The sequence below is a fragment of the Vidua macroura genome, chromosome Z (genome assembly GCF_024509145.1).
Source record: "Vidua macroura isolate BioBank_ID:100142 chromosome Z, ASM2450914v1, whole genome shotgun sequence".
In the NCBI taxonomy this organism is placed as follows: Eukaryota; Metazoa; Chordata; class Aves; order Passeriformes; family Viduidae; genus Vidua; species Vidua macroura.
Window position 1 is genome coordinate 30519480 of NC_071611.1, and position 288358 is coordinate 30807837.

The 288358-nt window shown below is 38.6% G+C and overlaps 4 protein-coding genes across 8 annotated transcripts; 1 reads left to right on the top strand and 3 right to left on the bottom strand.

Annotated features, from left to right (window-relative positions):
* Nucleotides 1-82129: 82129 nt before the first annotated feature.
* Nucleotides 82130-161564, bottom strand: IPO11 (importin 11). Of its 2 annotated transcripts, none has more exons than XM_054003093.1 (32): nucleotides 161486-161564; nucleotides 160933-161002; nucleotides 154274-154358; nucleotides 153845-153988; nucleotides 150418-150518; nucleotides 145597-145669; nucleotides 142004-142207; nucleotides 140191-140323; nucleotides 139172-139230; nucleotides 138316-138364; nucleotides 137017-137087; nucleotides 135426-135618; nucleotides 134495-134647; nucleotides 134185-134228; nucleotides 133223-133313; nucleotides 131720-131767; nucleotides 130982-131087; nucleotides 128204-128330; nucleotides 126189-126222; nucleotides 125967-126007; nucleotides 124807-124923; nucleotides 123308-123421; nucleotides 121924-122039; nucleotides 120368-120444; nucleotides 115419-115498; nucleotides 114748-114828; nucleotides 112289-112384; nucleotides 110659-110772; nucleotides 109526-109647; nucleotides 90390-90485; nucleotides 86865-86949; nucleotides 82130-82438 (listed from the first exon to the last, which is right to left on the bottom strand). In XM_054003093.1, exons 4-32 carry the CDS (start codon nucleotides 153980-153982, stop codon nucleotides 82274-82276), a joined length of 2928 nt encoding a protein of 975 aa, XP_053859068.1. In that variant the 5' UTR covers nucleotides 153983-153988; nucleotides 154274-154358; nucleotides 160933-161002; nucleotides 161486-161564; the 3' UTR covers nucleotides 82130-82273. The 2 variants fall into 2 exon arrangements, with proteins under 2 accessions (XP_053859068.1, XP_053859069.1); XM_054003094.1 differs by having other exon boundaries at nucleotides 137017-137083; nucleotides 138312-138364.
* Nucleotides 96606-101027, bottom strand: LRRC70 (leucine rich repeat containing 70). Its single transcript, XM_054003095.1, has 2 exons — nucleotides 99974-101027; nucleotides 96606-99479 (listed from the first exon to the last, which is right to left on the bottom strand). Exon 2 carries the CDS (start codon nucleotides 99439-99441, stop codon nucleotides 97543-97545), a length of 1899 nt encoding a protein of 632 aa, XP_053859070.1. The 5' UTR covers nucleotides 99442-99479; nucleotides 99974-101027; the 3' UTR covers nucleotides 96606-97542.
* Nucleotides 161565-162480: 916 nt separating the features above from the next.
* On the top strand, nucleotides 162481-169967 carry DIMT1 (DIM1 rRNA methyltransferase and ribosome maturation factor). The gene is made up of 12 exons (XM_054002931.1): nucleotides 162481-162638; nucleotides 162779-162852; nucleotides 163255-163341; nucleotides 163725-163786; nucleotides 163900-163993; nucleotides 164099-164148; nucleotides 164957-165080; nucleotides 165197-165289; nucleotides 165988-166052; nucleotides 166310-166373; nucleotides 166864-166970; nucleotides 167997-169967. Exons 1-12 carry the CDS (start codon nucleotides 162584-162586, stop codon nucleotides 168037-168039), a joined length of 918 nt encoding a protein of 305 aa, XP_053858906.1. The 5' UTR covers nucleotides 162481-162583; the 3' UTR covers nucleotides 168040-169967.
* KIF2A (kinesin family member 2A) lies at nucleotides 169924-230272 on the bottom strand. Of its 4 annotated transcripts, none has more exons than XM_054002927.1 (21): nucleotides 230006-230272; nucleotides 204899-204993; nucleotides 202877-202996; nucleotides 202393-202447; nucleotides 200318-200383; nucleotides 199612-199712; nucleotides 197129-197224; nucleotides 196268-196322; nucleotides 193100-193262; nucleotides 189738-189828; nucleotides 189527-189590; nucleotides 189024-189115; nucleotides 188644-188786; nucleotides 187713-187917; nucleotides 184665-184775; nucleotides 180375-180442; nucleotides 178615-178728; nucleotides 177295-177445; nucleotides 175579-175680; nucleotides 173455-173590; nucleotides 169924-171643 (listed from the first exon to the last, which is right to left on the bottom strand). In XM_054002927.1, the coding sequence occupies exons 1-21, from the start codon at nucleotides 230067-230069 to the stop codon at nucleotides 171558-171560; spliced, it is 2178 nt and encodes a 725-aa protein (XP_053858902.1). In that variant the 5' UTR covers nucleotides 230070-230272; the 3' UTR covers nucleotides 169924-171557. The 4 variants fall into 4 exon arrangements, with proteins under 4 accessions (XP_053858902.1, XP_053858901.1, XP_053858905.1 ...); XM_054002926.1 differs by having other exon boundaries at nucleotides 200261-200383; XM_054002930.1 differs by lacking the exon at nucleotides 178615-178728.
* Nucleotides 230273-288358: the final 58086 nt, after the last annotated feature.

Below are 288358 nucleotides of genomic sequence, written 5' to 3' on the forward strand. Positions count from 1 at the left end.
ACACAGTATGGCAGTGTGACACCCTCCTTCCTCTGCTGCCCCTGGCTGTAGGCACCTGTGGGGGCTGGGATGGCTGCATCCCACTTGCTTTGGGGGACAGATGGAAATGCAGTAGTCAAGGGCTGTCTGGAATTTTGTCCCAGACATCCTGCAGCTGTGCAAATATGACTATAAATCAGTCCTCTAAACCCTTAAATAGTGGACACCGCAGGGTTCACTGAGCTCTCCTGCATGCAAAGAGCTGCATGTCAGGGTCTCCCCTTGAGAGGGCACACCTCTCAGGGTTACTCTGTGATGTCAAGTGATTCCTTGCAGCAGCACATTCTCAGTAAGTGATTAACTGCATGCTAAACTTTGAAGTCTCAGGTAAGCCATAGCAAGGAATGATTGTGCACATACAATCCTTTAGACATGAACTGTTGACCAAGTCTAAGACTAAGTCTGGAGCCAGCCTCCCCAAAACTCCTCTCTGAGAAGACGTTTAAGGCACAAGAGGGTCTTGTCTAAATGCCTTGACCCTATGGAAGGGTCAAGCTTTGTCAGACCTTGTCCTCTATGCAGTAAATAGTCAAGCATACCTGACCATCAAATCTTATCATCCACTGTCACATTTGACACTGAACTTTGTAAATTCACTGTTTTATATCAATAAAGTATATTGTTGCTCCCCTCTTGTGAGAAAACTCCATCCATGACACATAGAGAATAACAGCTCAGCATGAGACACTATAGTTGCACACAGGTGGGCAAAAGATGTAAATCATAGAGGCACGTATAGTAATATTTGCATGGTTGAATTCTGAATATGGAAAAAAAGCACTTATTAAGGAAAAAGGAGCTAATTCAGAGGTACTTATGCTTCTTTAGCAGCAATGTGGCACAAATGGATATACAATAGATGCACAACATATTTATATTATTTGTAATACTAGTAATCATTATACTCTGAAAACCAGAAGGCAGCAAACATATTGCAGTTCAGGATTCCAGACTGAGAAAGGTATGCAGACCAGTTCAGCAGCATTTCAAGACATCTTTAGCCTCTCTGTTATCTGGCATATGGTCAGTTTTGCCCATCTCCTGAAATCTATACTGATAATTGTTCCTGCTCCTACTCCTTAGAGGAGTGTTCATTCTGGGGTTCTTTGGGATTCTGGGGTTCTGGGTTCTTGGGATTATTTAGTCTGGTGCTTCTGCAGGACACAAAGTAGACCATACAAAATATACAGGCTGCATTATGCTGCACATTCTGTGTTCAGCATACTCAGTGGCAGTAGAAGCAGTAGATGGAGAATCTAAACCACTGTGTCCTCTCTTTCACCTTATCTTTGTGTTGCAGTCTCAAACTTATTCCCCATGGATTATCTTTGCAACTGCTGTGCAAAATGGGTCACAGCTGTAGGGGCACTTTAACAGGATACTGCTTCTTATGCACTGCATTGAATTTCTTATTCTTCAGATAAATGCATGCTTTTAACTGTAAGTCTAAAGCAGTGATGAAGACCATGAGCTGAAATGAACCTTACTGAGTATTATAAAGGGATTATTAGGGACAGAATGAGATGCAGTCATGCATGGCAATCTAAAGTCTTTCAAAATAAAGATCTTTAATTAGGCATAAAAGCCAGAGACTAAAGCCTACTTGATTTGCTCAAATCTCAGTAAAAGAAAATACTAATCTTCAATTTAATAAAAGAATAATCATTACAAAACAAAATAGTCACCAATAGGGAAAAAGGCAGGCCAAACTACAAAAGAAAAACTGACTATAGGGCAGAGAAAAGCTTAGGAAATTTTAAACTGGCAATAAAGTTAGATTCTGCTTTTCATAAATCATGAGTATTGGCAGAGACATACATGAAAGCAGCACACCTGCTTATTAAGCTACTGGTGAGAACATGTTCATTGCTAATCTCAAAAAAGAAATATTCTGCATTTTTAAGTTACAGCATAACATAACAACATGATAGGAACACTTCAAGCCTATAAACAGGGCAAGAGCAGCTCTTTAGAGCAGGCAAATGATGTCTGCAACAAATGTTGAAAAACCAGATATGGTTTTCTCTATCTTTACCTTCTTAAAGAAGGTAAAATACATATGTATATCATGTACATTAGATACATATATATAAAATAAATTTAGGTTAAAAATTGGACAGGTAATACTCTCTTAAGATTTTTTTTTCTTGCTCTGTCATTCAGTAAGCCTGGAATGAAGTCTTTTTCAAACAGTATTTAGCCTATGAGTAGCAGTGTTACTGATTCTGAAGTACAACTGGTTCTGCCTAGAGCAGAGGCTTCTGTACCTGTAGCCTGCCTATGGGCTCTTCTGCTATGTACACCCTAATTTACATGAGAAAACTGAAATGGTGACACTATTTATATGTTACTCCTATAATGGAATAAAAGACAAATGAGTGTGTAAGTTAGAAGTACTCACACAGATCAGGACTAGTATCTTCAGGCCACTCTTTTACAAAGAAAGGGGTTTAAATCAAACTTGAAATTTCGTGTTTCTTTTTCTGCCTCTCACAAGTATTTCTCTTCTGGCAGCAAACTCCTGCCCTGAAGTCAGAATGGCATGTTGCCAACACCATACCAACAGTGAATAAAATTACCTCAGTGAAACAGGGGTCAGTAAGTGAATACAGGCTTCTGGAAGAGTACAAGAAAATGATACATACACCTATGTCCTATGGTGGAAAATCACGTGTTGGTCAGAAAGCAGATGGCAACATGATAAAACAGCAGTACAGCAGCCTGGGCTGGTGTGTCTGAGTGCATAGGGGCTGGTGGCACAGCAGACACTGCTACAGCTGCCACAGGTAGGAACAGGGGGAGAGCAACCCACAGATGGGAACACACCCGACAGTGCCAGCCAGCCCATGCAGAGCTTGGCAATGCTGCTGTAGCACGCAGCTCACAAATCCCAGAGAAACCTTCTCCTCAATAAAAAGAGGGAAATTAAACAAAACAGCTCTTCACGTAAGGATATCAGATTTAAGTACCCGCTATGTGAATAGAAATCTTTAGGAAAAGCTTTTGAGTATAGGAGACCAGAGAAATTTTTGTAATCTTTAAAAAAAAAAAAAAAAAAAAGTGTTTCTCATAAGCATATTAGCCAGCTGTTGTTCACAATTTCGCAGCGAGGGTTATTTTCCTCACTGTTAGTTTTGACTACTCACTCCTTGTGTGAAGCAACTCTGGCAAGTTTTAAATGCTGTGTGGTGAATGAACAAGGTGATCATTTCTATCATTTTTTGCAACAGAGTTATGGGAGATAAAAGGAAAAATAGGTAGCAAATATTTCTGAAATATTACATATACAGCTTGGGCATCCAACAGCACCCAAGTGACTGCAATCCATAAAAGTTTTTCAATAAGTAGAAAATGAAAATTCATCTCAACCGAGGAAGAGGAAGCAAACTGCAGATTTTTACTGTTGGCCTTTCATACTTGTTAGCTATTTCAAGCAGTTTGTCCTTGGCTGCGTGACCTCAGAAGGTGTTCATACTCCACGGTTTTCAATTGCAGAAGCACATTTTTCTGTTCGGACTTTCAGATTTTTTTATATAGGTTTCATTTTTTTGCATCTCACAGTGTGTTGCAGCCATGGAACATATATCTTTTAGACTGAAGAAGTATGTTTTTATTCCAGGTTGGAGTTCAAATCCTATAGTCACAAGATGATGTCTCCTGCACGGACCCATTGCTGTTTTCACTGTGGGTCTATTCCCATCTTATATGAAAATGAAAATAGTGGTGGGTCAGTGCAAATGGAGATATCATCCCATTCCTTTATATCAAAGCGAAAAAAAAAATATAGCTTTCAGATCACAGAGGAGGAAAAATACTTTTCTTAATGCTTTCTCTCTGAAGACTTACAGACCACCACAAAACCAGTACAACTTTCTTAGGGATCTATCCATACTAATACTCTGTAGAAGTATACACATACTCAGTTCATCATGACATTGAAGTTACTTGAGAATCCTTCTATTGCTAGCTATGAAGGTGGCTAAGAAACTGGAAAGTTCTTCAGCACAGAGCCTACTTTCTTCAGTGTAATACACGAAAGATATGCAGTGCACGGTAGGGACACAGATTTTCACTATTGTTTCTCCATACAGCACTCCAACAAGTTGCAGGGCCTGCAGTAACTCTCCCATGCAGCAGACAAAGGTATTTTTTTATAAGACACACCTTAGCAACTACCCCACTAACATTCGTTCTGCAAAACATGCAAGAAATACATGTGAGCTCCTAATATATTCTTAATAGACTTGGAAATTACCTCTGCACAAAGAGTGAAGCATGTAAACAAGAACACAGAAAGTTGGATTCATGTGGCATTCTCTTCAGCAGCCACCTACACTGTTGGACAGTGTTTGCCCAAGTGACTCAATAAGTCTGTGGTAAAAAGGGAAGTAAACTTTTAAACTTTTACTACACATTGCCTCCTGAAGATTAAATTTCCCCATCAGTTACTTCAATGCAAAATACAAGGTAGAAGGTCTATTCCCTTCCATTCTAGTAGGAGGTCTCTAAGTTTGGATAATGTGTTATTTCATTAGTGAGACAAACAGCATAATATCTATAAGGAGCCTGACAGTCATAAGTTTTCAGATCAGAAAGGCAATAGGGAACCTTGTTTCTGAAAAGTATTAGTTGATAAGTCATCTCTGCACACAAAAGACTTGTTCAAGGCTGAAAACAAATATGCCTCGGGTTGGCAACTCATTACTTCTTCCATTTTGTAACTAGACAGTAAAATCAGTAGAGTACATAAAGGATGCCTTCCTAGAAATATTTTGACATAGAAAAGTTAAAAGAGTGTTGGCAAATAATTGCTAAATAATCTAAACTCTGAAATGCAACTTAAACACACTAATTATTTTATAAACATTGGATTATTTAAGTATTTGAATATTGATATAGTTGGAGTACAGAGTTTGGCATATATTTGAAGATCAAAACCACACAGCTAATATGTTCTGTAATGGTCAGAGTAAATGCAATAAAAATCTAGTTTGTCTTATAGAAACTAAATAAAATTTTATACTCTTTGATGAAAACATGATAGAGCCTTTAATGTCCCAGCAGGATTGATCTTCAGTACTGTCAATAAAACTTTGTCTCTGAAATATACTGTTGTAAAATTACAACATTCTCCTCAAGAATGTCAAAGACTTCCATCTTAAAGCTGAAATTACATTTTTGTCAATAGAAAATAATTTCTAAGCATTTTCTATGACAGGCTTTCTTATAGAAGAGGGCACCTAAGACTGCTGGAATTACTTATGTCAGGTGCTTCAGTAGGAGGCAGGGTACTTCTACAACCGTCTCTAGAGAAGGATGCTGTATCATAAAAAAGAATAATTTCTTCCAGACTCTGTCTGTTGATTAGGTTAGGTCATGAAGATTTTTAATTCTGTAGCCCTAAAAAGATATTTTCATCTTTAGAAGGAAAATTAACTTATTCCTAGGTTCTATATCTTCAGTTTCTTTATAGGAAATATTGAAAATTCATATTTCTATTACAGCAGGGTACCAAGACAGAGAACTTCTCAGCAGCAATAAAATCTAAACACGTCTTCTTTAGTACACTGTTTCAACCCATAAAAACATACATCTCTATACAGGAACATGACCAGTTTAGAGCACAGACTAGCATTCATTTTATGTGTTCTTCTCCCCAGCCTCTCCTTTTGCAGAAACACAATACTAATGAAATGTGGTTTTCAAATCATTTCTAACATATATAGCATGATATCATCTATGGCATTACTCATAGGATAACTTCTTAGCTTTGTCTCATCACGCACAATTCAATTCTAAGAAATAAAAATAAAAATAATTAAGCAGTATATAAGTTCTTGAAATGACCAAAAGTACCCTCTGCTTCAAGTTGCATTTTCATATTACTGAGCATCTCAATTTCTTACAAAAACTCCCTATGAGTTCAAAATCAGAAAAAGAACCTCACTTTCTAAGCCAGTAACACTAATTTATCCCTCAGCTCCTGAAGAATGACCATCCCTACTTTGCAGCTTCACCTGATGAGAGCTCTTTAAAACCACTTGCAGCCGGCTCTAATAAACAGGTCACAGTGGTGAATGACATTGCCAGGAGCAGCGTCCAGGCCAATGCCATTGCAAGGGACCAAATGGGTTGGTATGCCTGTGATCATTAAGACAGCCAGAAATCCACAGCTTTTCAGCCTCCTATTTTAAAAATCCTGGAGAAGTCAGAAAAACAAAAGCTTCTAAAAATGCTGATCTTCTTTCTGGTTCCTCATTAATATATGCAATCTGGAATGTATTATCCACCCACAATTTCTGCTCCATACAGAGATTCATGGGATCAAGTAGATAAATTGGCATATGGGTACTGAAAGAGACTACTCTGTTTTGCGATAGTTGCATGTGGTAAGCGACAGGATGTACATGTGGCTCCTAAAGTGACAGAAGGATAAATATGACAATAATGGATTCCTCTCCTGACCTCAGCTCTTAAAACCCTCAGTGCTTCAGTATAAAAAATGTTAATTGCAAGGCAAGTGCCCCGTGCAATGTACAGAGAAGCAGATGGTGGAAGCACTTCAACCAGACAGCACTGGTACTGCAGACCATCAGCAGCTGTGGTAAAAGGGTGGTTTCTTTGATCTGGTGTTACAAACTACCACCATGGACATTGTGTCTGTTCACCAGGACCTCTGAAGAGGATTTGAATCCTGTTGTTTGAATAAGTAGCAGGGAGCTGTATCCTTCCCTGCTTTACCTGCTGTCTGACATAATCTACGTCTGTTCAGAAGATTATGTTGGGAGCAATGCCAGTCGTACTCCTGTACTCAGTTGAGGTTGTTCTAAACCAACACCATCAGAACTCCACATCTCTACAGCTGACATAAAATAGCATAAAATGTTCTCTCATAAAGTGCAGAGTATGTGTGATGTTTATACAAGCTCCCCTGGTGCTTGTACTCGGGTAATACCTGTGTTTATACAATGCTCTGGAAAGAAACGTTCTGCACACATGGTGCATTTTCACTTTTGCTCTTCTAAGTAACTCTCATTGTATCTGAGCACTTCTGCAACACAATGCTTATTGTGAGTATTACTCAACATTCTATGCTATGGCAAAATCATGTTAGTGTTTAACACTGTTGTGGTTTGACAATAGTCAAACACCAGGCAACCACCAAAGTCGCTCACTTTACCTCTCCTGCTACAGCTGGGCAGAGGGAAAAAAAATTAAAATTAAACTGAGAGAAAACACTCCAAGGGCAAAACAGGCTCAACTTAGAGGTACAAAGTGAGTTTATTACAACAAAATCAGAAGAAGATAATGAGAAGTAAAGTAAAGCCCTTAAAACCACCTTTTTCCCCCCAGACCCTCTTTCCTTCCCACTGACAGTGCACGGAGATATGGCATGGGGATTTTGGTCAGTTCATTACCTGAGGTTTTCTTCTGCTGCTCAGGGAGAGGAGTCCTTCTGCTGCTCTGCTGTACTGTGCGGCCGCTCTCACAGGAGACAGTTCTCCTTGAACTTCTCCAGCATGATTCCAATCTCATGAGTAGCAAGTCTTCCCAAAATTACTGTGACATGGGTCCCTCTTCCACAGAGTGCAATCCTCCAAGGACAGGCTGCTCCACCCTGGAAGCAGGGCCCCTTCTCTCCACAGAGTATCTCACTGGATCACAGCCTCCTCCAGGCATCCACCCACTCCAACATGGTCCCCCCTCCATGAGCTGCAGGTGGATCTTTGCATCTCCTGTGGATCCCCATGGGCTGCAGGGACACAGCTGCTTCACCATGGTCTCACCACGTCCTGCAGGGGAATCTCAGCTCCAGTACCTGGAACAGTTTCTCCCCCTCCTTCTCCACTCACCTTGGTGTCTTCATGCTGTTTCCCTCACATGTTCTCACCTTCTCCTATTTTCTGGCTAGTAAAAACTGTGTCTCCACTTTGTTTTGATTTTCTTCTTAAATATGTTATCACAGAGCCATTACCATCATCTCTAATTGGCCCAGCCTCTAGCAGCATGTCCATCTTCAGAGCCACCAGGGACTGGCTCTGCTGGACATGGTGGAAACTTCCAGCAGCTTCTCACAGAAGCCTCTGTGGCCTCATTGCTACCAAAACCAGGCCATGCAAAACCAACACAAATGCCTGCTGAATTAAGGATCCTATCCCAAAATTGGTATAATGCATACACAGACATCCTCTCTCTAGTAATAACAAAGGATTTTATTCTTGTTTGGTTGATTTCCAGATTGCTTGCTTTGGTTTTTAAACACAGCCAAAGGGAACTAAAGGACTGTTGTATAATAAATTTCAAACCATGAGGATTCAGCAGAGAAATAGATATTTTAAAACATTTATATCCTGGATTAACCAGAGGAAAATCTTACTTTAAACAATAAGAGTACTTCTCAAATATTTATCCACTGTTACTGCATAGCTGGTTAGCAGCAAACTTTTACAGAGCTTCTTAATTCCTTACTTAAAGAGATAATGCTATCATTTTTGAGCTTAAAAGAGAAATTTTAAATTACACTGTTTTAATTACATTACTTTTTTATTCTTATTGCAATTAAGTGCATTTTAGGAAAAAATGCATCTACGGCACATGCAAGATGAGGAGGTGATCCAAGACAGCCAGCACAGCCTTACAACAAGCAGATCATTCCTCACCAGTCTAGTGGTGTTTTATGATGGAGTGACTGCAACAGTCTAAAAGGGAATACTGACCAATGCCATCTATCTAGACTTCTGTAAGGCCTTTGAGACCATCCTACATGATGTGCTGTGGCAGCAGCATGCACAATTTTCCCAGGAATTGTCCTGGGGAAGGTTGTGAGAAGATCGGGCTTCAAGGTTTGATCGACACAGGGGCAGATGTGACAGTTGTCTCCCTCTCTGTGTGACCTCCTACATGGCCTTTGGCTTCCATGGGCTCAGCCATCAAAGGAGTGGGAGACGAGTATCACATCTGCCCCTGTGTTGATCAAACCTTGAAGCTCAATCTTCTCACAACCTTCCCCAGGACAATGCCTAGGAAAGTTGTATGTTGCTCTCTGTGGCCAGCTGCTGCCACAGCATGCCTATCTTCTAATTGGAGAGACATGGATTTAAAGGATGAATTTATTCAGTGAATAAAGAATTGGCTGGATGGATGCAGCCAATGGCTGCAGCCAGAGAGTTGCAGTCAATGGCTCTGTGTCCAGATGGAGGCCCAGTGATGAGTGGTGTCCCTCAGGGCTGTCTTGAGACTTAGGCTCTTCAGTATCTTTATCTGTGTCAGAGGCAGTGGGACTGAGCTCATCCTCAGTACATTTGCAGTGACAGGAAGCTGAGCAGTGCAGGTGACACTGAAGCAGAGAGATGGGATGCCATCCAGGGGCACCTGCATAAACTTAAGAAGTGGGCCTGTGGAAATCTCATGCAGTCTCATAAGGCCAAGGGACTGCACCTGGATCAGGGCAATCCTAGTACATGAGTACAGGACTGGAGACAAATTCACTGAGAAGGCCTTGAAGGTTCTTATGGCTGAAAAGATGGACTTGACTCAGCAATGTACCCTCACAGCCCAGAGAGCCAAATGTGTCCTGAGCTACATCCAAAGCAGTGTGGCCAGCAGAGCCAGGGAGGAGATTCCGCCCTTCGGCTCTGCTCTGGTGAGATCTCACCTGCAGTGCTGCATCAGCTCTGGGGTCCCAGTACAGGAAGGATATGGCCCAGCTGGAACACATCCAGAGAAGGCCACAAAAATTATCGAAGGACTGAAACATCTCTCCTGTGAGGACAGGCTGAGACAGCTGGGATTGTTCAGCATGGAGAAGAAAAGGATTTGTAGAGAGATTATAGCACCTTCCAATGCCTAATGGGCACTTACAAGAAGGGTTCTCAAGAGCATAGGGGCAAGTGATAAGACTAGGCAGAATGGCCTTAAGCTGAAGGAGGGTAACTTTAGATTAGCCATAGGGAAGGAACCTTTTCCTGTGAGGGTGGTGAGGCACTGGAACAGGTTTCCCAGAGAAGCTGTGGATGCTCCATTATTGGAGGTTTTCAAGACCAGGTTGTATTGGGCTTAGAGCAATCTGGCCCAGTGGGAGACGTTCCTGCCCATGGCAGGGATGTTGGAACCACATGATCTTTGAAGTCCTTTCATCCCTGCCAACCCAAACCATTCTAAGATTCTATGGATTTGACAACTTTCATGTGAAAAAAAACCCTCTATGATCCAGGAACTTATGAAGTCTCTTTCCTACCTGACAGTTTTTCATATCATAAATATAAGTTTTTGTATAAGCCGAACTAAAGATAATATTGAGCTCTTATTTGGCTCCTTAAATAACTAGTCTGTACATGCCATCTGCCATAACATTACTATAGAAGACTATACTATAGAAGGCTAAACTTAGTCAACCAATTTACATTTCTTTCCCTGGTGTACCTCTTCGAGACTTTAAAGCAAGTAAATCCCTGTTTTAGAAACCCTACCTGCCATCTTCTAGCCTCTGTTCTTTTAAAATCCTCTTCAAAATGCTCTTGCTTAATCAGACCTGAAAATGCCAGCCCTTTTAAGCTACAGTATGGAAATTAACTTTTGTTAAACCCTTAAATCACTCATCCATGCCACAATATGAAGTGGCTCATGGCCAGTTTCTCACGTTCTAGTAGACATCTAAATATTTTTTTAATTCTTTCATTTTTCAGCTGACTTTTATCATGGAATACAGTTCTGTGAAGTTTAATTATCTGAAAGAGTGTTTGCTAGAATCAAACGTAGGTATGCACAAGACCTGAATAAAATATTGCCTTTGTTGGAAAGAACTAATAGAATAACTCGGATTTTCAAAGAAATATTTGCAGTGTGATAATGTTTAGTCTATAGAAAAGTCCACACATTTTTGTACTCTTCCATCAGAGCCATTTGAAATTTGCTCTTGTTTCATATCTGAAGGGGCCCTGCATGGAAAACAGTTAAGCCATTTTTTTCCATCATCAATCCCCAAAGGATACTCCCTCTCTCAACAGTCCTGCTTTTCTCATACCTTTATCACAACATTGCTGCAAGACCACTAGTTTAAGTACAAAAATGCAAAATTTTAAAAAGAAATTAGAAAGACATAAGATTAAAATATTACTGCGATAGAAAATTTAACCATATTGCAGACACATTTTGTGTTCCTTGGTCAAGCTGGCCATTGGACACATCTGCTGCTCACTGCATACTTTGTAACATGCCTATGCAAACACTACTGTACCTCTTGACCCTTTCAGGACTTTGTGGTATTTTTATAGATTTCTCTGCATTTACTAACCAAAATCCATGTCTAATTTACTCCTATACAGGCATGCTGCATTGCTCCAGAAAGTGAAACCTCTGTAACAGCCATTCTAAAGAACTGGGGAGAAGACACATGCCTATACCACCACCTGATCAGAGCTACTGCATACTCTAGCCCAGAATAAAACATTCACTCAACAACTTACAAATACAGCAGTAAATATGGTCATTTCATACAATCAAGGACTCACTCAAACCCTGTATGGAGCCAAGAGCCTTGTTTGGTCTTATGTAACACACTGGAAATTATGCTTTAGTTGGAGACTATTTTCTGGGAGGCTAAACCAAGCAGGATCCAACATGAATAATATTGAGGTGACTCTCTGCCCAAAAATTACATCTTTAACATATACAGGTTTCATGATATTGTATGTATAATAAAAATGCAGGGGCACCCCAGACATTACTTCCTGCTTTCCTTGCTATAAAGGATACATTTAGGGAGTATTTATGCACACATGCCTTCAGGACATGTTGAAGACTTTCATACAGTAAAGATGATTTATAGCAGAGAAATAAGAGAGATGGTTGCAATGATTTTACCCTTATCTACATTTAAAGGTCAAAAGTATTTTCTCCTTAATAAATTTTACCTGCCTTCCTTATAAGTCAATGGAATTGGAAGGCCTCAGCCCTTGCTCAAGTTTCCATTTAGTATCCAGAATTCATGGCTGCATATTGGACTACTGTTGGCTTTGTTTCCCAAGGAAAATCCAAGGTTTTACTAATTTTTTTTGCTTGAATGAAAGATCACAAAAAGCCAGAAAATCTGCACTCTTATAGCAGTAAAAACTGAAATGCTGACTAACTCTTTGTGCTTCATATTATGGAAGTGATAATTATTCCTTATTTTATTGAGCTAGAATACAGTATATGCTGTGTAACAGAGACAGTTACATCAAGCTACAATACAATGTAAGGGAAACTTTGTGGCTCAGTAGTACTTTTCCATTGGCTATTTTTATATTGAGAATCACATGTATGCTGCAAAGTTATAAACTAAAATATACTAATACATTGCAAAATTTTCTGTTCTAGGCTTGATGCAAAGGTGACACTATTCACACATCTCCCTACCTCATACACCTGTTATTTTGACACAGATATACCACCCACAAAGGAAATGCACAATTTCACCCTCTAGTCTCCCACATGAGGCCTAGCCTCTTTGTTGACTTGTGCAGCATTAGGTTAAGCATAGACAAAGTATTTGGCTTTTACCAAGAAACAGGACAAGTTTCCAGGGCTATTATCCTAAATATCTCCACCTGTTAGCTCTGTTGGTTTTCTGACTGAGCTAATAAAAAACAAACTCCTCCTCAACAGGGGTCATTAATAAAAAAGTAATGTATCAATCATCAGACATTATGCAAAATTTGTAAAGTGAGCAACTTTATGGTTTCCCTAGCTTTAATCACAAAATTCATACAGAGGCATAATGAAAATGAATAATGAACTGCCACTAATTATCAGAGACTATCTGTGTAAAAAAAAAATCTTGAAATAGAAAGATTAAGAAAAATTATTTGTAAAACGGAGAAAAAACTACAGGAGCAAAAGTATACATACAAAACAGTTTAAAACTTTACAGAATTAGCAAAATTATAACAAATAAAAAAAAAATATGCAGTCCACAAGGAAGAAAGGATGTAATAGCCTCTTTAAGGAACAGATAAAAAATGCAAGCTATAAAAAATGAAGAGAAAACCAAGCAAAGTAGCTGCAGAAAGAAGGGGAGAAGTGTATTGGGAAAATTCACAACATTGACTAAAAGACATCCTAAGCCTTGTAAAAGATGAAAAGAAAACCTTCCCATCCTGAGCCAATACAGATGGAGAGAAAAAGGAGCAGATGTGCCTTTTTTGTCTTTAGTACAAAGTTAAATTGTGCAAAATACTGATGAGCATTTTACATTGCTATTTCTGCTTCTGTAGCTTTACATGTTGAGCTTTTGAAACTGGACAGCAATTATTTTCTTCTTCCATTTTATAAGGAGAAACATGTTAACTGCAAAAATAATTAAAACATTTCTGGAGCTGCTATCTCACAAACTGCTGTACAGACTAAGAAAAAACACCCTGCTCCTTCTGTAGCATCAGTGCTGCAGATATCTGAAGAACCTCGTTTTGCCAAAAGTTGGTATTCTGCCTGAAGTTATACAGCAGTGTCAGGAGTGTGTATACATGAATGACCAGTAATAAGCTTTGCTGCCCTTTCCTTATAGGCAAGTAAGAAAACAGAAGAGTTAGTATTGGTGCATGTGTATACCTGATTTTCTGAAAGGCCAGTGCTGGTTCCTGCTACAGAAAAGATCATTCTGCTGTTTTCAATGGACACAGAGAACAGTAGGTTCCAGGGACTATTTGCAAATTACACAGGGCTCAATATTTGTAGTACATATGTTGAAATGTGCTGCATTGCATAATCCTTTAATATAACTAACATTCCTTAATACTAAAATGCTCTTAAGATAGACCAATGGCCATATTAAATAGCTGGTTTTTTGAATAGAATGTGGCATTAGTTGTTTACTTGTAGTGACCTAAACTGAAAACTTAGAAACACCCCCTAAAAGTGAAAATTCCATTCCCTATATTTCATTGGAAGGACTCCTCAGATATCAAACAAATTTCCCATGCTAACCCTTAGGCACTAGTATCTGTGTTGTTTGACCTGTGACAGTAGCTTGCACCCTAATTTTTTTTTTTTTTTATATCAAGCTGAAGTTTGACCCATTCATTGTGTCTGTGCCACCTGGGATATATTCTGCACTTCTGCAGTCAGCCTCAGGGTGGGTGAATCACAACAATCTCTTCGGAGAGCTTTTGTCCTTTTGGAAGAAAGGAAGACAAGTTTTGTAGCAAGCTGCAGGCTGGATGTGACACTTCTGGAAGCTGCATGCTTGCCTCAAATTGTGCAAATGCGGCAGACAGGATTGTGTATCTTCTAAAGAAGATTTTGACCTTGCCCAGGCTGTCCTGGCTCTCATTTTTAGCCTTTCTGGTACAGGTCACCAACAATTCTGACTACACCTAGTATATATACTAATGAGAGGTGAAGCACAGTAAGACTCTGTGGAATCTGGTCACGAGGAGCACATTTCAAAGAATGCATGTATTTCCACAGTGCATGCTAACCTCAAAGCTACAGTCATGTATGAGAGCTAAATACTTATGATTTATGCAGCAGATTTAAAGTGTTTTACAGCTGAAGTATTTTTTAAACTTTATCCTTCCTTCATTAAAGGGATTTAAAATCTGAAATATAAAATGTAAAAGTTAAATATAGAAAGGATTCTGAAAGCTTTTATGCAGCTTTAGCTAAACAATGTTGTATTCCCTCATGTCAGAAGAGGTCTAAAGCAGCCTATAGCAACCAATCCCTCAATTACAAAGAGCTTTGTCAAAGCTATGCATGTCACAAGGTACCCAAGTACTCGAGTACCTGAGTACTCAGAGATTATGGGGTAATAGCATCTCAGTCCCATGATAAAGAAAAAATATGCCTGTTTGGAGGATGTGTTCAGGCATTGTGCCCTCTAGCAGCAGCAGCTGAACAGCCAGTTCAAGACAAAGAAAAAGCAGGCCTGATCTTTCTCATCTCATTCCTGTACATTCAGCTCACAGCTCAGCTCCCTGCACACACCTGCTTTGGCAAACTCCCAGGCAGCCCATTTTAAGCATCTACCCAACCCCCCACCCTGCTCAATGAGGGTTCTGCTCACCTCCCAGCAGATTAAAAACCTGTCCAAAAGTTCCGGTTTACATTTTTGAAAGCTCTCCTGTCGATGAGCAGCAAGCCCATTTTGAGGCTATGAGGAATGAGCAAAACTAGGGGGGACATTAGGAAGTGAGAATGAAACTGCCTGGAGACTCAATGGTTATTTACAAAGGTGCCAAGATGTGCCAAAGGGACATAAACTATTAACCCATGCATTAAGAGTAAGTCAAAGCTAGCAAATGACATGTGGGACCAATAAAGAACTGAAGAAAAGTTGATTCACACCTCAGCAGGGCTCTGGCACTATGTGCTTGTGTATTTGTCAAGTACCTTTCCAGAGAAAGCTGCTATGACAAAGCATCATCCACAGTGTTATCTACAGCAGTCTACTCCTCCTGTCTGCTGAACTCTCACTCTGTATAATGCAAGGAAGAGAACAGCCCAAATTAAACAAGCCGGCAGTTCTCCCTTACCAGTCTGAATAAATGACAGCACTGCCTAGCAGTATCAGAACCCAAATCTATATTAAATTTTTGCCAATATCTTTTAGAGCAGCAATTTCATTTACTGAAAAAGAGGGAGGAAATAAAAGAAGAAAATTAATTATAAGGCTGTAAGGTTTGCATTCACACAGCAAGGAGCAAAGTACCCCAGCCAAACAGTTGTCAAGCAATGCAGAAGAAACATGGTATCTTGCAAGATAGTTTGTAGATGAAGAATATGGTAGAGGAGATTAGAATACAACAACAACCCAACTTCTGCATAAGAAGAGAGCAGTGCTAACTGGACAGTATAAGCAATCTGAGGTCAAGTGGAAAAGCTTCATCACTTTTTTGTCAACATTCGTTCAGAGACAAAGCCAGTATTCCATGAGGAAGCAGGACTTGTTTGGGGGAAATGGTGTCAAAAAAAAAAAGAAAATTCTAAGATAACCTGAAAAGTGTGTTCTTATTTTGCTCCTAGTGAAGGACGAGGCTCACAACTTGAAAATTTGTCATATTGGATGCAAAACCATGATCCCTGGTATTTCACCTGCTTCAAGTCAGGCATCCTAGGGTAGGTTTCTACAAACCTTGTAAAATTAAGTTTTAGGAAAGTCTGGCCCTTTAAACTGTTCCTATATCAGTTTTTCACTGACAGTGTTATCAAATTAAAACAACCTCTTTGAAAGAAATGCAAAACAAATGTTCAATATCTCTGATACAATAATCTGTATTCATTTGAAAAATATTTGTTTGAAAGTTTTGAAATGTTTGTTGAAATTATAGATCTATATTGCCCAGTTTGAAATGAAAATCAAAACAAAATTAAAATTAAATTACAAATTTAAAGAATTTCCATTTTTATCAGTTTTCATCTTTTTTTGCCTACCTTGTTATGACATAATGGTTAGAAACTTTTTTTGGTGAATGTTTTGTTATCTGTTTTTAATTTTAAGGTTAATTTCTATAAAATTTTGAGACACTACAGTAAACAAAAGAGTAATGAAGATCCAAATGAAAAAAAGTATATAATTAACAGGTAGGAGCAGCTCTAGGTAACTTTTACAAGACTGAAATAAGAGCACGTGATAATTACCTGTTAGCACAGTGATAGAAGGCTTTTATAGGCTTAAGATCCTTACAATAATAAAAATTAACACTTTACACAAAATAGAAAATGGAGAAAGCTTCAAAATTTCTTCTTATATTTCAACATGTTTTTACTTGGAAGTTTTTGTGAATTTCCCAGAAATTCACAAAGCCCTACAGTTCAAACAAAATAACATATGTGCCCAAAATCAACCACCCTGTTACCACCTTTACAATTAACCTACGATCATCAAAGAATATCTATATTTCTCCAGTTTTTTACTCTCTATTTGTAAAGCATGTAAAACAAAGACATTAGAGAGAAAAGCTCACATTATCTCTTTCCATAAAATATTAATCATAAGATGTCCAGAAGAAGGGAGAAGAGAAAAAGTTTAATTAATTGCAAAATTACCTATCAGAAGCATTTCTAGCTTAGAAAACACATCTACAGTTTTAAACAACATCAGTTCTATCTTGCAAGAAAGGAAGCAGATACATATGCAAGTAGTTCTCACCTTTAATGAGATGGAATAGACAACATTGAAAGAGGTGCTATTCCAGATATACTGGCTTATCTATATGACTTAAATGTATTACTTCATTCTACTTCAATCTATTTCTCTGACTTTAAAAGCTGAAAATAGGGTTTATATTTGCAACCCAATTTCAGCAGGGCTTAAGACAATGGAAATTATAGCTATGATCTGTATAAGTAACAGTAGGACTTGTCTTCAAGTGACAGGATGTACCAGAAGGATTTATAAGAGGGCACAAGAAACCAGGTATCTTGTATTAATTGGAGCTGTCTTTCCATTTCACTTCTTCACTTCTTCACTTCTGACTAAGACTGCCAGACTCTGCTTCCTCTGTCATAGTTTCCTTCTATTCTGCCCAATACCACAAATCTACCTTTGTCCTTATTCATATTGTAAGGGAAAATCATTCTTAATTAGCTATATCACTTACTTTAATATTAAGCTTAAAATTCTGCTTTTGCTAGTACATGTTGCAACCTCATTGGTGACAAGACTGGATTCTTATATGTATTTTTGCCAGATCATCTGATCTTGTCGCTACAGTATTTTTGTAAGATTATTATGGTAAGTGGACTTTTTTTTAGCTGGCATGAAAGAAGACATGACCTTCTGAGAAAAACCCTCAGAGAAACTCTATTTTTTCCTAGGTTTTGTCTTTCTACATTAAGATTTAGGTAATAGTAAGATAGTTTTTTAGACTGACAGTTCAGCTACACTTACCGATAAACTTTTATTTCGATTTTACATGTGAAAATTTATGCTCTTCCTTATATGAGAAAAATTTTGCTTAAAATTGATGGTTAAACACATGCCCAGTTCCAGTTTCTCACTTATGTCTCTAATAACACCTTAACACTACATTTATCCAGTAAATGGATGTGTTTTGTATGTAAAGCTGTAAAATAATCCTACCTATTCCAAATGAATGATAAAAATAGATTTCCCAAAATGTTTTTTTAATAAATCAAAGGGAGAAGTTTTCTGTTGATGATTTCATTCTGTTATTTTCATCCTCTAGCAGAAGAAAAAAGTCTGAAAAGACTTTCAAATAAAAAAAAATTATACTGGAATTAAACTGAAATATAACACACTGCATAAAACCATGATAAAGGAAGGATCCTGTTAAAAAAGAAGCAATTCACTTGTCTACATTTTGGTCCCATCTTTTACAGAGGTTCAGGTGAGCCTTCACATTAGCAGCAAGTGAGGAAAACATCACTAGTTGATGGGGACCATTTCATCAAACAGATGTGCAGAAAGGAGAAATGCCCTATCTCAAGACACATGGGCACAGCACACCCTGCTACCTTGCAGCACTGGTGTTGGTGACTCACACAGCCAGCCTACTCCACCAGAAGTCCCTTCCCCAAATCCTCCCATCCACCACAATGGGCCTGCTTCCTTGCATTCTTCTTCCCTCTGAAAATGTCAAAAGTCTTGTCACAGAACTTCTGAGTATAAGTTTTTGAGAAACAGTGTATCTTGGACTCAAATCTTTTGGGGGAAGAAATTAAATGGTCATCCTAGTTTCTGACAGAAAAGCAAGACCTCAGAGGGGTAGCAACTGAGCTCTCAGTGGTACGTGCCCAATGAGGCTGGTCTTGCCTGTCACTTAAGAAGTCAGACCACAGGGCTGAAAGAAGGTTCTCCTACTTCTCCCTTAAAGTTGCAGTTATTTCCCAGCAGCAACCCGATGCATCATGGATCCTCGGCTCCATATCCTGCAAAGTCCATTTGGAGAAACAAGGGTTTTGCAAAACAGACCTCTCACCTACAGAGCTCATCCCTCATCTGTCATTGCAGCCTTGCTGAAGTGCATGTGGATAGGTAGCTGAAAGGAGAACTGGATTGCTCTCAGAGGCTGTATGCCCTAAACTTCAGATACGTTTCCTTGGTTACAACAGAAGGGGCTCTTTTGCATTTCCTTGAAATGGCCTAACTGTCACCAACACAGACATTCATAATGCATATTAATAAATGGCAAGAAAATATATTTGCCATTATTCTCTCCAAGTTGCTTGCCTGTTTTTCCCCTACTGCAGAAGCACCCCATATGGTTCCCTCCAGAGTAGGAGTTATCAGCTAGCCTTATCAAACACCTCCAAAGTCTCGCCATTTCAATTTCCTCTCCCATTTCTTGATATACCCTGGCACAGCTACTCAGAGCAACTCTGTCTCTGCAGCCTATGTCAGCAGCTGCTGTGTGCAGTGGAGTTCATAAATCTCAGAGCCAGTACATCAGATTAAAAAGGAACACATGCATGCAACGGAAATTGTTAATTGTGAAGCTGAAGGACTTTCCCTATTCCTCTTAATATCAGAGTGGTGGGTGTTACAGCTTTCTTTAGCAGCTGGCAGTCCACATTGCTATTTGAGATCACTAGACAGTGACCATAAATGTCCAAAGGCAGCTGACTAGTCAGACACATCACTGCACAGCACCAGCAACCTCCACACATCTGGAAAAACAAGTTATTCTACACAAACTCCTACTTGGTACATCCCAGTTGCTTCTTTCCAGTTCCTTCAGAAATGTTAGCTGACAAAGAACAGCATCAGACTTGATGGGAGATAGGAATAGGAATTACATTAAAACCTTCAGTGTTGAATTTACTTTGGGAAATAAGATTACATGCTTCCAATGCTCACCACCTTTTTTTAGTGGCAATTTAGTAAAATAAAGTTTCAAAGATTCTCTTGTATTCAATCGAGTTGGCTAGTAAGAATAAGTTTGTAATTTATCATTCCTTCATTAGATAATTCTGTCAGTTTTCCCTTGCAAATTAATACTGGGCACATTATCATTTATGTGTATAAGGATGCAGCCTATAGTTACCATTTTTATGTAGTTACAGAATAAATAAACACAACAATGCTTCATTTCAACATAATTTTCTTTCCTTGTTTATAGTTTATTGTTTCCATTTTTTTATTCTCTGCTGACTCTTTTGCTTTTCATTAAAAAATGAAGCTATATGGTTATTCTAGTTAAGACAGTCTAATTTTTTTTTTTTACTTTAAGAACTGCAGTAATTAACTATGAAAACAATTCTATCTAGAATTAGACCCTGTGACCATGAAAGATGTTTGGCATATTCTGATTTGTTTGTGTTCTCAGTGATTTTCTTGAGTGCTATCCCACAGCCCCAGAAATTAAGTTGACTTCAAAAACAAAGAGAAATACACTATATCTCAAGCATAATACATGAATGATATTGTATTGGCCAGACAGATTTTTCAGTTTGTGAAACTGAAATTTTAGCTGAAACAAAGTGTACAAAATGGTGTTGCCTTGTAGGTAGCTAATTGCTTTTATTGAGCTTGACAACTTATTGTTTCTTATCAGCATTAGCTGTATGTTAATTCCAGTAAGCATACAGTATTCATGAACAAGCCAAAGCAGTTAAATACCTTGAACTTATGTATAGTACAAAATCCTAGAAAGCAGAAACACTTATTTTCCTTACTTCTGGAAATCATGGCTAGCAGGCAGAGGGCCATGTTCCATGCAAACTCTGTTTTTCTTGTGGAACACAAACCATGTACAGGTCTCTAAGTTACCTGCCACACACCTCTGCAGCTGGACAGCTCAGCGAGGACAATGTTACACTTGCACTGTGATGTGCAAGGAGCAGCAAGTGCCTGTGAAAATGCACAAATAAATCTGCTGATTTTCCTTGAAGAAATTTTATTATCCCCGCTGAATGATTTTTTTTGTTCTGGTTGGTTGGGTTTTTGTTGTTGTTGTTTTTTGGGGGATTTTTTGTTTGGTTTTTTCTTTGTTTTGCTTTTGATTGGTTGGTTGGTTGGTTTTGGGATTTTTTTTTAACTTTTGTTTGTCTTGTTTCTGGTTAAATAACATCAACAACAAAATATTGTGTGTTAAAATATCAGAACATTTTCACTGATCAAGCCTTCTTCTGTTATGAACATTAGGGGCTGTGACATCTGCCAACCAAACCACTAAATCCTGCCTAGCTGGCACAGGATTTTTTGTTGCTATTTTTTTTTTTATCCTGATTACTGTGTATCCCACATAAATCCATGGCAAATTTAAACCATAACTTTTGGTCTAAACACAGAAACTCTGCCAGGACCTTTTTTCTAAGATCAATTCAGGCTGAGTTTAATGTAGAAAAAAAAAGCTGTAGTTTACCAAGAATCAACAGGGATTCTTGGAACATCACAAAAATCAAAAATACTTCTGAAGAGTTTTTGAAAAATATTAGTCTAATTATATGTCTTCTGCAAAGCTGATCCCATTATTGAGAATAACAGATATTGTCTGGCCCTGTTTTTTATACACAAGTGCAAATTAGCTCTAGTTTAACTGCACTAAATGTAACTGCACATGGAAAACTGATGCACAGTTTCCTTCATCACTAAAAATGTGAGTATGAAGTGTATTAGTAACAGAGTTATAAAAATTTTACCCTAGATTAATCTGATAAAAAACACAGGAACCTGACTTTTTCTGAAACCTCTCTACTGATATGCCAAAATGTTAAAACATTTATTGAATTGAGAATCTCAATAAGAACAGCTCTGCCAGACAAAAAAAAAGTGATGAGGGAAACAAAAGTAATAGAAGGATAAACACTAATTTTGAAAAGGTAAACCTGTTCGAAGATATGAGACCTAGAAAATTAAGTAAGGCTTAAATTTTTCTGAAACTCGAGGCATTAAAAACTTCACACCCAGATTATGCTAAAATAACTTAGATCTTCCTGGGAATTCAGGCAGATTTGGACAAAGTTCAGGCAATGTCTGTTTCTTACAGAGTCAATTTTAAGTCTTTATTAATATAATAATTATTTCTGATACTGTAACTATTAGACTCTGGAACTTGGGAATTCTATTTTAAAGCTGAATCTCTTCAAATGTTATGCATTAATGCCATGAGATGTAACAATTACCAAGCAATTAACTTCAATATAACAAGAACATCATTTCCTACAATAAAATTTACTGCAATTTGATCAAACCAATACCTGCCTTATTTCAGGAACATTTCTCTAAGTTAATGGTAAGATATTTTATTTTAAATCATTATCAGTCAAGGCTGATAAAACCCATCAGCTTACATATTATCATACTATGTTATCATACTCAGAAGAAACTACAGGTGGATTCAATTACCACTAAACTCCATCTCACTTTTCAGAATTGTACTCTCTCTCCTCCTGTGAGCTTTTACTAAAATCAGCTTCTACTAAAGAACTCCGCTTCCCTCTCATATCTTGCTTATGTGTATCATCTCAGAGCTAATGGGTACATTGTGAGTCAATATAATAATTTGCCTTGTGAACAAAGTGCAGAGAAAACTGAAGGCAAATACTTAGTTGCACATCTCAAGTTTTATTACACAAGGTGCCCTTGAATTCAAGCACATTTTGCTGAATATTAAGGTCTGTCTGAGCTGGACTGAGAACAACACAAAAGTAGTCCTTTGCACTACCACAGCATCTCTATTAATCTATCTTTCTGGAAAAGGTACACTAAAGCTAACCTTCTGTTAAATGCCATATTGTCAACCATCTTACTTTATTTCCTTCCTTTTTCCTTGGCAATGATTAGTGCACACCTGCTGTTGATCACAAATTTCTATCCAGGTACTTTGGCTCGGGCTGGGTAAGGAGCAACACGGTGATCTGAAAAGCTGGAAAGACCATGGATCACGTGCAGGGGAATGAAAGTGTTTTGAAACATATTTTGAAAGGTGGTTTTGAAACCCAAATGCCCAAGATAACCAAAGCACCGAACAAAATACCAGAGCTAACATGAGGACAACTATGTTGTCTCAACTCTGTAAATATTACCATCAGTATGGGCCCAGTTTGAGCTCTCCCTGAGCTGCAGCTGGACTGCATATCAGGTGACTCATCCTTTGAGCAAGGATATCTCTCAAGGTTAAGATTCCTTGCCAGAGACTAAAATATCTTCGCTCAAGGTGAAGAGATCCTCAGTAAGTGACTGATAGCATACTGAATTAATACTAAAATATTACTAATTCAACAAACCATTCTAACTTGATTCCAACTCAGTTTTTCTATATTTCTTCCATCTAGTAGTAATAAGTAGTAATAAGATGAACCTTGCCATCAACTTACTGAATCTTTTCAAACCACTGTTAAAATTTCATAAATTCCATTAAATTTATTGAATTCTATCAAATTTTTATTTAACCTTCATAAAACACATTGTTTTCTCTCCTTTGAGTGAGATGTATTCCACTCATCTGCAAAACCAGGAAACATGATGTACCCTGCTTTGAATAGATTATAGTTGAGGCAAAAAATCAGTAATGATTTAAACATTTGCCCAGCTGAAGTAATTCTGAATTTTATTTCATTTTTCACTTTACTGAAAATTTTACTGGCTGCACTGATTTTGGAACTCAGCAAATTGCAGAATTAGTCATAATTTTTTTTCTCCAGTGACATGTACTGGCACTGTCTTCAATTGTGCTGCTCCTCAGACTCAAGATAATATGCAGATTTCCTTCCCTTAGCTACATCTTTATGACATGCAGTGTATCCTTTAGCACCACATACCAAGTGCAACCAATATATCTGACAAACATGTACACTAATTTCACAGAATCATACATCTAGCTGAAGGTGGACACTTCCCAAAGTGCTTTTGAAGACAGAGGCTTTACCATCTTTTTTTGGAAATGTATGAAAGATGGAAATAGTTATCAGCAAACTTGTATTTTTTTAAATCATAAGATATCTTTATATCATATGATCATGATTGTCTCATGTGATCTATATATTCTACCAATACCTTGTGATATAAAGGTCATGGGACAATTACTTCAGAATTTAAATTGGCTGATTGTGTGTGCTTAAAATAATTGCCACTGTCTGCAGCAAAATTTATTCTGATATTTTCTATCTATAAATATTCTTGATACACAAAAGAGCTCACAAATACTGCAAGGACTACAAGGACAGTGAAAAACTCTAGAATTAATTATGCAAATATGAAAAAAATTACTAATGGAAACTCAGTTTCATTATTCTAGCTACAATCTGACTCAGTGTGCAATTTCTAAAACTCTAAAACCCCAAGAGATCACATTAAGTATAAAGAGAGAGTTGAGATTTCGTTTGAACTCCACCTTTCTCTTTGAAGTGTTGATTTTTCTGGTTTGAAATTTCAAATCCTAATTTTCAAAAATGCTGTTCCTAATGTCATATTAAATACTAATGCTATATTTCACCTGAGTACTGAACTGCTGAATCCTTCCAAAAGCACACATAAATAAAGCAAAATAAAAATACAATGGAATCCCAGAACAGAGGGTTTATGTCTCTTTCTAAATTATTTATTACATTTTGATAGCTATCATGTTTGCTTGTGCACTATTCATTTTAAGATCCAGGGGTTTTTTAACACATTACTTCATGTGAATTACCATGGGTCATACAACTAAACTGCCATGGAAAGGTGCCTTGTTATAAATTTTCTCAGGTTTTTGGAAGCCTTACCTGAGGTACGTAAAAAAGAATACAAGACTCTAATAATTCCATTGTCATGCCACTGTAACCACCAGTCTGAGATTCAGCTACTGTGAGCACTATGACACAGCTATTCATCCTTGGCTTAGCTTTATTTAAAAAACAATCATTGAGCAGTGACAGAATATAATAACACTAATGTCAGGCAATACATGAAACATTAAAAAAAAACCCTAAAAAAAAAAGGCAGAACCTAAGTCAGTCTCTCATGGAGTAAATAGCAAAATGCAACAAAAACAGGATAAAGGAAACATTATGAAAGGAAAAAAAAACAAAGCTAATGTGGCAGTTAACCAAGGCTGAGGATCACCATGTTTCAGGGTCAATTAAGACTAACACATCTTCACCTGACTGACAATTGTCCAGGATAGCAAAGACCCACTAGGTGACTGTGGGTGGAAGCATTTGCTGTCTTTGGTCTCAGCTAGAACCAGTGCAATCTACTTATTATTTTAAATACTGGCACAAAGTCTCTGGCAGCAATGGTGGTTGTGATTGTTTTTTCTTCCCAGATGATGATTCTCATACCCTTTTCTTTGGTTCAGCTGTAACTATACACCCTGGGAAAGATCAGGCTTGGTGAGCAGCAGCTGAAGCTGCTGGTTGTGGAAGACCTAGACAATGTATTGTCTCTACCTTTGCTGATGGCAGGTACCCTACACATCAGCATTGTGCAAAACCCTGAAGACTTGCTGGATTTCTCCATACATTGGGAGCAGTAGTATCAGTCTCCAAATACTTGGGGCTTTGTTTTCATGATTTCTGTGGTTTTGTCTTCCCCCGCTTTTAGATGGGATCTGTGCATTTCCATCTCCACCATGGGCTGCTGGACCCTCCACACACCTGAGGCTGAACATGACGATGATGCAGTCATAACATCTCAAATTGAACGCAGCTGCCTGACTTCTCCATATTCAAACCTCCTGTGGGTCAAACATGCTTGATGTCTTGTTGCTCCCCAGGGACATTCTGATGACATTATAAGCTTTAAACCCTCATTTCCACTGATATTAACTGATAAAATCCAAGCAAGCAACACCAAAAAGTCCATTTTTACTCTGTGAAACACTGCAGCATCTGCACTCTGACCGGAAAATAATGATAAAACCATGGATAAATCTCGTTACATTTGAAATCATGCAAGCAGAAGTACCTTCATTTCATCTGATGGAGATCACAAAGAACCCACCAAAGGTTGCAGTGAGATCTATCAATAACAAAATCTTTCATCATCAGTTTTCTGAAGGTATCACTCCAGATTAAATAGGAACTTTTGCAAAGATCTATATACTGTCAATATGGGAAAGCAAATCACGTAAGTACAATCTTTTCTAGATTTCTATTTTATGACAAATAAGCAAGAAAATATTCTCAGAAAGGAGATTAAGATATGGATTAAGCAATGGATTATCATTGAAGTTAATTTAAAACTCCATGCACCCCTGTTAATTTTACATAGAAGATACTCTATAGTTACCTACCTTCTGAAAAATTAAGCCCACTTTAAAAAATTTTAATGGAGGTATGTTCCACATAACTGTAGTCTATGTAGTTCCACATTAAGGTCAGGAGACTTGTTTCTACATCCCAAATATGCCTGCATGTCTGTTCACCACAGAGTAGAGGATGGTTCCGGGATCCACACAACACAGACAACACATAATCCCAAAAATGCCATTTCCCAGCATTTCCCTCTTTGGTATGCACTGCCAGACCCTCTGAGATGGGAATCCTGAAACATTATGCTGTCTCTGCAGAGGGACACATTGGCTGCTTTGTCCACATGTTCTGCTGCTGCTGCTGCTGCTGGGCTGGACAGCAGTGATTCTTTCCTGAAAGCCCCACATGTGGAGGCTTTATACTATATGTGGATATAGTATGATACACATATGAAATTTATATATAATTGGGAACGGAAGTTTTTCCAACTGGGAAAAAATATATGATGTACAGAATTTCAAGAAATTTCCAGAAGATGTGACACACTGTAGCACTAGTACTTCCATAATTGTGTTAAATCATTATGTGAAAGGATGAACTAACATATTTGAGGGCTCAGCTTGTCCATTGATGCATGGACAGATAACTCTTCAACTAATTAAAGCTGAAAAAAAAGCATATTTATTACAGCATGCTGGACACACGTGGAATCATTTCCAAACACATGTGCAAGGAGTTGTAGACTCCTGCTCTCTATCTATACAGAGAAAGTTTTACATACCCAAGTGGTTTCTAAGGACACATAATACATAATCATTACCTGCCCGCTTCATATTATAATCAGCTGAATATCCATTATGGCTGCGCAATTGTACTCCCTTAATTGGGTAGGTGGAATTTTGAAATAAGGGAGTGGTCATATGGGAGGAAGAAAGCCATCTTCTTCATGGTGAACTCTTCACCCATAGCCAGTTGGAAGGACTTTTTGATCTGCTGGTCAAGGTCCAAGCCTCTCCTAACTGCTTGATTATTCTTAAGGCAAGGAATTTCTATGGTCTCTGCTCCTTCACAATTGCTACATCTATCCCTGTCACTCCTAGCTTCTCTTTCCTAATGTATTTGTTACTCTAACTACGGCACTTGATTCTTGCCACCTATATTACTAACTTAACTTCTTAACTAATTTTAAAATCTTAACTAAAATATGCAATCTTCTACTATCCCAATTATATTCCCAGCTGGCCCCTCGACTCATCTACAGTTTTCAGTTATCCTAAATATGTTTCCAGCTGACCCCTTGACTCGTCATCATGACCCCTTCTGAAACTCTCCTGCACAACCTTTGGATAGGGATGGTGAGACCAGATGGTCCTGGCATTTGCTTCTTCTGTCTTGTTTGTGGGAAGCCAGGTTCAATCTAGTTCTCTGCTGTTGAATATGCAGAATTTCCTTTTGTCTTTATTTCAGTCTTTTCTTCATTTTCCTGAACTAAAGCCTAAAATTTAGTCAGACAAAACTCTCACAGGTGTCAGTAGGAGCTTTGTCAATGTAAACACTTCAGCACAGACCTGAGAATTCTTTGCACACACTTTTATCAAAACAAAGTACTAAGGACAGCTTAAGTCTTGAAAACCATCCTACAGTAACAAATAAAAGAGAGTATCCACAATGCAGGAAAAAAAATAATTTGTGGAGGATGGTATGGTATTCTACAAAACACTTTACCTAAAGTTTTATTACAATATTGATGACATTCATTTTCTTGTTTCCCTTTACCAGCATACTGATCTGGAAAATCATCACTAAATCCAGTAATATGTACAGCAGACTGTTAAAATATCTGCATCTGAACTATGAAACTCATACAATGATAAACACGGTTCTATGTTAGGCATTGTCACAAATGAAGAAATTCAAGAGGCAGCTTTCCACCCAGACACAGCTGCATGTGCCTATGGTCTCATTTGAAAAACCTGCATGTTTTCTTTCTTATCTTTCCTTCCTCAATGACATCTGTGATTACACCACATCATTCTTACAAAATTATGTCACTATTTCATTCTGTGGTTCAACAAAGATTCAGAATAAACTTTCCATTTGTTTTTTTTGTTTGTTTGTTTGTTTTTTGGTTTTTGGTTTTTGGTTTTTTTTTTTAATATACATCACGATTTCATAGCAAGTGTTTCCCATATTATTTGAATAACATCAGTCCTGGAAAGACTGTGTGCCGTTCAAGTGAGGTCGTTGTTAACAGTATGTTAATCAGCTTTCAATTTGCCACATGCCACACCTCCTCTTTCAGTTCCTGTATTAGTTCAATTGCGAAAAGTTTTATATATGTAGATATTAAAAATTGATTTGTAATATTTTCCTTTGCCATTTTTCCCCCAATAAAAAGACAAATTCCAAGGCTTATAAAACAGGAACAAAATCCCTTAGTAAAGCATTTAGAAATATATATAAAATTATTGTTACTCAATTCAGGAATTGTTCATAGCTATTTCTTGCCTTGGTAATCAAGGATTCTAATTACAATTTTAATACCAAAAGAGTGACTAAAAGAGAGGTAGATGGGTTTGGATGTTTGTGGTGCATTTTTACCATCAGTAAGGCTGTCATAGTTTTTTGGGCTTCTGGTTTTATTGGCAAAAGGAGTCCCTAGTGCTCTGATTTCACTGATTAGACATTTTTACAAGATAATATTTTTATTTGAAAATGATTGATCACTTCATTATATGACTTTCACTAGTGTTTATAAATTAAACACCAAAGTTCACTTAAATTAATGACTGTTGCTTTCATTAGGACTCATATTTCAACTCATTTCCTGATGATAAGCACAAAGAAAATACTGGCCATGTTTTGCAGTGAAACAAAATTAATGAGACATTAGGATCTGGTCAAGAAAGATTCCACACATACATCTCTTTTCCTAATCTAGAAAGCCAAGCACGTAGAATGTTTGCTATTAACAGAATTGCTTCTTTTCCAGGAGATCACAGCTGCCAGCTTGGGAAGGCAAACAGTACCAGTGTCCAGGGATCATAGTGAGAGAGAGATTGGATTTCAGCTGAAGGCAATACAAAGAGGAGGAGCAGGTCAGGACTCCTGACCATCAGATCACTGTCCTTCAGGCTCTTTCCATCATTTTCCATTGCCCTGGGATCTCTACGAAGAAGTAAAGGCATAGCTCCAGAAGCAATGAGATTCAAATGTGCCCAGAGCCTTCCCTTCACTGTGATTACCAGTCATTTTCCCAGCCACCTCATTTTACCTGCTTCAGGTCTGCACAGATGGATACAGCACAATTATCAAAGCTTTTTTCCCAGCAGGATACTTTTCTAGCAGGATACTTTTCTGGCAACAGTACAAAAAAGCCCATACACTTCAATAATCAATAATAATATTGTTATATATATACAGGAAGAGATTTGTGAAGACAATAAATTGAGAAGTGCTCTAAGGTGGCACAATTTCATTCATCTACCATTATCTGATTTTTTTAATAGTCTTATAATTTCCCCCATTTAAAGGAGAACACAGATGAAATAGTGATCTTAATTCCCAGCAGCTCCCTAAAGCTTGCTCTCAAATCTTTATTCTCATTTTAAAATCCTAAACCATATTTATGTTGAACACAGAAATAGGTAAGTTGTTTTCTCTGGCATACATCAGCTAAGCACTAGCTGGCTCGAGTCTAGATATCTCAATTTAGCAGGAATATATGTAGTAGAATAATTTACAATACATGATAATTAAAAATAATATTTTTTTTTAATTCCACTTGGGAGACAAGGAGACCAGAATAGTGATGACCTACAGTGCTCTGATAGCTTTTACTCTTCCTTCCATCTTCAAAAAACAGAGGTAGAAGAGATGTCACAAGATAGTTTGATTATCAAAAAAACCTTTGAAAAACTACCAGTCCAGAACAAGAGGAACTTCAGCTATTCCTTATCCCCAGCTTTTTTGCAAAAAATCAGGCTTTGTGATGTACCCTTAAGAGTTACTCTTTTAATGCCCTGAAAATAAATGAGCCATAGGACTCGATGGTGAAATAGAGATTGCGCCTCCTTCTTCTGTGCTGTGCTGTATTTACAAATATATACCATATACTCACTGCTCATGCTATATGAGATAAAAATGAATAATGATCGTGTACCAAGACAACAGTTTACAGGACATCAGAACCTCCAGCATGACTTTGTTGCATCCCGGAGTTTGGGCTTAGATTAGGGTTTTTAATTTATGTTAAAATAAGTCAAGTTCTGTAATCCTGCGTTTCCCCCGTGTCGTTTCCCCCCCGCGGTTTCTGGCCCCACGCTGCCTGCTGCCGGATCTTCCCCCTCTGCCGCTCCTGTAACCACCCTGCCGTCCGGCCCCGGGAAACCCCGTGCCTGCCACCCCAATCCACACGATCCCGCTCAGCCCGAGGCTCGGTGCCCGCCCCTGCGGGGTTCTCTGGTTGGTCGCTGTTGCTGACATCACCGCCACGGCAGCTGCCCCTATTGGGTGGCAGGCCATGGATCCTCTCGCTCCGCCCCTCCATAAAACCCTATCCCGCCGGCACCCAGGCGCCATTTTCTCCCATGCGAGTGCCGGGAGCGGTCGCGCCTTTCCATCGAACCGCGCCATGTGTGACCAATAAACCATTCCTGCCAAGCACAGAATAAATGGACAAATTCCTTACCTCTTTGCCGGATCCCTAGCGCACGGTAACAGAGGCTGGCCAGCCCACGCGCCCGAGACACGGAGCCGTGTCCGGGAACCCGCGGCAGCAAACCTCGGCAGCACGTGGAAGCTACGCCACAGCCGGGCTCCCAAGAGCCGCGTGCAGCCGGGGAGAGCGAAAACCCACGCCGCATGACTTGTCACAAGATCAGGAGTGTTTTTTAAAGTGGGCTCATTACTAGTCACACACTGTGCCCTTTCAAGGTATTAGCCATCATTCCAGGTGCTCTTTTTGGTTAGACAGGATTGCTGCTGACAACAAGAGATTTAGCATCAACTATTTCAGGATTGTAATGCCTGAGCATGGTAGAGTTAATGCAATCTTAGCATCAATATAAGTATGGCAACATCCACACTAATAACTAATGATCCTAACAACCCTCCATTAGCATTTCCACAAATTTAAAGGTTAGCTGTAAGAATTTTAAGTGAAATTTGACATAAAATTTTGAAGAAACACTTCGTGCAAACTTTAACCCTGAGATATTGATCTTATCTAATTTCAGAAGTTACAGTCTATAGGCATGTATACCTTTAATAGGTATGGAGGACCACCCACCCTTATAAGCTGTTTCTGGTCAGACTCCTTCCAAACCAGAGTGGAAATTGAAGCATGTGAGGTGTACATTAAACATTTGCACATTTATGCACAGTGATTCTTAATTCTTGAAAACAAAGCCAAGTTTATTACATATTTGTACTGCTGAAATAATGTGAAAAGTTTTCAGCTCTCCATGAAGGTATGTGGGTAACTCCTAGTGTGTTAAATACCATGCACATGTACAATGGCACATAGTCTCCAAAATAAAGTTCATAATCCAGCAGTCTGGTCCACGGTGAAGTGCAATGAAGTCCTAGAGGAATGAAGAAAAGATAAAAGTTATAAAAATAAGAAAACAGCTAAGCACTTCTGAATAGACAGTGCAGTGTCTGTACTAAGCGATGGCATCATTATGAAATGTCATTTGATTGCACCCAAACATAAATTTTCCTTGTCATTAAATGCAGCTTTTTTCAGTACAACTTTTTGAGCATGTTCTTTTGAGGAAAACTTGCATTCTAACCTCTTACAGAGTCTTTCTGCATATTTCTCCACCAAAGACATGTTTTCAATTCCTTGAAGAATTCATTGAGTATCATGATGACAGGAGCAACTAGACCATATTCAGCACTTACAAGTGAAGTTTCAAGGAAATTACCTTTTTTTTTTAATTTTTTAATTTTAATTTAAATTTTTACCATGAACTTTGATAAAAATTTTGGAATGTAATTGCTTTTCTCCCTAAGATGTTCACTAAAAGGTACAGTAGTAATTTATTTTAAAAGCAAACAGATAGAGATCCATGAAAAAATAGAGGTTTGTTTTACAATTCCATGTATTTTTATCACTTAAGATATTACAATCAGGCTCCTTAACTTCTTCAGAAAAATTAAGAAAGCCTAATTATTTTCTGTAGTGCAAGTAATTTTCTGGAGTGCTGACCACTTCAGCTGTCTACTGATCTCAGCAGCCTTTTCACCATGGAAACAACTCCCTTGTTTGCTCAGCACAGAGCTCATCCCCTCTCCTTACCCAGATTTCTCAGGTACCTAAGTGCAAAATGGAGTTAAAGAAATTCCATCCTTGAAATGGACTCAGAAAATCTCCTTTGGAAAATAAATCCTTTTAAATGAATAATAAGGTTTTTTAAAATCCCCAAAAATCAATGACTGAGTTACACACATCCCAAGCTAGAGGCCCAGAGGTGAATTCCACTGAGCAGCATCTCATCCTAGCACACTGATCAGTGTCTCAGGTTTAATATTACAGACTGTGTGTGCAGCTACTGCATGAAATGAAATGTGCCCTCTCAGTTTACCTTTCACAAAGGCTAGACAAACCAGTAACTGCACTGCTCCATCCACTCTACAAAAGAGACATGATACCTTGGTGTGTTACCATATTATGTTCTGCAGAAAGTGTCTGATTTAGCAATCAAATTCAAATTAAAATAAGTTGATTAAATCAAGTATAAATAAAATTGCAAACCTGGAAAGAAAATTATAAATTAATTTCTTAAAATTTTCTCTCTTATCTCAGCCTGGCTGTACCTGTTGCTGGCTCAACAGTCAGGTAAGATTTAATCTTCTTTACAAGTGTACCCTGGAGGGGTATGATTACACCTAATCTGTAGTAAATTATGGAAAACAGAGCATTAATTTAATCCTGTGTCGTGATTTTTATGCTTTAATAACTACTTTCCAGGATAATGATTTTACAGACCTTGGAAAGCAAAGTTAGCCACTTAGCCACCACAAAACTAGATTTTAAAAACTTTTCTTGCAGACATCTGGGGGAAGGGAGCTTAAACCTCTTCCTCCAAGCATGGTTCCATCAGAGTCCTGTCAATCCAATTGCACAGCACTGCTGGGCTGCAAGTGCATGAAAGCTAGAAAGCAAGAAAAGCATTAATGTACCCTACAAACTGATGAAGAAAGAATTACTGGCATTGATGCACATGGAAAACCAGCTGTAAGAATATTTCCACTTGTAAACAGGAAATATTTTCTTTCCCCTCAAATACAACGAAGATTTGGCAAAAAGTAATTTTTCCTCTATAAATCTGGTCACGTGTCACATGGCAGTCATGGTATTCAGAAATGTGGAGAACTAAACTCTGAGTAACTCTGTGCCAATACAAAGTTCTGGAAAAGTACCCAGTTAGGATGTTATTATACTAGGTTCATTTTTTTTTTTTAATGAGGGTTTTTTGTAAGTTTTGGATTTTGAGGGTTTTTTGGTTGCAGGTTGTTGCTTGTCTGTTGGGTTTTTTTTTTAAATGGGGATAATGCTACTCCAGTAGTTGACATCCTTTAGAAAACTGTTAACCTCTATGCTCCTGGCCCTATGTTACTAAACAGGGTTTAGTTACATAGGTATAAACACCCTCAGGATTCAAATTTTTTACTTTACCCAGTGTAGAGGAACTCTCTTAAGGAAAAGAGAACTGACTCAATTTTCCCTAAAAGAAGTGAGGTCACAGGGGTTCGGTCTTTGAGGACTTAATCACACAGATTTCCAGGATGAAGAAATACTGAAGCTTTACTCCTTTTATTTTCCTTTAGTATATTGCAGTGGTGGCAGATCACTTACCTAACAGTGCTTTTCCCACCAAGAGGCCATGTTCCAATTCAGGTTTTAAAAAGTTGCTCCTTTTTCATGTTCCATTATTATGATAATCTTCTTTAATGTATTCAGCTACCATATATTTAGAACCTTCATTAAGAGTACTAGTCCATGAAGAGATTTCTATTCAGTGCATAGATCATAAGAAAATGAAACATCAGAGATCATTTTTCAAGCAAGCTAAGGTCTTTAATAATACAGAGCCAAACAATGCTCTATATACACTGGAATAATCTTTTCATTATCTTTGTATGAAGGACACTAACATCTCATTTTCTCAGTGACATGAATCCTGACACCAAAAAATTCTGAAAACTCTCCTTCATATATTCTTGCATTGATGAAGCATGTCCTTTGAAATTCTGTTCTGTGAGTGCTTTTAGCTTGTGCTCAATTTGGCGTAATTAAACAACATATTATATTTATGTATGCAAACAATCCCAGTCAAAGTCAATGAGCCAACTGAAATGTCCTCTGCACTTGGGATCAAACCCCTGATTTGGAAGAATGGAGGTAATTTTCCCTTTCTTGAGAGGTGCATTTGTGAATGTGAGGTCAGAAGCAACCCCCAAAACATTTAAAATTGTTACACATCATTTTCTGCAGAGTCTGTACCACAAATAATAACTGTATATTAATAAATTAATTTTTATTTTCTTGTTTTTACTTCTGGAAGTAACTTGTTATGTATCTCTTTTTTTCACAACTAAACATTTAGACGTTCAAGTGATCTAGAAGGAATTTTTCATTTGTGCCCACATCTACTCTCTTGCACTTGCATCTGGCCCCATTGATTTAAAAAAAAAGTCTCTGAATCTTAGAAGCTTTCGTAGAATGTCATTTCAATTAGGTTTTGAGGAAGGTTTTATAAAATAATGAAATGTTTCTCTTTTTATTTTCTTTTAATTGAATCTTTCTTACTTACTGACGCTTTTAACAGGGAGAACAGGATAGTTTAATTTGGCCTTAACCCTAGAAATTGTTGAGGTTTTGTTTCATTATTGCCATAATTTCAAGCAATCCTCAAGATGTGAATCTTCCAGCCAGGGAGAATCTGAATATCAGTCCAAACAGGTAATAGCCGAAAAGCTGTATTATCAAGAATATTTCTTTTTCTTATTAAAAATTTAAAAGGAGCTGAAAATTATGTCACATCAATTACCTTTTTCCTTGCAGGTCATGCTTGAAATAAAGAAGACTAGAGCATGATTCAAGTAAAGCAAGCAAATGAATAAACGATAAATAAAATAATTTCACTTTATAAGTTTTAAAGACATAGTGTCTTTAAAAGCAATGATAATTCTTCTCAGTTGATCCATTTCCATACTCATCTGCTTCCTCCAAACAGCTTTTGTAGTGCAACAGTAATGAAGTAAAAACACTGATGCTCATAGATTAATTGGATATGGAGGATTCTTTTTATGAAAAAAAGATATTCAATAACAAAGAAATACACTCACTGTTCAACAGTTTGGAGATTTACTGCATGCATTATCTATATTATATATACATATCTCTGTGTATTAACTGTAATTTTCAGAATCACTGCATCTTTCAAATTTATTTTTAAGATACAGTGTTGTGTACTTTTTTTGGTACAGTATTGTATATTCTGTTCAGTTATTTATCAGACACTCTTACTGCAAAGGCTCATCTTGATTATTTTAATTACCATAGGATCAATTTGGCAATAACTGAACTATTTGGTATTTGACCACACGTCCCAAGGGGCATCTTAGTTCTTTAGGATCCAAACTTGCTTCCTAACTTAGAGGTGCTTAGTTTAGAGATACACAACATAAGTAGTCGTTCACAACTGAAAATCACTAACTGCGGCATTCTGGTGTCTCTCCCGGCCCCAGAGCAGCCGCCATGCCCGGCGGGGCACCGCGGCTCCTCCGGTCCCGGTCCCGCTGCTGCTCCTGGGCGCCACATGTGCCGGGAAGATGGGTCGGCCACTTCTACTGCCGCACACAAGGGACTTTGATAAAGGGGGTGAAGGAAGGACCAAATTCCCCGTGGCAGGAGCTGAGAGCATTTTATTGATGTGCTCCCAATCCCTGCGTTGGAAAATATGGCCGCCCAGCTCCTGCCTCGTGGGAGTTTTATGGAGGGTGGAGCAGGGGCTGTCACATGGTCTGGGGAAGCCAATAGGGATGCAGTAGGGGATGGCACCGGGGCCCGGGATGGTCCTGGGGCATGGCATGGCCCGAGGGAGCCAATAGGGGCACGGCAGGGGCGGTGCCGGGGCAGTCCCGGGGCTGTGGGGGTGTGGTGTGGAAGGCAGGAGCCAATGGGGCACGGCAGGGGCGGTGCTGGGGCAGTCCCGGGGCTGTGGGGGTGTGGTGTGGAAGGCAGGAGCCAATGGGGCACGGCAGGGGCGGTGCTGGGGCAGTCCCGGGGCTGTGGGGGTGTGGTGTGGAAGGCAGGAGCCAATGGGGAAGTGGCAGGGGCGGCACCGGGGCCCGGGGCAGCCCCGGCCACAGGGGAGGGGTAACAGGGAGAACCCACAGAAAGAGACAGGTGGGATGGGAGCCACGCCACATGGTAAGGCAACCCGGGAAACGGCTACCGCAGTGGGGGGAAGCCCAGGGGATATATGGGGGTACACAGAATCTGCTGAGACATATCAGAACCTCGATCTAAACCCAAATCCGGGATGCAACAACTAACCTCTGGTATACTATTACATTGCCAATTTTGAGCTAACTAGCCACAAAACTTGACGTTTGTGCACTTGAGAATATTTAAAATATTCTCCTATAATGTCATATACAGATGAAGAGCAAGCCATATCAAGAGGCTGTACAGAAAAAAGAAGGGAAACATTTTTCCAGGAACATGAAAAAAGCCCCAGACACAGAAGATCTAATTTTTCATAAAGGTTGTATGATAAGAGTTCATTCCTTGCTTGTGTGATCAAAGACAGAAACCCAGAGAGACCAGCGCAGAGCTTTTGCCCTCTCATAGAAACTGAAGGAATGACTCAACCATAATACTTTCTGGGAATCACAGAATCACAGAATAATGAGGTTGGAAGAGACCTCTAAGATCATCAAGTCCAACCTGTGCCTTAACACCTCAGCTAGACTATAGCACCAAGTGCCATGTCCAATCTTTTTTTAAACACATCCAGAGATGGTGACTCCACCACCTCCCTGGGAAGACTATTCCAGTGCTTTATTATTCTTTCAGTGAAAATTTTTTTCCTAATATCTAACCTGTACCTTCCCCGACGTAGCTTGAGACTGTGTCCCCTTGTTCTGTCAGTTGCTGCCCGGTGGAAGAGACCGACCCCCACCTGTCTACAGCCTCCCTTCAGGAAGTTGTAGAGAGCAATAAGGTCACCTCTAAGCCTCCTCTTCTCCAGGCTAAACAACCCCAGCTCCTTCAAACGTTCCTCACAGGGTTTGTGTTCCAAGCCCCTCACCAGCCTCGTTGCCCTCCTCTGGGCAAAACCTCTCTAGCCTCAGTTTATGTGGAAGTACTGGAGAGTAGATTACATCCTTGTAGGAGTTTCTTCTGCAAATCCCTGGAGGGAGGATTAAAGTTAACTGCTCCATTCTCTTTCTATAAGATAGGGTAGCAAGTTCCTTGGGAACTAATTGTTTAAATCTCCTATACAAATGAAAACCAAAATATATAATTTTATGGGTTTTTAGCAATATTATTACTGGTCACATCTACAGACTAGACACAACTTGGCTTCTTTACACTTCCATCGAAAAAACTTACCTGAAAGATATTTGGAATTCCATACCTGTTATACAAAAACAAATGTTTTAAAACAGTTTGAAGGAGATTTTTTGCTGTATGTTGTCATTCTTCAAAGTATGATATGTGGTAGTATAATATGTTATTTTACAGTTTGTTCTTCTGTAGAATGTTTTAATATTCCTTGTTATAAGTTTGTAATAGTTCATTCTATGTACCCCATTTGGCTTCCCTAATGGGTCAGTCCTGAGTTGTTTGCCACAGTTTTCCCGCCAAAATGTATGTCAATCCACATGTCAATCCACCTGTATACCCCCCTTGTTCCCTTGTCTTACCCCTGTCTGTCAAAGATAGCACACTCCTTTGGTTCTGGAGTGTTCCCTGTCTTTCATCCCTTCCTCAAAGCAGAATTGGGTTGTCAGGTTTGCTCCCTCCCTGTGTTGGCTTCTACTGGGGAGTCCTTAGCCTGCACCCCTCCCCTAATGCCCTCCTATTGGTCAAAGGTTGTGTCCTCCCTGTGTTCTCCCTACCCTTTAAAAGTAGTTCTTTCATGTTCAGATTTGTCACTTGCTCTGCCCCCATTCGGGATTAAATCTCTGGAGACTCAGACAAGTGTCCCTCCCTTATTCATCTGCCTTGTGCCTCTGCAGTGCTACCCACACTGCAGCAATCACCACCACCCGCGACAGTCTCGGCAGAGACTCGGGGGTGGCCACTCGCGTGTCTGCCCTGCGGCCACAAGCGGGACAGCGAGCCAGCGAACCTCCATCCTGTGGCCACTGAGAGCCAGGCGCAATGATAGAGCCCAGAACTATGGTCATGATGCATTTAATAGAAATCTATCAATATTAAACATGGATGGATTATTGAGTTGGTCACAGTATAATTAATACTTAGCTTTTTAAACAAACCTTTCATGCAAGTTAATTATTTTCATTTACATTAAGCAATAGTGTAAAGATTTTAATATCCCAGCATGGGGAGCACATGAACATTAAAAAAAAAAAAAAACCTGTCCTACTGAATGCATGTTGCCTACATCAGTTTAGACCAGGGACATGTTGTGGACTGTGGCAGGAATATTTCACATTTTATTCAAAAGGAAGCCAGCGGATCATGCATCTGAAAAGCTGTTGAAGAGGAACTATGGAGAAGAAACATGATTTCAAACATGTGACAAGTTTCTTAGTTGCATTTTGCTTTTCTGTAGCCACTTCTTATATGCAAAAGTATAATCAGAAAGATATGGGCACTGCCTAGCACAGTACATGTCAGCATGGCAGTGTCACTTGCTATAAAGTGTCTCAAAGTTTGCGGTGGACCTTTGCCAGAGTACACTTTATCCACAAAATACATTGGAAGGCTTGGTGCTCAAACTAAATATTAACATTTTCTTTGTTTCCCTTTGGGATAAATAGCTTTAATCTCTTAAACACAACAACTCTTTACACAATTTACATAAATGGGAGAAGAGCAGTCTGGATTATAGTCTCTGCAATAGTTTTGCCACCTGGCTCAGTCCCAGGCAGCCTTAGATATTACTATTCAATGTAATTATGCACTCAGATAAAGTCAATTTTGTTTAGCCTGATACAAAGTCTGGCAGCAAGAAAATTAAGAGTATCATTCCACATAACATTGCTACTAATACATCCATTCTGTGAGACTGAAATGGGATTTAGACAACATACAGGCACTGGCTTGGCACTACCCTCTGGACATGGGTGTCTAATGGTGCTGCTGGAAGGAAGAACTTCACTTACCATAAACAGCCTCAGTGATGTTGTCAGAGACCAAGAACTGTAGTAAGATGCTGCGGCAAGTTCCAGTGTTAGAAGTTCCCTCTCACACAACTCAAGGAATTATACAAACCCCAGTCTTTAGCTAACATTTTTAGTAAAGAACTGCCAAGGTACACAGATGCTTGAGTATATAGCATGAGCTTGTGCTTATATTGACAGACCTAGTTACTCAAGTAAGTAATCTTGCAGCATTCGTCTGAAAGCATACATACAGGAAAGCTGATATTTGCCAAATGCTCCAGTCACAGGGCAGCACACTAAGCTTTATTACACATTATCAGTCACTGATTCCTTATTAAAACGTGCTGTTTAGTAAACTAAGTAAGACACATTAATTGTCAGAGTACTTAGTGGTTATTATTGGAGAGCCAAACATCTCAGAAAATTTCATCATTTTCTCAATGCTAATCCATTGATTTACCCATCCAGCTATACATCAGCAGCCTGTTTCTACAAATAAGGTTTCTTAACTGAAATGGAAATGTAAGTTTCTGAATAAAACAATATTCCCACAGGAAAAAAGAATAACAAGGTTTATTTATTTTTCATCCACTTATTTTTTTTTCTTTCAAGTAACTAATGATTTGTTGAATTTTTTGTTGTTGTTCTTGTTATAAAGAAATTAATTCAAAGGTGGAATAAAACAGCTATTCTAAATTACTAAAAAAGATCTTTGAAAATGATGTGCCATCACAAACAAGTATTGTACATTTCATAATCTGATGCAGTTGAAGTGAATATGATGGCACAAAACCTTTTATTTTCCACTAATAAAATAGGCCAGAGTAGGAATCAAAATGATGACCTGACTGACCAGAATGAATTGGAAGAACAAGAATCAAGATGGGACCTACTTTGGTGTGAACTTCCATTTGCTAATTTAGAGCATTTACAATTTGGTATTTAAGCAATGATGAAAGCAGTTCAGTTTTAACTGAGTACCATAACATTGGCATAATTTACTAATCCTGAAAGCTGACATTACTTAATGTTCTTTTCTAATTTCAAGTGTTTATTTCAGTTCTTCAGGACTGCAAGATTTCTTAATTTCTCTATTTTTTTCTTTAAATTCAGAGAGGTCAAGTACCTAGAGAAGTATCTCTGTGAAAAGGCATCTCTATTTCTGGCAAAACACAAAACAAGAAGCAATAAAGCTTTTTCTTTGTTCACAGTCTCAACAGCCATCAATCTCTGATTACTATTTAAACATCCCTGTAGGTCTATACTTCTGAACAGCCTCTGCTGAGACCAAACTTTTAGGATCCTTTATAAATAGTATAGCTGTGTAATTTTATTCCATTTCCAATAAAAATCCAGCCACCTTTAGCTGACTCCCTGGACATACGGTATAGACATCAGTTACAAAAATAATATGCCCCACTACAATATCTGAAATGGATAGTATGATGCTTGGAATGAATGACTAAGTGGGAATAAATTATTTAGTAGCCAGTATAAAAAATCAAATGGCTGTGCTTCATTCCTGTCATGGGAGTGTGATTATCTTTGAACAAGAGTTCATTGGGGCAATAGCAAATGGAAATTACATGTCAAATCTGCATGCTTCTTTCTGGTGGTAGCCTTTGAGCCCAGGGACTTTGTCTTTGCATTAGCATTAAAGAAAAAAATATATATTTAGCCTTAAGAATAAGCAACTATAATCCCTCTGTATTATCCAGTGTTGTAGACTAAAGTACTGCATCAAACACCCAGTTAACAGCTTATTTTCCCTATAACTTTCCAGGTTACAACAAGACTATAAATTCCATATAATCTCTTGCTTGTCTTACATAAATTTTACATAAGGAAAATATAATTGTCTGTAATATGCAAGTGTTTAGGACTGAGGAAACTGGGAATAGGAATGTAAACTTCTGTAACATAGAAACCAAAACAGAATTGGAGGAAGCAGCACGTGTGATCATCCAGGGTGCCAGTAATGCTAAAGCAAAGGGCAGTCAGGAGCCTTGGAAAATAATGCTCTTTTATTTAATATTGTACATGTGGGATTTTTTCTAATTAAATGGCAACTTTCCAACTGAAAACACACCTCCTTTGTGCTGTTCAGTTTTTAATAGCTGCACATTTAAAATCTCCAAAGTCAAAAATATCTCTGTTTAAATTAAAAAAGTAACCCATTGGTGTAAGATAATTTATCCTAGGTTATGGCTCTACCTCTTGTTTTGCTTTGTTTGTTTTTTGTTGTTTTGAGGGATATTTTTTTGTTGGTTTGGGGTTTTTATTTTTTTGGGGGGGGTTGGGTTGCTTGGTTGGTTGGTTGGTTGGTTGGTTGATTGGTTGGTTTAGCTTGGTTATGTGATGGTGATTTTGTTGTTATTATTAGTGGCTGTTGGGTTTTTCCTTGATACGGTTTTCTTTTGTTTTGGATTTTTAAATAATCTCTCTTACTCTGTGAAATTTGTAGCGACAATTTGAATAAGAATTCTCAACTTGTCAGTTTTCCCTTGAATCTTTCCCTTTGCAAAACACTTCATTTCAGTATGTCAGTGAGGCAGGTCAAATTCGGGGCTCCTTCTGCTGAAAGCTGCCTTTGTTGTGCCTCAGCCACCTACACTTTCCAGCTGTCCTTGCAGCTGCCTCCCACTCACTCATCAGGTGCTGAAATAACTAGGTGCAAAGTGAGCCCAAAGCATTCACATCCAGAAACAACCCTTCACTAGAATCTAGGAGAAATTACAAAGCTGTGAGATGTACAAAATAAAATTGACAATGTTTCTTAAAAGGAATGGTCAGAAGATTTCTGAAAAACCATTAGTAACTTCTGACGTCTCAAATGTAAACTTTCTTACAAAACATAGCATAATCTGAAAATACAAGCCTCTGGAAATTACTCCTGTTTATACTACTGCTGTGCAGCAACTAGAGGGCTGTAAGGTCAAAAATATTACTGAATACAGTAACTTATGAAGAAGAAGTATTTGATTTAAATTTATTATCATAGCAACTTTGAGTAAGAAGGGTCTTAAACATGGAAAGAAATTCCAAGATGTAGCTTTCTCTACACAAATATATCATTCAAAACTAAAAAGTGAGTCTCTTGTACATTATAGAAGAGGTCCAGCTCTTAAAAACAAACCCAAATACCAAACTGGAATAGTTTAAAATTACAAACAGCTAATCTATAAGCAGCCAAGCTAAAAAGGCTTGCAAACATTTGCTCTTCCTCAGGAAAGACTGAAGAATATGTACAGCAATACATACCCGTGCTACAAGAAAAGTCCCCATTTTAAAGATAATTTCTGATGTACTAATCACTTAATACACCTGACTTTAAAACAGCATGTGAGTCTTTCAGAGGAGATAATGTTCCCTAAGATGGTCCTCTCCTATATATGTCTAGATATTCACAAATACACAGATGGTCTTGTAAGCTCTGCCAAGCCAATGGGTCTTACTATTTATAAATCAAGTACAGAAGTGAGGAAAATTAATTTACCTACTGATATTTTTTATCTCTTTTAAAGGTGAAGTCTCAGCCAGTGCTAATAAACCTACTTAAACCAGATTGTGTGCTTGATGGGAGGTTCCAAACAGTGAAGACAAGTGCTGCATTTCAAAAACTCTTCAAAAATGAAGGTCCAGTGTGAATCAAAAGAACATCAAATTAAATACATGAAGCAGCGGCAGTGTCCATACAGCACCATTTTGAAGTGTGGTCTGTATTAGAAGAACTTGCAATGAAGACACCTATGCAGAGTAAATCAAGACAAATGGAATGTACAAAACTCTTTAGTGTTTATCATACAAAAGCATAGTTACTACAAGCACAATCCATTTGACCTCCCCAGGCAGGTAACCCATGGCAAGGACAGACTTCAGCTGCTGTGCCTCATGAAATCTACTATGCAGATGGCCACTCATGGCCCTGGCAGCTGCTGGACATCTGTCCAGCAGAGAGGAAGACCTGAGCTGGCTGTATCTAGGGAGATATCAAGCTCAGTCTTGACCAAGCCTTCTCAGCACCACCTTTATGATCTACAATTGGCAAGGGGTCAATTACAGAGGAACATAATATGTAGGTGTTGCACAACAAAAAGGTGTATGAGCAAGTAGGCTTATAAGAGCAAGAGTATATCTGCAGTTCACTCAAAGGCTGTAGAAGAAAACTAGAAGATGAACTCTGGCAGTTTGAAAATCAGAAGACTGCTTGGCCAAATTTTCTTTGGGTACTTCAGTATGTTACTACCAGAATCCCTGTCAAACTACCAGGGCAGCATGTGATATCATGGTGATAGCATTGTTTTCACTTCCCTTTTCTGCACAAATAATTTTGTCCGGTTCTGAATTTCAGTTTTTAAAATAAATTTTAAAGGCCAGAAAAATGGTTATGCACCATAGTATTGACTGAAGAGTTGAAAAACTTATGATCTTCCCATCTATTTTAAGTGAGATAATTTTCTGCTATAGATGTTGAAACACTGATATTTACAAGCATTACTTCTACATCTTCAAGTAAAATAGGCTGTAAATAGGAAGAAAAGCTCTGGTAGGTTTGATACCAGCTGGAGAAAAAAAGACTTTCTTTATCAAGTGTCATGGCTTGACACTGGCGCAATGCCAGCACCCCCATGAAAATACACCTTCCCAAATAAGTGCTGTGAGATGTTATGAGGAACAGAGCAGAGCAGGGCCAAGCTTAATAACAAAGGAAAAAAAACTTTATTAAACTACTACTACAGAAGACACATGGACTAAATCCAGGATGAAGACCTTTTAAAACACCCCTCCTCCTCTGAATTTCTAAAACACCCACCATGAAACATCACCCAGGATTCCTGATCAAATTACCACCCTTCAGATAATCAATACTCAATCTATCAAGGGAGAGAGAAGTCTCTCTTGCACCACAGACCCCCCAGGAAACACAGTTGCCACCTCCTGTGTTTCCCTGTCACACATGGCAACCGCCCGGAGAAAATCTGCCAGTGTGACACTCTCCTTTCCATGTCACAGTGCTCTCACCACCATGCATGGACAGACTGCTCATAGGGCTCCTTTAAGGATGCTTTGCCACGGACCCAAAGATACAACAGTTCAGCTTCTCATCTTGGGATTACAGTCCCCCCCCATTTTCCCCTGGGGCCAAGGGTCCAGGAACAGAGATCATCTTCTTTCTGAAGACAGAGGGCATCACCATTCCCTCCTCAGCTTTCTTCTGTTCTTGCCATTCCTGTGCTGGTAGTTGCTGAAGTAGGTCTCCTTGAGTCACCACTGCATCCCCCTAAAATGCAGTCTCTATTGCAGGAGATTTTGGTTCAGTCCATGGCTAACAAGAAAAGTCCAGCCAAAAGCTACTTCATCATCTCCTCCCACCTAAATATTTCTTCTTCTAACATCTCAGGTCCCGGACTGTCTCTCTTCTACTTCAAATCGATGAGGAGTAATATTTTACAAAGCCCTCATTTCCCGGAAAGGGTTAAAAGTTCAGACTCCCTGGACGGCTGAAATCTCTGCTCAGCATTCTTGACTCCCACACTGGGCATCATCCCCCCCTTTCTCCTTCTCCTCTGCCAGCAAATCTCAAGGTGCCATCAGGCTCTCTGTCTCTTTCCCTCTGGGCGGGGGGCAAAGGCATCTCCGCTTCTCTCCACCCTTCTGTCCACAGGAGCTGGCTCAGTTCCAGACCCTCAGCCCCTCGGCCTACCTGGACAAGGCCTCATGGCTTCCCCTCCCCCACCCACCTCATGGCTGGGCAGGGGAGAGTTTGCACTCTCTGACCACCGGAACCAAAAGAGACAGTTCCCCTGGGAGTTCTTGCTTTTAACCCCCTGTGTTCTCAGAGGCGTGTCCATACTTTCAGTGGTCACTCCAGGTGCCAATATCCAAACCTGACCACTGATTGGTTTGACCCAGCTTCCTGGAAAAAAATTCACTTCCATGTCAAACCATGACAACAAGCTTGCTTTCTTTAACAATAGTCATAGCAGATGAAAAAAAATCTTTGCAAAAAATGAAAAAATAAGGGTTTAAAAATCTAAGAAGCTAATACTATTTTCCAGTTTCTATACTTCCAGAGCTTGTTCTATGTATGTCTAAAGAATGATGTAAAAAATGTGGTTAATGTCTTGCAGGCGAATAATTCCTGGTTGTGTCATATTAAATATTTGTTTTTTTCTCTCCCTCATACAAGCTTGTTTAATTCACAGACATCATAGATAAATATAGTTTGGATAGAAAATATCAAAGGAAAACATGTCTATTTTGGTAATACCAAGGATATAAGTATACAGTGTAGAAAATGCTATTGTTTATTTGAGATAGATTTTAGGGGATGGTCTAAAAAGCTTACTTTCCTTGGGTGTGGAGCCTTCTCATTCTGAGGAGGCTGCAATGTGATCTTAAGATTCCTCCCATGGGACACCTGATAAAACCCCACAGCCCTAGGTCTGCTTCCTCTCTATTCTCTGCTCTTGGGTCTGGGCTCTCTGGGCTTTGCTCAGGCTCCTGGGCCTCTGCCCCCTGCTGCCCCCAGCATGGGGCAGGGTGCGGGGGTGAATAAAATGGATTCCCCTGCTAAACAACCGAGACTTTTCTTGTCTGTTTTCCCTGCTGCTGGTGGTGGCCTCCCTGGATTATGATCAGCACTGCTGCCACACGCTGCTACAAATGGTGGAGAATGCAGGCAACAAACATTTGAAAAATAGCTGGGGAATTTTTCATGCCTTGAGGAAGAGTTTTCCAATGATATCTTTTGAGAAAGGCTTGTCTGTTAATTGATGGAACAGAAAATGCAAACCTTGGGGCATCTCTGTGATGGAGCGAGATGTTAAAAAAGCAATCTCTGATATCAATGACTATCTCGGAGGAGCACTGATGGTGAGGGTAGGCCAGGTTGCAGAGGGCCTATGTCCTCAATGGCCTCATTGATCTTTCTGAGGTCTTGTAGGAGCCTCCATTTTTCTTTGCCTGGTTTAGGAATGACGAAGACAGGGGTATTCCAAGGGCTAATGGATGGTACCATGTGGCCCTTGGACAGCTGCTCCTCTACTAGGGATTTGAGCACCTTTAGCTTTTCATTTGAGAGGGGCCACTGATCAAACCACACTGGTTCATCAGTTTTCCAGGTGAGCAGTGTGGTGGGGTGCTCTGCATTTACAGTGGCCCTGACTAAAAATCCTGTGGTGGTGAGGGGATTTCTAGCCTTGCTCCCCATTGGGACAATAGGTCCCTGCCCCAGAAGATGATGGGTGCCCTTACCACAAAAGGTCTTACTGTGGCTACCTGACCCTCAGGTCCTTGGATAAGTATAGTTCATTTGCTTCGCATGTGGAGCCTTCCCATTCTGAGGAGGCTGTAATCTGTTCTTAAGACTCCTCCCATGGGACACCTGATAAAACCCTACAGTCCTGGCTCTGCTCACTCTCTGGTCTTGGGTCTGGGCTCTCTGGGCTTTGCTCAGGCTCCTGGGCCTCTGCTCCCCTGCTCCCCCCGGCACGGGGTGGTGGGGGGTGGGGAGGGGTGGGAATAAAATGGACTCCCCTGCTAAACAACAGCAACTTGTCTCGTCTGTTTTCCCTGCTGCTGGTGGTGGCCTCCCTGAATTACAATTGGCACTGGTGCCACACACTGCTACAAATGGTGGAGAATGCAGGCAACCAGTGAGCACCTCGACCGGCACACCTGTGAGTCACCCACATATTGATATACCCTGCGGGACCCCCATCTTCCATGAAGGTAAAAAGCTTACGGGGAGGGGAATTCCCAGTAAGGACACCAGCATACTGGGACCAGGCGATAGGACTAACATCTACCATCACTCAGCAAGATGCTTATGAACGGTTTTCTCATGGGAGTGATAAGAACGGGCAGGAGATCGTGCTTCTTTAAAATGCCTTTATTAAAAAGTGACAAGCTCAGGTGGGGGCCCAACGGGTCACACACACGCCGCCGCCGCTTCCCAGAGTGGCACGGAGGAGGAGGAGTGCAGCTTTGTATGCAGGCAGAGCCAGGTATTCCATCCCCATGGGAGAGGCAGTATTCCAAAGTCGGAGTTGTGGCTTGGGGTCCTCATTCTAGCCAACATCTCTGTTGGTTAGAGTGAGAGATTAAAAAGGTTTCTGCAGACTAGAACTAGTTGCTCACCCTTTGCAGTTGTTTTAAGTCCTTCAATTTCATTATGGTTCATTGTTTTAGCGGTTTTTTGGTACTGGATTTGGTGTGTTTCTTCATTTGCATACTGCCTCCAATGTCACTTCCTCCTCACAGTCCCGGGTGCCATTTTCTAGGAAGCAGCAGGGGTGAGACCCAACCCAATAGGGAGGGATTTCTAACAGGGGATGAACAACAGGTAATTAACAGGGAAGGAACAACAGATAGTTAACAGAGAATGAACAGCAGGAAATTGATTAACAATAGGCCATTAGGTAACACTCTATAACCTTTAAGAAATAAGCAATTTCTTATTCATAACAGTCCCCCCTCTTTCTCTTTGATCAGGCTTGAACTACAAGCCAGCATCAATTTGCAGTCTCTGGTTCTTAAGCATACATTTTTCTTAATTTCTGGTATTGGTTATAAATTTCTCGTGCATTTTTGTGTTCTTGATTATTTAGCTTCATTACCTTTTCTGGTTTCTTCAGGTCAATCTCTAGGTTGGTCTGCATGGCAGATGTTACTAATTTAATTAGACAGGGAAGTAAGCAGGGTAAGAAGAACAAACTGGCAATGATGCACACAGTGAAAAAAGCTGCCTTTTTCCACCCTTAAAAGACCATAGGTTATCACACCAGCTGGAATCAAGTAAGGGAGTCCATTCGTGGTTACCTACATATGCTAGTTTTCTTATTTTGTTTGAGATGTTTCTAATGACTGCACTTCTATCATCGATTTCTAAGCAGCATTCTGATGAGTTGAATTTGCCACAGATCCTGCCCTCATCAGCAAGTAGGTAGTCTACGGCCAATCTGATTTGATAAATTACTGTTCTAGTTTGGGTGAGTTGATCATTGATAAGATCAAGGGCTAAGGAGGTCCGATTAGATACCATCTCTAATACTCTATCAATCTCTAATACTGCCTGAAGCCTGATGATTCTGTTCAGCATATATATTGGGGTCTGATAGCCCCAGGACCTATCTTGAGCCCAAGTGGCAGGGCCATAAGTATCAATAATTTTCTTTGGAGTCCAAACTTTGCTTTTCCAATTTTCTACTCCTCTGATTTCAATTACACTTCTGTTTCTCTTTCTAGTTTTTCTCAAATCATCATATATGGGGACTCCCAAACTCGATCCAGATTCTTTGGGTAATAGGAAAAAGGCTAGTTTTGTGATTCCGATAGTGCAGCTCCCTGACCAATCCCCTGGTAGGTAGCTTAGTGTACGCAGTAGTCCCACAAATCCAGAATAAGTGTTTGGGGGCTTCCCAAAAGGTATTATTGATTTCAGTTGGACATTCCCAATATTTTGAAATTTCTTTTCTCCCCCAGAATGGGTTTACTCCTTTTTCAGAACGTTCGTGCAGTCCGTATGCCTGATTGTATATACTCTTTTTTCTATGGACCAGAACCTGTTTGGATCTTTCAGGATCCATCGAGTGACTAAATTTTTTAGTGTTAAATACCTTTTGCAAGCCATCCTTCCCACCTGGGTGTTGTACCTTATTCCCCTTCTGGAAATACATTCTTCTCCTATTATTCTGGTCTTTAGATTTCGTTGCTCTTCTCCCCTCTCCTTGAGGATACTAGATTCTGGGTTATTTTGTTTCCACCTATCATTTCTAATGGTCCCAGGCTAATTCCTTCCCACAGCCAGACTTCAGACATTTGGGTATTCCCGCAGACCCATGTTCAGACCCATGTGCTGGAGTCTCGTGTGCTCGTGGCTGATTCTTTCCACTAGATCAATAAATAAATTTTTACCTCGGGGTATTTCCCAGTCATCTTGTTCTTTTGTTGTTTTTACTATTTCTTTTTCTTTGATCAAATCTACCAGATCTGCTTGGGTGGTATCCTTCTCAAAACACATCCAGGCTTCTCCTACCGGGCATTCTCCCAGGAGTTGCTGCCTTATATTGGCAGCATTCCAGGCCATCCAATATGCTTTTCTGTCCTCTTGGCAAGGAATTAGTTGTGAAAGGTTGTGGGAGGTGCCCCTAGGGAAAACCACCCAGGAATGCCATGGGAAACCACACAGGTATAAAATATTCCTGCTTTCTCCATGCAGTTGAAGGTCTGTCTATCAAATGTTGTGCCCTCCCCAGTTTATGTCAATCACTAGTTATTCTATTCCCCTGTTCTAGAAAAGTCCTTGTTGCCAGTTCCGTTATTGGCTCCCCGCAGCAAACCACTCCTTCCCTTCACCCTCATTGGTTCTGTGTTTGTCACTCCATCCCTGCTCCTCCCCTGAGCCTTTCCCCCATTGATCTGTTTGTACCCCAACTACTCCTACCCTTCCCTGTTATATACACTGGTCCCTCCCCTGACAGGGGCTCTCAGAGTCTGCTTTCCCTTTGAGTGGTTGTCTCCCTGCTCCTCTCCTGCTCCCCTCATCTATTGTCTCGACCCCAATAAACCCTCGTGGACTACAGCAGCCTGAGCGTCCTCCTGTCTCTCAGTGGGGATACAATTAGGCTATCTGGGCACTTGTTGACCAGCCACTTGTGGGCTTCCCTGTGGAACCAGGTCCAGGCCAGTCAACAAAAGCTTAACACAGTTAGGGTTTAAGTTAGTATGTACTCTTAGTAAGGAGCTCACTTCCACCTCTTCGTAAAAGGGCTGCTAGCATTTGCTACACGGCTCTCCTGGGCTCCCCAGAACCCCACTAGCCATTATAGTGGCTATGACTACCACCCTACCCAAGAGTCCAGTATGGGTCATCTTGCAGAGGCTGCCCACCTGGCCTTGCCTCTTGGGGATGTTCTGAGTCCTGTAGAATCTTTTCTGCCCTTCTCTGGCTAAACCTCTCTACTCTTCTACTAATTTCATCCTCACCTAGGGAGTGCTCTGTAGAAGATTGACCTGGAGCTCTCGAGGTTTAGCTGGGGGGGGACTTGACTAAAATCAGAACTATTTTTAAAACACTCAGAATCACACAACACTTGTTAACAACTTGTGAGCCTTTTTCTAGAACTCCTTGGAACATACGCAGCTGGTTTAAAACCCTTTACAGTTCTAAACAAACCCTTTTTTATCAGTTCATCAGTCTTTTTGGCTTTTCCTTTTGAAAATCAACTTTAAGTCCTTTGGTCCTTTTATAATAGTATACTCAGGTGAATTAACTCGTGATGTGGTTGAATCCTGTCCTGAGTTAGGGGGTGGGAGTGGTGTTGAATCTGGTCCAATGCCGGGGAGAGATTGACGTTGTATCTGGTCCAATGCCAGAGTGAGAGACTGATGTTGAATCTGATCCATTATCAGGAGATGAAACTGACGTTGAATCTGGTCCAATGCCAAGGGGTGAGACTGGTCCTTTAACCCTTGTGATGTGTGTCCAACCCTTCTCTCTGGTTTGCACAGCAGAATTAGTGATGAGGAGTACCTGGAAAGGGCCTTCAAATTTAGGCATTAGTTGTCCACTATTCCAGGATTTTTTCAAAACTCAATCTCCTTGGCTTTCGTATCAAGAGGGGAGGTCTGGGGGAGGTATCCTCTTTTTCTAAGTCCTTCCAGAGTTCTTCCAATGACTTCTAAATATTTCCTGGTAATTTCTTCTCCTTCTAAATAATCTCCTGTGCTATAGGGTGTTAAGAAGAATGGTAATCCAAACATCATCTCATAGGGTGAAATTCTTACATCAGACCAGGGTCTTGTTCTGATGCGCAACAGCGCTAGGGGCAAACACTTCAGCCAATTCATTTTTGTTTCTTCGATCAATTTAGTCAATACATTTTTGAGAGTTTTGTTCATCCACTCCACTCTCCCAGAACTCTGGGGGTGCCATGGAGTGTGTAATCTCCACTTTATTCCTAAGGCCTCAATTACATATTGCAGTGTTTGGGCAACAAAATGTGGACCTTGGTCTGAGTCTATGGTGTTTACCATTCTGTATCTGGGGATAATGTTCTCTAAATTACTTTTGCCACAACCTGGGCAGTTTCCCTTTTGGTTGGGAAAGCTTCCACCCAATGAGTGAGATGGTCTACTATAACCAGTAGATGTTTATATCCCTGCACTAGGGGCATCTCAGTGAAATCTATCTGTATACACTGGAAAGGTCTTAAAGCTAATTCCCTCCCTCCGGGTACAGCCTTTCTCATAACCTTCTGGTTTACTTTTTTGGCAAATTAAACATCCTTTTGTAATTGCTTTTGCTAGGTCATATACACCTATGCACAGGTTATTCCTTAGGAAATGATCACATAGTCCTTGGACTCCCTAGTGAGTTAATTTATGTAGTTCTGTTAGCACTGTCCGGGCAAGTGCTTTGTTTAAAGACACCTGTCCATCTGATGTTAACCACTCCCCTCATTCCCCTTGATGTAACTTTAAATCTTTTATTGCTTCTAATTCTCTTTCACTAAATATGGGTTCCTCTTTCCCTTCTCCTTCTTCAGGTGTGGTTTCTACTTTTAAAACTTTCACTGGATCCCCTGATTCTAGAGCTGCTTCCTTTGCAGTCTGATCAGCCAGTCGGTTTCCCCTGGCTTCAAAATTGTCCCCTTATTGGTGTCCTTTTATATGGACCACAGCTATTTCTGTTGGTTTTTGTAGAGATTCTAGTACAGACCTGACCAAATTCTCATGAGCTAGACGTTTTCCTTTTGAGCTTAGATATCCACGCTCCTTCCATATTTTCCCAAATGTATGGACTATCCCGAATGCATATTGGGAGTTCGTATAGATGGTTCCCTGGTCTCCTTCCAACAAGTCTAATCCTCTTTTTAGGGCATATATTTCGCAATTTTTGGCTGACCAGTTTGAAGGTAATTTCCGTTTTTCATTAATTTGTAAAGTTTCTCCATCTATGATGGCGTAACCTGAAGCTCTTTTTCCAACTACTACCATCAAAGAGCCATCTATAAACAAGATTTTTCCATTTGCTAGAAGCTGATCTTCTAAATCCTCTCTTACTTTTGTTTGGAGGTTAATCAATTTGAGGCAATCATGTTCTAAATTTTCTATAGGCTCTCCCATAAGAAATTGTGCTGGATTAAAGGCATTTGATGTGACCAATTCTAAATCATCTGTGTTCATTAATATTATTTCATATTTTAATATTCTGGCATCAGTTAGCCATTGTTGAGCTCTTTGGCTCAGAATTGTTTTGAGGTCATGTGGAGTATGTACTTTGATTTTTCCTTGTAATGTCAGTTTTTGAGTCTTCTCTATCAGGATAGCAGTAGCTGCTACTGCTTGTATAGAAACTGGCTGGCCTTGAGCCACTGGATGTAACAATTTGGAAATACAAGCCATGGGTTTCTTGCAGCCTCCCCACTCTTGAGTCAGTACACCATAGGCTATGCCTCCTTCAGCACTCAAGAAAGGATCCTGAGGTCTGGTAAGCTTAGGACCGGGGCAGAGGATAACTTATCTTTTAGGCTTTCTAGTTGTTGTTCATCTTCTGCTGTACAAATTCAGCTACCAACTTATCATATAAAAATTTTACACTCTGTGTGTACTGGTCTAACCATAGTTTGCAATATCCGAACAGGCCCAGGAACTTTCTTACATCCCTTTTTGTTTTTGGAGCTGGGAGAGATAAAATACTGGAGATTCTCTCAGGGCTCAGTTTTTTTTATATCCCTCTCCTATTATGTGCCCAAGGTATGTTACTTCTGACTGTACGAATTGTAATTTCTCTTGGGAAACTTTTAGTCCTTTCTCCCCCAGAAAATTTAAGAGTTTAATGCTAGTTGCTTTGACTTGGTCTTTCTTTTTCCCTGACGCCATCAGGTCATCTACATACTGCAGGATCTGTACATCCCCTTCGGGGACAAACTGTTCTAACAAATCCTCCAGTGCAAAGAGGTTAGGGGATTCAGTGAACCCTTGGGGTAATCGGGTCCATCTTAGCTGCTGTTTCCTTTTTGTATCTGGGTCCTCCCATTCAAAAGGGAACCAATCTCTATACCCCTCTGTCAGGGGACACGCCCAGAAAGCATCTTTTAGATCTATAATAGTGAACCAAGCATGGTTCCTTGGAATTTGGCTTAGAAGACTACGCAGGTTGGGCACAACTGGATATCTAGCAATGGCCCTCTTGTTGACCTCCCTCAGGTCTTGTACCAGTCTATATTTCCCCTCAGCTTTCTTAACTGCCAGTATAGGGGTATTGTGCAGTGACATACAAGGTTCCAAAATTCCCTCCTGCACAATTGTTCAATAACCATAGCAAGTCCCTTTCTTCCCTCTAGGGAAATTGGATATTGTTTCATCCGTATGGGTGAAGTGCTGTCCTGCATTTTTATGGTTATCGGCGGGATGTCCAGTAGCCCCCACTTTCCTCCTTCAGCCCATACTTTCGGATTTATCTCTGCAATATCCCCTTGGGATAACTTCATTATCTGTATTGCCATTTTTCCTTCTCTTGGGATAATCCCAACCCCCAAATGAACTTTTAGGTCTCTTCCTAACAGACTTTTTTCCAGTTTAGGCAGATAAATAAAATTAGCGTTACACTGCCTTGAGTTTCCTATTATTTTTACATCCTCAGTTACTGAGGCTTTAAATGGTTTTCTTTCAGTCCCTAATACCTCACAAAATTTCTTTCCAATAACCATGCCTTCTGGTAACTTTTGAGACAAGACTTATCTGCTCCTGTATCGACCAGAAACTCAAACTCTTCATTTAGGGGTCCCACTTCAAAGTTTATCAAGGGCTCCTCTAGATGTTTCATCGGGTCCCCTAAAGTATAAAGCCCTTGACACCCCTAATTATTGCCTCTAAGAATCTTCTCTAAGACTTCTTGTTCTTTGGCTATTGCATCATCAGCACTGAGCTTTTTACAAAACTTCCTAAGGTGGCCGGTTTCCCCGCAAAAATAGCAGCGCCTTTCACTAAAAGGGACTTGAGGTCTCTCCATTCCCTTAAACTCATTATTTGGGTCTGATGGTACTGGCCTATCCTTGGCTGCTGTTGGTGGTGGACCCAACCACCCTTTTTTTGCCTTGGGTTGAGGTACAGGATTACTTGTCCCCGCACTTTCTCTAGCTACAGCCACCATGATTCTAGCTTTAGCTTTGGCTCTTTCTTCTTCCCTCCTCAAATACACCTTCAATGCTTCCCACAGCAATTCATTAATGTCCTTCTCTTGCCAATCTTCTATCTTTTCTAATTTTCTTCATATATCAGGCCAAGATTTAGTAACAAATTGGACCTTTAGTAGCACTTTACCTTCTGTGCTGTCTGGACCTATTTTGGAGTACAATTGGAAGTTCTGCTTTAAGCGGTTCAGCCAGGTGGCAGGAGTTTCATCCTTCTCTTGTGCACTCTCAAATGCCAGTTTTGTATTAGTTCCTTTGGGAACTGATCCCCTGGATTATCAATGACCTGTATTCCATCATGGCCTTCCTCCCCTCCTCCTGGTCAGGGTTCCAATTAGGATCTACTAGGGGCAATTTTTGTTCTCCTGGGGGTACTTGGGGTCCAGGCCAGTTATCTTTTTCCCAAATTCTTATGCTGGTGGCTCAAATCATCCGAACCTCCTCTGAGGAAAACAATATATTCAAAATGGAATTAATTTCCCCCCAGGTATAGATATTTGGCCCTAAAAATTGATCTACTTGGTTGGCAATGCCCACAGGGTCCTCAACAAGGTTCCCTAACTCATTTTTAAACCCTCTCACCTCAGAGGCTATTAGGGGAGCATTTACAAAGCCAACACCTCCCTCTACTCCTCCCATAGGAACCTCTCTGAGGGGGAAAAGCCTTTCTACTTTTGAAGTCCTAGACCAAGTGCCACAGTTGGGCCCTTCCTCAGCCACCAAATTCTCCATTTGAGAGTTGTTAGTGTTAGCGTGGACCTGGTGTAAATCAGTAGTTGTTCCCAGTAATAAGAGGTTACTGGGCAAGGGGGCACCTGCGTCTGAATTAGGAGGAGGTAAGGAGACAGAGGGAGTAGGGCCTGAGTGCATAGTAAATGAAGTTAGTGAAGGTATAGAGAGTGCAACAGGTGAAATAAGCACTTGTGGTGGTGGTGCAGAAGCAGATGAAGGAGCTGGATGGGGGTGGTAAGGGAATGGCCATCGGGGAGGTACTGGGTCTACCACAGAAGAAGCTGAAGAGGAAGGAGGAGATATTAGAGGGGGCGGTAAAGGGATGACAGCCAGAGGAAAAGCCGGGTCTGCCATTTGAGGTGACCTAGGGAGAGGAGGATAGATTGGAGGGGCAACGGGAAACAAGCAATCCAAAGGGTCCCACTTCTTATTAATTTCTTTTACTGCCTCCTCTCCTTGTTTATTCTCCTCTTCTTTCCTCTGTACCTTGCATACCTGTACACTTTTATCCTCAGTTACACTCTTTAACCAACAGGCTGCATATAATAGTTGCGGGGGATCAGTAACCTCTGGAGCTTTCAGATAGTTACTTAGTTGTTGATGCATCCACTTGTCCTTTGTCCCACACCACGGCCATCCTCCCTGCACATCTAGGTTTGGCCAAACTTCTACACAATAGTGGATCATCTTGATCTTATCTAGGCCTTCCATGGCTTCTATTGAATCACATTCCTCTAACAATTCGCCTAGGGGACTATTAGGGGGAATGTTCTTTCCTCCCTTCCCCCTCCCCTTGATCTTGAAAGGACCTGTTCTCTTACTTGTTGCATTCTCCCATTTTCGGACCAACAAAAAATCACAAAGGTGCCTCTACCCCAAAGGAAACAAACTGACAGGCAACCAAAATCTTACAAATCTACAAAAAAAAAAAAAATCTTTTTGGCCCCCCAAAAAAATTCACTAAATTACTTTTAAACCAAAAAAAAAGCACAAAGGTGCCTCTACTCGAAAGAAACGTACTGACAGGCAACTCAGATATTAAGAAATCCTAATACTCGAATCCTTACAACAGCCCTGGCCTCCTCTGCCAAAACTCAATTTGCCTGACCTCCTTTGTCAGGACTTAAAACAAAACAGCTGCCTGATCTTGTCAGGACTTCAAAAACCCAAGACCCTGGCCTCCTTCACCGAGGCTCGTGCCTGACCTCCTCTAGTCAGGACATAAAACAAAACTGCCTGATCTTTTAAGGTTGCCTAACCCCCCTTGTTAGGACTTACTTATCAGGACTTTTAATGGGACTTTGGCCTCCTTCACCAAGACTCGTGCCTAACCTCCTTTGTAGGACTTACAAAGCCTGCAGTACTTTTGGACTTGCCTGAATCCTTCTCGGGCCTTGTGATTTGCCTGACCTCCCTTGTCAGGACTTAAAACAAAGCAGCTGCCTGATTTGTAGTTTTGCCTGACTTCCCTCGCCAAGGCCTACGTATCAGGACTTTAAAACCCTAGATCCCGGCCTCCTTCGCCAAGGCTAGTGCCTGACCACCCTTAGTCATGACTTAAAACAAAACTGCCTGATTTTTTTAAAGTTGCCTAACCCCCTTGTTAGGACTTACTTATCAGGACTTTTTGGGGGTTGCATGCCACTCACTATTTCCTCCACATGCCTAGAGGGGGGGCCCCTCTCTACCCCCTAGGAGACACCTCATTCACACTGGTTCCACTCGCTTCCCCCTGTTCCCGGCCGGCCCCCTCGCGGGAGTCCGAAACCGCAGTACTAGGGGTCCTCACTCACTTTGAGGGTCCGAGCTGCCGGCCCTTGTCTCATTCACTCCCCACTCACTCGCCTTCTTCTCCTGCCACCGGATGCTCTCACCAGTCCGACGCTCCTCTGTGCCTCTGGTCCTGAACCCCATTTTTTTCAGTTTCTGTGAAGTTGCCTGTACCTTTCCTTACCCTTTGTTCCTAAGAGCACGGCCAAGAGTGAAAAGGCCAAAATGGCTCAGAGTTGCTACTGTCTTCTCTGTCACTCTCTGCCCCTCTGCCACCCCATCCCCCCTTTCCCTGTAGGAAGACAAGGTCAGAAACCGTCCAGAGCTGACACAGGAGTGCTACCGTCCTCTCACTGCTCTGTGTCCTCTTTCGCCCCCGTCTCTTTCCATATCCCCCATTCCCTGCCAGGGAAGGCTCTGGCCACACTGTCCCGGGTGCTCCTTCTCAAAATAGCACAACCAAGCAGTTTCGAGCTCCCCTGTTTCCCACTGAGTCCTTTTTTTCTGGTCCATGCCTGCCCTTCCCCCTCACCTACCTTCCCCCTTCCTGCCACGCGGCTGCTCCGCCCCCGGCCTGCGGGGCTGTGTGAGGCCAGGCGGGGCTGGTGAGCCCTGAGAGGGCTGGGCCCCGCTGTGCCTGCAGGAGACGCGAGGCAGAGGTGGTGTGGCAGAGTGGGGCAGCCTCGGAAAGGGCAGAGCCCTGCCATGTGCTGCAAGCTGTCCCACGGCTGCTTTCACTCTTCCTTGCTTCATAGTCATCATCATCAGAATCCAACAGAGAAACACCTACAACACCAGTACTAAAGCTGAGCTCAAACACTAAGGACTGTACCCTTCGTGAAAGAGGAGACCAAAAACAGTACCCGTTCTGGTGAGAAGATCAAAAGCCAAAGGAGAACAAACTATTAACCCACTAAGCAAAAATATATTCATTTAATTCAGTATCATCATTTCTGTTACTTTATTCTCTGTAATTAAGTCTCAAATTCTTTTCTGTTACTGTTAATTCAGCTTAATAATGTTCATTTTAACATTTACATTCATTGTAAACCATTAAGTCATATTCCTGAGAATCCCCTTGTTTTAATCAATTTATAAATGGAGGAATTGTGGAGCCTTCCCATTCTGAGGAGGCTGTAATCTGATTTTAAGACTCCTCCCATGGGACACCTGATAAAACCCCGCAGCCCTGGGTCTGCTCTCTCTGCTCTGCTCTCAGGTCTGGGCTCCCTGGGCTTTGCTCAGGCTCCTGGGCCTCTGCCCCCTGCTGTCCCCAGCATGGGGTGGGGGGGGTGGGGTGGGGAGGGGAATAAAATGGACTCCCCTGCTAAACAACAGAGACTTTTCTTGTCTGTTTTCCCTGCTGCTGGTGGTGGCCACGCTGGATCACTGCTGCCACATGCTGCTACACCTGGGGTTTTTTAAACAATGTGTAGATGTGTCACTTAGGGCACATGGTTTAGAGGGCAATATGGTGATGCTGCATTAAAGATTGGACTTGATGATCTCAGAAATCTTTTCCAAGTGATTCTATTCTATGATTCAAGAATAGCAGCAGTCAGAGTGGAGGTAACACCATCCTCTGTGGCTACAGCCTCTCAATCCTTCCATCTCTCCCTACCTTCTCTGTCAAGGCAGTGGCTTAGTTCCCAATGCCACCTTTTTCCAACCAACATCTCCTCCCTTTTTTCATTCCTCTTTCCCAACAGAGTCAAGTCTAAGCTGGGTCCTACCTTAAAATGGGAAACTAACAGTGTTGAATCAATCCTTGGACAAAACTCTCGAAGCACAATTGGATCATAATGAAGTTTTACCACTAAAATCCCAGAATTATGATAGTAATATGAATCAATAGTTTTAGTAAATGGAGAGAGAACTTTTAAATAACTTTGTCTTCACCACAGCTAAGAGCTGCTAATGATTGTCAAGACACATTTATTTCTGTATATATACAATATGGACTACCTTTCAGGTACCTTGTTTATTTTCTTAAGTTACAAGTTTTTCCCATATGAGCAAAATTCATTGTATAGTTACAAACAAAAAAAAACCCTACAAAAAAGGACCAAAAAACCCCAAACAAACAAAGAACAAAAACAAAATCAAAAAACCAAGCAATGTAAAAAAAAAAAAAAAGCCCAAACAAAAAATTTCTAAACTATGTTTACCTAATATTCTACTGTAACATCCACTCAGCCTAATTAATTACTTTAATTCACTTGCATCAAGTCTTATTTGTATTTGTATTTTGCAGTGTTAATCATTCAGTCAATCCTGCTAATGCAAATGAAATTATGCCAGTAAGGGCTGCCTAGTGACACATATCTCAGCATTTACGCCCACAACACACAGTAGGATGGCCTGGGAAAATGTATTCATTATCCTAAGGCAAGGTCCCTAGTAAAGCTGCTCAGTGATGTGCAGGGTGAACTCCAAATTTAAGAACACTATTAAAAGCACAGACTAAGAAGTCAACCTTTTACACTTCAAGTTCATTAATGGAGAGAAAGGCATCATGTCAAGGAAGTAGAGTCATGACACTTTTGTAGAGGGTAATATGAAACAAAACCTCATCACAAACTTGTGAACAATTTTTTCTCTGCAAACCAAGCCATTCTTTGAAAACCATGCAGCCATTCCCTTCAGCCATGATGAATCACAGACTCACAGAATATTTGGGATTGAAAGGGATCTCTGGAGATAATCTTGTCCAAACCACTGCCAAGGCAGGGTCAATTACAGCAAGTGCCACAGGAACCTGTCCATCTGGGTTTTGAATTTCTCAAGAGAGGGAGATTCCACAACCTCCCTGGGCAGCCTGTTCTAGTGCTCTGCCACCCTCAGCATAGAGAGGTTCTTCCCTATGTTGAGGTGGATTTTCTTGTGTTTTTGTTTATGACCATTGCTCTTCATCCAGTATCTGGGCACCACTGAAAAGAGTCTGGCACCATCCTCTTGGCACTCACCTTTCAGATATTTATATGCATTGATGAGATTCCCTCTCAGTCTTCTCTTCTCTAGACTAAACAGGCCCAGCTCTCTCAGTCTCTCCTCATAAGAGAGATGCTCCAGACCCCTCATCATCTTTGTGACCCTTTGCCAGACACTCTCCAGGAGCTCCTTGTCTCTCTGGCACTGAGGAGCCCAGAATTGGACACAGCACTCCAGATGTGCCCTCACCAGGGCCCAGTAGAGGGGGAGGATCAGCTCCCTTGACCTGCTGGCCACACTCTTCCCAGTGGAGCCCAGGATCCCACTGGGCCTCCTGGCCACAGGGCCACACTGCTGGCTCATTGTCACCTTGTGACCCACCAAGACTCCCAGGTCCTTCTCCGCAGAGCTGCTCTTTAGTGGGGCAGCCCCAGCCTGTGCTGGTACTTGGGGTTATTCCTCCCCAGGTGCAGGACCCTGCACTTGCCCTTGTAGAACCTCATTTGGATTCTCTCTGTCCACCTCTCCAGCCCACCAAGGTCCAGCCCAAAGGCAGCAGAGCCTTCAGGTGTATCAGCCACTCTTCAGTTTGTATCATCAGTATGAACTCATCCATGGCTAAAAGTGAAAAAAATCAGAGAAATCTGAGAAACATGTATGTGCATACATGGACACAAGTAACATTGTAAATATATATATCTTGCCAGTAAAAGATGGTTAAGTGATAAATTGATTCCAGTTAGCACTTGCAAGAAGTTAGATATTGATATGATTAAATCATGTTTAACTAAATATAAAATTCATTTAGCCTAGTTCTCACAACTGAAAACTGATCATCACAAAGCAAAATGCATACTGAAAAATGAGTATGCAAATTTAAGATTTGATGCTCATAACTAGATAAAAACCAAATACTACTGCAGACATACCTTTCAATCATACTGGTTTTTCAAGCACAGCCCAGAGTTACCACTAATGGGTAATCTAACAACAGTGCTTGTAGCTGGCAATTTAATACACGCTTACTCATCCTGCAGATAGAGATGAGTGAAGAACATGTTTGTGATTAGAGAAGGCTAAAGAAATGCCAGACCTCTGAATCAAATATCTCATTCAGAGTCTAGTAGCAAAGCAACAGCAGCCAGAAGTCCACAATCACAGAGATTAGAGCTGTAATGCCCTCACTCCAGCTAATTCCAATGAAAATTCAATATCCTTGATATTTGCACCATTACCATTACCTCTCACTACTTTTATTGTTCAAGTTTTCTCTTCACCTTTGAGGTCAGAAGCACACTGAGGAGAAATTACTTGGAACAGTGAAAACTATTTGTACTTTATCTGTAAAGAACTATCTGCTCTGCCTTATAATCATAATCTCAGTTTATCAGAAAAATGGTAAGGAAAGCACAGGTGATTGACTCAGAACAGTTTCATTTTTTAAAATGACTGTTATTGTTTATATTTTCAGCTGTACAAAAAAAAAATCAAAGTTCTTTTGAATGAACTTGACTTGTTCTTTGCTTATACTTTCTGACTTTTAAACTGGTAATTTGAAAAAAAAGATAAGGTGTATCTCCAGACACTTCTTTAAGTTGTTCAGATCTGTGGTTTACGTCTTTAATTTTATTTTCATTTATAAATAACTTACTCTGCATATAAATGATAGAGAAAAGAAGATGGTAAGTTACATCAGACAAAATGTACTTTCAAAATTAAGGAGCCTAGCACCCTAAAATACCTAACAAATCTGTTATTCAGACAATGCAGATAACGTTAAAATTATTAAAAACTAAACTGAATGTACAGGCTGTTAAGGCAGGTATCACAATACTAAGAATGTCCTGGTGGGAAATTTCTAGCTTTGTTCTGAGCCAATCCTCATAGGAACAAAATTCAATTCTCAGACAAAACAGAAGACAAAATTCTAAGCTTAATTTTGCATTTCAGAAGAGTCTTCTGTAAAGTCAACATAATGCTTGAAATGCTTAAAGAATGCAGATGGTTCACTTCTGAGAGAGAGTTAGAACTGGTACCTGGGGGTACAATGAAGAGCCACCACTCCGTGAGCTGAAATACAGGCTCAATGGGCCCACAAACAAACGGCTGAATACATATTACTCATTGCATCTGAAACACATTAAATTTCACATTAACAACCACAAGTATTTGTCTCTAACAAGAGTTGCTTGTTACCTCTCTCCAAAAACAATGGTATGAAGGAATGAAAGCTGGTATTCTCTAGGGGGCTCTTTTGTGGAACAGAAGTCAAGTTCTGTTGCACCTAAATTCTTCAAGCACAGCACAAATTTCAGATGTGTCAATAGTCAGATACGTGGAAGATGAACCAATCTTTGCAACAGACAATTTTTCTGACTGTATTTGGAAGCAAAAGTGGGGACAGGGAGAGGAAACAACTATTCCTGGATATAGAAACAGAGACAATTTCAGCCCTAAAAGAGGAATTGCCTTTTAGAAGTGAACAGAAGTGAACTAGCTGCAAGCAGTATTTTTTTCTCTCTATGTACCCAGCATAGTGGCCTCCCAACTAACTCATGGTGATAGCAAAACTGTGCATGGTAATAGTAAGGCAGGAAAAGTACTGTTCAGTCTATTTTTGGACAAGTACTGCCTCATAGATATGGTTTCAGCACCAGAGGAAGCTCCTGTGCTGATCCCAGCCACCCATCCGAAAGCCAAAGTTGCCCTCATTCACTTCTGCTCTGGGAGCTCTCCGTGGCACCAAAGCCATCAGTCTTCACTGCTCCATAGACAGCAACACAGCACCTGGGAGAAGGGAAGTCAGTCTGGAATATCAGCTATCTCAGCAGGAGCAGGAAACCCTCCACAGCTTGGGAGTGTTCCTTAAGCCATGCTACTCGACAGAGGAAAATTTAGAAGGGATATTAAAAGCACAGGGACAACAAACTCACAGATGAGTTCTGTCCCACTCCAGCCCTTCCTGCTCCCTCCCTTGTACCAGCAGCAGTGTATGGAGGCACAGATAGTATGACAGGATCAGCCTGACAATTTTTCCTGCTTTCCAGCTTTACAGTCTGTTTCCTAGACAACTGCATTGTCGCCTTCACACTTTCTACCTCTGTGCACAACCCCCTCTTCAACATAAAGCATTTGTAAGGAGGTGTAACATCTGCAGTGCTAGTTTCTGCAACATCTACATTTAGTTTGGCAGTCTTACACCTACCCATTCCTTGCCAGTTGCAAACTATGTGGATTTGACAAAATACAACTAGATCTCAGCAGCACAAATGAATACAGCGGAAAACAGAGGACTCACTACTGGCTTGTACAATTCTTGTTCCTAATATTCTTCCCATATCATGTTGTGTCATGAAATAAATTAGATGGGAGAAAAGCATTCGATGTCTGTAATTGCTTTTTTATATACCTTTGGCTCATAGAACATTGTTTTTAAAATCAAGACAATTTGAGAGAGAGAGAAATGTATATATGTTTCTCTAGATATAACTCAACCAACTAAAGTGCTTCTTGCTCTGGCTCTAGGGATCATGAAAACAATTTCTTCAGCTTTAACCTTCAAGGCATTATTTGGTATGTGAAGGCATTTTAAGAAAATAAAATTTTATCCAGGCAAAAGCATTACAGAGTGAAGAAGTAACCATGAATGAAAGTTACCCCACATCATAAGAGGTTGTGAAAGTAATTTCTACTTTAGAAAAAAATGAGGAGAAGCCACACTTGTGCATACTTTGTGGCTTCCTTGGAAAGTTTTGGTGCTAAATCCTGAGTCCTGCTGACTTAAACTGGTCTGTCACAGAGACAAACGTTCATGACTCAGCTTCCATATTTCAAAAAAGCACAGGATTTTACTCAGTGAGTTTTAAGTACTTTAGGAAATGAACCCAGACACAGAACAAAAAGTTTGGATGATTACTTAAAATTTGACACAACCATACAGTCTGGAAAAACAGGACCCAAATCCCAGTAGAAATTCCTATAACAAAAATTCTTTTTTTCCCTGTCTTTACTCTGACACAACTTAAAAATTTCTACTTTCTCCTATTCCACATTACCTACAGCTGTAGGATATATACAATTTTTAATCTCCATTTCAATATCCTCTTTCTCCCTTCAGAAACCCCACCCTACAGATAGAATACAGAATTGCATCATAACTTCTTTCATCTGTATTTATCTTTTACTGTTTTATCAGCCCAGCTCAATTTTTGCTCAGTATGAACATAAAGTTCAACAACAACAGAGATGATTCTGGCTCCTTCACACCTTGTATTGACTTTTGAAATTTAGTGATCCCTGAAATCATTTAGTCAAAAGGAGGCTATTTTAAAACAGCACCATCAGCAGTAACTAAATTAACCTTAGAACATGATTTAAACGTGCAGTCATTAATGCCATTTCTTAGACACTGCAGATGATGAATAGGACTTTCATGAGGTTTGATGACCAAAACAGGACCAAGACCCAATTTATTAAGGCTCTATCCCTCGTGTTCTTACCTGCATAACATAAAAACATTCAGAACAAAGCAAAGGCACAGAAAACGGTTTAGAAATTTTCAGAACTACCTCCAGTAAATAAATGTAATACTATAAAAATAGGAGTATTCATAATAGGTAATTGAGGAACAGCTATGAGCCTCCCACTCAACATATGCACAAACAGACAATGTAATTATTATAGAAAAGCTGCAAGTGGTAAGAAGTCCAAAGTGTTTACAAAGTTTTTTAAAGGCTTGACCCTTAAGAAGAATCATCCTGTGAACAGGTACTAGAGCACCACAAGAGCTGAACTTCCAAATCTCAAAAAACTGTCTTTTTCATAATTTTTAAGATTTATATTGATATACTGGCCTAAATAAATAACTGCTGGAAAATTCCACCATCTCAAGTGCAATTTTTCATTGATATATAATTTTTTTGCTTTTAAAAAGCACATTTTATTTCTGTCTTGTTTTTGTTCATAAGCACATTCAGACTGCAACACTTGCAACAAAACACTACATCCTCTTTGTATCTTCATGAATACTTTGTATTCAGCTTTGTCATCATTACAGTCTTCTGTAATGCTATCATATTCTCACCAAAAGCCTACAAAAAAACCTCCCAGTTACTACACATGAAGATCAGCTTTTGTTCACTGAAGAAGATTAAAATCCTTTTCCAAACCCCTGAAACCCATCATGCCATTAGATCTGCCATCAGCATACAGATTACTTTTCTCATTCTTACAGTGCAATGCCTTGCAAAGAAGGGCATTCAAGGCAACTGAAAGAGAAGAGAGAAAGAAAATAATGTGTAGCAGCCAAAGTATAGTAAAGTTGCTCCAGAAATCTCTCCATGCTAACAGGTACTGGGGGGTGGTTTTGAGCTTCATGTAATCAAATACATTTCATCAGTGTGAGGTGAATACCTTAAGGTTTTCACAGGTTTCAGGGATGCTGGCCCCAGGAATTTTCAATTTCTGCATGAAAGAACCTTAGGTCAACTCAAAACACATTTGTGCTAATGAAGAGAAACTATGACCTTTGCATCTGATTAATTTGAGTTATTTCAAACTATCCCTTTCTAGGGACCTAAAATGACCAGTTCTGATGTATGCACATCTACTCAACAGGCTCACAAGGCTCACCACACTCTTTGTGCCTCTAATAAGAATTTTGCATACATGGAAACTATTCACAAGTTTGAAAATACTGGCCACATAAATCATAGCCAAAAATCAAGTAAACTAAGACAATTCTTGTTTTAATATTGTTAAACTTATGGAAAAAATACCATGACAAGTAAATCTCTTTTCTGACATGCCATGTTTTGGCACTAAAGCTGTACAAATACACAAATGTAGTGCCAGGATTCAGAGTCATGAGTCTCTAAAAATGAAAATCAACTCACTGCCTTTGCAACAACCTTTTCTTCTCCCCAGTTGTCATGAACTCCTGAGTGCATTGAGTGACAGGGGAACAAAACACCTGACATCTTGGTCTAAAGTGCTTTGCCTAATAAACACCATCTCTTTGATCTGTGACAGCTGTAGACTTAACGGGTATCCAGCCTTCATCCAGGGTTTATCAACAAGACTGCACAAAATAGATTCCTCCTGAGTAGTGCAGAGACTCCTGAATGTCCCCTGTATTCTGTGGGATGCTACCTTCTATTTCAGGTTATTGTTTTTAAGCACATTTTGCAAAAGTACTTGGAGGTAGTAAAAAGCTTGGTTCACATTGCCTAATGTTTTCTCTGACACAAATATTTTCCCCAGAGAAACAAATCTCCTACTTCCACCCAAGACAGCCCCTTATATTTACCTCAAATTTATCATCAGAATTACCAGAAGCTTTGTTCTCAACCTAGTTATTGCCTCATTAATACTCAGAGGACTGACACTTGCAAGGATCCTAAGCAAAGTGCTGAAATTTTCTTTTGAAGAACTCAGAGATGCATTGTCATTGTGTGTAGAAACATCTTCTACCATTACAGAAAACAGCTCAGTCTCTTTAACACGGTTTTCATAATTTGTTTTTACACACTGTGTGCAAATAGGCCATGAAGCTCAGTGAGATGGGATATCATTGATGACAGTGATTAAAGATTAAAAATGAGATCTGTAAATTTACGAAGGACTTTAAAAATTACTATCAAGAACAACTGTATGCGCTTTGTATATTCAGTCCAAAATTCTGGGATAAACAATGACGCTGCTGTAACTCAGACTCTGGAGGAGACCTGGAGCAAGGGCAATGTTAAACTTAGAAATTTAAGTTGCATTTCATATAATGATAGAATGTTCTGGGTTGGAATAGGCTTTAAAGATCATCTATTTCCAAACCTCGTTCCATGGGCAGGGACATCTCCCACTAGACCAGGTTGCTCAGAGCCCCATCCAGCCTGGCCTTGAACACTGCCAGGGATGAGGCACCCACAGCTTCTCTGGACAACCTGTGCCAGTGCCTCACCACCCTCTGGCAGTAAAGAATTTCTTCCTAATATCTAATATAAGCCTATCCTTTTATGGTTGAAAGCCATTTTGCCTAGTCCTGTCACTGCCTGCCCATATTAAAAACATCTTCCCAGCTTTTTTTGTATGCCACCTTAGGTACAGAAAGACTGCTAGAAGTCTTCCCAGAGCCTTTGTTTTTTCTCTGATTACATGACTCATCCTACCTCAGGTAATACAACAGTGTTGCAAACGTATATATGGTATAGCATGTATATATGGCTATATCTCTGCAGTCCTCCTCCCATTGCTCACAGCAGACACTTGTAATGCATATCCAGTCCAAGAATGTATGTGGAACTCGTACAATTTTCAGTCTTGGAAGAGAAACAAATTTAAAATTAGTGTCCTGATATTTGTTAGAAATTAAAAACCCAAACTATGATATACTATGTGAAACACGGAGCTTGCTCTTTGTCCCAAAATATGAATTCCTAAAGTCATGACATCACTACAGAAAGAAAAGGAACAACAAAAAACCCAGCTGAAACACTTGAACAGTTGAAGTTATATCAGCTAATATATCTGAGTTTCTTAAAAAAAAACCTAAACCAAGTACACATATTCCACAATACAATTTGAGCAATACTTGCCTTTTTCAGATAGTAATTCCAGAAAAAGCAGTTGTTTTGATACTTACAGAGCCAAACCAAACCCCTACCCATGAAATCTTCATGAGACAATTTTTCATCATGTACTTTTCCAATATATGAAAAAAAATCCTAATTTATGACACAAAATATTAGATACAGGAAAGTATGTATAGGTTTCTGATATTGATGCTTTTCAGGGGCTGGTTGTGTGTTGTTTAATTAGCAGAACTTCAGCTCTGCCAACAGCTTCTATATTACGCCAGAAGCACCACAGCAGCAGCGCAGTGGAATACATGATAAGATGGATTAGTGATACTTGAGGTTAATGGAATTGATCATATTCAGCTGCAGAGTTGAATAAAGAGGCCTGGTAAAGCCTGGTAAGGTAAGCAAATTCATAAGATTTATTCCCTTTCCTCCTTCCTGAGCACCAAAACAATAACCTCTCAGGTAAAATTGTTATTTTGTATTTGGAAAGATTCCACCTGAAAAAAAGAACATTTATTTGTTACATAGACAGAAAACCATATTGTGCTGTTAGGGTGTGCATTCATCTGTTATGATAATTATATTTAGTACAGGATTATACCTTCTCCTCCTGTGTACTACTAACTAAAACTAACATTAAAAACTAACATTAAAAACTAACATTATCCCATTTATACTGCATTTTTTCTTTTCTTCTTCAGGTTCCTTAGCAGAAAGCTTTGCTCAGGTGAGGCTCTCCTGCCAAAAGAGAGGTTGCTCTCTGCTTATGCACAGTGTCAGTAGGCAAACATATGCTTTCAGTAAATTGTACAGCATCTAGCTAAATCCAGGACAAATGCATATGTCACTCCCTAAATCAAACACTCACTCTGTAATTTACAGTCTACTCCAAATTATAGCAATTCAACTAAAAGAGGAATTTGCCTTAGTACTTCTGAGTTTTTTTTGGTAGACATAATTAATGCCACATCATTTAATAGCTCAAGTTAATGCACTGCAGTTTATTTTTGCTTGTCAGTTTAATGTGATAATAGGCAAATATCTGATGAGAAGCAACTGAGTAATCTTGTGTTGCTTACCCTGTAGAAGAGAAGGCTCAGGAAGGACCTTATTGCCCTCTACAACTGCCTGAAAGGAGGGTGTAACCAGGTAATAAGAGGCAGGACAAAAGGAAATAGTCTCAAGTTGCACCAGGGGAAATTTAGATTGGCTATTTGGAAAAATATCTGCACAGAAAGGGTTGTCAAGCATGGCCCAGGGAAGTGGTGGTATCACTGTCCCTGGAAGTATTCAAAACACATGTGGATGTGGCACATGGGAACACGGTTTGGTGGTGACACAAAGGTAGTATGGTTCGACTTGATGATCTTAGAGACATTTTCCAACCTTAAGGATTCTTTGATTCTATGAAAGCAAGAAGTATCATCAAATAAGAGGCTCATAGTTTTAGTTAGGGTATTTTTCTTGAACAGTAATGACCCTTACTATGACGTATGACACACAGAAGAACACAGCATACTATTCCCAGGAACAGTTATGAAGTTCAAGAAAAATCTGAAGCCAAATTAAAAGATGAGGAGAGCAGCATTTCTGTCTGCTGTGCCTTAACCACCACCTCTATCACCACAGTGAGGATGAACCACATCACTCATTCAGCAGAGGCACATGCCTTTTCTGAGAGCAGCAACGAGTAAACTACTCAAAAAAAAAAAAAAAAAAATCTCCACAGAGCACCAGAATGAGTTAGCAGGAAGCAGTGTTCTAATTCTCTGCCCTGTCCATCCAATCCATACTGCTTGTGTTTCTCCAGGAAGGGTGTCCCACCCTAGGAGCTGAGTCATGGTTGCTCTTCAGAAACCTCCCACTCAGCTCAACATCTTCAAGTAGCCACAGTACAGAACTGGTCTTCTAAATTTCAGTGTGTCTTCTGGGAAAAAAAAAAAAATAGATCCGAAACAGAATTGGGCAGTCTACAGATGGAAGGACTACACTACATATTATCTGGATCCCTGTGCCCTACAAGTGCAGGTCAGTTGTAGAAAAGTTAGACCCCTCAAGGAGCTTTTAACTAGGCTTTAGTGTTGTTGATGTCTCTGAGACATTCAGGCTGCAGGTTAAGAAGGCAACAGGTATAGAAACCCCTAATTGTCATGCTGTTGATTGGACTTGGTTTGACAAAGGTTTTTTAGATCAAATATGAGAATAATTTATAAATTACAGGCCAATTTAGACAACTGTGGCTTGTGCATCAGTGCTAGGAGAGCCAGAATTAAAAGTGCCTGTCTCAGTCTGTGCAAGTAGATCCAAACGTGGTGTTCCTGATCACCTTTCTTCACTTGAGAACACTGCATACAACAGCACAAGGGCATTTGTGACAAAGCCAGCTCTGGTTCAACAAATACCATCAGTTTTGGCTCAGCTAGAGCTGAGCTAATTCTTGCAGTCTGCTCCCAGGTTCTGGGAAAGCACAAAGCAGTGGAGACTGTGTCCAACACAGACATGGAGATAACAGAACTCCAGAAATCCAGCCTTAGAAGGACAGCACGCTAAGCAGTTCCACAGAAGAAAGAACAGCTAGCTTTGACTTGGAGCCGTAACACCCTGCTAAAGCTCCACGTGGTATAAACAACATCTCTGCACCATGTCTCATTATGTTCTCTAATAGTAACATTATCCAAGCAGTAAACTACAATTATTCTGCTGTATGGGACCCCTAAACAAGTCAATGGGGAAAAAACCAAATCCTCCCATCTCTTACACAAGAACATACAGTTTTTCTGTTCCTGACCTCTGTTTTGTAATTTCACGCCATGAAAGACTGGTGAGGAATGGATGCCCTGGGTTAGGTATAATTTGTCTCTAATACAGTACTTAAATACCTCTTACAGTAAGAGTGTATGTTATCTTATTAATATCACAGCCTTTTCACTTTAAATTGTGTCTCTAGTGCCTCAGCTGAAATGTATCGTATTTATGGGCACTAAAACTTACATTAGTTACTTTATCCAAATTTACTGCAAAATGAAGTAGAGTTAGAACTTCAATTTAACCTGAAGCTGCACACAAAGTCCCTTGTACTTGCCTGAACTTAAGATTGCTTAGGATTTATATTGCTGTAAGATTTTATTGACTTTGAAGTGCAAACATAATTGTGGGCAAAGGGAAATAATATAGATTTTTATATAATTTCTACTGAAAGAAGTGTTAAAGTAATAACATTGAGCAAATTTAGTATTTGGTAGACTGACAACTCCAGAAATAAGATTATACAAAAAACTCCACTCTCTGAAGGGGAGGCAAAGGTACTTCTGGGGTTTGTTTGTCTTTTCTTAATCATAACTTCAAAGTCACATTTTTCATTGGTGATGCCTACAGTAAGGCTTTACATCCATATTAGGGGTGTGGAAAAATGATCAGGAACAATTGTGTTGTTGCCACTTGGTGACTTATCACTGATCTGCTGCTGTTAAAGTCCAAAGCTTCAGTCCTACACATCTTCAGTAGGAGTTCATGCTGTTTTAAGCAAATGCATTGTGTTTCTTATTCAAAACAGGAGGACATCTTACACCAACAGCATACCAAATCTGCCATGATTTCTATTGCTACTCTAAAATATGGCTGCAAGCAACAAAGAGCTTTCTGCTCCAAAACAGAAGTTCTGGTAAACTTGAATGCCCCAGATGCAAGTTTCAAGGGCCTATTTCACTAGACAAGCTCTGAGAAATAAAATAATCCTGGTAACAGAAACACAGGTCAGTGCATGCACACTGAATAGAACATTATTACCCTGACACTGTTACCTGAGTTTTTCCTGTTTCCATCCTTTTGTGTTTATCATTTTCATAATTTAGTATCATTCACTTCTTATGTCTGCTCCCATGTCAATTCTAATCACCTTCCTCTTTTCTTTTCCACTACATTTTTCTCCTAAACACACTATTTATATCCTCTTCCTCCCTAAGGCAGTCCATTTCTCTTCAGCTCCTACTGAGGAAATCTTGTACTCACCTGTTTTCTGTAAGCAGGCAGTTAAAATTGTGCTATCCCAAAGCTATGAAGAGAAATCCCACAGCAGACAATATAAACTGGCTGTGGTCAAACTCTGCTGAGTCCCTGGCAGTAATGTGAATTCAGACAAAATTAATCTGCATCTGTGAGGACCATGCTATCATCCCAATCTCCACGCCAGGGAGAATTAGTTTAAAAATACAGTAAATACAAAGGTACACCTGTAGAACCATAGAATTATATAATGGCTTGGGTTGGAAGGGACATTAAAAATTATCTAGTTCCAACCCCCTTCCATGGGCACAGACACCTTCCACTAGACCTGGTTAGTCAAAGCTCCATCCAGACAGGTCTCGAACACTTCCATGGATGGGGCATCCACCACTCCTCTGAGCAACCTGTTTCACCACCCTCATAGCAAAGAATTTCTTCCTAATATCTAATGTGAATCTACCCTATTTTAGTTTGAACATATTTTCCCTTATCCTTTGACTAGATGCCCATGTAAAATGTCTCTCTTCATCTCTCCTACAGGCTTCCTTCAGGTACTGGAAATCTCTGGTTAGATCATCCTGAAGACTTCTCTTTTCTGGGCTGAACAATCCCAATCCTGGGAGGTTCTCCATGACTCTAATCAACTTTGTGACCTCCTCTGGATGTGTTCCAACAGATCTATGTGTCCTTCCTGTGCTGGGACCCCAAAGCTGATGCAGCACTGCAGGTGGGGTCTCACCAGAGCAGAGCAGAGCAGAGCAGAGCAGAGCAGAGCAGAGCAGAGCAGTGGAATCCCCTCTCTGGCCCAGGACACATGTGGCTCTCTGGGCTGTGAGTGCCATGGCTGGGTCATGTCCAACCTCTCATCCCCCAGCCCCCCCAAGTCTTTCTGGCCAGGGCTGCTCTGATCTGCCCATCCCCAGCCTGGCTTGATACCGGCTGACCTAAGCACTGCACCAGCACTTGGTCTTGTTAAACCCTTTGAAGTTCCAATGAGCCACTTGTCAAGCTTGTCCAGGTCCCTCTGGATGACATCCCATCCTTCAGGTGTGTCAACAGCATCACTCAACTTGGGGTCATCTGCAAATCTGCTGAGGGTGCACTTGACCCCTCTGTGCCATTAAAGAAGATACTAAATAACACTTGTCTCACTATGAACCTCTGATGGTCACCACTTTTCACTGATGTCCATTGGGACTGACCAGCTGACCACTACCCACTGGATCCAACTAATTCCTTATCCACCAAACACTCCTCCTATTGAGTTCTTCTCTCCAGCTTAGAAGGATGTTGTGAGGGACTGTGTCAAAGGCGTTACAGAAGTCAGATAAATTGCAGCCACAGCCCTCCCCTTTTCCACTAATGTGGAAAAGTCACTCCATCATAGAAGGGCATTGGGCTGGTTAGGGAGGACTTGCCCTTGGTGAAGCTAAGCTGGCTGTCCTGTCCTCTCTGTCCTCCATTTGCCTTAGCACAGCTTCCAGGATGATCTGTTCCATCATCTTCCCAGGCATAGAAGTGAGGCTGACAGGTTGGCAGGTTCCAGGGTCTTCCTTTCTATCCTTTTCTAAGATTGGTACCATGTTTCCCTTTTTCTAGTCATCTGGGACTTCACCTGACTGCCATCACTATCTTCCTCAAGTGCCAGTTGAAGCAAATAAAGAATATTTCTGAAAGCTTGAGAAAACCTTCTCAATTTCTACCTACCACTTCAAAGTCTTCCAAGATTTAGGGCCAGCAGAATTCTCCAATGACACTGAGTTTTATTTAGTTGCAGCCTGTGACTAATTTGCATATTATATATGTCTGTAAAGGTAATGCAGCATATTAACAATGGCCTAAGAAATACACATTGAAGATAACTCTGTTTAAGAAAAAAAGCTTTGGTAAATAGAATAGGAAGATGCCTAACATAGTGGTCAGTTAGGAGCAGCATCCTGGAATCCTTCACAATAAAAAAAGGTTAAAAATAAAGTATAGAAATAGAACAGCCTCTCAAGTGGTCTGCAAGGTCTAAGTGTTCTATACTACTCTAATGTTATTTCAAAATAGTGAAGAAGTGACTCAACACACTAAAACCGGTAAGTTTCTAAAGCTGGTTTCTGTCACTATTTTTCTATTTACAAAGAGATTTTGCATAAAGTGCAAAGAAAAATAATTCCACTCAATGCCTGTGGGCAATAAGACATTAAAGATTTCATTATATCTTTGGTGCTTAAGTCCCACTTATATGCTCATATATTAAAACAAGAGCCTTGAGCCCCAGAGATCATGCTGTCATGAAAAACAGTTGACATCCTCATCTCAAATTAAGGTAAATATCTTCCTTGCTGTTTTACAAATGGGACGAGCCAACATTGCTGGTTTTTGTTGAGATGCATATGCTCATGGCTGGGCATATATGATGTCTCCAATTTAAAATTTTTTGGATAATTTAGGGTTCATCTGTCTCGAATTGTGCAAGTTCATCTTAAAAATGGGACAAAATGGTTCTGTTCTTCATTCTTCAATCTCAGGGCAGATTTTGTGAGCAAATTACACCTTAAACATTACAAGATTGGATTACTCCTTCCACAATTAATTTGCCAGCTGTAGGTTGTCAAGGCAGAAAGTCTTTTCAAATTCTGCCATTCCCCAAATTAGTCCTCCCTTTACAAGAAATCAAAATAAAACACGACCCCATCTCTCTTGAAGAGGTCCTCACCTCCTTCTGGTCTTGCTCCTGACATATCCTTATTTAGATATCTCTCCTTCCTCATGACAGAGTATCTGTAAGACCCCTCCAGTCTGTGGAAATTCATATCCTCTTCTTATTATGGGTCTATCCAGTCTCCAACCTAAACACTGGCCAGTAGACCAGAACTCTGCTCTAGACCATGAAAAATCCTGTTTCTTTTACACATCCAGTAACATTAGGATCCACTGAGTTTCACCATTTTATCTTCCTTGAGAGAAAGGAAGAGAAAGAGACTGTCACACAGAAAGAGACACAGAAAGAGACTGTCAAATTTTGAGGGATCTTAGCAGTATGCATAAATACCCAACAAGAGAGATGAAGAAAAGGGAGCTGAATTCCTCTCAGGCATGCACACTGACAGCACAAGAAGCAGTGGACAAAAACTGAAACATGAAATTTTGTTTGAGCACAAGATGTGAGAGTGGGCAGAGACTGCCTAGCAGGCTGTGGAGCCTTCATCTGTGGACATACTCAAGAACCAACTGAACATGGTTCTGGGCAATCTGCTGATTGCCTTTAGCAGGAGGGTAAACTATATGACCTCAAGAGAATATTCTAACCTAGACAATTATGTGAAATCTCATTTCCAGCTGTGTGAGCTTGTTCAAATGCTCTCCCTCAACAATAGGACCCTCTAGATTTCCATTTCACAAGCCCCAAGCAAAACATGACACACAAGGGCTGATTCTGAACCATCTGTCATAAGGTAGATCAGCATTTTCTAGCTCTAGAGCTTCATCCATCTTTGTGTTGCTACTTGTGTTGGTTCTGCACAGCCTGTTTTTTGGTACTGGGGAGCCACAGAGGTGGCTTCTCCGAGAAACTGCCAGAAGCTTCCACCGTGTCCAGCAGAGTCAATCCCAAATGGCTCTGAGGATGGATATGCTGCTGGCCAAGGCTGGGCTAATTAGAGATGATGGCAACACCTCTGTGATAACATATTTAAGAAGAAAGCAAAACAAAAGTAGTAGTGCAGTTTTAATTCCAGACAGAGGAGGAGGTGAGAACATGTGATGGAAACAATATGGAGACTCCAAAGTCAGTGGAGAAGGAGGGGCAGGAGGTGCTCCAGGCACTGGAGCCGAGATTCCTCTGCAGGCTGTGGTGAGACGCTGGTGAAGCAGCTGTGCCCCTGCAGCCCGTGGGGATCCATGGGGGATGCAGAGATCCACCCACAGCCCATGGGGGAGGTGCCCACACCAGAGCAGGTGGATGCCTAGAAGAGGCTGTGATCCAGTGGGAGACCAGCTGGAGAGAGGGGGCCCTGCTCCCAGGCTGGAGCAGCCTGTCCTTGGAGGACTGCACCCCGTGGAAGAGTGACCCATGTCACAGCAGTTTTGGGTGGACTGACTGCCCATGGGAGGGACTCAGGTTGCAGCAGTTTTGGCAGGACTACTGCTCATGAGATTAGAAGATGCTGCTTGTGAGGTTGGAACCACGCTGGAGAAATTCACAGAGAACTGTGTCCCGTGGGAGGGACCCCACGGTGCAGCAAGGGAAGGACTCCTCTCCCTGAGCAGTGGAAAAAAGCCTCAAGTGATGAACTGACCAAAATCCCCATGCCATGTCTCTCTGCACTGGTGGTCGGAAGGAGGGAGGGGTTGGGGGGAAAAAGTGTTTTTAAGGGCTTATTTTATTTCTCATTATCCCCTCTGATTTTGTTAGTAATAAACTCACTTTGTACCTCTAAGTCGAGCCTGTTTTGCCCTTAGAGTGTTTTCTCAGGTCCTTATCTCAACTCACAAACCCTTTGTTAAATGTTCCTCTCCTCTGCCCAGCTTTGGCAGCCTGGCCAGTGACAAACTGCAACACTACTCCACCCTGCTCAGTTACATTCTTGACATTTCTATTTCACTGGCAGTTTTATTCATCAGCGCTCCGAAACCATCTATAAAGTTTGTCCTAATACAGAAACTTTGTGGACTCTTTCTTCAGCCAGGCTGAAAATGGCTTATTCACTCTCTTCATTACTGCCTGTTACTTGGATGTTAGCATTTCACATCTGACTGCACCACCACCCAGCCTCCCCAGGAGCCTCTGTGCTGCAGCCTTCCGAAAGACCAACTCCTCCCATGTGTTTTACACTGTGCTTGCAGAACCTCAAGAAAGAGGCTAAGATAAATTTGTTGATTTCTTCACATGTACTTCAGTAGGTAGAGGATGAAAAGGAACTTCTGTGGAGCAGAACAATTCTGCTTGCAGGGCTCTCAGATTCTCAAGAGAAAGACAATAATACATCAAAATGTTTCAACAAATGAGTACACCTAGATGAGGACTCTTGGGATCCAGGGTCTATCCACACATGAGGCATTACAGTATCATTAAATAAAATGATTAAATAGCTTTAAAGTCAGATAGGAGAATGTGGGACCACTTCATTCACCCACAGATGTTGGACAAACCAATCTGCATCCTTTATTCCACACCACAGTGCTTGACAGCCAGCATATAAGGATTTCATTTATGTATTTAAGAACTGAAAAACACAAGTGCTTTTGAAACAGCAGGTACTCGCTACAGATGTAATAAACCAAAAAGCTACACCTGGTAGTGTAAACTGTGGGAAAATACACAGCAGAGCATTTCAACAGCTGAATAAGGTGAAAAGCTTTTGTGCATGTAGCTTATGCCTATAAGCTTCCTTGCATACCTCCCTAATATTTAAAGTTTGGTTGGTGAAGCATCAGGGTGAAGGTACAGTCTCTAGTCCCTTGAAAGCTCAGTTAGTCAGTAGTCATTCCCACAATCCAGATGTATGAGAATCACTAGTTTTTCTCAGTATCCTATAAAAAAATCTATAAGATATCTTTGTCATTTTAGTTTTAAAAAATCAAATTGTAACAATTAATAAATAGATTATTGCCATCAAAATAAAGACTACTTGGTTTAAAATACTTCTGAAATTACTCATGGTGTATTTTTAAAACACTGCCATGCAACAAAATAACAAGGTGTACACTTTCTTTGCTCAGAATTTATCTATCAGCAATTTCCATTTTCTCAAAATGGTAAGTTTTTGGGTATTTATCTATATTGTATGACTGATTCAACTGTTTCCTGAAACACTAATGAAACATTCTAAGTTTAAAGCACAACTACCATCTATCAGACAGGCCCCACAATGTTCTGCTACTTTCCCTGATTAACACCAAATATTGTGCTGATGCAAATATTAGAAAAACAAATGTATCTTCTGGGTCAAATATTCGCATTACCTAAACATTTTCCATCTGTTTTTAAATGCTGCTTTAATAATAATTTTTGCTGGTTAAAATTCCAGTAGGAGGGGATGACAACCTGCAGCCACAGTAAACATGACTAATTTTTTGTCATCATATTATGCAGTATCTCTTTATTAGCATTACACTCCATTATAGAATTGGGTAAGTTTAATCTAAAAACTGAAAACATTCATACTACCTAATATGCACATTCAGCAAATGGTTTTATCTAAGAATATTTACTGTGAATGTATTGGGCTTTTCACAGTTTTAGAAGTGACAGCTTGACTTCAAAATTGGCTTGTATTTTATTAAAAGCAGGTTAAGAAGTCTTAAAAAGGAGAGAAATACTGAATGAAACCTTAGGTCAAGTAATACGCTTCTGTTGAGCATTTTCCCTTTTTCAGAAAGGGAGTGAAAAGTCTACTGCTTGCACAACTCCAGCCCAGGTAAACTTCACCACCTGCCAACATCCACTGCTTACTTCAGAAATGACACATGTATTGATGTGGGTTGTGATCTTATTCCCTGTAATCAACTTCTAAGAGGCATGTTTTAGTTACATTTATGTATTGCTGGTTTGCAACAAATTATTTTAATCCTTTTCCCTTCATTTTAGACCAAAACTGATCACCCATTCTGTGTAAATTTGAAAACTAACTCCTTCATAATCAGTATCTTCAAGCATGCCATATAAACCAGATATATACCAGACGTAGACCAGTGCAGTAGTACACAGAGCCTAACAAACTGCTGCCTGGCCACTGTGAGAAGCAGAGGATGTAACATTATGAATATCCAATTTTATTTTTAAGGGGGTTGTCTCCAGTTGATTTGATTTCATTTTCCCAAGAGTCAGCAAAATATGTTATGAACAAGCTATTGAACCTTATGGAATGTTTTTACAGAAGTAGTCAAATCTGGCTACCTGGTAATTAGTCAGATTATTAATCATAGTTAGCAGTAAGATGGAAATTGTGTTAGTAGTAATTTATTTTTTGAAGTGGCAGCATTGAAGCAAGACAAATAAATGAAGATGTGGCATGTTCACTGTTCTAACACTGTGAGCTGCAATTTAGGAGCATTACTAGAGTTTGGAATTGAATAAAAATAAGGAAAAAAGTCAAGCATACTAAACAGTATTGAATATTAATTGCAATCTGGTATCTGTATTAATATGATGTAAAGAAGTGATTTTATCATTGCTGAATCATCAGAGAAAAGATTGTATCTGTTACAATTTGTAGCTACAAGCTGTGATTCTGTTCAGGACTTCAGCCTTCACTCCAGATACCCTGGCAGAACAAGTCTGAACACCTGACTTTCCCTCCTGCAAATCCTCTGAGGCTTAGAATCATCAAATCATAGAATGGTTTGGGTTGGAAGGGACCTTAAAACCATATAGTTCCAATCCCTCTGCTATAGGTTGACACCTTCCACTAGACTAGGGTGCTCAGAGTCCCATTTAAAATAGTCTCAGTAATTTAGGGTAAACACACTGGGAAAAGCTGATGAGTTATTTGTGTATGCAAAGATCCTGAGGAGAAAGAAGTAGACACAAATGACCTGCATGGCGTGTTCTTCTCTGGAATCATGGAACCCCTTCTCAGTGAAGGCACAGTGGGCAGAACACCCCCTGCCCATCTGTCAGCTATGCTGCAAGGAGTCACTTTCCTGGCAAGGAGTGGAGCTCTCTCCATCAGCTCTGCCCATGAGGGCTGCTGGGACAGGCACCCCACACTGCCTCTGCACCTCCTGGGACACGGCCATGGCTGAGGTCTCAAGCACACAGCCTGATACCACCACTTGCTTACAAATGATGCAAAATCCTCCACCACTTCAATGCAGGGAGGGTGGGAGGCCATGGCCTCACTGCTGGCATGGCAAAGAGCACTGCAAGAACACAAGACCATGCCCACAGGTTATGTAACCTGGAAACATCCTTGGAAGTTATTCCAGTTGTATTTTTCATGAGACAAATACCTCAACTGTTAAATAGAAATAAGTTACAGTTTGGATAAATTGTATTGGATAAAAAACTGAAAAAGATTTAACAGATTGCAAAGACAGAACATGAGTTATGAACACTTCAGTTAGGCGAGGGGCCTAAAATGGTGATCATTGATACACCAAAGCTAATGTTTTGAAGGTGGAACAGCAAAATTAATCCTCTCATTTAACTTATCAGAAGCAGAAAGTTTTTCTTCACCTTAATCATTGCCTTTTCTGAAAAGTAAACTGATAGCATTTTTAAGTATTCAGGGTGCTGTAGGGAAAAAAAAAAACAACAAAAAAAAGCTAATTTAAATTACTTCCATCTTGAAAATCAAAGCCAAGAAAATAAGAAAACCCAAAATCCTTCCTTATTGTATTTTACTGCTTTGGTGTCAGGCTAATTGCCATATTTGGTTTCTGTTCTTTCCCTAGAGACCAAAGTTAAAGATTTCACCATCAAATTCAAAAAGGGCTATAGCTTGCTGCAGTCCCAATCCATATTCTTCCAGTGAAAATTTAACCCCATGTGTAAGGGTTTAATATATAATGACAGTATGCAATAGTTTTTCTGCTGTTTCAAGCTGAAATTTCTCCACTTTGAGTACCAGATTGTTGCTGGTTGCAGACAGGCACTTGTTTGGCATTGTGCTCATTGACAATAGCTGTCATATAAACAGTTATGATAATGATTGTTTTCAATTATAGTCCAAGCCTCAGAGAAAAGTCTTCCAAGATCACAAGCCAAACATCTAGTAATAAATTTAACTTGTTCCCTAATGCATATGAAAATAAACATATACGATTATACAGAGACATTAATCAGAAAGTCAATCACAACTTCTTGTGCTGTTATTAGCTGAAAGTATGTCCATCATTCTTGACAGAGTCTCAGTCACCATCATGCATTAACATAAACTGCAGTTAACACTCCACCACACGAGGTAATGGGGGTGGAGTTGCTCTGAGAATGATGCAGGCAGGTCTGCCTCAGCCACGATGAGAGATCTGACCTGTGAGATGCTGCATGGGGAGCTGGGTGGCTTGGCCACACAGTAGAGAGCAGCCTTTAGGCCAGGGATGGACTAGAGCAGGTGGGACCTGCCTCCCTCTGAAACTTCAGGGAGTGCCATTTGGCACTGCACAAGGGATTTTGCAGATCATTGAAAGGGCAGTACTGCTTGCTGCCAGGATGTGTTTCTGTACACCAGGTGGTCATGCCAGGTGGGGTCAAAGCTAGCAAAGGAGACCAGATCTGCACAGATTTTATACTGAGCTAAAAGCTTAGGGTGTCTGCAGATTAACTGTGCAACAAATCCAAACTTAGTCAAAAGCCACCTGGTTCTTCTAATTGTGGTTCACAACTGAATGGGACCATCAGCACACTGAGTCTCCTCCCTTGCAAGTAGCAAATGTAACCTGATAAACCTCTTAATTATGAGATGATGATGGTGGATGATTGAGGAAATGACATACATGTAACATACAAACGAAGAGTAGCAATTCTCCTGGCAATCCTCCCTATGACAAGGTAAAATGCAGGAAACAATGAGCTGAGTTCTCACACAACTTCTCCTGACAGATGCTGGCAGCAGGGGACAGGGGAGGTTTCATATTCAGAACTGTGAGAGCCCCAGTTAGTCTCTAACACTAATGTCCAAGGAGGAAAGATGAGCCTTCCTCTACGAACAGAGGGAAGGTTTCAAAAAAGATTACTCCCCAAAAGATCAGTAAAAAAGACTCATATTTTTAAAAGCATCTGGTAATCTGGTAAGATTGTCAAAAGCTTGTAGGTGTCTTTAAACAGCTAATCCCCTCTGGAAAAAAAATATCTGATTTAATAGCTAAATCATCCCTTAGTGAGGCAAAGTTAATTTCAACTTTGTAGGTGGGAAGATCAGTACTTAAAAGGAAAAATCTGAAAATGGAAATCAGCATTTTCTTCTCTATTGTGGCTGGAATTGCCACTTCCACCTGCAAAGTACACAAGACAAAGGCACACAGAAAGGAGGAGCTTTACTCTGCAGGTAACTAATAAATAATTGAAAGTAAGCCCCTTGTTTTAGAACAGGAATATTTCTGTTCACAGTCTTACAGCTTTTCTAAATCCTTCTGTTTGTAAGGTGGAACATACAGTCTAAAAAGAGCAATAGAAAGGGAGAAAGTTACAGATCTACAGAATTAAAGAAAGCAATTCCTGATGCTGAATTATAGTGCTGAATTAACAAATGCTTCCCTTTAATATACATTAGTAAGTTCCCTCAGACATCTGATTTTATGACATACCTTTGTGAACCAAAAGCATGGTTAAGGGTACTAAAAAATGGTACTACCTAGGGCAGCATATACCATGTTAGGAATCATGGAAATGTTATCTTAATGATAGAAGCCTTAATTAACCTTTTATCATAAAAAAAAAAAAAAATCAAAAGAACATAGTTTAGGAGCAACAGCAGAAACTTTATTATTTTGTCACAAGTTATTTTCATCTTTCATTAGACTCATCCATACAAGACCAAAGGCTAGAGTTCTTTCGTATTTTTGAAATAAAAATTTGACATAGAAAATCTTTTTTCTGCTTATTTAGAAGCCTTGTAAAAATTCTTGTAGCTGGGCAACTATTTCTGTATCCACAGTTTCCATAAGGCCATGAAAACCTTGTTCTCCCAGTAATTCCTGCTGTGCCTTTAACTTCTCATAGATGAACTGCTGCAATGACACAGTATGTACTGGGTCCTTCAGTGCAAGCTGTAGAAAACATGTAGAATAAAAATATATAACAATGCAAAAAAATACGCTATGACTTACGCATACAACCTCAACTCAGGAAAGAAATCTACTTTTATTTTCTTTGTACTTACTTGAGAAACAAGAGGAAACACTTGTGCAAAACAAAGATCAAATTAATTATTATCAAGGCAGATATCAGTTTTAAACTATTTGAAACAGTCTCAAATCATGAATCTTACACTTTGTTCTAAGGTTTAATGCTTCTACAAGATAAAATAATTTCAAAGCTACTTTATTAGTTACTGTTGAACGAGGTTCCTGTAACTCTTAAAAATCAGATCAGATCTTACCGAGGATTTTATAGTGATGGCATGCACTATGGTCAGTTTTATTTTACTAGCAAGAAAACAAAACACTGAAAAAGTCAAACTTGTTTAGACTAAATAACAAACAAAATAAACTGTCCATATGTATAAAGAATAGCCACACTTAGTACTGACACCTGTAGACCTCATAAATCCAGCTGGATTATACAATTTTTTTTTTTTTGGGCAGGGAAGGACAGGTTATTTGTCACTATTTTCCCACATTAGCTGCCTTTTAATAGCAAAAACAGGTAAAAGAAGAGGCTACCCTGACAGAGGATGTATTGCTAATTTTAGTGTCAGCAGACACATGGGCAGGCTCAGGGCATTGACAGTTATGCCACATTTCTCCCTCAGTCTACCAGGCTGGACGAAAGGGGATGGGGATGGGGACATCTGGTGCTTGCTGTATTATAAAGAAGTAGGATGTTGAAATCAATGGCAATTAATGTAGACCTGTGATCTGTTCATCTTAGTGTCAAACCCAAACAACAATACTGTTTATGCTGGAAGGTAAGCTATATAAGCTATTTTGCTGTTTCAAGGTAAGACTTGAAAATTTTATTACCTATTATTGCCATTACACACTTTAGAAGGGGGAAGTAATTGCAGTAACAGTTTGGTACTCTGTAGGAGGAGGTTTTTTCAGTAAATGTAATTTGAATCTGTAGAATATAATAGACTTTTCTAACAAAATTTCTAAATCACAACTACTTTAATCAATATTTGCTGAAGTTAGTAGCATTTTTTTCCTGCTTTGCCACGCAAAGAATCTGCCAGTTTCTGAATGATTTGCATTTGTTCACCTAAAACAGTAATTTGGGGCATAAAATGCATTTATAGTCAGTTTCTGTGAGTTCATAGCTCTGAATAGTTATGTATAAAATTACTCTAGGGAATTTTGCACAGAAAAAACAAGTATTTAAATATAAGTGATCATCCTTGTGACCCTGACCAAAGCCACTCAATCACACTATCTACAACTAGGATGGGAGAGAAAATATAATGAAAGGCTTATGGGCTGAGGTAAGATCAGGGAGTGATCAGGTAAGATCACTCACCAGTTTCTCACATGAGCAAAACAGATTTAACTCAGAAAAATTATTTTACCACCAACCAGATCAGGGTAGGGTAATAAGAAACAAAACAATCATAAAACACCTTCCTTCTTCCTGGGCTCAACTTTAACCCTAAATTCTCTACCTCCTCAGGAGCAGCTTGATGGACAAGGGCATGGGGATTGCAGTCATTTTATCACATGTTGCCTGCTAGAAGCATCACCAACCATCTGTAAGTAAATGTGACTTAAAGAGTCTTCAGACTTAATTAAGGAGTTAATACACTAACTTGTTTTCATTCAGATAGTCACATCAAAAGTATTTCAAGTAAATGAAAGAGTTTCCTACAACAAAAAGAAGCTGATTTTCTTTTGCTCTACTGATTTGGAGCTTGTATTCAGAACTAACAAAACAAATTAAATAGTTTGATATAATGAGTTTGTCAACAATATTTGACAGACAGCTGCAGTCTTCACTGACTAAGCAAACAAAATCATAAGTTTGGAAGAACAGTAAGCATAGCTGGCGAAGGACTATATATTAAGTATGTATGCTGAGTTCCTAGGTGTGTGGCCATAGCTGTTTTATTGAAATGTGCCTGATTCTGGTAAGACAAAACAAATCTATTTTCCAGTTAAAAAAAAATCCTAGTAAATTCCAATTGCTTCTTAGTCAAAACAGCTACAGACAGGAAACAAAAATTTGGCAAGTAATTGATTATCAAAATGTGCTTTATGATGCTTAGTGAAAACATGGATTTGACTAGTTTTTCGATCTTGTTACTTTACAAATTGATCTTGAAACTGCATACAGGTTGCCCACCTTGGGGCTGGACTGAAGAAACCAATCTTCCACCTCACTGGCTGTGAACACGGGCTTGAAGCAGACAAACAATTCAGAGGTTTTGCTGATTCCCTTTAGGTTGTTCTTGATTTTCTTAGCACATTATATATTTATTCCCTCTTTTATTTTACCAGCAGTACCAGCTACCGTTTTCTAATTTTCTAGTTTTCTAAGTTTCATGTAAGTGTGCACTGGTACTCCTTCAGAGAGGAAGAAACTTCCATCACACGTAGGTAGGAATGGGCCCAGGTAATGTTTTGGTTTTAATCCAGTTTCTAAAATCAAATGCTAGCAGTGCTTTCAAAGCCCTGATTAAAAATTGTGATTATCATCTGACACTTCTGCTACTATCTGACACTTCTGCTACTAGTGTCCTGCCCAAGGACCTGTACAATTCTGAAGTAAATAGCCAAGTGCCATGTCTCAATTTCTGCACCATCTGCAAAGCTATATATCAAACTATTTCAGTGGGGATTCAGAATGAATTTACAGCAAACATTCATAACAACTATAGTTCATTAGCTTACACAGCTGCAAGAAATTACAAAAGAATAAGAATACAGTGTATATTAAAGTTAGCTGAAAAAATTACAGCATAGAAGGCTAAGTCAGAAATATATCAGGAAAAATTAACTAAATATAAGAATGAGAAGACTAAAATAGGCGGCTATTCTTACAAAGAAGGCTTGAAAGGAGAAAAGCAAAGGATTTCCATAATGCTTAGGAATCTAGAAAACACAACAACCATGGAAATAGTTAAATTTAAACTATGAGATTCAAAACAAAAATAAAGTTTTGATATTCATGTATGATAATTTATTCTCTATAAACTTTGCAAGAAAACAAAGGCTGAAAATGTGTTTAAGCTTAATATTAAAGAGAAGACAAGGTACAAAGCTCAAGCAACTCCTTAGGGAAAAAGGAAAGTAATATGCAAAGGAAGATAAATGTAAAGGAAGATAGATGCAAGGGAAGTAAACCAAGACCTTTGATGTGGTGCTATTAGTTTGGTGAAAGGCTCCTCCTTATCAAAGCACATTTGTCATTATTCAAATGACCATTGACACTCTATTGCATGTGACCCCAGAACAGTTCCCTCACTCTGTGTTCATCAGCAGCATATTGGTGTGTTGTAAATTTAATGATACAGTATAATTCAATGTGCCCTGCTTTTCATTTTGCCTGACGTATCTGCACTAAAGGTAGCCCATTACAAATCTAACAAGTCTAAATTCCTCAACACATATCCAAACTATTGAAGTTAACTTGCAACAGAAAAATTAAGGTCTGACACAATGCTATTAAAACTTTAGTCAGACAGCAATGTAGTCTGAGTATACTCAAAATTAAGAACATAAAAGTATTGTAGATTAAAATTAACTTTTGCTGTTTAAATCTGATAAACAAAACATGTCTCTCTCACTGTTGATCTATAGACATATTGATCCCTATTGATAATGATATACACATATATATCTATATTGAGAGATTATACAAAACCACTAAGAATAACAGCTAGAATTTTAGCCCACAAGCAAGAAGGAAATTTAACAGTCTAGAGATGCTTTTAAGAGTAACAGTTACAGAACTGTGTAATACATTTTTTAGGATCACAGAAAATGATATTTCTGCATATTGTTTAAATCTGAAATTGCAAGACACTAGAAATTTGTCTTAAGGCATTTCTAATAGCAGAAGAATATGGAAAGATTTACATTTTTTTAAAAAAGACATATTGTATTGCTTTTATATTTATTAGTATGTAAAAGAAAAGTTGCATAAGTATACAGTGGCTTTTTTCTGAGAGTTCTTCACACTAGAAAAAAATTCTGTACAGGCACATTAATTCTTTTAAATATGAGAAATTTGGCCTGCCATGACATTTCAATTAAGTGTAGCTTGCTGCTTTTTTCAGTAAATTCCTTCTGTATTGTGTTAGTATTGTAATGCCCAGGTTTTGTGAACAGATGATGTTTATTTTGATAACAGTTACCAAGATGCAAAAATCAAGCAGAAGTATAAGTGTTGTGGTTACAAGGTTTGGCATTAAAATTCCTATTTTTGGTTCAAAACAAATTTTCCAAGAACAACAGATCAACCAAACCTAAATATAATTTAGTGTGACAGAAGTGAAGCACATAATCAGGTCTGTGACTGAATAACAGATCTAAAACTTACAATTTTTTTCCTTTTGTCTTGCTCTGTGGGAGGTTCCTCATCTTCTGTAGCCTTGGGCTCTTCAAAATGAGACATTAACATGCAGCTAAAAATGGGAATAAGAACAGTTTTAACATACATTATCATTAAAAATTATTTTAAAACACTTTTGAAAACACAGACCAGATATGGGAGTATGCTGAAAGTCAGGCAATCTAATCAGAAGTAATTTTTTTCTGAGAACAGTGAATCTAATGAAGCCTGAATGCATATTCTCTGTCACCTCTACCCATCTAACAATCTCAGTTATCCTTCATGTTTTAGCTTAAGTTGTGGGTTAAAATCTATTTGTGTACATAGAAAACAGACTATGTGGCTTTAAAGAAAAAATACAGAAAAACCTACTGTTCCTTACAAACATTTTCCACTCTTTCTCAAGAAAATGCTATACACACACTCTATACGAAGTCAAAGTGGCTAAACATACACAAAGATTGCAAAGACGTCTCATGGCATTCATGTTTTTCTGTGAGATCTTTGACAAAAGGACCTGAAAACTAGTAAGGACAGTGCTATTCTACAATAAAATCTGCAAGACACTGAACAAAGGTTTTAAACTTATTTTTTACCTGCCCCAACTGGCACGTACCCATATGTGAAAATAACAGCCATATTTTAACTTTTATTTTTGAAGTAAGTATAAAACCGGAAAATATGAAAAAAAAAATCCAGTTTCAAAGTCAGAGGTTTTCCTGTCTGCTGAAATGGTTTGAATGGACTTTATAAAGACATTGATGAAAGCTATCCTATAGAAAACGTGCCTTTCATTGACTTTACATGCTCTATGCTGAAACAATAGACAAATATTCCACCACTTTATCAAATCTTTTCCTGGAATTTCTGCTTTAAAAACCAAAACTATTTAAAAAACACTCAGGTGATGATAACTTGCCACCATGTATCAGGTATGATTTAAGACACAAAGGACACATAATTCACATATTACAAAGCACCAAGACAGATGCAGATTATTGTTCATTTTCAGTCCTGCCCTACTGTGCATTTTTAATTGCTGCATTCTGCTAGCATGTGAAATGCTCCACCAACTAAGATGAAGAATCCATTTTAATGTTACTAAAATGAAAAAAGGTTGTGATTTTGTGTTTTTAAATGACTTTATATGAAAATATTCAGACTTATTCTGTTTACATATTTAGTTTTCTATTAACATATGTTTAGAGCTGTATGAATGTTAAACAGCATGGCAAGCAGGGTCAAATACTAACACAGAAGCCATTTTTAATAATGGGATTGGTTATTTCAAAATAATACAGCAAATTGCATATCTCCTCTGCTCACAAATGGCTGCATGCATCTCAGTTTATTAAAGGAAAAGGAGACAAAAGTGTCAACATACAGGATTGAATTAACTTTTTCAGACTGTCATAAAATTTAGGTACCACAAAATTCCAAACACAAGGCAAGGAGAGAATAAAAGAAGAGATGGTGATAAAATTGGGAAAAATCTGAGTATTAGTCAAGCAAGCGTAGAGCAAGGGAATGCTCCCCTTTTCATAAAATTTGAATTTTGTAAAGCTCTCTCATAATTATCCCTACAATATGAAATATGAACTCTAGGAAACCCAGCTGAGTGCAATCTCTTTCTCTTGTAGGTCAGTGTATCCACTTCCATAATCGGATTAAAATCCATTATAAATCTAAAAAATGACAAGGCTTTTACTGCTTCCAAAATCTCACTGCTCTAACTACAACAGTTTCTTTAAAATTCCAGTTTAAATGTATTCATTTGAAGTGGTTAAGCCACTTAAACCATTGCCATTGTTTAACATTTACAATCTTCCCTGTACATGTTTACCCTCTCTTCGTCCTTCAGTGGCTAAAGTTCTATAGAGTGTTGATTGCCCTGTGTTAAACACACACATAATTTTATTTCCTGCAGTACAATAATTAGCTAATATCATAATCAATGGACAACACATTATCTTTTTTTCTGAACCAGTTCGGGCTTAACCCATTCTTCTTTAGTCTGGAGAGCCACAACAATGCACATAATTTCAGATGACTGCTCTCACTTTATTTTCAATATATTTACATCAAAATATATTATGCAAAAGTCGAAATCTTTCAAACATCTCTTTCAGAAGCTGCCAACATAAATATGTCCTTGGTTCAGTGTGACTATATTTTATGAAGTAAAAGCAATGCCCAGACTTTGGAAGAGTAGTGGCAAGTTCTACTTTTGTTTTATTAGTTTTTAATTAACTAGGATAAAGTTTATTTATTTCTTGGTGTGAACTATTTTCAACAAGTGCTGGCAAAGCAACCTGTTTAGAAATAGAAGGGCTCTGCAATGTTTTCTCCAACAGTAAACAAAACACAGTGAGTGCCAAACATTGTGCATATTCCCAGACTTTGGACTTATATCTTCTTTACTAAGACTTTCATGGAAGTACTTTGGCATGAAATGCTTAGGCATAGTTCAGGCTCAGTGTGAGTGTGGACTGTTCTGAACACACAGTTATGTGCATACCACCTGTTTTAAGTGGAGAAGAACCTGAAAGATTGCATTCTGGCTGTTCTGTGCCACCTTGTTTCAGTGGCAGTAAACATCCCCTTAAGCAGTAAATTAATTAGTTCAGATAAAGTCTGTTCCATCACCATGTAATGATGTGAAAGAAAATGCTTAGTTCTTAGCATCAGAGCATCAGTAAATTCTGTTATTAGCATGGTCTGTAAGAATATCCTGCAGAGCATGTTTTTAATATCTTACAACTCTCCATTCTAAATGTAAGTAATCATTACAGAGATAAAAAAGACATTAAGATCTCTGTCCAAAGAATATCTTCTATTAATTTTTTTTTTTTTTTTTTTTTTTTTTCCCAGCTTTGCTGGGCTACAACCAGTAACCAGGGACCATCAGGAGATGGATGAATGAGTGTGGTGCTGGGTGGCAGCACACTCTGGACACCTCCAACATCTACATTCCTGGCACAAGCAAGCTCTAGCTCCTAGCTCTGAAAACTCTCTTTTGAGATGTATCCCGTAGCACAACATGTATTACATGCAACAACTGGAGAACTCTCTTGCAGGATATGCTTTTAAGTTCTCCAGGCTGTGAAATATTGTGCACTAAGTAAACTCACACGAGGCTCACGTCACACTCAAAGAAACTCTGAACTTTCTCTGAGCAAGGGTGGTCCCTACACAAGCTTGTTGTATTGGAATTTTAGATATAATAGTAAGTAAGCAAAAAGAAAATCTAAGCATATGAATGTTTTAAGAGATCATTTAGTAGATAACTTAATGAACAATATAAAATTACACTGTCATCTTAAGACCTTTTTCCCATTGCAAATATTTTCTTTTAAGACCAAAAGTCTCATGTCTTCTTAAAACACTCACTCTTGAGAAAGTAGATCTCTAACAAGCATGTCTTAACTGCCTACAGATTTTTCAAATAAAAATACTTCATATAAAGCAATACTGCTAGTGTTAAACCCTGTTTAAATTAGATTTTCCGCTTACTCTTTGTATGTTCCTGTTTCAGAATCTTCAGTCATAACATCATTCAGTCCTTCCACTGAAATGTTGATGATACCGCAAAATTTATCTTGGATAACACTGTAAAAGAACAAAATTTATTTTGGATAACATTGGAAAAGAACAGGAAAGTGACTTAGCTAAAGGAACGGCACAGGAAATTTGCTCAATTGTAGAGTACATTTACTGAGAGGTATTTTCCTTGCTTACTGCTTAGCTGAGCATGCTATCAAGCAACTAATTCAGTATTTTTATTACAAAAAGGCTTCAAAATATACAAGAAACATTATTTTTAAATATAACAGAACTTAGTGTGCCACTGAAAACCTAAAAGTAATTGCAAATGAGCAGAAGAAAATACACATCAGCAATGTCCTTGACATTAGGAGTCAAGAGCTGAGTGGGAAGGGTATGTTCCTTCCTGCAGGGAAGAGAGTAGTAGTTTCTATCCCCAACACATTTACACCTTTTCTGCCATTACTATTCAATGCATAAACCTACACAACCCCTTGAGCAATGGCTGCTTGTAAAGATGGTACACTCCCCTACTTACCTGTATTTTTTCAGCCTCCTAGGTAGCCAGCTCCCCAGAGTGGGTGGAAAAACCCTGCAACCAGTTCTGCAAGAATGTGACTTTCCTGACTGTACAGAGAAAGGGTGACAGGATTTATCTGTTTAAACACAGACACCTTCTGCCATTTGACACATGAGGCTATTTCAGACTAATGCAAAGGGCTGGTAGGTATCACTTGGGAGTTAAAAGGCAGGAGTACCTTTACTCAGCATGACCTGAAGGCTTGACTAGATAGGCCCACAACGCCCAAAATTACAGTGAACACATTTACATTTGCCTTGAGAAAGGATGTGCCTGTAGGGTAAGGGCATAGGAACATAATCTCTCCACGATGGACAGAGTAGGGGACACAAGCACCTAGTTAATGGAGAGCAGCCAGCTGCTGCTTCTGCTCCATTCCCTGCTACAGTGTATCTAATGCCAGAAACATGCTATTGTAGAACATGGGTAAACATGCTATAGTAGAACATGGGTTCTTGGACTCCTACTCTATGAACTGCGAAAGTATGAAGACAAACCACAAGTGAAAATATGTTAATCTCAGGAACACTTCTACATGCAGCAAAGAAAGAGAAAGGACCTAACTGGTGATGCTAATCTACAACCCTTTTCCTGGGACTGCAACTGACTGAAGCACTTTATTGCTCCCTATTTGGAATTTCAGGCTTAATTCTCCCAGAAAGATGCTGCTGATGCTGCTCCCTAAGAGGCAGAGGCAGAACCACACACATTCAATTTATTTACAGGCACTGAACATGAACTTCTTGTATCATATTTCAATTGTAGTTGATCATTGTTTTAGCACAGACAAATCTATTTCCTAATATTCTTTCATTTCCTTCTTTTATTTCCTTTTCTTAAAACTGAAGACAGGGATGAACTGTAGCTCCTTATACAACATCAACTGCTTTTGAAAAATTTCTTATCAGACACACAACAAAATTTTACACATGTGACAAATAGTTAAATAACAATACACACCTTGGAAAAAATGCTTATCAAGTTAGAATACTAAGCATAGAAAATATTTCTTTTATATTTGTTTTGATAAAACTGTAATCTCATTCATGATCTTTTCTTTCAAAGGGATTAGTTTTTGTTCCCTTTTTAAAATTCAGCTACTGCTGTATGCCAGAATCTGAAGTGTATTTTGTATCATCACTCTTGAAACTCTTGAATTCCACAAAATGAAAACTGATGTGATTTTTACTGCCTGATTGCCAGCTATGTATTTTAAAAGACACTTATTCCTTTGCCAAAAGGCTTCCCTATCACATTCAGAACAGCAAAGGATTGCATGGTGTGAGACTGAATCTCTGTGAGGTTCTGCAGACAGCAAGCAAACAACCTACTGACCTCACAGCACAGCTGAGAAAATCAAGAGTGCCTCAGTCGCCAGCACAATGAGCCCTCAAAGACAGAGCAGGCTTCTTCACCAACTCAAAGGTCTTGCCTAGCACATCTTCATTAAGACTCTTTTGCCTCATCCTTGTTTTTAAAACACATCTCTAGGAAAATGCCATTAACACGTGGAAGTTAACCTGGAAGTTAATATTTTCCAGTATGAGTAAGGTTAGTATTTTCCAACAAGCTGCCCTCAGATTCATGTCAATAGTAGACAAGGGGCAATCAACAGAGAACAAATGTAGACACTTTGCGCCCTAGAGAAGTAAACTATGCCTTGATCCTACACACTATTTAATTAATAATACAGGATACTGTCCAATACCTGTATTATTTCTTCCTTCCAAGTTGCGTGAATCCCAGAATGGTTTGGGTTGAAAGTGACCTCAAAGGTCACCTAGTTATGACCCTGCTGCCATAGGCAGGTCACCTTCCAATGGACCAGGCTGCTCAAAGCCCCATCCAACCTGCCTTAAACACTTTCAGGATGAAGCATCCACAGCTTCTCTGAGCAACCCAGTGCTTCACAGTAAGGAATTTATTCTTAAAATCTAATCAAAACCTACTCTCAATTTTAAGCCATTTCCCCATGTCCCCATGTCCTATCACTACAGTTTGTGATGAACAGTCCCTCTCTGGTTTCCCTCCAGGGCCTTTCAGAGACTAGAAGGTTGAAGTCAGGTCTCCACACAACATTCTCTTCTCTAGGCTGAACAGCCACAACTTTCTCAGCCTGTCTTCATAGAAGAAGTGCTCCACTCTTATCAACCTTGTGGCCTCTGGACTTGCTGCTGGAGTATCAGATCTTTCTTATATTGAGGGCCCCAGAACAGGATGCAGCACCCCAGCTGGGGTTTCGTCAGCACAGAGAGCACAAAAGCATTGGTCTTGATAGTTACCACAAAAGCATATAGGGAAATAATTAATTTCTTGGAAAGAATATTCCTACTGTATAACATAAATGAGAAATTGTATTTTACTTATTTAGTGGAAGACTCGCTAGTTTTTTTGAATTTTTTTAAGTAAAAGAAAGAATGTACAACACCTTCCAAAATGTTATTTGCCTGCAGCTTTCAGTAAATATAATACCTTTTCTTTTCTCTGCTTTCTTTTTTTTTCCCTTTAAATGGGATATACAGTTTCTCTCTACCAAAGATCCACTGAAATGTTCACCAAGTATGGAGCCATTAAACAGTGCAACTATTTCCAGAACACAGGACACATACTGGTGAAAAATAAAGATACCACAGACTCACATTTTAAAAAAAGAAACCTCAGTGGCAATATAAAATGCATCAGGCCTTATTTTCATAGATGAGAAAGCATGCCATGCCACTCAATGTAATACCTTTTCAAAAGGGACTAAAATTAGCCTGCTTATTTCAAGAAATAATTAGAGAAGTCAAATGAATGGATTCAAAGAAAACAAATGCTGCATTCAGATGAATTTTCAGAACAGAACAGTTAATACGTTTCATACAAAAATCTTAAACCTGGAGGAAGTACCATTTAAGCAGTTCCCCCCCCTTGAATTGCATACAATCCAGATTAGCAATGAAACAAAAGCATCAGGTTATAACTGGTTTTATATCTACCCAGTCTTTCTAAATTATTGGGACAAAACCTCTTTTGGTATGCAGCAAAAGGCTCACAATTAGGACCTTAAACACTTCATAATCCAAAGATACAATGACTATATTTTTTTTTATTACAGTAAGGATATTTTATGCTGCCTGTTAATAAGATTCACCTTACCAATACAGAAAACAAAACCTAGCATTCAGAGCAGCTTCCGTAAAAATAATCTCAAAACTTCTATTTCAAAGTTTGCATAAGTTTTTAAATAAAAGAATAAAAGCTTTGCAAAGGACAGAACAGACCCCATCTGTTCTGAAAATAAAAAAGAGAGTTTGGTGTTTTTTTCATTCTGCCTATAATTTCTAATGCACACAGCTATCTATACAACTTATTATCCTGAGGTTTTATGTGAAAATTCTTAATTTTTACTTAAATTATATAGCCAACTACTGTAGACAAAGTTCTATCATCATATTAAAACATGTCTTGACATATTTTTAGTGGTGCTTAAATAAAATGGACCCCATATCTTCTTTGCATATCCCTCAAGAGAAGGAGAAAAAAATCTGTATGAGAAAAAACACTTTTTCAGAGATAAAAAGAAAGATAAAACATTTTCTGCTTTTCTACATTCACCAGGATGATGCAATGAATGCCAAAAAGAGTTTGATTTCATATCTTTACTAGTTTACATATTGAGAAAGCTTAATTAATTCTTTTTTCTTATCTCATTAGCCAAGGAAAGAGGTGGAGTGGGACAGACAGAGATTACTCAGCACATACTGTAAGTGATGTAAATGATTACTACACACACACACACACATACCCCCTTAGGAGCTGCATAGTTCTAGGGAGCTCCTAAAGCAGTGAAGCAGCACCTAAGACTCTTTCCAGGGGAGTCCTATGACTGACCATAAACCTGATCTTCATGAAGTACCACTTTGCTTCATGAGGGCAGACTCAACTAAGGTTTCTAATTATTCCCCAATGATTTTAATCGACATATGAACCACATGTGTACATGAAAGGGTTGGTTTCCCCATGTGAACATTTAAATACAAAAGATACTGACTGCTAAAAAAAGGCATTTCCCTCATAACTGCATAATAAATCTCTCAGTGCCTTGTTAGTCTAATCCCTGTGTTGGCATGCTGGTTATTTAAGGATGTCTCCACTCCAAAGGATGACTTTCAATGGCTCTAACTCTCTGTTGCACAAACAGCTATGACACCAGTTTCCTTTTGTGTTCCACCACTACAGATGGCAAGATGCATACCTGGCAAACAATTCCCACAGCAGCTTGTCAGTGAAAAAGATGCACCTACAGAGAGAACCTCTCATGCCTTTCTGTAAAGAGCAGCTGTGGAAACCAGAGCCTAAAACAACAGAGCTGCTCCCTGACAGATCTCTTTGAGAATTGAGAATTAGGTTTATTCCGTTTTTAACCTTTGTGTACTACCACAACTCCTCTGTAAGAAAGATGTAGCAGCATTTCTAGCAAGAGAAACGTAACTAGTTTCTACTGCATTTGAAGTCCATTATTTCTGAAGGTGTCCACATAAAGTTAAGAATTTAAAAATATAGCACATAAAATTGCATAACCTACTACTGTGCAATCATTGATTGTGCAGTTGCTACTAAGTGAAAACAAAATTAGTATTTATCACAATGAATTATGTAGGAGCGACAGAAGGTAACAAAAAATGGGTTAAAGAGGAAGAGACTGCAGTGGATTAGCCTCTGTAAAAAAGTGCATAAATTACAGCCAGTGTTCTCCCTTCTTAAAAGCATTTGCCTATTATATTTAACATCTGATCTTAAGTTAGAAAATGATTTTATAAAATAGTTTCTACTCAAGCAATACTAAACAGCTTAAGCTTTTGTCCAAGAAACTGAATTGTGTGTTCCCTAGAAGTATTTGATCTATGATACAATAAATTACAGTCAAATACAGTAGTATTTCATTACTCTAATAACAAACAACAATGAAGTCATACTTGCACTTTCACACCCACTCAGTGCAGTCAAGATTTATAAGTGTCCTGGTAGCAGATAATAGATTTTTCCCTGCTGGAAAAGAACTGCAGATGGACAAACAAGATGACTGGCATCTGCACAGCCCAGATACGCACAGGAGTTAGACCAGCAGGAAAGAGAGGGGATAGAACAAGAATGCTGAGGGCAGCTCTGGCTCAGCTGGAGAATGCCATAGGCTCCAGGCTGGAGCCTGGAACAGCAACATACTTCTAACACAGTTTAAATAAACACCATGGAGGAAAGTCTATCAAAGCATTGTTCCCCACTCTTCCTTGAGGAAAATGGTCTAGCTGTAAACTATATAACTCATAAACAACATAGCTGAAATCTCTAGGGCACAGGCCTGTAGAAGAAAAACAGCATCTACAAAACTAAGTCCTGTTGGCTGAAAATTTTACAGCATTGGACTATTTGGCACATAGTTTCATGGCATTTAATTCCAGAATAAATTTTGAATTCTTGAAGTAACAGAAAAACAAAAATCACAGAAATTCAGGTTGAAAATAAAGCTACAGCATACCAGACAAAACCTGACAACAGAACACCAACATTTGAAATAGAAATAAAAAGTTATATGCAAACTATAAAAGAAAATATCCCTATTTTATTTAAGTTTTAATTAAAAACATATCTTGACTGACACCTCCAAATATAAACCAAATATGTAAATGTTTTCAGCCATTAATTTAACATTATGTACTTACAGTGTAGTGTATTTCTTCAATTTGTACCTCTTATCTAGCTAAGAAGTCCCTCAAAATATTACTACATAGATGACATAGATGAAGATCTTTTATTAACCAGCTCTATTACCTTAGACATAATAAATTTGGTCATTACACTCTGGTAAGAAGTGTAGTAAGAAAAACAAAATTGCTGTTGAAGTTAAGTCCATTTTGGGGTATTTCATAAAATGATACAGATACACACTAATAAAACAGTCACTTTAATATATTCATTACACAGACTGAACATACAACTCTGTATATTACAATATGCTATGGTATGCATAAAATTTGTATAGTTTGAAATTTTCCTCTTACTCAAGAGTTTGAACATGCTAACTGTAAATGTGCTTTTTTCCACTGTGCTTTATTTAATAGAGGAAGAGTAGAAACTCTTCCTCTACTACAATGAACACAAGAAACACTGTTTTCTGATTCCCCAAGATGTCTTGACTTCATGATCCTACTAAGAACTAATGTTTTGCTTGCTTCACAATAGCTATGGAATTTCTATAGGAACTAACATCATTAAGTATGGAAAAATAAAGTGTACTTTATACTGCATGTATACTTGAGAATAGGTGAACGATTATGACAAATAGGGACTGAAGTTAATAAACTTTCCCATGTTAGATTGAAATAACACATAATAAATTTCAAAACATTCAGTAAGCAAATATTGATGCAGAACCCAAATTGTGCCATTTTCCACAGTGCTATTAAGCACTTGATTTTAATTGGTGGAGGTATTTTTACAGAATCGAGTTCTTGATTTCTTGACCTTTCATATCGCAGTTAACACCAAATCAAATGAGATAAATTACAATGATGAATGTTCAAACAAGATGACCTGTGCCTGACTTTCTGATACTGTTCGCTTGAGCAGCCTTATTTGGTCCAGTTCTGAATGTTCCACTGATTTCCGAGTTAAAGACTGCACCGAGTCAGTTATGTTGTATCTGCCAGGCTGGTAAAAGCCATAATATTCTATACTCTTTTCCCCTGAGTTTTCCAGCACTTTTAGTTTTTGCCTAAACTGAATAATTTTACAGATTAAGAACAGGATAACAGCACAGGCCAGAATGAAAAAGGCTAGTAAAATATCAAAAGCTTGATTCAGCTTTTTAACCTGTTGTGTACAAATCAGGGTTGTTTTTAATGATACAGGAGCAGGATCTGTTGTAAACAACCATTCTTCTTCTACATTTCTATTAGTAGGTATAATTTCTGCTGGTATTTGCACTGGTAATGTTGATAACACTGTAGCTGTCTGTGATGGCACTTCAACAGTATATTCCTGATAAGGCAATGGGGTAGATGATGTAGCTGTAGTTCCCTCCCAGAAAGCAATATACTTAGCTTCTGCAGTGACAAACTGTTCCAATATGTTGTGCCTGTTCCCTTTATGCCAGGCCATCAGCAGAGTGGTAGCGCTGCGATGCACCCCAACAGATCCCAGACTCAGGGCTGAGCCTGGGCTGGCAGTGGGGCCAATGCAGTTTGAAAACCAAGCCCATTTCATGTAATGCAAAGGTCTACCACGCATACTCTGAGGATTCTGACAGTGAATTTTTGTGGAAACAGATGATGTTGCTAGCCAATTAAGTAACGCAAGGATTTTACAGCTGCAGTTCCAAGGATTAGAATGTACCTGCAGATGAGTTAAAGATACTAAGGGCTTGAGCAATTCAGGTTGTAACTCTGTGATTTTATTAAATGCTAAATTGAGTACTTTAAGTGACTGCCCCATTTTTTCAAAGGTACCATTGCCAATACTGGCTATTTTATTTCTGTCTAGCTGTAGATACATTAAATTGTTCAATAAGGTAAAAGTGCTGGAATTTATATTTTCTAAATCATTATAACTTAAGATTAGCTGGCTAAGGTTGTTTAATCCAAAAAATCCATTTACAGCAACACATTTTAGCTTGACATTTTTCAAAGACAGATATTTAAGCTTATTAAGTCCCTTAAATGCAAAAGACTGAATTGATCCAATGGGATTGTGAGACAAAGAAAGTCTTTCAAGATTTTTGAGCCTTCCAATAGCATTTGATGGCACAAGTGGCAAGTTGTTACCTTGAAGAAACAAATATGAAAGATTTTCAAGATGATGAAATGCTGCATCTGATATCCGTGAAATCTTATTATTTGCCAGGTTTAGTGTTTGGAGACTTATCATTCCCCAGAAAGTCCCACTTCCAAGGACACTGAGACGATTTCTTTGAAGAGCTAAATATCTAACAGAAAGAAGATCACTAAATAATCCTCTGGGAAGAAAAGCTATTTGATTATTCTGAAGATATAAACAATGAAGATTGGAAAGCCCTTCAAAGATTCCTGGATCCAGACGTTTAATATTATTGCTATTTAGATGCAAGTAGCACAGTTTGGGGAGTTCCACAAAAGCTTTTGGGTGTACATACAAAATACTGGAGTTATCCATGTAGAGTACAGCAAGCTTCAGAAAGCCTCTTAGATCATTTGGAGTGACATGTGATATATTATTTCCACTGAGGTAAACAAGAATTGTTGTTTTTGGAAGGTTCCAAGGGATGCTTGAAAGCCCTGCATTACGACAGCTAACTTGTCTCTCTGTGCAGAGCTGACAAGCAGATGGACAGCCGAAAGCCTCCTTCTGGAGCAGCAACAAAAGAAAACAATTAAATATATACAGGAATGCTCCTGGGCAGGGTGAAGAACTTTGCAGAACACACATATCCCTGTCTTTGGCCTTCTTACTCCTCTCTGACTTCACTAGTAGAGATAAAAAGAAGTATATAAATATTATTAATTCAAATATATTTATTATATATATTAATTATTAATAATTATTTTAATCTATGTGTACAGTCAAAAATATTAGCATCGCTCTCAAGATTGGTATTTTATATGTTATTCTTTCATGCCAAACAAGCAGTTTAGAACTCCAACTTACTAACTGGACTTCACTTCAAAAAAATTTCGAAGTAAATGGACAATTATGTAACAATACTGCTAACATAGCCAGAAAATATTTAAATGGCTGTAGCATAAAAGTATCTAAGCTGCCAAAATAGCTTATATTAATTTAAAAATACTGTATATTCTCTAGTTCTTATAGTTAACCATCACTAAGAAATGTTTTAAAAGCATCCAAGTAGGAATGCCAATTGTAAACAAGTTACATTTTACTGGCAAATCACTTACAATTTGAATTTTACTTTAATAAAGCTGAGTTACATTTAAAATAAATAGAAGCATTTCCTTACCCCAAATATGAAGTTCATTATTTCCCTTATTTTGCTGTTTGCAGTCCGCTCAACTATGTTATAAGCTGACCAACTACACTCTTCTGTGAAACCTTTGTAAAGGCAGTATTGCTGTGTACTACAGCACTCACATTTTTGCCCCAGGGTTTCCAACATTTTGCTCAGGAAACTAAGAAAGAAGTGCCTGAAGTCAGGTTGCCATGGATACAGGAAACCCTGGGACAGGAAGCCATTTTATCTGTGCTTCAGAAGTATTGTTGGAAAGGAAATCTCAGTGATTTGTTTCTAGAAAACCAAGAACTATCTTAGTCTGTAACTACTAGGTTTTGTTGTTTGGGTTTGTTTTTTTTTTTTTTTTCTTTTCTGTTTTGCTTTGGTGTTTTTGGTTTTGTTTTTCTTTTTTTTTTTTTTGTTTTTTTAATCCACTGATTTAACTAGGAGAGCTTAAAAGAGTTTTATCTTAGTTAGGTCTAACTTCCAGAATAAAGCACAACTATTTGTAACAGCACTATTGCATTTCCTGTGACTCCCTTATCTTTCAGCCAGAACCTGAAATGCTCTATTAAATTGGTAGCAACACTTACACTGTTCTCTGTCTACAGAGCCAAACTGCTGCCACATGCACACACATTCCAGTGATCTGGCTGAGAGGGAAAAGATGCACATTCTGGAGGGAAGAGCCCAGTGTCTCCTGCCCTCTGACAAGGCACAACCTTCCAGGAATCCCAGAGAAACCTATGAAATCTTAGGACATGAGACCCACATGATGTGGCACTAAGCTGCTATGTACTTGTATTTCTGACCTGACCCAAGCACTTTGTTAAGTCTCATTGTGGGCCACCCTTTTAAAACCAAATTTATCCACAGAGGACTATGAGATGGTTTCCGGTTCTGAGAGCCACACCTTTCATGCACAGCTTTCATTTCCTGCAGTGTTCCCTGTGCAGAAAAAGACTACATGGGCTATAAATATCCCTCTTGCTTAAGGACCGGAGATTACACCCTCAGTTTATCCATCACAGGGAAGAAATACAAGCAAAGCTCAATCACATTATCAAAGAGAGAAAGTGGAGATTAAGCCTACAAATAGCAATGTAACTAAAACCCCATGATTTTACTGCAATGAGACCTTCTGCTCAGCAAAAGAAAGATGACAAAGCCCATTAGAGCCATAACCAAAAATGAGGCACAACAGCAGGAGAATCAAGTCCCGTCAGCTACAGTGATGTCACACAGGAAGCATGAGCTCACATAAGGGGTGAAATGTAACTCAATTGTCTTTGTCTATTTAATCCAATCTGAAATACACGCATGAGAAAGGGAAGCAGAATAGACAAGGACATGTTTTTGAAGAAGCTTTCTTCCAAATACCTAGTCTAAAATAAGAAATCAGTAAGTAAAATTGGTCCATGAGCCATTTTAGACAAAGCCTGTATCAGTTACAACCCAGAATTAGAACTGCATTTGTTTCTTTTTCTCTGAGACCAACAGATCAATAGGAAAACTAATTCTTCTTCAGATCTGAATATTTATTTTCACACTTTTTTTCACAGTATTTAACATAATTATTGACATAGAGAAAGTAAAATAAAATGTCATGTCATTTACTGCATAGTCCACAGGAAGACTGGTGAAGTATCCTGGATGTGGGGGAACAGAACAGTAAGAGTAACGGAAAAGGATTATCAGTAGAGTCATATGAGGGACTGCTCAAAAATGGAAAGTGACTTCAAACAGGAAATTATCTTCTGCCTAGACTTCACTGCCTATAGTCTCTTTATATTGAAACCTATATGTGTAAAAAAAAACCCAAACAAAATAAAATTATTCTTCCAAGGCATGCTGTATAAAACAACATAGCTATGAGAAGTAAGTAAAATTAAAAAAAAAAGTTTTAAAAGGCAAATGTTCATAGAGCTCTCTTTTTGCAAAATGTCAGAAGCAACACATTTTGAATAACTAAAGGAATTAATGAAGCTCTATGGTATATCAGATAGTATGAAAATTTAGAGGAATCAGTAGAGCAGTGACCAGATAAAAGAAAGCTGATGACCAGTAAGTGGCTACATGTCTCTGTGATCTTGCACTGAAAGTACCTTATGAATATTCACAAAATTTTTGCTTTAACCCTAGCTCCACTGTGGTTCTGACCACACTGACTACTCTTCTAACAGTTGAATCCCATGCCCAAAATGGGGGGAAAAAAAAAAAATCTTAATCCAGATCATGGCTCTTTCCATTCTGCACTAGTAAATCTAGAGAAATCCTGCTTTACACTTTGTCAATACTGCACCCGAAGGCCTGCAGTTCTGATTGCAATGTAATTTACAGTTATTATTTCATTAATACTACATATTGTTAAAGTATCTGAAAGCAGTATCTGTTAAGAGCAAGATGGAAAATTATGCACATTACTTTTACCATTTTGGGAAAAAACATAAAAAAGACTGGGTGAAAAACGTGTAACTTGGATGAGCATTATTTAAAGTGGCTTGTACTTAAACAATAAAATCCATTACTTTTTGAAACCTGTATGAAAAAACCCAGGAAACACTAACAAGCTTAGGCTGCTCTCATATTTCATTCACTGCAAATTTTCTTCTGCAGAAAGAGAACTGCTAGGTGTGTACTTGAATACAGCTTCACATGGTAACAGAGAAAATTATTTTTGAACCCACAAGTAAATTTTATCTTAATATACTAATATTGATCAAGTTACTAATGCTATTGGCTTTTTAACATTAAAATCTAGTTCAACTATGACTCCTTGTAAATACAAGCATGAAGCCTGAGTAACAGCAATTTGTCAAATTGTGCATAAAATGACAGGTCAAAGTAATGGAAAGAACATACATGCACTTCACCCATGTTATATTAAAGCAAATATAATAAATATTAGGTGACACAAACTAGTCATCCAAATCCCACTTATGTATAGCAGAAAACATGCAGCAGGTTCAAAAATAGGGTCTAAAGTAAATTTTTGAGAAAGGATTTCATTCTCATAATTACTACAAAATTCTGTTAAAGCCCACAAATGAGGGCAACCAATTTTTACCACTGTAATTATTCTTTTAAGCTTGTAAGAGTGAAACTATTTATTGCCCTCCCATTATATATGTAGCAAACATATGCTCTTGCAGGGCTTCCTTTTTTTCTCCACAAGTAGGCTATTGTACAAGTTTATTTTTTTAAATACCTTCTTCCTTCTGCCCACATCATCTCTAGATATGACCACAAATCAAAGCAATTCAGGAATTAAACTACTGGTTAGGTAGCACAGACATCAATATTTAATTAACATCCAGTAGGCAGGTGAAATGTTGACACCTTATTAACTTATCAGATCCCAAACCACTTTTCTGTTTTTCTCCTTATCTAGTTTACCTAAACATTTCTGATTACCTCAAATATTGCAGATTACTTCTAGCATTTAATATTTTTGTTTCAGTAATAATCCTGACTTGCTGCTCCATGTACTGAAAATTTGTCTCTTCCACAGCGTGAAAACTACAAAATTATTTTTCCCATTGAGGATATGAAAATAAGTTTCCATTCCATAAACCTAATTTGACCTTAAACTCCAGTAAAATAAAATGACAAAGCTCTTGTGAAACTAAAAGCTCACTTCGAGAAATTTGTTTCTTCTCTTTATTCAGAAATCTAAGTCTTCTATGGAACAACCACTACGTTTGTGAATAAAACAGTAATATAAAAAGGTTGGTCATGAATGTAACATGCAGAGGTGACATACTGATAATAACACTACAGCTTTAGCCTTTACTTTTCTCTGCAATATTTAGCAATGCTCTTCAAACTATAAAAGCATTAATGTACTCAGTATGAATGCAATTCTTCAAACCAAAAAGTCCAGAGAACTATAATTTACCAAATTTCAACTTCTAGAAATTTAATCAAAACTAAACTCAATTCCAAAACCACACTCTGCCTGCTAGTTTAGGAGACAGGACGGGCATACACTTGGCATTAACAACTGATAGCTCCAAATATTCAACAGACAGAGAAAACTGCAACAGTTCCTAACAACTACTACAGAGAACACCCACACACAAATTACAAAAGCTATTTCTTAAAAATACAAGCTTTCTTTATACTACGGCATTTTTTAATATCAAAACCTGATGTTTTGTTTTAAACACTCACTTTCTCATTAAATTGTTTGAATATGAAACATTATTTTTCAAGACAGTACTTATTTGCAGAAGGTCTTGCAGTGACATGGGTTCTGGTGTTTATCACTTCTGTCATCTTATCATAATAGTCTGGCACTGTTGAACAAAGTCACTGAAAAATCTCAGCTGCTCTCTGGCAGTCTTAAATTTCACAGAGTACAGCACAGAGGTGAGATGTACCAAAATGGCTCAAACAAATGGTGCAAAACCAGCTGTAAATCCATGTTTTGGGTTTGGGATTTTTTTAACTTTTCTTGCAATCTTGTGATATTTACACATTTTTAGTAATAGGCTACACTTCAGTCACTACTTATCCAGAATCTGATTTGCAAACAAGTAAACCATACATTGCAAAGAGTTTGAAGGAAGCTAGTTAGTCTATTATCTTTTGCTTTTATATAATTAAAATCTTAAATTTCAGGGTAAATTGTAATTAGAATAGTTTTAGGAAAGACTTCTGAAATATTTTATATAGGCCATAAACAAAAACAAGATAGCAGCAGCAACCAAACCAGTTTATTTTTTTGCAGTTCAGCTGCAATTAGTGACATAATTTCTTGCTATCACTTGGTACATTGTTCCATGAAATCAAGCCTTAAGGGTCTTAGGGGAAAAGATAATATGCTCCTGACCAGTCCACATTAGCAATCAAGTGTAGGAGAAAAATTAATGGAGCCTGTGAACAAGTTTAATGAGTGCATCCTTTTGCCAATGCCATAATGTGACATGCAATTAAAGAAGTTGGCAGTGCTCTGTGTAGCCTTCTGAATTATGCAGACTCTGATAGTCAGACTAAGACCAAAGCCATATTTTTCATTCTTATCATTAAAATTGCACTGTTACCTGTCAGGTAAGCTAAATAAATCCGAGGCCAAACATTGATGACAACTGCAAAATCATAATTTAAAGAGCTCCTTTAAATGCTAATAGTCTATTAGAGGCGTGGGTGAGCATTCCTTTAACTAGAGGGATTAAAAAAATTGAGAGGAAGATAAAATAGCTTCAGAGTATCATCCCTATAAAGAAAGGAGGATATATAAGTAATTATGTAAGAAATTCTGACTTTATAAATGAGAACATAACTATCCTGAGGAGAACATGACATTTTATTAGGCACTTTCTTGCCATTTAACTAACATTACATATAGACAACTTTTTGAGAGGAAAATTAAAATTTCTAACTAAGCAATTTTAACAAATGATAGAAGCAAAACTCTGTAACAACCTAATGAAGATTTATAATTGCATACTGTAAGTGCTTACACTCAAAAAATGCCAATTATCTAACAGGCAGAGCTCATACTGGCTGACATATCAGACTTGATACACAGTAAGAAAAAGCAGACATTCCTTTACATAATGATTAGAAACCTGGGGAACCTCTTAACCCCTTCCCCACAATACATAAACATATTTAACTCAAAGGGGTAAAATGAAAACTACTCATGTACCAGAAACCAAAATGAAGTAAGATAAATTAAAATACTTCCTATTTTAAGCTCAGTAAAGTCTCTACTTCAGAATGGTACCACTCTACACAGGTAGTTCCATCAAAAATGAGCCTATCCACAAGGACCACAATTTGTGGCCTGTTTTGGAAAGCGCTGACTTTGAGTGAAAGTAAATATGGCAATCTCCCATTCAAGAGTGACAGACATAGCAGAAATAACACTCACCTGCAGAAGGGCAGTGCTTAGCTTTCAACATGGTGTCAAATGCTACCTGTGGGTACAGTTAGGTACCACCCCAAACAAGTCTGGTCACTGATACTATAATCCTTCCAAAATCTGTTTCCATTTCCTTATTAGAGAATAAATGTTTCTATCACTCTTTAGCATCTTGTGTTCCACTAAAATACACACAACTGTAGGAATAGAAAGAGATACCCAATTTCCTAAATAAATCATTAAAAGCTTTCAATATCACCAAAGAAGGACATTCCAAAACACTGTAATTCTGACAGTATACTGCAGTAAGCAAGATAATTATTTCCACACAGATAGATATAGGCAGGAGAAGGGGCCATAGTACTATTTTAGACACTTTGGCATCAGGAACTACAAAGGATGCTGAAGAGCTCAAAATGCAGAACCCTAGGTAGTGGTGGAGGCCCACACATTTTCCACAACAAATATTCACTAGGCATTACGTTAGGGACCAAGGGCACATCTAATAAAACTAAACTCAGCCTTGAAGAGTACTCCTGCAGCTGTATGTTCACAAACAAGCCATTAAGTAGGAAAATCACGACATTTGTGAATTTACTCATCCAGGTTGCTGTCACACCTCATGTCTCACACTCTAGCTTAAATACAGTTTTCCTCCAAAAAACTTCAAGTCCTTGCATGTTTTTCAAAAAGCCATTCCTGTTAGAGCTACTGTGTGTCTATCCACACCTTTCTCATATACTGAGCATGAAGACTAACTCCACAAGTGTGTCCTTACTACCTAATTGTTACTGGTCACCACTTAAAGACAGAAGTCTTTAACCCATTTTTTGAAATAGTAAGATTTTTTAATAAATGAATGAAATGCATGTGGATGGATAAGTGATAAACAGTCAGTAAGAATACAAAATATGGAAAATATTGCCAATGCATGTATCTGTCAAACACCAAAAAACCATGCTACCATTAACTGACTGCACTTGGATAGCAAAAGCAGACAATTATATAGCATTTAATTTGGGCAAACCCCTGAGTAACACCAGGAAATTACTGTTCCGTGAAAAGGTGCTGCAACACACTAATCAGGAAAGCAGCAGTTATTGTTCATTTTTAATATGAATTTCTAATCATTAACACGATGTGCAGCTGCAGGAAGATAAACAGGATGCTAGATTGAAGGATAGCATACATGATTAAAATGCAGCACTACTGTTGATACCAAAAGCATGCCATAACGTCTATCTCTGGATGGTACCACCTAGATGAGAAAATTAGTGTGGCTAATAATTTGTCACTTCATAACCTGCTTAGTCAAACTAGTCAGGCCAAGAGCCACTGTGAACAGCTGCTCTGTAGAGAATCCTGTCTTATCTGCTCTAAAATCCTTCACTCGTGACACTGTCAAAGGTGCTGTACTTGAAACAGAAAATTATTTGAGTCAAACTGGTTTTAAATTAATAATGATAGAAGTTTTACCTTTCTCTAAAACGCATACCTTTCACTAAAAGTCCAAAGTCCCACATATTTGTAGTTATAAACCTGATCACTAACCAGAGAAACAGTTAAAATCGATGAAGTAATACTATAGTTTACACAGAGAATAAAAAGGTCACTGTTTAAAACTTTTCCCAACATTTCATCCATAAAGCAACTCTGAGGAAAGAGTGAAAATACATGTCATCTTCATTTTCCCCCCACTATTTTTGTCTACTACCTCTCTTTCCTCTTTAAAATAAACCAGTGATTCAGCTATAGGCTAGAGGAAGCAGCTGGTAAAAGGCAAAAAATTCTCAGAAAGTGTTAGACACAGCACAGATGCCTGTTTTCCTTTCAGCAGAACCTTGAAAATCTGAGCTTGCTACTGGTACCAATCCTGACCACCACAGAGCAGCAAGCTGAGGGAAGAATCTCACTCTCAGCCTGGCCTTCCCAAGAGAGCCCATCAGCTATCCACAGAAGACAAAATTCTGTTTTGCCTCTGCAGTTGAGAAATCCTGAACTTACCTTGGATATCCAAAGTAAAATCTAATCAGGCAACTGGTTAGTAAGGCATTCCAACAGGAAAAGTTACTGTAGTTTTTCTTGAAAACACATTAATCCAAACATTTTGTTTAAATACTTTATTACATTTAAAACATTTTTTTGCTTCAACTGTGCAAATGGACTTGCACAAGAAGCTTACAGATAGAGGATGCAGCCAATGTGTAGAATAATCCCTGAGATACAGCAAAACCATAGTGACTCACATTGTTCTAGTAAAAGAAACAATCAACTGACAGATTTTATTTCACACACTCTGTCTGAAGCTAAGTTTGACAGTCTATCAATTGTATAAGTGAAATTTTCATTGCTTTGACATGAATACGTCCACTAAAAAGAGACTATTTGAGAAGCAGCTTTCTTAAATGGTATGGGTAACTGAAAAATAAAGCTGTCATTTGCAGAAAGTTTTATTAAGTTAAGGACTGCCAGAAATAATTGGCTTTTGCAGCAGGAAATCTGGAGCAGCTGAACATAGTTCAAAATAACATGGTTATCTAAAGGAATTTATTTTTTTCCTTCCTCTCTTTAACAGAAACTTCACAGGAAGACAGATGTAGTTCAGCACCTTAAATTTTAGCTAACATATCCTTAAAAACATTTCAAATATGCTTATAAACAACATAAACACTGTTACATTCAGTGGGGAAAAATACTCTCAAAGCAGCTGCTTGGTTCACCTTTAGCTAGATGGTTATCCTGACTATCCATCTGACCGAAAAAAAGGAAAATTTCTGTGCATATAAAAAGAAATGAAACCCCTTTCCCCGATTTTTTTTAGATGGTGACTACATAGACTACAGCTTTGACAGGTACTAAGTATTCTACAGATACTAATGTAGCTTTTAGGATTTGGGAGCAACATCTAAATTCTCAACAGACAATACAACAGACAAGACTGTTCAGGAAACCCGGCAGACTAAATGTAAACTCATGCAGTCTTGTCTTCCTGAATGTCAAACAGATGAAAATAACCTGAAGGTAACAACAGACTGAACTCTCACCTAAATGTGTTATACATGACTTCTAGTATTGACAACTTAGAAGTCAGTGTATTCAGCATTTTCATTTAAAACTTTCATTTTCTGTGTATATCCAGCAATGATGATGGCTACTGAAAGGATAATAGTAAAATCTCCTTGCTATAAAACCTATAGAGCAAAAACTGTTTCACAGCAGAAACACAGTCTTCCACAGCAACTCTTTCTTCTATTTAATGTTATAAAGGAGAAAACCAGGATGAAATTTCAGATAACAGGAAAGAAAACTGAACATTGTTCCCTGGAAGGGACACCAAAATTAGTAACATGTCAACTAAAGCAACTACTTAATCACAGATGAGAGAAGCAGATAGTTCTAAGTTAATATGAGAGTCAACAATAAAATCTGCAATGCTGGTTCCTCACTTTAACTAAATGATATTTCCTATGAAATGGAGGGACGGTTATTGTAATGCTATGAAGCCAAATAAGAAGTTAATAAAATGTAGCATAGAAATTCTATCTTTTTAAAATTTCTCTTGGGGGAGAAAAACAAGCAGATAAAACTATTTATACTAAATACAGGAATATTTAGCTGCAGAATTGTGAAATACTTAAAAATTCCAAGGGCCTTTGAAGCATTCTTATTTAAGATATTGTATATTTGCTTACCTATTCAATGATGGCAGAAGAGAAAGCAATGCCAAAGCAGAAAGTTTTCTTCTTTCTGGCTGAGTGATATTATCCATCCGATCAACCCACATTTCAATCATGTTACCAAGAATTTGGTCCAACTGCATTGGGAAACACAATGTTCTTTTTCAGTTATAAGTACATCAGTGTGTTTAGAAAATAACTTATTTTAATTTATTTTATAAGATAGATATATTTATATTATAATAATATATAATAATATTTGTTATATACGTAATATATAATAAATAATAATATATATAATAATTAATATTATATATACAAAATAACTTATTTTAATTTCTAGCAAATGAATACATTATTTAGTCTTGGAAAGACACTATACAGTTGTATACCTGACAGAAGTAACAAGCAACAGGTTCTTTTCAAATTTTCTATGACAATGCTTCCAGGCCCCGAACCCTCCATACCATTAGTTGTAACCTACATGCTTGAAATGAATTTCATTTATGGAGAAGGAACTAATTCAGGACAAAAAATTACTCCATTTTTCCCTAACAGTCTCATAGAAGCAAAGCACATGGACTTACTCTGTTTCATCTACACAGTGACAAATTAAAAAAAAGACTTGTCATTATCTGCTTGAAAACTGTATTATACCCCAGAAAAGCAAATTTCACTGAAAGACAGAACACTTGTAGCAAAAGACCCTCAGTAACTTCACCAGTGAAACTGAAGCACACTGAACTGGACACTCTAGAAACTCGGGGGAGAATGATTAGACCATTCTCCAGGCTGCAACACCCATCAAGATGGCACAGGAAAAGAAATTCTCACCTTACAATTGCATGTGAACTAAGGGGGTTTACATGGCTAATTGTAAGGGAAGGAAGAGCATTTAGCGACCATATAAAAACTTAATGGGATGTTTAAGTAATTTTGGGAACATGTAAAAGTTGTTACAGGGTGTTCAGGGAAAGGAGGGAAGGAGGGAGAAGAGCCCCTTTTCAAGATTAACTGGGCAGTAACAAGCATCGATAATAGAGGGGAAGTTTATTCAGGTCAAAAGAAAGCAAGACTTCCCTATGTAACACAGCTAAATATCAAGACACAAAAAACCCAAAAGGACAAAAAAGGACAATAAACCTTACCTCCTGACCCAACTCACATGCCATCTGGCTCAAAAGTAATGAAAAAAACCTTGCATTTTGCAGTAGAACTCTACCCATGATCCCCAGATAAGTAGACATCACCACTGGGTATCTCTGAAACAAAAATAAACCAAAAAGTGCTTAGTTTAAGTAAAAGAAAAATATTTGACACACACAGCAGCAATACCTGGAAAGTACTTGTATGCATCCCTTATGTCTTTCACTGAATTTTAAATTATAAATTGCAATTTAAAAGCCTCTAGGAACAGAAGACTGAGTGAGCAATCTTTACCAGACTTCTCAGTTCTTACATACCAAAACTATGGCAATTTCAAAGTCAATTTCATCCAAACAGTCAAGACAACCTGCAAGGTGATTTTACTTTAAATTTTAAAACATGTGTCTTAGGGAACTAACAGTTTATTGTACTGTTAAAATATTACTTTTGAAGTTGATTATGGTTCTAAGTTACTGCTTACAATTTCAGTAAAATTAAGGACACTTAGTATTCCTGAAGTCATTACTTTTTTCATATAGAAGCTATAATACATTTGCCAAAAACTAATATGCAGGTGTCTCAATTAACTGGATACAGTAATAAGTTAACTTGTTTATTACCTTTAGTTATTACTTTTAAAAGAAGCTATAGATTTTTTTCATATTAAATTCAGCACATAACAATGTAACTGTATTTTGTAAAATAGCCTACTTGAAAAACAAAATGCCAACATTTGCCTGAAAATTCTAACCCAGAGTAATACATTCTGAATAGGGTATAATGAATTTATTAGTCTTAAATCAGAAGACATTTTAAAAATCCACTCGCTATCTTTGTGCTTTGAACAGCAAAAAGTACTTTGCTATATAGTATTACTTGGCTTAAATCTGGAAATCTTACTCAATTCAGAAACTGGAGCTATTTATTGATATTTGAAAGTCTTCAACTGAGAAAAAAGCAAAGGTTTTGATCAAAGAAGTCAAAAGGCTTGAAGAATTCCACCCACTGATTACTGCTAGAAACTGAAAGGTTCAACACAGTTAGAGCATATTTGATTTTACTCATTTTCATTCAACATCAAAGTTTATTGAATACAAAGAGAAAAAATGGGGAAGTTATGACATGTAAGCCAGCAAAATCTTAAAGACTATCTCACACAAACCATTCTCACACCCTTCAGCTCTTCATATTACATATGCCAACTAGGAAAAGAAGGTCAAGTTCATCTTCTCCTGGTTCAGTTTGTTTTTCTCTCATCCAGGTACAATTAAAAAGGAACAGTATGTGTCTTAAAAAAAAAACCAACAAAAAAACTCCATCATTGACTAATGATAAAACTAGGCCTAATGTTATAGCTCTTAAAAATGTTAATAGTGAAGGAACAGTGGAACAGCAGAATAAAAATGTGCTATTTTATTAAAACAAACATTACATGAAAAAACAAGTGGTGGATAGCTTGTTTTTTCTTGTGCTACTGTGTTACCTTTAAAGATTTTTAAACTAGATGTGAAAAATATATCAGATGCTCTTAAAACAAGAGAAAATACAACATCAATATGAAAAAACTGGAGATAATGGAAGGTACTTTCATTTTCCAAAGGGAAAGTAGAGAGTAGTTAAAGAAACTCTTACCTCCCCATCTATAATCCCCCTGAATACTGATGGAAGAAGGGGTTGAAACATTTGAGGACCCAACACAGGGTTGACTTTTAGGACATTTTCTACAACCTTAAGAACAAAAGCAAATTAGACCATTAGCAAAATATGTTCATAAATCTTAACTGAAGCTTTAAAACCATGTGTATCAGTATACACATATAAAGTGCTTATAGGATGCTTACCATTAAATACCAGCAAATCCCAGATTGCTGAAACTGTATTCTAAGAAAATAGGCTGCAAACCTGATTTGCATAATGCACCTGGTGAAAGTTGACAGGCCAATGAAAACCACCTAGCCAAGCACCTCACAAGCCTCCCTATGTCCCAGGCAAAGTTGATGAGGTGGTTTGGAAAAAGGGACATTGTTATGGTTCCAGGAAAAGCAGTAGATTGAGGTGGTTGGTAGGGCTAAGCACCAGCAGTTCAGGGTGTGTTTCCATAGCTTTGTCACGTTGTTTTTTGAGAAACCGCTGATTAGGACGTACCAGCTCTTTGCAGGTGTGCTCTCAGAGGTGCTATTCTGAGTACCTTGCACTGGTTCCCAATGTTTAAATTCTTTACCCTTTGTTTTTCTGCTCCTTTTCCCCCCCATGTCCTATTCCCTGAAGTAGCCTGTTTTCCTGCCTTCTTCCGTTTTTCTTTTGCCCGGAGGTTTGTGCTCTACCCTTGTACCAAGAGAGATAGGAAGAGGCTGTGAGAATAATGGGCTGAGGGCTCCTCACTCCTACTTCCAGGTAAAGAAAGTGACACTACATGCATGAACACACTGATGTGTTTATAAAGCACATAAAGGTATCATAAAGGTATCACACCTAAACACTCTTAGTCTCCATTTACTTCCACCTCAGAGGAATTTCAACAAGGACCAACACTTCTGTGCTCTTGACCAATCTCTCCCAAATATTTTTTCTCTGTTTTGAACCTTGTTCCAAATAGTTTCATTTAATGTTTTATTTTTTGCACTGAGAAAAGTGTTAATCAGTTGACCTTTCTTAATGCCTCTCAATTTTGTAGACCTTTAATATGCAGAGGTATAAAAGAGGCTTATTATATACAGAGGTAAACATAACTTTTTCCCCATTCATCTTTCTGGGTACTGGAAGTTTTGGCTCATCTCCTTTGTTCCTTGCACACTCTTTTTAAACCTTTTATTGTCTGTGTTAAGATAATTAGAAAATCAAGTCACATCAAGCATCAGCAATCTTGCAACAAGTTGTCTTATCAGTCCAAATTAGTATTTTTCAACCTTATTAATTTAATTACTTTTCTAATGTCTATTTACAATCCAGCCAAAGCTGTTTGTGTGAAACTATTTCAGAGAACACCCCTGAGTGATTCTGTTCCCAATACTTATCTAAATTTTGGGGTTTTTTTGTTTAACAAGTCAGCATAGTGAAGCCTGACAAAACTTTTGCTTTTTCTAAAAATACAAGGATGTATTTACGAGGATGATAGCTCAGTTGTCCCTCTGGAATCAAGAGGGCATTACTAGGAAACTGTTCCAAGTATACTAGACAAGTCTTGCAGCAAGGCTATACTGGGACCCTCGTGAATAAATGATTCTGTACTAGCAGTATAATTCCATTTTAGAAATCTGATTAAAAGCTGCTACATAAAACATTTGCCCAACTACAGACTTTAAATAATATCACTGAATAGATGGGAATAGACATTTTAAATTTCAGAACTAGAGGCCTTAAGTTCCTCACAGAACTATGGGGAGACTATGAACTTCACCAGTTGTTTTCTGTCCTGGATTCTGGTAACACTTGTGCGATCCAAAGAGACAGGTGGGATCCAATTTATATCCCCCATCACATTTACAATTAATTTAATTCAAGTCCGAGTTTTCATAAGCAACACAGAGCCCCCTGTTAGTGCAACCACTGGAAACGTTAGTAGTAGTACACTACAGCTACTACTCATCTTTCAGTCTATATTCCAACTTTATTTCCTGAAAGTCTTCAAAAGACACATTCAAATTATTGTTATTAATATTTCAAAAGCTTATGAGTTCCATAGCACCATTTGAAGACTGTCTGAAAATACAAATTTCTGGTGCTTTGAAAAACCTTTAGCAACTTTATTTAAGCAGCTATGGCCATTACAACAGTAACATATGCAAAAGGCAAACAAAAACTGTTTGAACTCTGTGTCTTGTACAAATGAAGTATGGTATACAAAGGAATTTCATGGAGACCACATACATACAACATTCAATAAAGATAGGAGAAGTTAGCTCTATACTCACTAGATCTCTACACACATGCACAGACTTCAAATAAGTAGTTAAACCACCACTGATGGTTTAACTAACTCCAATGTCAAATTCTGCTAAATATATTGGTTTCTTCTACATGTTCTAAATTCTACTTGAAAACATTACATGTACAGAGCTGAGCCCCTAGTTTTTATTTTCATTATACTCCACCTTTAAAACTTGAACTTGACCTTCAATAGTTATGTCCTTCAAAAGCTCACAAAATGACCGACATAAGTCAGCAGCATACATCTGAAATAAAATGAAAAAGAAGGTATAATGCAATGCAATTTATATATTTGTATATATTTCAAAACTCAGGATTTTCCTTAGGGTTTACATATGCCTAAAGACCCAGTTTCTCTTCAAAGATCATATCTGCTAAAATGTTCATCATTCTAAACTAATTAAAATCTAATCTAAACATTTTGTTGCATTTTTAACATTGCAGGACACTTAAACAATCAATCTCAAAGAATTTTCTAATTAAGAAGGTGTGACAACAAGGCATAATATCTCGTTCAACTCCTGCTAGAATGTATATTCATAATTTTAATCTGGTAGGATAATAACAGTAACTATTATTACCCAACATAGGACCTTTCAGATATCAAACTACTAAATCAATCTGCAAAGCATTAATTCTAAATAATAATATTTCTCAAATCTGAGTGTCCACCATGCACCATAAAGAGCTAACATTAGAACAGTATGTTTGTATATGCATACATGAATAAGAGCATAAATGTTTGTGTGTATGGTTATGTTCCAAGATGAGAAAAACCAGTTTGCCAGTAAGGAACTGAGGTGGTAATATGGACCTTTATATAATGATAACATACCTGCAAAAATTCAGATGAAGATAAGAAAATATAAGCATTGATGATCTTAAAGCAATTTTTGAGATTTTCTGAACTCAGCTCTGGAAAAAACAGAAATCACAATTCAGAGCCTGATCACCAAACTGAAGTACAACCAAGATTATTTGCTTCTAAAAGACTTTTTTCCTCTCACAGCTTGTAGTGCCAGATGCCAACAAATAGAAAAAATATCTTAGATCCAGTGCCAATCAGGCTCTCTCGCTCTGCAGAGGCAATTACAGATGTGGGATGACAGCTCTTGTGCTCAAATGGAAGCACAAGAAATCCTACAACCTCAAAAGCCAGTGCTAACTAAAAACAAAAAACAAACAGAAGTCAGGTTTTGGATGTAATACTGGGTTAAGAAGATATTAAAGAGAGAATAAATTAAACATGTACTTTAGAGACTTGCAGTTACAGATAAATGGCCTCTCTCACGCTGAGTCAGTAAATGCTGAACAGAAAGAATGAAATAAAGATTGCAGTTCTGCTCTTCTGACCCAGATGCCATATCAAATGGCATTGAGCTGACACACACAGAGCTGTAGGGCATAGCTTTAGTATTTCAGTAAAGAGAGCATACCTGTCTAAAAGACAGATACACACAGAGGATGATATACAACAGCAGCTTGAAGAGAGAAAAAAAGACACATCCTCAGGCACTACCTGTAAGACTGTTTAAGAAAAATAAAATCACTCTGGAACATGTATAAGCAGAACTCACAGCAAAATGAAAAGTTTCAAAGTTTCACATGGATGTTGATACTAGTGCAGAAAGTCCATACTGTATAAAAACAAGACAAAAGACCAAAAAAGCTCAAAGGGATAGATTTCCTTAAAACCAGTTTGGGAGACAAAATATTCTTGGTAAAAGAATTGGACCTCAGTTCCATCACCTTTAAAATATCTAATAAAACCATCATGAACAAGTAACAGGAAAATGCTTTTGTGTGAATGTTAAATAAAATTCCTTTACCAGATGGAACAAGCATCTGGCTAAGACTTCATGAGTCTCCCATGGCTTAGAAGAAAGCAGTTGTATGAAAGTATGGCTTACACCTAGTGATATTTATATATAAAAACTTCTACCAAAAACAGTTATTACCATGACCATGGCTGCTTTTCCATTATAACATCTGTACAGTTCTGGGGAGGTTCAGCAGATATTCTTTTTTACCCTGCCCATTAGGTAGAACATTAATGTTCTTCCATTTGATATGGCCATAGCTTTGCATTCATGAGAAGGTTCATATGTCAGTACTCAGACAGGTCATATCTTGTAATCATTTATTATGAGTATTTTTGTCTCTTGACTTAAAAGAGATCACCTATCAATCCAATATGCTCATCAAAAGATTCCAAGATATCTATGAGTTTAGCTTTACTAGCATATTACTGGAGTTACACATTGTGTTCTCCTTAGATGTCTACATTTGTGTTTTTGTCTTTACTGGATAAAATAGTATTTAAAATTTCAGACACTGAAGCAAGTAAACAAATTCTAAATAAATGGTCATATAAACATGAAGTACTACTAAGTTTTCCATAACTTTCTACTCTGTGATAACCAATAAAAGGTAATAAAATGTGTAGCAAAAATTGTACTTCAGGTCAAAATGAAAACAGGTATGACATATCGTGGAAATGACAGAACCTCCATCACTCATCTGCAGCTCAATGTTTAGCAAAATTTTCTAGAAAGATCTCATGTTGAACTAACTACATTTAGAGCTAATTATACATCAATTCTCTTGCCAGGTTTTCCTGAATCAAACATTTTTCTGAATTCATTAATGTGCTCCTTTGAGTTTTGTTTGGATCAGAGGAGTTAATTCAGTTCCAGTAACCTGGTTTTTGCCAGTACCTTTATAAATACAGCACATGCAAATTAAACACGCTGCTTCTCAGAAGAGGTACGTCTAGATCATGACCATATTCCCACCCTGAAATTGTATCAGATTCAATTGTCATTTTAAGCAGCCTCTGTGAAGAAACACTTCCATCCTCAGACAATTAATGTATTTCAATACATTAATTATTATTCCGCATTATTCAATACATTGTAAGAGATGTATTGAAGAGACTGTGTAATCCCTCTACAGAGCAATTACATTTCAACAGAGTTTAAACAGTAGCAGCAGTGCTGAAATGAAAACCAAGTATGACAATTATGCTGTGAATAATTATTGTACATCAGTGATAGCACCATAATCTTTGAAGGTCAGTCACTTATGCAAGTGAAATCAAGCCTTCATATCAAATGCAACATTCTGCTCCTGAAGGCAAATCTAATTGACTTGTGTAACTCCTCTGACATCTACTTCCAACAACAGTAGTATCCTGAAATGGGTACAAAAATATCTTTTCATAATGACAATTATATCTGGAAGGGAACAACTACATATTATTTTCAGATTGATTAAAAAAGGAAAATCAAAAACATATATATATATATCTTTCCCCTTCAAGTTCAAAAATCTCACATATGAATTATTCTTTCCCTGCCTTTCAGCTCTCCTACTTCCTCCATGTTGACCTCTGACATATTTTCTGAATGACTTATATGCTTAAATAGAAGGTAAGCACATCAGCAAAATAGTCACATTATTTGTATATTACAGTAATTCCGTTCAGTAAAAATAAATTCAGAAAACAAAGGCCTTACACTGTATTTTCAAGAACTAATTTTCTGGAGCATATTGTTGCTAGTTCTTCACCCTACTAAGACATAAGCATGGTAGTTACCTATTCAGAACTTCCCTTCACCTCATCTGTCCTTTGATGACTTCAGACTGAATTGAAAACCAGTCTTGGAGAATTTATCTTTTTTTGCCTTATCTCAGACACTTTAGGCACACAAGATTTTGCAATTTTGGTTTCTCAGTTAAAACACCTTGTTCTGACAGCTACATCACCATGCTAAGGAAGATGGAAAAATCTGACTTTAAGAGCTGGAAGTTTCAGCTGAATATTGCTACTGGTGTACCGAAAAAACTTTGCTACAGATTTAAGACTGAACAGTTATTTAATTAACTAGCACTGCTGATCATCAGTGACCAATATGTTGTCTTTTCCAAGATGCTGCACCTTAAACTGTACTGTTGCACTTGATTTAAGTGAAGAATCTCTTGTTCAAGTGTCCTGAATGAAGTAGCTGCCTGATGGTTAGCAGATGGCAGTACTGTACTGGTTTTCTAACTACCCTGTTTTAAAATAAGGTTAGCACTAATCCAAAATTCCAGCTCTATTTAAGCATCATAATACCATGGCTATATAATGTGGAGGCTGTCTAGTCAGATTCTCCTCATGTAAACATATAGAATTTGTAGGCAAAGAGCATACCAGAATGGTTTCCACTTCCTGGAAAAATGTGCATCATTTTGCAGCAATGAAAATTTTTGATGAACATGCTACTCAGAAAAACAGTTTTTCAGAAAAATGTTCAGGAAGTGAAGTAGTACAGAAGTCTATAGGGCAAAATCACTCTGTGATTTCACATCAGCTGCTGTGTTTTTGCCACTTACTCCCAACTCTGATTAAAAAAATGTTTGTCCTAAGGAAACCCTACGCAGCTTAACTGTACTACTTACTCTACCAGCATCATGCAACTTTCATTTTTCAGAATAAATAATTTCTCTTGAGAATGTATTTTTTTCCAAAGGAGAGCATCACTATTCTCCAGGATTCATTCACAAAACAAGGAAATCATAACAAGTATAGAATATTCCAGAATACCTCCACCTTTTCTAAGAAGAATATGCCAAGGTTTCCATTTCTGCTCATCTCTACTCTGAAAAGTTTCACATGAGGACTGGGGGGAAGAGATCAGTAGCAAACAAATAAGTCATATATACCAAGTATTTCTGAATTTAAGTCAAGCGGATTAGCAGTGTGACAAACCACGAAAATCACAGCCATTCATGCAGTGCAGGATTCTCACAGCAAACACCACCTCTGATTGACACAGAACAAGAAGGTGGAAGGGTAGCTGTGTAGTTATGCATAATCACAACAGTCATCAGGACTCATCAGCCACCAAATTTTAGCAGTAGCTGTGGAATACTTTAACCATAAAGTCACTACTACTAAACAGAGAAGTTTTGTCATTAGAGATCTTGTACACAGGGAGAAATAACAGAAGACACAATCATGCACCTACCTACCATGACATAACTTTCTACTGACCAGTAGAAATATAACAAAATATTAAGTCCTGCATACAATTATCAATTCAAAAGCTAACTTCTGTAATTCTGTGAACACATTTCTCTAAAAAAAAATTAACCCATTTGCTGTATTAGTGTTGAAACCGCAAAAGCACAGCTGAAGATCTAAACACAAACATACTAACATAAAATTAAACCTCATTTTTAATTATGAAGCAAAAGTACTTGAAATATCAGTATTTCCTAAGCATTGAATCCTATTTCTCATTACTAAGTTTATATTGTGCCAACAAACTGCTGTTTTTAATTTCGCTGCTTGACCCAAATGTTTAGGTAGTTTGAAACATATTTAGGTAGTTTGAAAACATCCTACATTGTTATTAACTGGATAAGGGAAAAGCTAATAACGTTATTCTGGTTGTAAGCAGAACAGGCAAGTATTCCATATAATCAATATCAGTAACACTTAGCACATTTGGTGTTCAATTTCAGAAACTTCTTAAAATAACCTCTGAAATGATAAACTTTCTTTGAAATTTGTCTTATCTTTCATGTACAGCAGCTCCAATTTATTTTAAAAAAGAAGGGTAAATAGATTATAATTATTAAAAATATGAGAAAGTCAGACAATAAAAACCTATTCCTGAATTTTTGCTACAATTCTGCAAGCTCCCTTAGTACTTGCAACCACACGAGCATTGCTTAGTGCATGAATAACAAGCAGCAGGAAAAAAAACCCTGAAATTTTATTAGTCAAAGACTTACCAAGAAGGGCAGACATATTCTGAAATATTCTCAAGAGTTCTGGTGTAAGACATGGACTATTCTCCAATGTCACTAACCTAAGAATAGATCAAGCAAAATATTTCAGATGATGTATGAGTAACATTGAGAATCATTTTGACAGACAAGTATTTTAACTTCGAGTAACCATCTATGTTATCAACAATGTGTAACAATTACCCAGAAGCATACTTCAAGCAGAGCAATAGTCCTCACAACACACTCATCAGTACAGGCACAGGTCTTCTCAAGTTAGGAAAACAAAGAAAAACATGATAGTGTCCTTTTATAAAGACAACATAAGCTCTGAAATGCAACAGCGGGAAGGTCTAAGCAGCCAGCCAGGGAACTTGGAGAAGGTGAGTAGAGAGGGATATTTACAATGCAAGGATAACACATGTGTTCTAAATCTCAAAGGAGAAGCTGTGATGGATCAGCTCACACGTTTACAGTTTTTTAAGTCTGAAATGAGGCATTAGCTTACATTGTTTATAACAATTTAAAATTCCTGAGATTTGAAAACAGTAGTATTCAAATTAAGCTTGCATTTAAAGCCCCAGCAACAAATTCAATTTTCTCCTAGATCTTAGGCATGGGATTACCACATTTAAATAACATGTCTGGTTATGTGAAATAAATTAGTTGTTTTCCTGCTCTTGGTTCAAGAAGCCCTCAGAGTCCTAAGAGCTGTCCCTACCAGCTCTCTGGATTTCTCTGATGCTCTAGAACATTTTAAAATATCATTCTTCTGCGCAGATATCAGAAGAGCAACCTCAAGATCAGTATTATTAAGAAGATATAAAAGTTCTGAACTGATACATATAAAAGACCCCAATTCTATATTTTGAGACAATTTTGCACTTTGACTTGCTGCCACCAGCATTATAAATCTCAGTTTTGCTGCATATATAGAACAGATAATTTGTAGGTTAAGTATTTGTAATTGAAATGCTCATTTATAATTTAGATCAAAGGAATTGCTCACTCTCTTAGATGAACTCTATGCATTCCTATTCTACAGAATTTGGTCCCCTCTTATATTCTCCTCTCTTACAGCATCAGCTGCACCAGAAACAAATAAATCAGGCTCATGGCAAACTGAGCACAGTGTCCCTTCTTGTTTTATGTTCAGTCACCAAACAGTCTGAGATATAGAAAGTAATTTCCACATTTTATCCTTGTAATTATGTCATCTCTTCCAAACAGCTTGGATCCACTGGCTCACTGATCTCCCTAAGTCAAGCACACCAAATTATTAAATTAGCACGCACATTATAGTCAGTCTATACTTTTTGTCCAGCTACAGAATGGTATCTTCAGTATCAACTGCCTGAAAATGAATAATAAATGAAAAATGAATAACAAAACACAACTAAAAATAGCTGAGTATATCAATTTCCTAACCTCCTGTCTTCTGTGAAAAGGTGTGATATAGGTGATGTCAAGGTAAGGTAATAAGAACATATCAAATTTAATATTCAAAACTTTTTACAACTTTTTTTCTTCTGGGGATACAAAAATAAAGAAAACATTCTTACCACAGCTCTAAACCATCTTCCAGAAGATAGACATGTGGAGGCTGAGAAACATCTGTACTTAGTTGGATAACTGGAAGTAGAAAAGGGTAGAGATTTTTGCTGTCTGCTCCCAGGCCCTACAAAATAAGTAAGAAATGTAAAATAGGTCAAAAGCCTTAAATCAAGCATTTCAAAAATAGCATGGAAAATATCTACACTGCTATTACATTCACATGTAAACATGCATTCAAGCAAAGGTCGAACTTGCTTCCATTTCATACAACAATAAAACAGCCTGATATTCCTAAGCTTTCTCTCACCATGTTTTGAGAATGTTATTTTTTTTTAAAGCAATCCAGTTACCAATAGCCTGCAAGAAAAGATATAAGGAACATACATTCCTAAAAACATTCACTGGTCATTCTCTTTCTTGGAGCGGTCACGTTCACTTTCTTGGAGTTTAACAAATACCAAATGATTATAAAAGCTGAATGTTTTACAGACCAAGAAAAAAAATTACTCTTTGGTTCTTATCATTTACAAAATCATTTGACATATGCTAATATTTAGGAGAAGGGTTTATTTTTATAGCTACCCAAAAATTCACAGGCTGATGACAGTGATTCACAGTGATTCAGTTTTTAAAATGATCCATGAAACTTCTGAACAATGAAGAGTTAATTGGGAACAACTGCCAATTACAACAGCAATACAAAGTATTGTAATATTACTACTCAAGAGAACTGAGGCTAGTGGAATGCTGAGCTTGCATAATTCCTGTATTTTGATAATAGAAAAGTTAAAATTATTTGATATTTTTAAGTTGCAGCTTCTTTGCACATTTATCTACTTACTTAAACAAACATGCCTTAAAAGAAAAAGATTTTTCTACAAATCTGTTGCATCTTTTTGTGTCTACTACACCGAGAGATACACCTTTTGTAAAAAAATACTCATATTTTAGTCTCCACAGGGGACAGAAAGAAGAATTTCCACAATTGTTTATGGAAAAAATCTATTTCCTCTTCATTTAAAGTTACACCACTTTGGAAAGAACCTTTATTTCTCCTTTTATAAGATTTGTTATTTCCTTTTCACGTTCTCTCCACTGTTAACCTCTACAATACCATCCTTTTAAGTCATGCATTTCCACAAGTTCAAGACTGCATATTAAGTCTGTTCCTGTACAGACACTGCTGTAGGAGCACTTTTCTTGGTCTCTTCTAGTCCTACTATGTTTTCTTTGAGATGCAGCAGGGTTGGAGAAGGTAGTGTGGTATACAGTCTGTATTAAAGAAGTAGTTAATACCATAGATTCTGCAGACAATATAACCATGTGCTGTTTTCTCATCAAGAAAGAACTGTAGGAAGTACTGATAATACTTATGTGATTCAGATTCCTTACCTGGACAAGATGGATTAGGGTGGTCAGAATGGCACATCGTAGCATATTGTGCTCCTCACTCTGCTTCCAAAGGAGTGGTAAATACTGAACCAAACATCCTACATATGGTCGTATCTAAAGTTCAGAACACAAACTGGTTTCTTAATACATGAAACAAGACTAATAGTTTATCCCAAGCATAGTTTCTGAAAAAATATAGGAGCTGTTTTTGTCTCAGTAAAAACAGAAGAGTTTGCATATATCTTTCTAAAACACTTTAGAGTTGTACCCTTTACTCTGTGACTGAAGTAACTTCTGACTGTAGAATAGTTTGAAACTAATATATTACTTATGGTGATATTTGTGCATGGCAATCAAGCTTATGTAGTAAATAGGACACAAAAAATATTTAAAGCTTGATATGCAGAGGTATTTTCATATTAGTATATTCTTCACTTAGACAGGATTCCAAGACAGAATTTTTTAAAATCAGAAACAGTCCCAGTAAAAACAAAACAAAACAAACAACAAAAAACACAAACAGCTGAATAACCTCTGGAGTCACTGAGCCTTTGAGCAGGAGTTAGACTGTGAAACTTTCAGAGATTTGTCCTAGCCTGTATTATTTTTTATTATGGTCTTCAATACTAAAAGGTTAATCAATTTGTCTTTGAAAGTATTTAATTAGGAATTAACCTAAACATATTCAAGGGTTCTTTCTCAACTTGTTTTTAATGCTGCTTCTCTAAACTGCAGGGAAATCTGCTGTCATGTTGACTTTTTTGACAAGAGACAATTATGAAAGCTTCATCTGGCTCTCAGACAGGATTACTTATAGAAAGACAAGATAAACTCAAAACCATGCATTATCTCTGTCCTTAATACAGTAATACTGAAAAAAATCTGCAAACCAAACCCACCATGATAAAACCTGAGACAAAAGAAGCCAACTATTCTTTGTTTAATTCTGGAAAACTATGTTCAAATTCTTCATGTAAAAGCTGAAGGACATACTTTAACACTGAAGTACTGAGAATTCATAATGTGAATTTGAAACTTGTCATGCAGTTAAGGAGAGTGTTGTAGAGGCAACTCTGACCCCTATCAGTATTAATAAGAAATTACAAATTTAACTGCACACTCCCTATGAGTGCAAAGCATTTTTCCCCAAAAATGCCTTTTCTAATATGAAAGATAGACTAAAATATTTGTTCAGATATGAGACAATTAGAATAAATTACAAATAATAAAATTGCAAGAAATGCCACAAGATGTAAAAATCCTTTGATACTCTAAAAGCTGATTCAATACAAAAAATACATAACTTACATAACTTAAGGAAAGTAAGTTAACATTTTACACAAAAGATAAATGAGAACTGAAAAGAGGACCAAGTAATGCCAACAGTGCAGGCATCTCTGACAACAAGAACCAGTCTATTGATGATATCTTCCTTCTACAACAAGTCCTCCTCCAAGTTCTTAGGACAAAGCTAAAACTGAAATATATGTAAAAAATACCTGCATATTGACTCTCTCAATCACACAGGACAGAACATGAAGAACATGCATTTTGGTGTCACACTGTGTTACTTCCTGAAGTAGCTGAAAGAGGAGTGTAAACATGGACTCCAGATACTGAAAGAAAAAGAAAGAAGCACAGATTAGACCATAAAAAATACAATTGGTCACATTAACTATTAATTTTCCTCTATGCTTAAAACTCTAAAACACCCAAAAACTTTGAAAACACAAGGTGTGCAAAATGTTACTCTTTCATTTGCAAAAAAGCACATTAGCCAATCAATGACTAAGCAAGGTAAAATTCAGATCTACCCCTACATACCAGTTCAAACATGATCAGTTTGAACGTATGCCATTTCCATGTTTTGGTAAGTGTAATGTGATTTCACAGGTAAAACAGGCTGTCTCTCCAGAAGGAGCACTTTGTTAAAGTCAAACCAAAAGTACAGTCTTCCCGCTTTTGGGCCAGTAGATAAAAGTTAAATATTGAACTGAAAAAGACAGCTTAGAAAATTCCAGTGTTTACAGTCTAGATGCACTCTGCATTTTGCTTTGTTTGTTCTCAAGAGAGCTGAAATTAACATGGAAGTCAAAATGAAATGAGGAAACATCTGCTTAATTTGAGTGACCAAAATAAAACTTTGGCATACTTATTTCTTTCCATTGTTTACTAACTGACAACAGTAATGACCATGGTAAAGAACACAAATACAGGAGAACCAGAAAGCAGTGCTTTAAGGCACTACTGTAACCACACACTTGTATTTAATATTTTTAAGCAGCAGCAGTTTGGAAAGTACTGCGTGAAACAGGCATGTGGGAGAGCCACAGTGGTGTGAAGATGCATTTGTTAGATACAGTCTTAATATTTTCTTATCATGAAGAAACTTACTATCTGGCAACACCCAGTATATAGAGCATTAAACATACTGCCATGAAGTTGCATAATAGCATAATACTAAAATGTATCTACACATTAGCAACCTTAATAGTAGCAGCATGAGTATATATTTGGGTCTGTGAAGACTGAACATACAATACAAACATGCACACACATCAATTACTAAACAATGCAGTTCAAAATGAAATAGGAAAATATTTTGTCCTGCTTTTCTCTATGTATTTATCTACTCTTCAGAATATATAAATGCTCTTACTGGTAAGAACTGGTCGCTTCTGAATTCAAAGTCATCTACAGGTAAACAAACATTAAGGGAAAATGATACAGACTGAAGATAGATGTCAAGACTCAAATGAGCAAATATTTCATGGATATTCAAAAAATCTAATGTGAAGAATTTGGTAGTAAGTTTAAAATTGATTGTTTTCCAGTAACTCAGAATTAGGAACTAATCAAACAGCTTTGCAAATAAGGATATTTAACTTCAGTGTCGTAGCTGTCTCAATACGGACCTGAAAGATAAAAGTCAAGAAGCATCATGCATACATCTATTAAACATTTTGATTATCCACAGAGTACCTGACAATATCAAATCACTTGATGTTTTGGCAATTGAATCACTCTGTGTTCTATCATGCTCTAAGAAATGTAGTTAGTTCATTTTCATTCACTTTCATTTTAGTATCCTTTACATTTTATTTGTCATTGCTAAAGTGGTAGAAATTGAAAAAGTTACTCAGGCAAAACCTTCAAGGACAAGAAGTAATTAAAGAAGATATCTATCTAGACTGTGATAAAAACTGTTGTAATAGAGGAGGAGTTTTACTTGGAATTCTCTCACAGTTTGCTGTCAATCAAGAAGCACAGAATGGATTAAACTCAACAAGTTAGACTGTTCTTCCTGTAGGTGCTTAGAAATGCCTTAGCTTTAAATAAAAACAGCTGATGCAGAATTTAGCTCCTCTGCTAAAGCTGTCTGGAATCACAGAAATTATTGTTATGACTGGCAATTGCTAATTAATATGTACCTACCAAACTAGCAAAATTTATTTACTTTTTTTTTTTGTGGGCTAGTAGCCCAGTTTGTTTAAAAACAACAACAAAACAAGAAATAGCAAAACTTGTATCTCAACTCCATCTCACCTGCTGGTAAACAGAAGTTGTAGCTTAAAACTACAGATTTGTGCTTAAGCAGTTTAGCAACCAATGCCATTTATCATATGCATAGCATGTAACTTTAATGCCTAAATAACCACAGAATCACAGAATCATTATAGCTGTAAAAGACCTTTAAGATATCTAGTCCAGCCACCAAACCAGCACCACCATCACTAAACCATGTCCCAACTGCCATATCCACATATTATTAAAATATCCAGGTGACTCCACCTGTTCCAATGCTTGACAACTCTTTTGGTGAAGAAATTTTTCCTTATGTCCAGCCTGAACCTCACTTGGTGCAGCCCGAAGCCAGTTTGTCATGTCCTGTCACTGGTTGCTTGGGAGAAGAGACTGAACACACCTGGCCACAATCTCTGTTCCACCACTTGTAGGGAGTGATAAGGTCACCCCTGAGCCTCCTTTTCTCCAGGATAAACACCCCCAGCTCTCTCAGCTGCTCCTCACAGGACTTGTGCTCTAAACCCTGCCCCAGCTCCATTGCCCTTCTCTGGACTCACTCCAGCTCCTCAATGTCCCTTCTGAACTGAGAGGCCCAGAACTGAACACAGCACTCAAGGTGTGGCCTCACCAGTGCCCAGTACAAGGGGACAATCCCTGCCCTGCTCCTGCTGGCCACACCATTGCTGATCCAGGCCAGGATGCCATTGGCCTTCTTGGCCACCTGGGCACACCCTGCCTCACGTCCAGCTGCTGTCACCAGCACCCCCAGGTCCTTTGCAGCCACTCTGCCCCATCCTGTGGAGCTGCCTGGGGCTGTTGTGACTGAATGGCAGCACCCAGCATTGGGCTTTGTTGAACCTCACACCACTGGCCTCAGCCCATGATCCAGCCTGCCCAGATCCCTCTGCAGAGCCTTCCTGCCCTCCAGCAGATCAACACTCCCACCCAGCTTGGCATCACCTGCAAATTCACTTGATCAATGCTGTATAGTAAAGGAACAGAATAACTCAGTTCTAGCTACACAAGGTATCCATCAGTTTATAAATCACTTTCAGACTAAGCTGACTAAGGCATTTCATAATTTTATTCTGGTACAAACCAGATTGTTGCTCTTGGAATTAATTTTCCCACCAAAGTCATCACATATTGAACATCTTCAGGCCTCATTTAGTATCTTTGACATTACTGTTTGGTATCACCACAATTAAACATCACCACATCTTCCCAATGGTTTACCTTTTGCAAGGCACAACAGACTTTAAGGCATGGTGTTATGAAATTCTCAATCCCGTGTACACAAAGTGAGGTATTTCTGTTTCATCTGTGATTACAACAAATGTGTAGTCCAAAATATTAGTTATTTATGCTTACCACTAAGTCACGGTCTTGAAGCAAGTTACGAATTGCTTCATATAAAACAGGTCTCAAGTCTGATTTGAATTTTACAGAAATCCACTGTCCAATCAGCCATATTACTCGTCGGCGTATAGGTTTATACCTTTAAAAGTAGGAGGAAAAAATTGCACTCATTAACTCATTACACCAGTTGTTATAGAATAGTTTGATGAAAAAGAAATCCAAGAATCATTATGAAAATGTTATTGCCCAAAACAATTAAAAGACTTAGTTTTTCAAGATCAACTTCAGTGCAAAAACTGAACTTTCCATTAGAATTCTTCACAATAAGGCTCAGGAAAAACCAGCTTAGTCTGAAAAAGATAATTTTCATCCTAAATGACTAAATGTTGAATGGTCATTTTTGAGGTCCTGCTTTTTCTACATTCACTATTTCTGGGAAAAGCTTAGCCTTTTTTTTTTAGTTTTTTTTCAAAAGATTAGCTTTTACAAAAAGAGCGCGCAGTGACTGAGCATAGGTCCACCACTAAGCCTGGTGGACCTAAAGCTCACACAGGAAAAGTGACCATATTCCAAAATAAGGCAACCTCTGCTGCATTAGTCATAGGACAGTACCTTTAAGCAGTCTGGACTGCATCAGGTATTCAAGTCAAAAGTACTTTACTTTCTCTCTCAAGAGAAAATGTTGCTTTACAAATGAATAATTGAAAAAAAAAGTATTCCGTAACATACTTTTAATGTTATAGAGAAGTTTCTCATGAATCAGTACAAAACTAAGCATCATGGCAAGTGATAAATTTGGCAGTGCACTATTTCTAAAAATCTATAACTTTTTTTATTAATTTCATATTTATTCTATTATTGTGCTCATGGTGGATGGGCTTACTATCATCAGGTTATGAAACATTCAGAGAAAACAAAACATTGCAAACTCCACACTCACTGCTGACAACACATAGGTTTGTGTTTCTAAACATCAAGCACTTCTGAACAAGCATACTAGTAACCATGGGACATTCTGTGGGACAGCAGAAGATACCCTCCAACCCACTTTATCTGAACTGCAAACATATTCCCATAGCTGCTCTTAAAGCAGTACTCCATTCAAGCCACTAACACTGCCTATTGCCATGGTGGTCTCCAATGATGAAGGCAGTAAAAGCAATTAAAGTAAACAGGGCTTCAAAATTCCAGACAACTTCTACTGCAAGCTTCTGTCTCCACAGGAACTTCTTCCTGGGGTATCACAAATGCCAACCAAATGGTTAAATCAGGTGTCTTCCTGACTGTAATATAACTGTATCAACAACACAAAACTTGTCAGTTTTACTTATGCTACATGGCTGAATAACATAAAAATGCCACAGCCAGCATGGGCTTCTAAGATCACGGCAGCTTTAATTAGAGACTGCTGCTGGAGGTCCACAACAGCAAATGAACAATGTTACACAAGATCTCCCATTTTTTCCTTTCTTCTGACATTTAGCCTAATCATTAGGGTACTTGGCAACTTGCAAATAGTAAGTGAAATCTTAGTTAAAAAAACAGTCTAATGAGAAGAATAAAAGCATTAGGAGACAGCAAGTAAACAACTGTGGTAATAATTTTCTGACACTAACATAAGGTTATACATCCAAAAATAAATAATTTTTTCAAAGTTTATTGTAGTAGAAAAAAAGCATTTTATATTTTAAGTTCCACTCTACAGGAAACTGAACTCTCTTTGTAAATAGAACATTTGGAAATAAAAGAGCTGAGTAGAGACCCATTATGGAAAATAATTTACAATTTATAGTAGTTCCTAAGGGTATAAGGAAACAAATAAGTTTATGTTTCACATAAAAAGTGCCAGGGGTAAGATGAATTGCAAATGTGGAAGAAAAACATAGTAACAGTCTTCGAAGGACATTTGGGTCACTGCTGATGAGTTTGTTGAGAAAAATAGGACATACTTATTTAGAGTCAACGGCTGATTTGAACTTGTCTGGTAAGGATTAGCATGCACAATAGTGGTCACTGTCCTTCCCCTGGGGAGTGAGCTTGACAGAAAGGGAGGAACAGTGTCTTCCATATAGTTACAAAGAGCGACAGCTCAGTCTGTATGTACTGAGATGCCAAAAACAATCTTTCAAGATAGCCCATGATATCCACTGAACAATAGGAGGTAGTCGTGTGAAGGCCATGCAAGTGAGGGTGACCTTAGTGAGAAGGAAATACCACAGCAGATGGACTGTATAAAACTCTTCACATAGAAGAAGGTGCAATCATCCATACTTTACAACACAACCCAAACCCTTATTTCCCCTCTTTATTGCAGCAAAATTAACTGAACAGAATTATAGAGGGCTTGTATTTAAACTTAAAGAGAAGAACAAATCACTGCCTTGGCTAAACTACTGTCTAACAGAGACGATTTCCACAGACTTCAGCTGGACTTTGCCTAGAGGACTCCAAGGTCTCTGGAGGCCTAAATATAATTTTTAAAACAAGCAAAGGTGGTTATCCTGAGAAGGTTTAGTCAACTCTAATGTATGCAGGAAGACAGACAATGTAGTTCTACAGAACCCTGAAGGATTCACCACACAGTAATTTAAACATGAACTGTCACGAACACTGTCACCTCTGTGACTGTTATCAGTTATCTGTATGCATTTCATACCTCTCCTCATTTAGTGGATGTGTTTCAAGGTTGAGTATTTTGCAGCTTGGCAATTATTAGGCATTATATCTTATCAGATTTGTATCAACAGTTTGTATTTAAATTAAGAAGGCATAACAAATCAAAGTGCTTACCTGTCATGAGAAACCTGTAGTTCTGCTAATAGCTGATTTTTAAACCATTGATCAAAATCCACACTATCAAACAGTTCATAAGCAGCCAGTCCAACTGCATTATACACTAGGGAAAAAGAATAGTTATGCTTATTATTTACATCAATATTTCTTTTTAATATTAAATAATCAGATTAATTTAATATTCAAACCACATTTTCGTAACCTGAACATAAATAAAACAAAACCAAAGCATACCTTTCTTTAGAAAGTGTTATCAGATCATGGTGAAAGAACTCTGGTGCAAATTATTAGTAAAAGGAAGACATTACAGAAGATACGTTAGATTCTCAGAAATAGCTAGAAGCCAAAAGAACAACGAGGATCTTATTCTATCATCAAGGATGGTTCCATAAGAAACAATTATTTTGTTTTGCCATAAAATCTCCTCACTTGTAAAATAGTCAGAGTGTTTCTATTTTCTTCAGAAAATACTGAAAGTAATTTACTTGGCACAGCAGAAAGAACAGGACAGTAAAAGAGATTGCTTGTTGTAGAAGAAAAGCCAAAAAGCAGTGTATTTTTACAAAAACATTTTCAAAATTGAAGGCCAACATCAGTGAAAGGAGAATTAGGATTTAGGTCCCACTTTCCAGATGACTTTGAATTCTTGCAAATTTTTCATGCAATTTTTAAGAAGTAAAACACATACACAAAAGTGGCTCTGTTACTTCTAAGATAAAGTAAAACTTAATTTACCGGCATCTTTAATCAGTATAGCATTGGTATTTTCCACGTTGGTAGATCCTACAAGCCAAAGTTAAAATAAATAAAAAAAGTGTCACTAAAACAAGGAATGAAAGCAACTTTGCATTTGAATGCTTTAAGAAAGAAAGACATGCATTAGGACTGCTTTCACTGCTTTTATTCAATCTACAAGTTCAGTCATTTCAGTTTTGATACCTTGTTCAGTGACTATATCAAAATCAAATCTCTGCTTTCACAGCCTATTTCTGACTTACTTCTTTGGAGACGAACATTTTTACTAACAACATATACATAAGTCAGAAGCAAGTATTTTAAATGAAAATACTCAAAACCTGCAAATTGCAGCCAACTGTTAACAACATAGTACTACATCCAAAAAGGTCCTAGTCCTAGTTCCTTGATTTTTTTATGTATGTGTGCCTAAAAGTAAATATTTTCTGTAATTCTAAGAATTCTTCATATCATCTAGAACTTCAACAGTAAATCTCAATTTGAAAACATGAAGAGCAGAAGAAAACTGCTATGGGCCCCAGGAGAATTAAAAACATACAGATGTACCTTTAGCATGATAGTATTAACTTATATAATTTTTGGAAAAAAAAACTTTAACTGTCAACTCTATTATAAGGAATCATTTACTACTCCCCATATTACAGCACCACAAGCCATCCCAAAACCAATGTACACAAAATACTTTATGAACAGATTTTGTGAAGTCAGAAACCACTCTCAAAAAATGAGTATTTATTTTATTTTAATAGAATGTAATGATCCTTTCTGATAAGCTCGAATACAAAATATTATAACGCAACTAAGACAGCTGGGGGAAACAAACTAAGCTGAACTGATGGGAAAAAAAAGCACTCGCACTTATTATCTTTGCTGGCCATTATAAAACTTAGGTTGGGGGCAAAGAATCATAAGGTAAAACAAAGAAAATATGAATCACTCCTCAACCTATGAATAATTCAGTCTTCATACAGAAAACCCATAAATTTTTAAAGCAGATTCTTCAGATTTGGAAAGTCATCTAGACTCTACAAAATGACAGCATAACTTAAACTTTTTCTTTTAAAATTTTTTCTCCACCCAAGATTTTGGCAGAGACACAGCATGAACTGCCTTGCAACATTTGAACAGTAAGTTCCCAACTAAAAACAACCAAAGAATTCATTAAGCTAGTGGATCACTCCCAAGAAAGCCTGAAACCGCATAAAATTAGAAATGCCACAACATTTGTCAACCATCTAGAATAGTTACAATGAAAACCAAAGACCCTTTGGGACTTCCTCCTCCTAGATACACAATGCATTCCGTTATAATAGGTTTAAAAATAATTTTTGAATATTAATATGCCTTTTCAAAAATACAGAGAGAAAGCACTATATAAAATTAGATATTACAAGGTCAAATTATCTAATACTTGACAAGAGTATGTTATGAATGTAAACAATTGTAAATTATATACTTCCCTTATTTTTTTCAGTGACTTACCTTGTAGACTGTGAACCATTTCTAAAAGAACTGGGGTAAGAGTCTGATTATATTCATGAAAAATATCAATAAAAAGGACTTCTGTGCATGGCTGAAAAATTAAAAGATCTGATTAGAATCTATTAAAATAAAGGCAATTAAAATACTTTTTATGCTAAAATTTTAATTGCTGAATACCTCACACTGAAAGTCACAATTCAAAAAACAATATATAGTAGCAAAATTAATATTGTATGAAATACCACTCTTTCTACTATACATTATGCTTAAAGCTAGAAGAGCTTGATGGTTTCATCTGTATCACCCAGTTCTGTGGCAGAAGAACAATGAATCTGTGCTCCGCTGCCAGTGACCACTCTGTAGGTATGTCATAGCGTTTGTGTATTGGCTTAGTGGCTCTAGGCCAGGGACTTGGACAGAACACCATTTTACAACCGGAATATAGTATATGCACCACACTGGGTTTTTTAGTTTTAAAATAAAAGTAATCCAGCAAATTAACTCTCTGCAAAACAAACCACAACAGTTACAATTGGGGGATACACTACAACAGCATATTTCTGATCTGAACTAAATCAACTAATATAATAACTAATTAATGAATATAATTAACTAATAAAGATGTATCTGGAACTTCCTTCACTTGTCATGTCTACTAACAAACTCATATGTGATTACATTAGTTATCAGTTTAAAGAAGAGACAACTTCTGCTGGCTTTAACCAGATGCTACATAATTCAGATGCTGAAGCAAACTCCTTTTCCCTCCCTCCTAAAACATGAAGTGCATAGATTCCAATGTATTTCAGCAAGTTTGAATACTGAAAAAAGAACAAAGTTAAATTTTACTAATTCTGAAGAAACAAAAGGATTCTTTTTTGAGTATTATCTATCTTGGTTACAAACTATCAAGAGTTGCATTCAGGAATGTTTAATGAGTTTCTTTCAAACTGAACACTTACTCTGAGACTGTACTTCCAAGAATCTCCTCCAGTCTCTTCTACAGCTATTATTTCACAAAGAAAAGAAAAAAGCATTATTTCAACTCTGGTTCAAACAAAGTTTAGTGTTAGGTTAAGAGGGTATCATAGACTACTGAGATATCTTTTATTACAAAAAGAATGTCTAGAAGGAGTATTTGTCCATATAAGAAGACTGCAGGAAATAAAATGGCCAATACTGCAGTAAGCAATTTGTAGAGACAATGTGGATATGAAGCACTTATACAAGTATCTAATTACACTACTACCAACTGTATAACATGTTTCTTACTGAAGCTTTCTGGATCCTCTTCCCACATGGTCAATTCTTCCTTTGTCAGCAGGAAATAGTGAGTGACTAATCTCCTACATATTTCCATTAGTGTTGGGTATGTGAAAAAAGCTGTCTTTATCTTATGTGCTTCAAGAGTTTCAGGACTGCTGTCTGAAATAAAACAAAGATTTCAGATACAATTAAGTGGCTTAAGGATCAAAGACTCGTCTAGTCAATCAATATAAGATTCTTATCCTCTGAGAAAAACAAAAAAAACATATTTTCATGGCAGACTTTAACTGACTTTCAGCTGGTAAGGCAGGTTTTTAAGCAAGTAATCTATTCTGACACATACCAGTATGCATATAAAACTTTTTTTTCAAATTCATAGAGAATGCTAATTGCTATCTAGTCACTGCCACATGCAAAACTAATGTGAAAGGTTGAGGTATTTTTTTAATTCACACATACAGCACTGTATAAAGTTTCAAAAGGAAACAGTCCTACAAAGCAAAACATATGAACTCCTTTATATTCAACTGCATCTCCAATCCACTGTGTTTCTGTATTACATTGTATTGATATTAGTTAATTACAGAAAATATACCATTTTATCAAACATCTCTCATGGGAAAGATGCAATAAACTAGCTGATGAAAATAAACCAAACTCTACACCTCAGTACTTTTTAAAATTCATTCAATGGAAACTAAAACAACCAAAAAAGAAAATATATTTGTGTTCCTTTTGCATTTAAAATTCTTTTGGAATGTCATTATCTATATACATTAATACTTTAAAATTTAAAATAACAATTATCAATATAGAGATAGAACCCTACATATTTCAATAATTATTAAAACATTAATGAAGGAGTTTACCTGTTGCAAATAGCTAGCAAAATGTTTCTCAAGACATAAAAAATTATTTTAGTAAATAGTGACATTACCTTCAATATTTTTGGATGGTTTGTATGCATAATTTTTTACAATCATCTTAATGAGATTCATGCATTGTACAATAAACTGCTCAAATACAACTCCTTCACCAGCTTCTGTGAAAACATAGCTGACAGAGAACTCCAGTGATCTCTGAATCAAAGAAGTGAATGAGAAAGGATGTTGATCCAGGAAGTCCAAAAGCTTAAAAAAAAAAAGGAAGTAGAAATAGAAAAATCAAAACACTTTTAGTGAAGTCCTATTAAATGCTTTAGTAAACTAATTATCAAAAACACCTGCCAATTTATAGAAAACTATAGAAAACTGAACATGGACAGGAAATTAGGAAGAGATCAGTATCAACTGTTAATGAAGCATTATTTAATGGCAAAATTCTTGGTTTTGGTTTGAAATTACTTATTTTTTTAAGTATAAGGAAGAATACCAATTCTTAAAAAAAAAAAAAAAAAAAGGACTAGCTTACTAGTAATAAATAAAATATATCAGCCATACTTAGTGACTATTTTAGCAGATAATTCATCCCTATTAGAATCAATGTAAGCAAAAGAGGTATGAGGCCTATATAACTTCTCCCCACCAACACTACCCATGCAGTACAACGACTTGCATCCTCAACTTAGCTTTTCCAATTAGTGATCTAAAACACACTGGTGGATTCCTTTAATCTCCTTTAGTACTGCAAAAATGCCTAAACCTATATTCTTGCATGTGAATTTGTATAGGTGATAGATTACCTATTAATCAAATTTACTTTCTCTTCAGATCTGTGAAAAAAGATGCACATCTGCAATCTAAGTACTATGACAAGACCAAAAATAATGCGTCAGAGCGTCTTCGGCTCAATTTTGGTGAAGCTGATAGGTGCTCTTTACTTCTGATAACTAGGCTGAGTATTTAATACACACCCCCAGCCTCTAGACAGAACTTGAAAACAATGGGAACTGTAGGTTTTGTAACTTTAAAAAAATAAAAAAGGACAAAAAAAAAAAAAAAAACAAAAAAAAAACAAAACCACAACAACAAAACAGACCAAGTGTCTACATTAAAATTATCTTCAATACCAAGTGCATTTAACACTTGCATAGACTCAGCTGACAAGTCCAAATGTATTAGACAATACGAGCCTCAGAGGGCAAGAATATGTTGTTAATTTTCTCTTGATTAATTAGTGTGGCCTGTAATTCCACAGAACTAACAGTGATCTAACCACCTATAAAAGGTAAGGTTTTCTTCAGGTAAAGATCTTCTTTATTCCTTAATACCATTACCACTGTTTAACCAATGTTTCCTTTAAACTCTACTTTAAACAAATTCTAGTTAAATAATTTACTTACGGAATGTACTTAATTTTGTTTGAGCTAAGAAAATGTACTCTTCACTGCTACAACTTACATCAGCATGAGTAAACAGACACCCTTTTCTTCAAAAATACATTTCATAACAAAGAAGTTTTAAGTTACAGTACCTTCCACTTCTTTGAAAGGTCTGAAACAGATTCACTTTAAGCACATATGTGTCTGGATGGGGACTGCTCCTCCAGAAGTACAAACTATGCAGTAACTGAAAGGAGATTTTACTTACCACTTTAGTGAACAGAATTATGGTCTTTTCTAGACGATCTCTGCATATGCTTTCTGCTCTTATACTTCTACCTGGTAAATCAGACATTTCACAACTATAATTTTTTAGACTTCCATATTCTTTCTGGATAGCTATGTTTTAAATAATCAACAATGGAGAAGAACTTATTTTTAATGCAGTTAAGAGATTAAGTTAACCCTGAAAAATGTTCTAAGGCAAAATAAATTCCAAATCAAATTCAAGGTAATGACTGAGAATAGAAAATCTTAAACTGTTTCTCTCAACTGTAGTGAAATTCACTGCACTTGATCAGGCTATAAAAATTGTGACATCATTACAGAAAATTCAATGATAAAAGGCATTTAAAATAATGCAAGCAAATGCTAGTATAGTCAAAAAATAATTATGCATTGAAAATATAAATGTCCTTTGAAAATATAAAATGTCCTTTTAATAAAACTGCATACTATTATATGCTTTTCTAGAAACTCCACCTTAAAAATAGTTTATTATAGACATTAGAAAACATTCTGAATTAGGAAAAAAAAAAAACAGACAAAACTTTTATTAAAAAAAGAAAAACCAGAAAGTGCCATATTGAAAGCATACAGGCAGAAATACAATATAATAAATGTAAACACTAATCCTATAAGGTAGTTGTATCTGCTTTTGCAAAACAATCTATTGATTAGAAAAGTGGAAATGGGAAGGTTCAGCTCAGTTCTTGTCTTAGGACACAGAAACCCATAAAGTCCTCATATTCTAGGGGACTACAATAAACACCAGACTTCAGTACGGGATGGCCTTCAATTACTCCTATTCAAACTCTGCACCTTTCTTGTCAAAATTGAAAAAAGAGCCAGAAGGAGCCTGACTGTACTATAGTGAAAGTGGCAAATGGAGGCAGTTTCCATCTCTTCTAAAAATGAGGCCCAAAGCCCCAGTCAGCCCTGTCACCAAAGTACAGGCTCCTGAACCCAGGAACTTCACCAAAATATCAAAATTACATATAACTTATTTCAAAAAAATTCTTCCTATTCAGTTTAGATATCTATTCTCATAAAAAGTGTGGTTGAAATATGACACCAAATACAATTTTGATGTGATTTTTTACCCTGTTGATACAAAAAGACACTTCTACTGAATTCTTCTTTGATAGTTTCAGCAGCATTTAAAGAAATAGTGTCAATTTCCACAAAAATACCTTGCAATGATCACTGATGATGAACTAGCCTGTATATTTTCATCCAGCTTCTAATGTTTAACAATGAATACAAAGAAAAATACTCAGATACTTACTACACTCCAGAAACTGTTTCAGCCGTTCAAATACAGCATGTAGAAAACCCTGAAAAATAAACATGTCTTTGAAAGATGAAACTTATTCTGCACTGTATTATGAGAACTCAGTTATGTCAGACTGAAGTCAGTTCAGATGTCCTACCAGCTCAGACATGACCTCGCAACTTTTAAGTGAATTCTTTGATTATTTTGAACAAACAATTTTCTCAATAAATTAACAATTAGCTAGCAAGCAGATTGCATAGGTAATCCAAACTGACCTTATTAGTACTTCATAAACAGCATAGCAACTCTAGAAGAAGGAAGGACAGGTAACTACAGACATTTCCTTTAAAATATGCTTATCTAGTTCTACTCTGTTCTCAGCTTCCTAGTGTAGGCTGTAGGTACTAAATTCCTCCAGCAAAACAGGCAGCAATGGAGGTTAAGGAAGGTTTGTCTGACCCCACCTCTCCCTGTGCTGCAGAACACAGGCTTTTATCTCAACCAAACAAATGTGATAGAACACATTAGCATGGCATATTCATTACTTAAAAAATTGGCTTTAACTGGCATGAGGAGAGCACATGTAAGACATCTTTCAGTAAGCAACAAGTGTGACCATCATGTGGTGTGTAAATTGGAAAAGATGTCTTTTCTTTTTTTAAACATTATGCCATTAGTGCCATACTTTTAGGAATCTATCTAGGATTTGAGAGCTCTTGACTGAAGGGAGGACAACTTTGACAGAATGTTGCTTCATCTTCCTTTGCATAATACAAACATATGCCTGTCAATGATTTTCTAACCTAGCTCTAATAACACCTGAAATCATCACAAATGTTTTCTAATCTAGAACCAGAAACACACTTACCATCACCTCTGCATTCCAATGAGGTTCTACAAAGCCATGGACCGTTAGTTTCCGAAGCACTAGGAAAATAAATTACGTTTTTTGTAGCTATTTCTTAGCTATTTATTAGCTAATAGCTATTTATTAGCTCTTGTTTCAACAAATTTCAGAACACAATTACAATTCCACTTGCCATGCCTTTCTTTCAACTCAAGACTTTAAAAAATACACATAATTTAGGTCCCGGATGCCTCATCCATACCTAACATTCACCTTGATGAAATTACTTTAAAACATATCTTGTGTAAAATAATGAAGAGAACTTTTAAGAATTACTCAATCAGAAAGAATTCTGCCAAAACTCTAAGCATTCAACTCCTGAAAGATCCTGCAGTAGTAGGAAAAGGGCCAAGTAGAGGTAAGGCCCATAAACCACTTGTAAATTCTCTCAGGTTTATCACTGCCTGTAACCCAGCAAAAGCTGCACGCTACATCTTCTGAAACAATTTAGGACATGTATTATTTACATTGCAAGAATTGCATACAAAAAACTCAGTTGTTAAAAGCAGCAAAGTAGTCAGGATATACATTTACTCCACTCATAAGCCTTTCAGCATAAACCTAAGACATAAACTAACTGCTAAGGCTAGCATTTCACTGGACACAGGGTGAACTTAATGGAATGAAACTTGTAGCTCAGCTTCCTCAATTAAGTGCTGAAGACATGCAAACACACATAAGAAAACATCCTGTTATGCCACCCACTTTCCAACTTCCTAGACATTGACTTCTTACTATATGCTCAGCTGACTGCACAGTTTCTCTCATACTGAGAAACAAGACCACTCTCCCCCCATTCTGCATGAGCAATCATCCTTCTGCCTTGCTAACAGAACAGGTAACCAAAAATACAGTTATTCCCAATGGGAATGGCTTTGGAGCCATTGGAGAATGGGAACTATTTACCAAAGAACTTCTACACATTCCCTGTAAAGAAAGTTATTTGATTCCTTATACTTAACATCATTCTGTATTATTACCTTTCAATGACAACAAGGTCCTTTCTAGTGAATTTGCAGCTGCAGCTTCATCCCCTGTACAAATCTGTTGTAGGAATGTATCTGTATGGTGATTCCACAAGGAACATGCAAAGCTATAAATACTAGATGTAAGCTGCAAAAGGAAGATGAAGAATATATTTTGTTTCCTGAATTTTGCTATACCATAATAAATCCCCAAATATTAAAGACTAGTTTAGACTATTAAAATATTTAATCCAGCTTATTGTATGTATCACAGACCACAATGTTTAATTTGCTTCTTTGTTGTAATGAGTTGTACTAACCTTAAGACATTTTCCAGAAAAATACCTTACCTTAATTTGAAGATGTTATGATAGACTCACTGGTTTCCCTGACTGCTTGGGTCTATGATGCTCACCTTAAAGAAAACTATTTAGGCCTCCTTTCTTACCTGATTTTCAGTAAATACAGCTGCTGGTGCATAATATGGTATGACGCTTCAAAAAATTATCAGCTTTCCTCATCACCTCTTCTCACACAATGACAAGCTGTCCATTTTACAGTTAAACTAATGTCTGAAACAGCTTACTCTGGGACACAGCAGTTACAAGTGCAATATTATTAAACAATGCTTACTCCAAAACTATCTTTACTTTGTTGATAGCTGCAAATACTGACACTTTCCCTCATTTTTTTTAATACAGAATGACAAATAGTTTCTAATGAGATATAAGTGAACAAATCTCAAACTTAATTCACATTACAGTTGATACACAGTGCTTAACTGATAAAGATATCTGAATTACAAACAGAAGATTAAGGTTTTCTCACTCAGTTATGGTAGCAATTGACAGCTGCATAATTACAGAAATTTGCATTTAGTCTGCTACACTTTATATCAATGGAGTCAGAATCACATGACTTTATTTAGTTGCTTTGACTGAGTAAAGATTAGTAAAGGTCCTATTTACAAATCAGTCTTCAATGCCTCAGACTCCTGATGGCTTAAAGTTCATTTTATTGATTACATAAACAGAAATTTCTACATAGACAAGTAGGTAAACATCCGTAAACATCCATAAACAATCTTCATTTCAGGTGCTCACTCTTTCCTTTAAAATGAAGGAATAAACTAAAATTTCAAGAATTCCAGAGTAACACATTTGGAAAAAATGTTTAACTCACTAAATTCAGTTAACTGCACTACATCGTTGCCCAACTCCAAATGGGAGTTGGAGATGCATGGCCTACAGCCAAAGTACATCTGTGTTCTAATCAGTAGATTTTTACAGTGGAGAATGTAAGCTGAATGACATGAGATTTGGCATTTGTGTTCACATCTTGCCTTTAATTAACCTGAAGAGATGGCCTAGAAAAATCTCAAACACATTCATGCTGATGATAAAAACTAAAATATGGTAGTATGGAAATCTAAACCCTAGTATTTCTTAAAAACTATACTGATTTAAAAAGTCAGAACACGCTTCCAAAAAAACTCCATAAATTCCTAGAAAAATAAGATCATATACATCATACATCTGATATGCAGATATTGTTCTGTAGATGAAGCTCTGCTTCTTTACATAAATTAAGATAACAATGTTCAAGCTGTATCCAAAATTAACAAAGATCTCAAACATCTCACCCAGAAACTGACTTCCAGTTATTCCATAGTACCCAGATACCCACAACATAAGAGCACTTCTGTTCCAAGGGCAGACATTTAAGTCCACAGACATGCCATTAATGCCCTGACAGCTAAACTCAGGAAGAAGCAAGCATGTACAATACACAGTTTGCATGCTCTACATTACTGCGTCACATTACTTACATCATAGAAAAGCTTCCTATCTGCAGCAAGCCGTTTGGATGCCAGGGTCTTTGTAACATGGTAAAACGTAAGTAGAGCCCTGTGTTGTTGAAGATCATCCTGCACCTTCACAGATTCTACAAGAGTGGGTATAAGTTCTGGCCATTGTCTTGGGCAGTCCACTCTGGCAACTTTAGCAATCAGTACAGAAATCTGAGTTGCTATCTGCAAAAAAACCCACAGACACCACTAAGTCAAAGAGCATTTAGGAAATGAATAATGATGAGATCCACAGCCAAATAAAACCTGAACAAAAAAAAAAAAAAAACCAAACAAAAAAAAAAAAAAAAACCCCAAAAAAACCAACCAAACAAACAAAAAAAAAAAAAAAGAAAAAAAGAAAAAAACAAACAAACAAAAAAAAAACTAGAATGGACTGATAGATTTTTGTCTGCTTTTTCTCAAGCTGTTTTTAAGTTTGCTGAATGCAAATAAATGTGGAGAAAAAGTTTATGTTAGTAGCAAGTATTACATAAAATACTAAATATCTTGCTTAAATTTTACATGAAGACCAGTAACTGTATTTATTCTAGAAATCACATAAATGAAGAAACAAATATCTGGAAACCACTTTTTACTTAGTGATTTTTCTATCACTTTCTATGAGCATACACTACTGAATACATATTACCTATAATTCTGCTCTACCTAACTTTTCAACAGAGCCCCTGGAAGACATATGTATAAGCCTAAGCCCCATCCCAGTAACTGAGACTGAGACTCTCTCTCGCTCCAGATCTTCAGAACCACAGGCCAGGTGCACCTGCACTACTCATATCATCTGACTTTGGATGCTGGGCCCAAATCCCACTGACAACAGTCTTGCCAGCAGCTGGAACCTGGTCCTTGGAGCACACATGCATGATGAACTGAGTGAGATTACACAGTAAGACAGGTAAGGGATGCAATCAGAACACATGCAGCAGTCATCAGGCACAGGGTTTGTTCAGACCCAGGTACAGATCACCCATGGTTTACGCATGACTGGCCCTTCTCATGCCCTCTTTCTGTCTATTCCACACTTGGCTGCTGTGCAACTCCCTTCCCCTAAACATTCCTTAGCATATTTTGTATGGTCACTCAAAGCCCTACCTCAAATACCCAAAAATTTCATATTCTTATTTTCCCTGTTCCTATCCCATTCCAATTGAAAAGGTCTTTGACTGGATTAGTGAAGCAGACACTCTCTCCTTCAGCACTCTAGAACAACCACACTTCCAGTCGGGGGAAGAAGTCACCTTCTTAGGCTACCAGAAGGAATCCAAGTAATTTACAGGAATAAGAAGAATAGAGCAATGCCTCTCTACTGGTGCCTTATCTGTTTCATCTGGAATCTGACAACCCCACCAAGTTTTCCACAATATTTATTTCTACCATGCTGCTTAGTGAGAGGATTGCTTCAGGAAAATGATGTCAAAATTCGCAAGGAAGAGCTGGGAGTCCTAATTATTACAGTATCAAATTAGGTCAATTGACATAACGGGAGAGCAAATAAAGTCTTCTTCCTATGTGATACAAGAAGCAACCTCTCGGGAAGGCCAAAAGCACTTTTATCTTGAGCACTGGCATTTTAAATGGGGAGAAAGAAAAAAAGAATTTGCTGTCATACATTTGAATAACTACTTTGTTCCACTGTTCTCTCCATATGCTAAATATCTTCAGAGGGCATGGAAATTATGCTTTTAGCAGATGGTATGTTCTCTTTTTCTTCTACACCTCCCCTGGAAGTCAAGTTGTATCATCACATCTCCATACTATGCCTATTTCTCATTTTGTGTTGTTTTTCTTTCTATACAAGAGTCAATTTTTTCTGCCTTCAGTGATACAAAAAGCATAAGCAGAGAGTAACTGTGTTATGAACTGTCTGTGACTGGAGAAGTGCAGTTATCAGGAACACAGGATATCAAAACTCAGACATATCAACCAGGCTGGGAACTAAACAAGACTCCTTGGAAAGGACACCTCAGGATACCTACAAGATAGATTGGGGAACAAGGGGAAAAAACGGGATATGGACTCTGTAAACATATTTCTATATCGCACATAATTGTTTGGACAATTATTTAGACTGCTGCAATATAAACAAATAATCTCCACATCTTAAAAAATGACATCCCAAAAAACAAATCAAAACATGAAGCCACTACTTTTTAAAATGTCAGTTAAAAAGGTTCCAATCTCAACTGCAACTACAGTCAGAGAACTCCAGAACTGTTCATCAGCAGTGGCATTCTTAACTACAAAAAACACTATGCTATCATCCTAGCAGGCAAACTGATGAAATACTAATGAGTGTATGGAAAAAGTTTTGTTTTGCAAACAATATAGTTAATATTAGAGTTTCATAGTTAATTGACCTATTTACATGTGCAAAAAAAATACAAACTTCAAAATTAAATAATTGATAAATTATATTCTACCTAGTAGAAGTATAAATGACACACACTACGGTTCAGCTTGACATGCTTCATAGTTCTTTTTAGTTAAAATACAGAAACAAATCATATTTGTCATATTGTTTACATTGAAACTATACCTGCAGAACAAATTTTAAAACACTTTATATGCTTTTTTAAAAATTGCATTTGCAATGAAAAATTTTAACTCTAGTCAAAATTGTCATTTCACAATGGACTTCTACAAAGACTAAATTACCCTAATTTTGATAAAATGCTCTAATCCTAGAAGTTGCATTAATCCTGTAAAGAAATCCCAAAAAGTTAAAACAGAACTGTCTGCAGAACAGAAGTTTATTCACAATGCCTTTTTTTTTTTTCAATCTTAACCTCATGCCTATAATTTCTGTATTTCCTTCACACAGTTTTCTAAGATCCAGCTCAAACTATTAGCAAATACTTCCTTGCAGAATCTTATACTTACATGATGAAGAAGTTAGCAAAAGTAAGATTGATTCATCTAGTATGGGCATATTCTGTGCCCCTAACATTAGTTCTGTACTCAATGTAATAAGAAATTGTTATTCTAATGAAAATAACTGCTTACAATTAGTCATTTTATGTACGAAAAGACACTATCACAGTGAAGCTTTATTAAGCTTATTTAAATTCACTAAAATGCTGTAAACTAGACATGTGACAGCAGTACTGCTTAGGTGGGTGTATGCAGCAGCAATCTCAACAGCTCATTCCTGCTCTGCCACTGCCACACTTCCTTGCATGGCCACACTGGGAGTCAGGTAAGAGAACAGACACAGCCTAAAAAAACAGAAATCACGCAGGAAAGGTTATCTTTCAGCTACATCCATTCCCTGAACCATTTCACCAAATGGCTGCATAAACAGCAAGGGACAACAAACTGCCACTGCAATGCCGAAAGAAACGAACCACAGAGACAAAACATTGTTTCCAACCAAAGTGGTTCTATAATTCAATGAGTTATGATCTATGGTAAAAGATCTCACTTCAAGATCTCTCTGCAAAGCAACATGTAAACTGCAACTTTATTATTATAATTAAGTACTTTGTAAAGAAAGAAACCAAGATATCCATCAATACAAGCATTTTTTGGGAGAGTAATAAACAATCACCACTAACCTGATTCACTGGCTCATTAAAGTTGGTGATAAGTCCAGCACGCAATGTAGTCTTTTCTTCTTCAGAAAGAGCACTGCCAGGATATATTTATTAAAATATTATTTCTTCTCAATTAAAAAACTACTATAAATTCATTTGTAACTATCAAAAACACTATCAAAACTAACAAAAGAACATCCTTTGTTCTTCCACTATTCCAAGTATCTTTAAAAAGAGAGGGAACAGTGAAAAAAATACTTATAGCATTTTAGTCTCATGTTCTGAGACCTGCAGTGATGTTTTTAAAGATAAATGGCAAGAGTTGAGAGAGTGAGATACACAGATATATAATGAAAAATCACAAAACTGTACAAAATACAAATGGATTGCTCAGAGACAATTGTAATATAGTTATTTTTGACAGAATTGAGGATTTGCACATGAATTTGCCCATGTACACTAATGGACAATGGCCAATAATTGTTCAGAATAATGCAATCACCATATGAGATGACAGCTCTTTTTGTAAATGCAGCAAGTCTTTCCTATTATAAATACTTTTCTATAAGAAAGTAATATATTTACACTTACAAGTACAGATCCACTTAAAAATACAGATCCTTTGAAAATTATAGCTTTGTGTGAAAAGTATGTTGATACATTCTCCATAAAATGCAGGGGAAAATAATAAGCAGAGCAAATTCTAATCCATAAAGGTAAATTTTCATTCAAGAGCAGCATTGTGGTATCTTAATTTTAAGTGACTTCTATCAGTTTAAGACTACAAGTTACAGTATTATATTACTCCTGTATTACTTCAGATTTTATATAATTCATGCAATTTTCTTATTATTTCCAGGCAGGAAACACAACACACTGCTTTAAAAAAGGTTTTGTTGGTATTTATAGATTATGTTATCAGGGAAAAAGAAAACCAAAACCAAATTAAACAAAAAACCCCAACAAATTTTCATTTACTGATAGCACCTAGAAAGCTGTTTCTTCTCCATAAAAAGTCTGTAAGTCATCATACAAGGTTGTTCAGATGGAAGTTTCCCCTAACATTGCAATGGCTTAGAAGCATGCAAGCAGCACATCTCAGTGAAGACTACTGGCTGGAAATTAAGATTAAACACACCAACACAACCACCTCCTCTTATCTGACCTCAGGCATAGATATTAACCAACTAGTTTTATATATTGATGTTTAAAATTATATCTAAAGCTCCCTAAAGCACAGGTTTTACACGAATCTAGAGAAATGCTAAATATTAATCTCAAAATAATAAAAAAATAGAGGCAGGAATTGCCATAAGAACAAACATCTGCAAAAGTGTTCTAGTTTTCACTTTCCCTTCACCCCTGCACAAAACACAAGTACTCACTATTTCCTAGATAAGACTTATTATTTGAAGTATAGTACAAAAGGGGGGCCATTCATTGTTTCACTGGTGACTCAGAACTGTACACTAGGTCTTATTTTCCAAGGCAATTATAGCATTCAGGAGTCACAATTTTATTTTTTGTATTTTAAATCAAGACATCAGCTGTAAGATTATTTCCACAAAAAATTAAATTATCCCTAAAAATATTTTGGTTAAAATTTCCAGAGATTTCTGCAACAGTAAAAGCTTTTCTGCATGTAACAATCTAAAGCCATGAGATGACATTCCAGGAAAATAAATTTTGAGGGCTTTTCTTCTATAATATGAAAATGCAGTATATAATTTCCATATATGCAGGCATCCTCTAAGTGGTTTCTAAAACTTGAAAGCTCTTATTAATAAAATTTTAAAATCTATTCTCAATTAAATGTAGATTGTATAATACCTCACTTTCAGAGACAACAGAAAGCACCTAAAACCTGGTTTGTAAAGAAAAAAATACCCCATTTTACTATATTACTTCACTTGCTTTGTTTCTGGGATCACAAAACCCCTGGCTTTAAACATTTTTTCATAATTATAATTATATTAAATTTATAATTTGCACAGTCTAAGAGCAGCAAGAATTCAGTTCATTACTTACTGTAAATAAAAATGCTGTAATTAAGCTTTTGCCATTGCAGACAAAACAAAGGAAAGAAAAGAAACAGATTCATGAGGATGAATGCCTCAAAGACACAAGCTTGTGATAAGCAAAACTGGAAAAGAATAATGAAAAAAAATCTAAGAAATCAATACAGTACTGTGTGACAGAGCTCCTAAGGGTTTGCCGGACTGTGGGTGGATGAATTCAGCGTTTAAACAACACGAGAGTGACATCTGCTGGAGAAGAGGGACACCCTCAGCCCCTGAAGGAGACACAGACTGGCACCACTGCCCTCAGCCTCCCTAATGCCTTGCAAGAAAGTCAATTCCATAATTCCATCTATAAAAGTTATAGGCAGGTGAGAAGTTAGGAAGAATGTGCCTCACTCAGGCAGTTAATTCCCTTCAGCATTGAATTATATGTGCCTAAAAATTAAAACAACTTCATCTACACATGAACTTCTCAGTGCTATCTACTATGCTGTAGTCTTTCAAAATTTGCAAGTTCAGCATTTGATCTTTCTCTGTGTTTGTGGTAAGGAGAAATATGCATACAAATACTTGAAAAATTATTTTCAAGCTTTTTTTAAAAAAGCCTGGTATTTTGCATTTGGATTTCTGGCTTATGAGAAGTTATCACGCAAGTGAAAACAGATTTGAAAAGTATTGTTAAAGTATTGTACCATATTGCTAACACGGTACTCAAGAGAACAAAGTCCACAAGAAACAGGATACAAAAGTAATTCTGTAAAATCAAAAACACATTCAACCCTTGAAATCAAGACAAACCATTTCTGAAGAAAATAAAAACACAAAATCATTCTGTGAGACCAGCTTTTCAGGAGGCTGCCAACAAATTTCAAAAGAAGAGGCCAAATTATGCCTGAAAAGAGGCTATGACAACTCCCAGCTCTTCGCCACAGCTATATGAAAAGCTGCCTGAAAAAGCAGGAGGGAGGAAGTTCGTAGGCTCATCTTCTAAATCACTCTCACTGGAAAATGCAGTTTTAAGCCTGATCTGTACATCAAAACATGCTCAATGTACTACTATGGATGGAGAGCAGACAGCTGCTGAAGTGAGACACAAGAATAAAAGACAAGAATTTTGCAAAGACAACAAAAATGCAGCGCCTACAATGAAGCCTTCAAAAAATCATGATATTCAAAGTGTGATTGGGTCACAAAATAATCAACTGATAATTTAGTTTAAATCAGGATTTCTCAAAATTACCTCAACATATTCTAAGGGAAATGTGATCTGGCTGAGTGCTGACAAAATGCCACATCTAACAAATTTATAAAGAAAAACAGTTGGATACAGACTAAAAATTTAGTATGCATTATTCCATTGAATCCTTAACAGCAGCCAGCAATTTTTTAAATTTATTTTATACTTTAATTGCACTAAATTAGTGGCAGCAAAGTTAGAAATGGGGAAAAATAGGGTTGCACTGGAAATTTAATATAGATTTAACTCATGGAATCTTTAATAACCAAGAAACATTTATTTTTTAAATGACATTTAAAATGACAATTTAAATCTACAATAAAATATTTGATTTAATTTTTACATCAAACAATAAAATTCTAGTCTTTAGTTCTACAAGAAATAAACTACACTTTTTTTACCAGAAATGCTAGTAGCGGCTAAAAATATTTACAAATTGAAACAAATGTTTAACTTCTTCCAGCAGTTCTTGCAAAGTACTGGTATTGTAAGCAGAATCCTATTAATAAGAATGTCAAAGACGCATGCCGTCTTTCATGAAAAATATGGTATTTTCCTTTCATATAAAAAAGAATCCAAATGCTTGCACATGTTTTGCAATTATATACTAATTCACACAAAAATACTTTAGTGTTCTATGCCATAATGAAGGAGTACTACACTACTTAAAATGTGCTATGGATACAGAATTTTGTAATTTTTCACTCCTTTGGTAGATCTTTGGAAAGGCTTACAATGCAAGGCAAAATACATTGAACTATCTCAAACAATGAACACTGAAAATCATAGTTTGCATCATAACACTAATTTAGATTTGTGATCCAGAAAAACTGTACCTAGAATTCCATCTAATACCCGACATCTGACAGTGGCAGTCCCACCTATTACTAGCATTTGAGATTGAACACTTGCAAGTATTTTTGAGTTCTGGAATTGAAACTCTTTGTGAAATCACACCTGCTTTCAAAGGAAAAATAAGCACTTCACACAAAAGACTGGGAAGTATGTAATTCTATGGGTTATATATTAAAATGACACTTTTTGTAATTTTTAAGTAAATTATATGGTGCTCATGAAAGTGCTTATATTTCTCGTCTTCTCTGGAGAACTCTTTGTTATGCATTATCAGAACCCACATATCAGAACAACAAAAAATGAATACCGAAATTTTTTAGTATGATAACTACTGCCTCTTTCCCATGTACACACTCAATACGGATCAGCTTAAACAAAATGAAATATCTCTCTCACTGTCCAAGAGATAGACTACCTTTCACTTCTGCCACTATCAGTAAATCCAGGTGTTAATGTTGTAACATGTACTGCATCACTTCAAAACCTATTACTTTCTAATAGGAAACAGCCTTCCAACTCAGTTCTCAAAAGAAAATCATAAACAGAGTCATAAGAAGCAATATAACGACAAAATGTTTTATCAGCAAGTTCTGAAGTTTGAAGAATGTTGTCAGTTTCACCATAAATTCTAAAGTAACTTCTACCAGCTAAGGATCTGCTGTTTTGCCAGCCTGGCAATCATAACAAAGTCAACTTTAAGATGGTTAAGCAGAAGAACTTAAAACTTACTGCGGTGCTACCCGTCTCCAGTAGCGATCAATTCCATTTTTAAAGTACAGCACAGCTAACCATCTTACATTCACATCCAGGCTATGATTTGTAAAGATATTCTGTTAAAAAAAAAAAAAGTTAGAAACTGCCCAAGATACCAAGCAACACAAAAGTTTTATCAATTCATGCCCTGGTATATGTAGAAAGACACACACCACTGCGATATGGGTGTACATAAACAAAAAGCCTTAATCATCATTTGACAGGGAAATGAAAACACTGTGCTAAACATAAATTTTTAGAGATTAAAAAAGTGTTTATCACTAGCCCAAATTTTGATTTATTTAAAAAAACAACATATAAGGCAAATGTATTGCTCATCTTGTCTAACAGAGAAGGAAATATAAGGGTAATAATTACTATAATCAGACAATTTTTATATTCTTTAATGACATAGCTCTCAGAAGTTTGTGTCCCTGCAGAATACAGGATAATTCCTTATTCTAGTCAGAATCCAGTCTTCAGGTTACTTATTCATTATGTTATTTATTCATTTGCCAAGAACAATCCTGTTTACCAATACTGTTTGCAAACCAGTGACCTGGTAGGTCTGCAATTCTCAAATTCGACTATGCTTAGGAAATCAGTAAATTAGTTTCTACCAAGAAAAAGCTATATATTTGTAGATACATATGTATCTATATCTATATACACTTTTATATATGTGTATGTACATACAGACAAACACAGAGTAGTTATTTTGTATGGTAATGGTGTAAAATTAACCAACCAAGGGGAACTAAAATAAAGGTAGGCTATTGAATCTCAACATGGGTACTATGGACAGCAGCTCTCCTGTTTTCTACTGTATCAGATTGATCCTTCTCAAGAGGTGAGACATCATTACTCTCGCCTTTAGGGAGCAAGCATGTGTGAACTCAGTATTCTTGCTATACAGTGCACTGCAGAAAGAGTGCACCACTTGTATTCATTGCTTTTAGAAGTCCAGTATGAAGGTACCTGAAAAATGCAGGGATTCTGGTCAAAAGTGTCTGCTACTTTTGGGCGCCATGCCTGCAAACACAGGCATAAACAAACCTTTCAAATAACTCAGCACTGTAGAAACCTGGGACCTCATTTTCACTATGAATTCAAAACCTAACTTTCTCTCAAAATCTGCTTTTATTAACAGTAACATATTTCTAGAGGTAATGGCCAACCAAAAAATAACCCTAACACACTCCAATCACTAGAAAGTAAACAGACTTACATGCCAACAATATCAACTTCAAAACAAGCAATTGTAGAAAAATATCAGAAAGGTGGTAACCCACCAAAAATACCACACAACATGAAAATTACCCATATGTAATATACTCTCCTTCCCCAAAGCTCATTTAGGAAGACAGACTGAATCTCTAAAAGACTTGACCTTTCCCAAATTCAACTTAAGCATATTAAAATACTTAACAGCTAACTTCAAACATCACTTCCATATCATAAAAATAACATTCAAAATAAATGAAACACAGAAAAGCCAAACTACTCACACTGAAAATTCCATTGATCTTACAAACAACTATTCCTCTCCTTGCTAAAATATTTAGCAGAAGCAAAGCTTCCACAGATAAAAAACACCTTGAAATTAGACCAGACCTAGATACAAAAGGAAAAAAAAAAAGACCAAAGAAGTAGAACTTCTCATTATACTCTGTATCTTCATACGAACCTCCTAAAACATGAAGTATTTAATATAACACAGTAATGCTGTCATAGACATAACAGGAATGAAGCCAACATACAAACTGATATAACTTGCACAGAGGTTCTTTTCAAAACCATCCAATTCTGAATCAAAAGAGAGATATGCAATACCTTCAAAAGAGAAACACAGAAAAGTAATGATAGCAACTCCACTAGGTACTAAAAATGGTAGGATCAAGGATGAATGTCTCATGCTTCTTTATGATTTTCTCTACTCTGACTGTACCAGAAACAAGTGTATCTCACAGTAATTATTTACTTGCCATATCCCACAGATATCAGCTGTCTTATCCACTCTCCATTTATATTAACGTGTTTCCCTGCACCCTTTTCTGCTCCACCAAGAAGATGCCAACTATTTTCTGTCCCAGACAACCCACCTGTCATGATCAAGTTAAACGAAGAAGCAGACACTTCACTTGTCTAGTCTGGAAGACTATTGATACTTCACACTTAAAGAAAGGCTAATGTGGCCCCAACAAATCCACCTAACCACATAAAAAAATATTAGCATTTATTATACATATTATGTATCAGCATATACATCTTTGATAAGCATCTAAATGCCTGAATTTTTCGCCCTTGTATTTAAAATTAACTCATATCTGTTCCAGTTACACCTATGAGTGCTCAACTTGTCTACACCCTGAGGTGTAAGGTCTCAAAGCAAACATCCAGAGGAAAAAAAAAACATCACTAGAGGCAATTTCTGCTGTTTTCTATCAAGATCATTTACCACCACAGCTACACTATTGCAAAGGCAGTGCATAATTTGACAGCTCAAATTATCTTCTTCTACTCCTTTCCCTAAATCCTCAGGCTCGCCTTCAACTTTCCAAACAAATGAGAAAGTCTACAGAGAACAGAACACATCACCCTACAAATCTGAGTCATTCAATCTATGCACTGAGGACAGATGTTTGCAGAAAAAAACATTTCACCTGTGTTTTTAAGACTATTATAAACATATTCATAGATTCTGGAGAATAACAACAGTGTTAACTTTCAAATGTCTTTGCTGAAACAGTTTCATTTCCTTTTTGACTGTGTTGTCATAATTTTGACCATATTAATGCATCCATTTCACCAATGGTCATAGTACTTGTAGAAGTATTTACCTTCCTCATTCCAGGACCTTACTATGACAGCCAGGTCATTTAATCTCCCTGGGAGTCTCCCTCCACTAACAAAAAGGAAAGCAATCCCAGAGAGGTATCACACAATGCAATGGAAAGCATGAGGGAGTTTCTATTAAAATGTTCATAAAGCATCATCTCCACAAAAAAAGAAAAGGGCCTTACTGCCTTGGTGTATATAAAAGGTCCCTTGCCTCTTGAGGTAGTAAAGGCAATTCCTTTGACAAGGGCCCTCTTGGCCTTTTACCATCCAGAATTCACAACAGGCAAACAAAAGATTTAGCACTACTGCCCACTCATACTGCTAGAGGCTGGATTTCCACCTTCTGAATATCTGGGAAAAGAGCTTACTTTGAGACAGATATGACAATGTCTATCATTGTCATATCCTACCTACTATGTCCTTCAGCATAAGGATTCTACTGTCTGGACCATGACAACTCAGGGTTTCTCATAACCAGAAGTCATGGTTCAACCATGTTCTAGAGACCAGTACTCAAAATTATTCAGAGTTTACTTAGTAGCACTTTTCCACTGTATCTTACCAACAAGACTGAATAAAAACCTGGCTGTGTCTCCCACTGCTTCAGTTGTTCCTCAGCTGGCTTCAACACTGCAGTATCTTGGCTAGTAGCTTGTGTCAAGACTTGCAAAACAACAGTGCTAGCACTGTTGAGATCCATGAAAATCTGAAAACATTTAAAAAGGAGAAAAAACACTTAATGAGAAAAAGATAGCAAATATAGACAGGTATTTTCCATTCTTATTATTCAAACACCCCACGCTCATTTTTCATTAGACTACACAATGTAAAGATAGCATGACACCCACTCACAGGCAGTTGAGGTACAGGGATAGAACTATTTGCTTTCAGAAATCTCTCAGCAGAATGAGCAAGCATTAAATCGATTATTACAAGCACATTTGCTAAATCTGAGGAACTGAAGGAAATATTTTGATTGTAAAACAGTTACCTGTCTTGTGAAGCACAGTAGTTAAGAACAAAACTGCAACTAGAGATAATTACTCAGCTGTAAGCAGAGCAAACCATGGAGTTGTCTGAAAGAGGTAAAAAATGCATATTATTAACATTTTTGCATTTTACTTTTCCTTCAAGAGAGAAAATGACACATTCATATAGTCACATTCTAGAATTCAAATTCATCCAAACAATTCATATTAATTTAAAAAGCATTCTCACGATTAGTCTTACATGATACAGAATTTTCCTCAATACATTTTGTTTCCTTCTAATTTAGCACACAGATGCCAACCAGCTGAACTATGAATGCATATTGCCAAATTCCTCGTGTATATACATCATTTTGCACCCTTGTACTCTGTGAAGGCAAAACACTGCTCTCCAGATGACAGAAATTACATTTATAATGACCACAGTAACACTGTTACAAGAAGAAAAAGACACATATATGAAAGAAACTATGAAGTCTGTCTCCTGCTTATAAAAAAGACAGTTTAAAGCCTATGTTAACTTTTAATAACACATACACACTTGAATATTCATATATTTAGATTTTCTAAATAAACAACAAAGAGCAGCTTCTCTTCAAAGAGAAGAGAGAAGGAGGTTCAGGTGGCACATCAAGAGGAACTTCTTCATAGAAAGGATTGCTAAGCATCAGAATGGGCTGCCCAGGGAAGCTGTGGAGTTGTCATCCCTGAAGGTGGTCAAGAAAAGACTGGATGTGGCACTTAGTGCAGTGGTGTAGCTGACAAAGTAGTGATCCGTCAAAGGTTGGACTCAATCCTGGAGGTCTTTTCCAATCATAATGACTCTGTGATTGGCCTTTGTTTAGTAGGAAAAAAAGGTTTATTTTTCCACCTTCAGGAAAAAAAAATCAAGATTAAAATTCTTACAGTAATGGTAAGAAAGTGGGAGACATGAAATTTATTCTGACACAGGTTTAAAATTTTGATTTTTAGAAAAGCCACCTTAACAAGGAAACTAGCCACAATACTGAAGACCTTTTATACAAGTAATAGCATTGCACAATTGAAAAAAAAAATATTGCACTCTGAAAAAAAAAGGTTCTTTATCTCCAAATCTCCAATCATCCTCTACAAAAGCTGACTAAAATTTGAAGGTCTTAAGGTTAAAGAAAGTCTACATTTAAACCTATGAAACACAAGATCACATCTCTCTTTACAGCAATAATTGAACAGATGACTCCATCCTGACTTTATACTTCCCATGTGAATAATCTTCCAGTCTTTCTTCTTTAACTAGTTGTGCACGAGATAGCAGAAGGGGGGGTTACTACAGGGGTGTCTTCTGTGAAAAGCTGCAGGAAGCTTTCCTCATATCTGACAGAGGCAGTGCCAGATGGCTCCAAGACACACCTGCCACTGGCTAAGGCTGAACTCATCAGCAACAGTGGTAGCACCTCTAGGATAACATGTATAAGAAGGGAGAGGAAAAACCTGAAGGCTTCCACTGGAAATTTATATACTTCATATATAGAAGTATACTTCATGTACTTCTAGAACAGTTCTCATTAGAAGACATACTTATTTAGGTTAGTAAAATGCAAGCACAAGAAAAAGGTGATTTTTTCCAGTTTCTTATTTCAAAACAATTAGCTGGCAGTTCTAAAGATAACAGTAAAGAACAACAACAAAAATCAAAGTGAAATATTTGCTTCTTTCTCTCATTCTTGAAAAGGTTAGTACTTCCATGTAAAAACTGGAACAGCTACTGTTTGAGCTGCTGTTCAAAAAAAAAAAAAAAACCTCAAGAAAAAACAAACTAAGTTTAGTGGGTCAGAACAAAAATTTATTTAACCCAATGCTCTTTCTCTGTCAAAACCACAGCAGATACCCAGGTCAGAACATTTCTATATAGTGCTGGCCTGTCATCCAGAAAACTCTGGTTCAAGGATTTTCTATTAAGAGGCAGGGAATTTAAGAGCCCTCAAGATTTAGTCTTCAATGAATTTGCACAGCTGCTTTTTGATCCCATGTAAAGATTATTGGATGAGGCTGTCACAAGCCAAATAGGAAAACTGAATTAGAAAATAATAATCACCCTGAAGATGGGTCAACTTTTAAATAATGTTTATAAATACTATACAATATTTAAGGAAATTGTATGTTCTGTATAATTTGGATAGCAAAAAAATTAACTGGAAAAAGCCTAATAAATGTGTAGCAAATACAAAGAGCAGAAATGCAAAAAAAGTTGTCTATTGTACTACTTTTTAAAAATTTCTCTGAACAGTTTGTTTTCTTCTAGTAAGTAAACTAATCTTACTTCTATTAATATCTATTTAAAAAAACAGAAAAAATAAAAAGAAATAAAATTTTTTCAACAAAATATTTTGCATCAATACTTACTGCACAAAACTCAAATTTGCAGTTTAAGCTAGCTGCAAATTAGTTAGGCTAAAACAAAGAGCTATGGTCACCAAAATAAATAGTATAATCCTCTGCTTCTCCCTGGACCCCTTAAATACCCAAAGATGTAAGAAGCAGGAAAATCGCAGGTGTTGGTCTGGATCAGGTTTTCCAGTAATTTTCACACCACACTGCTGACATGTAAATGTGCCAGGCATAAAAAAGCAGACAGAACAGCAAGCAACTTTTATTTCACGCTCTTGCCAAAATGTGATGTAAACTTAGAACAAGCTTACAAATTGTGACTGAGCCATAACTGCCCACAGAAAGATAGCAGCGGGATACTGGGAGCACACACAACAAAGTAACCCAAACAAGCTAAAAAGTTAAGCCATCTAAGCACTCTGTTCCACAAACACCAGAGGACAACATGGGAGCAAGGAGGAATACGTGACTTCGAACAATGTCAAGCCATTACAGGCTCAGGTCCTAGCATGCAATTTCAACTCTGACAAAGTCCTTACCTTCCCTTCTCACCATCAGGATTTCTATGGGGGACATATTCTCTGCATGGCCCCTGTAAAGACAATTGACTCAGGGAGGGCACCAGTTCCTATCTTAGTGGGATCTGCTCAAAATACAGTTTTAATTACTGCTATGTACAGATGCACACGTGCAAATTATTCCTGCAAACAGACACAACTGCACCTTGGGAGTTTAAACCCAGATCTCTCCAGTCTTAGTTTGTTGTGATAACCTCACACTGCCCTCATTTTTTTTTTCTTTTTTAATTGATGAACCAGGGCTCTTCAGACCCTAATTTACACAGAGGATATACAGATGTTCTTAACCCCACAGAACTGCAAAGGCTGTGAATATTGGCTCTAATAGTATGGGATAGAGACAATCCTCACCTCTTACATATCTGACTTCACCTGTTGCATGGGAAAGGCAAAAGGGACATAGTCTTTGTCCCTTTGATTTAACAGATCTGTGGGGTAACCTTTCTCCATAGTTTATGGGACTTCTACAGCTTTACTCACTACTGAGGTCTATATACAAGACTGTCCTAGAGATGAAACTTAGAAGGTGAGTATTAAATAGCTATTGTCTTTTGGGTACTTTGAGAAACATGAGGCACCAATAGAAATTTTGGCAGAGTCTGTCAACCTTAAAAGCAACACATTCTTAGAAGGCAAGGTCTGCATTTGTGTCACAACAGCCAGAATTTCCAGGTTTGATTACTGAGTAAGGGTGTAATTTCCCTTTTTTACTTACTAACATCAGTCTGTGTCTTCACAATAAACACTGAGCAGTATCAGGAATGTTTGTTGCCTTCTCCTGCTTTTCTGTGGTCCACACCTATTGCTATAACAACCAAATTGCACACAAACATTTTGGAGGAAGGAAAAGAAATTCCTTTCACTAGAAAGTGTGAAATGTGGTCAGCTGCAAACCCAAGCATGACTCTTATTGCCATGCCAGAATTCTGTCTTGCAAAAGGGAAAAGAGACTATCCACACCTCACATGAAAAAGATGCTCTCCAAGATCCCACTGACAATACTGAACTTGACAATAGCATAGTCTCAAGTCTCAGCTGGCAGGAAAAAAACCAAGCACAGTTACACCTAGAATAAAAACAACACATCAAATGCCACCCCTTAGCATATTGAGTTAGTGTCTTCAGAGACCACAAATACCAATAACAGTCCCTCATCATCATCTAATGTCCTATACTTCCATTCTCACTTTCAGACTCCTTCATCTCCTTTAAGAGGCAAAGTCTTATTTCTGTTCTATTCTTTACTCTTTAATTCCGTTTCTAAGGGGGTATCTGCAAACACATTTTACCTTTCAAGACTATTCCAAGTGTCTTAAATGTTCTAGTTTTAAACTAGCCATGCCAGATTAATGTTTTCCCTTAACAGGCAATGCTTCTCATACTGATAAAAAGGTATCTAGGTACTTTTCCCTTCACACTAAAATGCATCCTAATTTTAAAATCACATCAGCTATAAAAAGAAATTGGTGACTGCTAAACATCTGAAGAGGTACAAAACAAAGGATTTAATCACTAAACACCTTCCTACTTCACTTTTTCTGAGAGAATGCAGTGTAACAGCTCACTCATATCCAGACAATTAATTATGTGTATTTTTGTTCTCTTTTGTTACGAATTCAATTAATTCTTTCCAAGTGTAAGAAGGTGCAAGAATAGATTCAGTTAAGATTTTATGAAATCAGAAGAAAAAGCCACAAACACATTACACAAAATACAGTGTGCTCACACGAATCATAGTGCAAATACATTCTAGGCTACTTCAAGAGCACAACTGGCTCAGTGGATGTTGTTATCCGTCTTTACCCAGTGTCTGAGACGGCTTCTAGGACCCTATTTCCAGCTTGGTTCTCACAGTTCTCCCTCTCCTCAGTTCAAGAAGCAACAAACTGGAGAGAGGCCAGAGCTACTAGGATAGTCTGTGGTCTAAAGCAAATTATCTACGAGGAGTTAATGTTTAGTGCTGTTTAAGACAGTGGAACCTGAGGAAGACTTTGCAGACACCTAAAACTAATTCCCTGAAGAGTGCTTACAAAGAGGACTTTCTGCTTCTTATCAGCAGATTATACAACTAATGAAAAACTATAAAGCTAAACCCTGCAGCTCAGAAGGTCCAAGTAGAAAATTGTGACTTTTACAGCACATTTGTTTCAAGGAAAAGAGGAAAAACAAAGTTGCCATGCTGAAAGGCCACAAAAACTCCTGAAATAAGTAACATAAATTCGGGCATTCAGTCATACAGATATGATACATTAGCAAGGATACTGTCACCTTCAGGAAAAGTTGGTTTTATACCGGTTTCTCTCCAGCCTTGTACAAACTCCTCCATGAATCTCTTTTCTAGCGCTGCAGTATCTGCATCAATCATGCCACATGCTCATAATCCTATTGAGGAGTGCACCCAAAAGAACTAAAACTATCCTGGTTATTGAAGGTACTACTTAAACTTATTAATAACTACAGCAATCACCAAAACCAACACAATGACTAATGGTAAGCATTAATACATTTTTCAACACCTACATATTAATTTTTCTTTATGTAATTGAACCAAGCTATCTAAAGTTTGTCCAATTTAAGCCACAGCAAAGAAGACAAAAATGTCTGAGCAGGAAAGAGTCAGAGATGTTTTTTCCCATGCTGCTAACGACAAAAATACAGGAGTAGAATTTCCAAAATTTCATTTTTACAAAAATTTAACATTGAAACTAAAACCTAGATCTAAAAAAAGCATGCAGAATACATGAAGAACACAAGAACTAAGAACAATGAGGACTGCAGTAACAAAGGACAGCAACAAGCAAGGCTGACAACAATGTTACAGAAGGTCAATCAGATTATATCAAAAATTTTGAGAAGAAGAATGAACTCTGATATTAAACAGTAACCAAAGTGACCAAAAATTCCTAACAGAAAAAACAGTGAGCAAAGAAATGAGTGAGACAATTCCAAGGATTAACTCAAAAATGACTCTGTCACAGGGTTCAGTACTGATGACATAGGAAAAGACAAATTGATACAGAGACAATGTAAGAATATTTTTAATGTTTAATACTAACTTTCTAGGATGACCAATACTACAAGGTCAATCTCATTCCTTTGACTTCCTAATTTACCTAATTTAATGGATTTCCTAAAAGACCTGACAGACCACTTAAGAACAAACTAGTGCCAAACAGCTGAGATGGAAATGCCTGTTTCAGTCAGCCCTCATGTTCTGGAACAGGTTTAAACCCTTTCATTTTAACTACAGTTAAATCCCACTGCTGATGATACAGGTTCAAAATGTTTTATGTAAAGCATGGGTGACAAAAACCTTTATTTTATCATTTATGGACATGACAATAAATGTCCTTGATGAAAACACTACAGTGAAAGAATGAGAGAAGAAAAACAGACAGCACTGACAAATGTGGTGTTGCCATGAAGTTTGAAGAAACCAAACTCCACAAGGAACATGCTTTTTACAAAAACTCAGGTATATCTTATATACTATGAATGTAATTTGAATTTGGCAGCGTTTTACTGATGTGCTCTTTGGGCTATTTTAAAAGCCACGTCAAATATGTCACAGACATGATTTCATGTATGAAACATGGGAAGCAAGGCACATGAAAGCATAAGTGGGAAGCAGCCATCACCATTGCACTTAGGGCCTTGTTCTTGTATTTTACACACACTGCTGTCTTCTACGGTAACAAATTGGAGAAATAACTCACCACTGCTGCACTGAGCCTGCCTTTGATTACGGGAAGGTTCTGCTCTGCAGAAAAACTGCTGTTCTTCAGCCTGCAGGAAAAAAACAACCACCTGGAATAAAGGCCACTACGCGCCCCTTCCCGCAAAAAACAAGTTCTCTCAGGTTAATGCCTCGTCTTCCTCCCATGCCTTCCATTAATTCCAGCCTGACTAACAACTGTTTCAAGAAGAAAGCAGGAAACTGTTCCCTGGAATTAGCTAACAGTTTTTTATTTCCAGCTCCGAGCAGGCCCTTTGCCGTGGTCAGTATAATAGGTAAGGGAGGCCTAGCTGCCTTAATCCCGGAGGCTGTGCCCCGGAGCCGGTACCGTGGCGGGCACTCCGCGCCGGAGCCCCGCTGGCTCGGGCAGCGCAAACGGGGGCACAGCCGGCGGAGCAGCAACCAAACCGAGTGCGTAGGAGCAGCGCCGCCCGCAGCGACACAGCCCCGGGGCTCCGTGCGCCGAGCGCTGCCGCGCTGGAAGCCGCCGGCGCCTTTCCCCTCTCCCCATCCCCTCCCGGCCTTCCACGAACCGGGACCAGCGAACGCCCCACGGCACCACCGCCTCCCCGGCGCGCGGCCCTGACGTTACTGCCCCGCGCCGCCACAGCGCTGCCCGCGCCGCTCCGCCGCCAGAAGAGGGGGGCGGGGGCGGGGCCTCCGGGGCGCGCTGCCCCCGAGGCGCGCTGCCCGCTGACGTCAGGCGGCGGCTGCGCGCGCGCAGGGCGGCTTGGCGCGCGGGACGAGCCGTGGGATGCGAGGAATTCTGCCGCGCTTCGCTGACACGTTCCCGGGCAGTCTGGGCGGCTGCAGCGGCGCGGGGCAGGGCAGGGCAGGGCATCACGGCGGACGTGGGTGGTGCTCATGTCAGAACATAACGCGAAAAATATATATGAGAAAGTAAATTTAAAAATTCAGACAGGGTTAAAAAAAGGAATATACTTTATTGGCGTGGCAGCGGCTGGGAATGACTGCACCGGCACTGTGACTCCGGCCATGAGCGGACGGGCGCTTTGTGCAGAGTCAGGGGGTTAAAGTGCCACATTATCTTATCGGCAGAAATTGATTTGGGTCGCCCTGTAAAATCCTTCCTCTTTTCCTTTTCCTTTTCCTTTTCCTTTTCCTTTTCCTTTTCCTTTTCCTTTCCTCTCTCATTTTCTCTTTTCCTTTCCACCCTGCCCCCTTAATCCAAAACCCACTGCCCTGTGCTTACGGATTAGGTCAGGGTACTAAACACACCCATTTTTAGGCCGTGTGTCATTTACTAATAAACCTTGGAAAGTTTTTGTGGGCTCGCTGACTTCCCTCGTCCTTGTTGGCCTCTGTCCCTTAGGACTCACGGCTACTGCCATCCCCCGAAGGGTGGGACGGACCCGCTGTTCCCGGGAGGATCGAGCGCGCGCGCGGGCCGCGACACGCGCCCTTCGTGCTGCCGCCGCTGCGGTCCGCCGGCCCGCCAGGGGGCGCTGCCCCGCCCGCGCCCGGCCGCACGCGGCCGCTCGCCAGCTGCGGTGCCGCTCGGCACGTGCGGCGCGGGGCCGGAGCGAGCCGAGCGGGGCCGAGCGCGGCCGAGGCTGATCGGGAGGGGCCGAGGTGAGACGGGCCGGACCGAACCGAGCGGAGCTGCCGCCATGCCCAAGGCGCGGGCCGGGAAGCGGACGGAGCGCCAGGAAGGCCGCGCCGGCGGTGAGTGCGGACCGGACCGGGCGGGCGGGCCGGCGGGATCCCGGGAGCCGAGGCTGGGCCGGCACTCTCACCCGACCGGAGTCCTGCGGGGTGCCGGCGGATCGCAGCTGCCCACGGTAACACCCCCGTCTCTTCCCTAGGCATCCTCTTCAACACCGGGGCCGGGCAGCACATCCTGAAGAACCCTCTCGTGGTGAACAGCATCATCGATAAGGTGGGAGCGGCGGCGGGCCCGGGGAGCCGGGCGTGCCGGGACGTGCGGGGAAAACGCAGCCCTCCGCCCCGGCTCCTGCCTTCCCCGGGCCGCGGGGGGACCTGCTGCTGAAGCGCGGCTGGTGCCGTTCATGCCGCCTGTTTGAGTGCGTGGTGGCCTTTGTGTTTGTTCACTTGGCTGCTCGCTGGTTGTTGACGCGTGGCCAGCGATGCGGCATAAATCAGCGTCAGGGCATTCTGGTTCTCCCCGTTTTCCACTCGTTACTTTCTAAACGACTCTCACGCTCCCTTGATACCCAGTTTCAACTTTTTACTGTGTCAGAAGCGCTTACTTTAATTCTAAAGTCAAATGATTGCACGAAATTGGTGCTACGGAAGCATTCAAAATGCTGTTTGTCCTTAGGCTGCCCTGCGCCGCACGGATGTCATTCTGGAAGTGGGCCCGGGAACTGGAAACCTGACAGTAAAGATGCTGGAGAAGGTCAAAAAAGTAAGTACAAATTCTCTCTCATACACCCCCTTCCCAAGCTCTGACTTTGCTGTGGCTTAGACTACGGCAAACAGAAGGGTCTTCACAGGCGTGATGAACATAAGTAGAATTACTCCATTGATACTTTTATTAACGTATGAATAATCCCAATGGGTTTTTAGCTGATTGCATAAATTTTGTATGGTTTTGTCAAACTACATTGCTGTTATCCATTGATGTGGTAAAGCTTGCTTGTATTTGGAGAAGGAGGAAGGTACATGGCCTAATCGGGATTTTGAAAGGATTCTTTGAACCCATAACAACAGATACAGGGTTGGGATTTTTACGATTAAATTCCAGTTAGAAGATGCATGGAGTTGCAAATATATACTTTTTTTTTTTAGGTTATTGCTTGTGAAATTGACCCTAGACTTGTTGGTGAGCTTCAGAAGAGAGTCCAGGGCACGTAAGTGTCAATTATGGGAAACAGGGAGCACTTAAAGCAGTGGTGCTACTTTGGTACAAATTTTGGCAGCAAGTGCTTAACTGAGGATAACTACAATGTATCTTTTCCCCCAGGTGTCTAGCAAACAAACTTGAAATCAAGGTTGGAGATATCTTGAAAACAGATTTACCATTCTTTGATGCATGTGTGGCTAACTTGCCTTACCAGGTATGGGACAAGCAATATAGCAGGCAACATGATAAAAAAATTATTTTTAAATGCTGATTTCTCAGAAATCATACTAACATTATTATAATAATTATTTTTTCTCAGATTTCTTCACCTTTTGTTTTCAAGTTATTGCTTCATAGACCTTTTTTCAGGTATGTGGAAGAATAGAGCTCTGTATTACCTGGGAGGAAGGAAAATACTTTTAAAAATATTTTCAAATCCATATTTTTTTATTTCCTAGGATACCAATTTGATGGACCAGAGCTGTACCAAATTTCTTCTGTAAAAAAAAACTGTTAGTCTGACAGTGCCTGGAAATTAAGTTTATGTTGGTGTATTGAGCATGAGGAGAAAATTTAAACTTGGCAACACTGAGTGCCCAGCGGATAAAAACAGGAGTTACATCTCCTTAGTATTACAACTAAGTATTATTCCAGGGATAAGCAGGGCATCATAGCATTTCAAATACTTTCCTGTCTAAGTTAGGCTGGAAAGGGAAGAATCAATGCCAAGTCACTTTTTTGTTGTCTGATGTAAAAATGTAACCGTCATGTCTGTGTGTCAGACATCAGTATGTCAGCAGCTCTTGATTTCTCTCAGAGGAACATTGGTAACGTTACCGGTCAGTTTTTGGTAAGCTTGGATTTGAAGGACACAGCAGAGAGTTACTCTAAATGATTTATTAGTCAGGCAACTCTGAGACTAGACTGTCTCTTTCATCCTGATCCATCTAGCAGTAAATAACCAAATTATGTAACAGCTTTAAGGAGACTTGGATGGCTTCACCAAGTTGTGTGATGGGTTTTGGGTTTTTTTTCAACACACTAATCAAGGCAGAGTTGTTTCTTATGAATGTTTACTCTTCTAATTGCTGAGGCAAATTGTGTGTTTTTCAAGTGTGTTAGTTGGCTTCTGACATAAAAATTGAATACTTAGAATTGATTTTTCTGTTACTCTCAGGTGTGCAATCCTTATGTTTCAAAGGGAATTTGCACTTCGTTTGGTTGCAAAACCAGGAAGCAAACTGTACTGCAGACTCTCTATTAATACTCAGTTATTAGCTCGAGTGGACCATCTGATGAAGGTAGGTCACTCTGCGTTTAGGTAACTCAGCTATCAAACACAAAAGAATAGTGTTGCAAGGGATGTGAGGAGTTTGCTGCTTATTCACACAGCTGGTTGACTGCTCTTAATTAACAGGTTGGAAAGAACAACTTCAGGCCTCCTCCCAAAGTCGAATCCAGTGTTGTCAGAATAGAGCCAAAGAACCCACCACCACCTATCAACTTCCAGGTGAGCAGTGTATACTCAACGTAACATGTTAGTGATAATTTCATATTTCTTCTCACTTACTATTCAATTCCATGTGGTGATTCTAGTACAAACTATCAGCTGTTCATTGGAGCTTCCAAAATAGCTTTTCCTCTCTTGATCAGGCTTGTGTTAGAACATTAACACAACATGCCACCATCAGCTTTGTGTACAGTATCTCTTGTAAGACCAAGGTCAGTTGGACAACTACTAGTCCCTTTCATCATGGGAGATATTTCTGGCTGATAATTTTGCAGGAAATTATAAAATAGGAATAAAAAGGAATAAAGTAAAAAGGAATATATAAGATTTATCTTCAGATGAGTGTGTTTAATCACAGAAGACAAATGTTACAGAAAAGTATTCTTAATTTTTAAAACACTTCAAGACCCATTTCAGCCTTGCCCAAGGTTAGCCAGATTTTCTTCAAGTGTCTGCCTTCTCTGCACATAATAGCACTTAGACATGAAAAAGCAAAATTCAAAGGGTTTTGGGGTGAAGTATATTCTCCTCCATTTGTATTGCTTTGTCTAAGATAGAACTGGTTTTGTGTTGTTTAGGACATTTCCATGAGGGATATTCCTTTGTGTTCAGTATTGTTCTGAAGTTGTCAGTAGTGACTGTTCTTGTTTGTAGTAGTGGTATGATGCTTTCTAAAATTCTGCAATTTTCAATTTCAGGAGTGGGATGGTCTGGTAAGGATAGCCTTTGTTAGGAAAAACAAGACACTCTCTGCAGCATTTAAGTAAGTAACTTCTATCAGAGGACCAGTTAGTGATTTCTTTTGTGCAAATGCATAGCAGTGTTACATAGTTAGTAATAAAGCATGGTGGAAGATTAATACTGATGTCAGAAGCTTTTTCTTTTAGAAGAAAACTAGGCAGCTTTTTAAAAAGAACAGTTCTATGTAATCATTACAGTTTTTTATAGTAGACATTTACAACCAATTAAGTGAACAATAGTTACAGTTCAATTTTCATGATAAACATGTATTTCTTTCAGATCAAGTGCTGTAGAACAGTTGCTGGATCATAATTACCGAGTTCATTGTTCCTTACATAATACGGTAAGTTCCTTCTTAGTCTATTCTATTTCTGTGTACTGTGACCTACATACTGACTTCTATGAGTAAAAAATTAACATTGAAAAGCTTAATGTATCGAAGGTTTCCCAAACGAGTTTGAAGGTGGGAGGAACTTGCCTCTTTCCTTAAAGAAAAATCTAAAAGGGTAATTAAATCATAGTAAAAAAGCTTAAAATCAAGTATATTATTACAATATTGTCCATATTATGTTTGTCTCAAGGTCTTTTACTAATTTAATAAAACATTTCTTGTCTGCTTTTCAGTAGGGTCTTGATTTATATAATGAATGAACTGAGATACAAAAATTCAGATACAACAGAATAATATAGTAATCCAAAATAGAAAAAGTATAACTTAATTTTTCACTTGAAACAAGAAGTGTTCTAAGAGCAGGAAATATTTAGATTATGTAAATGAACCTTTTTCTGTGTTTTGAGTAGAAAATAATTTCTATCCCATTTTTCATTGACAGGAAATCCCTGAAAACTTCAAAATTGCAGAGAAGATACAGACAGTTCTAAAAGATACAGGTTACTCTGAAAAACGAGCCCGTTCAATGGATATAGATGATTTCATTCGGTATTCTTTTTTTTTTTTTTTCTCTTTATGCCTTTCTTTTAAGCTTCTTTAAATTCTATCTGCATCTGTAGCTGCGTAGCACAGATTAGTATTGGGTTGCACAGGAATAGTAGCGTTTCCTCCTTAGTACCAGACACTCCTTGCTTCCAGTCCTGAACATGAGCAAACACTTAAGGCCTACTTATATATTTTAAATGCTTTTTATAATATTGAGAGCAACTAGTTAAGGATCCCTGTCACCAGATGACACAAGGAAAAACGACGCACCACAGCTATGGTCACGATGAAGAGACTAATTTATTTTCTCTGACTCCAATCTTTTATAGTTCTCAAAAGGTGCCAGTGGATTGGAGGGTGAACGTGCCACCTCTCCAACAACACTGGACAAACTACCTGTACATCAAATTTCTCCGCCTCTATGAAAGAATGCAAAACAATAGGTTGTTTACAGAAAGTTGTGTGGGAAAGTTCTCTACAAGAATGTAAACTCAGAAGGCTTTAGAAAACTCTTGATAATCAGGGCGACAGATCCCTATTTCAGATGTTTGTGTACTAGACCCTTCTGTGTCTCCTTTAAAAATGGCCGTAGTGTAAATTGGTTATTAAAATTTCTCTAGAGTCTTACACAGCCTTTCTCTGACTTGAGGAGTAGGCCATAGTTTATAGCATAATTTTAAATATTAATGATTACCTGCTGTATTCTGCTCTTACTCCCGGTGGCATCATGAATCTTGTCGTAATTCAAGATAAAAGTTCCTAGCTGTTTTTCATTTGGAGAACTAAGACAGGTAGTGACAAAACAGTGAACCTGGTAGGATCCAGCGTAAGTAACTGCATTGAAAATAAACCTGCATCTCTAAAATGGCAAATTTGCTAATAACTTCCAGTTTCAGATTTGCTAAAATTCTTTCTTTTCAGTTGATCAGTGATGGCTGCTTTCATGCTATTTTCTTCGCACATCTTAAAAATGCCTCAAGCTGAAGTTTAACTTGCTAGAATTGTGATATACATATTTTAATCTTTCAGATTGCTACATGGCTTCAATTCAGAAGGCATCCATTTTTCATAGCTACTCCTAGAAGAATGAAAATGCTGTATTTTTTCACCAACGTTTTACCCAAGACAGAGTGGGTGCAGTGGGACAAGGTCCTCATAAAAGCAATGAACAGAATACAGCACGTATGCTTGGACTCAAAATGTTAGGTGTGCTTTTATTGCTGATGGTAGGCAAGAAACTGCTGCTCAATAATTTTAAAAGCAGCAAATTCTTTCAGAGCTGAAGTGAAGTGCTGGACTGCCTCATGACTGTGTTTTCCTATATATATCCAAAACATGGATTGATGATCATTGAAATCTGTGTTCTCCAGTGATGGACTTCACCTCAGTATATTCATGCACAATACTCAACAGTACAACCCATAATGGGTCTGAACAACAAAAAGAAAGTTCTAGTAATTCCTTTTTTTGATATCAATCATTTGTGTGTTTCTTTTGAAGTGTATTTAAACACTTCCTTTTGATTTGAGATGCCTGTCGCTCTCATCCCTCTGGTAACTACCAGCACTCCAAACCTGTTAGTAATCTGCTTCTCTTAGAGAATCCCAGTGAGCGTTTCTCAGAAAACAAAAGAATTTACCTTGTGGCCTTGATGTCATTTACAGAATTGCCTTTACCCTCTCCTCCACAGTAGGAACTGGAAAAAAAAACTACCAATGGGCCAGGGCTCATAAACACAGGCAGTAGGGTTGGGTTTTCTGTTAACTAAATTCAAGTAGCTATTTTTTAAGGTAACTACTTCACTGTTAATGCTGGAAAAAGTTTTAGCACAGATCATAGCTTTCAGTGAGATTTAGAGCAATGCATGCAAATTAGCAAAACCTCCTTTAAGAAAAACTATTTATATACATCATTGAATCATTAAGGTTAGAAAAGATGTCCTGAGTCCAGCTAGCAGCCCCATTGACATCCCACTGGTTTTTAAAAAGTAATTGATACAGAAGCATGTATAGAAATAGGCACTCAAATTTGCAGACATGCTGAAGCATTTAAAATCTGACTTGCACATTTATTTCACAATTTAATAATTCAGTAATTCTAGTGCTGCTTCATTTCATGCAGAAGCAAATTATGAGTTAGGTAGATAGCCACAAAGAATATGGTTGGACTAATACAGAAGGAACAAGTGCTGAAGATATGTATCACACTTCCTGAATGTTTCTGTTTTACTGGAGAGGAATAGAGAATAAGCTTGTTTGAATCCTGTTAAAGTAATTTTAGTGTGTTATGGCAATGGGCTGCAGAAATTCAAGTTCCACAACCAGCCTTATCAATTTTTCTTTATTCTAACTGCTTCAGTATCAGGTGCAGATCTGACTTACAGCAGGCTCTGTCACAAAAGCTGGCAGTAGACACAGTTTCAGCTAGCATGTGCTACTTGTCAGGACACATGTAATTTACAGGGCTTTGTAAAAAGGTGCTGAAAGCTGACTGTCCTTTTGGGACCCACAATAAATCACAGACTGGTTGTGGTGCTAGGCTTGCATGGACAGATAGTATGGAAGCCACTGTTAGTCCTGTGGGATGCCTCAGTCTTCAGAAGCTTTTTAGAAAGTAAGAATTGTTTAGAGCACCTTCAGAGAAAGCCTCAGATATATGATAACCTGTACTATCCCCTGCTAACACAAGCTATTGCCTTCTATTCCATTGGCTTTTTTCTTTTAGTTCTGATGGGTGATGATCTTAAAAAAATGTTCAGAAAGAGATGTGATTTTTTTTTTTAAGATCTGCTGCAAAACTAAAGTCAGGACAGTAATCTCGGGAACTTCCTTCTATATAATGAACTTGTGTAGAAGAGTTGGCTTTATTTTGAAATCAGAGGCCTTTTGAAAAATATAACTGATGTACTTGAAAATTGAAACCCTTCCCAAAGCATAAGAGAAATTCTCAGATGTACTTCATTTAATAGCTTAATTTATTAAACACATTATGTAAAATCTACATTGTTTCAGTTTTCATGTTTACACACAAGAGGATTTTTTATTTTTAACCATTATGCGACAAGAGCTTCCCATAGCCTACCTTTCTATGGGAGATACAAACATTAAACACTACAAGAAGTTCTGGCTCATTTAACTCTCTTTTCATTGCCTTCCCTTTATTCTCCCCCACCAGGCCTGGCACAACAAACAGGCTTGTATTCCAAAAGTAGTTTTTAAACGTTTCCAAGGGAAAGTCTGCTGATACAAACTCCTGGAAAGAGGGAGAACTCCTAGAGAGATCTACAGTTCCTACAGGAAAGGTCAATCTTTTTTGCATACTGACTTGCAAAAATAACTTGAGTGCCACCACCTAAAAAGTGCTGATACACATGGCGCCATTTGTGAGAATTCAGGTATTTGTGGGATTTCTATTAGCGCTAGGTAGAGGTATTGTGCAAAATCATCAAATGATGCAATTTCACCCCACTTTTCAGCTGCTGGCACTGTACAAAGGGAAAAATATGTATTAGCTACTTCTTAAAGCAACAGAACTACTCAAGCTACCTGCAAACTACGGTTAATGTACATGTAAATTTGTCATGCATCAAAATCCAAGTTTTTAAAACAGTATGTGAAAGGCCAGTATGGACATATTTATCCCCAATGTTTGATAGTTAACTTATCCATACATAGCATTATCACACCATACCACATATCATATTGTCTGCATTATCCTAAGATACAACTCTCCTCAGTACGTAAAACATTACCCTTTAATATACATCAACTAATTTATATTTTTGTGGGTTTTTGTTGATTTGTTGGTTTTTTTTGGTTTTTTTTTAATTGTTACAGATAAAGTGTTAAAATTACACAGCCATTCGTAATGGTATTCAAATAAATCAAAATTCCAGATTTTCACATGAAAAATGGAATGTCCAGCTGTTTGTCCACTCTTAACAGCCTGCAGTTCCTCTTAAAATGATATGGCACATCCTGTGAAATGAAACTATCCACCAAAAAATAAGTTTTCTTGAAACACACACACTAATTGATATTGACAAATAAGGAATGTATTTTTAAGGCTGTGCTTCAGAAGGAGAATATTTAGGGTTAAGTAGCCTTCATCAAGGCACAGATGGGAAGAGTTAAGCACAGCTGTTTGTGGAAGAGAAGTTACGTAAAACCACTAGTGAGGTGTGCATGCACGCCACAATTTTAAACTGCACAGCTGGTCTTTGTCATAAAACTGAACATGGTCAGAAGGAAGTGCTGTGACTTTTTAATGGCCACAGTTTTACTTTATTAAAAATATGGCAAGTATTTCCAAACATTTCACTATTTGAATAAATGAAATATTCAAAGTGCTTCACAGATCTGAACCCTGCAGGTTGTGCTGTCTGGTCTAGAAGCATTTTGTAGACATCAGGAGCATTTCACATAAAACTGAAAATGTCATTCAGGTGAATAAGAAACAGGAGATTTCCACAAACATTTCTAACATTTTTACTCTTTCAAGTAGTTGAGTTCTCTCGGTCACTAGGTTTTGTAACAAATGTGTGCTACAGCAGTACAGGTTCATTAATTCCTTTAGCAGCAGAGGCCCTTTTCAAAGGGCACGTGGTCTTTTCGGGTTGATCTGTTTACTGGCCTGTTCCTCCTCTTGTAGAGCTGCCCGGAAAGATTTCACTTTGTCTTTAAGAAAAAAAACAGAAGAATGAGTGCTGATGTGCCTGTGCTCAACAGATCTTGAAACTAAGCCCTGATCCTCCACATCCCAGCCCTAACAAACAACAAAGAACATTCCTCCACAAAAATAGCTGACACTACAAACTACAAGGGGATTGAGCTAAACTTGCATCCAAAACTATACAAACAAGTTGCTTAGCAACTTAGTGTCTTCTTGGATACTACCCCAGTCTCTACGCAGGATAGGTTTGTAAACTGCACAATTGTATTCTCAGCATGTGAACTGTTTACACTTCCATTCTCCTTCTTAGAGAGTCTAGGGAGATATACACTACCTAGATCCTATTCCTTCCCAGCACCTTCCAAACCACTTTTAGGGACATACAAAACCATATATAGACTACAGTCTGCCATTTCTAGTACATTCTAAAACCCGGAATAGTAAATTCTAGTCCCTTCTGTTTTCTTATGAATGTGAAAAACATTTGTGAATAAGTTTTGGAACTTACTCACTGTAAATAGTTAAATGCATTGTTCACTGGTTTCATTGTAATTCAGTAAGAATGGGAGAAACCTAAGAAAGGAAGTGTGGCATTCTTGTTTTTCTATTCCTATCCCTTCCGTGCCCCAGTAATATGCCCAAGAATGGGAAGAAGGAAACTAAAATGATGGCAAAAATATGTCAGTTGCACAGTGACAGAAGTAAAGGCTGAATGATTCAGTGACCATTACATGCCATGAGCACAACATAGACAGCATTTTTGACTTTATACATGTTACCTCCTATAAAACTACAGTTATATTAAGCTGGCTGTAAAGATGTGAGATCTCTTAGCATTTTACCTCCAGAAGCCCTTTCAATAACAGTATCTGCTAAGTTTTTGAAGAACAGGTAGTCACCTAAACTGCATTTTATCATTGCTGGTGTCTCAAATAGTCATCTTCTGAAGAGAAAGCCATCATCCATAAAAAACAAAAGGAAACTCCAAATCCTAGCAAAAGTGTAACTGGCATGCTCAGGAGGCAAGCAGGCCACATCTGATCTGCTTGTTGTATTACAAGCAGATACTCAGACTGAGTAAAAACTGAGATTTTAACTTACAGTTTTTTAACATATATCAAGAAAACTGTTCTGTCAGCCCCCTAACCCACCCTTGAGCTTTTGCCAGTATAGCAGTATGTCTCCTGGAGTCTAAACAGTTAACAAAAAATGAAAAGGAAAATTAAACTCTGGGACATAACCAACTGACAAGCTGATTTTAGAAGACAAGTGGAAGAGTTAATTTTGGGCACTGAGAATTAGCTGCAGTTTCTTTTTCAACAAACACAGGCTGACAAAATTCATACAAGGGCTGTTGAAGAAAAAAGTAAACTAATAACTAAAATACTCAGAGCTTGATGGCACTCTTAAGCACAGTCTTAAAAATTATAGCAGGCTCCCCGCTACACTACAGAACAGCAGGGACTGGGAGTTCCTACTACTTTTTCCTCATTACATGGCCTTCTATTCTTTTTCGTACAGTTGGTTTGGATTTTCTTACCTTCCTTTAGTGTTTTGGAAAAAAAAGAAAAATTGCAAGACTGAGTTTGTACTTCCTGCAGTTAAAGCATAGACTCCTCCTTTACATTAGGATTAACGGATCATAGATGTGAACTTGTTCTTAGACTGCAGAATAAATGTACCTTCCACTGAAGGCCAGCATAAGCAGGGACAGAAGACCTTAGAATATAGCCACTTTTTTTTCCTCCTTGTTTTTACTGCAAGTCTCCATGGCATATGCTAATAATGTACAGAGAAGTGATTAAAAGCAACTTACCTCTAAGTTCAGTCAGAATATCAATTTTTTGCTCTAGAATTGCTTCAAGTTGAGTAGCGTAAGAATCCACATCATAGTCTACTTCTTCTGTCATCTCAAGAAGTAGTTTTTCAACTTCCAACCATCTAATGGATTCCTAGATAAAAGTTTAAAAATACAACAAAATACATCAGCAAAGTCAAGACAAAGAGCTGATTAAGACTTCTTCGCACAGTGACCAGACATTGTACTGCCTAGTCACCTCAATAAGACAGATTTCAATCCAAAACTGAAACGTTATTCCTAATGCAGCAAAACTGCATTTTTTCTACATTATTTTTTAATTTCAGTGGTCATATCATCACAGGCAAGCCCAGCTACCCAGTTCTCTTAAAATTCAGAACATTAGATGGTTGTAAAGCTGAGAAATTTAGGGAAAATAATTTAGACAAGAGTCAAACTTTGAAGTCAGGCTCTAAGTATGGGCTGCCTACTACTATATAGTCACAGAATCATTATTACATTCAAGGAGCCAAGATAATATTGCCCTGTTTAGAGAGAAGCTGTATAAAAGGATACCTGTTTTAAACTCACTATTATATGATCTGAATCCACACACAGAAATACAATAAAGGTTGGTAAAAGAAGCTCATCTTCGCACTCCGAGCATTACAAAAACTAAGAGGGAAAAAAAGCTTGTAGCAAAGAAGAATGTGGCCAGGAGTTTAAATGTTACAGAACCATGCAAAATTGTGATCAGAAGAACTGAGCCCACTGGAAATGCTTTAGTTTAAAAAAAAAGAAAGCAGCTGACAGTTATAGCCATACTAGAAAGCTTGGTTTGACATATTAAGTCTTTCCCTCTGTGCTCCATAGCCCAAGTGAAACTAAAAATGTAGTCCAAACCCCTTGTCTGTTTCTTGGCTTTCAGGAGAGATGGAGCTTACACTGGGGTAAGATTCATCTCACCTAAAATAACCTTGTACATTGAAGACAAAGACTCCTGAACATGTAGAGCACTGTAAGTTGCACTGGTGTATTTTAGCCGTTTTTGTTAGGAAAGGAAGTTGTGTATCAGCTGCTTTCAGAAGAATGCTGACAGAAGATTGGCCAACAGCTATTGGCCTTTGTATAGGTGCAGCCCACCTACACACAGCATAAACTAACAAGCCATGCCATGAACAGAGAGACCTGAGGCTTGAACACATTTCCTCCCAGAGACTGACAGAAGGAGCAATAATCTCCAGCAGAAGGCCAGATGGATACACAGAGGCAATTACATCTTAAACTAATGCAGCTTGTCTCCAGAAGCCACATTAGGACATAGCCACAGCATATGGCACATGACTTTCACGCTTCTGTATGTTTTACTTCAGGGCTAATGTTCCATTATAACTAGACCTCTACATCTGCTGTAAGATGTTTTATTTAGCATCTTGCTTTATTGTGAACACACATCAATGTTCCACTAAGCTAGATACCTAGGCTGAGGAGATAATGTGTATTCCTTACAGGTTTGATGGTCTGCTGTTCTCTAGAAACATGTGCCAAACTGACAGCTTGCCTGAAGGCTTTAAGGTTATGAACAGAAACAATCCACATCTCCTTCTGAAAACAAGTAACTCATACTTATTGCCATGATTTTGTGAGTGTAAAAGGTTCCATAACACTGACCAGCACTACATGGGAAGTACTCCTTCCAAAAGCCCTGAATAACAGCGAGTGAAAATTGTATGTACCTGTAACACGGAATCAAATAGGCGTTTTGAAATACATGTCTCTCTTCTGGATCTCAGAGAGAGATGTCACAAAAGAATACTCAGATTCAGACACAATTCTTGGAGGGAGATGATCAAACAGAAATGTGCCAGCAGAGACATAACTATTAACTACCAGCCCAGCAAAGGAAAATTTTACTAAATTTCTGGAATGACACAGAAATGTACTACTCTTTAATCACGGGGACAAAGACCAGGTGTTACAGAATCTGTTCCTGTTTGTTTGATACAATCAGCTTAACATAATCAGTTTAGGAATCTTTGTCAGACAGAATGACTACAGATCAGATGCTCTCCATCTTCAAGAGTATGCACTTTCATTGGGAAAACCTGGATTCCTAAATTAGGATAAAACGAAATCTTTTACCTGGAAGACAGTCCTGTGGTCTTCTACTACTTGCTCTTCCATTTCTACCATTTGTGACACAGCTTCATGGAAACTAAACAACTGCGGAGAAACTTCTTCTTCCTAAAAACAGTAGTTAACTTTGTTAGCGTGGAAAGAACTGTGGCTACAGAAAAATGTTGAATGTGACCCATTTTATCACAGAACATGGAAAAAAATATGCAGAAGGCAAAACCTGTCAAAAATAGAATTTAATACTTCTAAGAAGTATTAAAGTCTCCAGGAATGAAGAGGCAATAAATTCAAAATATTTACAGAGTTAAATTTAATTAATATTCACCAAAAATTTCCAGTCACTAATCCTAACAAATACCAGAAATCAAAATATTCCACATAAAAATAGCAAGTTAAAATAATGGGAAGAGGAAGTCTAAAGGGAAGAATTATAATTTCTAATAGATTTTAGTGCCCACAGAAGATTTTGGGTTTCTGTCAGAGCTTTCTGTTATGCATGCTGCAACAGACAGGAAAAAAATGTAGAAAAAAAAAAAGAGAACAGCCATTACATTCAAAACATTCCAGAAAATCAGAATTAAATTAAACTTTTGGGAAAAAAAGTCAAATAAATGTGAAGGGAGAAATCCAAAATCTACATAGTGACTGATAAATTAGAAGAATGCACACATGGATTTACAAACTGAAACCTTCTAAAGACAGCTTCTTTCGAAATGAATAGTCAGCAATAGAAGGCGGAACTGCTGTAGGCTGTAATTAATGTTTAGCAACATTAGGAAGGAACAGTGTGGTTCCTTACACAATGCCTTTGAAATATTTTTTTAAATATTTTTAAAATATTTTTTAAAACATTAATAAGGCTTAAATTCATTCAACATGAATGAATGAGCAATGAACAAGTGATATGAGAGGATATCTGGTTGGAAGGAACATCCAATAGGAAGCTCTAGGAATCACTACCATGTTCTTATGAAACAAAGTCCTAGAAAAAAAGTAATTTACTAAAGTGAGATACACCACAGATATCACAAAGAGATGACTGACAAAACTTAGAGTCTTTTGAAAAATGTTAGGATTGTAAAGATTTTTCTTTTCTATTTTTCATGGGCATTTTCACAAATAAGAGTTTAATCCCTTCTGGAATTTAAGGACCAGGACTAAAGCTGATAATCAGCAATGAGGGAGAATGCCTTTTAGAAGACATCTCTCAGCTCCAGCCCAGGTAGACATACTGGGAACATCATGTGGCAGTCTTCCTAAACTGTGTACTGGGGTTTGACCCTAGGAAAACCATAAGGAGGAATGATGAGTAGCCAGATTTCCACATGCAGGGAATGGCAAACTCAGTTGAAATGAAGTTTGCATGCAGGGAGAATAATGCTCAAAATGAGAAAGGGTTAAATAAAACAGATGAGTTTTAGGATACTTCCAACTGCCTAAAAAATGTGATGCTATAGTGGAAAAAATGCATACTATAGATCATCACCACAGCCTGCCTAGACATTAAAAGCCCTAGTCAACAAGGAAGATAAAGAAACTAATCAAGAAACATTTTTGGATTTGGTGTTTCTTTTGTACGGGAATGAGCATAATACCATAAACAGAAAAGGTGAAGAGGTATGCTGTATGTATTTAAGATCTTACTGACAGGCTATTGATCTGGATTTGTTCTGCCCACTGTATGTCATCATCTCTTTCTACATAATTCTGTAAACCACTCACATTTTGTTCACAAAGCAGTTTGAGATCATCTCTCTGAGGAGAGCTTCCCACACCCCACTGTGTCTCCAAGTCATCCATCTGATTGGGAGTATGATGTATAATGGAACGGATATCTCCTGCAGCACTAGGATCAACTGTCAGCTCCTTCACCCTATGGGCAGAAAATGTTTCATTTGAAAATTAGTAAACTCCTGTGCAAAAGAGTCACAACCAAAAATAAAGCTCTACAGGTTTATGCACAATCAGTTCATTTAATAAGGAAGATGATGATGTCAGCTTCACAAATTTAATGTACTTCCAGTGACAAAAAGATATTAGTCCAGTTCCTAAAAGGCATGGACCCTTGCATTTTTACCACTTGCATGTGGATTAAAGTAAATCTAGCAAGAAGTATTTTTTTTCTGATTGAAATCTTACAACTTTTTACCAGTTAGGAGGGCAAAAATTCCAAACCCCTCAACATTAACTCTTTTACAATGGGTGATATTTCAAAGCAAAGGTCATTTAGCACCGTAGACCTGACAATCTTTCTTTTTCTGCATATACAATTGTGTTTTAAAAAAGTTAGTCAATCAGCTCTGCACTATCTGTTATAAGCAAATCAACCAAGAAATTCTGAATAAAGTAATAACTTGCAACCAAACATTTCAGAATAAATAGATCCTTTCCTTAATTTCAAAGGTGAAAATATTTTAATAAAATGGTAGGCTCTCACAGCATGTAAGTAGTTTAAAGATTGACCGTGATTCTGTAAAAAAAAAACTATTTAAAAGCAAGTTTATGAAAGATACATGAAAGTCTAAGAGCAAATTTTAGAACATACTCTTAATTTCTTTAATAGGAAAAATGTTCTTTCAAGTAGCACTTATTTACTACAGTGTAAAATATTTTTCATTTATCTTCAGAGTGCTAAAAAGCTTTAATAACATACGTATATATATACATATATTTATATATGTAAGAAAATTTTCCCTTTCAGAGATATTCAAATTACCCTAAACACTTATTATTGTTTAGAATTGTTTAGATTTTGTTAGATTTGGTCCACTAAATGTACAAAGGTGACATCACCATTTCTATTTTTTTAAATGTATGAGGGAAACTAGCAAGCCTGGATACAGAATGTGGATGTTTAAGGAGGGTAAACAAAATACTGGGAAGATGATTGCATATCATGCAGAACCATCACCTGCCAAAACAAAATTAAAACAAAGTATGTGTGACTCAAGGCAAGGGGACTAATGAAAGGTTGGTCTGTAAAATTACATAGTCAAAAAGAAAACTTAAAAAATAAAGTTCCATGTATAGAATGAAGTAGACCTGGTGTTTGAAGGAGAAAAGTCGTCATACTCATAGGAAGGAGAGAGATCAGAGCGACTGCCACTACCCTGTGAGAAGGGAATGTCCGAAGGACTAATTCCAAATTCCTTTACTCTGCAGCAGCAAAATACAGTGGCAAATTAAAAGAAAATGTTCTCATAAACACAGTTAAAATGACAACTCTCATTTTTATAACACAAGTGTTCTGACATACTGAAACTCTCTGCAAGCAATTCAGACCACTGGCAAAACTGAACAAAACCAGTGCTGCTAATTTGCAGGGGACTTTAACAGCAGTGTTTTGAGAAAAGTAATTCCAGATTTCAGTTTGTATAGTTAATATTATTTGGTCTACATTCAATATTCCACTAAATGACTCCTTTTAAGATATCAAATCACTACAGCTACAAACGCATAAATTCTATTTCACCTCTTGTTGTCACTGCCCACACACTAGTGTCCAGCACGAAAAACTAACTACTATGAAAATGATGTATTGTTAGAAAAAAATAAAAATCTATACAAAACACATGAAGCAACATTTCAGTGACAGGTATATACTCCGTAACAATATACAACTTTAACACTAAGCGGAGGAAACAGTTTCAGTACAGCTATTTAGTACACTAGAAAGAGGTACTTAATTTGTTTTGTAGTGACTTTTTACGGAATCACTTCAGCAACATAAGTTGTGTAAGGGGTAGGAGTTCCAACAAGTCTGGAATGTGCAAGGTCCTGCATCATGTTACTGTAAGCAGAGGAGTAGATGCCTCATTCACTTCAGGGAGGAAGTGAGACAGACTGGTCCAAGCCAGGCAGGTTTACTACTAGCTCTATTAACCCAGACATGAGGACATTTGGAGACTGAGAGAAGCAGGCAGTAAGCCTTCCAAGTAGGCCTTTGTGCCTTGACAAGCAGAAGCAGTTGTGGCTCTGCCTGACCTCTCACTGGGGCAAACAGACCCGCAGATGGTAGCCTCTTCTGGAAAAGCCAGGGCTTCTGATCTCCCAGACGCTGTCTGCCCTTTGTCCTTTGCAGCAAAGCGTGGGGTATCTCTGAGGCATAGGTCTGGCTGCAGGGACATACAGGACCTGATTATACCATCTCCCCAGGAGAACTGCAGTAGGTGAGGGCTCCTTTCACACTCACTGGAGAGAGTTTAACACTTTCTTACAGCAGTACAGGTCTCAAGTGATGCATCTGCCTTTGGAGGTGCTAATTTCTCTACAGCGATCATAAAGCTTGTTAGATTTTCTGCCTTTTAAACCTTTACTTAGGATTTTCAGATATTTGCTTAAATTTGGGAAGCATGAAATTTTATATGTATATATAATACAGACTGGCAACTGCACATGATTCCACAAAAGGGATGGGGAAAAAAAAATCACATCATAGAAAGGTATTTAGCCAACACTCCAGGGAATTGTCATGAATACCAGCTATCCCTAATGCAAGAGATGGTCCTTTCAAAGGGCAAAATTAATAGTAGCATGTCCTACATACCTTGCAATCCACATTATCCATCTCTGGATAATGGCATAGATGCAGTTTTAGTAGATTATTTTGTAATGGTTGTACAAAGTGACAATTTAAATTGAATGTGAGCCTGGATCAGTAATTTGGTTTTGATTTTATTGAGAAACACAACTACCACTGAATTATTCAAGTAGCTAAAATAATCATACATCATAGGACAGCATCATTTCAAATGTCAGTCATCAACAGCCAGTACAGCTTTAAGAAATAACGTTTTTCATACCTATTTGCGTATCTCAATGTATTTAGAGTGTTTTCACATGATGCCATCCCTGGAGAAATCGTAGCAATCTGGAGAAAACAAGCCACACGTTAGCAAATCATTTTATACAGATGAAAGGGTAGATAAATTGAAATGTATATATTTTTAAATATCCAGTTTCATTTCTCATCTTCTACAAAAAATGTCTGCTATGTACAGCAGACATCTCAGGGACACAGATGTCTAGTCAAAGCTTCAATTTAATTTTTTTAACCCTACAAGGAACATCAAGAATTCACAGAAATACAATTTCCCCAACCATCTTGGTAACATACTGTGTAAATGTGAAATTTTAACTTAAAAATACTCTCCTCAAAAAAGGAAATATGCAACTCAGTAGACCCTAAGTCTAATATATCCTATAAACAATTACCAATTTTTTTTATGTATCTTTTGAGACCCTCCTCTGTTCAAGGAGATTCTATGCTGATTTTGGCTACATCAGAAACTGAACTTAATAGTAGTAAAAATAAGCTTAACTATTTTCCTAAGTAGAGATATATTTTTTCTCAATTAGAAATTATCTGTAAACAGTATTTGATGGCAAACCTTTCATGAGACCTATCTGGAATCTAAAGGTCTTTCTTTTCCCTGTTAAATTAACTACTCTGAAGATAGCACCACCTTTCCCAAAATCAGCAAAAATTAAAACTGTGATTGGGAAAAGTGGGATCATTATTTCTCCTAGTTTATCTCAGTAGTCCAATTTTTCCACCTGTTCTCTTCCCTAAGCAATTGTAAAGGCTCTACTCAGAACAAACACCTCTATGATCCTACACACTAAAATTTTTGTGCCATCATAGACAAAGGAGACTGAAACTGATGGTGATTAAATAATCCTCGTTTTCTCTTTCATCCTGCTGCTGACATTCCTGTACAAAAGCAGAGGTAGTCATCCCAAGAGGAATTTCTCCTTCTGGGGAGAAAGGAAAAATATGTGGTGGATGTGATCATACAGACCTAAGTTTAAACCTCTAATACTGGTACGCATCAATTACTAAGGAAAATAACAAGCGTGTATTTGAGATCACACAGCTGCATGTCTCTTCTGGGTGCTAATTAACAAAAATCTAAAACTTCCTAAAGCCCTTCCAAACTCAAATAACATGAAAAATGCATACATCTCTTCCACCAGTTTAATGTTCAGAGCATGCCACAGACAGTGATGTTTAGATTGATGGCATTTGGCTTCCCAAGCCATCGTTAGGTGTGATACAGCCTGGGGACAGATGACCTATCCTGACAACTGGAAGTGGTGAATGAATTCTATGTTTTCCTCTGCTTTGTCTTTGTGGCTTTTGCTTTACCTATTTACTACCACTGCTGTAACACTAGGAGACTGCTCCAACACCTTAAGGAGCATAACATACAGCTGCTCTAGGGAAGTGCCACTGTAGATGCCTTGGTCTCTGTGAATACCCTGTTCAGGACACATGAACTTGTGCACAAGTCTTGGTGTATAACCTCTCCTCAGGCCCCAGCCAGCCCATTCTAGGGAGGGCAGAAGGACTCAGACCTCTCTGTTGCTCACTTTCTTGTTCCTAATTCCAAATGAGGATGGAAAAAGCTGCACTACTTATGAACAGAAGCATCTTTAAGATGTGTAATAATAATTCTTCCTATTTTGAATGTCTCTATACTGCTTATAAGCCATCACAGTTCGATCAATGGTCCTGCTGGGACATGGAAGTCTGCAGGTTCCTACTCCTACCCTGGAGGGCTAAGGTGTCTGACCACTTCAGCTGTGACTGCAGCACATGAAATATGCAACATGTCAAGGAGCAGCACTGGTTAAAAAATGAGACTATTCTATGTAGTCACACTGCAACTTTCAAATGACAATTCATTATCCTACAATGCAACTCTTCAAAAAACTTGAAATGGTTTCTCAAATTATTTAGACAAGAAGAGTAAAACTGCAATGACTGATAAAATGAAAAAAATATTTATGCTGACTGTAAAAATCTGGATTTCTTTTGAAGGAAGCAAATCCTAGTCGTAACTGTTCACATTATGAAGTTCCAAAACTTTATGAGCTTTCAAAATATTTTTCTAAACAAATTTGAAAGAAACAAAGAGTTTCCAAATCATAGTTTAATGTTATATACAGAGAGAATACTCCATCCCTAAAGATGTAACTTTTAAAACTGCAACATATCCATTAATAATAAAAGGAAAAGTCACATAAAAATGAAGTGTAGAAGCTAGCCATTGAGTTTTACTCAAATATCCTCCTTACAGATTCGTATATCAGAAAGCAAGTGGAACACATATAGCAGGTATTTTACTATCTCAGGAATCCTTTAGTAAGTTAAAAATCACAGGATTTTACTACATCATTTTATACGCATTCCATATTGAAAAGCACCACACAGTTGAAGATGTCTTATTCAAACAGCATGTTTGAGCAGTGTATCAAATCCCTCTTGTTGAGAAAGTCCTTAGTAATAAGTAAGGACCCCCATTGCTGGCTGGGGTTAAACCATTACAGTATCTTAAGATGAAACTCTGCTGATTACATTCTTAAAAAAATACATGTAAACAAACACTAAAACCAGAATGTCACAAGTGGTCCTACTACTAAGAAAAATAGCAGAATGAATATGAAAGCAATATCTTATCCTCAAAGAGGTTTCTTAAGCTTAATTGTGAACTGTAGTTATGTGAATGAGAAAATTAAAAAAAATAGTTCAAGAATATTTCCACTTTCAGATGAGATTCTTTTTGTTATTAAAGAACTTCCATTAAATATTCATAAAGGTTAATTATTTGATGTGCAGGGAGTAATTTCCAACAGGCTAATTTTTCAAACCTCCTTCAAACAGTGTGGATACACGTGCTAGAATTGCACCATCTAATCCTGCATGAGATTCATGAAGTTATAGAGTCATACAATGATTTGAGTTGGAAGAGACCTCTGAAGGTCATTTAGTTCAAACCTCATGCAGTGAGCAGGGATATCTTCAGCTTGGTCAAGTATGTCTCAGTGAGAAAGAAAACTATCCTGTTGTTTCATTAGAGAACTGAAGGAAAAAGGGTTAATAAAAATGCTATTTTGCCACCATTTTCAAATTAGAACCATACCTAACAGCTAAAGGGAAGACTAAGTTGTCCTAAGACCATAGTTTACACATTGTGGCCTGTAGATTTCTCTGGCCTCTAGACTAATTAATTCAAAGAAGCCTGTGAAAAATAACTAACACAAACAAGCCTAGTAATCAGTATGTACTGCAGAGAGTTCATATAGTCATAAAGAGAAATGTTACAGATGCACAAATAAAACAACTGGACTTCAGGACTTTTATCTGTCCTTTCACTCATCTGTCAGAAGAATTCTGTTTTTCACACTGGCACAAATGTATATTTACAGCTATTCAACAATTATTTACATATTTATATATACTTAATATATATACTATATATACATTATATATTTATATATGCTATTTATATAATACATATTTATAATAGTTAATAATTTATAATATTTACAATAACTTTATTTATGTTCTATTTTATATACTTATATATTCTTATATATATTTTATGTATTTACAACAGCTATTCATCCCATCTATCCCAACAACTTCCCCTTCAACAGCATGAAGCATATTCTGATGAGCTTGATACCAACTTTTAGTTTAATCTTTGTCATTTATAAATCACAACTCATCACTATTTCCCATCTACACCCTCTTTTCCAGAATTCTGCAAAACAAACAAGACTCTTTTATAATTAAGACACTACTAAAACAAACAAATGAACTTCTCAAGGTAGAAGTGTTTCTAGCTGCCAGCCTAGCTAGAAAACCAGCAACAAGAAAGTCAATAAAAAAGTGAGAAGGGAATAAGTTATCTAAAATCACAGAATCACAGAACCCCTTGAGCTGGAAAAGACCTCTAAAATAATTTAGTCCAATCATTACCCCAAGGAAGCCTACCAGCATGTCCCTAACTACCACATCTATGCATCTTTTAAAGATCTCTGAGGACTGAGGCTAGACCACTTCCCTGAGCAGCTGGTTCCAACGCTTGGCAACTCCTTTAATGAAGAAATTTCTCATAATATTCAATCTAAACTATTGAGAAATGTCTCTTTTGAAATCCCTCTTCACATATAATGTCAATTAGTAAATAAATATAAGTCCAACACACTACCAGTAGCATGCAACCAATTTTAAACATAAAAGCCTAAATTTGCAGTGTCTTCTCTTTTTGTAATTGTTAGAACAGTTAACCAAATCAACTTACCATACAGGTACGTGAGTTTTCTCCAATGAATGAGTCTCTTAGCACCTGAGTAAGTTTACTTGCTCTGAAGGGTGTGTGAGGTTTATTTCGGCCTAAGGCTCTAATGCACTCCTGAAAGAACAAAGAGATTCTTTATCATGGGTTAAATAAATGTAATAAAAATGCAATTCAGAATCAGAAAATACATGCCTTATATTTGATGCACTCCCCCAAAAATACCATTAAAATGTACTGCTAAAAGCTTGGATTCAATAAGCGTTAGGCTTCCACTTATCATTAAGCTCAGTAGAGAGGAAAGAATTTTAAAAGGATTAGAAGCCTAAAAACTGTCTCAATGTCATCCAAATTGTTTACATCTACTGTATCCAAGAACAAAACTAAACAGTGTTGATGTGAAATGTTCAGGCTTACATTTATTCCTGATTATCACCTACAAAAGCCTGAATGAGCTACAACCTCTGCCAGCAGCAGAAGTATGGGCAGGGACATGGGTTAACTGCACCAGTTAAAAGTAGGGGCTTTGACTCTTATTTTACCACTGTCTTTCTTTACAGCTTAGAAGAAAAACAACTTTCTCAAAGCTTCCACAGGTGACAAACCAAGTAGGCATAGCTCTCTACTGGAAGCAAGCTCTCTACTTATAGCATTGGAAGACATTGGAAACATTAGGTCACTCCCTATTTTAAAATAGTCTTTATGTGAAGAAACAGTTATAAGATCTTCTCTTCCATGCCCAGAGGCAAGGGACTACACTAATATTTGCAACTGAATGCGTTCCAGTGAGCAATACTGTATAGATGTAAATATTACGAAATTACTACAGAAGATACAGCAGAACTAAGTACAGCAGTGACACCAAGATACTATTAATCTAACCATCACTTCTGTCCATTCAGCACTCTAATATTGTCTAATAAGTTATTCCTATGCAAAGAAATTTTAATTTTAAATTTTTGTATTGTTGTCATCATAATATTTTGCCTGTTAATTCCAGACACTGCGTTTTCCTTAACAGACATCTCTTCAGATGCAAGGCTTCCTTGGCCTTTGAAAGTATCTACACACAGAACTTCTACAACCAACCAAACTTCAATTGTATTTCAAATCAGAGGTTTGCTTTTAGCTCCACTAATAAATGGAATAGCCTTTGTGTTACATGAATAACTGTACAGAATTTCAACTAATCCTCCAGCTGCAGACATATCCTATATTGAATTACTGATATGGCAATCACCAAGTTTTAAAATATTTTAATTTAGTATAATGATTTTTAGTTTGCTTACTCCTGAAAAATTAGAATTGGATTATCTCCTTACTAATAAAAAATAATCGAAGGACATCACCAGCTTCTAAATTTGTAACAGAGTTTTAAAGTACATTTAGTTTTCAATACATCTCTGAAAACCAGGTAACAAAATGACAACACTACTCCCATGTAGAGACATTGCAGAAATAAATTCCTGTGCCAAAAATCCTGAACAGGTTAAGATAGGACTGATACCCAGACAGAAAGAGCAAATCTTGGATTATTAACAAAGACCACTTTGTCAGAATGTATTAGTTTAATTGGTACTTGAAAATAATTTCACGGCTTCTGAATACAAATGGAAAAGGTTGTATAATGTTTTTGGGATAGATGAAAAATGGCACACATGTCACTGAGAAACGTTTATGGTTTTGTACCACCTTTTAGACCTCTGCAAGACATCAATTTATTTTTATTTCCCCCTTCCCCAAGTAATTTGGATGAAAATCACTAGTGCAGCAGCAGCAGAACTTTTTGCTATAATTAAGAAGACAAGTTATATAAAAATTAACCAAATATATTGGATGAGCACTATCCAGTACAAAATAAATAAACTGAAAAAAAAAACCTCAAACCAAACCCTCAAAACAAAATAGCTTTATTCAGTTACATTTGGAAATAAGTAGTAACATCAACCCAATGGTTCCTGCATTGCCTACTTCGATGTCAAAGCAGAATAGGCCAAAGTTTTGGAACTGCTCCTTCCAATTTTTCAGTATGCCATAGAATTTTGTAATGACACATTATACATCACAATTTTATGGTGTGTTGTGAGATCTGTTTAGTCAGATGCCAGTCTTCTCCCAAGTTTATACTGGGAATAAAAAGGTAACCACACAGATCTTGGGGTTCAGATTTTTTTATATAAAACCAGTGTTGGTGCTGAGAGTAGTAAACCTAAGCAAAACTAACCAAAACCAGAGACAAATTCTACTGTTTCTCCAGTTTGAAATCAAAAAAATTACTTCCTCTATTTAGACTGAGCCTCTTTTAATCACTATAAAATATCAAACAAAAAAGGCAGATGAATATTTAAGTAGTATTTCTTAGCTCTATTTATATGTCCTAGATTGGATGTATAAAATCTGTAAAGTGACTGTATTAGACAATTTGCTATGAAGAAGGGTTGACAAAAATGGATTTCACCTTTCAAGGTTTATTTTAATTATTTGCTAGTCTTTTCTGGACATGCTGCTGTTTCTTTGCTTTAGTCAATATATTACCAGCAGTAAGTATGTTGTCAGTGTAGTATTTTTTATTTTAAAAAAGAAATAAACAGTGAGAACACTAAGAGTAACTTCCTGTTAGTATTTCATATCTTGAGTACCAAAGTAAGTAATTTGCCTTCCTATTTTAGGTATATATCAGAAATGTCTACAAATTCAACCACTGGGGACTTTTAGTGTACTTGGTTTTTTTGGGGGTGTTTTCTTGTTTGTTTAGGGGCTTTGTTTTTTTTTTTTTTTCAGTTGGTTGGTTGGTTGGTTTTGCTAGGGTGTTTTGATTTTATTTTACAAAAACTGCATGTAAATTGATAGCACAATGTTTCTGCATTGTTTTTACTTGGGACTTACTAAGTGTTCCCTCATGCATGTAGAGGAAAAATTAATAAATTGGTTTTTACCTGTCATATCAACAGACAATGTAGACAAGCAAAGCATGCAAAAACACTAATTTTACTTGTCATTGCTATTATATGTAGGCTTCCACCTACTCCAAGGCAATAGAAACATATCGGTTACCTTGAGTGCTAAAAGGCTCTTGTTAATTTCTGCACCTTCCAGTCGCGTCTGCCTATCTGCACTCGAAGTATCTGCTCCTCTTTCATTGCCAGCCAAATCAATCAGAGAAAATTTACCATGCAATTTGCCTTTCCTTCTGAGAATAATTTGAAACACTGCGTGGCTTCGAGATGAGTGTGCATTTGCAGATGTCTGGCCAGATGTCCTTTAAACAAGAGACAAGCAAAGAAAGACATTAACCGGAGGATCATACATGTTAAACACTAACCTCACAATGACAGGTTTTCAGGGCAGATTCCTGTATTTTCTTACATGTTGATAGAATGTCTAGCACTCTTGGGGACACTAGACATAGAACACTAATAATTGGATATACATAGTACAATTATGCCTCTTCTTCTATCTCTTTGAACGGAAATGGAAGATTAATAACATTTTGCCCCTCTTTTAAAATCAGATCTTCACATATTTCAGATTATCAGAGAGCTTACATAAAAATGCTGATGGCATTTTTATCTGATCAAACAGCAGTCTATGCTCAAGGCTAATTTTAAAAACAATGAAGCTGAAGTCTTGAAAAAAAATAAAAGTAAAAAAAATTGTGCTTAACCTCAGCCAGTAGGCATCAAGGCCTTTTACAGATGAAGAACCTGGCAGCATTCCAGTTTTTAAATTATGTGAATTTAAGTCAGTAAGCTGCTTACATAATGCATGCAATTCACATCCTCTTGAACAATCAGTTATTTCTCTCTAGGAGACAGAGAAACTCCAAACGTGTCTATTTAAAATGTAGGTAGATTATTTACTTGCGGACAACATCATCAAAAACTCACTTGCATATGGAAAGGCATCGCTACAAAGATATCCCAAAATAATTTTGTTCTGAGTTTTTAACCTACTATGGGAAACTGGTGTAATCTATAGAAGATACCTGCAACTGTTGCCTACTTCAATGAGCTTAAGAACATCTTCAACACATTTGACTTCTCGCTCCTGTAATCCCACCACCTGGACTTGCTGTTTACCATCTTCTAACACTCTTAATTTTGTCTTCCTATTCAACAAGTCAAAAACCTTAGGGAAGAAGGAAAACAGAGCAGTTAAAAGAGGAGCTTAAAAAAAAATTCCTGTTTCAAATTCCATTTCAAATAATGCAAAACGTTCAATGGAAATACATGATTGGACAGGAAACGTAAAGAATTCTTTGAAACATAGCTTTTAATACAAAGAGGGAAAAATCTTTTATGTGACAAGCTCAACATTTTGTGTATGAGAAATTCCTTCTTTCTCAGAAAAAGACCAGGTACTTACCTTACCACTGTAGATCTCAAAAAATGTTGCATATACTTGAAGTTCTAACTTCTTATAGTTTGGCTTCTTTAGCATTAAAAAGACATCTCGAGCTGTGAATATATTTCCAGAATAAAAAGAAATCTCATGTGTTTTCATTTAGTGATGATTCATTCATGTGTAACAGTCTATTTTACAGCACCTCATATTTTGCAAGAATAACAGATAGGATCAGTCAACCAAGCCTTAAACAACACAATCTAAATTGCCATATTACACTGGAAGATGCAGAAGACCCCAAAATGATAAACTTCAATAATCTGTTATTGCAGTCTCTAATAATCTGTTAAGTAGTCTCTATTTACATTACTGTGTAAAGGAAACATATCTAGGGACAACTTTTGATGTTACCAAAGTTCCACTGCAATGCAAAGTAAGTAAACTGTTATATTTGTATGACAAAGAGTAGAAAACTTATTGATCTCGACTGTCTGCCCAAACCCAATTGATCAATGAAGCCTCACCTGCTAGTGCATATATGCCTTTAGAACAATCTTGGTTCTTTCCCGAAAAGTCGCCACCCATAGTCTAAATTAAAAAGAAAAAGGCAAAGAAAAAGAGAAAAGCACCATAAAAGTCGCAGAACTGTAGTTTAAATATTTCTTATTTATTAGAACTCATCTAAGTGTGTCATGTAAAAAAAAATTATTGCTGACTTGTAGAAGAACTACTTACATGGGTTTTCCCACTGCCTGTTTGTCCATATGCAAAACAAGTGGCCATTCCCCTTTCAAATATGGTCTCCACTAAGGGTCGAGCTGTAAACCTTAAATGCAAAAAAACCTGTACTTAAAAAACTGGAGTACTTTAAGATGCCACTACCCCAAGGAAAATTAAAATGCTAAGGCCAGAAGTGACAAAATTGATCCTCTACTTTGATAGGTCAAAGGACATATATACTCTAATTTTTGAAGTAACACCAGCTCTAAGGTATCCAAATTTTCCAAACCATCACAAGCTACGAGGTCTCTCTCATTTGTTTTACAACAATATAATCCTTCTTTTAACCCTAAAACAATGATTTCCTTGTTTTAATGATCCAACACCCCACACTTTACTAAACAGAGTCTGGAGCTCCCTCAACATGCCAGAATAGGAAGATATTGAAGCAGGGCAGTGTAGCAGATAGGAGTTTTGTCAATAGTAAATTTCTGCTGTAGTTTTTTTCCCCTCCCCAAATCAACTTCCAAGATTAAATTTGAAAGACAAGAGGCCGAAAAAACATTGCACATCTGATTTTTTGAGAACATGCATACATTAAGAAAGGGCTCAAGATAATGGATACCCAAGTTCTTAAGAATGAAAAAATCTACTTATCTGTGAGGTACTATTTGCTGTGTCAAAAGTATTATCTGAAATATAATTTTTTTTTTCAGATAATTAATTTTATTTTAAGAAACACAGAACTATTGTTCCTACTTTAGCTGCTTATCACCATTATGTCATTGTAAACTCCAAAAGCAAAGTGTAAATTAATGGAGAGTTAAGAATGGAGATGAATCTCTCTGCAAAACTCTTTCTAAACTTTCCAGTTGTTTACACATAAATAACCTAGAAGTGACCAATAAAGAAAAAAATTAATTACGGAAACACTGAGATGCTACAACCTTCTTTCATTTTGCTTTCAAACACAAGATTACTTACAAAAATAATATGGGCAAGACTGAGCCAATCAGCCGCAACCCAGGGTTATGTAAAGAATCTACATCTAGCTGAATCATGAATTTTCATCAAGAATACACCAAATTATTCCTGAACAGCCTTAGTCTTTCTTCCTTTGCTTTTTCTAAGTATATGCCTTCTGTCTTCTCAAGAGGATATTTTCCCATATTTTGATGTCTGTTCTTTCTATATATAAAAACAGAAAAGACTTTACGAAGTCCACCTTAGTAGCACACTCCATTACTTCTGTTTGATTTAATTTGAAACTGTTTACTTTGTTGATTTATTAAAAAGGGACTTTAATGTCAAAATCCAAATAGATCTTAAAATGTATTCATAAAGGATTACACAACTGCAAATGAGACTACAGTAAAAGAGCCCAACTTTACTTTTACTATAACTTTTATTTGTAATCTTAGTCTTTCAGAAACCTGAACTGGTTCTCCTTTAAAACTCCATTAAAATATCCATTCCAACTAGTGAATGTTTTTTAATATTAACAAAGATTTGCAACTCTGTGTTGTGGTTCATGGATTAAAAATACTTAAAATACAGGTCAAGCAAACTAGTAACAGTAGTAATAATGGTAATAATAATGGTAGTAGAAGTAATAATAACAGAGTAGGTACTTTTCTACCTTGGACTGAACATTTTTTCAGCATAGATATACAGTAATTATATGGGGAAAACTGGAGAATCTTGACACAGTATTTTTTTCCCTCAGTATGACCCTGAGGCTCTGATGACAGCACATGACACCTATCTTGTTCTTATTTCTGTTATTATGGAAGACCTTAAAACAGATTGCCCTTCAAGTAATGATCATTATTGTGCCATATGAGGTAGGAGAAGAAAGACTAGAGATCTATAGTTTCAGTTTGAATACAATAATCTTAAAATATATTCCTGTATTGCCATTAATGTACTACATAACTAGTAAAAACTCTGAAAAAACTCAGTACAAAAACACAACATTGTATACCAAAACCAACTCTCACATTAAACGCCATGTTCACACAGATGAATAAAGGAAGGAGGGAGACTAGAAGAATGGATTGTCAAGCAAGAGAATTACTTCAAGCATCATCAACCAGCTGGCTCTCCCACAGCTCTTCAGTATCAAGGAAAGGAAAGATGCTACCAGCTGACAACCAGCAAAGACAGAAAGCTCCAAGGGCACAGCTTTGCTGTTTACAACGCTTTTGTTAGTATTAGTTTTATAAGATTTTCCTTTCACCCCCTTCTCTAATTATAACAAGCATAAGACGGAAGTTTTTATTTCACAACCTTTTAAAAATTCTTTTGCTATCCACTATCAATCAGGGTGTGATCCTAACTTTGACTTCCTAGTTGTGGATTAAAAACAAGAAATAAGATATTTCTCTGTCAATACTTTTTAAGACTATGGGAAGCACTTTCCAAGCATAAGAAAAATTGTATCTTCACCGAACTCCTTTTTAATATCAACATTTCCTGCAAAAAGTTTCATAATTATTTAGATGCATACTAAGATTCTGACCAATATTATGTCAGTGACTAACCTTGCCCACTACTGTATGTACTTCATTTAGTGACTTGTTCAAGGGAAATAGCTACTTTTAAACATGCTTTTAAAAGTGCTGTGTGAATTATTCCGTGCCAACAGTGGAACTGAAACAGAAGAGCAAAGAACAAAATGGAGATCCAAATATCTTTGGTCTAAGAGAGGATATGTGTCTTTATTGCTGTTTGTTTCTGAATTAGAAAGACTTGGAATTTTCAGCAAGATAACTTAGCTCTATACACTTCCATATTACATCAGCCAGATTGCTTCCAGAAGATAAGTTAGCTCAGGTGTCTCAACAATACTGCAATATACACTCTCTCACTTTATTTGTACTCTTTTCTCACCCTGTACTGATTTGTTTCCATCTCTTAATTATCCTATATTCAGACTGCAAGCTCTTTGGTGCAAGGACTCTCCTTTTCCACCAGTTTTCCTGATGACCAAAAGCCATGATTCAGGTTTCTCAGGTGCTGCACACACACTAATAATAAGACAATAACCTGGAAGCAAATGGAGAACTGATTACGTGGCTCAAGTAATCAGCAGCTAAGGAGGCAGGCGATACTTGCTAGAGCCTGGAATGCAGCAGGGCTTGGAGGAGGACTGGGAGTAGGTCTGAGGTCAACAGAGGTGGAAATGACATTGCAGGTGAAAAATTAGGGATAAAGAGTTAAAACAAAAATAAAAAGGTAAAAGAATGGAGGTAGCAATATACCATCTGGTAACACAGAGAATAGGAATAAAGTCTAAGACCAGTGTAAGTGTAACAGTTATTAGTATGGAAAAAACATGAGAAAAAAGATTCACCAAAAAAAGCATATACACATACCTGTAAACCATTTCATTAGGAGCCGTGTCATCAAAGGCATAATCAAAACGAAAAGTTTGGTTTTCTAGGTACCTTGTTAAATCCACCTTTTGTTTTGGTTCATGTACCATCACAACATCTTTACTAGGAATTGTTATTACATCAAGGTCTTTCATTAAAGTTTCTATAAAATAAGTGAAATATATATTTAACTAACAACACATCATTATTTTTTACATTTTCCCATTGTTTACACTCTCATAACATCTCAGATAACACAGCTCCTCCAAGTAACAACACTGCAATGGATTTGGGCTTCTGATGCTTAGATAGTAATCTGCTAAGCAAGAGATTTCATTTTGGAAGTCTAGTCATCCTATCCTACCAATTGCTAGAAATTAAAGAGAGGTAAAAAGCTGTTTAGACTAAAGACCATGATCATTAATTACAGCACTATCACTGTAACTTGTTATGCCTTCTGTAACACTTTTCTTGGACTTGAGGTCTCATTCCTCAGTGATTATACAGTCTTCTACAGCTCACTGCCATATCCTTTGAGTTTTTATAAATATCTTCTCTAGTGGAGAAAGCAGATGGTAGTACTATACTGCTTAGACTGTCAAACTTGAAAACACAAAGAAATTAACCTCCTTAGGATAATACATTTTATTTTAAATTTTTTTCTTGATATTTTCTTTAAATTTTGCTTTCGTTCCTCAGAGACATTTTCCTTTGTGCATTCCTGCTGGAACCTACAGTACATATCTTTAATATATCATTTCTTTAAAGTAAATCCTTTCTAAAGATTATTTCAGCAGAATAAGCTGAAAATGATAATGATCCTTCCTGTCACTGTAACATCAACAGTGAGATCCTAGATTATAATTACTATACAGCACTGAAATTTACTGCTAATTGTTGTATGGTATATGAGTCAGCACAACAGAGAACCTAGTGATCATAATATGCACAAAAATGAAGAGCCTTTGTGTATACAGTCAGGATTCACTAATGTGTCCTACCTGCATTTCTATGTAAAATTTCTTAAGGCATGCAGTTCAAGAATTTGATATGATTTTATTTAACCAGACAGAAACCTTTTCATGAATTAGCATCCTGATCAAACAGTACAATGGTTACCACTGCATTACATTACACACCAATGGAAATGCACGTTCCAGTCAATGTATAATGAATTTTTCAAGTGCACTGCAATAAAATGAAATGCAATTATTCTGCAGCAATCACAGATAAAAAGTAAGGAACGGTGACAAAAAGATATGTATGATGGACAATTCTTTGCACTAAAAACCTTTTAGTTTAACCAGTCAGAGGAGGATTTTTTTAAAAAAATTATTTGGAGTACGACATTTACTTCCTCCTATCTATTTGGTATGAGAACTGCATTCTTTGTTGATCAAAATTAGGAATAATGTCTCTGAAACTCATCATACATTTCAAAAGTATAAATACATGTCACTCTGAACACCTACTTCCTGTGAAGTTAATCCACAGAACAACTGATGCTGAGAATACCTTATGCTTTTGGTGATAATTCTGCATTTTTGAGATGACAAAACAAATTAATTTTATTTTTTCTAATTATAAGGTTACAGTCTAGCATCTTTAATTGTTTTATACTTTTCGATGATTTTATGAGACTCCTTCTTGTGAACTGAGTGTTTTCAGAAGATTGTATCATGTGTGTACTAGGTTATCATCCCCTGCACAGATTATTTAGTTAACACCTTTTTTATTACTGTTTATTCTTAAAAATGCAAAACAGCTTTAAGCATCAAGCTCATTTTTACTTTGACATTCATATTTCTACAAACGCCTCAGATCTACTTTTTTTATTGCTAATACCAAAGATATGCAACCACTAATACCAAAGATATGCAACTTTCACAAAATCAAATCCTACTTCTGAATTCCAACTCATGTCCCATAATGACTTGTTTTCATTTACTGCGACTTCACTTTGTCCACCTCCAGCACAGATAGAAAGTCACATTTTTCCCAACAGTAAAAGTAAAAATGAAAAAAAAAAATAGAAGCAGCAATGTGAAAGGAAAAAATAAGAGAAAACCTAACTATATATTGGTATTAACATAGGTATGGGAAAGGGAACATATTTCTCCCATTTTCCTCTGGGTATGCTTCAGATAATCCTCAATGTGTACTTCTGACAGTACAAAAACAATAAATGGCATCCCATGTTATATCAGCATCAGACTGATGCTCTTTTGAGTCCCTTCAGCTGAACAGAATATAAGAGAAAGAGAAGGAAAGAAACATCTTGCAGCACTGGGTTCAGACAGGCTGCAATCCAGTAGGCATTTGTGTTCCTAAATTCCCACTGAAAGTGAAAGAGCTTCCTAGGAACTTAAAATTTCAATTTAACTAGAATTGAAAGCTGAATAGCTTTTTGTTATTTGGTTTTGGGTTTTTTTTGAATACAGACTCTAGTCTGATGAGCAGGCAGTAAGAAAAATAGTTCAAACACTCATCACATAAAATAGAAAGACATTAAGGAGTTCTTTTAGTACCCAAAGTTTTTTAATGGCATTTGATATGCTCTAGAGTAACTTTACCAGCCCTGAGCAACAACTCCAGGGTGTATAAGTCTTCTGTTTGCCTGCAGTCCACTAGCCCTGTGAGGATGTCTTGTACACGTTCAGGCACCAACCGTGTCATAAGATACTTCCTTGATATCTGATTCAAGATCAATTGGAATATATATAAAAATATATGAAAATATAAATACAAAAACTTGTATGAAAGTTTTCACTGTGAAACTCTCTGCTCAGGAGATCATTTGAAGGATATTTCAAAATAAATGATCCTTGAAGGATACTTCAAAATAGGTGATCCTAATACAATGTAAGAATAGTGAAGAGATTAAAGCAGAATTCATTTCCAGATCAACTAAATACATCCTAGATGACCTTGGGAAAAAAACACAGTCTTCCTGTGCCTCAACTCCTACTACATAAAATTGTGGCAGGTAAACTACTTTTCTCCCCAGGTTATGACAAGTCTATGAATTTTCTAGGTTCATCACACATATTGTCTAATATAAGAGCTTCACCTTTGATCAGTATTTCTAGAGTTGTTTAACACAAATAATGTTACTATCAGAAGCAGCTTTTCAGATAAACAAATGAACAAAATCTTCAACAATCATACCTTTTTTATTGAGAGGTCGTTTTCGTACACAAACACAAATCCTGTGCTCATCAATCTGCAAAGGAAAGTCTTTCAGTGAACTATATCCCAATTCCAGTTAAAAAATATTTAGCTTTATTTGACTTCTCTTTTCAGATTAAATAATTTAAAAAAACTTTTAAATTATTGGTTAATAATTTAAAAAAACAGAAATTTCCAAGACAGTGAGTCATCTGAACATGTAAAAACCCCTTGTGCCTACACAGTAGACAAGAACCCAAAAGGGAGAATCATACATTAACAAAACTCCCCACAGACAGTGATCTAATCTAACAGATCAACAGGTACTATTGCAGGACTATGCAAGCAAATCCAGCTTTATCAAGGTAAATATGCTCTTGACAGAAATTGTCACGTTCTCTGATTTCCATAGAATTTGAGTCTTGATCATCTAAGGATTCCACTCCTCTGACTTGTCTGCAAACTGAAAGACTACATCACCTTCAAAAATCAAATAGTAATCATTATGTTGAAGAGAGTTCTTCAAATAAGTTTCATGGTTTTGTGTGCACATCCCTTAGCATCCCAGGAAAATTTACCATACAAAGGCTGAGTGACTACTTAGTACATATTGGCATTATTTAATCGTAAAAAAATATTTAAGTAATTTAATAATAGTTTACTAAAGTTGGACTTCCAAAACCTACTTATTTCAGTATTAACAATTACTGGAAAAATAAACCCATGTTATATTAAATACTAAAATATATTAAAATACCTATTTTTTGCATTAGCAGACAGAAGTACACATGGAAAAAAAAATGAAAACACACAGCAGAAACAAAGAAGCGTAACACATTTCCATGTTGCTGGCATACTTACAGGATCTGCAGTTGTGAGTGGTCTATAATCCAAACTTCCCCTGAAATCTCTTATCATACACATAATTTCATAATTTGGGTTTGTAGCATCAACATCCTAGGAAAAAGTAAGCAACAGAATTTCTACTATACTTGTGTTTTCAGAAAAGGCCTTAGTTAATTATCTATGAAAAAATACTCATTAACTGATTTTTTTTTCTGCAAAACACCAGAAATGTCTCTTGCAAGTTTAATATAAGTTTAATGCCTTTTTCCACTCTGAAGCAGCTAATTTACTGACCATAAAGGAAACAATTATATGCTTCCCATGTCATTTTGGTTGCACATAATAGAAAATACTTATTAACTGAGAACTCATTAATAGTCTACTCAAGAAATAGAAATTACTCCTGCCTTTGCCAGCACCTTCACACTGAAGAAACATATAGTCAACACTTCCTTATCTCAGGTATGGCACCCTGACAGATGCAAAGATACTCCACTACACAGGTATGACATACACCACAGAGTACAGGTCAGGAACCCCAGTTGCTCTAAACACAATCCTGCTGGATACAAGCCAGTTAAAGTAGCTTTGTCCTAACTATTGGTCCTGTGTTAATTTAAACACATATTTGGATGCACTGCAAATTCTTCCCAGATCCCCAGCAAAGCAGAAGCAATCCCAAGGATACTCAATAGGCTACATCCAGGCTGTGATGGTTTTGGCTGGGATACAGTTAATTTTCTCCATGGAAGAATATGGTATGCAGCTCTTCTTTGGATTTGTGCTGGAAACAGGGTTGACAATACATGGATGTTTTAGCTGCTCCTGAGCAGCACTTACACAGCAAAGCTCTTTTTTGGTCCTCACCCCACCCCACAAGCAAGGCAATCAACACAGCCAGGACAGCTGACCCCACAACACAGGCACAGAAGATGACCCATCCTTAAACCTGGAGCAATCAATACCAGAGTGAATGGACATGCAAGACACCATGCATGGAGTACCAGTAAGCTGAGCCTGAGCCTACCCTGTTTTCTGCAGAACTGATTAAACAACTTCCCATCACTCCTCCCTGCAAATACCTGTTTTACAACACTTCAGGACACACTGCTGATGCCAAACATAGCCAGCTCTGGTGCTCAGACCCTACTAAGTTTTGTATGGCTACCTCCATATGATATAAAATTTCTGAATCACAGCTGGCTGTGTACACAGTGTAGGCACTCTCAGAAAGCACTGGATTGGGGTTACTAAACTGAAAGGGAGCCAGCTCATTCTTTGCACTGGTGACACAGTCAATCCTCACCTCAGAAAAAACTGTGTCCTGGTGATCGGAAGTTGACTGTACCTTGATGTCATTCACTCACTACAGCGAACTAAAAACTGCTGACAATAAGTCTTCACAAAATGTTTCTTTATAACATTCAGAAAAGAGTACTGTTTATCATGGAGAAAGGATTTACCTAATATTCTTCAAGCCCTGTTTAAAGATCTTGCATACTAGAAGTCAGGGCTTGGTGAATTATTGCTGCATTTCACAACACCTTCCTCACACAAAAGTTTAAGACTTAGATGCAGTAGGAGTGTTCACAAGAGCAACAAAAAGAAAATTTTACAAGTAACACCACTTCGAAGTATTTTAATATATAAAGCCAAAAATGGTCATTCCTCACACATAAAGACGTAGTAATGTTTTGTGTGAACGGATGTAAATTTTAAAACACAAATTTAACATAGGTGATTTTAGGTCAACTTGGAAACATCATTAAACCATGAAAAGTAAATTGTATTAATTATTTACTTCATGGTGGTAATTCCCATGTCAGCAGCAGACTGGTACTATCTCTTTAGAGACTAACACATACGCACACAGCTGCCAACAAGATTAAACGCCTAGCTTTGCTAAAGCTTTTTACACCATTGTGACAGAAAATCATTTAATATTAAGAGATTTTTCTCAAAGGATTAGCCACTTCATTCGTTTCACACAAGTTTTTAACAACTGGCTACCAAGCTGCTTGCATGATGAAATTACAAATGTACAGACAATTTTAAAGAAAGAAACATTAGAAGTCACTGTTAAAACTTGAGCCTCAAATAGATCTATAAAGCATCAGAGATTACAACTAATAATTTATCATGATGTTGTATTACCTCCTGTAGAACAGACCCCTCTAAAAGTCAAAAGGTTGGTTATTGTCAAAAATACATTTTCGCTAAGAAATAGCTATGATCAGTAGTTGTTCGCTAAAGAACATGTAGCAATTGAAAGCAATGATTTCTGTAGGAACAAAAAGAGGGGGAAAACCATCTAAAATAGTAGTCATGAGAGCAATCCTACCAAACACCAAAGTATTTGTCAAATCTTAATTTGACAAATTTGACACTTAATTTCAAGATTATCACAGTTCATAAAAATTATCAAAGACTGAAAGAAGCATAATTTTGCACATTTCTCTTGCTGACGTATGATTGTCAGTTGAGCTAAAAATACTAACCTGAGCTCTCTTTTCTCTAAGTTCCTGCTGCTGTAACCTTCTTTTTTCACGCTTCTCTTGCAATTTTTCAACCTCTTTTACACAGTTAGATTTTCTACGTGCTTAAAGAAAAAGATACAATTTAAAAATACTTTCCATATTTACACTGTAAATGTCAATTAAATTAATGTATCAATAATTAGAATGCATCAACTATCAACTATATTTTCAAGCAAATCTGATTTGTATAGAATCATTATGGCATTTAAATTTCTAAAATGCATAACATTTATTAGAAAAATGCCATGGGAATGGGACCATAATTACACCAACAAAAATATATGACCTTAAAAAAATATTTGGACAGATACATGTGATCTCTTGGTTTGAATTAAAAGTAAGCCCAGACAAATTAAACAAAAAAGGTAAAAAAAAAGTTAAACATTACCAGCATGGTTAAAAGAAAACAAAGGAAAAACAAATTCCAAATACTAGTACAATTATGACGAAAATGAATATGTTTAGCCACAGCTTTCTGAAAAGCTCCTCAAGGAAGCTCACAGACAACTGAGCACGTAGACCATTTGTCATTTATGGATAACAACATAATCCAAGAGAATGTACATGTAATCCCCAGAATGAACGAGTCCTTGATACACGGTTTACATACAAGGGGGTCCAAATTCCTTTTTTGCAGCTTGAACTGGAGATATATCTGAAACACTACCATTCTGTTGAGAGGAGGAAGACTGCTCAGGAAGCTGAGTAGGTCGTGCACGTGCAGAACCAACCACTGCAAAGGAAAAGCAAAAAGCTCATCTGGAGATGGAAGAGTAACCTTTCTACCCATTTCTGAAATGCTTTGTTAAGATGAGATAAAATCTCATTTCTAAACACGATTTACTGTGGATGAGGAGGGTCCATACTCATGGCAAGTCTATTAATAAAAACATCTGGTATGCAGACTTTTTTATCCTAGTGCTGTACAACATGATTATTAAGTACCAATGCTGCACGTGCATATTTTTAAATCCTGCAGAATTAGTACAACTTACTATATGCACAGAATGAATTGTTTACTTGGAGATATGCAGTCCTGAAGCATAAAGTGCGTCAATTTTATTTATATTGTAATTATATCCAAAAAACTAGTAAGAAATTAAGCCCCACCATTTCACATTCTCTACATTGTACAAAATGTCCCAACCCCATTAAGCCTATGATCACTGGAGGAGCAAAGCAAAAGAAATTAAAGCCAGTGAAGTGCAGCACAATCTGTAAGTGGAAGAAACAAGCCTTGTCGCCTCTATACCAGAAGGGATCAGATACAATCAGTATGTCTAAACTTATGCATTGATTCTATATGTGCTGAGAACGACAGCTCCTGAAAATGCTGTGATGTCTTTTTCCAGTGAATTCAGTGGGAGTGGTGAGCATGCAAGCCTGTGTGATAGAGCTGAATGCTTTAAATTGTATTTCAAATAGCTGCTTCAATCAGCTCTGCTTCAGCTGGCCCATTTCCTGCACACACTTCTAACAGTGTGTCACAAGAGTTCTAAAGTGAAGGTATCAGCTTTGATCCGTAGCCAGAGATAAGACGCCAAGCGAAGGCCAGCACACTGTACAACACAAACAACTACAGAGACAGGTTTTGAACAGGACAGACAAGACAAATGCCATCATTCCACATATCATAGGAGATCTAGCTTATAGTATAAAATGACTCGACAAAATAAGACAGTGTGCTGAGAAAAGCTAAATTATAAGGCCAAAAAGAAAAATATTTAGACCAACAGTAAACAGTAAGAGGCAAAGTATACATTAAAATACAAGTTACAGGGTTATTTCAAACTAAACAGATAATTTACTACAAATGACAAAATGTATGGATGTGAAGATACTCCACCAGTAAGACATCTCATATTTAAACCACACTAGATCAGAAAAAAACCCCAAAACACTCTTGTATTTTCAATCAGCTTAATACCCCCAGAGCCCAATGGCAGAAGGGCAAAAACGGTCCCTATCGGAAGAGTCTGATCACTTGCAAGCCTACTTGTTTTCCATGTTTAAAGAGATGGACTGGAATCTAGTCTGAAGAAATGTTAGTAGATTAATGTTTGGAAGAAGAATCATCATAATCATCACCATCATCAGTACAAGTCAGTTATGTTGAATGTAGGGGAGAAAATGAAAACAATAAGCAGTAACTATTCTTCCACACATTATAGATGCATTATATCTGTATTCATCCAATACATACTTTTCACCTATTCTTCTGTGGTATTTCAGCGATTTTTTTCAGGTTTTTTCACTATTAACTGTAGAGTGACAAAAAGATCTGTAGGACTTAAGTATTCTTATATTCTTATGATTGTTCACAACAAAACAACAGCCTGTTAGCAAAAATAATTAAAAATTTGAAAATTTTAAAAATTAAAAGCACCCTACTTAGTGTATATTGAAACATTCAAATAAACTGAAGACACTTATCTATGAAAAGTCTATGCATGACTTACCATTGCATAATTAATTATCTTCAAACTTTGGCACCATCAATTAATTCAGCTTAACTTTTATAACTATATATTGCTTAAACTTGCATATAAATATTATTTGTATAGTATGAATTCCTAAGTATACAGAGGAATAATTTTAGGAATTATATACCATATCTTTTACATGTCACAGGCCTACATACCAAATGAGAAATGCAAAACTACTAAGGAATATTAGATAAATAGGAGGTTAAAATGTTACCGTATTTTTTGCTTCATTGAAATGGAAAGAGATAACTTTTACCTCTATTATCTCTGGCAGGAGGGTCATTCTTAGAAGGTAACACAGTTCGTCGACTCTATAAAGAAAGAAGTCTCTCTTATTTGATCACCATATTATTGGAAGCATAAACTGCAGTCCCACCTCTGCTTCTTTCCAGTGAATAAAAATAACACGTCTACAAAAGATATTTTATTGCTGCCAAATCCCACCAGGAAAAGTGAAGGGGTGAAGGCTGATTGAACTGTCTGTAATGTTTCAGAAAACTCCCAAAACCTTTTCTTTATCCTTCATTAAGACATTTAGTTATACAAACATTAGGTCCCAACTCCCTCTCTGCCAAATCTGTTCTTAAAAAAATTTTGAAATCCCTATTCACCACAGGAAAAAGTAAAGTACACTGTTATGAAATAGCACCACACAAAAGTTAAGTTAAAAATTCTAGCATAACATCATGTATAGAGCTACTGTAAAGTTACCAAGAACATATTGCATAGATATTACCAACCTTCACAATTTTGTTTACTTTGGCTGATGAAGCAGGTGGTGGTAGTGTCTCTGGGTTAGGCTCAATATCTTCATCAGGTGCAAGATCTGGGTTAAGTGAAAATATGCTCTCTAAATCAATCTGTAAAATAGAGGATAAAACACATTAATGACACTTGACATAAATCTGTTGCATCCCGCACTTTGGGTTTAGATCAGGGTTCTGATGTGTGTTAGCAGATTCTGCGTACCCCCGTTTTCCCCTGTGTATCCCCCAGGTTTCCCCCCTGCGGTGGCCGGTTCCCGGGTTGCCTTACCATGTGGGCCCAGCTCCCATCCCCCCTGTCCCTTCCTGTGGGTCCTTTCCAGCTGTTACCCCTCCCCTGCGGCCAGGGCTGCCCCGGCCCCGGCGACGCCCCTGCCGTGCCCCTGTTGGCTGCCCCGGGGCCACGCCATGCCCTGGGAGCGCCCCAGGCCCCGGTGCCGTCCCCTACTATGTCCCTGTTGGCTTCCCCAGACCACAGGACACCCCCCGCTCCACCCCCAATACAAGCCCCACGAGGCCGGGGCCGTGCGGCCATATTCCCCAATACAGGAATTGGGAGCACACCAATAAAATGCTCTCAGCTCCTGCCGTGGAGAATTTGGTCCTTCCTTCACCCCCTTTATCGAGGTCCCTCGCGCGTGGTGGTAGAAACAGCCGACCCACCTTCCCGGAGCGCACGGCGCCCGGGAAGAGCGGCGGGACCGGGACCGGAGGAGCTGCAGTGCCCCACCAGGCACGGCGGCTGCTCCAGAGACGGGAGAGACACCAGGATGCCGCATAAATCCTCTCTTTTTCTCCTGTTATGCTTGACAGTAAACAGTAATTATATTTAGTATTTTTACCCAGCAATTTGTTCATGCTAAGGTCTGAATTATTTTCTGTTCACTAAAAATAGACTAATCTTTGGTCTTTGTATTATTTGAAAACACATCATTCAGTAAAGGGATGAATTAAAAATGACCAATAGATAGTGTAATTTTGTAAGGTGGTAAAACTAAAAGAGAAGTAGCTAGTATTACTATGGTAATTTGACAATTACTGCAAAATATGTAAGACATTCTGTAACATAGAAAGAAGGAGATCTCAGTTATCTTAAATATCCCAGACAGTGCAAAAGAAATAAATTGCAAAGGCCCAAAACAATCAAACCATAGTTGAAACCATATTAAATTTATCATGGTTTTTTTTCTTTTAAAGTATTACTGACTGTCATTCAAACCGCTGTAAAATGTAGGGGAAGAGGGGCAGGATCTTAAAAATATGATTTTGTAAAAATGTTGATGAGCTTTGGTCTCTATAGACTGCTATTTCTTTTTGCTGAAGCTTCCAAAGACCTCACTGTAGACACAGTATAGATTCTGTGTGTCTTCAGCTGATGAAATCTCCAGGACTTTCTCACAGCTTTTTTTTTTTGCTTTTTTTTTTTTTCCTGTGTTTTCACAACAGCAGTAAAGTACAAAGTACAATCATTTCTGATATGCTTCTCCAAACTGAAACTGGCTAATATGGTCCAAAATTTAAAGGAAGATGCGGTAGGAAAGTGTTACACAAGAAGACGCAGTTTCGTAAGGACAGCAAGGCTGGAAAACTGCTGCCAAGAATAAGTGAATAAGCAAACAAACTGGCAGTTAAATTCCTCAAGAATACAAAAAAGAATAGTTTAGCTCTCCCACTAGTTTCCTGTCTGAATTGTGTATCATTCTCCCTCTTAAAATTTTGATTTTTCTACTTGTAGAAACTGGATAACAAAGTCAGCCTTTGTAATCTAGTTCAAAATCGACAGATGAAAACAACTGCCTAAAAGCTATGACACAGAGCTCAGGAATTCAAATTTGCAACAGAAAACAATTTGCTCAACACTTTCTGCACAAAACAGTCTGTAACCAAAAAATCATGAAGTAAATTAAGATTTATGTCTCATTTTTGTTTCCAGCACAAATTCCAAGTAATATTCACATACATTACACATTTTTTAAAGTTCTAAATAAATAAGCTTACCTCTTTCCCTTTAGTATCCCCATTTTCAATCCATTCAACAGTTACACTTTCATTGTCTTCATTTAAGGATGTTACCATAGCTTGGTGAATTCGGCCTAGAAAGCACACACAAGGTGATCATTTATTAACTGGTGGAAAAAATTTCCAGAATATATTTTCATCCCTGCACTTAGTCATATAGAGAGGGTAGGAAGAAGATGGTTGAAAAAAATGAGATGATAAATAGAAGGTGACTGCAGGCCACAGAGTGTGAAGTCACTCAGACCTGATCCACCAGTGGAGTCTCTAATGGGACAGTCAGCATCCAAGTGAAAAGCACCATGAACAGAAAATTGAGTGGTAAGTAAACAGAGCCTCTCAGGAAAACCACATCCTTGAGAACAGAAAACTCCAATACCAGAAGACTCCCACAGGTGATAAAGGCCCCTTAGGTGCACTTCACAAAGGCTTGTTTGTCCCCTCTTCTAGGCTGATACAACATCAGACATCTCAACACTGAAATTAAGCCCTTTGAAATTGTGTTCTGATACTCATTTTTTATAGGTAACAATCAGGTAGTAGTCCAACTAAAATTAAACTGCCTGGAACAATACAAACCATTATTTTAGAAAGAGCTACTTTCACACACTGCTGAGCTTGAGTTAAGATGCTTTTGCATTGCTTCTCCAGTGCAAGACCCAAAGGCAGCAAGCCACCACAGAGTAAGATAAAACAAGTAAATTTTCAGTAGGAATAAGGATTTTTCTTCTAAAATATACAGTACACTGCATTTTTATGGCCTCTTTCCTATGCACAGTACAGAAAAGCAACTGGAAGAGCAGGACAGCCATGCACTGACTCAAAAGGATCACAACCCAAGTGTCACATTGATTTCACATCCATGCTTTGCCCTAAAGTATCAAGAACTGAGGTTTCTAAAGAACACAAATCCAAAGCAACTGCTCCTCGCACATCCTCCTGTAATGAGGTCCATACTATGAAGAAGTAATCCTTTGCTCCACCTGCCACAAGCCACCCCCTAGGACAATGTGCAGCTCCCAAAGCATGAGTGATCGTCCTGGAGCAGTTGCGCATGTGCTGCTGCTGCTGAGCACCTGCTCAGGATAAAATGCAGCACAATCAGCACACATGCTTCAGTCTGGACCTTCTCTGCCTTGCACTTTTTCTTCTTTTCTAAAGCTATTCATCCCACAAATCCCCTTTAGTTTTCTGCTCTGTTGATTAACTTTTTGTTTTAGCCACTTCAGTCACAATTTGACAGTTTTCCAAAAACAAAAAAATAAAGGGTTTTTACAGTCTAAGCCTTCTAGGGCCTGCAGAGGGACAGAAAGAAAGAAAATTATATCCCAAATTATCTCAGCTAACAGTGAGAGTAACAAATTATACCTTTAATATGTCTTCTATTACAAAGGCTGCCTAAATATTCACATCTAGTTAAGATTCAGTAAGAAGGGAGAATATAAGGAAGCATCACAGAAGGCAACAGTAAATCCCTGTACTGTCTCACAGTGTGTGGAGGAAGAGACTAGCTGCAGCTCAGGCAAGGTGTAGCACTCAGGAAATTGCAGAGCAGTCGGCAGCCCTAGGCAGCATCACCTTCACATCTGCAGCACTCACCTCACCAGCAACACACATTACACATGCATTTACAGCCTCCACTCTTCTCATGGCCCAAAGCACAACAGTCGCTCCCACAGTAAAGCAAGTTAAGTTGTTTTTTTTTAACATTCTAAATAAAAAGCCTCCCCTTTTTGTTTCACTTAGTTTCTGTCCACTGGCATTTTCTTGTTTTTATTTCCCTGTCCCATGCTTTTTCTGAACAAACCCTTCCATCTGGGTTTCCTGAGCACCATTCTCATCATCCTGAATATACCTCTCCATTAATATTTCAGCATTTAATAACCTCTAGGGACTTAATTTTGTGCAAAAACACTGTTGTAGAACTGTTTCAATGAGCTGTCTGGTCCTTCAGCAAAGTAGCAACAGAAGCTGCTGTCTTCCTGTAGTAATGCCACTCCTGCCTCTTCTGCAAAGAGTGTGCTGAGACCAGGCTGCAAGGACACAAAAACTCTGGGAACTCGGAATTTAAGCTTATGTTGGTATAATCTTCTGCTGCTTTTTTAAGGCCTGGCCCAGATGTCAATTCAGAATCGAGAGAAAAACTATTGTAATAAGTCAGCTGAGACTCCATTTTTTTCATGCAGGAAAAGCCCAATCTTCATTGTATAGGTCATATTTTATAGGATTATCAGACAGTACTGTGTCAGATCTTATTGGTTGACAATACACTCACATTTAGTTCATTGGTCAGTACATGGTATTTTGAATATCAAACTTCTGCATTTTTAATTAGTTTAGATACTGTTTCTACTGATTCTCATGAGACAGATGAGAATTCTCATGAGACAGATCCCTTCTTATTAGAGGTGCCCTTGTTTTTCACCCACAAATAGTTTGTTGTGTTAATGAACTCTCATTCCCAAGACTGCTTTGCCTGGGAACTTGCAAGCTATTATTAGCTGAAGCAGCATGGCCTAATCCATATTTTATAAGACCTTTCTTTTATAATATCTTTTACCTGTCTGCAACAAAATACAATGCATTTTATAAAATATCTGTTTAGTAAAGCATATTCAATACAATATTCCAATAATATTTAGTATGTTACCAAATCTTTAAAATTTTGAAGAAAACCACTGTTCGCAGCTGAAACCCGTGACACTGTCACTGACTATTCAGCTGCAAATAGTCACAGAGCCACCATATAAGTCCTACTATGTTTTTCTGTGCTGTTACTTCTGACAGAGAACAAGTAATATTTAAAAAAGGTTTCATCTTTGTCATAATGAGTGAGAAGAGATCAAAGCAGGCTGACGAATGAACAGAAAATACCCCACAGTCTAACAAACACAGTAAGCCAGCATGCTGTAACAAAAGAATCACAATAAATCTTCCATCTCTGTGCCAGATTTCATCCCTTCCCTGGCCAAGAAAGTCAGGGCTGAAAAAAAACCACAAAAACCCACATACTAACAAAAATAAAAGCTATGTCCATCTTCCAAATACTCTGAGCTTAAACCGAGAAAATGTTCACCACAGTATTTAAACCGGCAATGTACTCATACAATTTGTTCCTAAAAATTCCTTGTGTTACTAAAAGTTTACTTGTTATTGAAGTGCCAGATAAAGCATTTACATTTTTACAATTGCCTCTTGCTCTCTGGAAACAGTATTCCATTATATTTTTCTTGTACACAGCTGAATACAGCAGCTGGGAAATTCAGGAATGCCAGCAACCAATTAGGCTGGCATAAACCTCGTCTAGCATATAAAGGAAGACCAAACTACAAATGCTAAAGCATAGGAGCCAATCAGCAGAGAGTGTTTCAATGCAACAACCCCAATTTCTAGTGCACTTTCAAGAGCTGGTATCAAAATTTGACATGTAAGCATGTCCATGTAAACAAGAACAGGCATTATAAGCTGAAGAATTAACAAGTAAATCAAGAAGATGCACCTTAAAACCAAGAGAAGTAGAGCTGATACAACAACTCTTCACTTGGCATTTCCTTAATTTCTAGTGCCTCTCCTCACATGATTAGAATTCAGATCACAAGTAACTTTCTTTTTCTGAGAAGAAGCCCTCCATTTCTGTAGGGCTCCCTGTCACAGCAACAAGCCTGTCTGAGTTTAAGATGTGTTTGGACAACATTCTCAGGCACATGCTATGACTCTTGTCCTGTTCAGGGCCAGGAGTTGGGACTAGATAATCCTGACAGGTCCCTTCTAACTCAGCATAATACATGATTCTATGAGTCTCAAAACTAATGGAGAAGTTATTTGAAAACACAATTATTTGGGTAAGTATGTTCTATCATACAGCATGTGACATCTGGCTAATCTCTAATGACATGAAAATACTGCTGCCAGTACAGCAGTACAACAGAAAAATGTGTGAAGCCAACACTTTACAATTACCTTAAATACACAGACATTACAATATTCTCACTCCAATCAAGTGAAAAACATCAATTCCCCATTCCCTTTCTTCCTAGCCATCTGATAAACATCTGACAAACAGAAGGAAGCAAGCATACTGATCTGATCTGATCTGATCTGCAGACACACAATATAAATATCCTCTATTGTGAAAGTTCTTACCGCAGCTAGCACATAAAGGTTCAGGAAGAACAGTGACAGCAAATAACCAGGGCTAAATCAAACATTTTAATTAACCCTCAGCCTAGGTAGCAGTGCCAACTCATTGCAAATACCAAGAGTACTTAGATCCTTACCTCTAAGCAAAGAGAACATTTTCTGCCTGCCAAGCTTCTCCAAACCACCACAATTTTGAAGCAGAGATCAGTCAGAGTAATAAAGCCACAGCCCTTTCATCTTCCTACTACTTTTCAGAAACATAAGTTATCAGTCTGAAATATGGGTTGGTGTCTAAATTGCAGTATGGACTATAGCAGTGGCTGACATGTGACAAACTCCTCTGTGTTTTCCCAAGAAATAGAGCTGGACCACACTCTTCCCCACCCACCCACATAACTAAAGAGTGTCTGCCCCAAAAAATGGGGGACATCTCATGCACAAGCTTTATGAAATCTTAGAAATAGCTTTGTGCTGTAATAATTAAAAATTTACACTCAGGCTCTGGATTGGGCTATGGAGAAAAGAGGTTCATAACTTCCACTATAATCCTCTCATTCTACCCGCAAAAACAGTAGGAGGACTGTACCCCACAGCGTTACATTATGACCAACATATAGTTTAAGTCTTGGCAGGCCCAACACAGGAAACTATTTTTAGCAGGACCAGGCTGTAGCAATGTTAACAGACGCCACCTTGATTCAGGGCTTGCTCACCTTACATCCCTTGTACTTGCCACATCTTCAGGAGCACTAATGTGTTATATTAGCTCTGGCAGTGGACCAGCAGCCAAAGACTTAGCTTTTTTAAGTGCATCAACAGACTAGATGAATGTAAAAATATACTACGATTTGACACCTACTACAGTCTTGCTGAGGATGACCACTGCAACAGAAGCTATTCATGCCTTAAAAGATTATAATACACATTTGTGAAATTGCCATGATTTGCCTATTCATGTGTGACTAATGTGAATGTTACCTCATCTAGAGACAGCTGGACATGACTGACCTTCACCCTCTGTCAAGTGATAGTCAAAAATTAAAATTGTGAAAACCACAATTTTCTTTATTTTCTTTGAAGTTTGAAGTAATATAAACTCCAAGTTAAATATATATTAAAAAAAAAAAAACCAAAAAAAAAAACCAAAAAAAAAAAAACAGGAGAAGCATGAGGCTACAACAAGTTCCAGCCCTGGCAACTCTGGTGGAAGAGCTTTCCTGCTCTCACAGAGCTCAAGGAGGTGAAAAAAAATGACCAAATAATGCCTGTAGCAAACTTTTAAGAAAGAATCCCAAGGAAAAAGGGAATTCCTGGCTTGGTGTCTCCATCAGTGTCAACTATGGGGATGTCCCTATTCACACAAATCATTGTTTGTCATAGCCCTCCCTGCACTACACAGACAGTCCTCCTGCTGCTCATCCCTCCAGGAAAAATCAGCAGTTACTGCTGACTGATGCTACTTTCTCCACAACACCAAATGTATTTGATTTTATTTTGTTTCAAAGTTTCATTTATCCATAAACCAGTGGATATCGTATTTTATTTTTATTATATCTACTACTTTTACACCACTTTTGTTTTACTTAATCATACTAATTCATTTCAGTTTTGCCAGCCTTCTCTATTATCTTGTCTGTTACCTTAGTTACATTGTTATCACAGCATTGAATGGACATTAAACATGCACAGTCCCTACAATATTTCTAAAGCAAGTTCTTAAATACTAAAAATAACACACAATTTAATTAAATAAATTTTAATTATTTTTGTGAATCATCCCTAGCTGCTACCAAGTCATTCCATTGTATTATCTAAATTATGACAGCAATACTCAAGTCCTTCATACATCACATATGTTACAACCACATCTTATTATCTCTGTAAATATCTACAATGTAACAGACAGAGATTTTGAGAACAGAAAGTAATATTACCCAAATCAAGTTTCTGCCTGTATGTTCCAGCTTTGAATTAAAATCCAACTTAATCTTTGCCCTTACATAAAAAGCTACCAAACTCTGAAATATCTCAAGCTAGGTATGTAGGTAATTTCTGTGCAAGTACCAACCAAATATAGTGCTTTAGAAAAACAGGGTTCACAGATTATTACTGACAGTCCACAAAGAAATGAGGAGGGGAGAAATAAACAACACACAGACATGTGACTGAGCTGTGTATAACATTTAGCTTCAAAATACAAATAGTACATTTAATGTTCCTCATCAGCAAACAGGATGTAGGTGACTTTTTGTTTTCCCATCCATCCAACACTAACAAGCCCCTCCACTTGAACCACTAAATCACAACTAACTGTGTTCAGCCTAGCAGAACTTGTTAGCTATCCATACTGAAGCACCTTCTCTAAAGAAGTTACCAAGAGTAGCATCCCCACATTGCTGTCATGGTTTTTGCTTCTCTAATAATTTTCTATCTCTGGTCTTGTCATGTTGTGATTTGGTGGGTTTTTCTGCTGACATCATTTTGCAGGCTGATCTCTAAAGTTTCCCTTTACACTCAAAACAAGTTTTGTGGTTTCCCCAGTTAGAGGAACACTTTGTTTTTTATTTCCCTTCAAGGCAGGTTCAGTCTCTTTTGGGGGTAGGGTGTTAATATCCTTTTAAGCAGATTTCAAAACAAACTATTTTACATTAAAAATCTCTGCTTAAAACATCTTGTCTTTATTTGCTTTCAGAAGCTTCAACTGCCAGTGAAATCAATGGCAGTAATAGCACTGGCTTCACAAAAGGTTTTCAACAGCATCTCACCGTGGTGGCATTGGGAAATTTACACTACATATTGCCTCTAGAGGTGCCAGCATCAGAGAGGAACATGTTACGAAACAGGATACATGTTACTAAAGCAGCTGAATTAATGAGAAAGTGTCCCATTATTATGCCAACAGATGCACTGATACCTCAATACTTACCATCAAGTTATCTTGGCTGTACCATGCCAGTCATCCTATCATTTTTAAGAGTAGGTGAACTCTCAACTTACTAACTTACCCACAGAAAAAATTATTTGGAAGGAAGTGCCTTCGAATCTTATCTAATACATGCTGTTTTAAGTCCCCTATAAAATTTTCAGTAAAACGAAAATATTTCACTTTGAAATGTTTGAAAACTAGCACTTTGATGCCAATATATACAAACTTTTTTAAAGATTTCATGTGTTCACAGTCATAGTACTCTATGCTCTCTTTTATAGCCTATACAAACATACCTGTACAAGTACTATCTCTACCTGTTTCAGTCTTCTGCTTTTCCAACACCATCAACCAAGAGATGAAATATCCCAGAGAACCTTCAGATCACTTTCTACAGGAGCACTCATTGCCAAATAACAGTAATTCTGAAATGGCACTTGATTTTCCTCTTGGCATTTCACCCTGTGCACACTTACTTTGTGACTAGCTAGAATATGAATGTTTTTACACCTGTCATTTACATTCTATGATCTCCTAATCTGTAGCAATAGGATCTTCACTTTGTGCCACTTTTACCTCAGTTGTTTTGCTCTACACCTCTGTTATAGATAAGTAATGAGATAGTTAACTCTCACAATTAAAGGGCAAATTGTTGGGGAAGATGAAAGAGGAAAGCTTTATAAATATGATTGCTGGCAAAAGATTTGGAGAATACAGAAACTATAAGCGAGATTGAAATGAAAGCAAACTTTACGATACCAAGCCTTAGCTACTGAACAACTGGAAAACAATGGCTGGCTGAAGGTAATCCCCTTTTGATGACACAATACCCTCTGCTTGCAGACAGGTCCAAGGGTCAGAGCAGACCCTACTAGCTTGGCAGAAGGGGTCCAAAAAGTAGTTTTTAGGGTTTAAAATGTAACACAGTATGATAATGTCATGATTCTTATAGGCTGTATGTAAATGCTATAGAATTTGTATCTTGTACTACATTGGTTAGTGAAAATTAAAATATTACTGAAAATTAGAAAATTAGAATATTCAGCACAGAAGAAGATTTATTGTATTGTAACGAGAACTTCCCTCTCTTGCTCTCTTACTCTTGCCTCTCTCCTCTCTTGCTCTTTTGGGCCTGCTCCAAGCTGCAGCTAGCATCTCTAAGCAGGGCCCCTGCACCCACGCACTTTATAATAAACCGCATGTTCCAACACCTGACTTCAGAGATCTCTCGTCTCCGTCTGTCCCAACCTTCCTACCAACCAACGCTCCTACAGCAAATATTATGTATATGTTATGAGAAGTTTTGTAGATGTATAGTTATGTTCCCCCCCTCCCTCGCATTGTTATCACAGGATGGCCTGGGTAGCTGGGGCATTTGGGAGGGTCAGCTTGTTACTGTGGCAAAACCTGGCCTCCAATCAAGACAGTAAGAAAGTGATCTCCACCACTGGACAGAGAAGAAGGAGCCAATTTACAAGACTTTGGGAGGGGCTAAAAGGTTAAAGGCCAGAATGTCCATTGTGTGGATGAGCACATGGTGATAGAATCCTTTGCTCCCAGCACTGTATTATCTTCTCTGTTCAGTCTTCTGTTGTATTTTTGATAAGGTTGTAATAAACCTTCTAAATTTTCTGAAAGTGAGTATCATTTCTCACACCTCTTAATGTTCTAGCACAACATACATCTCCAGATACATAATCACACTCTAATGAAGTAATGAAGCTTCCCAGAAGCAGTGTTACTTTCTGTGTTATGACCAGGAATTAATAACTTTAATGGCTGGGAAAAACTAGCCAGCCAGTCCCAAAACTGATCCCAGGAGTTACGTTGCTAGTTAAAAATTACTAGGTACACTATCATCACCTGTCTTCAGCACCTTATCTTTCTTGTGCTAAACTTCATCTGAATCATTTTTTCATACTCTACTAAATAGTTTATTAAATTCAGGGAAACTTACGGCTTACCTTCACAAAATTGTCAATATTGGCAGTGCTGCATAAAGCCTCTCCTACCCTGATGCCCTGGCAGGGTTAAACTCAGGTCACCGCACACTCAACTCCAGGATTCAACATTATGCTAACCTGCTTCATCTCTATCACACTAGTTTGGGACACAGAGACTAGAAGCACTTCACTATCTGTCCTCCACTGTTTGCTACTAATTTTAGTCAAGGTCCTGTACATTCCTGTATGAATGATTCAATTCGATTTGCAATTTTTCCATTTACTTTAGTGCAAAATCAAGCAGAATGAGCTGTAATGTCCTCTGAAATTGGTATTAATGCGATCGTCAGTTGCTTCATGGCCTAAAATCTTTTTATTCACTTATGCTCATTCTGTTGTTGGGGTACAACAGAAGTCTTTCTCTTTGTACAGGGGAAGGAACTCAGACAAGGATCTAGCATTTGCTGTCAAGGTAGATTGTGTCATGGTCTTACTGAAGCATGGCATAACCCATGACCAACATCTTCTTTCTCAAGCATCAGGCAGTACTAGGATGTAAGAGAAAATGTCCTGAAAATCCCTTCTTTGCCTTTCTTTCAGACCACACTGTAGACAGAAAACCTAAGACAACTGGTATGGGGTTGTTTCATGTTCACAACTGCCCTGAATCAGCATCTTTCATGGTATATTGCTTGGATGCACAGCACTTTAGTGCTCAGCTCAGGTCCCTCAGCTGTGCCTGTGGTAACAAGTAGCACACTGTTGCAACAGGCACAGAGAGGTCTGCAGAGTAAAGCTGGTGGTGCTTGGGATCAGCCGTTCATACTGTGTGTTTTGCACAGGGATGGTATAGCATCACAGTCTGAATACGCTTTGCCAGAGTGTATCATGCACCTATCTTGCATATACCCTACAGTTACATTTCATCCAAAAGGAATTTTGTGTCAACTAAAGCACAGTAAAAGGATGTAAATACGATCAGAAGATATATGTCCAAAGTCCATTTACTATATGAACTGAATCCTTGTTACAGATGCATCCATGGTCCCAAATGGTATCTATATGGATACACACAGAGTATCACGACCTCTTAATTCACCTTGACCTACACAAAAATGAGAAAACGGCATTGCAATCTCCTACGATGATGCCTTTAAGAGCATGAATAGGCAAACGTGCTGCATGTCTGCGCACATGCACAAGAGTATGAAAGTATGATGCTTACTAAAATAAAGGACTGTCCAAGCAGCAACAGACAAAATTATACAACTCAGCCTCTCCTCAAGAATCAGACACAGGAGTTCAGGTCTTCTGTAGGAGGCAGGTCATCTGGTTCACTCCAGACAAGAGCCAGGAAGTGGACTAGTACATGTGCATTGAGAATTATCATGGTACCAGGACACTAGGTTAAAATGAGGTGCAAGGTAAACTCACAGCCAAAACAGTGCAAATTGTGAAATATTTTAATCCTCTGTACAATGAGACTGCATGCAAACAAGTAATGAAGTAGGGCATCCAGAAAGAGAAGCATGTTTTCTTTTATTATATAGGCCTTTCACAACATTAGCTACAAACTTGCAGAACATCTTGAGCCTGGTGTTCAGTAATACTACATTACACTGAACTGACCATCTGATCCTTTGACAAGACAACTTCTTTGGGTAGTTAGATGACTCCAAAAGAGTCATCCCAAATATATGGGAGTACAGAAAAAAGTGGCAGATGAGCTTCAACACTGTTGGGATTTAGGATTTCTTCCTTTTGTTTTCTTTCTCTTAGGGAATTTTCTCCCATTTTGGTTGCTAAGAAACAATAACGATCAGTACTTAAGAGAGACAAAAGACATAAATACTTTCTCTCCAAGGGGCAGAGTTACAACGAGAATTGGGCTGGGGGAAAAGGGACTAGGCACAGCTCCTAGGTATCTTACTCTCTTGGCCTCCGAGGGGGACTGTCGAGCTTGCTGCTTGGTTTGGGAACTGCCACTGTCGGAGCCCAGCCCTGCCCTGCTTCTTGTGCTGTTGGTGAGCCTTTGCACGTGAGAGCAGCCACTGAGCTGGGACGTTATTGGCACCTGCCTCATTGAAAAAAAAGGATCCTTCACCATCTGCTGGAGTGCCTCAGGGGAAATCCTGGGATCCCCAAGCCCCTTTCTCCTGCCAGGGAGCCTCTCCCTGCCCTGTTCGGAGAGTCAGGCTGCCTCTGTCCTGTTCCCCGGCTACTGCTCCTGGTTTTTCACTACACTGTAGCCACACACCCCTTGCCTGCCAGGATGCCCTGTGGCTCCAGCTACAACTGCAGAGTTTCTGCTGCCTCTTGTTTGCTGCCCAGGGTGAGCCCCACCCAGGGTTCCAATCCCTGCTCCGAGGTTCCTTCTGCAGATCCTTTTGCTATCCAGATGGGCAGTGGGATAGTCTGTCACTGAAGCCCCTTCCCATCCCGTCCACCACCTGCGTCGCTGTTACCACGTGAGGGAGACAGCCGGAGCCGCAGCCCAGTGCTCCCTGCAGCCGCAGGGGAGTCATCGCAGCCCCTGCCCCACCAGGAGCCAGCAGTGCCCCTGCCAGCTGTGACCAGAACTGCACTGAATGGGAAATACTTAAAGCCAAAAGAGGCTTTATTGAGTTTTCTGTTCTTGTTTGTTGTTGCTGCTGTTGTTGCTGTTTCTTTGCCTTGTTATACATACACACACTAGTAAAGAACTGTTATTCCTTTTCTCATCTCTTTGCCTGAAAGCCCCTTAATTTCAAAGTTATAATAATTCAGAGGGAAGGGGGTCATATTTTCCATTCCAAGGGAGGTTCCTGCTTCCTGTCTTTCAATCCAAGACAAACATTGAAGGGAAGATAACACATTCAAAGAAAACAAATCTTAATTACAGTTTTATAATGCTGAATCTGGAACTAGAAGTTACAGCTCTAGAGATCCTTTAGTTGACACAGCTCTCTCAAAACATCAGTGCCTAAACATGCACCTGCAATGACAAAATAAGTTGTTGAAAGCAAGTATCCTTTTCAAAATATAAATAAGACTTTGGTACACCCACATCTCAAGTACTATGGCACGCCACAAAAAATATGTAGTGGAATTAGAGGAGGTTAAGGGAAGGACAACTAAGAAAACAAAAGAGAATGAGGATATTAAGCAGGTAAAGACTGCTCACTTTTAAGGAGAACACTGAGGGTGGACTTGGTTGAGCTTTACAATCATAAAGAACAAAATGAGTAAAAACTTTTATTGACCAAATGCTGCAACACTAAAGCTGGGAGTGGTCTCTTAAGGCATAGGTTATAGACAGATGAAAATGTATTTTTACATGCAGAAACGAGGGAACTTCTCAATCTTGTGGCTGCAAGAGTTAGGCAGTAGAAGTCTGGTCCAAAAGGTATTCAGTAAATCCACAGACAACTGGTTTATAAATTCCTAGGACTAGGAAAAGTTGTACTTCTAACATCCTAGATGTAATTCTGGATAGTGGGGCAAGACAAAAACTTTGGAAAGAGACAAGGCTGATATGCTTCCCTAAATAGCCCCTATTTGCTGGGGCTAGATGAATCACCCATCTGATTCACTAGTCTACCTCACACAGAAGTGGTGAGCTTACTGCAAGTACTGTAAGTAGTAAGGAGATTGAAGAATCCCCCCAAAAGAAAAACTACTTCAGAACCTTAAAAAAAACCCAGCTTTCTCCAATTTCAGTAAGTCTTAAAAGAAAAGAAGGAAAAGGTTTTCGTTTACCATTCATAAAGTAAAAATTTGGTCACATATTCACAGAGCAATATCCCTTTTAAAGTGTAAAAAAACCCAAAATGACACAATAATCTACCAATTTCCAAAATTCCTACAAAATTTTCCAGCACCTGCTGGTCCCTCCCATAGCCCATACTAACCCACTCCAGTTCTCAATTTTAAGAAAGATAAAGCACAAATGCAAACTTTATTCAAATGAGAACAAGACATCAATGTATAACAGAACCATATTTGCTATCCTCTAGCAAATTTTTCTTGTACTGAAGCTACATAAGTGAAGGTTTCCATTCAGTTCCTACTAACAACATCTCTACCTGTCCCATGAGTTCATAACTTGTAAATACTTTGCAGGAATAGTTCAGTATCTTATACATTTGTGGTTTTTTTATAGTTTTGTAAAACTGAATATAATCTAACATATTTTTGTGCATTTACTTTTCTTTGGAGACCTTTAGAACAATTTTGCAGGTAGCTTCTCTAAACTTCTAAAACTGCTTCTCAAAGTTACTCTCAGAATACTTCTTCATATATTTTTGCAGATCCAGGCCTCTGTGTTCAGTATAAATTTCATTACATTTCTAACATGCAAGCAAACTTAGATTCAGCTCAGGTATTTCCTGGTATGGCACTGACTTGGATGGTTATTTTTCTTCCTAGCAGCCAGTATACTGCTTTGTTTTTGACATGGTAAGAGAATAATGTTGATAACACACTCATGCTTTGGTTGTTGCTAGCTAGTGCTTACCCAAATCAAGGACATATTAGTGTCCCATGCTCTGCCAGTGAGTAGGTGCACAAGAGCCTAGGAGGAAGCATAACCAGGATAGTTGACCTGAACTAGCTAAAGGGATACTCTTTATTTTTACAATACCATGTAGGGATAGGACTAGGGTAACAGACTTCAACTCATAGAGAGCCTTCAACTCATAGAGTCGGTTTAGACTGGATATTCAGAAAAAAATTCTTTGTTGTGAGGGTGGTGAGGCACTGGAAATGGTTGTTGAGAGAAGCTGTGAATGCCCCATCCCTGGAAGCTTTCAAGGTCAGACTGGATAGGGCTCTGAGCAACTAGGTCTAGTGAAAGACCCATAGCAAGAGTGATGAGATGGTGGTAGTGGGTAATTTTTTGGGTCCTTTTCAACCCAAATCATTCTATGATCCTGTCACTCCATACCTAGACCAGGGTATAAACTGGGGCGAGTTGGCTGGGAGGGTCCAATTCGCTGCACGGGGACAGGCTGCATACTGGTCAGCAGGTGGTGAGACCTTGTTCTGTGCATCACGTGCCTTTTTTGGCATTTTGTTTCTCTCTCTCCTATTGTTCTCCCTTTTCATTACAATTATGTTACTAATTTTACCACTACCACTATTATTATTATTATTATTATTCAATCACTAAACTGCTCTTTTTTCAACCTACAGTTTTAATTTTTTTTTTCTAATCCTCCTCCCCATCCCACCAGGGTGGAGGTATGCGGACTGAGCAAACAGCACAGTGGTACTTAGTTGCTGTTCGGTATTAAACCTGGACGGTCTTTCAAACAGCATTTAGGTTAAGTGGTTGTTGAAATTTGTTTAGTAACAGGATTTGAGATTGTGGTGGATTAAAATAGTTTGGTGAATATCATCTGCAAAAGATTGATATGATTTGGCTGGTCTTCTTCCTCTCTTTCTTCCTTATTCATTTTGTTTGTTGTTTGAATAAATGGCCAAGACCTTCTTTTGAGGGTTTTCTCTACTTTCTCTGAAGCTAACCATACCTGCCTAAAAACAACAGCTTCCTGCATCACACAGAAACTTTTTAACAGCACCTTCTACAGATATTTTCAAAATGGTACCCTTTGCTTTTCATGAACCATCCCATCAGTTTGTTGTTTGTTGGAATTTTTTTTCCCTTTACTTCACAAAACTATATTTAGTAAGAACATATACTGTTACTTAATTCATTTACAGAGCTGTCAACTGTTGCTCCAGTTCAAAAGTGAGAAGACTTCATTCTCATGCAAGTTTAAAGCTTGTATTTTAGCTTAACAAGGTTCTAAAAGTTCAAACCAACAAGAAAACTTTTAGTGTTTTAATTCTTCTGTGTTTGATGAAAGCTTATCATAACTTAAAAATCATCTGGTCGTGATTAAAATACTGACATTATTCATCACCACCTGAATTCCTATTGTACTAAAATGCCAAAATTTACATTGAAGTACAAATAATAAAAATACAGATGTACAAGAAAACATAACCCAAAGTGGAATTAGAATTTTTGAGTAATCAAAAACCTAAGTGTTCATGTGCTTCAAGCTGAATTTACTTCCACTGCCCTCTTCCTACAGCCAGAGATCTTCACTAGCACATCACTATGCAGTCCCACATCTCTATAAATGACACAGTTCTACAGATCAGTTGTGCAAACAACTACAGATCATTGGAAATACTCCTCAAACTCCATACTTGTGCAACACTCCACCTGTGCAACAAAATTTCTAGAGCCAAACTCTGCAACGGCACAAGTATGTGGCAAACCATGCTTCAAAGAGAAAGTTTTAGACAAAGTCCACTGTCCATCTCCCTCCACCCATACATCCAGTGTACTTGTCCACTGAAGCAATTCCTAAATACACAATTCTGTAATTAACAGAAAAGACAAAAAATACACTTCTGATACCTGGGATTACACAAATCTTTAAGTGCCTGATAAGAGCCAAGAGAACATCAAACTTAGAAAACTTGTCACAGCTCAATGAGATTTCTGATAACTTGAAAGTAAATTAACATTCCAGTAGGTGAACAGAATTACCACAAACTCCTAAAAATGAAAACAAAGTAAAAGACTTTTTGTTATCTACAAGTCACTTTGTCACTGACTGAGATTGTCCAATTAGTTTTACATGGCGCTGGTGTTACATCAGTTGCAGAAAATGCAGCAATTGTCCCCTTTAGAAGCCTGGGAAACCCACAAGCAGTTTATGCCTGATGGAACAAGAACTGCCACTGAATAAAAACTAAGCTACTCTGAAAGCATTTTTATTTTAATAAAACAAAATAAAGAAATCTACTACCATATTCAAGCCTTTAAAGCAACAAAATCCCTCATCCATCTTTCAAGAGTCAAAATACAGTATCAGATCCACTGTTGCTTAACAAGATACAATTTTTAAGAAGGCAAAAGGAAAATATTGATCAAGTGGCTTACTTAAATTTCATTGATAACTCACACTTTTGAAAACCATCATTAAAAGTTTTGGTTAGGCACAGTTTTACAGAGTTGTCTTTAAGAGCCATTATCTTACTCCTTTTAAGCAATTCTAAAATTAACTTGGGTTCCTAGCAACAAGAAACAACTGAATTTAGACAGTAATAGTAGAGTTATCAGAAGTCTTCTAAGCATGTGCTGTTCATGTAAATGGTTCAGTGCACTACACACATTAAGAAAAGCACACAAGCATAGTCTGATAAATTCATACTCTTATCAAAGAAAGGTAAAACTAATGCATTTTTACACACAGTTTTATTGCCTTTTGTCTAACAAATATAAAACCTAGTTTTATATATTTAGCAGTGACTAAATTCAAATGCAGCAAAATTAGCTTTGCAGAACACTTTTTAATGAGGAAATGGCAATGCCATCTTTGTAACAACCTCCCTGAGAACTACTGCACAATTTCCCTGGAGCAATTATCAGGCGCAGAGAATCATGGCACAAGAGACCAACATTAAGGCCCCTGCTCTGCCTCCACAGCGGGCTCCATGTCAGGAAAGCATTTAACAATGGTAGATGAATTCACTGACTTCTAGCAAATCTAGTATGTGAATGTTCTAAGGTCAAAATTGACCTTATCATGATTCCTTTTGGGGATATGAACAAAGCATGTTTCCAGGTTATCAGACACAGACAACACTGTCTCATGACTAAATTCTTAATACAGAATTCAAAGGATCCCTTTACAGAAGTCATAAGTGTAGGAAAATCATGACAATCACCCACCTATACATGTATTTGGAACACAACAGAAAATACAAACTGTTTAATTCTTTAAATGAAATTTTTTTTTTAAATTGTACCCACAAGCAATACAAAACTGTAAATATTTTTAGAAGAGTAACTAGAGCAGGAAAAGAGAACAGCACATATGCCCATACATACACAATATGAATGGGTTTGAGGATATAACAGTTTCAGACAACTTCTATCTAAAGGACATATCTAAATCATAGTTTAAATTCCCTGCCGTCCGTTCTTCACTTCCCTATGAGACATCAAACTAAAAGCTAACCCCAGTGCAGCAGGCAGAGAAAAGCAGTCTAAAGTTAGACATCCTAGTAGTCAAAAGTAACTGTAGATAACTTAATTATGAAAAGTGTTTAACAGTTTTACATAAGTAGGGAAACATCTGCCTAAACACAAGAAAAATTGATCCAAACACTATAGCTAGGAATATCTGGTTTTATGTCTATATTCAGTCCAATATAGACAGAGAGAGATTTAAATAAAACCCCAAATACCAAGTCAAAGTAAAACCTAAAGGTTTGGAATGTACAATTACAAGCAAATGTTTTAAAAGGTCATTAGAAGGATCTTCAAAAACATAAAAAGACTTCTGAAAAGATATGAGTCGTACATCTGGAAAATGCACATACGATTTCAAGCAATGAAAAAGAACCGTTCATATATCTGAAAGCTTTTTTGTGTTTTTGAAATAGATTAAGAGATATAACAGAGAATGTATTGCAGCTAGACAAAAATCTTCTATCCTACCTCTGGGAATACAAACTGAAAGTATATACACCTCTAAACAGTTTTATCTATGCTACAGAGCCACAATGAGAAATCGACTACTAAAATCCAATGTCTTAAAAAAATGTCTTCTCAATTTTAAATCACCAATACCATCATGCCTGACCATATATTATATTTTGTATACATTCTCACTACTGGACTGCTTACTAGTCCTTACTGTGAACTTCTATATCTTTCTTCTTGTATCACGTTAGAAATTTAACTTAATTCTGAAGTTAAAGTAAACCTTTAATGTATCAAAAGTAACTGAATTATTTTCCTCTATGGAATACACAAAATGCAAATAATTATAGGGAACACACTTTAGTGGTCACCAGAGGCTGACCACTGCATTCTCTTCCTGATCCCAAATCCTGGCATACAGTATGGTGAAGAAGACAAGATAACCCAACAAAATATAAGACAGGAAGAAAAGTTGGGGAAAAAAATCCCACTTTATGATATAAGCAGTAAATGTTTACAAACTAAGAACCTCAACAGTAACAGAGCAATTAAGTTAATTTACTCCATTCTGTTACTTATTCCTCAAACACCAAAAAAAACATCCCAAAAAACCATACAAGCACACTTCACAAGTCAACACAATAAATATGCTACAGATTTTGTGCTCTGAGAAAAAAGCTCACATGGTAAATACTTCACTCTTTTCTCTACCTTGTTCCACAGTAAGTGGATGTATGAAAAGAAACTCAAAAGGCTAGTTTGTTTCCTATAATAAACAGAAAGAGATGCTTCTGCAATAACATTACTCTTCAGTCAAGCATGACTTTTTCCCTATAGTTTATTGTCTTGCCCCACCTTCACAAGAGGAAGAGTGATGCTTGGTGCCATAGCAGCACAGCAAAGTCTTCCATTGATAAAGCCGTAAGAAGAAAAGACAAGCAACATTAGGCCCAGGCAACAGGCCATCAGAGAACATGGGTACACAGAACAATAACTTTACCTATTAAATAAAGAACAGATTCCCCCATAACATGATTACTGGGGGAAAAACATGCAATACTAGCTCCCACATACAGCTCTAAAGACATTAGTGCCAGTAAATAATGCTGTATTAAACACATTTACGGAAGAAAGATGAGAAGATTCTCTGAAGAACAGGACTCAGCTTTTGTTATTCATCTTGTAAAAGAGCTATTTCCACAAAATACAGAAGGCCTACATTAATATCTGAGAATCTGAGTTACAATGAAAATTCACGGCTTAATGAAAGCTGAACACATAAAAAAGTGACTCCAAAAAGGAGACAAAAAATTTAACATATTCTCCTGGTCAATTTTTTTTGAGGGAAAAATCTCGAGAAACTTTGGATATAATAATGAGAACCTATACCAGATAAGCCTAAATGTTGGACTCATTAGCTGGACCAGCAACAGCAGACTTGAAACCATGGGTGTATTCTGGCTATTATGGAACCACAAAGACACATTGTATCTGTACAGCTTACAGAGGGATTAGGTAATTCAGTCAAATGATTTAAATGTGGTAACAATAACCTTAATCATAGGGAACAAATAGATGTATGTCACCAAAGGAAAGAGTAAAAACACATTACCATTTAAATCTATCCTCAAGAGCTTGTAAAATAGGGTGACTACCCAAACCTGAACAGAAATTTTATAGCATCATTAAACCTCTCCTGCTATAAAATCATTCTTGCTACTGGGAGTTGTACATGAAGATACAAGATTACCCAGAAGACAGAGGATGCTACCGAACTCTCAACTCTGAGAAACATGAATTTAAAGAAACAAAGTATAGCCCTGACTGTTGCTAAAATGTAGTCCCATTTGCCTCTGAAGATGAAAACAATTACCAAGATGTTTTAGAAGACTAAGGAGCAGGAAACTCCCAGTAGGTTTTTTGGATGGAATGGATTATCCCCTACTATAACCAGTTCCAGCTGCTACAGACACAAATGAAGAAAATTCTTAAGTAGGCAATTAAAAACATCACAGCCACAGGCAAGATTTCTTCCCACCTCACATCAGTAAGAGGTTATTTAAACTACAGACTCAGGAAAAAGAGAAACTATTTACAGTTGCTGCTGTTTTGGTTGGGTTTTTTTTAGTTTTTATTATAAAACTAGATATTCCTACCATCTGTAATGGTTTGACACTGGCGCAATGCCAGTGCCCTCATGAAAATACACCTTCCCAAATAAATGCTGTGAGATGTTATCAGGAACAGAGCAGAGCAGGCCCAAGCTTAATAACAAAGGAAAAAACCTTTATTAAACTACTACTACTATAGAAGACACACACACTAAATCCAGGATGAGGACCCTCTAAAACACTCCTCCCAATTTCCAAAACAACCACCATGAAACATCACCCAGGATTCCTGATCAAATTACCCTTCAGATAATCAATACTCAGTCTATCAAGGGAGAGAGAAGTCTCTCTTGTGCCATAGACCACCCCAGGAAACACAGTTGCCACCTCCTGTGTTTCCCTGTCACACATGGCAACTGCCTGGAGAAAATCTGCCAGTGTGACACTCTCCTTTCCATGTCACAGTGCTCTCACCACCGTGCATGGACAGACTGCTCATAGGGCTCCCTTAAGGATGCTTTGCCACGGACCCAAAGATACAACAGTTCAGCTTCTCATCTTGGGACTACAGTCCCCCCCATTTCTTCCTCCCCTGGGGCCGAGGGTCCAGGAACAGAGATCATCTTCTTCCTGAAGACAGAGGACATCACCATTCCCTCCTCAGCTTTCCTCTGTTATGTCATTCCTTCACTGGTGGTTGCTGAAGCAGGTCTCCTTGGGTCACCACTGCATCCCCCTAAAATGCAGTCTCTATTGCAGGAGAATTTGATTCAGTCTATGGCTAACAAGAAAAGTCCAGCCAAAAGCTACTCCATCATCTCCTCCCACCTAAAAATTTCTTCTTCGAACATCTCAGGTCCTGGACTCTCTCTCTTCCACTGCAAATCAAGGAGGAGTAATATTTTACAAAGCCCTCATTTCCCAGAAAGGGTTAAAAGTTCAGACTCCCTGGACGGCTGAAATCTCTGCCCAGCACTCTCGACTCCCACACTGGGCAACATCCCCCTGCTTCTCCTTCTCCTCTGCCGGCAAATCTCCAGGTGCCATCAGGCTCTCTGTCTCCTTCTCTCTGAGGGGGGGGACAAAAGCATCTCAGTTTCTCTCCACCCTTCTGTCCACAGGAGCTGGCTCAGTTCCAGACCCTCAGCCCCTCGGCCTACCTGGACAAGGCCGCGTGGCTTCCCCTCCCCCACCCAGCTCATGGCTGGGCAGGGGAGAGTTTGCACTCTCTGACGACCGGAACAAAAAAGAGACAGTTCCCCTGGGAGTTCTTGCTTTTAACCCCCTGTGTTCTCAGAGGCATGTCCATACTTTCAGTGGTCACTCCAGGTGCCAATATCCAAACCTGACCACTGATTGGTTTGACCCAACTTCCTGGAAAAAAATTCACTTCCATGTCAAACCACAACACCATCCTTCTTAAAATTCTGTTATGCTTCTGGATTCAATCTCCTCTGGTAACAAACTTCATGTGATAACTGTACCTAGTCCTTTGTTCTTTTAACAATTTCAAGTTTTCCTCTTCAAACACTGACAGCTCTCCTATTCTTGTATTATGAAAAACATGGGCATAAAGTCATGATCTTTTTTTTTTTACACTATTTGATTGTTAATCCTTAAAAATTCAGCATTTTTCCTTCCCTGAAAGTTCAGTCAAATCTTAAGTAGGTTTCCTAATTACAAGAGTGTCCCTTCTCCTCATGCCTGTGTGTTATTTCTGATACAGTAAAGTCAGAATTGTATTTGCCTCTCCCTCTCTCCCATCCCACTTTCAAAATGAGCAAATACGTAATTAATTTCTCTGCCTTTCTAGGTAGTGTTTCAGATATGCAAAGACAGAGGAAACAGGAATAGTCTGAGGAGGAAATGGACAGAAAAAGGAAAAAAAATTAACCTACTAAAGGGATGCAGAGCAGAAGTGATTTATCTTGTGTCAGCAAAAACTGCATTTATGGAGTAAAAAAAAAAGTGAAAGATTCTTTTCACAAATACTTATACAGGTCTTTGTCATCATTAATGGGATAATGCACAGGAAGTGTAGATACAGGTGCAAGTTTACACATAAAGCAGCCAGCTATTATTATTAGTGTAAAGGAAATTCATCAACAGAAAAATGCCTATTTTTAGACCTCAACAAGGGACATCTGGACAGGATCAATACCCCGAGTCTGGCAGGTACCTTCTGGTTTCCTACTAACTGCCCTAAGTTTCCATGTGAAAAAGCACCTTTTTCAAATATGGAAACGCAGTCCATTCTTAGCAATTTGCAACCTAAAACAAAATAGTTCTTTCCCATTTCCAAGACAGACTAGTCATATTTCAAACAATATGCATAAATTAAACAAAGCAGTACATTTCAGTATCGGAAGTTATTATAAAAACCTGGACTAGGTGATCACTTAGTACCTCTTATGATACATGAACATAACTAGTTATTCCAGCTGTAACTAGAAATATTATCTACAGCTGTAGGTAACAGTTATAAGGATGTTTACCCACTGAGAAAAAAACAGCAAGTAGCTCTGCAACATCAGCTCTTGAAAATGCAGGAGTTTATCCAAACTGTTTTTCATGTGTTTTTGGCCATGACTTCTAACAATGCCTTTCTTTTGTACAACATTCATTTCCTATTCAGTCCCACAATAAATCTCTCACTTCAGGATAATTAGAACTTGTCAAAATGACAGAATATGCAACTTATTTTTTCCAGAATGTTCTGGTCTTACTTGCAACAATCACGTTTCACCAAAAAAATTTCTTTTAGCTTTTCTTTTTACTTAAGGAAAAACAGTTCTCTGGAATCAATAAAACTCGGCGTTCAGAAAAAAATGTTTAAGATTACTGGCAGATAGATGAAAAAAACCACACACTTTTTTACTGACACCATTAACTAAGTAAAACTAGTCTTCTCTGGATTCAGCAAATAAAGAGGTAAGTAAGAAAAACTTAAAGAATTACTATCTCTACCTCTCAAAACAATATTTCGTTTTTCTTGTCAATACAGACAAGAAAATACATAACAAGAAAAGCTGATATGAACACATTCTTCTCTCCAAGAGTTTCCTAAACCGTTTTAATGGTTCTTTCTCAGCCAACAGCAGCTGATACGATAGACAGCCCTGATTCTTCCTAGGATACAGCTCTGGGAAGAGCAGATCCAGAAGATCACATGTAAAGACTTCCATGTCATCCTGACTATGACTATGTATATTTGCTACATACTGATACTGCCGGGGTCACAGATCCCTCTACAAGCTATTGGAACACACTAATTGTGCAGAAAACTAGCACATCCAAGAATTTTCTAGTGTGTTTAGTCAATCAAATCATCAATTAACGTATTAAATAATCAGAAGAAAAAATCATTAGACACACTGGATGGGAGAAAGTCTGTAGGAACAATTCAGCCGACAGAGGGACAAGCAGTAAGACCCTCACCTTGTCATCAGCAGTAAGACTGATTTCCACTGCTGTGGAACAGCAGCTGAGGTTAGAAAACTACCTTCTATAAGGCAATGCAATCTAATGCTGGCTGTCCTTCCATATCTCCCTCAAAATGCTCTTTTCCACATACCTAGGACACTTTCTCCTACAGTTTAATGGGAAGAGAATGACAGTTAGCTGCAGTAGCCTGAGCCAAAATATGACATCTCTTTCAGTCACAAAGAAAAACAAGGACACATCACAATAACTAGGACCTGCTACTTACTTATGACACTGTACCTATATACAATACTGTGTAGTCTTGCTCACACATGGACCAATTTAACACAAATTCTCAAAACCCTACAGTTTGAGCAACTGCTGTGAAGACATCCCCCTCGTACATATTACTGATGAGTAATATACTCAATGTGCTGCATCACCTTTTTCAGTGATACAGCAAAATACATAAACCATGAATAGTAATGAAAATAAGTATTGTTATATTTGAGAGTTACCAAAACCACTTCTGATATTAAAAAGTGTGTAGAATCCTACAGCAGCAGAGCATTTTCATGCCTAATTTACAAAGGCATACAAATCAAACAGTAATGTTTCTTAGGAGTTCAAATAGACATCAGAAAAAGTTTTACAAGATGCTACTGTGAGGCTTTCTGAAATCCCAGACAGAGATGCACAGGAGTTATGAAAATAATTGCTAGACCAATCAGATTCTTCACATGGCAAACAGGGCATTTGGCACAAATTGAGGGGTTGGGTGTAATCCAGTGTCCAGCCAAGACCAACCATTATTTTATTGAAGGGCTGAATTGCAGCACGGAATATACAAGAAAGACAAGCAGCATAAGGCTTGTTGGCTGCTTTTTTTCTGCCTCATGACAGAAGCCGCTGGCTTCAAAGCCTTGGACCTCCACATCTCTCTTCCCTTAGAAACATCTGCTTACTCTTTAGGAAGCTTCTAGATCCCAGGGAAAAAAAAAATCAAAACCACACAGCAACAACAGCAACAACAACAAAACCTTTCCAGAAAATCTGAGTAGAACCCCACCCCAGTTTAGCAGGCTTCACAGATCTCAGAGAGGCTGAGAACAGATTACAAATTCTCACTCAAATCCAAGAGCTGAAGTCATGAGTGACCTGCCATTGATTCGATCAATTTCCCATGTCAGTTCTCTCTTAACAGACAGAACCATTGAATTATTGATATTGGAAGAGACCTCTGCAGATCATCTAGTCCAACCCTTCTGCCAAAGCAGGGTCACCTAGAGCAGGTTACATAAAGACACATCCTCGTGGGCTTTGAATATCTCCAGAGACAAATATGAAGAGTTAGCACCCTAAACACACGCCTCCTTGATTCACATGTATTTTCAGATAGCATCACACATCCTCCCAACAGGAGAAGCTGGGCAAGACGAGAAACACTGGATCCCCGATGGAGAAATTACAACTCAGGGGCATAAATAGCAAGTACACTTCCTACATTTTAATCACAAAGAACATCTGAAATAATAACATCATGCTTTCTGCCAAGTGATGGAAATGTCCAAAGGCATTCCAGTCAGGGCATTACCGTTGTGTCATTTTTCAGAGCACCGGAGCAGACAAGAAGTTACCTCTTTCAAGCGAAAGGCCTTTCCTTCCTCTCTCCCTCCCTCTTTCCATCACCTCATCCCCTCCCCGAAGGCCCTCCTACCTCCCTGCCAAAAGCTCCTCCGCTCCCCTCCCACCGACCCAGGTCCGAACCCCCCCCCACCCCCTCCACCCAAGGCCACCCTGCACGTCTCGGTGCCCGCCCCACCCGTGGGTCTCCCCTGGGTCCCCGCCGGGCCCCCCCCGGCCCCGCCCGTGCTCCCCTGACAACCGCAGCGCGCGCCGGGCGTGGCCCCGCCCCGGCCCCGCGCACACAATGGGCCCCGGCGCGCGCGGCCCCGCCCGCCCCCCGCGCCCCGCGCGCGCGGCACCGCCCGGCCGGGATGCGGGGACGGGGGGGGGGAGTAGGGTGTCGGCGGCCGCCGCCCCCCGCGGCCCGCTCACCATCACTGCGTTTGATCTCCACGTAGATCCCTATCTGGATCTTGCCGAAGTTGGCCGCTGCCATCGCTTCATGGGGCGCACGGGGGAGATCGGAGGCGTTGCCGGCCGGCCACACCGCGGAGAGAGAGGGGAGGCCGTGCACGGCAGAGGCAGCGGCGGCGACAGGCGGCCGCGACGGGCGGCCGGGGAGGAGGAGGCGGGGAGCGGAGAAAAGGCGCCGGCCGGATACAACAGGCGCCGCGGGCGCTGCTGCGCCTGCGCGGCCTCCGCGGCGTCACGGCGGCACCGGCTCGCGGGAGGGGGCGGGGCGACCGAGCTGCGGCCGCGCGGCGCCCCCGCCCCCCGACCCCGCCCCTCGCCGCGGGCGCGCGCAGGGGGCGCGGGCGCCCCGCGAGGCGCCGGGCGGGGCCAGGCTCGGCCGCAGTGCCCGCGTCGCCTTGGGCACGGCCTGCCGCACACACACATCCCACATACCACACACACGCTCCCCTGCAGCACCAGATGGTGGCCGAGCTGCTCTGCAGCCTTAATGTAATAGCTTTATCTACCTGCTGCTTGCTCATGCGGTTCCCATGTGCACAGCAGAGCAGCTTAGCAGTGGTCGTCCTGCTCCCCAGCCTGCCAGCAGCTCTTGCGTCCAAGGAAGGCACATGGTGTGGTTCCTGGGGATATGCTGTGCAGGGCTAACTGTTGGAGTAGATAATCCTTCTGGATCTCTTCCAACTCAGAATATTTCATTAATATATGAAGGTCATGCTGTCAGCTGCATCCATCCATCTTGGGAGCCTACAGGGGAGCCGGAGAGGGGCTCTTTGTCAGAAACTGTAGTGATAGGACAAGGAATAACGGGTACAAATTGAAAGAGGGAAAATTTAGGTTAGATGTTAGAAAGAAATTCTGTGAGAGTGGTGAGACACTAGAACAGTTACCCAGGGAAGCTGTGAATGATGTCCCAACCCAGGCACTGATCAAGCCCACGCTGACTAAGGCCTTGAGCAACCTGGTACAATGAGATGTGTCTCTGCCTCGTGGAAGAGGGTTTGGAACCAGATGTTCTTTAAGGTCCATTCCAACCCCTTAACATTCTATGATTGTATGACCTTTGCCTCATGCCCTGTGTCATTATACAGCTTAAATAAAAATAAAACACAATTCATGTTCCACATTTCTCTATTCTGACTTCATCCCAGGCAGGCCACTATGTTACACATTGCCTCTTGGGTTTCTCCTCCCAGGGTGGTTCCTGACATGATGAATCTGCCCCTGGTTTAAAATTGTGTTTCCTGCACCGTTTCTGATGACCTTGAGCAGCATCACAATAAACTCCCTAATTACTTGCCAAGCAAAAGCTAGTCTAGTAAAAATAATCCCCCAATCCACACATCAACTGGTTATATGGAATGACAGCTGACACCCTGCCACACCACTGAGAGCTGTGCACTCCCAGCCAGCCTGTCACTCTTCTTGCCTCACCTCCCTGCCTCTCCTGTCAGTTTCATACTGAAATCAGTAGGATACCCAGAAAGTCAGAGTCAAGAACGCAGGGCTCCCAATTCCTACAAGCTTTGTACATGTAGAGTAGCAGCTGTCCTGGTACAGCTTTCCCCCACCACACTACAGTCTCAGAAATACTCATTAGGCCTTGATGAACAGCACCTGAGCTAAGCTGCTCTTGAGCTTATCAGAAACACTGTCTGCTCTCAGGAACTTACCTTGTCTAATGAGCTCCTGTGTTTCAATCAATAAGCTTGGAAACTTATTTTTATTGCCTGAAAAACAACCCAAGGAAAACACTTTTGTCATTGAACCTTCAAGGAAAGTTACAGGCTTGAATTTTGGCCAGGATGGAGAATTGCTATGTGTATTCTCCTGTGACTCAGTGCACAGCGGTCGTGAGACTCTTGGTGCTCACCTGCACTGTTTTATTTATTATTAGCTTGTTTTAACCCTACCTGATGTTTTATATAATGTGAAAATAAAAGCATTAAGGTTGTTAGGTCAGATGCAGAGTAATGGAAAAGCTACTCATTTGTTACAGTTCAATAAGAAATGAGATATATTTTTTCATATTATTTGCTCTGTGTACATAAATATTAACATATGAGCAGTAAACTATATATGCTTTTCTGGAAAATTATTTGACTCCTGTCATTGCAGAAAGAGATGACTACTTTTTCAAACAAATCATCCCATTGAGAAAACAGAAGTGTATCCTAGAAAAATATAGACCTTAAGTGTTTACAAAATCAGGTTCTACTCTAAATTAAAATAGTCTTTTTGTCATTGTCATGAAATACACATAAAAGCATTCATAGAGCAAGTCAGCAAAGCCCAGAACACTTCTTGTTTGTGCCTGGAAAATGAACAGTGCTAATAGTAAATAAATTCAAAATATTTAAAATATATGACCAAGCATTATAGGAAATTGTCTTAAGAAATTAAAGATTCCTAACTGGTTGGGGTTTTGTAAGAATGTATTCTTTTTGTTTTTTTAAAGAAAAAGCTTGCAAAACTTACTCTTGAATACCAGGTCTTACGTAGTATTCTAAATATATATCTCTTCAAAATTTTCATTAATATATATTCAATCCAGTTTTAAAGAGAAGAATAAAGTTTTGAGTTCCAAAATCTAGTCACACATTTTTAATTGAGGTACAGGAAAATTTTATTACATAGAATATAACATTTTATTGGCTCTCAGCACTTTGACTGCTGTTGGATTAGTCATCCAAAATACTGGAAAATGATCATGCACCAGTTATGTTTCAACAGTTAGCAGGATTTCTTTGGTCTTTACAAACACTAATATCTGCTTGCATTTCACACAGGCACAATTGTATTAATTAAAAATTACAATTTACTGTATTTCAGTATAAAACTTGAGTCATTAATATGAGTCTACCTGCTTCATAACTTAGAAGTAATTTATTATTAAGTATTTTAACTATTTCACAGCAGTAGTGAACAAATAGGATTAATCACCATACACATTTATAATCATACTGATATGAAATTACTTCTTTTTAAAGCTCAAATTGAAAATATATTTCCAATAATGCATCTGGTATCAAATGTGTAAACAGAGCAGCCAACAGTCAGGTTAAAGGAACACGTGGTCACTTGTAAGATTAAAAAAGTAAGCCAATATATCTATTATATAGAAACAAAATTTAAAAGGAGACATTATACAACTATATCTTCTCAGGTCATCATGAAAACCTATTACCAAAAAAATGCAAATTTAATAGTAATAGATGATTTTTTTTTCACTTAAGGATAAGAAAATATGCAAGAAGAGACTGAATTAGTCTGACATCCCCATTTCCCACTTAGACTGATAGATTCTCTTGCCCACTTCAGTACCTTGGTGAAAACAGTTTAGCTGAGCTGTGTCTCGGATCCCTTCCTGCTCTTTTTTTCCTTTTAATCATGTCTTCATCTGTATTGTATCACTGTTTAAAGCTACCCCCTGAACTTCCTGAGTAATTGCACTATACAAGAGTGTCAGAAAGCAATAAAAAGAGAACTGCCTTACTTGAAGATAAAATACTTCAATGTATTTCCCACTGCATTACAATATGTAAGAATCTGATATTGATGTAACTACCTCTGAATAATGAACTATTGTAACATTAATAATTTTTCATAGCTGCCTTATCTGAGAGTCAAAATGTTTTCAACTGGACACTCAAAGTTTAATAACTAACCTTTTATCTTCCAGACATGCATTCTAGATTCCATTGATTTAAATGTCTACAAATCTGCTTGTAATCCTCAACAAGTTAGCAGATGACTCATTTGAGTAGCAATGCTTTGGGGATTATAATTAACTATTTATATATTAGAAACAACCTAGATGATTAGACATTCAGATTTAAACAAATATATCTAAGCGTAATAGCTTTCTTTCTCTGTATAGAGAATGTAGGTGCTGAAACCATTGCTGTAAAGTTCAAACATGCTTGTCATGAGTCTAATTTAATAGAGCTGTCAGTGCGCTACCCAGGATCACTGATCTCTGCTCTTGCAGGCACCATCACTCCACATGTGCAAAGGCCAACACTTCTCTGGTTTCAGTGGTCAGCCAAAAGTGTAGGCAAAAATAATCACTGAGCAAAGCTGTCCCCAAAGCAAATGCAACTATAGAAATAAAATTGTTATTTCTCTTACTGCATCATTATTCCAGATTGAGCTGTACTCTAAAAAGCTTCTGCATGAATAAAATCAGAGCATTGCTGGGTAGATAAAGGAATCAAGAAGTGAAAAGAGTGTGAATGTATTTAAATCCTTTCAAACCTGGAGATATGAGAGAAGCAAAGTGTTTTTGGGAAAAGCACTCCTCCCTCTCTTACCATGCCCTTCACTCCAGCTCTCCATTTGTAGTAATGGTGGCAACATCTTTTGCTCTTCCCTATATTTATAGCTACTTCTGTGCTTGGTGGGATTAGTTATAATATGTCCTTAAGGTGAAAATGGCAGTCCAAGAAAAACTACACTAGTTCAAAAAATCACAGAATAATAGAGGAAGCACTAAAGAATAAGAAAGCTGGGTGTGCTTATTGCAGTAGACAATAATGTGGTCATTATAGCTCTGACATATACATTACTTATTCTCTTACTCATTCCTAGTAATGGCTGCTAGTAGCATAGATCCAGCGATGGGGGTTTCTACGTGAGCTTTGGGTAATCAGAGGTGGAGGCCATATAGGGGGGCTTTGACTATGAATGCTAGTAGGAGGGCTAATATTGTGATTAGGCCTGATCAGGAGGTGTTTAATGTAGGGTGTGAGAGTTTAAGTATTGGGAAGTATAATGTTCCTGTTTGATTTTGTAGGTGGAGGATAGCAATTAGTAGGGGAAGTGAGCTGGCAAGTGTGTAGAATAGGAGGCAGATGCCAGCGTTTAGGCGTTCTGGCTGGTTGCCTCATATATGCTGCTGCTGAGTGTCTGGCCCAGGGCAGCCATGAATTTGGGGTCATGTTTCATTATGCTTCCTTATTGATTGTACTAAAGACAGGCAGAATTCGTACTAGATAGCAAACTGCTTTGGAAAAAAACTGAGGAGATGTACCTCTGTCCAAGCTTCTTGCTGCCTACAGGTTAGCCCAGAACTGTGGATGTTTATATTTAACCTTCACCCTCCTCTTTCTTCTTCCATTTCTCTCTTTGCACTCCTCTCCAAGTCTTCATGGAAAAATCTCGGAAGCATTGCGATAAAACAGTATTCCAGTCAGGCAATTTGACTGAGTGATAAACACACATTTCTTACACCCTTCTACTACCCAATTTCACTTTTCTGTCAGAAAGAAATATCCAGTGATATATTACCTGTGAAAATAATTTTAGCATATATGCATCTATTTTAGAGATTAATCTAATATTTTCATCCCATATTTGCACCACCAGTAAGGCTTCTGCAACAAATCATGTAGAACTATTCCACCGTGTGTAAACTGGGGGGTTTCTTTACTTGTCCTTAAAGGTTATTCTGTAGCTTTCCGTAAGTTTCTGCACTACTAGCACACAGTGTTAGCAAAACTAGGTATTCATACATAAGGTATTTTTGGCTTAACACGCAGCACTTTAGCACATTATTATGTTGAGATTTGAATTAATGTAGATTGTCAATGTGCTTGTTTTGTGGTTTCACCCCTTTTTGATGTCCTTTCATACATCCAGTGTAACATTTGTGTAACTAGCTAGAACTGCATGGCATCATACTGTGTCAACATCCAAACAGACACTAGGCTTGGTAATATGCCCGGAGGACACAGAGCTCTATCCTGAAAATGCCAGTTCCTCAACATACAAGTGAAAAACATGCAAGAAGAGCTATTTGTAGTTCCTCAATCATACAGTGGCCAGGGCCTAAATTTAAACTAAAAGGATATTTATTCTAAAGGAAGACAGGCAGTGGATTTGGTTACATAACTCCTGGAAGACAGAAACATAGAAATGAGTATAATGGAACAGCAATCCCAAGGTTTCTTCCAAGCACTAGTATAGACCTCTGATGGTAGATACCCTTCTACTAGTACCTTGATTGTGCAACTGGAGCCCACTTGTAACTATAATGATGTATAATTTTATGAAGTAAAAATCGTGAGAAAATGCTTTTTAAAATCAAAGTAATTAAAACAGCACTTTTCATCCATACCCGTCTACAAAAGTGTCAGGTGAATTTTAGTTCCTTGTGTTTTTTCAAAAAACAAACTTTCATCAAGTCTTCTAAAAAAGAAAAAAAGTAAGAAAGTTGTTTTATAAAAAACACTACTACATAGAATTATTTTCATAAAATGTATTTGTTGTCTAATAATTTGACAGATTCATTGGAAAAATTAATAAATTTATGTGCAAATTTATATGCATGTTTTGTCTTCATTAATGTCAGACACAAAAGAAATTTGAAAATATTTATCAACTTCTATACCATTGCAAATCTCACTGCATTTCCTATTTATTCATATTGGAAATTAGAGAGAAATTATACATGCAGAGTATTCTGATCAATTGTGCATTAAAAAAATTAAGTTGCATGTCTGTATCAAAATGGAGACTTTTAGGAGTATTGTAACAAATGTTGTTTGGTTTTAGGAGCTGTTATAATTTATAAGCACAGCTAGCATAATGATTTTGTCTTTAAAGTTAAAAAAGAATCTTAGACATTGTAACTACTTACTGTAACAACCACAGTAGCTGAAAGCTATTAATACCCTACCTTTTTTGTAAAACAATCCTTATGTTATTTTTCAACATTAAAGGATTATGGTCAAATTGTGTTCCTTTTTCCTGGGTTTCAGAAATGGTGGAACTTTTAAAATTGAAAAACCCTACTGTCTTCCAGTCCCTAGGCAAATGTGTTACCACTTCTTACTTTGCCAAAGCAATGAGGATGAAATTTTATGATTTGAAGAACGTATTGCAGTAACTTTCCAGTCAAGGCAGATGTATACCTCAGTACAGTTGCAGCTGAACTGCTACTTTGAGATCATTTGAAATAACGGATTTCTTTAGATTCAGTGTGTAGGAGGGCAACTCACAGGCATTTTATGGCAGTGAAATCATACCAATTTTTAAGAAATAAACTGTACCAGAATGGATTCTGTGACACAGACATCTCTCAGGATCAAAATATAAATGGGGAAAAGCTGCACTTTTGTGTGGAAGGACTCCAGCAGGCATCAGTGTTTGGGCAAGTCCTTTTCTTGAGGAGGAGGTGGCGGGAGGTCTCCATCTCTTTCGAGCTGGAGGCATAAAATCTGTCATATTGACAGAGGCACCTTTGAAGAAGATCCAGTGGCTGGCTGAAAGGCCTGGCACGGCCTTACAGTCACAGACAGCTGCAGGTGGCACAGGAGAGCAGTTATTTGAAAATATCAGCATGTCTCAATACACTGTGAATATAGTGTAAAGTTTTTCACCTGAATATTCATAACTGAGTTCCAATGTTTCCACACTCACTACATAAAATGCATGAAGGCAGAAACACTTAGAGTAATTTGGGGTCCACCCAGTGAAATATATTTAAATATATTTAAGCTTTTTATGCTAGTACTAAGTAGTATACAGACAGTGAAAATATACTGGGGAGAAAACTGCTTTTTATGTTTAGCTCTGAAGGTGGTTAGGAAATGTTTTGAAGTTGTGCTCTTCTGTCAGCTTAAAGAAATATATTTGTATTAAGTTCTGATTACTAAACTTCTGAGACATACTTGTAAGTGCTATAAAGTACCAGCTGAGTCACAGAGCCTACCCTAAGAAGGATCCTTTCTTATTTTTCTTATTTCCTTTATCAAAAGTATACCTGATTTTCTCCTTTTTATTGCAGCATTGCCATCCAGGCAAATGGCAGAAAATCTTCTGAAAGATAAGCAAGTTTCATTCTCTCTCCTTTGGACTTTCTAAGAATGAGATGCTCTGTAAAGTCCCCGCAAAAGCTCACAGACAGGACTTTTTTTTCAAAGTTTCATTTTAAAAGAGACATTTTTCCTTCTTCTTAACATGCTGTTAAAAAGATATACTGGGCATGTAGAAGAAAGTTACAATTCCCAAAAATTAATATATCAGCAAGATAAAATGTCATAATTGAAATATTAAAATCACAAAATATTGAAATGTGTAATAGTAATGCCTTGAAAATTCCCATCATATATACAATAATGACACTAAATAAAACCCGGTGTCAAGCTGCTCTTGCAGAAACAGAGGTCAGTTCTGGCTGGATGTATTCTTGAAGAATAGCATGGGGTACGTTGTAGATAAAAAAATCCTTTCTGTTAAGTGTAGTTAAACCCTGGATCAGATTATATGAAGTGTTTGTCATAATTCTCCAGTGAAGGTGATTCAAGAAGAGATTAAGTATCCCTTAGGGATGGTATATACCTCTGAGCAGGAGGATGGGCTAGATGACCTCTTTCAGATCCTTGCAACCTTACATTTCTGTTGTAATCATGACAAATCCTTTTTCTCCTGCTTAAACCTTCTCCCCCACCTGGATTAAGAGATTTCATGTGAACTTCATAGCTGTTAAAATTTTAAAAACAAGTTTAATGCTGTGTGTTCAACCACCGCCAAAATTATTTACCTGATAGCTTGAGCATGCAACGAAAGAATTGGAAGAAAGAATCCCTGCCTTTCAATATGCTGGCAGAAGAGATGGAGGAGGGTTTTTTCTATATAATTATATACAAAACCACCTAAGTGCCCTTCAGTGGCATTAAAATTAACTTAGTAATTACCGAGGTTGTTAGAGTTACTAGCATTTTTCATTTCTAATTCTGAGGTTATAACCTCCTCTAAGGAAATCAGAAACAACAGATAAAACCAGGCTAACCCAGACAATTCCAGGATATGTAATATATGTACACCTATGTCAGAAACTTCCCAGAAAAGTTGTTTTTTGTTGCTCGGATGTCAACAGCCATCAATACAAAGCAAAGAGAAAAATAACAATATCTAGTTATGATGAGAATAAAATCCCTGTCCTGTAACTTTCTGTCTTCATAACTTACAAATTTTTATATTAATCTCCTTCTGAAACAAAAAGAGGTTTAGATAAACAGGTGGTTTTTGCACAAATTGTTCATCCTTGGAGTAAAATAAATTAGTGAAATAACGCAATGTATTGACACTGAAATGGGGGACATACAGGTTTTCATTCTACAGGTTATAATCTACCCACAAAGTTGCCACAGATTTTAGAGAATGGTGTTTAATTCACAGTTGCTAATTTTCGTCTCTTCTTTTGCCAATTACAAAGCTCAGCAGTTTGCACTGAGTAATATTATATCACTTAGGTAAGATAAAATACTTCCTTTTAATGAAACTCCATCAACATTTCAAAGATTTCTCTGAAAAATAAATTTTTTTTTGGATTGCAATTTCTGACATTCTTTCTTAACCCCTTTGAGGATATAAATCTTCAGTTTGATTTTCATCTGAGCTTTTTCTTTGCGGCTTTCATTTTTCTCTCTGCTTCTAGAGTACATCAACAGGAATGCATTTCCAAATGATAGCACTTTTCTGCAGAAGATGTAAATTTTAACCAGATAGAAAAATTATGTGATTTCTCCCTTATAAGAAACATTCTGATCTTGCCCAAGATCATATATTGATCATATATTGATCATATATTGACCATATATTGACCCATATATGATTCTATGACATGTTGCTTCCCAGCTTTTAGATCTGTACTTAGTATTTTTATAAGATCATATCTATTCAAAATGCAAACATTTACCAACCCGTACAAAACCATTGGTATTGGACAGGAGACTAAATGTTGTATGGAATACCAATAATAAAATTATTATTAAAGATTATTGATATGCTTCTAACAGATGAAAACATATGATCAGAAATTCAGCACATATGAATTCTCATAGGTACTCATTCTTTCTTGTCTGTCACCTTACAAGGCCCTTGCAATGTGAAGTGCAGCAGGTTCACCCTCATCCTGGAGTGTTCTGAAATGCCCTGTCCAGAAATCAACCCAATCCTTTTCTGTGATACCCACCAGGAGCAACTCTGCATATTCATTGTAACCTCCTTATAGTCTGTAATTATTCCACATGCATTTAGAGCCTTCTCTCTTCCTGAAAATCTGTAACTGAGATGTGGCAACCTGTCCTTTTAATAACTTACTAAATCACCTTATCACCTCTCCAGGAACTTTTGCCTTAGATAAGGAAATACAGTCACTTACCAAACATGCATTGTTTACCCTGCTGGGGAGACTAGTGTGCGTGCTGTTGTGGGCCAGCTCAGAGTTTTCCACCTCAGCCACAGAGCTCCTCTTTCTAGCACTTACTGGGTAGCTTTGAATCCCTCTTTGCACAATGGGCCTCTGCTAAGACCTCAGGTCTCTCAGCTTTTCTTTACAGGAGACGTGCCCCATCATTCTTGTTGTCCTCAGCCCTGCTCTGTAACTACTGCAACAGGTCCATGTCCTTCCTGTGCTGGGACCCCAGAGCTGATGCAGCACTGCAGGTGGGGTCTCACCAATGCAGAGCAGAGGGGCAGAATCCCCTCCCTGGCCCTGCTGCCCACACTGCTCTGGATGCAGCCCAGGACACGTGTGGCTTTCTGGGCTGTGAGTGCCATGGCTGGGTCATGTCCAGCCTCTACCCACAGCACTCTCAAGTGGGAAGGCAGGGCTGCTCTGGATCTGTTCATCCCCAGTCTGTGTTGATAGTGGGGCTTTCCCCAACCCAGGTACAGTACTTTGTGCTTGGTCTTACTGGATCTCATGAGGTTCATATGGCCCCACTTCTCAAGCTCTTCCAGGTCACTCTGAATGGCATCACATTGCATTTTCTGTGATGCAGCTCCAGCTTTTGCCTAGACAAGCCCCTTTGAAAATCCTGGTGGTAGTGCTTGTCAAAATCTGTTGAAATAAATGTAATAAATACTTTCCTAAAACTCCGGTGTAATAATGTTCTTCAGTAATTTTATTTTTAAAGACCAGAGCAATGTTTTATATTTCCTGTAATTTCAGAATTTTTCCATCTCAAACCTAGCTTCTCAAAGTGAAAATTGTTTTTATTAGCTTCAGCTAGGCCACCATCAAAGATGCTTTTTTGAAATGGGAATCTTCCTGGTTAATCACTAACATGATGATTGTAATGAACAGTTTCCACGTGTTCCCCAGAGATGCGGGCAGGGCCTTCCTAGTTCCCATGGCAACACTAAAAAAACTACTAACTCTAGCTAAGTACCGATATTGAAATGCTAATTAGCTAATTGCTCTGTTTGTTTTCTCTAAACTACCTGAAGATAACTGGCCTCCCACCCCTCTACGCTACCACTCTGGGACTAACATGCAAATAAAAAACCCTTAGGATCATGGGAGTATTTTTAGGAGGTAAAAAGGACTATAAATCAAAACCTGAACACAGTAGAGGAGTCTAGACAAATGCCCTAGCTGAGGAAGAGGGAAACACATCCCCTGCTTGACTTTTACCCATCGCCATCACCTAAGAAAGAATAGCTATGTTAGGCTGTGAGAAGCAGGGAGACGGACGAAGAGAAAGCCCTGGTGCTGCCACCATGGAAGGAGCAGGGATAGGTGTTGTTCTGGACTTCAGCAACAGACTCTGCATGCCACGCCTCCTCACCCTCTGGCCACCGGTGTGCCACAAGGAAAGAATAAGGGACAGCTGCTGCTCTGCACTTCAGTGACAGACTCTGCATGCTTCCTTCCTTTCGGCCACCTGGGAAAGCTACAACTGCAGGGGTGAGCTCTGTGTCGAGCCCCCTGCCCAGCTGATCTTTTTAATAAAGAGCTGAACATTAATAAAGGCATTAGCCCTGTATCATTTCATCACTGAAATGATACATCAGCTATGTATCACATTCAAAATGGAGATGTCTAGTCCCCAGAATGAATAAAAATTTTATGATTTCCTATATGACTGCATGTTTCTGAAATACCCTAAATTGGTTCCTAAAAGATGCATGTGGATATACATATTTCTAGTATTTCTCATAGATTCTCTTGAATTAGATTGGAAATTGCTCATGGTATAAGTAACCATACATAGAAACCAATGCCAGATTTGCAGCTGTATGTGGAATTTTCCTGATAATATTTCTGAAACTGGGTCACTTTTAAGCAAAGTGTTAAATATTTAAATTCAGACTTAATCCTTGAAGTGTGCTAATTATGTCTTTTTAAGAATTTGACAGCACTTGCAAGACAAGCTCTAAGGACTATTAAAACTAAAAACTACTAGAATTAAGGGAAAAAAAGAAAATAGATCCCTAATACAAAAATAAATGGAATTATGCCAAACTGAATAGCATCCTTTTTACTCCAGTAGAGTTATACTCAGTGCATGTCAAGAGTTTCATATTTGAAATCAACCATGAATTCCATGCATAAGGAGAGATGAAGGATGAACTGTTGCTGTTCTTCATTTGCCCAGGTTAAAACAGTAATGTATTCATAAATAAGCATTCCTTAAGCATCATATTTTTTCACTGAAAGGAATTGTTTAGATTAGTTAGATTAGATTTGACTTCAGAATACTATAAAATCTGAAATAGTAATTGAGGACAATTTATCTCTTTGTATTACATACCATTTTTCTGTCACTAAAAGGCAATAATAATGAAAAGAAGGTGACAGACAAAGAGGAAGAAAAATAATTATTTTTTAAAGAGGAAATACAGCAGAATTAGGGTCCTTGTTCATACAATCTATGATAGTAATTTTGTTTAGTATAGAGGTGATAGAATGATGACTATACTATTAAAGGCATAAATACATGAAAGATGTAGAAGAGTTTACAAAATGTATTTCTACACAGTTTAAGAAATAAATAAAAAATAGGCATCTTTAATATATCTATATATCTTTAATATTTTAAAAATTTAAAATATTTAAATTGCAGTATGCTGGATTGACCAAAGTGATAACATTTACTGTGGCAATGATAAATTTTGACAAAATGCCACTCCTGATAGTGAATGCTGTTTCTCCTTTCACTTGGCAAAAATATTTGGCAGCAGTGTAATTTAGGAAGACGTGGCATCTCCTGAGAGATGACTCAGAGATCCTTAAGACAATCCACTTACTAGTTAATATTTTAGAAAATTATTTGAGAGGTTTATTCTTTTTTATAAGAAAAAGATGTTGAATTTTAAAGCTGAAAAGTAGAGTATGATCTTGGATGCATGAAAAGAAATCCTCTTTTATAGATGGAGAAGAAACTGTCATTGCCTTGTAGCTTAAAGTTTTTCTGAACATTCTTGTGCCCTAGATTTTTCCTCAACACTCAGTATATGTTTTGAGATTAAAGTTGTTCTTACTGAAAATCAGAAATAATGAATGTATCTGCAGTAACTTCATACAATGCAATTCTATGAGTTTCAACAGTACTTTCACACTCCTAACTAAAACTATTAAAAGACATCAGAAAAAATACCATGAAAGCTACAGGCAAAGATTTCTTTCTTTCCTTTGCATTTTGCCTGATAACTGGCTACATAGGCTTAATTTTGTTTACTTCCCTACAGGAATGGTATGTGTATACAGAGCATAATTATTGGAAATTACTCATTGCTACAAGAGTCTCCGTGGGACTTGTTCCAGCAGTGACACCTAGAATCCTGTGCTATTTCATCTACTTTTATGAAAGTTGTCATGAGGTTTTCAGCTCAGGGTGGTATGGGGGGTGGGGAGCCTTCTGGGCTGTATGGTTTTGCAGCAGTGTTTCCAGCAGGCACACTGGAGAGCATCCTGGTGAGCACCCAGGAGAGCAAACTCCGGCCCTTGAGGCTTTAGCAGTGAGCCCGGCTCACAGCCATCCTCTCTGAGACAGAGGGACTGTGTTTAGACATCTCCCTTGCTGCAGGGCAAGACTGGCCTCAAGGCAGGTTGTTCCATGGAGACACTTACTCAGAAAGTCCCTCAGGACATCCACATTTTTGTGATGCTATCAGGATAATGTTACATAAAATGATCACTGTACCAAAAAGGTATATTGACTTCTAATCCATGCAAACCAGCACTAACTCGTTACTTTATGTATAAATGCTGTCTATTTTACAGGCCTTTATGCTCACTAGTACCTAAAATCTATACCTTTTATTTATGGATCGTATTTTTTAAATGCTTTTAAAAATACAAAGTTGGTCAATGCATTACACATGTAAAATGCAGTCATATTTGTATACAACTGTCACAACTCACCAGATACAAGCCAAGTGCCAGTCACTACTTTTTCAACAAATTTGCATTAAAAAATATAATATATTAAGCAAGTGTTTCATTTATTTTACACAGGAAGTGATTCTTTAAGCAAGTGACAATTATATCACAATAATAAATGGATTACACAGAAGTGTTCATTAAAAGAAAAAGTTAATCTCTTCCTAAATTCCTTTTTTCCTGACCTTTAACAGATTTGGAGCAAGACTTTGGAGTACACATACCATTAACGTTTTAGGAAACCTTTTGATGCTCTGTGATGCTGAGTGGTTTCTTACTGCTTTGAGAACAGCCTAATGATACTAAGATTTGTGGTGTTGTAACAGCCCTGTACATAGGTCATGGGGCTTTGTGTCTTCATGGTAACTGCAGAGAGGGCATGTCACATCCAATTTTTTTTTTTCCGATACACCTTTCAACAGAGATACAATTCTACTGTGGCTAAAGTGAATTTCTAATTGTCTTCTCTGAGGGATTAATTGATTTCAACAGTGGGGACTGTCAATATTGCCTAAATCAAGCACTGCATTGCATTAAGATTATTCTTTGCTAAAGAGACATTCAAGGAAGCTGTGATGCTTTCAGAAATTCTAAGAATGCAGGTTTGTGTTCCGTTCTCATCAGTACAAATCCCATTCTGTTGTGTTGGTAGGTTAACACTGTGAACATTAACCACGTATCATAGTTTAGAACAAATCTGGGAGAAAACCTCCAGAAGGAGCCCCCAGAAAGCAAACCCCCATGGCCCCTCCCCCCACCTGGTTCAGGAAGAATTTCTTCAGAGAGAAGTGGAAAAAAACCTGTTATTTAACAGGCAAAGCACTCCCCAGCACAAAAAAATGAACAACACCAGATGACACAACTCTTTCATCGCTCTGAAGAGATGACAAATTCAGAAAGTCTCTCCTGGGAGTGGTTGCCCAGTTATCAGTCCCGCCGGTGCTGGGAATGGCTGCTGCAGGCCACAAAGTGCAAACTCTCGGTGTTTCCCAGGTCCCAGTCTGGAGCAGGTTCAAATGGTTCCAAGAAAAGGGAAAGAAAAACAGTCCAGGGAAAATTTGGACTGCCTAGCTAAACAAACTAACAAGCAAAAAGCAAAAGCAAGCACAAGCAGGAGCAAGTGCAAAGCCAAAAGCAAAATCAAAAAGCAAAAGCAGCACTATGTACTGCCATCTGTGTCCAGCAGACCATGGGGGAGTGAACAGGCTGATAACAAAACAAAACTTCACTTTTCAGAGCCAATCTTGAAGGCACAGATTATAATATCCAGCATAAACGGAGCAGATGACTGGGGATACAATATCAAAACATTACCCTAGGACACCAAATACAGAATCTGACACAAAATCCATAGAGCCATTGTATTGTTACAGTCTGTTGAAGGTTTGGTCTACTCTATGTGAAAGGAGAGTTGGACAGATGCTTATGTGTCTAATATTAAGTGTTTCAAGTTTGGCACTCAAGCCACTATATAGGTTTTGAGGTAAATTGGTCTCTGTAAAAGACTAAATGGTGCAACGTTGGTAAGAGAAACAAGAGGATTAACCCAAGTTTGTTGGAACAGGGAAGCAGAAAGTGTAGAAACTGTTTGGGTATCTTCTAGCACTTCTGCAGACAGGATTTCTGCAGTTTGCTGTCTCCAGAAAACTATAACCCAAAAGAACCCTTCTTGAAGTCTGACGCTTTTTTATGGTAAACCACAAAAAGCATCTTTGATGTCTACAGTGTGAATCAAGTCCAGAGTTGATCACACAGCTGCTGACAAACTCCCCTGAAAACATTGAGGTTGCTATAGTCACGAGGGTATTTTTGCTTCTATTAGAATGAACCTGTTTTGTTTTGTACAAAATAAGGGGAAAAAAAATCTATAAAGTGGAGCCTGGAAAGTTTAATTTCCTGCTTTCTGTCCTTGGTTAGATATCCCATAATAACAAATAACAATACTTGTGAATAAATAACTATCTTCCCAATATACCATTAATGTACTTTTCATTAATTATGTCTTGTTGAAGTGTAATAAATGATTTTCTGAGAAGCTTGTTTCTATCACATTCTTTGCTTAGAGTAAATGAGGAAAATTAGACAAGGAGCCTATAAAAGCAGCAGGAGAACACTTTGAAAGTTTCCCCATCTCTTCATTTCTAAAGCTCTGTAGATAATTGCTCAGTGGACATGACAATTCCACAGCAAATGAACAAAATACCCAAAACAAGTGTAATAAATGCATCACTGTGACTGACTTGGATTTTCTTATGTTACAATAGGTCTAATATTCATCAAAACCCAATATTTTTGTAGGATATGAAGAAAAAAACTAACATTTACCTTGCCAGAGCTAATCAGGAGTTACACCATTTCAGTCCATAGATTTTGAAATATCCAGGGGTAATTGTCTTGAAAAAGATGGACTTGCTGCAAAATTCTGGAGACTTTTAGGGCAAGAGTGTTCTCTTTAAACCATTGCAGGAATCCATACAGTAAATGGTAGAGGCCACCGAGTTATTCCAATGCCAATTCCTTCTTTTGATATAAGGAACAGCTTAGTGAAAGAAATTACAGTGACAGATTAATGTCAGGAATGTATCACTTCTGACAATGCATTCATTTTTTGAAAAATGCTACTTTATCTCTTTCAACTTTGAAAAACATCATTTGGTACTCACAAATACCAGTTATAAAACCTTCAAATGTTATGCACAAAAGAAGTAGGACCACACTATACCTGCTGAAATACTGTCAGGGAAGGAAGGAAGGTGATTTGATTTCTGGGTGCATTTAAGTATACAGTGGCCCTGGTTATGCAGATGGATTTTTGCAATGACTTTTCTGTTTTGTGTGGACTCAGTTAGAATGCTTAAACCTGGCAGATTTTTTTTAGACCAAGAATTACAAAAATATGCCTGTGTGCTCATATCACAGTGGATCTTTGGTGACTAAGAATTTTTAATTAAAAGGTCTTTACTTTCTGCTGTGATTGTGACTTTTTTTAGGTGTTCCACTTCTTTCACTCAGAAGTCTGTAGTATTCTTAAAGCTTTGTCGGAAAGAAGCTTGACAGTATCTGTTTAAATATAGCCATATAAACACGTAAGTCAGCCTGTTGAAATGATGCTATTTCTTTGGAATTCTTGATAAAAACATTGTCACAGAATAGAGCTGTAGAAAGTGTTTTGGCAGCTGCAGCAGTACCATTTGAAGCATTTTCATAATTAGTGTTATCTACAGCTTATTTACTATTTAGATGCACTGAAATTTGCTGCCAAATTAACAGCTTTTGATCTCTTGGGACTTTTAAAATAACATGGTCCAGCACACAATTTTATTTCCTGCTTGCCTCAATTCTCTTTTTATTTTTGTATTTATTTAATGAGGCTGATTATTTGCTTATGTCTTTCAGGCTTCTTTTCTGATGTTCTTTTTTTTTTTTTTTTTTTTTTTTTTTTAATAAGAAATGTGGACAGATTTGGGATTAAATGGAATGTAATGGAAATGTAATAGAAATGTAATGGAAAATGGATTGTAATGGAAAAAATCCACAGTCATGAAAAAGTGGAAGGGAATGAAGAAGAAATCTACAATGCTTAATCTATATAAGTACTATGTTACTGTTGCCTCTCTTTCTCTCTTGGACTAAGCTGTTACCTTATAGCTGAGGCAATCTGCTAGAAGGAGACATTAATGATGCAGGAAACGTCATTCATTACCACAGGCACAGTCATAATTTTTTTTTGGAAATGAGGATTTAATTTTTGAAGAGGGGGTAGAGCATAGCAATACCTTTTTGGTAAATGCCAAAAATACAACTGCTGTTTCATAACAAAAGTAAAAGGACTCCAAAACTGACAGACTGGGTTTGCAGTAGAGAGAGGATTAAGCTATGAGTTTACCAACTTACTTTTTAGTATTGTGTGATTAAAAAGATTAAAGTTGTTCCTTCCCAGTTCATTGCTGCATTTTCCCTCTATCAGCAGTAACAGTGCAAGTATGCTGCATGGTTCTGTCCTTTGGTTGGGAGAGAACAAGTCATTAAACATTGGTGTTCAGATTCCTTTTCCCAGTTTCAGCCCTAGCCAGAAGAGGTGCAGTCCTAGTACCAGAGAACAGGCACTAGGTAATTAGCAGAAGTGTTCTCACTTAACTGAAGTGACCTTTGGGTTGGGGTATCCAGGGAGGAAAGCTACTGGATTATGCCTTCTTGTGAGGGTCAAAAACAGCCACAGGAAATGGCAGGACAGCACTGTCTATTAGTGCATCTCTCTTCTTCCTAATGAAGAGAGATTTGAGAGCAGGGCCATACCTTGATTCTGGCTGGTCAGCACTGGAGTTTGGCAGCTGTAGGATGGATGATATCCATCTTCCTTGAGCTGCCATGAGAAGTTGAATGAGAAGGATGTTCCCCTACATTACACTCCATAGAGCTGATTCCATGTGAGAAGCCATAGTGAGATCTGCTGTTGTTTTGCAAAGCATAAAATGCCACACTATAAAATATAAGTATTGTGGAGCCAGTGACTGGAATCAGTCTCTCTTTAATCCTTTGTACTGATGTGTTGTGGAATACCACTGGTCACTGGTGTGTTGTGGAATACCACTTCAGAGGTAGTCAATAAAAATACAATGTGCATTGCAGGTCCTGGTAGGTTTTCAGATTTTTTAGTACTCTGAGTGGAATATTTTTGAAGTTTTCTGAGATTTTCTCATGATGCTTATTTCTGTCTGAGCTTTGATAATATAAGTCTGTGGAGTGCTTGGAGTTTTCTTGCAATTTGACAGAAATTTTCTTTTTCTTTGTAGAAACAAAGGGATGCTAAGTATCTTTTCCCCCTGAATAATAAATCCATTTTTATGGCATTCACAGAGTGCCATTTAAAACAAGGTTAAAAAACTGTAAATCTGTGAAGTCCTCTTCTATTCAGTGTGCTTTGCTTGATGTCACCAAGCCGCACATAGGTCTTGGCATACCTCAACTGATAAAAAGCCGATGTGATGATGCTGGACACAGACCAATAATGGACAGCTGCATTTCAGAAGGGTTTTGTTTCTTGTGCCCACACTGTGCAGTGCACAGTAGTGGTTAGCAGCTTCCCAGGGCCAGAACCATGGGAATTTCCCAGGGCAGCAAGACAGAACTTCACAGCCAGGGATGTTTCACTCCTATTGCATTAAGGGTATAGGAATTAGCAGAAAATAAACTTCTTTGTGTTCCAGCTGGTGTTCACATACCGGAAAAGCTGGGTGTGTCTGGGCTAAATTTCTCATTATAGCCAGTTTAGCACTGTAAATCTAGTTGAGCTCAAAAGAAAAAATTGCATGAGCACAGATGCACAAATAATCCAATTTGCTAATTTAGTACTGCAGTTATGATCACAGTCAATATGGATTTGCACATCCAGATTCGTGAATAATGTGGTATATTGAAGCAACAGGAAAGCAAGTTCAGGATTGCAGGTAATACATGGTGATACACTAATTAGAGTGTTAACATGTGGCACAGATGTAACATAAATTATAGTGACCAAGATTTGTTAACACTGTATATACATATGCGCAGATGAATGATCATGGATCTACACTAACACAGCTGGATGCAAAAAGCCCACCTAAAAGAGCCTCTTCAGGAGTGGAGGAGAGACACAGCCCACTGACAGATCCCAAGCAGGCAAAGATGTTTTCCTCCTCCAGAGGTGTTTTCTTATTCCAACACATTCTGCTCTCTCCTTTTACACCACAGATTCTGGCCTCTCCCATGGGAATGGAACAACTGCATGGTATAGGTGGGATTGGAGACACATGATGTGCATTCTTTACATGCCCCATGTTCTCCCTCAGTTGCATCCTGAGGGGGATGTAAATTAAAATCTAAAAGGGGATTAACGAGCATTTCAGTTACTTTGTCAGGATTTGTAGTCAACAAAAAAAATCGAACAAACACTTTGGTCCTACTTCACATTCTGAAGTGGCAATAAAAGCTTTCTCATCAGAGGGTCATTGCACCTATCATTTTCTTCTAAATGAACTAGATTTCAAAAAAAGGCTTGTTTTTTCATGGTGAGGGGAGTGTGGCCATTGACTGGTACAGAGGGGCAGGTGAAACAATTTTAGAGTGTGAGACCTCATCTGCAGTCCAGACATCATTCAGTTGATTGTCCTCTCTCAAGCCAGGTGCAAGATAAACAAGGCATCCAACTCCTTTTTTCTCAGTCTCATCAATTCTTCTCTGTCTTAAAGTGACACTGTACAATTCTGACCCTTTACTACAATTTCACAGCCAAAGAGCTAGGCAGGATGAGGGGACAGCAAGGCAGCCCTCTCCCTGGGCCTTGGGCATCTTCCTGGGGATGGGTTGGTATTCACAGAGGGTTCCTGTATATAAATGTATATGTATATAAAGCACATGCTTCACATGCATTATTTGAAAGTAAAATGATGCAGTTGAATTTTAGGTGTGCTACTTGCCCACTTTTACTGGACATCACCACTACTGTCACAGGGAAAGAAGGACTCGGAGACACTACAGCATCAATTTTGTAGCTTTACTGAAAGTAAACTGCACCTTTTTGAAAAATAACTTACTCCAGGGATTGTCTGTGATTTCAGAGATTCTGTTTTAGGCCACCAGGCCACGGACAAAGCACACTGTGCATTAATAAATCAAGTTTGTTCCTATTCCTTGTGACCATGTATTCCCTCCCAAGCCTCTCAGGAGCTCTGCAGTTGATAAGAATTCATTCTTGTTCTCTCAAAGGCTCTGAAGCCTCAGAGACCAACCTGCAACTATCTGAAATAGAGAAATGATACTTTAGGTGGTAATAGCAGAAAATACAAAAACTGATAATTCCAAAAACCAAGATCTGACTAACAGCAGTGTGTTGGTTTTTGCATGGCCTGGTTTTGGTAGCATGAGGGTCACAGAGATGAGTAGCTTCTGTGAGAAGCTACTGGAAGCTTCCACTATGTCCAGCAGAGGCAGTCCCTGAAGATGGACATGCTGCTGGCCAAGGCTGGGCCGATTAGAGATGATGGTAACGCCTCTGTGATAACATATATAAGAAGAAATCAAAACAAAGTGGGTGCACAGGTTTTTTTCCTAGACAGAGAGGAGAAGGAGGTGAGAACATGTGAAGGAAACAACATGAAGACTCCAAGGTCAGTGGAGAAGGAGGGGAGGAACTGCTCCAGGCACTGGAGCTGAGATTCCTCTGCAGGCCGTGGTGCAGACTGTGGTGAAGCAGCTGTGCCCCTGCAGCCCGTGGGGATCCTTGGGGGATGCAGAAATCCACCCACAGCCCATGGGGGAGGTGCCCACACCAGAGCAGGTGGATGCCTGGAAGAGGCTGTGATCCAGTGGGAGACCAGGTGGAGAGAGGGAGCCTTGCACCCCGTGGAAGAGTGACCCCTTGTCACAGCAGTTTTGGGTGGATTGTCTGCCCAAGGGAGGTTGCAGCAGTTTTGGGTGGACTATTGCTCATGAGATTAGAAGGTGCTGCTTGTGAGGTTGGAACCATTCTGGAGACATTCATAGAGAACTGTGTTGTGGATATTCTCAGCTCAGTCAGAGAGAAAGAGAAAGGTTTTCTAACCAGGCAAGAGCCTGGGAAACAGTTGGGAATAACTGTTAATAATAATAAATAATTCTCTAATCTATCTTGTTATTCACATTGTTTATAGATATGTCCCGCCACTGTGCGTCATTCACTGCACACTGCACACATAAAAACATGGTGTGACATGTTTTTACTCTAAGACCAATGAAATTAGTCTTCTTGATGTTCTCTGTATATAGAGCGGTACATTTGAAATAAAGGGGAGTTCATTTTCTTAGCCTTCTGATCTGGAGTTCTCTGTTCCCATCCTGCTCAACAGCGACACTGTGTCCTGTGGGAGGGACCCCATGGTGCAGCAAGGGAAGGACTCCTCTCCCTGAGCAGCAGATGAAAATCTTGGGTAATGAACTGACCAAAATCCCCATGCCCTGTCTCCCTGCTCTGTCAGTGGGAAGGAGGGAGGGACTGGGGGAAGAAAAAGTGTTTTTAAGGGCTTATTCTACTTCTCATTATCCTTTTCTGATTTTGTTAGTAATAAACTCACTTTGTACCACTAAGTTGACCTGTTTTGCCCTTGGAGTGTTTTCTCCTGGTCCTTATCTCAACTTATGAAGCCTTCATTAAAATTTTCTCTCCTCTGCCTAGCAGTGGCAGGGGAGGATGAGTGAGCAACTCTTGTGGGCGCCTGGCATTTGGCCAGTGTCAAACCATGACAAGCAGCAGTGGCCTGATAGGGAACAAGCATCCAGGAGCGCACATGCACCTGAACCCATTGGAAGTAGTAACAAAACCTTGTAGCAAACTGAGGTTTTAGTACTCATATTTAGCAATTCTGCTGCAGAGTTAGTGGCAAAAAACAAGGTATTTGTATGCAATGCTGACTACCCAAGAGATGGAACAACAGCTCCAGCAGTGAGCACCAAACAAAGGAGTGTTGAGCTGGACCCACAGGCACTGCACAATACACTGGCTGCATTTGTACAATTAGCCCATCATGACGTGAGTCATGGGTACAAAAGAGCTGTCTGTAATCCCACGCAGCAGCAGCAAGGCATATGAGAAGCTGTGGCTCTGCAGGCAGGATTCCTTAAAGAAGAATAATCTAGTCACTTGACATGTGTTTGGTATCTGTATGGCCAAGCAAAAATGCAGCCAAATACCTGGAAACATCATTGGATTAGTAAAAACAGATGTGTGACTAACAGGAAAATCCTGGAAGCCTGGTTTCCTTTTCATTGCTTTCAAAAGTGCCCATTATTTTCCCAATGCACTCACTTGTGCAGATAGACCCATATAAATTATTTTTTTAAATTAAACTCATTTTTTTAAATAAATGAAATGTTGTGCTACTCTCACTGAAGGCCAGGTGTGTGTGGATTAATGTGAGCAAGAAGTTTATCAGAAAATATTATCTCAGTTTATGAGGACTTCAGTCTCCACCAGCATATATTATCCTTTCATACATCTATAAGAATGCTTTTTTGTTTTGCTGCATACTTTGTTCTTTTGTGAATCCTTACGGAGACAGACATCATTTTGGCTAGCTTGACAGAAAACCAACAGCTCCCCCCTCTCTGCCACTCCTACAACAGCTCAGTGGGATGCTGCAGGGTGACAGACAGGAGGCCATGGAAAATAGAACAACAGAATTTCAGTTTCAAGTCCAGGAGACTGCTGTCAATATCTTGAAGCTCCCTGAGAGGTCTTGAGTATTAGTAGTTTTCCATAACTTGAAAGAGATTGGGAATCACAGATCTGAAGGATTTAAACCCAGCAAAATCTCGAACCTAAGACTTTGTTCTCTTTCTAGGTCCATGTATAGGTAGCTTGGTTAGTTCAAGCTCATAGTCTCTTTACTTCTGTAAAGCTAGCTTGTGAAGGAGATCATCATTCCTTCAGCACACTGTGTTTTCAGTGATGGCTGAAACATTTCAGGCTAATGTTTTTTGAACAATCCTACTTCCAGGAAAGAACTGATTCTATGACTAGGTCTGTATTAATTCTCATAAGGAAACAACAATTTCACTGAACTGTTAATTCAGCCATCATCCTTGTTGTCATTTGTCATTGTTTTGTAAATTGTTTTAATGAGACTTGTAATGGTGACTGATGATATCTAAAAATCCTCAATTCACTTGTCTTTTGATTCATGCAAAGATTTTCAAATGAACAAGGAAAGATCTTTCTATCATGAAAACACTGGCAAAAAAAAATCATTGAAGTGTATTAAGCTTATCACTCACTTTGCACTTGTCAGCTAAACGGGTTTTATAGGAATTTTCTTAAATGAAGGACACATGAGGAAGTTAATTCCTTGAAATGCCCTGTGCTCAGCATCAAGAAAATATCTGTAAGTCTGGACAGGGCAAGCTAGAATTTTTATTGATCAGTCTTATCAGACACAGATTAGAAAAGGATTTGGAAAGAAACGTTGTTTACATTTAAGCAGGCAGTACATAAGCTTCCAAGATTGTTGCTGTGCCAGGCACACTCTACTCCCCTCCCATGGTGAGCAGAGACTATTGCAGTTCTGGGACAAGACACCCTGACCCTGGGATGTCTGTATTTTTTTGGGACTGTGGACATTTCCAAAATATGTACATTCTGTATGAGACAAAAAGTAAAATAAAATTGCCCTCTAGAATAAGATTTCTTCAAGTCATTGACTTCAAAATAAAATGTACTATTATGTTTTGATTTAAACTTTTTAATAATATATATCACATCCTTCAAATGTATTCTTTTGCTTTGAATAGAAGCAATAGCACTTTAAATCCTAATGCTGTTGGGGAAAAATCATTTGTGAATTAGACTGAATAATACAATGGAGTGAGAAAGGAGGTAGGTCACTAATGGATACTTAAAAGCAGCTCCACCATTTATAAATTGCCTCTGCTTGGAGAATGCATTATGTGACATGTCTCTTCTGACTATGACAAAAAATCACTCATTTATTTTCCTGCGCATCTATAGCTTATGAGTAAAATGGCAATCCCCATTTGTGGACCCACTGCCATCCCTTCCAGCCTTACCCATTCAGTGATTCTATGATTTACAGTGGTGGACCTATTCAAGAGAAATAAATTAATTATTTTCCTTCTGGACAAGAAAATAAAAGCTGTATCCTTTTCTATTCATGAGCCAGGGGTCCATGGCTGGGCACTCAGAGCCCATGACAAGACTTCTTCAATGCTCAACTGTGTAATCGCCCTCTTGGGTTTGGGAGATGCTCCTGGTGCTGTGTCTGGCATGTGGAGCTGCTTTAGAGGCAGTCACAGTTTTAGTCAGATTCTTCAATTACCACATCTTTCCTTGCATCAAACTCCAGCTTTAGTCCACTATAATTGATTTTTTTTTTACATATCTGCTATTGTAGTCCATCCAGTGTGAGCCAGCTGACTCCCTCACTGTAGAAATTTGGCTTTTTAGACTTTTCTCCCTTCCCATATGCCCCTATATGACCATGCTTCAGGGCTCAAAACCTTATTGTTATATAGAACAGTCTTTTCATAAGAGGGAAATTCTGGCACCTTTCCTGGAGTTCCTTCAGCCATGTCTGTTTAGCTCTTGAAGGGTCAGCTGCTTGGCTGACCAGGACACCAGAAGACACTAGGAAAGCATGGAGGTGTACACTTTGAGATGAAGAGTTGATTCATCACTCCCCGAATACTCCCAGCTGCTCCTCAGCCTTTTTCTGATGTGTTATGGACACCTCTGACATCTAGGGCAGAGGGAACTGGCTGATGGAACACCATCAAGGAAAACGGGCCCTGCCCAACATCACATCAATCCACTGCACCTTGCTCCAAAACGGGAAAAATGAAATTTCTGCCAGATGCAGCTATTTTCATTTGAAGGAGTATCCTGGACTCCTCTATTTGATTTTTCTGGACTTGAACAGAGATGAGACCTATCAACAGCAAGGTCTCAGGGTAATTTTTGTATGTCTTTGGCAGGTAAGTGCTATTGTCAGGTATCTTACATTGGCATACAGAACAATGGGAAACTTGCAAACTGCAAGGGAAGGATCAACAAACTGCAAAAGGCTGGAAACATGTCCTGATTAAGTCCTTTGGGTTTAAACAAGGGACAAGAGCCCTCTATTTGATTTTGTTTGGTCTTAGGTAAAGTGAAAAGCCTCTGTTGGATCTTACCTGACCTATTAAAGGCAAGTTTACACTACTCATGTAAGTTCACATTATTGACTTTTTCTGCTGTAGTAGATAATAAGTGGCCTCTCCAATCCTGAAAACATACCATTTGTAGCCTGGGCTCCTCACGGAAATGGATAGGCCTTACTGACCTAGAAAATGTTTGTTTCCTAGCTTCCGAAGGGGATGTCATTGTCATCTTCTGGCCTTATCTTGTTGCTAATACTTTGCCATGATGACTTTTAATGTGCAAGTTACCTCAAAATTTCTTTATTATTTGTCTCTTGGTGTAGACCAAAAATTGTCAGTTTTGTAATGTTCTTGAAGGAATTAATAAATTTGTGCTGTCAGAAACGTCTGTGACCTCTTGACCCTCAAGACATTACTGAGGCCTTTCCCCCCCTCTGTCAGTCTTACCTCCTGAAGGACTCCAGAGGCAGGACATACAGTTGGAAAGCACACAGATAACATGAATTATAGGAAAGAAGAGAAACTGCTGGTGGATTTGTGAAACTGGACTTTTGAAGACAGTCTGTTGCAGGTGGAGTGATGCACTTCACTTTTAAGACAGAAGACACAATATGCTTTAATGATGTAACAAATTTCAGCCATAGATGTGACTGTGTTTTAACAAGATTTGATGGCAAAGTACGCTCGATTATTTACAGCATAGAGGGCAGAGTCAGACAAAGCTGTCAGGAAGGCCCATTCATTGTGCCGTGAGTTTCAGACAGGGTCCCCTTGCTTTCTAAACTTCTCAGAGAGGAGTTTAGGTGGGGCCGGATCCAGTCCTAGCAGTGCAGACTTGGTTTATGGACAGTGGTTTATGTCTGGAGGATTATATGTACACAATCAATCCTTTGTGTCACTCAGCTGAGATGTCCAAATTTAACATGCAGTTAATCACTTACTGAGGATGTGCTGCGACAAGGAATTTCTCACCCCTGAGGTGTAAGCTGGACAGACATTCCTGCGCAGGAGGAAATCCTGGTGTGCAGCCCAGCTCCCTGCATGACAGCCCCCGGGCCCTGGGCTGCTCACTCTTCATGGCTTACAGTCACAGTTGCACAGCAGCAAGATGTGTGGGTCTCTGGTCCAAACAGCCCTCGGCTGGCAAGTTTCATTCATGCCCCAAGGTCTAAAGTAAGCTGGGTGCAGCCATCACAGCCCCCACTGGTAATTATGGCTTCAGCTGGGGCTGGTGCTGGGGGGAGCACACCACCATATAGGCCAGGGAAAAGGATGGATTTTGAAAAAGGATGCACATTGGGGCTTGAGCAGACCCATTCAGAGGAACAACGTTAATGCCATGTAGGCTCAGAAACGATGCACTGTGCTGCTGTGCACTGGACATACAGCTAGTTCCAGGCATGGTCTTCCCTCATCCTTATAGAAGCTCTGATGTCTGTAGTGATGCTTTCAAGTTGGATTCACGAGATCCTGAGTATTCTGTCCTGGTGACAAGGTTTCTCACCAGCATCAGATATATCGTGCAGCACGTGACAGGCTGTGATGATGCACACAGTGCTTGGGGGATGCTGACAGCAGGCAGACAACCCCTGTCTCTGGTGTGTGCCTGAAGACATGCTCCATACCCACCCTGCAGCAGTTGGGTGGGCTCTGGATGAGGGCTGGTGGCAGGTGAGCAGGAGCACGAAGGTGGACGGATGGACTGGCACTGGGTTTGTAGTGTCAGTCACCATCTAGACTCCTCTTTGTGAGGAGGAAGATATCTGGCCCAGGCTAAAAGTAGACACAATGTCAGAATTCACCTGTATGTCTTGTTTTTAACGTTATGGATGTATTTTCTTCTGGAATCTTAGTCTCTATTAGTGTAATCACTATTTGTTCTTATAAAGAAAATATACTCAGATGAACATTTTTCATTTCTATAATCCCATATTACTTGCCAATTCAAACCCATCCTGTGACTTCAAGCTTGATAAGTTAAGTATTTTTGTGGTTTTTTTTAATAAATTCTGCAGGAACTAGTTGCATAAACCCTTTGGTAATTTTTCCCCTCAGTGAATGTATTCTAAACCAAAGAGTTATAGGGCCAAAGTGATGTTGAATGATACCAATGAAACTCTAGATGTGACAACTTTTTCAAAAGTAGAGTAAAAGATTTGGTTCAAAGGTTTCCAAGTTGTTTCCTCTTACAGCCAAGTATTTGCAATCAAAACTGAATTTAGGGGATAAAATCTGGTTTTGGTTATGTTGGTGCACAGCCATGGCAAAACAGTGAAAACTGTGAGTGGAAATGGGTGTGTTTCAGAGCCATTTCAATTGCTTTGTATAGACCTGGTGTCAAAGCAGATGTCAGACCTCATTTGCTTTGGCTTTATATTCGGAAAGAAATGGCTGTTGTTGAGCATGTGCTTGCTTGTGATATTCTGCACTGGAGCTGAGAGGTACTGATTTCACGTCTCAAAAACTCTTCCATACATCTTTTAGGATAGGCCATTTTTCACAGCTGAATTCAACATTTGGAAGGATAGATTTATAGACAGTTCAAAGCATTTATTTATATCTCAAAAAAACACATTAAGTGGGAACTTAAATATTTCTGGGTCATACAATTTGCTGAGTTTTAGAGCCCAGTTAAGTAATTTGGGTTTCTTTTCTTGATATGTGACATAATCATAAATGTCCTTATTAAACTAAATTTGTTGAAGCCAGAAACATTATTTATGTGAATATATTTATGCAAAATTAATCTCATTTTCAGAGGTTCATTTCTCAAATTTAGTAATTTTTCCTAAAGTAAATTAAAAGTACATTTTAAATGTGACTAAATGCTTATGAGCAGTACTATAATAAATCAGCCCTTTAACAGGCTACAGATGCTTACTTTAGTGAAGGAATTGATTTAAGCTTTGATTCTCCAACAGGCCATGTGGGGAAAAAAAAGGGTCAAGTTCAATGCTGATTTGGGTATGTTTTCATGGCATTCACCCTCACAGTATCTAAGCACTGCTTTATACCACATGGAACTTCACAAGATTTTTTTTTTCTGCACAAACCAAAGCTTTACAACCAACCTTAGGCAGAACCTAGTATCATAGGAAGGCTGTGGTTTTCCATGGGGAGCAAGACAGTACAGGAAAACGGTTACAAGCACATAAAGGCAAATACTGACTGAAAAAGAGACAGGCAAAGCAATCCTGCCTGTGTGTGGTGCAGGAGCTCGTCTGCTTGGCAGTGACTGTGTGCTGTGCCCACGTAAATCTGTGCCTGGAAGTGCACAGTGCAGACAGTTTAAATTAAAGTACTCTGAGCAATGAGTAAACAAAGGTGAAAGTCTAACTGTGTGGGTGTCTGATTGTGTGGGTGACTCAGAGCAGGTGGAAGCAGCCAAGGGCGAGGAGAGTGTGAGGAAGTCTGGGCACACGGAACAGGTTGTGAGTGTGGAGAGGGGTCCAGCCAGGCTGGGGTGGCATCCTCTGCACAGGGGACACTGTACATTTTGTCCATGCTCAGCAATAAGCCAAGGCAGATGGTTTGGGGTTGTAAAAACAGCGTGGCAGACATTGCTGTGATGTGAAATGAAACATCCTTACAATGCAGTCAGGATAGGAATCAAGGTAACAAAAATGCTGGAAAAGTAAAATGCTATTTTGTATGACATAAATGTATGAACTTCTTTAAGGTAAAAGTCTTTGCTTCTCTTTATCTAGCTTAAAGGATCTGGTTTAAAACAGACATCTACTGATGTGGATCACTGATGAGAGTGATATGATAGCTAAGAAGTGTCGCTGTTGAGGCAGGACGGGAATGAAAGAACTCCAGTTCAGAAGGCAAGAAGAAAAAACTCCACTGATTTATTTCAAATACATTGCTCTTTTTACAGAGAACATTGTGCCAATTTCATTGGTCTTAAAGTAAAAACATCTCACACCATTGGATCACAGTGAATGACGCATGGTGGCAGAATATATCTATAAACAATGTGAACAACAAGAGAGAGTGAATTATTTCCATTCCTTTCCAACTCTTTCCCAGGCTTAGCCTGGTAGAATCTCTCTTTTTCTCTCTGACTGAACTGAGAATATCCATAAAGAAGTATCCAGTGTTTCCTGAGATGGGAACCTCTGTTGCTACGTTAGAGAGGTCTCAGATCTGGATGAGATATAAATACTCATTCTCCAAACCACACATCAGCTGCAGAATGCCAAAGTGGTGAAGAAGAATCTACAAAAAGTGACTCCTGAACTGGCCAGTACAGATTTTCTGATAATCCAGATCCCCTCTTTGGAAATGGGTGAGATTATGTCCATCCTGTCATTCTCCTATCCAAGCTGCAAGAGCACTGCCATCACCAGCCTGCCACCCAGCAGGGCTAATTACAGCTGGCTAATTACACCTCTGCAAATTAGCCATCGAATAGCCTCAGGAGACTGAAATCCTAGAAATTAATAATAGCAATATAGCAAAAAAAATACCCCAAACCAAAAGTCAACAGATGCAAACCAAGCATTTTTTAAAATATTAAAATTAATTTTTCATAAGGCTGAATAGGCTTTCACCTCATTCTAGAGAAAATACTTATCAGTACTCCTAATAAAAATATTCATACTAGCTCTTTCTCTGTGTCCTTTCTGAGGAACATTGTCATATCATTCTTGATAAGAACACAATAACTAGAAGTATATTGGTCACAGCACCTCCAACAATTTTTACCCACAACATTTTTTCATTAGAACTCCTTCTGTTCAAGATTATTCTTCATTCCATATTCTAAATTCAGAGCTTTTGAATATGTGTCAGCAGTAGTTCCAAGAACATCCAAGAGTACTTTATAGGCAGTCCACTTATTAAAACAATGCGAGTTTATTTTGGTATGTTGTCTCTCTCTAGACCTTTTGGTGTTAAATTTAGCAATTTGAGCCATTTTCTTTCTTACTGTGAGCCTGTAAGTGTGGCACTGAGAAGTCTAACAGCTTGTGTAGTGTCCTGTTTAAAAAAAACTAGAAACTCCACCAGAGGCTCAAGGATGAAATAAATTCACGTAAGCACAGTAGGTGTATTTAAAATGACCAGGTTTCCTCTGCTGCAGAATGTGGTGTAACTATTGCAGGTAATTGATGTACCAGTTGTACCCACTGTGAAAGACTATTTTCCATCATTATATTCAGTGACACCACATTCAGTTGAAACACCACATTCAGTGACATCCTTATGAATTTGGACAATAGTGATGTACTTACTTTGCACTTTTCTATATTTAAGATTTATTTTATATTACAGGAGGACATGGTATTTTTAGCCTTACAGATTAGTGTTCCTGTCAGGTATTGCTAAATTGCTGAAATATGAAAGGAGGAAAATACTCCACTTCATAGCTAGTTCCCTACCCCAGAGTTCAAATCCGTCATTTCCATACCATACTGCGCTGGTTTTGTCTGTGCTGGAGTTATTTTTCTTCACAATGGGTAGTGTATGACTATGTTTTGAAATTGTGCTTGTGGTGGTTTGACCCTGGCTGGAAGCCAGGTGTCCACCAAAGCCACTCTATCACTTCCTTCCTCAAGTGGACAGGGTAGAGAAACTATAATGAAAGTCTCATGAGTTCAGAAAAGGACAGGGAGAGGTCACTCACTGATCACTCTCATGTGGAAAACAGACCTAACGTGGTTAATTTAATTGAATTTATTGTCGCAGTGCGCTGTCGTATCGTGCTGGGCAGTGCTGGGCAGTGACAGCAGGGGCGTGACCTTCCCCCCGTGAGGTCTGTTATTCCCAGTTATCGCTTGGTCCGGCGCAGGAACAGATAATGATGACATGGGTCTTGGGGTAGATCTGGATGGATTTATTCCTGGACTCCATGACCAGGCTTAGGGGGTTTGCAGAGGTTTTTTATAGGGGGAGTGGTATAGGGCAACCAACCAATGAGGGCATGGCAGGGGAAGAGTATAGGGCAGGACTAACATTCTATAAGTCTATCAGGGAGAGCAGAGGAGGGGGGTAATACAAAGTAACAAATGGGGTATCAAATACTACAAGATAGACAAGGAACACTCTGGAAAAAGGGGTAGGGGTAGGGATAGGGAGGACTGACAACTTGGGATGGAGTAAGTTAGGGAAGGGCTCGGGGAGATTGGCAACTCAGGACGGGAGGAGATTAGGGAGGAGAATAGTGGGCAAACACAAACTCAAAGCAAAAACCACACCACAACAATTTATTACCAATTAAATCAGAGTAGGGTAATGCCAAGAGAAATAAATCTTAAAAACACCTTCTGCCACGTTGCAGACAGGTAGAGATATTACAAAAGTAAGGTCTTATAAAATAAGGCCCTGCTACTTTACCTTAGCTAGCAGTAGCTTGTAAGTTCCCTTAAGAGAGAATCAGAGGAATGAAAAGTCCATTAACACAGCAACCTATTCTTGGAGAGAAAAATAAGTTTACACCTGCATAAACAATGAATCTGTCCCATGAGAATCAGTAAAGAAAATATGTAATCAATTCAAGCATAGAGAGATTTGATGGAAAGGTAAAATTCCCATTACTGACCAATTAATTGAATAGCAAGACAACTACTAGCCAATTGGAGTTCAACATGAGATCTGTGAAAAATGTGTAACAATGAGTTATGTGAATAAAGAAGGGGTTTTCCTGCATGAAGAAACTGAGTCCCATCTGCCTATTAATGCAACACCCCCATCTTTTCCTGGGGGTGCATGGGAAGCTGGGAGGTGACACAACAGGCACAGTTGACCACAAGGATATTACATACCATATGGTGTCATTCTCAGCATATAAAGCTGGGGGAAGAAGAAGGAAGAAGCAGACATTCAGAGGGATGCTGTTGATGTTCCCTAGTTGTCAGTACATGTGATGGGGCCCTGCCTTCCCAGCAAAGGCTGGACACCTGACTGCCCAAGTAAAATGCTGAATTAATTTCCTGTTTTACTTTGCTTGTGTGCATGGCTTTTGCTTTACCTAAAGAGTCTTTATCTCAATACACAAATTTTCTAGCTTTTACTAGTTGCATCCTGGGTTGGGTTCAGATTAGGGGTTCTGATCTTTGTTAGTTTGCCAGTTCTGTGTACCCTCTTGCATCCCCCGTGTTTCCCCCCCCCCCACCAGGGTGGCTAGCTCCAGGCTTCCTGCCACTGGAGTTTCCCCCTGTCACTCTTGTAACCACTCCCTGCCCACTCCTGAAGATTCCGTGCCCATCACCCCATTCCCGCAGTCCCACTCGCCCTGAAGCCCCGTGTCCGCCCCTGCCACGTTCCCATTGGTCGCTGTAGTACACATCATTACCAAGGCATCTGTATTCACTGGGCGGGAGGACTCCCTGTCCTCCCTGTCCCACCCCTATATCATCCTGCTCCCCCTTCCTCCGGTCCCGGTGCCACATTCGTCCATGTGAGGTTGGGAGCAGGCTGCAGCTTCTCCATCGCAGCTCTCGCGGCCAATAAAGCATCCAGCCTCCACGCAGATGGATTTGGACATTTTCCCTGCCTCTTCGTTTCCTCCCTCGCGCCGACGGCAAAGTGCAGCCAGCAGCCCACCCCGGAGCGCAGCAGGAATCCCGGCCCCAATGAGAAGCCGAGATGCCTAAGCCGGGCACTCGAGAGCTGACTGGGGCCAAGAAAAATAACGTGCTGCTGCTAGCGGCGACCAGTGTAGGGGCCACGGCCAGCGCAAAGCCGCGGAGCAGGCAGAGAATCACTGGGGAGCACCCGGGAGCCGCACGGAGAGAGCCACCGCAGCGAAGCCGCGCCGCCGACCAGGGAGCGCCACTGCTGAGACGAGCAAGTGCGGTCCGCATGGAAATCCGCTGCTGCCACTGCAGGGATGCAGTCCGCGACAGAAAAGTGCTCCGTGCTGAACGGAAAACGGAGCAGAGTACCCCTGAAGTAAGTCAGTGACGTCTCCGCCACCCACAGGAAAACACGCTGTGTTTTTCCACGTGGGACTGGAAGCACAACCATTCACAGCCATGGAAAGCCGAAGAACAGACGCTTCCTGGGAAAGGAAACCCTGGTTGCAGCTTTTATTTGCGAAGATCCCGGTTTGGAGAGTATTTAGCAGCGGGGGGGTACTTGGCTAATACTCCCCTTCACGTGGGTGGGCTCTGCTATATTTCCGAGAGTAGGGAACACGCAGCGCACAGCGTGAGCAGCAGCCGCCGGGGTCTTTCATGTTTTCTTGGGTTTTTTTCCGCTTTTCCTGCACCAGGGGTGAGGTTGTAGGTAGAAATAGCATAGGGACCGTGCTATCTACCCAACAAAGGGAATTCTATGCCCAGATTAAGAGAATTTTATTGGTGAAGGGCCCCTACCCCAAAAGTTCAGTTAAACAGTTTGTACGGTGGCTGTGCTTTTCCTTCCCCCATGTAACTGCGGAGGATGCTTACAAAACGGAGTTCTGGGAGCGGGTGGGAGCCAGGCTAGCAGAGGGAATGGACCGGGATCCCTCCGTGAAAGACTGCTTTCCCAACCTCCATCTGTTAATATCAGAAGTTGTAAAAACAGAGTCCTCAAGGAACGCGAGCCGGGAAGGAAAAAAGCCATCGAGAAAAACTGTTGCTTCCCCTGAACCCGTTTCCCCACCTTCCTCTCCCTAACCCGAGTAGGCAGGGGGGAGTATTCCGCCGCTCTAAGGCGCAGGGCAGCTCCACAAGCCTGGACCCTGCTCCTGGCTCCCCCGAGCCCCCCCAGGCATCCCTGCCTTGGTGAAATTAGCTACTTTGCTGAGGAACCGACCCCAAACCCCTTTTCCAATCCCTTTTCCCCAGTCAGAAATCCCAGTTCTGGCTCTACCCTGCACAGTTCTGTTTCCTTAAACTCTTTTCTTTGTTCCCCTGAGAAGGCCATGGCCACGTGGTCAGGGTCTTTGTCTTCCCAAGATGGAGGACGGCCACGTGGAGGGGTTTCTCCTTCCCACAACCCCTTTCTCTCCTTTGTTTCCTTTGTCCCTGCCTTTGACCCCACCCCTTCCTGCTTCCCTATGGGCATGGGCACTGCACACTCAAAGCGTCGGGTTGCCACCCCTCCCCCTGTTCCCCCTCGGGTGGGTGTTCCCTCCTTCCATCTCCTGCCTGCCACAACATCAGCCCCACCCCTGACAGGGAGGGCTCTGTCACCTCCGCCCCACTGTCCCAGGGAGAAGATTCTCCCCGCCCTGTCCGCCCTGTCCCTCACAGCCCACCCCCACGTCCTCCCACTCCTCGGATACCCGGGCAGGGGGGAAGGGGGGGGGAGGTGAGAAGGGGGGAGGGGGGAAGTGGGGGTGGGACCAAGTCTACGAAGTCGAGCAGTCACTCCGCACTCCAGCCTCCTACACAAGGGGAGGGGAGAGCCCTACATGGACACCCCTTCCCTATGAATCGGTAAACGTGGTCTGCAAAACGTTGCACGAATTCGGCAGAACAAGCCCATTCTTTAAGGGCATTCTAAAATAAACTTTAACATCTAGAACCATAGTGCCAGCAGACTTTAAACGTCTGTTTAGCTGCCTGCTTCTCCCATCAGAATACAACTTGTGGGACAGGAGGTGGAAAAAACTGGCAGCAGACCTGCTTCCCGAAATCCGAGAGGGACCACACAGCCTGGATTTCGTGGAAGAACCAATCACTTTGGACCATCTTGTGGGTGAGGGAGAATGGAGTGAGGGGCAACTCCAGGCTCGGGGAATCCCAACGGCCATGCTGGACACATCCAGGGGTGCAGCAGAGCGTGCATTCCTGGGCATGCCCACCCAGGACCCAATGGTGCCCTGAACAGCAATTAAACAAGGTGTTGTGGAGCCTTTTGTAGCTTTTGTAGACCGGGTCCAGGCAGCGGTCGAGAGACGGGTGGAGAGACCTGAACACCGAGACAGACTGATCCTAGAAGTAGTGCACATGAACGCCAGTACAATGTGCAAAAGAATCATCCTGTCACTGCCGGCCTCACCACCGCTGACCCTCGACCAGATCATCGAGGAATGCACCCTAAAAGCACACCTGATGGAGGAGGAGGCCCCAAGGAAGCCCAAAGATAAGCTGGTCGCATCGGCTGCTGCTCCTCCAAGGAACTCAGCTCCGAGGCAATTTCCATCTACACACCGGCGCTTCCACTGCCATCAGGAGGGACATTTTCAGGATCACTGCCCACTTCTAAAGACTACACCACCCGGGGCCGCGGGAGGAGGGAGGGGGGACGGGAACCCCACAATTTCAAAAAACTAGGGAAAGAACGTGCACTTGCCTCGTGTGCTGATAAAAATGAGGCAAGTCCTGGTGCCACAACAGGAGCCACGATACACCATCTTGTCCCATCTGTAAGCGGCTGCCTCTCGACTACTGACATCAGGGAGCCTTATCGGCTCTGACTCACCAATTCTGTCCACTTTTGTTCCCAGGACTGGCAGTTCTTCATAGCAGATGCAGAGCTTCTATCACACATCTGCTGCTGTGAAACCACAAGGAAGGAAGACCTTCTGAACTGCAGGTACCTCGTTGCCAGAGACACAAAAAGCACCCCACTAGAGATAGAGGTTCCTCCGGTAATTTCCACCCTTAATCCAAGGCTCTTCTATCTCACGTCACGCTGTGTCCGCCCCCCCTCTTCCTACCTAAGGGCACAGGCAATTCCTATTCACCGTGCTCTGTGCAATGACCTGGAACTCTCAGTCTTTTATGCTGGGAAGTTGGGAGAGGAAAAACCCCTCGTATGGTGCAAACTCAAGTGCGAGGGGCATTCTGCATATCTTCAGGGGATGCTGGACACAGGGGCAGATGTGACGGTCATCCCACCACAGAAGTGGCCGTCACACTGGGAGCTACAAAGCGTGGCCACGCCAGTCTTAGGACTAGGCGGGCCCCAGCCAGCAAAACAATCCAGAATATTATCCAAATTAAGGGTCCGAATGGCTTGCTGGCCTCAGTACATCCATTTGTGAGCGATTGTAAATTTACATTATGGGGGAGAGACGCCATGTCCCAGTGGGGACCCAAACTGGAATTTCTGCCCCCCCAGCACTTTTAGGTGTGGCCATTAAGGAGTGCCCCACACAGAAATTACCATGGCTCACAGATAAGCCCATCTGGGTGGAGCAGTGGCTGCTAAGTAAGCAGAAACTGCAGGCGCTCACAAAATTAGTGGAGAAGGAATTGGCAAAGTGACACATAGTAGAAACTAACAGCCCCTGGAACTCTCTGGTGTTTGTAATTAAAAAACTGGGGAAGGACAGGTGGGGACTCCTCCACAATTTAAGAAAATTTAATGAAGCTGTAGAAGATATAGGCTCTCTACAACCAGGTATGCCATCTCCATCTATGCTACCCCAAAATTATAATTTGGCCGTAATTGATATCAAGGATTGCTTCTTCCAAATCCCACTCCATCAGGATTATGCTCCCCGTTTTGCCTTCTCTGTACCCTCCATCAACAGAGAAGCCCCTATGAAGCGCTACCACTGGACAGTACTACCTCAGGGGCTTAAAAGTTCCCCCACTATATGCCAGTGGTATGTCGCCAGGGTTCTGTCCCCAGTGCATGTCAAGTGGACATCCTGTATTTTCTATCATTACATGGATGATGTGCTGATTTGTGCCCCTGACAGCGAGGTCCTACAAGTAGCTCTGGAAGACACTGTTAGCGCCTTGTTGGTGGCCAGATTTGAATTACAAAAGGAGAAGGTACAGTTGCTACCACCCTGGAAGAACCTGGGCCTAGAAATTAACAACTAACAATTAGGCCTCAACAAATTCAGATAAGTAACAACCCCAAGACACTGAATGACATCCAGCGCCTGTGCAGATCGTTAAATTGGATCAGGCCATGGCTGGAACTCACCACAAGGGAACTATCCCCTCTTTTTGACTTGTTAGCAGAAAGGGAGGGGGATGAGGGTTTAGGTTCCCTGAGAGTCCTGACCCAGGAGGCCAGAGCCGCACTCAAGAAGGTCCAGACCACCATTGCGAGCAGGCAAGTCCATTGCTGTCAATCAGGGCTGCCTTTCCGCTTCATCATCCTAGATGAGTTACCCCATTTACACGGAATGATATTCCAGTGGGACAAGGGCCAATGGGACCCCCTCTTAAAAATAGAGTGGGTGTTCCTTGGCCACAGACAGTCCAAGAGTATCACCAGGCCACAGGAGCTGATGGTGCAGCTCATAATACAGGCCAGGGCTTGTCTGCAAGTACTAGCAGGATGTGACTTCACATGTATCCACCTCCCCATCAAAACATCCATGGGGAAAATGACCAAGGAGACCTTTGAACACCTTTTAAGACAGAATGAAAATTTGCAGTTTGCTCTAGACAGCTTCTCAGGCCAAATTCAGATCGGACATCCTGGCCATCATCTGTTCAACACAGAGTTCAAATTGTTACCAAAAGTATTACAAAGTAAGAAGCCACTCAGAGCACTGACAGTGTTCACAGACGGGTCAGGGAAGTCCCACAGGTCAGTGGTGACTTGGAAGGACCCAGAGACTCAGCTGTGGGAATCTGATGTTAAGATAGTGGAAGGTTCCCCACAGGTGGCTGAGTTGGATGCTGTCGTGAGGGCTTTTGAGAAATTCGATCAACCTTTCAATCTGGTAACAGATTCTGCGTATGTAGCAGGAGCAGTGTCTAGAGCAGAACATGCAGTCATCAAAGAGGTCCCAAATCAGGTCATCTTCGGGTTGCTCACAAAATTAGTACGCCTGGTCTCTAACCATGAGCATCCCTTTTATGTGGTGCATGTGAGATCACACATGGATCTCCCAGGCTTTATTGCTGAGGGGAACCGCAGAGCAGACGCCCGGGCAGCCCCAGTACAGCTGGGAGGCCAGCCAAGTATAGTCGATCAGGCCAGGCTCAGCCATCAGCAGTTCCATCAAAATGCTCCAGGTCTGGCACGCCAGTTCCATCTGCGGCGTGACCAAGCCAGGGAAATTGTGGCCTCGTGCCCCAACTGTCAGGAGGCAGCTTTACCAACACTGGGAGCAGGTGTGAATCCCAGAGGTCTCTGCAGTTGTGAGGTATGGCAGATGGATGTCACCAAAGTCCCCAAATTTGGGAAACTCAGGAATGTCTATGTAACCGTGGACACCTTCTCGGGAGCAGTTTTTGCCTCAGCCCACATAGGGGAAAGGGCCACAGACATGAGAAAACACCTCATACACGCCTTTGCCACCTTAGGGGTCCCAGCCACAATTAAAACTGACAATAGTCCAGCTTATACTTCCAAGTGTTCAGCAACTTCCTGCAGGAATGGGGGGTCCAACATAAGACCAGGATTCCTCACTCCCTCACCTGCCAGGCCATAATAGAAAGAACACACCTGACGCTGAAGCAGGTCCTCTGGAAACAGTGGGGAGATGTGCAAGTACTGTCACCGCACAAGAGGCTCTGCAAGGCATTGTTTACCATCAATTTCCTAAACTGCTCTTTAGACAGACCAGAACCACCAGCCCTGAGACATTTCAAACAACATGAGGCGCTCCAGCCAGAGGAGAGGCCTCCAGTACTAGTGAGGGATCCGGACTCTAAAGAAATCCAGGGTCCATTCCCACTTTTGACCTGGGGAGGGGGATATGCCTGCATATCCACGCCCTCAGGAGTCAAGTGGATCCCCAGGAGACATGTCAAACCTTACACTCCAGGACAATTAGTGGGTCAGAGTGATACAGTGCCAGTGGATGCAACCAATGATCCCACCAACCAAGGGGTTGCATCCAATTGCAGGCACTGCAGGGAAAGAAGGGACCCAACATTTTCCTAAATAGCATTCTCCTTACAACTACCTCAGTCCAGTTATGTCCCCAGGCCACATGTTTATAATAAAGTTGTTGCCCCAGTTCCCCTATCCCCAAACGCCCAGGGAAAAACCAGCTCCAGCATCATCTCCAGGCCCTCTCCATCTGCAAGGCAGTCACCGCAGTCGCAGCAGCAGAAGCTGGGAGAAGCAGCCACCGTGTGAGAATCCAAGTCAAAGCAACTGTCTTTTTTATATTTTTTAAAGCGGGGAGATATTGCATCCTGGGTTTGGGTTCAGATTAGGGGTTCTGATCTTTGTTAGTTTGCTGGTTCTGTGTACCCTCGTGCATCCCCTGTGTTTCCACCCCCCCACCAGGGTGGTTAGCTCCAGGCTTCCTGCCATTGGAGCTTCCCCCTGTCACTCTTGTAACCACTCCCTGCCAACTCCTGAGGATTCCCCGGTCCCAGTGCCATATTTATCCACGCAAGGTTGGAAGCGGGCTGCAGCTTCTCCATCGTGGCTCTCGCGGCCAATAAAGCATCCAGCCGCCACGTGGATGGATTTGGACATTTTCCCTGCCTCTTTGTTTCCTCCCTCGCACCAACGGCAAAGCGCGGCCAGCAGCCCACCCCGGAGCGCAGCAGCAGAAGCACCCGGGAATTGCAGCAAGTGGCAGCAAGCCCCGGCCCCGACGAGAAGCCGAGACCCAAGCCGGGGCGCTTGGGAGCTGACCAGGGCTGAGAAAAATAACGCACTGCTGCTTTTACTCTTCTGATTATTTTCCCCTTCCCCTTTGGCGGGACTAAATGTAGTGTATAGTTGCTGGCTGGGGTTAAATCATTATACATCCCTTATCAAATATGCACTATTTAATCATCTTTGCTCTCCACATGAGCCGTACAAGTAGGACATACTGTAATCCTCATTCTACAGATAAATAAACTGCTAGCAAATAAATAAATTGCCCCTCCAATGAAGCTGAGGAATGAAAAAAAAATCACTATTAAGAGCCTGTTGTCAGTAGACTACCCACTTTGGGCTGTTCTCTTGTGATTTGCCCATGAAGGCAGGCTGGCTTGCCTGGTTCTGGGCCATGCCAGCTAAGACACTTCTTGCACTCTGGGTTGGAAGAAATGTGGGACAGCCATGCCCCACAGCCAGACCAGGTGCAGATGGGAAGGACCAGTTGAGATACTCAGCAGAGTAGCAGTAGGGACAGCTGAACCTGCTCCAGGAGCCCTTTAGGAGGGTCTAAGCTGGCCCATGACAGAAGCACTGCAGAGGCTCTTGTAACAGCTAGTTACTGCTGCGATTAACATGTTTTGTGGTACTTCTGTATCCAGAACCATACTATGTAACTCATCCTTCAGAATCATCCCATACACAGGCATTTGGACACCATAATAGTACATGACTGACACTCTCAAGATTATTTAAACAACTAAAACCATAGAGGCTTATTTTGTTTATAGAGGGTTAAAAAGCCCCACCAAACTGATCCTTGACAATTTTAGCTTATCAGAAGATAGAAAGCTCAGGCATTTTGGTGGCGCATTCTCCCAAAGGCATCCGTGGGATGAGTGGGTGGTTGCATTGCTATTAATCTGCCTGGGCAGGGGCAACTGCTGAATGCTGTGGGGTTTAGACTTAATAGATAATAGACATATACAAAATAAGAGCATGTAGGATTTAAGGAGGCTCAGCTTAAAACTTTGTTAACAAATTAAAGATGATGCATGTTTCATACAATAGACCAATAAATGAAAGAAATTTGTTGTGGTTTCCCATTACAAACAAAAGCAATGGGCTTCCTTTAGTGGATTAGTAAGAACAACTAACCTTGCATGACATTGATGTGCTAGGGTGGAAATGTTTGCAAACTATGAAATGAGACTGTTTGAACATCAAGTGTACTTACAAGATACTAATGAAGTTGTGTTATGCATTAAACTAATCAGTGTTGTCAGACAGTCATTCCTCCCATCTGGTTATCTTATAATAGGAGCATTGCGAGCAAAGCGATAAACAGGAGGATTAGCTGCAGGAAGTGCAGAGGAGTTATGACTAATACATATGTATGTAAATGCCAGCACTGGGAATAAAGGCAACATCTATACACATTTGGTTAGGGAACTGTTTTCCTCCAAAGATGTACCTGAAAGCTTGTGTTCACTTAATTTCTGTTGTACAACATAGAGAAATTGCTTCCACTAGGCTTATATGATCCTTTTATGCTGTTAGAAGCAGGATGAGGTACAACCACCAGGCATTTGGCCATCTGCAAGCTGGGTTATCTACTGTGTGAAGGCTGTGTCTCGGGTTGGTGAGGACAGATGGGCTTTTCCAGAGGGTAGTTTTTTGCGTGAGGGTTAGGAAATTGTTGCAGGGGAAAATTGTTGCAGGGGAAATTCTAGCAGTGTCTCTCTGTCCCCAGTGATTAGGGAGCATTTCACCTGATGAGCTTAGGCTAAATGCATACTTCCCAGTGGCCTAGGTTAGCCAGAACAATATTTAGCTTTGATCTTTTGTTGCTTATTTCACATACACAGTTTCCTATAATAACTTCAATGGCTTATATATGACAGGTTAGGAGGAGGAAGTTAATGATCAACATATATTTGACTGGTCTATCTCTAGCTCAGTTTAGAGGAAATTAATGATCAACAGATATTTAACTGTCTTATCTTTAGCTAAACTGTACTGTACTTTACATCCAAATTGAACAAGAGTAATTATAATAATAACATGCTAAACAGATGCAAGCCCTTCATACATAATGTGAGCTCTAGCTGAAATCTATTCAGTTCCCTAAATGCATACTATAACTTCTAGCTGCGTTTTCTTTCAAATTAATAAAAGCAAATAAAAGAATCTCAAATACATTCTGTAAAATCTGGCCAATGGTACTGTGGACATACATTCTACCTGGTACTTTTGGATTTCAGAATAGATAGTTATTGCCATGTGGCCCAGAGCTGAAGGTTGCAGGAAAAGAACAGTCTGTATAATTGTAAATAGAGGTTTGCCCAAGACTCAGATGTAAATTTGTGGATTCAGTCCCAACAACTGTCAGAAACTCGAGCTACAGACAAAATTGCTGCAGCTGTCCATGTGGTGGCACCACAACCCTGCTTTTCTCTAAAACAAAATAGTGCCCTGAGAAAGCTAGGGGAAGCAAACATTTTGTTTCATAATATTTGTTCTGTATTTAAATAAGCAGTTAAACTTCATTTCAAGAGTCACACTTAAATCACTAGTAAAAGACAAAAAAAAAAATACTTCTAATCATTGTTAACTATGGTGCTTCATTTCTTCTATCTTTTAAAAATATTCTGTCATAAAGACTGTTTAAAATTTCATGCTCTATTTGCTCATGTTAAAAAATGAAGTGACAAAGAATAGAGGGAAAGGTCTCCTACTTATAAGCAACAGTGGATAAATATATTTGTTTGTGGTATGGGACTGCTATTCTACTAGAAGAAACACTTGACATTTTGATAAGTTCTCCAGGGAAAACAGATACTAACTTCAGAACATAATTTTAATTATACTAAGGAGATTAAATTATTCAAAAGCATCCCACTGGTAAGGTGCAGTATTTCCTGAGACAGTTTAGTGGAAAATGCCACATTAATCAGTTCAGTATTTCACACAAATGGCTTAATGTTGGGAAGAAATGCAAAACATTGTAGTATGGGAAAAAAAAAAAAAAAAAGGAATAGAAGAGAAGAGGCAGAATGTTCGTATAACAGAGGAGGATCATGTTTTAACTTCCTCTTCCAAAATTTTTACAGAGGAGAATAACAGTGGGGAGAAAGCAGTACTGCTTTTATTCTTGTTGGTGTGCTGGTACTGTGGCTCTGGTACTGTGCTCAGTTGGGCGAAAACAAGATGTATCTGAGAAGCTCAGAACCCCACAAGCTGTGCCCATGACTTTTGACTGTCCAGAAGCAGCAAAAATAGAATCCACTGTTCACATGTTAGCATTTATGTTGATAGGATTAGCACTCTGTTTAATGGAGAAGATAGATCCACTTCCAAGCATCTCCAGACCCACTTTCATTTGTCTGCCCTTACTGTCAAAGGACAAGACCACGTGGATTCAGGTAGATTATTTTCTCCTCTCTTCAGAAAGATAAAAGCCAGACATTTGGGTACAACATTTTTAAAATGAACAAAGAAATGAACATAAGTATGAGTTATGGCTGTGTTCACTGCACTTCTGCAATTCACACACAGATCTGGGCATTTTTGTTTTTTCATGTGCCCTCCATAGGCATTTTTGATATCCCTGTTAATGATGCATATTACCCATGTGTTTTGCACATGTGCCTTAACTTTTTATTATCTTGTCTTTTCTCCTCATGCTCCTTCTTTCCCATCTTTATCCCCAGACCACCAGAAAAGAGTTTGCACAGCTGGTTCAATGCCACCAATATAAAATGAAATAAAATTGTCAGTCAAACTATTAACCTTATAAAATATCAGAGTGTAGCTGCAATTTTTCTGAAGCAGTGGCACATAAAGGTCTCTCCACACAGAATGCCCTTAGTAGTGATGTCCTTAGTGGTACAAGTGACCCATGTGTGGGTGAGCACATTCAGCTAAGAGAGGCAAGGAGTCACACTAAAACTTTTGGCACATTGCTTTGTCTGCTCTTCTTCAAACAGATGGGAGGGAGTGCAGTCATGGGGCTTTTTGAGTGATGATACTGATAGAGATGACAAAAACAGAGAAACAGAAGGGTGCTGGAGGTCCTCTCTTGACTTACTGCCACTGAGATACACAACCAAATTGTGCTATCAGCAGTTTGTACACATTCTGGGACAATGCCAAGAAGTTCATAAAGTAGTAAGTAACTGGCAAACATGGATTTGCCAAGAACAGATCATGTCAGACCAGTCTGTTCCTTCAATGACAGTGTAAATAGCTTTGTGGTAAAGGGATAAAGTAGAGAGGTAATATCTCTGCTTTAGTATGTTTATTTGCACCATTCCTGTGGTGTGCTCATAGGCAGACTAGTGCAATGCTGTGCAAGGGAAAATAACCAAAACTCATGACACACAGAGAAAACCAACCACAGGGAATAGCAATCACTGGTTCACCTCCAGCTTGGTCACACATATTGAGGGGCATTAATATATATATTCAGTCTTGTGTTGCCTATCATTGAATAAATACTTGGTTGAAAAATGAGACAGGATGGCTGACATATTTTCATATAAGTCTAAGCTGGGAAGGACTGAAAATATTTTAGATAACAGGGGTGGCATTGAAAAGGATCTCAATGAAAATGAGATCTAAATGAGTTTAAATGGACTGAAATAAATAGGCTGTGATTCAATAAGAATAAATGAAAACCTCTACCCATTGACTGAAAAAATTAACTACAGTGTTATGAGGGGGCTTGTGGGAGGATGGATTGTAGGAGAATAGAGATAGTGCTGAAGGCAACCTCGCCCCTGAGGAGTTGCAGCTGTACTAATTACCAATGAGTAGCAGCAGTCCTGCCCTTAATACGGCGCAGCTATGTCCAATAAGGCCTGCCCTTAATAGGGTGCAGCTGTGTCCAGTAAGGACGGGTGTTAAAAAAGAGTGGGTTAGCTGTTTTAGAGAGGGTTAGAGTCAGTTGGCTGTGCTGCTGTGAGGAGTAAGAGTCAGACATTTGTGCTAGAGCTAGTAAGGGTTAGTATGTGTGACTAGGGATAGATAGGGTCTGGTGGTCATGACAGGGACAGGTAGAAGTCAGCCAGCCACGCAGAAGCTAGAGAAAAGGAGTCAGAGTTGTGAGGAGCCGCCCTGGGAGCTCACAGAGAGAAGGTATGAAAGTCTTACAGTAAGATAATAAACTGTCCCAGACTGAGAAGCAAGATGTATTTATTTGCCATCTGTATGGCAGTTGTCTTAAGTGGGCAGTTTTTCCTTATCTCTTCTACAATCAATCCTCCCTCTGGGGAGACATCTGCTGACAATGGGCCATTGAGTGTCCCTACATGACTGATAAGAACTATAACATCCCATTGTGAGATGCTCCATCCAGAGGGAGGAGCCAAGCATTCCTACCTGCATATATAGTCTTGAGTTTCTGGCCCACGAGCACAGCTTTTTCTGCGCTGGATTTTCCCAGAGGAACAGTTGCCTCTTCAGAGGAAGACTGCACCCTTTTTCTACTCCAACAGAACCACACCTGACACTCCAGGAGGACTGCAGCCACAATTCCAATTGGACTGCTACCAACACCCCGTCCAACAGGGTGTCAGGTTGTATTCTGACTCTGTCAGTGTTGTTTTGGTTCACTGCATTGTTTATTTTATCCTTTTATTTTCTTCCCTAATAAATAACTCTTATTCTTGCTCCCATATTTTTGCCTGAGAGCCCCCCTTAATTTCAATTTTATAACAATTTGGAGGGAAGGGGTCTACATTTTTCCATTTCAGGAGAGGCTCCTGCCTTCCTTAACAGACTTAACCTGTCTTTCCAAACCAAGACATAAACTAATGGTGACAGTCAGTTCCCATCCACCGTTGACTGGTGCCAAGCACCAATGCCAACAATTGGTGGCCTGTACAGGGATGAGTTCTGACAGGGGCTGGGGCATTGAAACAGGCAGCAGTAGCACAGATAAGAATTGTCAGCTTTTAACAGGTCAAAAAACACAGATTAAGTGTGTCAGGATGCTGTAGAGCACTTGAAGCAATCATTCATTTCTGCCAAAGCCTGAGTTGGATTTCCACTTCTACATGACTCACATAATGATATAGATTGAGAGAAGTATTTCTCAGTCTGTAAAACCAAATGTAAAAGCAGGAGCAGTGCAGAGATTATAGATTACTAGGAGTCCCACAGTCAGAAATGTGTTGAAGAATATTACTGCATGCTCTTAAATACTTGAAATCATTAGGGCTGAATTGAGAAGAAATGGAGGCAAAAGTGTTGGAGATTTTCAGGCAAGATTAGCGGAGGTAAATGTGTGTGGTTTGTTTAGGTAATAATTACAAACAAAAACCTGTGAAGAGTATGGTCTTTCAGAAATGTTACATATAAGTAAATAGAGGAGTGGTAGTGACAATCAGAACTGAAAGCTGAGCTAACAGTAGAAAGAACCCTGCACTTGTGAGCAAGCAATATTATTCAGCAGTGTCCACCAGAATATACTGGAAGCCCAATGTGCGCAAGTCTGTTACTGCTACCCTTCAGTGTCTCAGTAGGGAACAAAGCCATTTTCATGGTTAGTGAGAAAGATAATATTTATATTCAATTTTCTCTAGCTTTTAAGATGCCATAAAAAAAAAAAAAAACCAAAAAACCAAAAAAAACCCAAAAACCCTCAGACAAAGAAAAAAACCCTAACCAAACAGAAAACAGCCCCAACCCAAACCTGTTTCTTTCATAATCATGTTATTTACGAATTCTGTAATACCCAGTAAGTTTTTCACTTGTTAGTTTGAATTGATAACATGCAACTTTAAATAGATATAAACAACCTAATTTCTCTGGTTTAGTTCCCACTCCTTTCTCATAATTTCTGACATTTCTAGTTCATTGTTGAAAAAGAGTGTAGGGCTCCTTTTTGATGGGAGGAGACCATGCCCACAAACATTACTAGTCAGAATGCAAACTTTTCCCATAGGGTGTAGAAGCTGATGGCACATGTTACTGCTATCAGTATTAGACAATTGCTCTCATGCCAGAGTTAGCGCTGTGGTTGCTGAGTCACCAGTGTGTCATTCAAAACATCACTCTAGATGCCTCTTTGGATGTGGAGACATGGTAACTTCTATCAAAAGCAGAATAGCCTTGATGTCTCTGAACCCTAATAGGAATTGAGTCAAACAACTGAGATGGGCCAGGAGAGTCTTGCACTGTATGCTCAGAGTTACGTAGTCACTGATGCCTTTCCATCAGTTTTCTGCCTATTTCTTCCAGATTTTGCTCCTGAGTTCTGCAGCAGGGAGTGTTGGAAGCTATTCCTTCCTTTGCCACTTGCTAACACCCAGTGCACACAACATGCTTGGTTGTGACTTGCTGTTGAGATTTAGCCCTTTTATACATGTGGGTTATCTTATTTTCTAGAGTTTAATTTGTGAGGCTCATACCTAGTTTGGTCTGGAGAATTCTGGTCTCCCAAATTGGAGAAGTCAGCGTTTTGCCTTTTTTCTTCCTTTTCTTTCTTCCTGCCCTTCAAACCTTTTCTTCAAACAGTCTCTCAATGTCAAGAAAATAAGCCCTCACTTTTATCCTTAAAAAAATTACAAGAAGAACAAAAATAATTTCTTGCCAGCTGTGAGTTGCTGTAGGTTTCTCTGGCATTGAGTGTTGCCTGAGTTGAGCGGTGTTGGCACTGGGTGTCCCCTGGATGGTTCCGCTGTGAAACTATGGCTCCAGCCAGCAACTAGAGGTGCTACTTCTTCATGCAGCTTTAGATCGTGGAGACTCTGTACCTCAAGGATTATATCCTTCAGCTTATTTTCTGGGCATTTGAAAACATAAGGTTTCTTTTTTATTTCAGCCATTTCTAATGTGCTCAAATGTGCGTTGAGATTATGAACCCTTCAGAGCACTAAAAATCTATTTCATGGTAATAGAATTTTTTTCTTGAGCTTTTCAGCTAAAACTCTGTACATATCTCCCTAGTCTTCACATTTAGCATTCCAGTTTACTCTAATTATTCCTGTGTGTACCAACAGGAAGATACACAGTTGCCACCACTGGTGCATGGCTGCCACTGCTTTTTCTTGGTTATAAAATTCAAAAATTCACATGAGGAAAAGTAGGGAAAACTAGTCAATGTTTCTTTTGAAAGTCAGAGGTTTAGCTACTGCAGCTACTTTGGAATGAGTATGAAGTGACCTCCTGTCACTTCAAATAATGACCTAAACTCTCCTGTCAGTTTTCTTTGGAAAACTCCCCAGATTTTTCCAAGCTAACATCTCCTTAGGAGAGAGCAGGCTGTGTTCTTTTTCATCCTAGCTGAATAAAGTCTATGAGGGTACTGAAGACAGAATATTGCCAGAACTAATGAAATGAAAGCAAAATTAGATCTGAGAGAGGATGTTTTACACAGCTCAGTCTCTCACTTTAGTATAATCTTGTAACACAGCACTTGGTGTAAAACTACTACAGAATCACACTGTGAAACCTGAGGATTTCACCTGGTCTCTGCAAGCAGATGTCAGCAGAACAAGAGATAAACGTGGAAGTATTTTTTTTAATGCTGGATCTGAATTATAATTATAGCTTTTGTTGATTCAGCTGCCAATAAGGATTGCAGGGAAGACAGCAAACAAGAGGTAGAAATATGGAGAGGAAATGGTGGGGGAGGGAAAGAAAAAGAGAGTGACAGAGAAACATATGAAGTAGAAAAATTATCATGACTCTGTAGATTCCAATAATATCCTGTTGGTCCTCTTCCTGTCTTTTCAGTGATTGCAGTCTTGTTGACATGGTGATTATAGACGGTATCCATCAAGTGGTGAGGGAAAAAGTCTGCAAAACACCATGTCCATGGGTTTATTTTGCTCCCTGTATCTCCCCTGAATGAGGTAATACTGTTTCACTGGACACTTCCTGCATCTTTTATATCTTCCTAGATGCTGCTGCTGGCTCTGAGGTTAGTGTAGTTGAATTAATCATGACCCATCAGCCAAGGTGACTCCTTCATCCTACTAGTGAAGGTCCCAGGACTTGGGAGGGAAGATTTCACAGTTAAGTCATAGTGTGAGAGAATTGGCATGATAGGAAGGATTTATCTCACCTGGAAGTATTTGCCACTTATCAACCTTTTCCCTTATCTGGAAACCTAGTTTGTAGCCTCAGGTCCTTCTGCACCTGGGAGGCCACTCTGTGCATCACTAGAAAAGTACCCAGCCAGTTGTTTGAACCTTTAACACCAATAGTCTGGTCTTTTACAGCACCTGTGTGGCTACTGCAAGTGGTTGAATGTTTGAGTCATTGATCACCAGCAGTCCGGTATCTCAGAGTATCAGAGGTCCCTCCCAGGCTATCCAACACTGGGCAAACAGTATATCCTGTCTCTCTGGCTGTGGGACTTCAGATCACGTAGCCTGAGCTTTCCAGTGAACTGGATAAAATGCAAAACCACACAAACTCCTATGATTGAACAAACCCAACACTCTCACCTGCCAGTAATGTGCCTTTTCTGCAGTGCTACAGGACAGAATATACTGTCTTCAGGTCAGAAACTTCCCCATGGTTTGTTCATTGTGCAGTTACTGAGGGTGGGAGGTGATATTGGAAGGCAAGTAATAATAAAATCTCCCTCATGTCAAGGAGAAAGCCTTCCAAGGACAAGGGCATCTGGCAAGACGTGCCACTGAAGAGAACACCAAGGTTCATAAGCAGCTATTGCAGAAAAGCTTTTATTTTAAAAGAGAGAAACAGCACAAGAAAGCTGATCCAGGCAGACATGCCTGTGTGATTTTTTTTCTTTTTTAATACTCCATTTTGACGTTTATGAAGCAAATGCTTAAACAAGCACTACTGCTGTTGTCACTAATACTGTAACATTTGCCTTGAGTTCCTTTGTTGCTCAGGGAACATGTCAGTTTTTCAGTACATTTAGCCTCACCATTTCCTTTGCAAATCACTGCAACAGAATGGTGTAACTACACCAATTTTATTAGAAATGAAATGCTGAGAAAATGAAATTTCTCCAGTGCTCTTTCCAGGTATTCTGCAGTGCAATATTTTAATTGATTTGGTTCAGCAAAAATCCAAGCTATAAAATATGATATTCTTGTAGGATTAAATAACAAAGATCAGCAGTGAGATGCAAAAAATACAGTATTTGTACTTTTGTGGATTCTAGTGCAACTATTCTGTTGTGTCAACAGAATATTTTTCAGAATATAAAAATTACCAAGAATATCAGAATATAACAATATTACACAATATTATTAAGGAGGATACCTTATTAAGGAGATAAATGTAAGGGACAAAAATCACTGAAGACTTCAGTAACTTCACAAGCTGGTGTTTGAACAAAAATTAAATGCCTGTGCTATATAAAATGCCTTTGGTCAAGGTATTTCTTGCTATAAATATTTTATATCGGATCATACTGACCAGCTTTATTTTTCAGGCATCTGCAGTGACCTCTGAGGCAGACAGTGAAAGGAAGCTGGTTGCACTGATTGAAATGCTGTTGCTGAATTCCAGATGAAGGACACAGACATCTCATGCAGCTGTCTCTGGCTAATCCAGCAACTAGAAATAATGCTATGTGAATGTACCATATTTTACCCAATGAGACTTTAATTCCATATGTTTATTTTTCAAAGGTTAAAGAACTCAAGGGAGAAGAAAATGAGAAAGGAAGCTTATTTTTTTCCTCATGTGAGAACTGGAAGTCATTCTAATAAACTTTACCAGGGGCCTCACAGCAGAGTAATAGTCATGGACAAATGTATTCCTAAGTCACAGTGGTTCTGAAATGAGATTGAGTCATTTGGAGACAGACATTTGACTTTTTTCTTGTCTTATTGAAACAGACATTCCTTTAGGTATTGCTCTGTTGTTCAGAATTTGATTTGGAAGGCACTGGGAAACAAAGGTGGTGAGTGACAATGTAAATCCTTCAGGTAGCTAAACGTGTGTAGTGAAGGAAATAGCAGAACTAAGGTACGGTGTTTTGCAAATCCATTTGAATTTTTCCAATGTCTTCTATGGAATAAGAATTTTGCCCTTCCTCACGGCATGATTAAGCATCTTGGTAGTAGAAAAATCAGTTAGGCTTATTTTGAGATAGCACAATGTTACCACAATGTTAGGCTTATTTTAAAATGCTCATGTTTTGAAATGAAGTGTAGGTTACTGTATGAGAGAATCACTGTAATAATTTGTCATAGTCTCTACTCTTTAAAACTCAAAACTTGAATTCAGATAAATATACACAATAAAATTTGGCCAGCATGCAACTAATTTAGCCAATTAGATACTGTCTCCCTGATAATTATTCTGTTAATTGGCCAATAGTAATGGCTTTTATGTAACAGAGGAAGCAATTATGAAGTAATAAATTTGTTATAAGTCATCTGAATGCTCAAGTGTAGGCTCAATCCATATATGTCCTTTTGATGCTGTGGATCATGAGTTTCCATAGAAACATTATAAACATTCAATAATTAAATTTGGAGCAATATGTTAGTAAATTACTTTCTTGCTTATGAAATGTTTCTGGAAGGATTTATCCTATGAAATGTTTATGTGATAATATTTGTTATTATAAGGAACAATAATATCTGTTGGCAAAATTTAGGTTACTAAATATTTGTCTTTTCTGAAATTTTTCCTGTTTTTCCAATCTTATTCTACTGTGAGGCACTTTCTACTACCCTATAATTCTTCTTCAGCTAAATTTTTATCTCAAATACACTATTATCATTTTGCAATCTCTTTGTTGACTGAACAGAAGGAGAAAATGCAGGAAAGTAGTAATTAAGAGTAACACAAGCTCTGCTATGTCCTACTTTTTCCTGATAATTTCTTTCTAGGTCACCACCTCTTTTCGTAAAACAACACACAAGTGCTCCCATTCATAGAACAGAAAATTAGTGGAAAACAGTTTCCAAGATGTATATTTTCTCCCTTATTCTGCTGCCTATGTCAGCAATAAATTTCCCCGGAAATGTAATTTATTTTCTCTGCAAATGAACAGGTATTTTGTTGTTGAATTCAGCAAGATTCATTGCCTAGCTCTGCTTTTTCCATGTCTCCTGTTCCAAATTACTACTCTGGACAGTGGACTACTAAGAAAGCAGAACCATGTGTACATCACTGGGGAACCTCTTGTTTTAATAAGGCTCCTTCTGGAATGTCAAAGATCAAGCCTCCCAGTGTCAGAGCATTTCAGAAACATTTCTTGGTCTGAGCTTAGTCTTAATCCCTTCCATGGCAAGGCTGGGTCTCTTCATCATCAGCTTTAACTCTTCAGATACTGATTCTGTAGCCACAGATAAACACATAATCTTACATATTAGGTGTTTTTTGCATCAGTGATCTGTTCACAAGTTGTTGAATTACAAGTGACACATCTGATTCATTTGACAGTTCCTTTTCCAGCTGTGAAAATTTTGGGGAATGTAAGGAAGAGCACTAGCTGATGACAAAGGCAGTAAGGAGAAAAAGGGCACTGTAAGGCAACAGAAAGAGCTTAAGCAAATTAACCATTAATTTATAACCCCACAGCTCAGTAGAAAACCTTCCAAATGGTCAATGTGTTGACATCTTCAGGCTGAATATCTGTAGAAACATTCTTTAATATATGAATATGGTACCCAAAATTGTCACATGATTTTGAAAATTTATGACAGAAGCTGAAAGAATAAGGACACTTTCTGCCAAAGAATGAATTCAAGTAATTCAAGTAAGTAGACTATGATATTCCTTATTGAAGTTGTCAAATTATGTGCAGTTAATTAAATTATGCCAATGAGTGAGGGTCTCAGGAAGTTTCAGAATATGACCAAGCTACCAGTGAAACACATCAGTCTTCAAATGACTGTAACAGAAAGAAATGGCAAAAATGGTACATGACCATGATGGACAATGGAGGATCCCTCAGGACATGAGGGCTCTGACCCTGGCAGATCCAGTCTACAATTCTGCCAGCAGGAGCAAGAACATGAAGAGTACAGGTAGTGGTACAACAAATGCATTTATAAAGGCATGAAAGTATGAGCGCAGCACCCGCATGCAGCACTATGTGCTTAAAAATGGACAAGCATGAAGTGTACAATGTCAGCAGAAAGCAATCTTTTCAAAGTGCTTGTTCAGTGCTTCACAGTCTCCCTGCCACTAGCTGACACCTTAGTGTAAGAGTGCACCCTCCTGTAGCAGTCAGAGGCCCTAAAAGGCCTCCATGGCGGTCACTAGCCTAAGATAAGAAATGCAGAGTCATGATGAGTGGACCAAAGCAGCCCCTCTTCTGCCCTCAGACCCCTGTTATTTCTCTGTAAGGCTACAGGTTGTATGCTCCCCAACCCCAGCCATTGGACAATTCCTAACACCTCAGAACCCTACATAAACCCCATCTCTGCCCAGTTCGGCAGAAGAACTGTCACTGGAAGCCTTTGCAGGATCTACTAATAAAGACATCGCTGCAGAACTCCATACAGACTTCTCCTCTCTCCATCCCTGCATCTGCCAAGGCACATAGCAAGCAATGAGCTGAAATCACTTAGAGCTGAATTCACTGGAGCTGAAATCACTCCACAATTGCTTGCTAAAGTTGCCTGAGGCTGGGAGCTTGCCCGAGGGCTCAGACAGGCTGAGCTGATAAAGCGCAGCGCTATCCGGGACACCTACGGCAGCAGCTGCCCGGGGGGCTGGATGGACCCTGGGGACCCCAGGCCGCGATACCCTGCCTAGCATTGTGAAGATTCTACTCTTTTATTCAGCTTTAGCCCTCATTCTGTCCTTCCTGTGTCTGACTAAGGTTTGTACCAACCACCTCACAGAGAAACACCTCATCCCCTACCTTTATCTTTTAGGCAATTCCTCCTCTTTTCTCCTTTGAAGAACAGTTCTTGGTCCCTGTCTGCTCTATGACCTTTCCTTTGATGATATCCTCTGCCTAATATGCTTGAACTACTATATTTAACCTTAAAAATTAAGCAACTATTTTAAACTATTCTCATACGTAATCTCCTTTGATCAAATAAAATATTTCTCTCTTCTTTTCTTCAGTTATCTGATGATTAGCTTAAAATTAACTTGGTCAAAACTGAGCTCCTTTCAATCCTTTGCCAACTTCCATGCTTTTCTTAAGCACCAGTCATACCGGTATTATTGTTTTCTGTTATGGTTCACAGTTGAACTGCAATTTTAACACTTCTTTCTAACTTTCTCTGCATACCTACTTTGAGCCATGTTTATCCACCAAGCACTTTCTAGACTCTAGTTCTGCCTATCTGCTCTTCTTATTCAACAATTTCGGTCAGATCATTACCTGCATGCATCTTGGATATATTACCCTTCCTCTGGCCTTTCCCAAACTTGTGGTATAATACTTCAGCACTTAAAGAACAGATGAATTCATTTCCCTCAGCTGCAGTGAATCTTTTTGTTATCCTCTTATTCATCATCATATGAAAGTTCTTTTTTAAAGTTCCTTTTTTTACATCTTTTATTCTTATATTCATGGTGTTAGTGATGATTTCTCTGAAAATCCAGTTTCCCAATAATACACAAATACTGTGACTTTCTTGCCGCCTACTGCTCCTTGCACTCAAACTGCCACCTTAAATTAAAGAGGAAAGCATAGCAGATACATGGATCAAGATCTAGTTCAGTCAAATAAAAAAAAAATCCAGAAAAAAAGAACCAAATAACAAAGTCACCTGCAATGGCTGCATGGAGTTATACGGTTTATTTATATATAAGATTTATTTACTTTAGAGGTTGTTGCATCCTGGAGTTTGGGTTTAGATTAGGGTTTTTAATTTATGTTAAAATAAGTCAAGTTCTGTAATCCTACATTTCCCCCGTGTTGTTCCCCCCCGCGGTTTCTGGCCCCATGCTGCCTGCTGCCGGACCTTACCCCTGTGCCACTCCTGTAACCACCCTGCTGTCCGGCCCCGGGAAACCCCGTGCCTGCCACCCCAATCCACACGATCCCGCTCAGCCCGCGGCTCGGTGCCCGCCCCTGCGGGGTTCTCTGGTTGGTCGCTGTTGCTGACGTCACCGCCACGGCAGCTGCCCCTATTGGGCGGCAGGCCGTGGATCCTCTCGCCCCGCCCCTCCATAAAACCCTATCCCGCCAGCACCCAGGTGCCATTTTCTCCCATGCGAGTGCCAGGAGTGGTCATGTCTTTCCATCGAATCGCGCCACGTGACCAATAAACCGTTCCTGCCAAGCACGAAGTAAATGGACAAATTCCTTACCTCTTTGCCGGGTCCCTAGCGCACGGTAACAGAGGCTGGCCGGCCCACGCGCCCGAGACACGGAGCCGTGTCCGGGAACCCACGGCAGCAAACCCCGGCAGCACGTGGAAGCTACGCCACAGCCGGGCTCCCAAGAGCCGCGTGCAGCCGGGGAGAGCGAAAACCCACGCCGTAAGAGGTTTCAAATTATTCAGAGTGATGTGTTTGCAGCCAAGGTTTTATTAGTATATTCCAGTGCTCTCTGATGTGCCCTTGCATGTTTAACTTGCAAACATTTCACAACACACCAAACCGTGTCACCATCTATTGATAAAGTTAATTTTATTGAAAGTGGGTTTTGAGTTAAAACAGAGTGACACAATTTGTGTCTGACTATTAAAACTGGAATAATAATAAAGTGATAGAGGCTGAGGATGAAATACTACTGCTTTAATTAGGTTTTGGGTTGTATCCCTTCTGTACTGTTAAAAGTATGTCAAGAATATTAGGAGTGTTTTCTGAATAAACATATTCACATAAATAAGGATTCTCATTCTCATGAATACAGTCTCTTCCAGTTTCTAATAGACTGAAGCAACAAGCAGGAAAACAAAAGGGAAAGAGAACCCCTTATTTGAAGGGTTTATACACTTAAGGTAGGAAAAGATATGGCAGTTCAAAAAAGAAAAGGAGGCTCAGGAGATAAGGGATAGCCAGATGTCTTCAGTAGTCACACAGCCAGTTTTGAAAAGGCTGATGATTATACCAGATAAAGGGATTTTATGGTGCTGTTAGCAGAAAAAAAAAAAAAAAGGAACATAGCTATTTTAGTTTATTACATACACTTATCAGAATAAGGAAGCTGTGTTTAAAGGTCATCATGCTATGTGAATCATAGGTGAAGATTTGAAGGAATATCACCATGGATTTGTGTAAAACTGCTCTTTGAAATGTTATGTCAGACCCTTTCTCCTCACATGCTTTTTATCACACTCACATATCCTCCTTCCTCTGAGATTGTCATATTTAGCAATTTCTCACAAGCAGAGGCTGTATCCCTCTTCATATCTGCACAGTCCTTAATACAAGGGAGGCCTAAGTAAGGTGCGGCCCATGGTTACTAGGAAAACTATAATCACACATGTTCTGCATCTCTGTGCCCTTTGCTTTGCTTGTAAAATTTAAGAAGAAATAAAAACATCAACAGTCAGAGCACTGAAATCTTAAACCCCTGTCTATATGTCGCTCATGCATGATGAATGGGGCAGAAGCTGACAGAAAGGCTGTGTCTGGAGATACACAACAAACAAGACCAAGGTTCTTTAGTAACTCAAACTTGTATCTTGACCATGCATGTAAACCTTCATATTGGCACCATTGCACCCTGTTGTCGTTTAGGAATGGTACTACCCAGTTTAGTACTCCCACTGAGACTCTCCAAACCATGTGCCATTTACTTGCCCCCTTCTCCTCTCCCTCTCCCCCTCCCCTCTTTGTGGAGACCTGGAGATGAGAATTGGAGGCACAAAAAGCAAAGATCATGGGTTGGGATAAAATCAGTTTACTGGAAAGGGCACTGGACACTGGACACCACACACCATGCACCAGACAATGCACACCTGTGCTGTACACATCACGTGCTGCTCTCAGCACACCTGAGCCATGCTCTTTCTGCCCTCCCTGTAGCACCTGTCTCAAAGGATAACAATGCATGACTATCTTCAATCAGGCATTTCACGATGTTAAACCTCTTGACTTCACAAATCTAAATCATATTCCCTTTGTCTATGAGTTCCTTTTTATCTAACAGGCTGAAAACAAATTCTGTGAAGTACACCAGGGCCACTGACATTTAGTTTCACTGTGTCTTGGACCTCAAGCTTTTAGCAGACAGCTCCTGGCACTCTACAGAACAAACTGATTTTGCTTCCAGCTGACTGTTACCTTAAGGGGAAGACTGGCTGCTGGAAACATGTGCTTGGTCCATGAGCTGATCATTGTAGCTCAGTCTCATTTCTTTCTATTTTACTGCGCTTCTGCTTTCATTTCATCTCAGCAGGCTGTTAAGGTTTTCCTGAGCCAAATGAGCCAGAAGAGGAAAATTGTGACTTCTGACAATCTGTATTTTATAAAAAACTAAACTGATTTCCTGGGGTGAAGTAGATGGTCTTTGTAACCTAGGGCTTTCTTCCCAGTCAATAATGTGATGTTTGTAATGGTGTAAGTGCTCAGAAACAGAAAATTATTGAAGTTAATGAATAAATGAATTGAATTATATAGTCAGGGAACCAGAACATAAGAGTTAATCTAGACAATCACAACAGTAGATCATACAACTTATGGTTTGGCAAATCAACATCATCCCAGTCAAGAATGCAAGAAGAACCCTCGGACATCGGACAGTCAGCTCCATTCCTCCATTAGTTCCTAGGTGGTGCACTGGCACTGTATTGAGGATAAAAATCTGAACAGAACAGGATCCTTCACTAGATATTTGCAGGTCATTTAAGAGGAAGCAACTGGTATCTCTTTCCCAATAAGTAATTGCTAGTATTTAATAATGATTTATAAAGGCTTTTATATCTCACAATTAAGAAAGTACTAATGAATTTATATCTAGAATCTCTTGTAATGTGTCACAATCTGCTGTGACAGGATGTGGTTAGGGAAGTGGTTTTTCAGGATTTCAAATTTTAATTGGTCTGCAAGGCTAAATATAATCCCTCTTAGCAATTCCAGTAAATATGTAAACTAAAATGTATAGATAGAGAAGATTTCTCTGGATTTAAACTCTAGATCACACCAAAGGGAATTTCTTCATTTTGTCCTAGTTTATATTTCTAAGCAATATTCTCCTGAAGCCCAAAAATTAGTAC

Coding starts and splice junctions, on each gene's coding strand:
- IPO11 (XM_054003093.1), bottom strand. CDS start 153,982: ATGGATCTCAACAGTGCTAGCACTGTTGTTTTGCAAGTCTTGACACAA. Junction 131,768..133,222: donor AATGGTTCACAGTCTACAAG/GTAAGTCACTGA, acceptor TTTGGCTTGTAG/GATCTACCAACGTGGAAAAT. Junction 131,088..131,719: donor TATACTGATTAAAGATGCCG/GTAAATTAAGTT, acceptor CTTTTTCCCTAG/TGTATAATGCAGTTGGACTG.
- DIMT1 (XM_054002931.1), top strand. CDS start 162,584: ATGCCCAAGGCGCGGGCCGGGAAGCGGACGGAGCGCCAGGAAGGCCGC. Junction 162,853..163,254: donor TGAACAGCATCATCGATAAG/GTGGGAGCGGCG, acceptor GTTTGTCCTTAG/GCTGCCCTGCGCCGCACGGA. Junction 166,053..166,309: donor ACACTCTCTGCAGCATTTAA/GTAAGTAACTTC, acceptor TATTTCTTTCAG/ATCAAGTGCTGTAGAACAGT.
- LRRC70 (XM_054003095.1), bottom strand. CDS start 99,441: ATGTGTGTTCTGCAAAGTTCTTCACCCTGCCCAGGAGCATTCCTGTAT.
- KIF2A (XM_054002926.1), bottom strand. CDS start 230,069: ATGGCAGCGGCCAACTTCGGCAAGATCCAGATAGGGATCTACGTGGAG. Junction 189,591..189,737: donor CAGGCAGTGGGAAAACCCAT/GTAAGTAGTTCT, acceptor TTTTTAATTTAG/ACTATGGGTGGCGACTTTTC. Junction 171,644..173,454: donor TATTCTGACTGAACTTAGAG/GTAAGTTGCTTT, acceptor TTTTTCTTAAAG/ACAAAGTGAAATCTTTCCGG.